Below are 211,186 nucleotides of genomic sequence, written 5' to 3'. Positions count from 1 at the left end.
ACAAAATAAACCTAGAACTTTTTGATCTGTGATATTGATAAATGGTTAGTACTTTCGAAAGTACCTTAAGACAATTGAGAGCCCCATTTCTTTTTGTTTGTTTGTTTTGTTTTGTTTTGCACTTGTTGCCCAGGCTGGAGTTCAATGGTCTGATCTTGGCTCACCGCAACCTCCACCTCCTGGGTTCAAACAATTCTCCTGCCTCAGCCTCCTAAGTAGCTGGGATTACAGGCATGTGCCACTACGCCCGGCTGATTTTGTATTTTTAGTAGAGACGGGATTGCTCCATGTTGGTCAGGCTGGTCTCAAACTCCCGACCTCAGGTGATCTGCCCAAGTCAGCCTCCCAAAGTGCTGAGATTACAGGTGTAAGCCACCACGCCTAGCGAGAGCCACATTTCTGTGTTGAAGATAGGGATTGTGGGAATGAATGCATATGGAGTGTTGTCATCCATCTCTTCATTGCCCACCCTCGGACTTCTCTCAGAAGGAAATCGGAAGAGTTGTGGAGTATCTGACCAGCCTAAGAGAAAAGACCTACTACAGTTGTTGAAATTGAGAGTTTCCCAACAAATGACCAAGCCAGGACACAGAGCAGAGAGGCTCAACAAACCACCCCCCAACCAACACAGCTTCTAAACCGTGCTTTAGCTCCCGACTTTTAAACATGAATAGACAGTTGAGGATCACCAGATAAGGCAGTTCTACATTGTGAAAGACAAGGAGTAAAACAAATCTGGGAAAGACTATGGAGAAATAGATGATGCAAGAAGAAAAAAATTATTTTTAAGAAATATATCCTCAGGTTGGGTGTGATGGCTCATGTCTGTAAATCCCAGCACTTTGGGAGGCCAAGGTGGGAGGATAACTTGAGCCCAGAAATTTGAGACTAGCCTGGGCAACGTAGTGAGACCCCCATCTTTACAAAAAATAAAAGAATTAGCCAGACATGGTGTTGAGCGCCTATAGTCTCAGCTACTTGGGGGGCTGAGGGAGGAGGATTGCTTGAGTCCAGGAATTCAAGCCTTTAATGAACTATGATTGTGACACTGCACTCCAGCCTGAGTGACAGAGCCAGACCGTGTCTCAAAAAAAAAAAAATCCTCAGAGGAGATATTGCAGCCATAATAATATATAAGATGTTATTAAGAAACAGAACAAAACAGCTTGTCGAAATTAAAAAATATGGTAGCAGGAATTAAAATTCAATGGGAAAGTTAGGAATTAAAGTTGACACACTCAAAGAAAGTGGAGGCAACAAAGACAAACATGGAAAACAGAGAAGAGAAAATAGGAGGAGTGGTCTGGAAAGTCAGTAGCCAAATAACCTGAGAAAACAGGAGGGAAGAAGTCATCAAAATAATTCAGAATTTTCCAGAACTGATTGATTGATAGAATTTCCAGAGTCAAAAGGTCACTGCACAATGGATGAAAATAGACCAACTCCGGAGCATGTTACTTGTGAGATATGAGAACACCCAAGCACACGAAGATTCTGCAGGCGTGTAGGGGGGACGGAGGGGCGGATTGTTACATATAAAGGATCAGGAATCAAAACGTCTTCAAGCTTCTCAACAACATCTTTGGAAGCTAGAAAGAAGATAATGTAGAAGTGCCTTTGGAATTCTTACAAAAAATTATTTCCAACCTAGAACTCTTTACATAGCCAAATTATAAGCCAAGGGTTATGGTAGAATGAAGACACTTGGAGATATATGAGATCTCAAAAGCATTTACTTCCTGAATATCATTTCTCAAGGGGCTGCTGAAGGATGTGTGCTCTTCCAGCCAAACACAGGGAAGCAGTGACGGGACTCTTCCAAAGAGCTTGGTGAAGGGCTGGCTGTCAGGATTATATATGTACACTCCGTAGAAGGCAACTGGTTCAGATTGGAACACTGTGGCTCATGAGAGCTGTCATCACAAAGATGCCTGCTATCGTTGTACCATCATTTTACACTGAGAAACAGCCCAGGGGAAAACTGGCCCACAATCTGACCGTGTTCTTCCCCACCACACGCAGGTTATTGGGATGCAAGTGGTGGTTGGTTACATGAGTAAGTTATTTAGTGGTGATTTGTAAGATTTTGGTGCATCCATCACCCAAGCAGTATATGCTGCACCCCATTTGTAGTCTTTTATCCATTGCCCCACTCCCACCCTTTCTCCCGAGTCCCCAAGACTGTGTTCTGTGTTCTAATGAAGTTCCTGTTCCTTCTTTGACCTGCTGGAAATGTTCTACTATGTACCTACTCTTGGAGAGCTTGCAAGTAGAAAATTCATAGGAGTTCATCCCTGAATTTATGCCTGCCAAATGCACGTTCCAGCCTGGCCAGAAACCCCAACAATATTAAGCCCTTTGTTTCCAAGAAATCACTTAAAGCTTTGTTCCCTCACTTCCCCAGAATAGGCTTTGTGACTGTCAGGGAAGCTGAAGCCAGACCAGCTTGTTTTTCCCTGGGAGCTTTCATCCAACCATTGAAATTGTGCCTTTTATTTACAAAGGTAGGCTGTGCTTACTTCACAGTTTTTATATTAATTACCTTTCATATTCATTTACATGTAGATAGTTGTGGAAGGCTGCAAAATGGCCCCTAAAGATGTCCAGATCTTAATCCCTGGAACCTGTTAATGTGTTACTTTCCATGGCAAAAGAACTTTGCACATGTGATTAAGGCTCTTAAAGTGAGATTATCCTGGATTATTTGGGTAGATCCAATGTAATCCCAAGGGTCTTTTTTTTTTTTTTTTCAGGATCTCATAGTAAAGTTTAAGGAAAATGGTGCATGCCAAATTTGGATACATATCAAGTTTTTGGGTTTTTTTAAATATATATTTTTTATTATACTTTAAGTTCTAGGGTACATATGCACAACGTGCAGGTTTGTTACGTATGTATACATGTGCCATGTTGGTGTGCTGCACCCATTAACTCGTCATTTACATTAGTTATATCTCCTAATGCTATCCCTCCCCGCTCCCCCTACCCCACAACAGGCCCCGGTGTGTGATGTTCCCCTTCCTGTGTCCATGTGTTCTCATTGTTCAATTCCCACCTATGAGTGAGAACATGCGATGTTTGGTTTTTTGTCCTTGTGATAGTTTGCTGAGAATGATAGTTTCCAGCTTCATCCATGTCCCTACAAAGACATGAACTCATCATTTTTTATGGCTGCGTGGTATTCTATGGTGTATATATGCCACATTTTCTTAATTCAGTCTATCGTTGAACATTTGGGTTGGTTCCAAGTCTTTGCTATTGTGAATAGTGCCACAATAAACATGTGTGCGTGTGTCTTTATAGCAGTATGACTTACAATCCTTTGGGTATATGCCCAGTAGTGGGATGGCTGGGTCAAATGGTATTTCTAGTTCTAGGTCCCTGAGGAGTTGCCACACTGTCTTCCGCAATGGTTGAACTAATTTACAGTCCCACCAACATGTGTTCCTATTTCTCCACATCCTCTCCAGCACCTGTTGTTTTCCTGACTTTTTAATAATGGCCCTTCTAACTGGTGTGAGATGGTATCTCATTGTGGTTTTGATTTGCATTTCTCTGATGGCCAGTGATGATGAGCATTTTTTCATGTGTCTTTTGGCTGCATAAATGTCTTCTTTTGAGAAGTGTCTGTTCATATCCTTTGCCCACTTGTTGATGGGGTTGTTTTTCTCTTGTAAATTTGTTTGAGTTCTTTGTAGATTCTGGATATTAGCCCTTTGTCAGACGAGTAGGTTGCAAAAATATTGTCCCATTCTGTAGGTTGCCTGTTCACTCCGATGGTAGTTTCTTTTGCTGTGCAGAAGCTCTTTAGTTTAATTAGATCCCATTTGTCAATTTTGACTTTTGTTGCCATTGCTTTTGGTGTTTTAGACATGAAGTCCTTGCCCATTCCTATGTCCTGAATGGTATTGCCTTGGTTTTCTTCTAGGGTTTTTATGGGTTTAGGTCTAACATTTAAGTCTTTAATCCATCTTGAATTAATTTTTGCATAAGGTGTAAGGAAGGGATCCAGTTTCAGCTTTCTACATATGGCTAGCCAGTTTTCCCAGCACCGTTTGTTAAATAGGGAATCCTTTCCCCATTTCTTTTTTTTTTTTTGTCAGGTTTGTCAAAGATCAGATGGTTGTAGATGTGTGGTATTATTTTTGAGGGCTCTGTTCTGTTCCATTGGTCTATATCTCTGTTTTGGTACCAGTACCATGCTGTTTTGGTTACTGTAGACTTCGGGGGCAGGGCATAGCCAAACAAAAGGCAGCAGAAACCTCTGCAGACTTAAATGTCCCTGTCTGACAGCTTTGAAGAGAGTAGTGGTTCTCCCAGCACAGAGTTTGAGATCTGAGAACGGACAGACTGCCTCCTCAAGTGGGTCCCTGACCCCTGAGTAGCCTAACTGGGAGGCACCCCCTAGTAGGGGCAGACTGACACCTCGCACAGCCAGGTACCCCTCTGAGACGAAACTTCCAGAGGAATGATCAGGCAGCACCATTTGCTGTTCTGCAGCCTCTGCTGCTGATACCCAGGCAAACAGGGTCTGGAGTGGACCTCCAAGGGTCTTTTTAAGAGGGAGGTAGAAGGTGGAAGGTTAGAGAGGAGAAAGGATGCTAACCTGCAGGCCTTAAAGATGAAGGAAGGGGGCCATGAGCTGAGGAATGCAGGTGGTGTCTAGAAACTAGAAAAGGCAAGGAAACAAATCTCCCATCAGAGTGTTGGCCAGGAGAAACTGCTTTGCGGACCCACTTTATTCTGACTTTCAGAATTGTAAGATGATAAATATGTTTTGCTTGAAACCACCCACTTTATAGCAATTTGCTACGGCACTGATAGGAAACTAATACAATAGTTGGTAAAGAGTGATGATAAATGTTGAGGAAACTAATACAATAGTTGATAAAGAATAATGATAAATGTTTGATTTAACATGGTGAAAAATCTACATATGTTTATTATAGGCAAATCAGAAAATGCAGATAAAAAGAAAATGAAAATTATTCATAAGACTGCCACTCAAGGTACTATGTTTATTTAGTGCCAGAAGAACACAGAAACCACATTTCATTTAATTTCAATACAAATTTGTTGGATACCATAGAATCAAAAATAAGTTGGACTAATGGGACACTCTGTAAACCTATTCATGAACAGAAGTTTCTATTTCTGTTTCACCCTGCTTTCTACCCTGAGAACTAACATTTATTACATTAGACCCACTTCACTTCCTCTATCCTTCGAAGTCTATTTCTGGATATTAGAAGTCTGTTTGCAAGTGACAGAAAGCTAACTAAAACTACCTTAAGCAGTAAAGGGGGATTTATTGGTTCATTTAATTTGTAAGCACAGAGGTGGAACTAGCTGCATCGTCAACTAAATCCAGGGATTCCAGTTGGGCATGGTGGCTCATGCCTGTAATCCTAGCACTTTGGGGAGGTTCAGGCAGGAGTTTCAGGCTGCAGTGAGCTATGATCACACAGCTGACTCCAACCTGGGTGACAAAGTGAGACCCTGTCTCAAAAAAAATTTTTTTTTCAATAAATAAAATATAAAAAATAATTCCAGAGATCCCATGTCGTCCTGTTTTTCATCTCTCTGTTTCTCTTTCTGGCCATATTGTCTCCTACAAATAGGCTTCCTCTATACAACAGAGGCCAAAGCCACAGGCAGCTCCGGACTTACATCATCTCAGTTTAGCAGCCTTAGAAGGAAGCAAATATATCAGTATATATTATTTCAGAGGATTTTGATTGATGTGCTCTAAATTTCACGTTCAGTCCTTAGAGTCAGAAGTATAGCTAGGACTTGGGGGCACTGTGATTGGCCAGATATCGATCATATACCTGTAGAATTGAGGGTAGAGTACTATGCTTGGCAGTTGATTGGATTGGAGTAATAGCTCCCCAAAGTAAGATAGGATGGCGCTTCTATCAGGAGAGGAAGTAGTTGGGCAGATAATGACAACATGTCTGTTACACCCTGGATCTTACCTGAGTTAAGAGGCAACCCCTTGGCCAGGAGCAGTGGCTCGCGCCTGTAATCCTAGCACTTTGGGAGGTGGAGGGGAAAAGATCACTTGAGGCCAGCAGTTCAAGACCAACTTGGCCAACATAGTAAGACCTCGTCTCTATAAAATAGAGAGAGAGAGATAACCCCTTTCACTTAGCTGGCCCAGTATGATAAGCAGTTCACCCAACTACTCCCTAGGATTTTTTTCTTTCTAAAGAAAAATATAATAGGTTATATTTATTATGGCATAATTTTAGTAGTGGAGAACTGGGATGGTCTGTCTGTTTCATAGTTTGTGCTGGGAAATAGCCATAAAAGTCAATAAGCTGGCTATTGTGGTTTGTTGAGAGATGTGGGCCAAGTAATTTGTTATTCACTGTAACTTAAGATCTGCAGTTCTTAGCTGGACACGGTGGATCACACCTATAATCCCAGCACTTTGGGAGGCTCAGGTGAGAGGATCGCTGAAACCCAGGAGTTTGAGACCAGCTTGTGACCTACATAGTAAGACCCCTATCTTAAAAAAAAAAAAAAAATTAAATGAATAAATAAATAACCTGCAGTTTCGTTTTTGTGTTTTGAGACAAGGTCTCTCTCTGTCACTCAGACTAGAGTGCAATGGTGCAATCCTGGCTCACTGCAACCTCTGCCTCCCAGGTTCAAGTAATTCTCCTGCCTCAGCCTCCCGAGTAGCTGGGGTTACAGGCACATGCCACCACGGCTGGCTAATTTTTGTGTTTTTAGTAGAGATGGGGTTTTGCCATGTTGGCCAGGCTGGTCTGAAATTCCTGTCCTCAAGTATTCCACCCGCCTCGGCCTCCCAAAGTGCTGGGATTATAGGCGTGAACCACACCCAGCCAAAACCTGCAGTTTTTAATAACTTTCTTTCTAAATATATCATACAGATTCAAGATGATCCCTATGCATATCTCACTTGGTTGTATTTTTACACATCTTTGAGAAGGAAAGGGGTAAACCCAGAGCTTGTTGTCTCAGTGACTTACTGTAGCAGGGACTACATACTTGCCCCTCTAATATATGTTATCCTCTCCTATAATAATAGAAGTTTTAGCTGGGCATATGGATGCTCAACTAAAAACTTAACTGCCAGCTTCCCATCCAACCATGTACATATGCTGTGTGACTAGGTTGTGTCCAATGAGATAGGAACTGAAGTGATGTGTGCAACTTTCAAGTTCTGCTTTTAGTTACCACATTTTACCAACCAGAAATCTTTTTTTTTTTTCTTGAGACGGGGTCTCTGTTGCACAGTCTAGAGTGTGGTGGCACAATCTCAGCTCACTGCAGCCTCAATCTCCTGGGCTCAAGTGATTCTCCCTCCTCAGCCACCCGAGTAGCTGGGATTACAAGCAGACGCCACCATGCCCAGCTAATATTTCTGGTTTTTGTAGAGATGGGGTTTCATCATGTTGCCCAGGCTGGTCTCAAACACCTGGGCACGAGTGACCCACCCACCTTGGTCTCCCAAAGTGCTGGGATTCCAAGTGTGAGCCACCACACAGCCAACAGTTTCTCTAACATATCTTTTTTTCTCTAGATCTTAAAAACATTTGGTCAAGGAATTTGGATATGGACTTTAAGGGTACATAATTCAGGATAATAAAAAGCTCAGCTTCATCTTAGCTCAGTGTTCCCTTCTTCCTCCACACTTTACAACTAAATGCATTCAAAGGAATACGCTATTGATGTGTGTACAACAAAGTGGTCTGAAATTGAATTCTGTCAATGGCCATATATATTAGACTTTTGCTTATAATTACAATTAAATTTTACCACTCACTAAAACTAGCCCTAAGAACATCTTCTTAGTCACACTTAAATGTTATTTGGCTTATTTTCTATTTTGGGCTTTTCACTAAGTTTCAAGATCTTCTTTTCAGTCTGCTATCTATTATGCTCTCCTACTTTTAAAAGAGGGCCTGCTTATTTCCTGTAGTATTCTTGTTTGACCATAGAGGGCACAAGGTCATTAAAAAGTGAAATAAATTACCCATGCAGCAGCAATTTATACCTGCCTGCTTTCCATTACATGACTTGAGAAAATTGAGATAATTAAATTTACTCTGATGTTTCATTTATTGAAGGATCCTTGCATTTTTTTCAGAGTTTAAATTTAATCCCACATAGACTTCACTTTTATTGTTAAAATTATGAAGTGCATCCAACTCACCAGAAGTCTAAAATAATTAGTCCTGCTAAATTGTTAAATTCACACTTTGGAGATTTGTAAAGAAACAGAGCTCTACTTTATATAGAGTAGCAATTACCTTGCCACCTTAAATCTCAATTTCTAACAAAAAATAAACAATAGTGGATATTTATGAGTTCCAGTTATTACAATTCTTTTGGATTACTTTGTTCCATTTTTTTAAATGCAGTGCTAGTATACCAATAACACGGGAAAAACAGATTAGAAAATTAGAAACTACAGTAGCATAAAACAATGAAAATTGTAGCATAATAAATTTTTATCATGAGTAATTATACAAATTCCCAGTTTCCTTCCAAACTCACTGAGTTTAGTCAATTATAAAAAGGGACTTTATAAAGAAATCAACTATCTTTAATACATCAGAGCCTTTTGTGACATAATAGAGTATAACACAATGAGCACATCTTTTTATGTTAATACCAACTAATCAATTGTAATTGGTATAATTACTACTTTGCTATATTCTCCTAGTATTCATTATTGCTGAATACATAATTACAGCACAGGATATAATTTATTCTTTGGCAATCTGTCAATTACAGACCCAGCATTTTCAATATATTTCCCTTTACAGAATTTGTTGTATTATAAAGAATGCCATATAAACCCATCTATTTCCATATTAAAAATTTGATAATTTCAGTGAGCACTGAATGTTATTTGTCTCTAAAACTGTATCTCTTAATCGTGTTGAGGAAAGTACATTTTACTTTATTTTTTATTATGGTTTTATTTTTGCCCTTTGCAAACAGAGGAAAGGACATTTTTAAAAACAGATGTCATAAGGACAAAAAAGTGATGTAGGAGCCAGGCAGGGTGGCTCATGCCTATAATCCCAGCTACTAGGGAGACTGAGGTGGGAGGATTGCTTAGCCCAGGAGTTCAAGGCTACAGTGAGCCATGATCATGCCACTGTACTCCAGCCTGTGCAACAGAGCAAGATCCTGTCTTTAAAAATAATTAATTAATTAAAAAATTTAAAAGGACATAGACCATTGGAAATATAGACGGACAATTTCTCGTTTTTCACCCTTCATCTTTCCCTCTTAAGAGCTACCAGACTGGCCGGGCACAGTGGCTCACGCCTGTAATCCCAGCACTTTGGGAGGCCAAGGCAGGTGGATCACAATGTCAGAAGTTCAAGACCAGCCTGGCCAACACGGTGAAACCCCATCTCTACTAAAAATACAAAAATTAGCTGGGCATGGTGGCCAGCACCTGTAATCCCAGCTACTCAGGAGGCTGAGGCAGGAGAATCGTTTGAACCTGGGAGGCGGAGGTTGCAGTGAGCCGAGATCACGCCATTGCACTCCAACCTGGGCAACAAGATCAAAACTCCATCCCCCCCCGCCCCCCAAAAAAGCTGCAAGACCAATTGTCTCAGCAAGATGTTTTGCAGGGGTACTTTGATGTTCTGAACACTCTGAGGTAACCATTCTAACAATGCTGATCACTTTATTACCACCAACTTTACAATTTTTTTTGCCCATTTTTATTCCAAGTTTTAAATTTCTGAACTTTGTTCTAAAGCTTTTAAACTAAAGGAGAGTAATGTGCTTAGCTGAGAGCTGCCTGATAGTGTCATAGTTGGTGATTTTTTTTTAAGTAGTGCTAAGTGCCAAGTATATAGATTAAGATATTTTGGATAAACGCAAAAAAAAAAAAAAAAAAAAAATCAAATGGTGTCACAGTTTCTTTGTGATCCAAAACAACACTCTGTAAAATTTCCAGTTGTGGACTACCTCCGTGGAGTACCTGGTGTCTCCAAGAGTATTACTATACAAGACACTGAGCAATGCACTCCATCAACCTATGGTATATCCTGCTAAGACATAGTTACCACCAATTCATTATTTCCTTTTGATTGATATTCCTTACATATGCTTAGCTATTTGTATCTACTACTGTCTCCACAAAAACTGAACTGAATGTATAGTGCCAAAATGGGTGTGCGATTTTAGAGAGTGCAGGTTTTATAAAAGGTAGATCTTGGTGTTCTAAACTACAAATGTCAAAATTGTTAAAGAACATTCCTCACGCCAAAATCTGGGCTCACAAAATGTTTCTACAGTTTAATTGTTAAGTAGCATAGATGAAAAGTTGAGTACCACAGATGAAAAAGTTGAGTAGCATAGATGAAAAGTTGAGTGAAAAGTTGAGTGAACGTAATTATCATGTATGTTTCAGTTTGATTCCCCAGAAAACAGATGGAAATTAGAATGTAGGAAGTTTATTAGGAAGTATTCTTGGGATCAACACCTGCTGAGAGCAAAGGAAGCAGGATTGAGCAGGAGATGAACTGTGCTACACTTGCAACAAAGGCCTCAGCCAGGAGGCTCTGAAGCTAGGGGGAGGACACTTCAAGGTTTTTCTGAACTGGGGTGGGGAGGCTGGGCCTTTGTAAAGCTCATCAACCAGTCATTAATGTGCGCTGCTCCTGGTAAGGTGGTGGGACATTAGGCAAAGTGGTTCTGTTCAGCTGAGTGCAAGTCCTGGAGAAGGACTTAGTTGAGAGTTGCCAGCCGTCTACTCTCCCAGAAGGTGGGGGCATGCATGCATGCATCAGACCTGGAGCGAGGTGATCTGGGCAGCACACCACAGCAGCCACTGTAGTGTGAAATTGGCGATGGGAAAACGTATCATAGCGATAGACATTTTGTGCAATAAAAATAGCTATCAATATATCCCGTACAATAAACATCACAAACCTGCCCAACAACCTACAGTAGCTCGCCACTGCTTCCATGTCTATTCTAAGTCCCAACTAAGTTATATAAGTTGATTAGTAAGGTAGGCCTTGTGCTACCTATCTAAAACCTTACTTCCCATGAATTCCCAACCGAGGTCTTCAAGTTGTCAGGTAAGTGAACCCATACCTTTATTTCTGCCCACATTATTCTTCTCTATCTGAATCCAGCCCAAGTCCACTCTCTTCCTCCACGAAGCTTCTATACACATATTATTACACCTTCCTTCTCTGGATTGCAGCCCACAGGCTATGCCACAAAATTCAACCCTTAATTATAAATGATCTCCATCTCCAGTGGGTTTTGTTTGTCCAGTTTTTTTGTTTTGTTTTGTTTCAGTAGCTGTGTAGAGACTAAGCTCCCCAGTAAACTGAAAATTCTTCTAACCAGGCATGGTTGTGCGTGTGTGTAACCCCAGCTACTTGGGAGGCTGAAGTGGGAGGATCGCTTGAGCTCAGGAGTTCAAGGCTGCAGTGAGCTAGGATTGCGCTACTGCACTCCAGCCTAGGTGACAGAGCAAGACTCCATCTCTAAAAACAAACAAAAAACTAAATTAAGAAAGCTCTTCTAGAGTAGGGGTTGTGCCTTTCTTTCCATAGCATCTATCATGTTAATGGGCACATGGTAGACACTGAATAGATTCAAAGGTTTAGAGACAAAAGTGATTTCAGAGATCCTTAGTCCAACCTGATTTTACAGGTGAGTTAACAGAGACTCAGAAAGATTAAGTTGTAATCCTACTTTGAACTCCCACATTACTTTGTTTGTACCTCTTTTATGGTATTTATTGCTTTCTGTTTAGTATTTTAATTATCTTCCTACCTGTTTTACCCATCTTTCTCTGTATTTTCATGGGCTATTTCTCTTCTTCTGCCCATTGCTTGAATGCTGGTGTTCCCTAAGGCTCTGTTTTGGATCAGCTAACCTGAGCAATCCATTCCCATAGACTTTAATTACCACCAGTGAAGTGGATGACTCACTAATCTGTATCTTTAGGCATATCTTTCTCCCCAGCAGTATTGCAACTGACAGCTCCACCTGGATGCTCTGCAAGATTCTCGAACTTGACTTGTTGTCCTTGACTCCTCCCTAATCCTTATATCCAACTGGGCACCAAATCCTATTCATTTACTTTGGAAATGGCACACTAATCCTGATCTGTGTATTCACTGCCACCTGTCATGAATTCAGGTCCTCCTCATCTCTGAATCATAGGAATAGTCTCTTCCTTGTTCTCCTTGTAACCTTTCTTGTTCTACTAGTTAACCCTCAAAGCTGGTACCAAAGTAATCTTCCCCCAAAATTAATCTAATAAAGCCATTCCTTTGCTTAAAAATCATTGGCTCTTTGTTCCAATTTTTTTTTTTTCTTTTGAGACAGAGTATCGTTCTGTTTCCCAGGATGGAGTGCGGTGGCACAATCTCAGCTCACTGCAACCTCTGCCTCCTGGGTTCAAGTGATTCTCCTGCCCCAGCCTCCTGAGTAGCTGAGATTAGAGGCACCTGCCACCAAGCCTGGCTAATTTTTGTATTTTTAGCCTAGACAGGGTTTTGCCATGTGGGCCAAGCTGGTCTCGAACTCCTGACCTCAAGTGATCTGCCTGCCTCAGCCACCCAAAGTGCTGGGATTACATGTGTGAGCCACTGCGCCCAGCCTGTTACCTAAAATTAAAATCTAAACTTCTTACCATGGCATACAAAGTTTTTAAGAGAAAGGCAGATAGTGGCCAGGCATGGTGGCTCACACCTGTAATCCCAACACTTTGAGAGGCCAAGGCAGGAGGATCACTTATGCCCAGGAGTTTGAGACCAGCCTGGGCAATATAGTGAGACCCTGTCTCTATTTTAAAAAAATTAAATAAATAAAAGAAAGGCAGATAGTGAACCTAGCAGTGAAGTCAAACTGCCAGGAGTCAAACTGTCATTTAATAGCTATGTGATATCAGACAAGTTTATTTACTTCTCTGTGTCTGTTTTCCAGGTGGAAAATTAGCACAATAATTCTACTGTATCTGATAGGGTTGTTGTAAGAATTACATAAATTATTACACATTAAATGCATAGAACAGTGCCTGGCACATGTTAGATGCTGCTATTATTTCCAAATCTTGTAAATCTCGTCTGCCTGAACCCCTTCCTCAAACCATATTTAAATTTTCAGCCAGATGTGCTCATGCCTGTAATCTCAGGCATTAGAGATTTACACACCTGTAATCTCAACACTTTGGGAGGCCAAGGCAGGCAGATCACTTGAGGTCAGGAGTTTAAAGCTAGCCTGGGCAACGTAGCAAGATCCCGTCTCTACAAAAAAATAAAGTTATCTGGATGTGGGCACGTGCCTGTAGTCCCAGCTACTCAGGAGGCTGAGGCAGGAGGCCAGCTTCAGCCCAGGAGATCAAGGCTGCAGCGAGCTATGATCATGCCACTGCACTCCAGCATGGGCAACAGAGCAAGAATCCACATCTAAAAAAAAGAAAAGAAAAAATTTCCTATTTCTCTACACCCACCATGATGCATCCTTCCATTTTTTACCCATTTTCATGTGCTTTTTTCTTTCCTTGGAATACCTTCCCCACTTTGTTTCTTGATGAATTTATGTTTATCCTTCAAGGAAGAGGTTAAGGATAGTAGGCTCTCTGCAGTCTTCTCCATGATGCAGAGGTATATTCATCTTTATACAAATTTTTTAAGTTGCAGACATTTATCTCAAAATAGAGTAGGCTGGGCATAGTTGCTCACACCTGTAATCACAATACTGTATGGGAGGCCAAGGCAGGTGGATTGCTTGAGTCCAGGAGTTCAAGAACAGCCTGGGCAACATGGCGAGATCCTGTCTCTACAAAAAATAGAAATATTAGCCAGGCCTGGTGGCATGTGCTGGTAGTCTCACTTACTTGGGAAGCTGAGCTAGGAGGATCACTTAAGCCTGGCAGGTTGGGGCTGCAGTGAGCTGTGAGTGTGCCGCTGTACTCCAGAGACCCTCTCTCAAAAAAAAAAAAAAAAAAAAAGAGTAACTATTACCAAAAAAAAAAGGATGAAGTTGAGATATATGCTGGTAACAGAAAGATATTTGTGGTAGGCAGTTTCTACAGTGGCTCCCAATTCCTGCCTCCAATATTAACACCCTTGTATCATCTTTTGTGTGTGTGGGCTGGACCTAGTGACTTGCGTCTAACAAGTAGAATATGGCAAAAGTGATAGAGAGTCACTTCTGAGATTAGATGATAAGAGACTGACTTTCACTCTACTCTCACTCTCTGACTCTTGTGTTCCTTCTGATGAAGCAAGCTGCCATGTTGTGAACTGCCCTGTGGAGAAGTCCATGTGCCAAGGAACTGAGGGTGGCCTCCAGCAGACAGCCAGAGCAAAACTGCACTCCGTGGTCCAATGGCCTGGGAGAAGGTGAATTCTGCCAACAACATGAGCAAGCCTGAGTCTACTGCAGTCCCAAGCGACACTTTTTCTTTTCTCTTCCTTTTCTTTTTTTTTTTTTTTTTTTTTTTTTTTTGAGACAGTTTCACTCTGTCACCCAGGCTGGAGTAAAGTGGCACGATCTCTGCTCACTGCAATGTACGCCTCCTGGGTTTCAAGCGATTCTCCTGCCTCAGCCTCCTGAATAGCTGGGATTACAGGCACCTGCCACCATGCCTGGCTAATTTTTATTTTTATTTTTATTTTATTTATTTATTTTTTTTGAGACTGAGTCCCGCTCTGTCGCCCAGGCTGGAGTGCAGTGGCGCGATCTCAGCTCACTGCAACCTCCACCTCCCAGGTTCAAGTGATTCTCATGCCTCAGCCTCCCGAGTAGCTGGGATTCCAGGTGTATGCCACCACGTCCTGCTAATATTTGTATTTTTAGTAGAGACTGGGTTTCACCATGTTGGCCAGGCTGATCTCAAACTCCTGACTTCAAGTGATCCACCCACCTCAGCCTCCCAAAGTGCTGAGATTACAGGCATAAGCTACCGTGCCTGGCCTAATTTTTGTATTTTTAGTAGAGACAGGGTTTCTCCATGTTGGCCAGGGTGGTCTCGAAATCCTGGCCTCAAGTGATCTGCCCACCTCAGCCTCCCCAAAGTGTTGGAATTACAGGCGTGAGCCACCGGCCTGTTTTTTTTTTTTTTTTTTTTTTGAGCTGGGCTTTCACTCTATCACCCAAGCTGGAATGCAGTGGTGTGATCATAGTTCACTGCAGCCTTAAATTCCTGGGCTCAAGCAATCCTCCTGCTGGGCAACATTTTGACTTGCAGCCTTTTGAGAGATCCTGAAACAGGAGCCCCAACAAAGCCACATCCAGATTCCTGATCCATAGAAACTGTGAGATAATAAATGTTGTTTTAAGCCACCAAGGTTTGGAGTAATTTGTTATGCAGCATTAGATAACAAATAACAATACTATATTGCTAAGTGAAGAAAGTTGCAAAATAGCATATATATATACACACACACACACACAGTGTCGTCGCATTTGCACATAAAAACACAATTACATGTTTTTTCTATATAGTCACATCTCTTTTTACTAATTTTCACGTTAACTAAGAGGTTATTTGCATTTATGTAAGGTACATAGGGTAGACAAACTCATAGAGATAGAAAATGGAATGAGAGTTTCCAGGGGCTGGGGAAATGGGAAATGAGGAGTTGTTTAACAGGTAGAGAAGAGTTTTAATTAGAGACGATGAAAGTTCTTTGGATGGATGGTGCTGATGGTTGCACAACAATATGAATGTATTTAATGCCAGTGAACTGTACACCTAAAAATGTAGAAAATGGTAAATTTTACATTACGTATATTTTACCATAATTTTTAAAAACCACAAAATGGGGAAAACATTTAAAATGAGACAATCTAATAATTTAAAAGGTTTTTATATATTACATTTTTTTAAAAAAGATCCTATTCACCCTTTTTGAACAAATTCTAGTGTCTACATTGCAAAGGTTATCCTCTGGCCAACTTAAAATTTAGGGTTTTAAGAGGGATGGTACGCCTGAAAAATCAGCCTTCTTTTCTCAAGTTCACATTCAGCAATGGGCTGGAGTTATCACCAATTACTTGCACTTAGTGAGCAGGCAGACACATAGCTACCATTTCCAGTGCTAGAGGGGAACCAAGGCTTTAAAAAAAAACTCTAAGAGAATGGCAAGAGAGCTTCTTGAAAGATCTGATGGTATCTCAACCCTCATCAGGTAAATTCAGCAAAAGTCATCTGACCTCAGGGGGGAACCTGCAGAGCAGGGAAGCTGACCTCTCTATCTGAGTATGCGGCTGTGTCCTCTATGTTTTCAAGCTGTTAAAATTCTTGTGTGTTTACCTACATTAAAGGAACTTGTATTGTTGGCTTGGCTCTGTTGGTGTCTTTTAGTTAATCATACCATCATTGCTTTTTTTTTTTTTTTAAGAAATGGTCTCGCTCTGTCCCCCAGGCTGGAGTGCAGTGGCACAATCTTGGCTCATTGCAACTTCTACTTCCCAGCTCAAGCGATCCTCCAGCCTCAGCCTCCCAAGTAGCTGAGACTACAGGTGCAAGCCACCACATCCGGCTCATTTTTTCAGTTTTTGTAGAGACAGGGTTTTGCCATGTTGCCCAGGCTGGTCTCCAACTCCTGAGCTCAAAGTGATTGGCCAGCCTTGGCCTTTCAAAGTGCTAGGATTACAGGTGAGCCACCATGCCCAGGCCATCATTACTTTTTTACATCTATACAGACTGGTATCAGAAGTGAAATTGGCTCAAAGTCCTAGCTCCTAAAGTAATTTGGGGGAATTTTTATGAAATGCAAGCAGAGATAAATGCTGCAAGATTTCTAGGATGGTTCTCAGATCATCCTTAGAGCAGGAACCCCAAAATGTTGTGACTTTTTATAGTAGAGAGGTATCAATTCACTGTCCACTCACATCTTGACTTCAAGTGGTTTGGCACAGTAAATTGAAAACATATAAACATTTGATGAGGCCAAAAACATAATCTATGGGTGCTTCTATCAGTTTTTGCTAGAGTAGCCCAGGTTCCTGGGGTTTTCTTCAGGTTCCCAAGGTTTTCTAGACAAGTTAACTAAGCTTATAAGAGAAGGAAATTATTAGCTGGGAGTGGTGGCACCTGCCTGTAATCCCAGTTACTTGGGAGACTGAGGCAGGAGAATTGCTTGAGTCCCGGAGGTGGAGGTTGCAGTGAGCCAAGATCACGCCATTGCACTCCTGGGCAACAGAGCAAGCCTGGGCAACAGAGCAAGACTCCATCTCAAAAAAAAAAAAAGAACGAAATTTAAACCAGTAGACACTGATATCTGGGATAAAAATACCTGGGTTAAAAAACTAGTGATTTGAAGAAAGACTGAGGACTCATTCAAGCCACAACTAACACTAGATTGAGCAACTTCTCAAGCAGAAACTGGGTAACCGCTGAGGCTGTGGAATTGAGAGGGGATGAGAGTGGTGCCAAAGTATGCTGACTCTCACTGGCCCCACCTTTCCTGGCAGTACCGAGAAAACCAAGGAGGAAGGGAGGTGAGCAAGTCATAGCTAAGGGGAAAATATCAAGTTAGAACAGCAATAGGACATTTTGGGGACACACTTGGGTATTATATATTTACATAATATTGCATCAATTTTTTATTTCATGGGTAAGATAAAGGTATTGTGGCCTTCAAAGATACGTGCTGGAGTGTTTTAAGGATGAAGAGTTATGATGTTTAGGACTTACTTTCAATGGTTTCAGCAAGAAAAACAGACATGCATAAATAGGAAGATAGATAATAGATGATATATATATATATATAACACAAATATAGCACAATACTAGCAACTGGATAAATCCAAGTGAAAAGTATGTGGGTGTTTATTATACTATCCTTTCATCTTTTCTGTAGGTTTAAAATTGTTCAAAATTAAAGTTTTTTTAAAATAATTTAAACTGCTGTGAATAGCTTTGTTTCAATATGTGTGAACTACTTTTGCTACTCTCAGAGACAAGGCTGAAATACATTATGACCTTGGAGCTCTGTCGTTTGTGAAAACTAACTGAAATTAAAAATATATATATATATATATATATATATAGTAGAGGCCGGATGCAGTGGCTCATGCCTATAATCCCAGCACTTTGGGAGGCCAAGGCAGCACAATCACTTGAGCTCAGGAGTTCAAGAACAGCCTGACTAACATGGTGAAACCCCATCTCTACTAAAAATACAAAAATTAGCCAGGCCTACTGGTGCTCACCTGTAGTCCCAGCTACTCAGGAGGCTGAGGCAGGAGAATCACTTGAACCTAGGAGGTGGAAGTTGCAGTGAGCTGAGATTGCGCCATTGCGCAATTTGCATCGCACAATTTGCACAATCGCCATCGCACAAGTTGCAGTGAGCTGAGATTGCGCCAGCCTGGCCGACAAAGTGAGACTCTGTCTCCAAAAATAAAAAATAAAAAAATGGTGGAAAGCTTCAAGCTAAAGAAAGTGAAGTGAATGTTTACATTTATTTCTACTACCTCCCAAAATCACACTACAACATTTAGTAAAAGTTTTTTGTTCTTTGTTTTGTTTCAAGGCATAAATCCACAAAGACAAAGAAAATGAGAGATGAGACAACAGCAAGAAATTGGAGAAGATGGAATGCAAATGGAAGAGGGGTAACTGATTCAACAGATGCAAAGAAGCTAAACCCTAAACCAACAGTGAGAAAGCAAAATATGAAAGTTAAAAAGCAGTTTTGTTTATCCACACAACCTTCTGGACCCAGGATTTGGTAGCACCAGTGACCTCTGGGAGTGGGGGTGAATGTGAGGTAAAAAGTGAAATTGGGCCAGGTGCGGTGGCTCACACCTGTAATCCTAGCACTTTGGGAGGCCAACATAGGCTGATCATTTGAGGTCAGGAGTTCGAGACCAACCTGGCCAACATGGCGAAGCCCTGTCTCTACTAAAAATACAAAAATGAGCGTGCTTCTGTAGTCCCAGCTACTCTGGAGGTTGAGGCAGGAGAATTCAAGCAATTCTCCTGCCTCAACTCCCAAGTAGCAAAGGCGGAGGCTGCAGTGAGCCGAGATCGTGCCACTGCATTCCAGCCTGAGTGACAGAGTGAGACTCTGTCTCAAAATAAATAAATAAAATAAACACAGATATAATAATATTATTTAAATGTACAGTCTCAATGTCCCCCAGATGTCTTTATGGCTCTTCGAATTTAACTTTAAGAAGGAGTTAGACCCTGTTCTACCTTAACTTTAAAGAAGCAGTGAAAGGCTCAAATCCCCATCTTCAATACAAGCTGGCTGGGCAGACAGAAGGCAGAAAGCATGTTTTCCAAAAAGGGGGAAAATAGAGAATTGCTTGACTGGGAACACCTAGTACTGTCAAGGGCAAGGATTCAATCTTGAAAGAAGAAAGATTAAGTGAGAGCTTATATACTTAGGAAGAATCCCTCAGCCCTCTTTCCCCACTCTGCTAGCAGCCTCCTTCTGGAAGGAGATTATAAGGGTCTTTGCTGGCAAAATCTGGTCTGGCCGAGAGAAAAGATCTAAAGATCTAAAGACATCATTGAAATGAACCAGCTAGATTACTCTACAGTGAAGGGCAGAGTTGACAGGCCCCATCTACATGCACAGGGTTTTCTAGAAAATTTTTTGTGCTCCCTCTGTAAAAGTTGAATAAAGAATATGTATTAGATGGCCAGGAACAGTGTCTCATTCCTGTAATCCCAGCACTTTGGGAGGCCTAGGTGGGAGGCCAGGAGTTTGAGACCAGCCTAGGCAAAATAGCAAGATCTTGTCTCTCAAAATAAATAAATAATAATATGTACTATATATAGTATTGTATCAATGTTAAATTATCAGAATGTGAAATTATATTGTGTTTGCATCAATTCCTAGCCAACTAGGAAGTCAGGGGGAATAGTATCTATAAAAGACCACTCTCACTTCTGACACCAACTGCAAGTCTGAGAGTTCCCCAAACCATCCTCAGGTTGATAATCCTCTACAAGGACTCACAGAACTCACTGAAAACTACTATATTCATGGTAATAGTTTATACAGGAAAAACATACAGATTAAATTTAGCTAAGGGAAGAAGCGCATAGGGCCAAGTCAGGGAAGTACCAAATGTGGAGCTTCCCTCGTCCTCTCTTCATAGAGTCAGAACACATTACTCCGCGAATGAATAAGATAATGAACACCCACGTACTTTTCACTGAGATTCATCCAATTGCTAGTATTGTGCTACGTTTACAATGTCTCTTTATATATATTTATATATATTATCTATCACCTACCTATTATTTATCTATCTTCCTATCTATGCATGTCTTATTTTTTTCTTGCTGAAACTGTCTTCCAATGTTGATGTGTACAATATGCCCAAGTATTCCTAACCAGGGAAGCTCACCCAGGCCTAAGTGTTGAGAGTTTTACTGGGACTTCATTACATAGGCATGATTGACTAATTGTCCATGTGGTTGATCTCAAACTCCAGGTCAACTGATACTACATCAACCAGAGCCCCCACCCTTCCGATGAGAACATGGCCTAGAGAAAAAATAAAAATATAAGGAAAAAAAGAAAACAAACCCTAAAAACCAAAGCGCCTTCACCCTAAATAACATGTGAGTCTTTCTGGTGTGGCCAGCCCCAGCCCTAAATCACATTGTTAGAATATCCAGTCTGACACAAGGTGCCCTGACAAAGACTGTCCCGTCAGGCATAACATTCCAAGTACCCAGAGATTACATCCATGAAGCCTAGGGCAAAGGCCAGAACTTCCACTTGGGCAAAGCCAAATTCTTTACTACATAGTGTTTATATAAGGTAACATCCTTATTATTGGAAGTGTGCTAAAGTTTTTCAGGTGAAGCACCATATTGTCTACAGCTAACTTCTAAATGCTTGAGCAAAAATGTGTGAGTGTGTGTTTATGCATGCGCATGGGTTGACAGAGAGAGAAAACGTGTCAAACTGTGAACAATTCAAGGATTTAGGTCAAGGGTATATGGATATTTATTGTACCATTACAACTTTTCTGTAGGTTTTTTATTTTTTCAAATGAATATTGGGGAGGGATTTTAGTAGGCTTTTCAGTTTAATGGAGGGTACCTTTATCAGAATAAGAGATAGAAAGGTCTCACCTTTAATCTGATCTCTGCTCTGAAGGCTTTATTCAAATGACAGGTTTTACTGGCATTATACCTTTGATCTGAATTTGCCCTGAGGCACGTTAAAGCACTAAGGAGTTTTAATAATAGGTATGAAACCACCTCCTTAATGTGATCTTTGCCTGGAGAATTTTAATCAAATAATAGGTTTTATAGGGTATTTTTTCACTCAAAACTTTTATAAACTCTCATCTTTTTCTATTTAGGATCTAGAAGCTCAAATGCTGATGAGGATATGGAGCAAAAGAAATTCTCATTCATTGATGGAAGGAATGCAAAATGGTACAGCCACTGTGGAAGACAGTTTCTTACAAAACTAAACCTACTCTTATAATAGCATCCAGCAATTGTACTCCTTGGTATTTACCTAAATAAGCTGAAAACTTACATCCTCACAGAAACCTGCATACAGATGTTTATAGCAGCTTTAATTATGATTGACAGAACTTTAAAGCAACCAAGCTGTACTTCAACAGGTGAATGGATAAATTAACTCTGATATATCCAAAAAATGGAACATTATTCCATGCTAAAGAGAAATGAGTTACCATGTTCTAAAAAGACATGGAGGAAACTTAAATATCTATTACTAAGTGAAAAAAACAACCTGTAAAGGCTCTATACATATTGTACCATATGATTCCAACTATATGACATTCTGGAAAAGGAAGAACTATGAAGACAGTAAAAAATTAGCAATTTCCAGGGTTTGAGAGGAGGAAGAGATGAATAGGTACAGAACAGAGGATTTTTAGAGCAGTGAAACCATTCTGTACAATACTATCATGGTGGACACATGTCCTTATACATTTGTAAAAACCCATGAAATGTACACCAAAGTGAACTCTAATGTAAACTTTTGACTTTAGGTGATAATAAGGAGTCAGTGTAGGTTCATTGATTTTCACAAATATACCACTCTGGTGTGGCATGGCGATAGAGGGGGATGCTGTTCATATTTAGGGGTAAGGGGCATATGGAAACTCTCTGTACTTTCCACTCAATTCCTCGGTAAACCTAAAACTGCTCTAAAAAATAAAGTCTAAGAAAAAATTTTGGGGTCAGGCATGGTGGTGGCTCGTGCCTGTAATCCCAGCACTTTGAGAGGCCGAGTTGGAAGAATCACTTGATCCCAGGAGTTCAAGACCAGCCTGGACAACATAATGAGACCCTGTCTCAAGAAAGAGAGAAAGAGAGAGGGAGAGAGAGAGAGGCAGAGAGAGAGAGAGAAAGAGAGAAAGAAGGGAAGAAGGAAATAAATTTTCTGGGTCGGGTGTGGTGGCTCATGTCTGTAATCCTAGCACTTTGGGAGGCCGAGGTAGGCGGATCACTTGAGGTCAGGAGTTTGAAACCAGCCTGGCCACCATGTTGAAACCTCATCTCTACTAAAAATACAAAAAAATTAGCCATGTGTGGTGGCGGTCGCCTGTAATCCCAGCTACTCAGGAGGCTGAGGCAGGAGAATCGCTTGAACCCGGGAGATGGAGACTGTGGTGAGCTGAGATCGCACCACTGCACTCCAGCCTGGGCGACAGAGTGAGACTCTGTCTCAAAAAAAAAAAAAAAAAAAAAGAAAGAATTTTTTGAATGCTAAACCCTTTAATGGGAAAGCATACTGTACTCTCTGTACTCTATTCCAAGGCAAATTGAATTTGAGAAGTCAAGGTATTTTCAGCTTCTCACTCTGGGAGACAATCCAGACCTTTTAGGAGTGGTGTCTTCGTTGTGGGCTAAGGTAATGCAGAAGCTAATTAAGTCTCTACTGTCCATCCTGGTGGCCACTAATCCTATGTGGCTACTGAATATTTGAAATATGGCTAGTATGAATTGAGATGTGGTGCAACTGTAATACACATTGGATTTTGAAGGCTTAGTACAAAAAAGGAATGTAAAATACCTCATTAATACATTTTTATATTAATTACATAGCAGAATGATATTTTGGGTATATTGAATTGAATATACCCAATTGAACAAAATACATAATTACAATTAATTAATTGATCTCACCTTTTTTTTTTTTTTAATCAAGATGGAGTCTCACTCTCTCACCCAGGCTGGAGTCCAATGGCATGATCTCAGCTCACTGCAGCATCTGCCTCCCAGGTTCAAGCGATTCTTGTGCCTCAGCCTTCCAAGTAGCTGGGATTACAGGTGCCCACCACCACACCTGGCTAATTTTTGTATTTTAGTAGAGATGGGGTTTCGCCATTTTGGCCAGGCTTGTCTCGAACTCCTGACCTCAAGTGATCTGCCTGCCTCAGCCTTATAGGCGTGAGCCACCGCACCCAGCGTGATCTCACCTCTTTAAAAACTTTTTATATGTGGCAACTAGAAAATTTTAAACTATAGATGTAGTGCACATCATATTCTATCGGACAGTGCTGCTCTAAGCAGAAAATTCCTGCTGATTACTTTGGCAAGAGCAATTCACTAACAAACTTTGGCAGCTAAAAATGTGTTACTACAAATAAAAAGGTGTTACTAGTCTTGGCTAAGCAAAGGTTCTGGAGGATAGCCATTATTTGGTGCCCTACTTACATTTTGGAAAAACAATATTGCACCCGGGGGAATCTTCTTGGACCCTTTCCATCAAGTTATTCAGAAGAAAATGTAATTGTTTTTCTTTTTTTCTATTCTAGTGACAATTACACTGTCACTGGCAGTGTAGTTGCCCCAAATAATAAAAGAGCATGTATTTAATCCATGCAAGGATGGATGTTTTATGAAGGGATAAAAATCTCTGGAAGTTACTTCAAAAAAAAGTCTGGAAACTACTTATAAATATATTGAGACTACTTATAAAGAATATCTACATCTAATGTGAAATGAAATTGTAACTTAAATATACTGTAATCTATAAATGCTGTGGCTTTTACAAGCTGATTTTTCAGAACCTAGACAACATTATAAAAATATAAATCTAGGCTGGGTGTGGTTGCAGTGAGCGGAGATTGCACCACTGCACTCCAGTCTGGGCCACAGAATGAGACTCCATCTCAAGAAAAAAAATTTATATATATATATATATATATATATATATTTAAATCTACATACAGTTTTAAAGGACTATGATGATTCTTTTATCATGGTGGTAGATTGTATTTTCTAAATTCACAAAGAGATTTCAAACATTGAACTATATAATTATATAATAATAAATAATATATGTATTAGTAAGATGCTGTTTATCCAAACACTTATAATAAAGAAATTGGATTGCAAAAGAAAGGTGTTTGGGATAAAATATAAGTAGAGACACTAGTGCCAAGAAAAACAGACTTTAAACACAGTTTTTTTTTCTTTTGGAGATAGAGTCTCACTCTGTTGCCCAGGCTGGAGTGCAGTGATGCAGTCCTGCTCACTGCCACCCCTGCCTCCCAGGGTCAAGGGATCCTCCTACCTCAGTTTCCCAAGTAGCTGGGATTACAGGCACATGCCACTATGCCCAGCCAATTTTTGTATTTTCAGTAGAGACAGGTTTCTCCATGTTGGCCAGGCTGGTCTTGAACTCCTGACTTCAGGTGATCTGCCTGCCTCGACCTCCCAAAGTGCTGGGATTACAGGCATGAGCCATCACAGCTGGCCTGTTTTTTTTTTTTTTTTTTTTTTTAATTCATGTTGCTGCCTAACAAAGGTCTTTAAAATAGAGTTAACAGGGGCAGGATTATTTTGAATCAGGGTGATTCTCCTGCCTCAGCCTCCCAAGTATTATAGGTGTGCCCCTCAGCCTCCCTGGGATTACAGGTGTGCACCACCACACGTGGCTAATTTTTTATATTTTTGGTAGAGATGGTGTTTCACCATGTTGGCCAGGCTATTCTTGAACTCCTGACCTCAAGTGATCTGCCCGCCTTGGCCTGCCAAAGTGCTGAGATTACAGGCATGAGCCACCGCACCCGGCCTAAGATGAGTCCTTTAAAACGGAAAGAAATTCAGATTGGCATAGGTTTCCCAACAGTGAAATTGAATACCAGAACACAGAAGAGTAATACCTTCACTGTACTCACGGAAAGAAACTGATGGAAAGACTTTTTATTCAGACAAACTGTCCTTCAAACATAAAGGTTACAGACAAACACCTTTTTTTAATTTATTTTTATTTATTTATTTATTTTTTTGAGACAGAGTCTCAGTCTGTCACCCAGGCTGGAGTGCAGTGGCGTGATCTCGGCTCACCGCAACCTCCACGTCCCAGGTTCAAGCAATTCCCTGCCTCAGTTTCCCGACTAGTTGGGATTACAGGTGACTGCCACCCACGTCCGGCTAATTTTTTGTAGTTTTAGTAGAGATGGGGTTTCACCATGTTGGCCAGGCTGGTCTTGAACTCCTGACCTCGTGATCCACCTGCCTCGGACTCCCAAAGTGCTGGGATTACAGGCGTGAGGCACTGCGCCTGGCTGACAAACACTTTTAAGCTAGCAAGAACCCACAGAATATTGACTATATAAACAATACTCTTGAGGAAACTACCAGCAAACTACAGCCAGCCAAGAGAAAATGAGCAAACTTTAGCTACAGGACTGAGAGTAAGAATCAAATGTTTTTAACTCCAGATCTAAAACAAACAAAAATAAGGCTAGGAATAGGAAAAATAAAGGTGCGAATGAGGATGACAGAATGTTACATACTATGACAATGTAGGAAAACTTGAACTGCCAAAAATAAATGAGAGAAAGGAGAGATAATTTGGAAGTAGCATAAGTCTTGAAAGCTTCCTCTGTAATTGCTCAGAATCTAAAGGTATCTTTAAGGGTGGCAAGTCAAGTAGAAGGATAAATGTATAAAGGTAAGCCCTGAGTCAGGTAATGTTATTTACTAAAATTGAATGGAGAAAGAGAAGGAGGTTAGGCAGGAGGAAGAGGTTACAGCTCATGTTGTGCATGGCAGGGAAGCAATAAATATTGCTTAAGAGGAAAGGTAATATATAAAGGTGTCATTATAAAAATAACTATGAGAAAAATAAAACAGCATTTAAATAGCAGAAGAATGACAGAAACAACAGCAACGAAAAGCAGAATTAAACTTCTTAATTATTAACTACAACAGACATACAGAAAAACACATAAAATACGAATTACAGAATAATCAATAATGATAAAGCACATACGTATTAAGCACTACCCAAGTCAGGAAATACAACATTACTAGCATTCCTTCCTGATCATAATCTCTTCCCCTATACAGATAGCCACTATCCTGACTTTTATAGTAATTACATGCTTTTTTTTGTTTACAGTTTTACAATCTATGTATGCATTTCTAGTTTTGCCTATTTTTGGACTTTATATAATATAATCATACTGTATTTATTCTTTTGTATGTCCTTTGTTTTATTTAAAAATGTGTTTCAAGATTCATTCACTATATTGCATGTATTTTTAGTTCCTTTTCTTGGAAGGATAGTATTCTGTTGTTTGGATATAACAACAATTTATAAGACTATACTTTCAGGGATCATTTCTTTTTATTTTATTTTATTTTATTTTATTTTACTTTACTTTATTTTATTTTATTTTGAGGCAGAGTCTCACTGTGTCGCCCAGGCTGGAGTGCACTAGTGTGATCTCAGCTCCCTGAAGCCTCCGCCTCCCAGGTTCAAGTGATTCTCGCGCCTCAGCCTCCTGAATAGCTAGGACTACAGGCACACACCACCAAGCCTGGCTAATTTTTGTATTTTTGGTAGAGACAGGGTTTCGCCACGTTGGCCAGGCTGGTCTCAAACTCCTCACCTCAAGTGATCCACCTGACTTGGCCTCCCAAAGTGCTGGGATTACAGGCATGAGCCACCACGCCAAAGTGCTGGGATTACAGGCATGAGCCACCACGCCTGGCCTGTACTCTTTTAATGATGTTTTCAGATAAACAAAAGTTCTTATATTTAATGTAAACTAATTTATCTTTTTTTCTTTATAACTAATGCTTTTTGAAACTAGATTAAGAAATCTTTCTCCATCCTGAGGTCATAAAGGTTTTGTTTTTTATTATCTCCTAAAAGTTTTGTAGCTTTCTCTTGCATGGTAGATTCATATCCTCTGGAGTTATTCTTGTGAGTAGCACTGTTACTTTAAAAGGTGAGAACAAGGATCTAGGTTTTAAGCAAGGAAAATTGTTGAAAGTGTATTTACAAAGCAGTTAGACTCATCAGGTCCCTTTTCCAGCTGGGCATAACTGGGCAACAACCTCTCCAGATAAAGGATCCGGGAAGGGCTCCAGACTTAGGTACGTCAGGTGCATCAGATAACAGGGGTTTGTACAGGGGCTAAAAAGAAGAGAACGCGTGAAAATTTGGTTCTTTTCTCCAGCTCTGGACCCTGAACTCATGCAGCCAGGCGTATGCTGCCCGGGAGATTGGAAAGTTCTTTTCTGAAGAAATTGAACCACTCTAGAAAATAAAGACCTCCAGATAAAAACATTTGTGGATATCCAATACATAGGTCTACCAGATCACCTTATATTGTAGCCCAGTGCATGACAAATTACCCCAAATATAGTAGCTTAAAACAACAAACATTTATTATCTTACGGTTTGTCCAGGTCGAGAATCAGGGCATGGTTTAGCTGGGCACTTCTGGCTCAAGGTCTCTCATGAGATTACAGTCAAGTTATCAGCCAGGGCTGCAGTCTCATGTGAAGATTCAACTGGGGTAAGGATCCGCTTCCAACCTCAATTATGTGTGGTTATTGGTCACAGGATGAGTGGGCGTCTCCACAGGGCCACCTCAGGACATGAATGCTGTCATCTCCCAGGGCAAGCAACACAAAAGAGAGCACCCACAATGGAAGACTAATCTTATTTATAAACTAATCTTAAAATGGACATCCTGTCACTTCTGTCATATTTTATTTGATAGAAGCAAGTCCCTAAGTCCAGCCCATACTAAAGGAGACATGACTACATAAAGATATTACAAATGTAGGGAATCCCCAAGAGCACCATGATTTCCGACCCCAACTGCAAGCTTGGGGTCCCTGAGACACTGTCATGTTTGACAATTTGTTAGAAGGACTCACAGGACTCACTGAAGAGGCACATAGGACAGTGTCCAGGAAGGTGGAGGGTGGAGTGTTTGCCACAGGACAGCTGAGTGGAGGGTGGGGACAGGCGCAAATTGGGGAGGCCCAGGGGTTTGGGGAAGCAAGTAAGGGCCAGGGCCAGAGTACTTAAATGGAAGAACTGCCCTGTGCCCTAAGGCCCCTAACTCTCGCTGGCTGTTTCCTGACCCCAGACCAGGGTTGGGAGTCCTCTGGGCATCTGTTTTCTAAAGGAACTGAACAGAGTACACACAGGAAAAGAAGCTGTCACCCTCTTGCCATCTGGCTTTTGGGGCCTCCAGTCCAGCATTCCTCCTTCTTCCCTTGATTGGGTGGGGCCACATGATGGGCAGCCAGGCTCTGGGCTGTCCCACCAGAGCAGGCTGTAAACACAGCCATGTTTCAGCAAGGCATTTATCTTATTCCCTGGTGTCCCAGCCCACCAGTGCCACATTACAGCCCAGACTGAGCTCTACAAGCGTTGTTGGCCTAATGGATGGTTTGGGGAAAGGAGGTGGGACAGGCGCTGGAGCAGGGGCTTTGGGGTCCATCACCGCACAGGAACAACACGCATGGTGTTGGTGAAGCCAGAGCCAGGGCGCCACCCGGTCAGCACAATGACCACATCTCCCTTCTTTTTATTTTTATTTTTATTTTTATTTTTTTGAGACAGAGACTCGCTCTGTCGCCCAGACTGGAGTGCAGCGGTGCGATCTCAGCTCACTGCAAGCTCCGCCTCCTGGGTTCACACCATTCTCCTGCCTCAGCCTCCCGAGTAGCTGGGACTACAGGCACGCGCTGCCACGCCCGGCTAATTTTTTTGTATTTTTAGTAGAGACAGGATTTCACCGTGTTAGCCAGGATGGTCTCGATCTCCTGACCTCGTGATCTGCACGCCTAGGCCTCCCAAAGTGCTGGGATTACAGGCGTGAGCCACCGAGCCCGGCCCACGTCTCCCTTCTTAAAGAAGCCTCGGGCCTTGCCAACATTCAGGGCCAAGTTCACCCAGCAGTCCACATCCTCAGCCCTGGCCTCCTGGACTGGGTCCTTGCACAGCACAGGGAAGATGCTACGGTACAGGTGGGCCTGACTAGCTGTCTGGGGATTCCGTGTCACAGCAATGATGGGGGCACGTGGGCGGTATCTAGCCACCTGGTGAGCAGACCTGCCAGACTTGGTGAGGACGATTATGGCCCCACTGCAGCACTTGAAGGAGGCCTCGTTGGCACCCACAGCGGTGGCTTTCGTGGGGTCGCTAGTAATGGGCTCCAGGGGGCGGGAGTTCCTCAAATAATTGCAAGTGGTAGATGGTGGCCTCTGCCTCATGGGCAATCAGGTGCTGCATGCGCCCAGCCTCCAGATAGTCCGCTTTGGCTGTTTCTCCAGACAGCATGATGCAGTCGGCTCCATTCAGTACTGCACTGGCCACATCACTGTCACAGATAGGCTTCCCAGCTCAGCTGCAACGCCCAATCATCATCTTCTGAGCAAGGAAGACCTTCTCTGCAGGAATCTCAATGCCTGGATTACCACGAGCCACCATGATCCCATCACTGGCCTCTAGGATTTCATCAAACCTCCGAACCCCCACATGATTCTCGATTGTGTTGATTATCCTGATGTTCTTTCGCTTCTCTCCCAGGGCCTCCCTAACTTCATGGACATCAGATGCCTTGCGGATGAACGACGCAAACACCATATCGACATCCTGCTCGACCCCAAAATTCAGGTCCTGGATGTCCTCTGACACAGCAGGCAAGTCCACAGCAGCCCCAGGAAGGTTCACACCCTTCTTGCTGCCCGAGGAACCACCAGTTTCCACCTCCGTCACCAGGAAGTCAGCACCTTTCTGCTTTACCTGGAGAGAAATAAGCCCATCATCCACATAGATCTTGCTGCCCACTTCCATCACCTTGCAGATGTTCTTGTAGTCCAGCCACAGGATGTTCTCGTCACACTTTTTCATGTAGGTGTTATCCAGCATGATTTTGAGAGTGGCTCCCATCTTCAGCCCCACCTCCATGGTGCTGCTGCCCTTGATGAGCCCAGTTCGGATCTCAGGTCCTTTAGTATCCAGAGCCAAAGCAACAGGCCGGTAGAGGATGGGGTCAGCAGCAAAGCTTTCCGTGGCTGTGCACATGTTCTTGATGGTCTCCACGTGGTACTCATGAGTTCCATGAGAGAAGTTCAGACAAGCCACATTCGTTCCAGACTTAATCATCTCCTTCAACATCTCCACCGATTGGGAAGCTGGGCTAATGGTACAGATGATGCCAGTGTTCCAGGCTGAGATGGGTGGTGTGTGAATGTCCAGGTAGCACATGTGCTCCAGGAATGTGTCAGCCATGGCTGCATGTAGCTGCTGGGTCTGAATGAAGGCAGTCCCGGCTTCACTATGGGGCTTCAACATGGCTGCTGAGGTCCTCCAGTGCTGACCGATTTGGGCTACACTGCAAACGCAAAGAGGTCAGGAGCCCCGGGACGTGCAGCTGCTGTGCCCCAGGAGAGTTTTAAATGCAGAGCATCTAGTTGTCCTCTCCCAGTGGAGCTATTCTTCTCACAGTAACAATGTGTGATCATACACATGCAATATTCCCAGCCAGGGAAGCACCTCCAAGCCTTGGTGTCCAGAATTTTTATTGGTCATGTAGACGTGGCTGACTGCTTGTGTGGCTGACCTTCATGTCCAACCCCCTCCTGAGGTTGAGCTGACAATGCATGGTTCAGAGCCCCTACCATATATCACATTGTTAGCATAGACCATCTGGCATGGCCCAAGGCCCCCAGGTAAACAAAGAACATTCCAAGAGTTTAGAGATTACCTCCCAGAAAGTGAGAGTAAAGGCCAGATACTTCTTGGGGCAAGGTTAATCCTTTTGTTGCACAGGCATGAATACCAGGAGGTGAGGATCACTGGGTGCCACCTTTCAGGTTTCCTACCACACTCACCATTTAGAAAACTCCCCAACCTGAGCTTCTGATTAGCTTTTAAGTGCCTCATTCTTATTTTTAAATTATTTTATTTTATTACTTTTTTTTTAGAGACAGGATCTCGCTCTGTCGCTGGAATGCAGTGGTGTAATCATAGCTTGCTGCAGCCTCCAACTCCTGAGCTCAAGCGATCCTCCCACCTCAGTCTCTCAAGTAGCTAGAACTACAGGCATACACCACTATGTCCAGCTTTGGTGCCTCATTCTTAAATATGGTTGGATGACCACCCATTTTAGGAAAGTCTCCAATATAAGAGAGAGGCCAAAACAAACCATGAGGGAAAAGGAACTTAAAAGGAAACAGACAATTGAGAAAATAAAACTAAACTAAAAAACTAACCAACCAACAAACAAAATAAGACAACCCCTACAATATTGCTGGAGAGATCGAATATTGGATCCATAAGACAAAGAACAGGCTAATGTAGAAAAGATAACAAGAAAGGGCCCTTAGAGGCTAAAACATGATAAATGAACTAAAAATTAATAGCTTGACTACATTTTGGGAAACCGGGAAGGGGAAATGTTTGTGTATTGATGTGTGTTGCAAGGGCTACGATCTAAGTTAGCTAAACCCTCATCATCCAAAGTAGTTAGTAAATCAAGGGTGGATTCAGGGCTTATGGGGCCGGGGGCATACATGATTTGGAGGATGCTTTTAAGATAATTTTTTTTTTTTTGAGACGGAGTCTCGCTCTGTCTCCCAAGCTGGAGTGCAGTGGCCTGATCTTGGCTCACTGCAACCTCTGCCTCCTGGGTTCAAGCGATTCTCCTGCCTCAGCTTCCTGAGTAGCTGGGACTACAAGCGCGTGCCACCACGCTTGGCTAATTTTTTGTATTTTTAGTAGAGACTGGGTTTTACCATGTTAGCCAGGATGGTCTTGATCTCCTGATCTCATGATCCACCTGCCTCAGCCTCCCAGAGTGTTGGGATTACAGGTGTGAGCCACTGTGCCCGGCCAAATTTTAAAAAAAAATTATTTTTTAAGACAGAGTCTCACTCTGTCACCCAGGTTGGAGTGCAATGGCATAATTCTCCTGCCTCAGCCTCCTGAGCTGGGACCACAGACACACACCACCATGCCTGGCTAATATTTTTTTATTTTTATTTTTAGTAGAGACAGGGCTCTCAATATATTCCCCAAGCTGGTCTTGAATTCCTGGGCTAAAGGGATCCTCCTGCCTTGGCCTCTCAAAGTGCTGGGATTGCAGGCATGAGCCACAGCACCCAGCTGAATGCTCTGTAAGAAAATAAAATTCCAAATTCAATGGCTAAGAATAGGGCCTTGGAGAGGGCCCATGAAAATGAGGGACTCTGAAACTTAACCTTTATTAGCTTCACAATAAATCTCCCTCTCTAGCCAACAGAAAACATCTAAAATTGAAAAATCAGGAAATAAGAGTTTCAAAACTTTGTTTAGAAATACAAAGCAAGTTCCAAAAGAAAAATCTGAATGAGTTGAATGTTAGGGGTTCTGGGAATTGTGGTAGAATGTGATAGGCCAAAGAATTGCTCTTTCTTTTTCTTTTTCTTTTTTTTTTTTTTTTAATTTGAGATGGAGTCTTGCTCTGTTGCCCAGGCTGGAGTGCAGTGGTGCAATCTCGGCTCACTGCAAGCTCTGCCTCCCAGGTTCATGCCATTCTCCTACCTCAGCCTCCCAAGTAGCTGGGACTACAGGCACCCGCCACCACACCCAGATAATTTTTTGTATTTTTAATAGAGACGGGATTTCACTGTGTTAGCCAGGATGGTCTTGATCTCCTGACCTCGTGATCCGCCCACCTCGGCCTCCCAAAGTGCTGGGATTACAGGCGTGAGCCACTGCATCTGGCCAGAATTGCTCTTTGTTATAATAAGCCCTGAACACTATTTGACTTTTTGCCCTGTGCAAGGGCACTCCTGTTTAATTCATTTATTCATTTATTCTCTTTTAACCCATGCCCCAGTCCTTTGTTATAGCACTGTTGTAATGTGTTTAACGGTATTTAAAAAAAATTTTTTTTTAAATTTTTTGTAGAGACCAGATCTTGCTATATTGCTCAGGCTAGTTTTGAACTCCTGGCCTCACGCAATTCTCCTGTCTCTGCCTCCCAAATTGTGTTGGGATTACAGGCCTGAGCCACTAAGCCCAGTCTTAACGGCATTTTTTGATGAATATGGTGAAAGAGATTGACTGCTGACTCCTTCCCCTAAGATCAAACTTAAAGAAACTACAGGAATCCAGGAAATAACAAGCAAACTGTAAGAAGCTCCTGGATAGATAAAGGATTGTTTTGAACTAGTGTGTACGTGCATATTGGGGAAATTGAGGTGGTAGTGGTTGCATCCTAGGACAGAGAGCATTGTCTAGGCTATGAGAGGGCAACTTGGACAAAAAGCTTTCTTTCCTCTCACCTGTGCAGCTCCCTGGCTTTGGAACAATCATCACCAGTTTGTTTTTTTGTTTTTTGAGACAGAGTCTTGCTCTGTTGCCCAGGCTGGAGTGCAGTGGCGTGATCTTGGCTCAATGCAACCTCTGTCTTCCAGGGTTCAAGCAATTTTCATGCCTCAGCCTCCCGAGTAGCAGGGGTTACAGGCATGTGCCACCATGCCCGGCTACTTTTTGTATCTTTAGTGGAGATGTGGTTTTACCATGTTGGCCAGGCTCGTCTCGAACTCCTCATCACCGGCTTTTACAACAGAAATTTCTACTGTCCAGATGGGGTAACTTCAACTTACAATGTCTCAACATTTTATGAGGATAACATGATCAGGTAATCATGTAATAAATAAATACATATATTTTCCTACATCACTTGGACTGTGCAGATGTCAATAAATACAGTTTTAGGAAAAAGAATGCATGGTCATGTCATGAGGACTTAAGGAACTGATGCCTTAAGAAGACATATTGCTTTCTAACAAGTTAAAAGAAGATGACTAGATTACTCCTGAATAGCAGAGAAAGTGAAGTTGAAGTTGGACAAAATGAATCTGCCCTGAAGTGGGTCTGAGAAGGAACCATGAAACTGGTAATCATGAAACGACAGGATTGATTGACTTATGAAGAAGAAACTATTATTTAGGTAAGAATTCTACACAAAGAATTCTTAGAAATAATTACAAATAGCAGGGCGCAGTGGCTCACGCCTGTAATCCCAGCACTTTGGGAGGCCGAGGTGGGTGGATCGCCTAAGGTCAGGAGTTTGAGACCAGCCTGGCCAACATGGTGAAGCCCTGTCTCTACTAAAAATACAAAAACTAGCCAGGTTTGGTGGCGGGTGCCTGTAATCCCCAGCTACTTGGAAGGCTGAACAAGGGAGAATTGCTTGAGCCCAGAAGGTGGAGGTTGCAGTGAGCTGAGATCGTGCCACTGCACTCCAGCATGGGCGACAGAGAGACTCCATCCCCTCCCCCTGAAAAAAAGAATGAATTACAAATATTCTAAGTAAATAAGGATGTGTATGAAATTAAAACACAAAGTATATTCATAATATTGAAATATTAGAAATAACCTAATGTCTTTTAGAGGGAATGTTTAAGGCTTAGAATGAGCTTTGAGGAGAGTAATGTTAGCAACATGGTCTATTAGAAGTCCCTAGCACTCACCTTCCTCACAAAGACAGCCAGAACAACTAATAAGCAACTATATTTTCACAAAAATAACAGGGAGAGTTCTAGAGTGTATCAGAGGACTAATAGAAACCCTGGTGAGCACAGAAACTCGAGATGCCACTTGGAGAACAGAGAATGAGAGGAAATGCCAGGCCTCCACCACTGTATCCCCCAGCCGGCATCAACTAGGAAGGAGAACTTCCCCTTATGGTGAGGTGGTAAGTAAGGGGATTCCAGCAACCCCCATCAACACCTTGGACAGGTACAGACCTCACCACTGGGGCCCCTGCAGTCCTCATAGGCACTAAACCCAGCTGAGGGAGCTGCCTGGAATCCACATAACTGTGCTCCCCCCAGAGAAGGATCCAATACTGTGCCCCACTCACTGTTGCCCACATGAGGGACAGTTTCAGCCAAGGTCCTACATGATAATGGAATTAGAACTACTGCTGGAGTGTTTCTTGCTTCAGGGGTAAGCAGCCACTTCTCCCCATCATCTCTGAGGCTAAGCCACCACAAAACCACCCCAGCCTAGTGACCTGACAAGGTGGTGACTAGATCTTTCCACTGAGCAGGTATATCTCCTTGTAATCATTAAGTAATCTGTGGGTTAATACTTTGAGACCATGTGAATATCTTGTTCCCCATTAACCTTTCACTCAATGATTTTAGCATAAATTAATGGCCCTTGCCAAAATCAACTTTCACATTGGGGTTGTAAAACGGCAATCTTCCTAATTCTCTCATTTCTTTTTACATATTAGTTAGCATTTTTCTATAAGAGGTGTTTAGCCTTTCTTCTTTTCTCTATGCTCTTTAACTTTTTCAGTTTTGATGTCCCCTCCAAAGCAAACTCTGACACAAGAAACCTGGGCATGGGTGGGTTATGTGGGAGATGATACCAGAAAACACAGAGTTAGCAGGGCGAGTGACACAGGGCAGGGAGAAGAGCCAATAAGGGATATATTGAACATTTTGCTGTTGGCAACTGGGACTCAGTCTCAATGAAGCCGCGCTGAGAAACCACATGAAATGGTTCCGAATCTTCCCGATTCCATCATCCCTTGGTTGACTGCTTCTCCCAGGGATACCTATCCTCCAGCTTTCAAACTATGTCACCCAGCAGCCATGCACTGTAGGTGGTTCTTGAGAAAGACCCCAGACAGAGGAGAGAAACATAGGCCTTCAGGTCTGGGTGTTAGTAACTGTTGACAACTGCAAGAGAATTCAGGTAGGCTGAGGGGATGTGGAGTAGGGCCTCACAACATCTGCTTCTCTCTCCTTTTGATATTACTATGAAATCATGGAATTAAAAGTTTTAAAAAGCAAGTGTGTCATAATCCTTTACCATCATTATGCATTTTGATCCTCATATTGACCTTTGACCCTGGCTCCTTTGTCCTTTCGCTATGTTCCCAAGAGTCTTTAACACTTCCTTGTTTTCTGGCACAACCAAACATTCCAGGCTCACCTTGTACTTTTTCTACCCCTGATCTGGACTCACCTATTCCTCTAAAGAGTTCTGATTCTACAGCTCTGTTTTCCATGGTGATGAGATGTCACCTCCCCATATTGTACGATCCCTTCTTACGGGATGAGGGATTGGGTATGCTGCAAGCATTGGGCAAAGAAAATGAGGTGGCTTAATGTTGCTGTGTTTCAGCAGCTGAATGTTTTTATTATTTAGCTGTGTCCTTTTTGGTGTGATTTTTTTGGGGGGTGGGAGGTAGGTATTTGGTACCATGTAGTGTTCTCTCTTCTCCCAAAAGGATGTGTATGTAACTTTTTTTCTTTTTAGATGAAGTCTTACTCTGTTGACCAGGCTGCAATATAGTGGTGCGATCTCGGCTCACTGCAACCTCTGCCTCCCAGGTTCAAGTGATTCTCCTGCCTCAGCCTCCTGAGTGGCTGGGATTACAGTTCCCTGCTGCAATGCCCAGCTAATTTTTGTATTTTTAGTAGAGATGAGATTTCCCCACGTTGGCCAGGCTGGTCTCAAACTCCTGACCTCAGGTGATCCACCAGCCTTGGCCTCCCAAAGTGCTGGGATTACAGGCATGAGCCACCATGCCTGGCCAAGGATGTGTATATAACTTAAGAAAAGAAAAATGTAAAGTGTTGTAAATAAGATGGCTCATGAAGGTACAGTGAGACTGACCCCATCCTATATGCAGGGCTAGGCCATCCCTTTCTGCATGGTGAAGAGACATACATTTATTTATTTATTTATTTATTTATTTATTTAGAGATGCAGTCTCACTCTTTCGTCCAGGCTGGGGTGCACAGTGGCGCAATCTTAGCTTACTGCAACCTCTGCTTCCCGGGTTCAAGTGATTCTCCTGCCTCAGCTTCCCAAGTAGCTGGGATTACAGGCGTGCTCCAGCATGCCCAGCTAATTTTTTTTTGGTATTTTTAGTAAAGACAGGGTTTTATCATGTTGACCAGGCTGGTTTCGATCTTCTGACTTCGTGATCCGCCCACCTCGGCTTCCCAAAGTGCTGGGATTACAGGCATGAGCCACCACGCCTGGCCAGAGAGACATTTTTATACTGTAATGCCATGTAGGGCTAACGCCTTCCTGACCCCCAGCGGGGAATTGTTACCCAGATCGAATATATTTTATTATTAAATCTTGTGGCTTGACACATCTACTGATTAAAATGGATATCTTAATCTAGACTATTATTTTTGTCATATGGAATTAAATACAATGCAAGATGTACTTTTTTTTTTTTTTTAAGACAGTTCTGGGTCTTTAGAGTGAAGAATGGTATTTATTGTAGAAATTATTCTGGATTGTCCTTGCTTGTAGGCCTTTTTAGTGGGCAAAACTGGTTAACACACTTAAAAAACAGAACGAAACAAAAAGCATGAATTAACACTGACCTCCAATTCAAATCCAACATCACAAGGCCTTTCCTGACTTCCCCCATTCGATATTTGTATTTTCCATCTCCCACAAAATCCTAGCTCTCAGTATCAATCATTTGTTCTTTGATGTATCACACATGCAAAAGAATTTCAGAGTTGCAACACCGAAATCATTACCAGCAACCAATCTAAGTAACATTTTAAGATTTCACTGTAGTTCTTTTTGTCTTCAAATCCTATTTCCCTAAATGTGTACAGTGAAAACCTGTGCTCGAAGTTATTGAATTAATTCTTTTTCTCTCTGAGGTTATATTATCTAATATACAGCTAAGTTTATTTATTTTTTCAAGACGGAGTCTCACTCTGTCACCCAGGCTAGAGTGCAATGGCGCGATCTTGGCTCACTGCAGCCTCTGCCTCCCAGGTTCAAGCGATTCTCCTGCCTCAGAGTCTTGAGTAGCTGGGACTACAGGCACCCGCCATCATGCCTGGCTAATTTTTGTATTTTTGTAGAGATGGGGTTTCACCATGTTGGCCAGGCTGGTCTTGAACCCCTGACCTCAGGTGATCTGCCCCCCTTGGCCTCCCGAAGTGTTGGTATTACAGGCATGAGCCACCGTACTCAGCCTTTTTTTTTAATTCAAATTTGGGGTACGCTTTTTAAAAATTCACACAATGAAGTATTATGTGGCCATAAAAAACAACAAGGAAGATTTCTAAGTACTGATGAGGAGTGAAAAATGCAAGTTGCAAAATGGTATAAATAGCATGCTTCCTTTTGTGTAAGAAAGGAGAAATATAAATATGCACACTTTTTATTTCCCCTAAAAAACCTCAATACATGCACACAGCAAGGATAAACCAGAAACTAATGAAAAAGGTTATTATAGGGATTGGTGGGAATAAAGTTTAGCAGATAAAGATAGGAGCAAAACATCTCCAAATATACCTTTGTATATTGTTTTGATTTCTGGATCATGTAAATGTGTTTTTTTTGTTGTTCTTTTAGTGTTTTTTTTTTTTTTTTTGAGACGGGTCTTGCTCTGTTGCCCAGGCTGGAGTGCAGTGGCACAATCTTGGCTCACTGCAACCTCTGCCTCCGAGGTTCAAGAGATTCTCTTGCCTTAGCCTCCCTAGTAGCTGGGATTACAGGCACATGCCACCATGCATGGCTAATTTTTGTATTTTTAGTAGAGACAGGGTTTCCCCATGTTGGCCAGGCTGGTTTCGAACTCCTGACCTCAGGTGATCTGCCAGCCTCAGCCTCCCAAAGTGCTGAAATTACAGGCGTGAGCCACAGTGCCTGGCCATAAATGTTTTATATATTAAAAAAAAAAATCATAGACTGGGCTTGGTGGCTCATGCCTGTAATCTCAGCAATTTGGAAGGCCAATGCAGGAGGCTTGCTTGAGCCCAGGAGTTTGAGACCACCCTGGGTAATATAGAAAAACCCTATCTCTAGAAAACATTTAAAAATTAGCCAGGTTTGGTGGCTCATGCCTGTAGTCCTAGCCACTTGGGAACCTGAGATGAGGAGATTGCTTGAGCCTAGGAGGTCGAGGCTGCAGTAAGATGTGATTGCACCACTGCACTCCAGCCTGGGTGACTGAGTGAGACTCTGTCTCAAAAAAAAAAAATTACAAATAATAAAAATGGTATTAAGTCATATCTACTGACTTGGGAAGATATTTGTATTAAATGAAAACAGAATGAACATTATGATCCAATTTAAAGTATATATATTTAAGGTATATTACATATATGTATATTTGGCAAGTACATACCAAAATGTTAATAGTGGTAATCTTTGGCTGACAGAATCACCCTATTTTAATTTTTATTCTTTTTATTTTTCTGTATGTAATCAGTTCTATGAAAAACATAGTTTATGTGTAACCAGTTTCTCTATAACAAACATATTACACGTATTTATTTTTCTTTCCCGAGACAGAGTCTTGCTCTGTTGCCCAAGCTGGAGTGCAGAGGCACAATCTTGCCTCACTTCAATCTTTGCCTCCCAGGTGCAGGCAATTCTTCCTGCCTCAGCCTCCTGAGAAGCTGGGATTACCGGCATGCACCACCACACCCGGGTAATTTGGTATTTTTATTTTTATTTATTTTTGAGATGGAGTCTCACTGTGTTGCCCAGGCTGGAGTGCAGTGGCACGATCTCGGCTCATTGCAACCTCCGCCTCCTGGGTTCAAGCGAATCTCCTGACTCAGCCTCCTGAGTAGCTGAGATTACAGACACGTGCCACCATGCCAGGCTAATTTTTGTATTTTTAGTAGAGATGGGATTTCGCCACATTGGCCAGGCCGGTCTCAAACTCCTGACCTCAGGTGATCCACCTGCCTCAGCATCCAAAAGTGCTGGGATTACAGGTGTGAGCCACTGTGCCTGGCCAATTTGATATTTTTTAATAGAGATGAGGTTTCACCATGTTGGCCAGGCTGTTCTCAAACTCCAGACCTCAGGTGATCTGCCTGCCTTGGCCTCCCAAAATGCTGGGATTACAGGTGTGAGCCACCTTGTCCGGCCTACATATTACACTTATAATCACAATTTTTTATGACATTGTGTAACACAGAATAATATGATTCTCCCAAAAATGTCTGTTAATAAATCCCTGAAACCTGTTCTATTACCTGGCAATGAGGAATTAAGGTTGCAGATGGAATTAAGGAACTGATCAGCTGGACTTAAAATAGGGAAATTCTCTTGGATTATCTGATGGACCCAATGTATTCACAATAATCCTTTAAGTATGGAAGAAGGAGGCAAAAGATCAGAGTCAGAGAGAGATTGGAAGATGCTCTATTGCAGGCTTTGAAAATGGAGGTAGGGGCTAGCATCCAAGGAATGCAGGTGGCTTCTAGAAGCTGGAAAAGCTAAGAAAATGGATTCTCCCCTAGAGCCTACAAAAAGAATACAGCTCTGCTGACATCTTGATTTTAGCCAAGTGAGACCCATTTCAGACTTTTGACCTCCAGAACTATAAGATAACACATTTTTATTGTTTTGAGACCCTGTTTGTGGTCATTTGTTACAACAGTAACAGGAAACTGATAGAGACATATACTGGAAGCAGTAAATAGATATATAATATCATGTTATTTGAGATACACACTAAGATTTTAGAAGATTTTTAAGAAAAATCAAGCCAGATGCGGTGGCTCATGCCTGTAATCCCAGCACTTTTGGAAGCCAAGACAGGAGAATAGCTTGAGCTCAGGAGTTTGAGATCAGCCTGGGCAACATGGCGAAACCCTGTCTTTACTAAAAATACAAAAATTAGCCAGGCATGTTGGTGTGTGCCTGTAGTCCCAGCTCCTCAGAGGCTGAGGTGGGAAAATCACTTCAGCCCAGGAGGCAGAAGTTGCAATGAGTCATGATCGTGCTACTGCACTCTAGCCTGGGCAACAGAGCAAAACCCTGTCTCAAAATAAATAAATAAATAAAAATAAATCAAAACAGCCAAAATTTGGGAGTTATTCCTATGTTACTAAGAAAACTCAGTTACCAAAATATACTTCACAAGCCCTCTAATGAACGAAGTTTCTGCTTAACTATATTTTAAGACAGCAAGTATAGTAATTTTTAAAAATTACTTCCTTAATTTTTATTTCATTATGTTGTGACTTTTGGATTCCAGGTTTTGATGTTCTTGATTTTCTATCCTTCTCCACAAAATGTCCCATAGCAAAGACAATTCAATTTATTTACTAAACCAGTTCATTTTCCTCCTGCACAGGTAGAAAGACTACATTTCCCAGTGACTCTTTCGGCTAGGTGGGGTCATGTGACTAGTTTTGCCCTATGGAATTCAGGTAGAAGTGCTAAATAATCCTTCACACACAAGCCTATTAATCTGTCTCCCCCTTCTCTGGGGTCTTGGAGGACAAATGTTGATGGCTGCAATATGAAACCAGGTGAATGTACTCCTACTTCCTGCCTTCCTGTCCTGCACTGTACTGAGATATGAAAGAGGAGAGATGCATATTTTTTGAGTTGGGCTATTGAGATTTGGGGATTGTTTTTTACAACAGTTGGTTATAATCTATATTCAACCATGCTAATCTATATTCTAGTATTATTTTAAATTCTTTAAAATATATACCATATACATGTAACATTGATTTATAATTTCTATATTAGTCAAAACTTCATTTAACTGAAAGTTACCAGAAAATTTTTTAAATGAGAAAGAGGTTGATTTGTTTGGTATGTCCATCTGTAAATAGTTCACAGCTGGTATTGGGAGTTTAAATTTTGTCCTCAAAGACCCAGGTTCCTTCTACTTTCCTGCCTTGCTTTCTTGCTAATGGATGCCACACATCAAATATTTTATACATTCCAAGCCATCAGGAGGAAAAGGAAGAGGCAACAGCAGCTGACTTCCAATTAAGTCTCATTAAGACAGAATTGAGTCACATGGTCACACTTAGCTACAGGAGAGTCTGGGAACATACTTCTCTATGTTAGAGTAAAGCAAGCAAAAAAGGGTTTGGAATGAAGGCTGAGTGAGCCAATCTACTGTATCTGCCATTATTTATGCAAACAGACAAGAATTTAAAGAGCTAGCAATAACATTTTTCCAAGTTGTTAAAGTAGTTGTAATAAAATCAGCCTATTTAGGAAGTAGAAGTCAGATAAGAAGAAAATTTGATATACTATATTTACTAGACAATGGATATCTATTAAAATTATTGTGTGACGTGTCTCTAATCTTATAAAAATTGATCAACATCTCTCTAGCTATATAGTTATCTATCTGCTTCATGCTTCAATTTATAACTACTAATATTGATGTCAATTAGAGCTGTTTTTCTCCCTCGAGCATGTTAAAAACATGGTATACATAAATGACTGCATGCCCTGGTTTTCCTAGGACAATCCCAGTGTAATTATTAATAGTATCCCCTTTCCTTCTGAACTGTTTTGGTTTAGATAATACATTATATGGTTTTCCTCCATATAAAGAACAAGGGCAGATGAACTGGTCCAGGTAGAGCTGTTATTTATGGTCTGAAAGGCTAGGTGTAGTGGCTCACACCTATAATCCCAGCACTTTGGGAGGCCAAGGGGGAGAATCACTTGAGGCCAGGAGTTCAAGAACAGCCTGGTCAACATAGTGACACCCTCATCTCTAAAAAAAAAAATTTTTTTTTAATTATGACTTGAAATGGTTTAATAGTCTATTCTCCCAAAATGAATAAATCATACTTGCATTTCATCTGGAGCCCACAAGGATGCCTCTTGTGCATTACAGAAGATCAGGAGGAATTCTTCTGCTTGGGCAATCCTTATAGCCACAAAAAAAAGTCAAAATTTCTGGAGACTGAGAAATCTCAATTCCTCTCTTTGCTTTCCTTCTTCCCATTCAACTTTGATACTACTTTCTTTTGTACTTGTTAAGAATAGTTAACTGAGGCCGGGCACAGTGGCTCATGCTTGTAATCCCAGCACTTTGGGAGGCCGAGGCAGGCGGATCACTTGAGGTCAGGAGTTCGAGACCAGCCTGACTAACATGGTGAAATCCTGTCTCTACTAAAAATACAAAAATTAGCTGGGCATGGTAGCACACCCCTCTAATCCCAGCTACTAGGGAGGCTGAAGCAAGAGAATTGCTTGAACCTAGGGGGCGGAGGTTGCAGTGAGCCGAGATTGCACCACTGTTCTCCAGCCTGGGCAACAGAGTAAGACTCTGTCTCAAAAAAAAAAAAGAATAGCTAACCAAATTTCCTGCAGCTGAGGCATAGTTGGGGGTGGAAGTGGGTGTTGGGGGCAGTGGATGACCTTCTAACAATATAGGCATTAAACAGGCAATCTTAGAACTCCCATAAATGTGGAAGGCATAATTAATCCACTGTATACTTGAATCATATACATTATTTAACAATACTCAACAAAAGTTTTCATCTTTGGGAATTTGCCCAATTATTTCCTTATTTTTGTATTTTTTGGTAAAGACAGGGTTTCACCATGTTTGCCAGACTGGTCTCGAACTTCTGACCTCAAGTAATCTGCCCTCCTCCGCCTCCCAAAGTGCTGAGATTACAGGCATGAGCTACTGCGCCCGGCCTATTTATTTTCTTAAATTAAACAAATACACCATTAATTTTGTATGCATAATGCCAATTTGTTGTCCCTCTTATAGAATATGGAACTACATGTTTTCTCACATCTTCTACAACAATAAATAATGTTATCTTCTTTGATCATCTGATCTGTGACACATGACAGCCCTTTTTATTTGCATAGTTTTTTTGTTACTAGTGCATTTTAAAAATTCTAAATATATTTAATGGTCATTTATTTTTATTCTTCTGCATTTGGTTAGTCACACTCTTTGTCCGTTTTATATTGAATGCTGTTTTTCTCCTTGACTTTTTAAGGAGTTCTTTCTATACTCGTGTAACCAGTATGATCTGCTCCACAAACTTAAGGAACAAATGTGGTCAGTTACAGCTGTTAACTTTCTCTATTATAGTTTAAGCCTCCCACATACCCTAATCAGAAGTCATTTTTCCCACTTGTGTTTTGCCCTCCTCTCCTCTGAATGTCCAAGAATCCTAGTTGTAGGGGGTGGGGCTGGGGCTTACTCAGCCACAGACTTCTCTTCTAAATGCAGAGAGAACTAAAACTGGTGTCTCCTCAGTCCTCCTTTGCCACTGGGCCTTAAAGATAAGATAAAGTCTCCTTCTTAACTTCAGAACTGGGTGAGCAGAAACTGGGGTCTTGGTCCCCTTTATCCTATAAGATTGAGCCTCCTGAGGCAAATGATCCACCTCCTCTCTGGTGACTAACTAGACCAAAGGATGAGGCAGTTTTTGCTAATCAAGAGAGAAACACTCGGTTGGGTATTGTGGTTCATGCCTATAATCCCAGCACTTTGGGAGATCGGTTGAGGTGGGAGGATTGCTTAAGGGCAGGAGTTCGAGACCAGGCTGGACAACAAAGCAAGACTGCCCTCCCGCCACCAATTCTTAAAAAAAAAAAAAAAAAAATTAGCCAACTGTGGCAGCGCGTGCCTGTAGTCCCAGCTACTACCTGGGAGGATAAGGCGGGAGAATCACTTGAGTCCAGGAGTTTGAGGCTGCAGTGAGCTATGATCATGCCACTGCACTCCAGCCTGGGCAACAGAGCGACACCCCAACTCTAAAAAAGAAAGAGAAACACACACATTCTACAAAAGGTTTTATTATTGTAGACTCTTCTTGCTAGGTTTGGTGAAGTGGATAGTCATGGAGAAGTATGATTGGATTGAAAAAGTATGACCTAATAATAAACTGGAGAGAAGTTACTGAGGTCTGTTTTGCTCAGATTCTTTTCTGTGTCCCTGTGTTTTCAGAGATAAGGATGTTCCTTTTTTCCAGGAATAGGGACAGCACCTCTTAAATGAGGTTCTTATGAGCTGCTTCAGGGGAGAATGAAGAAGCAAGAGTGACCTACCTGCTTTTGCTGTTTTCTCAAATGCTAAGGTGCTGTATTTGGGGGGTATCATGGCCGGAATCCCATTACTTTCAAATTATTCATTTATTTTTATCAGCTTGGACTCTTTGTTTCCTGTTTTATTCACTGGGTTATAATCCATTAGAATCACTATTTATTTTGATACTCAAATTGTTCCAGGTTTGGCTAATGGGAATCCATTCAAGCTGACTTCTCTGACCTTTTAACTTGTTGTTATCATTCTATAAGGACTACCTTACCTTCTGTCACAACAAGATATCCCAGGCTCATCTTGCATTTTCCTTGCTCCAGACTTGGGATCAGTTATTTAAGCAAAGGGTTCTTTTTAAAGGAGGATAATATTTAAAAGCCAAGATCTGGGTACTGGTGTATTTGTTGCTATTGGGATATTGTTGCCCCTAAGCCTCTCAGTGGACAAGCCTAAGGAATATATGTATTTACATACATACAAACATACACATACATACGTTTACATCTATATTATTTCTATAACTATCTATCTATATATTGACAGCCATTAGGACACAGAGATACCACAATTCCAATCCAGCACTACAAGGTTCATTCTTTTTTTTTTTATTTCTGAGGCAGAGTTTCACTCTGTCTCCCAGACTGGAGTGCAGTGGCACAATCTCGGCTCACTGCAACCTCCGCCTCCCGGGTTCAGGCGATTCTCCTGTCTCAGACTCCTGAGTAGCTGGGATTACAGGCACCCACCACCATGCCCAGCTAGTTTTTGTATTTTTGGTAGAGATGGGTTTTTGCCATGTTGGCCAGGCTAGTCTAGAACTCCTGACCTCAGTTGATCCGCCCGCTTCGGCCTCCCAAAGTGCTGGGATTACAGGCATGAGCCACTGCGCCCGGCCTTAAGGTTCACTCTAATTTTCTCTTTCTACATTTGTACTTAAGAAGAATTTTTGTTTGTTTGTTTTGTTTTGTTTGTGAGACAGAGTCTTGCTCTTGTCGCCCAGGCTGGCGTACAATGGCTCGATCTCAGCTCACTGCAACCTCTGCCTCCCAGGTTCAAGTGATTCCCCTGCCTCAGTCTCCCAAGTAGCTATGATTACAGGCACCCGCCACCACGCCTGGCTAATTTTTTGTATTTTTAGTACAGATGGGTTTTCACCATGTTGGCAAGGCTGGTCTCGAACTCCTGACCTCAGGTGATCCACCCGCCTCAGCCTCCCAAAGTGCTGGGATTACAGGCGTGAGCCACCATGCCCGGCCAGGAGAATATTTTTCTTAAATCATTTGTTTATTTGATCAATCTGCCTGTGTGTAAACAATCCCCCCTTGTTGCTGCCACATCTCTCCCTTTGTGGATGTCCTTCTCATTGTACTGGGATTCTGATGTGTAATGAGAAGTCACACCTCTGCACTGATGACCTACTTGACCTTCTTGGGCTATCCGTGCTGGGTAAACCTTTCCCATGAAAGGCTGTTCCACTGGGCATCTTCCTTATCCTGTTCTGGTTCCAACACCCTGGAGGCAGTGATATTCTTCCCCTTAACCAAGGCTAATCTACTCATCTGTGTTCTACAACCCATTTTCTCCCAGATTCCTAGGGAGTCTGCTTTGTTAAAAGTTTCCTTTCTTTATTTTCAAATTCTGTATCATTGTTGGTTCTTTTTCTTAAGCAGAAACATGGTCAAATCTTTCCTGTCTTTTAAACAAAATAAACTCTCTTCAGCGGACTTGCACAATGAGTACAGAAAACATTTAATATGTGCAAACTCTTTTATCCACTTTAAAGAGTCTTTATTGTGGCTTGGCATAGTGGCTCATGCCTATAATCCTAGCACTTTGGGAGGCTGAGGCAGGCAGATTGCTTGAGCCCAGGAGCTCAAGACCAGCCTGGGCAACATAGGAAGACCTCGCCTCTACAAAAAATACAAAAAACTAGCTGGACATAGTGGAGTGTACCTGTAGTCCCAGCTACTCGGGAGGCTGAGGTGGGAGGATCACCTGAGCCTGGGGAGGTCAAGGCTGTAGTGAGCTGTGATCTCACCACTACACTCCAGCCTCGGCAACAGAGTAAGACCCCATCTCAAAAAAAAGAATCATTTATTAATTTTTTGAATATTTAATAAGCACCTATGTGCCCAGCACTGTGAATTTTATTCGCAGTAAAAGTAGATATCATCTCTGCTTTCATGGTGAGAGAGACAACTGTAAATCAGATAATAACACTTATGAATGCATTATTACAAATCTAGACATTAATGATAAAAGAAAATATTATGTGCTTCTATGTGTAAGGCCTTGTTCTAAATACTTTCCATGTAGTAATTTAATCATTAAACAGCTTATTATATATACTATGAATATAGTTGGTAACTATTAAATACACTTTATAGATGATGAAACTGAGGCAGAAAGAGTTTACGTTTTCCAAGGTCTTGAAGCCAGTAGGTAACAGAGCTGGAATTTAAACTTAGACAGTCTGGCCCCTGCTCTTAACCACTAAACTCTACTGCTTCTCACAAATAGCTCTGAAGGAGACAAACGGGGATCTATGAAAACATTTAACAAAGAAAACTGATTTAGACAGGAGCTTTTCTGAAGGAGTACTACTTGAACTGAGACTCAAAGTTTGAGCAGGCATTAATTCTGTAACGTGGGTGATGAGGAGGGGGAAGGGGTGGAGAAATGATCATTCCAGCTAGAGGACAGTATGTGCAAAAGGCCCAAGGGAAGAGGGAACATAGCACAGTGAAGAAACTGAAGGCCAGTGTATCTAGAATGTAGAAAGCAAGTGGACAGTAGGGCTTGGTGTGGTTGAAGAGGCAGTCCAGGTAAGATAATAAAGTCATAAAGCCTTAAGGATTTTGTTCTTCGTCCTAAGAGCAATGGGAAGACATGGGAATGGCGGTTGGGGGAGGAGGGATCAGGGAGTCACAGTGCACTCAAAGATAAGGGGGTGGTATTTTGAGGGTGTTAAGTTGACATAGGGTGGTGATAGTGGACATGGAGACAAATGGAGAGATTTGGACAAATATTTAGGAAGTCAAATTGACAGGACTGGGTAATAGATTAGATACAAGGGGTCAGAAGTTGTAGGTTTCAAAGATGACCCATCCTATATCCAATCTGCCAACCTATATCCAAAAAGCCAGTTGATTTTTTTTTTTTTTTGAGACAGTCTCACTCTGTTGCCCAGGCTGGAGTGCAGTGGCATGATCTTGGCTCACTGCAACCTCTGCCTCCTAGGTTCAAGTCATTCTCCTGGCTCAGCTTCCAACGTAGCTGGGATTACAGGCATGCGCCACCATGCCTGGCTAATTTTTGTATTTTAGTAGAGATGGGGTTTTGCCATGTTGGCCAGGCTGGTCTCAAACTCCTGACCTCAGGTGATCCACCCGCCTCAGCCTCCCAAAGTGGCATAAGCCACCATGCCCAGCCCAGTTGATATGTTTTCTAAATATCTTTATTTCTAGTGCTGCTAAGAGAATGTAATACCATCCACTGAGGTAGGGAATGTGGAAAAAGATCAGGAGGTTTGGGGGAAGATTATTGAGTCTTGGACATGCTGAGTTTGAGATGCCTTTAAGACATCCACATGGAAACATTAAATAGGCAGTTGTCAAGATGGGCCTGGACCTCAAAGAACAGCCCTGGGCTGAAGATATACACTTGGGAGTTTTCATTGCATAGATGGTAAATGAACCTGTGGCATGGATAAGTTTGCCAGCGAAAGAAAATTGATTAAGAGAAGCGAATCTAGAGTTGAGAAAGCCCAACATGTAATAAGTTTATGCTCAGGAAAGGGTTAACTGGATTGCTCAAACCTTGCACATTCCAAAGAAAGGTTTGTCTTTAGAACTGCCTTTGACTAACTCCTGGGAAATAACTTCCAAGTCCCTGGAATACTCAGTCTAATGAGTATTTTTGTATGCCTGAGGCCTTGGGTCACATCGTATCAGTTTGACCTCTGAGGCATGGAGTCTGAGTAGCTGAGGTGAATCATGTGGGTGTGGCATGCATATGTGACTGACCCCCAATACAAAAACTCTGGACACTAGGGCTTAGGTAAGTTTCCCTGGCTGACAACACTTCATGCATGTAGTCACATGTCTTTTTTTTTTTTTTTTTTTGGAGACAGAGACTTGCTCTGTCGCCCAGGTTGGAGTGCAGTGGCATGATCTTGGCTCACTGCAAGCTCTGCCTCCCAGGTTCACGCCATTCTCTGGCCTCAACCTCCCAAGTAGCTGGGACTACAAGCACCCTCCACCACGCTTGGCTAATTTTTTGTATTTTTAGTAGAGATGGGGTTTCACCGCGTTAGTAGTAGATCGGGGTCTTGATCTCCTGACCTTGTGATCCGCCTGCCTCGACCTCCCAAAGTGCTGGGATTACAGGTGTGAGCCACCACGCCCGGCCGTCACACTTCTAATTAATGAGAATTAATGCTCATAGAGCTCTAATGGGAAGGGACATTTGAGTTTGTTTTCTCCTGGATTTTGCTTCATGGGCTTTTTCCCTTTGTTGATTTTAATCTGTATCCTCATACTTTAATAAACATAAGCACAGCAGATTTTCTGAGTCCTGGGAGTTCTTCTAGAAAACCATTGAACCTAAGTGTGGTCTTGGCGACACTGACAGTGCGTAAAAGAGAAATAGCAGTCCAAGGGACAGGAGGAAAACCAGGAGACAGTGGTGTCATGAGAACCAAGGAAGTGATTCCAGAAGGGGGAGTGGCCAACAGTGTTAAATCTCCCAAGAAAACAAGTAAGGTTAGGGATAAAATATGTTCACTGGAGGCCAGGAGCGGTGGCTCACACTTGTAATCCCACCACTTTGGGAGGCCTAGGCAGGTGGATCACCTGAGGTCAGGAGTTCAAGACCAGCCTGGCCAAAATGGCGAAACCCCATCTCTACTAAAAATACAAAAATTAGCCAGGTGAGGTGGCGGGCGCCTGTAATCCCAGATACTCAGGAGGCTGAGGCAGGAGAATCACCTGAACCCAGGAGCCAGAGGTTGCAGTTAGCCAAGATCGTGCTACCGCACTCCAGCCTGGGGGACAGGGCGAGATTCGACTATTAAAAAAAAATAATGTTCACTGGATATAAAATTATGGAAGTAATTAGTGGCCTTAGCAAAAGCTGTGTTGGTAAAGTGATGGGAGTGGAAGCCAGGCCAGAGTGGACTGAGGGATGAATGGGATGTGAGGAAATAGAGATTTTTATTTTATTATTACTTTTAGAGACAGGGTCTCAGTCTGTCACCCAGGTTGGAGTACATTGGCACAATCACAGCTCACTGCAGGCTCAAACTCTTGGGCTCAAGAGATCCTCCTACCTCAACCTCCCAAGTAGCTAGGACTACAGATAAGACATCACACCTGTCTAATTTTTAAAACTTTTTTTTGTAGAGATGGGGGTCTTGTTATATTGCCCAGGCTGGTTGCAACCTCCTGGTCTCAAGTAACCCTTTAGCCTTGGCCTCCCAAAGCACCGGGATTACAGGCATGAGCCACAGCGCCTGGTCATGGAAATAGGGATCTTTAGGAAAAAAAAAAAAAAAAAAAAAGGAAAAAAATTGCATGTTAATTTCACTTATTTATTTATAGTAGCAAAATACATCAAAACAATTTAATAATCCATATGGAATACTTTAAATTTACATATTAAAAACTTTTACAATGGGCATATTCTTTGAATCAGCAATTCTTTTAGGAATATTCAGAAGAAATAATTATAGATATGCAAATAATTATGCATCACAATGCTTATCACAGTATTGTTTATAATAGTAAAAAATTGAAAACCTTATTGTCTATGAATAGATAATACATTACAGTACATTCACATAAGGAAGTCTATTTATTGTTGAGCTATATTTTACTGGTTGCAAAAATTAAGAGATAATGTGTGTGAAAGCACTTTGTCAACTGTAAACTGCTGTTCAAATGTGGTGTTTATTACTAGAATTACAATGTGCCCCTGAAAGGCCTTAGAGACACAGAAAAGCCAATAGATAGTAATTAGACTCAGAACTCTGCTATCTGTCCTGCTTTTCTTGGTACTAATAGTTCTCATTCAGACAACAGAGTACCTAGAAGTCAAAGTGTACTTGGTACACCATGGAATGATGAGAACTAAACTTTACATTATTTTTAAAATTTGTATTAATAAACTTTTTTTTGTAGAGATGGGGGTCTTGCTATGTTGCCCAGGCTGGTCTTGAACTACTGGCCTCCAGTGATCCTCCTGTTTTCCTCCAAAGTGCTGGTATTACAGGTGTAAGGCACCACACCCAGTTGAGAAGTGAACTTTAAAAGATAAAATGTCACCTTTAGATCCTCTGGCCTCACCCATTGCTGAGTGTAAGTATTGTACATTTACAGAAATATCCCAGATTTCAGCTGCAGCTCAGCATCCTTCTGCTGGTTCTCATGTACTCTTCTGTTCCTGCTGTTCAGCATGGCTGCTCTGTCCAGAAGGTGCAGACCAGCCTTTGCAAATCTTCACGCTACCCTTGGGCTACTGCCTTGCTTTTGCCAACCTCCTGTGCCCAGATGATGGACACACCGTGTTCTCACCATTGCTTACCTACCTGGGTCACTCACCTCCAATGCCCTTTACCTGGGTCACTCACCTCCAATGCCCTTTCTCTTTCCTAGACAACTGGAAAATTCCTTCCACTATTGTTTACCAGCAACTTAGAGGAGTTTTCTTCATAGCAGAACTGCTATGAACCTCCTAAGAGCTCTTTCCTTTATTTCAGAACTGTGTTTTTCTGATAATGCTCAAACCAGAGGAACAAGGGATAGTAGCCTATGTCAGGAAAATGGCTGGACACAGCCTCTACCTATACCTGCTGCTCAGTTTGGGCCACAGCATGATTCCTCTTCTTGAAATTTTCTCTCAGTGGCATGTGTTTCTCCTGCCAGTTCTGTTTCCTTCAGGCAACTTTGGGTCTACTTTAACATCCATGTTCACCATGTGCTGGGTGTTATTAACGTTTTACAAATATTGTTTACAAATATTGTTTGTGAGGCGACCTTGAGGTAGGTCCTACCCATAGCAAACACCCTTTCATGACTGAGGGAACTGAGGCAACCTAAGTAAGTTTCCCTAAATCACATAGCTAGTAGGTGATGGAACCAGATTCAAACCAAGCATTTTGTCCCAGGGCATAATGAACCCCATGCTATGCAGTCTATTAGACAGGTTTGTGCATTATCGTATCTCAGCCTCATCTGTGGACTTATTTCATAGTTTCTCCTGCAAGATTTCTGGGCTCCCACAGAAAATCAAGGATGTAACTGGGTCTGTTTCAATGATCCTAAATATTTCATGAGTTATACTCCAGGCACTGCCTTCTCAGAGCACACAGTGAACTTCATGGGGGCTGTTTCCATCCTATACAAATTATATAGTTTTCAAAAACAACACTTTTATTCTAGATTTTAATAAAGGCAAATGTAGCAGGCATCAAAAGGTTAAGAAAACTCATGGAAGCAAAACTTTTGGTTGAGAAATTCAGTTCATTAGCTTATTTTTTTGAAGTGAATTTGAGAAGTGTTTATGATTTATACTCCATATTTTTCACCACCTTTACAGATTCTAACCTGATCCAACCAACCGAGTTATTACCCTATTAGCCCCCTAACTGGTCTTCCTTATTCCACTGACCATTTACAGGTGATTCCTCTAAGAAGCAGCCACAGTGACTCTTTTCACAATTCTGCTTTGAGTCTTTGCTCAAAACCCATCCAAGCCTTCCTATCTGACTCAGTGGTCCTAAGACTAGGGTATGAGTACTCCTGGGGTACTTCAGTGAAGGAAAATTTTCCAAGGGGTACATAAAAAAGTAAGGGTAGTTTTAAGGGAATTAATCCATCATATATGTGAGTGTGTAGATACATACATGTATACATATATAGTTTTTAATGCAGTAAAGACTGTGGCAATGAAAAATGGAGTTGATACAGTAGGACCTTATCTCATTCTAGCAATGTTATATGCATTCATGCCTACTCGAAATAATTAGGGGAAGGGGGAAGACTCCCAGCCATATCATTAAAACATTCCCAATACTTTTCCATGTTTAAAAAAATATAACATTTTAATATACTTTAAAAAATGGATAGTATTAAGCCACTTTAGTGTTTACTTCCCTATTAGATTAAAAATAATTTTTAAATGTCAGTATTACAGAATGTCACAAATTAAACTCTGCAACTATTTAAACTTCTGAAAAAATTTAGTCAACTTACAATGTTTGAGGAAAGAAAACAGCCTTCCAAAATTCTTTCAAAGGGCACAAAAGTTAAAAAAAAAATTGAAGACCATTTCTGTACATGACCTGGCTCCCTTAATAACTCTCTTATCTCATGTCCTACTATTCTCTCCCTTGTTCAAGCCACTCCAGCCACACTGACTCCTCCTCTAACAAGCCAAGAATCCGTTTCCCTCAGGCCCTTTGCACTTGTTATGTGTTCCTCTCCTGCTCTTCTCCAAGACAGGTTCCTTCATCTGATCAACAGGAGCCTTCTTCAATCACCTCTAATCCCTTTTACCCCACTTATTTTTTTCTTCACAGCACTTACCACTCCCTGGCATGTATCTATTCTCAATCTTTCTCTATTAGATTGTAAACCCCTTGAATGCAGGGAGCTCCTCTGTTTTGTAATCCCAGTGTATCTCTAAAACACTAGGACAATAAAGAGGTCAGGAAACATTTTTGAATAAATTTTAAAAAGTTTTCAGGAGGCTGGGCGCAGTGGCTCATGCCTGTAATGCTAGCACTTCCAGCGGCTGAGGCGGGCCAATCGCTCTGGCCCAGGAGTTTCAGCCTGGGCAACATGGTGAGACCCCAGCCTCTTCGAGGCAAGGGGGGAAAAAAAGATCAGCTAAGTCATGGTGGCGTGCATCTACGGTCCCAGGTAATTGCGAGGAGCACGGCTTGAGCCTGGGAAGTCGAGGCTGCAATGAAATGTGATGACGCCACTGCACTCCAGCCAGGGCGACAGAACGAGGAGGTCTCAAAAAAAAAAAAGTTTTCACGTGGTTTAAGGACTTACAGCACCTTTCTTGGGAACACTAACAGGAGACCAAAGCATTTCATGATCTTAACACTAAAACAGTTGTTGCACTACATAAAATCCTCCAAATACCTTTTTTTTTTTTTCAAATAAAAAGGCAACTTTCTGAAAGCTTTTCTTTTTTTTTTTTGAGACGGAGTTTCGCTCTGTCGCCCAGGCTGGAGTGTAGTGGCGCTATCTCGGCTCACTGCAGCCTCCGCCTCCTGCCGGGTTCAAGCCATTCTCCTGCCTCAGCCTCCTGAGTAGCTCGGATTACAGGCGCACGCCATTACACCCGGCTAATTTTTATATTTTTAGTAGAGACGGGGTTTCACCATATTGGCCAGGCTGCCCACGAACTCCTGACCTGACCTCAAGTGATCTGCCCGCCTCGGCCTCCCAAAGTGCTGGGATTACAGGCGTGAGCCACTGCGCTTGGCCTGAAAGCTTCTACTACCATTGTTGTAAGGGCATTTGTCACCCAGCTCAACCCAGGACACTTAAAGTGGGACCTCAGAAGGACGCAGTATTGGTTATATCCGTGGCTCTCCAAACTGACATACTTAAGAATCAGCTGAAGGGACTTTTCCCCCTCCGTCGGCTCTCTCCCTCACTTCCTGATTCAGGTCTGGGGACTGGCCCTGGCATCTCTGCTTTGAAAAACTCCTCCGTTGATTCTGATACGTAGCAACTCCTGAGAATCACCTTAAGATGCCAAAAATAGCTGTTAAAGAGTTTCTTCCTCACTCGGTCTTTTCAGTCTATTTCTGATAGATCCTCAGTTCAAAAACAACAAGCAAAAAAAAAAAAACAAAACCAAAACCAAACAAACAATAAGCCCCGCTTTAGTGCTCCACGGCCACCCAAAGGAACGCGGGTGGTCTACGCACAGCAGAGACCCAGGAGGTCCCGGCGATCGAGCGGCGCGGCAGGTGAAGCTTCCGCGGAGACGCCCGGGACACGCTCGCAGGGACCGGAACCGTCCCGGCTTCCACCCTTCCGTATGCACCACCGCTGTGTCGGAGTTCATAACCAACCCCAGCCAAAGGCTACCCAGCGTCAACGGCCTCTGGCTTTAAAACTCTCCCTTCGGGTTAAAGAGCCGCGGCACTGACGCAAGGAACTGGCTTCGAGGGTCCGGGACCGCTCTGCGCCCGCGCACCGAGTTCCCGCCTCCCTCGGGAGGACGTCCGTGCGTACGTGCGCGTGCCGCAATCGCCCTCCTTCAAACGCGCGACGCGAGGGCGGGGGCGCCGCGTGCGCGCGCGCTCTCGTTGGTTCGCTCTCTCGCTAGCTCTCGGCTGCCGCTCTTGCTGCGGCTGCGGCTGGGGCTGGGGGCGGCGGCGGCGACGCGGGCGGCGGGCGGCGCGGGGCGGTCCGGCGGGTTCAAAGAGGAAAACATGGCGGAAAACAAAGGCGGCGGCGAGGCTGAGAGCGGCGGCGGGGGCAGCGGCAGCGCGCCGGTAACTGCCGGGGCCGCCGGGCCCGCCGCGCAGGAGGCGGAGCCGCCTCTCACCGCGGTGCTGGTGGAGGAGGAGGAGGAGGAAGGCGGCAGGGCCGGCGCTGAGAGCGGCGCGGCCGGGCCCGACGACGGGGGGGTGGCCGCGGCCTCCTCGGGCTCGGCCCAGGCTGCTTCATCCCCTGCGGCCTCAGTGGGCACTGGAGTTGCCGGGGGCGCAGTATCGACGCCGGCTCCAGCTCCAGCCTCGGCTCCCGCTCCGGGTCCCTCGGCAGGGCCGCCTCCTGGACCGCCAGCCTCGCTCCTGGACACCTGCGCCGTGTGTCAGCAGAGCTTGCAGAGCCGGCGTGAGGCGGAGCCCAAGCTGCTGCCCTGTCTTCACTCCTTCTGCCTGCGCTGCCTGCCCGAGCCGGAGCGCCAGCTCAGCGTGCCCATCCCGGGGGGCAGCAACGGCGACATCCAGCAAGGTGAGCCGGAGGCCCTGCCTGGCATCTGGGCCGCAGGGGATTTGCGCAACCCTAGAGGAGCTGGGGACGGAGGTGCTGGGGCCTGGGGCTGCTCGGACGGGCGCCATCCCGAGGGGTGTCTAAGGTGAAAGACTCGCCCCTGGGACACTTTCCAGAGAAGCTGGACCGCAAGAGATAAGGGGAGCATGAAGGGAGGGGTGCCGGCTGCCAGAGGCTGGGGGAGGGGACACTGGCTGCGAGGGAGGGTTTGTGATGTGCGGAACCCGGCGGAGCGCTGGTTCTGGAGCTGGCAGACCCGTACAGTGAGAGAAGGGGGATTTGGGAAACACGTTGTGAGGAAGCGTTTTGGCTGAAAGGGCCCGGGCCAGCGAGGTGTTGAGGGAGTAGGTAAGAGGTAAGGGCAGTGAAGATGGATTGCTTTGGAGGGAGGGGACTTGGCCTGTTCACAGATAGGAGAGAGGAGGACTATGGATTAAATGGAGGTGGAGAGAATATGTTGGAGAGCATGGGGTCCAGAGAAGGCGCCTGGAAGAAAATTGTAAGATGACATGGGGAAAGAGAAACTCGGAAAGTGGACTGCATGGTTAGGGAAAATCCTAAGGTTTGGGGATGAAGGAGAAATGAACTTTGAAGGAAATTGAGAGTTAGGGAAAGCTGGGCATGAATTTGTTTTAGCTAATTGGCCGTTAATGAGCCCCTAGTGTTGGGGCACTGTGCTAGGATTGAACAAAGTACTCAATGAAGACTTCATTCATAGTCTAACAGGAGAAACATATAACTTGCAGCAGTGGAGGTGAGTCCTCAGTACAATGGTTGTGGCACAATAGAGGAAAGGTCAGGGAAATTTCACAGGAAGGGAAATCCATGAACAGGTTTCTTGAAGAATGAGTACCTCACTGGGTTGGAGGGTATTCAGGGCACAGGACACCCTTCTACATCCCTGGAACTAAAGACTGTGTAGGGTGATTGGTGGAAATTAGATTGGATTGATGGGCTGAAAAGATAAAGGTTTCACAGTCTCTTAAACTCTTGGGATCCAGGTGTAAGGACTTCAGAATATTTTGGGATTTTTCTTTTTTCTGGCAAGGTCTCTTATGTGAGACTTTTATCAGGGTCTGAGTTAACTCTATCAAACACGTTAATGTTTCTACATTGAAACACGTGAATGTCACGCTAATGGGATAGACGATAAATAACCTCCCAGCATTCACAGTGGGTTCTGTTGCAAACCAATGAAAAAAACTAAAATTTCAAAGCTTTTGAATTTCGGGACTGTAGGTAAGCGATTGTGGAGCTGCACTAAAGGGCTTGGAATTCATCCTGTAGAGTGTATCCTCGACATTGTGGACTGAAGGATGTTCCTGGAGGGCTTTCATATCAAGAGGATGAAAGGATCAGATTTCTGATCCAGAAAGATCACTTAGGGCACTTGAGGGATGAGGGAAGGCAAGGCTGGAGACAAGGAGACCAGTTAGGAGAATCCTGGCGGTTATCTAGGAAAGAAATCAACATTTGGAATGGGTAGTAAAGGAATGATATATCAGGTATTACAGAATGAAGCATTTTGGTTTGGGGGAACGGTAGGGTTTGGAAATCTACTTTGCCATCTCCTACTTACGACTTGGGCAGATGACCTTTTCTTAGCTTCAGTTTTCTCATTTGTGAAACGGGAAAAAAGTATATAACCTCATAGGGTTATTGAGAGAATGAAGTAAGATAAAATGTGTAAAGTGATTAGTACGTGGTAGTTACTAATGAAATGGTAGCTAGTATATTAATAGTAGTAACTAATAGTGGCTATGGGAATGGAGGGATGGGGGGAGTGTATTGAGATTGGTGTGAGGGAGACAAACGTAGAATTCCACATTTTTTGTTTGGTGGATGGCAATGGTATTAATACATATTCAGACACTGAAGCAGGGCTGGGGTGAGGGTGAGGGCTGGGGTGTAGGGAGGATAAAATGTTTTCAGATTGGGATGTTTTGGGTTTCTAGCATTATTGGTACATGTAGGTAAGAATGTTAAGAGTAAGGCTTTGGTTGTTAGAGAAGCTACTAATTGTTAATAGGTGTTCAGAGAATAACTGCTGGTGGTCTATGCACCCATGAGCATAGTAAGACACATAGGATTCAGTGTTCTTGTGGGAACCTGGGTTAGGTAAGAGATTTAGAGGGAACCCAAAAATACAGATTGTGTTTGACTGATGTGGCTGAGGGACTGAGGTTATGAAATTGGCTCTCTGAAATTTATGAAGGAGAGAGAATAATATGTAAATCCCCTCTTCATTTCTTTATCCTTTCTTTTTGAAGGAGGGGGAGTAAGTGGAAGGGACTAACCAAATGCTGTCAATCTTAAGTAATATTTCTCTCTAACCAATATCTAAAACAAATTGAGTCTGGAATCCACCATGTTTTTGATTAAAAAAATTTTTTTTGAGACAGTCTCGCTCTGTTGCTCAGGCTGGAGTGCAGTGGCTCGATCTCGGCTCACTGCAGCCTCTGCCTCCCAGGTTCAAGCGATTCTTGTGCCTCAGCCACCCAAGTAGCTGAGATTACAGGCGCATATCACCACGCTTGGCTAATTTTTCTATTTTTAGTAGAGACGGGGTTTTGCCATACTGGTCAGACTGGTCTTGAACTCCTGGCTTCAAATGATCTGCCTGCCTCAGCCTCCCAAAGTCCTGGGATTACAGGCATGAGCCACTGTGTCTAGCCATCCACCGTGTTTTTAGGTAGTCTAGAAAATAATTTGCCAGTATTAACTCCTGTATACCATTCTGCTTTGCTCTTTAAAAAGATCAAGCTGTGCTGGAAAGAACACTAGATTGGGTGTTAAGGGACGTAGTTCAGCTCTTTAGCTATTTTACGCTAAAGGAAATTCATACTGTTTTTGTCCTTCAGTTTCCCTCTAAAATGTAGCTGATAGTCGTTTACTTATATCTCACCAAGGCAAATAATAAATGTGAAAATGCTTTGTAACTGAGAAATGCTTCAACAATACAGGATATTATTGATCAACCTCAGATATCATCTCTGGTCTGGAGATCATAGCTAGTGGTTTTAACTCACCATCTTTTTCAAGTGATTTTGAAACAATGATGAGTATAATGCCCTCCTGCCTAACTGGCCTTTTCCTGTTTCTCTTAATACATTTATTCACACCCTCTGGCTGTTCTTTCTAGATCAACAGTTCTCAGAGTGTGGTTCCTGGATCAACAGCATCAGCATCATCTGTGACATTGTTAGGAATACAGATTCTTGGGCCGCATTCCGGACCTCCTGTCCAGTAGTCTCATTTAACAAGCTCTCCAGGTGATTCTGATTCATGCTTAAGTTTGAGAACCACTGTCTTGAATGAAGGGCTCTCACTTCAAATGTCTCCTCAGACTTTGACTTCTCATTTTAAAGTAGTCCTCCAGGTCGCTCTCTGATAGATCATCTTTTTTTCTTTGTAGCACAGCTAAAATCCAAAATGTTTATTTTTGTTTACTTGCCCGTCTCACTTTGCACTAGGATATTGTAGACTGTTCAATAAATAAGTTTTGTGTAAATAAGAATCACTAGAGAGCTTAATAAAATGCTAACTTGGGAGTTTCTTCAGAGACAGGTTTAGTTGATTTGGTGATGACTCCATGTGCCTGCATTTTTAACAGGTGCCCTGTGATTTTGATGCTGGTGGTACCACCACACTTTGAGGAACACAGATTTAAATATTTTGAGGAGAAAGTACAATCTGTTTACCGTTGGAGTATTTGCAAAATCAAAATAGATAAATTAGTTAATATTGAATCTCAATAGTGAGCTTTTTAAAGTGTTTTTGTGATTTTTTGGGGGGTGCTTTTTCAGGTTGAGGCAGAACAGCTATCAGTAGTGGGTATATATACATTTATACTTTATCAATAAAAATACAGATTTGCTACTCAGGAGGCTGAGGCGGGAGGATAACTTGAGGCCAAGAGTTCAAGATCAGCCTGAGTAACATAGCAAGACCCTGTCTCTCAAAAAATCTTTTTTTAAATAGGAATCATATTGATGCATCTGAACAAACTCTCAGATGAACTCTTGAAGGAGTTGAGGCTGCCTCTGAGATGGCACAATGATGTGGCTGAAGAAATGAATCGGTATTAAGTTGCATTGGGTTCTGCTATTTTTTTTTTTTTTTGAGACAGTTTTTTACTCTCATCACCCAGGCTGGAGTGCAATGGTGCGATCTCGCTCACTGCAACCTCCACCTCCTGGGTTCAAGTGATTCTCCTGCCTCAGCCTCCCCAGTAGCTGATATTATAGGCACCCGCCACGATGCCCACCTAATTTTTTGTATTTTTAGTAGAGACAGGGTCTCGTCATGTAGGCTAGGCTGGTCTCGAACTCCTGACCTCATGTGATCCGCCTGCCTTGGCCTCCCAAAGTGCTGGGATTATAGGCGTGAGGCACCACCTGGCCTGGGTTCTGCTGTTAGTTAGCTACGTAACCCTTGGGCAAGGAACCTAGGAAGTCTCTCCAGGTCTTTTGCAATACGAAGAGGCTGAGTTCCTATCCTGTTAGGTTATATGATTCTGTTGTCTTTTATGCTAACATTCTGTATGTACATACGTTTAATGTCCTTATAGTTTGTGGGGAGGAATAGTGGAATCACCATGGAAAAATCATTCTGTTACTGAATTCTTCAACTTACTATGGACTGGGCACAGTGGCTCATGCCTGTGATCCCAGCACTTTGGGAGGCCGAGGCGGGCAGATCGCTTGAGGTCAGGAGTTCGAGATCAGCCTGGCCAACATGGCGAAACCCTGTCTCTACAAAAAATACAAAAATTTGCCAGGTGTGGTGGCAGGCACCTGTAATCCCAGCTACTCGGGAGGCCGAGGTAGGAGAATCACTTGAATCTTGGAGGCGGAGGTTGCAGTGAGCTGAGATCACGCCACTGCACTCCAGCCTGGGGGACAGAGTGAGAATCCGTCTCAAAAACAAAACAAAACGAAACAAAAAAACTTACTATGAAAAGTCTGAGATGGCAACAATCATGTGTAAGTGGGAGGGAAAACCTCTGAGTGTAGTGTGAAGAGCACTTCCTCATAGTGTTTCTGTCTGTTTATCACAGACCATGCTGAGCCACTCTGAGGAGTCTTCTGTTTGAGCCCTCGGAATTTCTTGTCCCTGGAGTGTGTATACTATATGACAGTTCTGGCCTCAGTGTGACTTAACTGGTTTGGGGACTTTTTAGGCTCTACTTTTTCTGACTCTCCTCTTCAACAGAAACAAGCTTGAGTGTTTGAATGATCATGTGGTACTACACCAACAACCAGTCATTAACGATGTGTCCAAGATTGCTGAAATACTTCTCACAACTTCTGTCTAGCATTGTGGTCAAACTACCTGAATTCATTTTTTTTTTTTTTTTGGAGACAGAGTCTCGCTCTGTCGCCCAGGCGGGAGTGCAGTGGCGCAATCTCGGCTCACTGCAAGCTCCGCCTCCCGGGTTCACGCCATTCTCCTGCCTCAGCCTCCCGAGTAGCTGGGACTACAGGCGCCCGCCATCACGCCCGGCTAATTTTTTTTTTTTTGTATTTTTAGTAGAGACGGGGTTTCACCGTGTTAGCCAGGATGGTCTCGATCTCCTGACCTCGTGATCCACCCGCCTCGGCCTCCCAAAGTGCTGGGATTACAAGCGTGAGCCACCGCGCCCGGCCCTGAATTCATTTTTGAGCTCTACCATTTACTACTGGAATGACCATGGATAAGTTACTTAACATCTGTAAATTGGGAGTAATAATTACACCTACATCATAGAGTTTTTGTGAGAATTAAGAGAGTTAATGTGTTACAAGGTACATTTATTGGGAGCTTACATGGGAAGCCCCCAATAAATTGTAGTAGTGTTATTTTGGTACTTTTTCATTTGTCCCCCCGTTGTCTTTGTGACTGTATCTCACAGTAAACAGAAAGAAGAGGCAGGGGGGTAAATTGTGGTTTTAAAGGCTTTTCTGATGTCTACTGATATGTACAGCATGCATGATAAATCATTTGAGTTCCAAATCTTCTAGTTACCTAGATCTTGTAAAAACTTATAAACTAATGTCCTAAATCCTAAGTCTTTATAATGTCTAGTGTTTGTACATCAAAAGCCCTAGTTAGGGGACTTTAATTACTTTTACTTTTCTCATGGATTCTGCTCTCAGTGGGTCCTAAATGAAAATACCTTAAAGCAGTGATTCTCAAAGTGTGGGCCACAGAATGCTGGGGTGGGGGTGATGGTAGTGACCGTGTCACTGAGACCCTTTTAGAGGTGCACAAGTTTAAAACTATTTTCATAATTACACTAATTTGATATTCTCCTTATTCACTGCGCTGACATTTATATTAATGGTGCAAAAGCAATGATGGATAAAACTGCCATCACCTCTGCGTGAATTAAGATGGTGACTGACTCCATTTGGGAGGCCGAGGTGGGTGGATTGCTTGAGTCCAGGAGTAGGGGACTAGTCTAGGTAACATGATGAAACCCTGTGTCTACAAAAAATACAAAAAAATTAAATAGTCATGGTAGTGCATGTCTGTAGTCGCAGCTACTCAGGAGACTGAAGTGGGAGAATTGCCTGAGGCACGGAGTGTCGAGGCTGCAGCGAGCCATGATTGTGCCATTGTACTCCAGCCTCGGCAATGGCGTGAGACCCTGTCTTTAAAAAAATAAAAAAAATAAATAAAAAAAAGGATAATGGCTCCAAGCCATACTATAAAAGTCATTGCGTATTTACTTTCACACACTTAGAGAAAAAACAAAAATAAACCTATGTCATTGTCACTTAATATCCTTTATGAAACAGTAACAATTACTATATTACATTTTCATCTTTAAAGCTCTGTGTGATAAAGTGGGAAATGTGCCTAAAATGCTTCTGCTGCAGACGAAAGTGCAAGAAGAGTACTCGTGCAGTTTTTTGAGTTCCAAGCTGAATTTGCTTTTTTTCATAGAAAACTATTTTACTTGAAACTATGGTTTTACTTAAAAACTATGGTTTTTAGGCATGGGTATTTGGCAGCCATTTTCTCAGAAGTGAATGAATTGAGCCTGTCATTTCCAGGAAAACAACTGACATATGTTGCCAGTGATAAAAATTGAGATTTTAAATGAAAATTAGAATTTTGGAAAATTGGTATTTGCTGCCATGAGCTGGTCAGTTTCTCAGTATTTAAAGACTTTCCTGAAGAGATTGGTGGTCATATTAATGAACGTGAATTTTTTTGATATTGTGTAATGTCAACATTTCAAAGATCTGCGTAGCTTATTGCAATATATTCTAAATGAGAAATGCATGATGTTAAGTGCAAAACAGAGCAATAATAAATAGATTGTATTTTATTTTACTATTTTTATTTTTTGAGATGGAGTCTTGCTTTGTCACCCAAACTGGAGTGCAGTGGCGCAATCTTGGCTCACCGCGACCTCCGCCTCCTGGGTTTAAGCAATTCTGCCTCAGCCTCCCAAGTAGCTGTGATTACAGGCACACGCTACCATGCCTGGCTAATTTTTGTATTTTTAGTAGAGATGGGGTTTTGCCATGTTGGCCAGGCTGGTCTTGAACTCCTGACCTCAGTTGATCTGCCCACCTCAGCCTCCCAAAGTGTTGGTATTACAGGCATGAACCACCACTCCCAGCCAATAAATAGATTTTAACGTGAGAGAGTAGTCAAGTTTATTTTTAAGGTTTGAGATGCCACATTGCAACTGATGTTTAAAAAATATTCTTCTTAAGTTTTTGTGTTATATCAAAGAAAAATATCCACACAGTGATCTGAAAAGGGTATTAAAATCTGCTTTTCCCTTTTCTTAGATACTTAGCTGTATGAAGCCAGATTTTCTTTATATTCTTCAAAGAAACAACATATTGAAACATTAAATGCAGAAGCATATATCCAGCCATATTCTATTAAACCACATGTTAAAGAGATCTTTAAAATGTATCACAATGACACTCTTTATTAATTTTTTTTGTTTTAGGAAATACAGTTATTTCTGATTTTTAAAAGTGTTGTTTAAACCTGTCGTGCCGGACATGGTGGCTCATGCCTATAATCCCAGCACTTTCGAAGGCTGAGGTGGGAGGATCACTTGAGCCCAGGAGTTCAAGACCAGCCTGGGGAATATAGTGAGACTCCGACTCCAGAAAAAATAAAAAAATTATCCGAGTGTGGTGGTGTGCGCCTGTAGTTCCAGCTACTCAGGATGCTGAGGTGGGAGGATCACTTGAGGCTGGGAGGTTGAGGCTACAGTGAACTGTGATCATGCCGTTGCACTCCAGTCTGAGTGACAGTGAGACTGTGTCTGAGGAAACAAACAAAACTAGTAATAAAGTAAACGTCATTTTAACATTTTAAAATTTAAGATTCATTTTTAATTCATCTTGTAATGAATTAAAATATATTTAAAACATCCATTTTTATTATACATTTGATGGTCATACCCCATCTAAACAAAAGCTCTTTGTGTTCCTCAGTAACTAAGACTGTAAGAGAGGTCCTGAGACCAGGAAGTTTGAGCCCTGCTCTGTTAAAGGACATTAAGAACATGATAATGTCTCAGAGTCTTTGGGCCAGTAGGAAGAATGTCAGATCATAAGATAGTAGGTGGCAGATTTATACATTTATAGTTCTTCATTTTGGAGTACCCATAACAGTTCAGAAAAAGCCTCCCTTTAGTAAAATGTAAAAATGAAGAAAGTACTTATTAACTGAAGTTAAACTTCTAAAAATAGCTCACTATAGATCTACTGATTTTTTTCATGTTTATGACAGTCTATCTAAGCCAACTTCAGAGATTGGGCTCAGGATGGTAGATAAATTAACCTCTGTCTCTTCTTTGGCCACAAATTGCACATCTATCCCTAGCCATTCGACTCAAGGGGAAGTGGGAAAAAGAACAAGGATGGATAAACATAAATATACCATTTTTAGAAAAATATTTAAAGCCTATGCCCCAGTGATGAGTAAATAGCATGCACTATATGGTACTAATGAGTACATTTGAATGCTTATTATATGCTATTTATGTTCCTTTTGTGAATTATTTGTCCATGTGTTTTATGTTTTTCTTTAGATTGCTTACATTTTCTGTTTTGATTTACAAGAATTCTTGACAAATTCTGTATACTGATCCTTTGTTGATGATGTAGGTTGAAGATTTATTCTGAGCCTATGGCTTGGTGTGGTAGCCAGCCTCTAAGATGGCCCCTTGTTCCTTTTCTCCTGTTATTCACACCGTTGTATGGTTGCTGTCCAGTTGCTCAAGGCTGGTCTCCGTGACCAAGAGAATATAATAGAATTAATAGTGACTTTATTAAAAAGTCATTAAAGGCATATATACAGTTTTTTCCTTGCTCTTTGAATCCCTTGTTCTGGGTGAAAAACAGCTGCCATTCTGTGAAAGATACTCTAGTAGTCCTTTAAAGAGGCCATATGGAGAAAAATTGAGGTCTTCTGCAAAGACCCAGCACCAACTTGCCAGCTATGTGAAAGAGCCGCTTTTGAGGTAGATTCTCTATCCTAATCAAGCTTTCAGATGACTGCAGTCCTTCCTGGCTGACATCTTGACTGCAGCCTTCTTAGAGGCACTAAGCCAGAACTGCCTGCCAAGTCCCTCCCAAATTCTTGTTTCAAGAAAGCTGTGAGAAATAATTATTGTTGTTTTAAGTCATTAATTTTTGAGGTAGTTTGTTACATAGCAATAGATAACTGATACACTTTTTAGAGAGCTGTCTTTTCATGTTTTTATATTAAAATAGTTTTTCCTCCTTTTTTTTTTTTTGCTGTTCTTAGTAGCTTTATAATAATAAGCAGTAAGTTTTGTTCATTAAGGTAATTTCACTGCCCTCTCTACATATACCTTGGTCATCTTCAAGATTATCTCGACTGATCTTGACCTTTTGCTCCTTTTTTTTTTTAATTAAAAAATTTCTTTTTCCAAGACAAACCTTGGCCATTCACCTTTTGCTCACTCTTATACTAAAATGTATCATCTGGTGAAAGTTCATCTTGTGAAAGTTCATTTTAAAAACTTATTAAGCTGTGTGTGGTGGTACATACCTGTAGTCCCAGCTACTCAGGAGGCTGAGGCAGGAGGATGGCTTGAGCCTAGGAGTTTGAAGCTGTAATGTGCTATGATTGCACTTGGGAATAGCAACTGTACTCCAGCCTGGGCAACACAGAGAGACGCTGCCATCTCTTTAAAAAAGAACAGAAAAACAACAACAACAAAAAACCTGCCAGTGTTTTTGTTGGAATTGCTTTGAATATGTAAATCAATTTGGGAGAAAATGTCTTTATTGTGTCTGCCTATTTATACACATGGTATGCCTCCACATTTTCTTAAGTCCAAAAATGTTTTTGAGTGTATATTTTAAGACGGAGTCTCACTTTGTTGCCCAGCCTGGAGTGCAATGGCACGATCTCTGCTCACTGCAACCTCCGACTCCCAGGTTCAAGCAATTCTCCTGCCTCAGCCTCCCAAGTAGCTGGGATTAGAGGCGCCCGCCACCATGTCTGGCTCATTTTTTGAATTTTTAGTAGAGACAGGATTTCACCATGTTGGCCAGGCTGGTCTTGAACTTCTGATTCTGAGCTCAAGTGATCTGCCTGCCTGGGCCTCCCAAAGTGCTGGGATTACAGGTGTGAGCCACCGTGCCCGACCTATTTTTTAAATGTCTCAAGTATACTGATTTCATATTTATATTTGATAATTCCATTATCTGATGTTCTTGATGTCTTATTTTACTACTTGCTTCTGCCTGCTCATTTGTTGTGGGTGGTGTCCTCCTGTGTTTTATAGTTTTAGACAGTGAGCCTGTTCACCAGGGCTTTATGAAATCTGCCAGACTGGTTTTAGGGAACAAGCCTCCAGTGGGTATTTTGCATTTGCTTCTGTCAGGTGCCACCAACACAGAAATTACTGAAGCAGACTTTTAGTTTACTATATCTTAGTATTGTCGGATGTTGATTTAGCGTTTACCTTATAGGCTGGCTTGTATTTAGAAATTCTCAGAATTATACACAATGTGGGTGTGGGGAAAAAAAAAAGGGAATTCTCAGGAGAAAAATTTTTTCCTTACCCCGAACCCAGACAGTGACAGATTTCTTCATTTCCATGGTTTTGGTCAGATTTTTTTTTTAATTTCACTGTTCTTTGCTTATGCACCCTAATAACTGAGGTTGTAATTGTTCAAGTCAGTTTTAGGGAGATGAGTCTTGATCTAATTAATACTTTACACAGGCCCTAGGCTCCCATGTCTTCCCCATTCTTTGTTTACGCCCTTGTTTGTACATCCTAAAGAAGAGTCACTTAGAGTATAATTTCTGAGCCTTTGCATTTTTGAAGTTTTCTTTATTCTACTCCCTTCTTAAATGATAGCTTGGCTGGATATGAAATTCTGGGTTAAAACTTTTTTCCTCAGAACTTTTAAGGCATCTCTTCCAGTGTCTTAAATCAGTATTGCTGATGCTACTCTGATTTTACTCCTTTGTACAACCCCAGTTGGGTTTCATTTGTTTATTTACCTCTTCTTGAGATCTTTTTATCTTTTTATGTCTTGGATCTCTTCATCTATTTATCAATTGTTTTGAAATATAGTGATATGCTTCTATTTTTTTTTCTAAAAGTTTCTAAAAGTTCATTATGCTTTTTCATTTAGTCTTGTAATCTTCATTTATAGTAAGAGAACTTTACATTTTTTTCAGAAGGTCCTTCCCCACCTGCCACTCTTATTGAACTATTACTATTTGGATGTTGGCTCTCCTAGGTTCATATTCTCCGCTGTCTTTTTCTAGTTTCCTTCCCTTTGTTTTCTTGCTCCACTGACATTCTGAAAGATCTCCTTGTCCTTGTCTCTAACCCTTTTATCCAATTTATTAATTACATTGTACATTTCTTTCTTTTTTTTTTTGAGATGGAGTCTCATTCTGTCACCCAGACTGGATGGCTCACTACAACCTCTGCCTCCCTGGGTCAAGCGATTCTTGTACCTCAGCCTGCTGAGGAGCTGGAACTACAGGCGCATGCCGCCACACCTGGCTAATTTTTTTGTATTTTTAGTAGAGACGAGTTTCATCATGTTGGCCAGGCTGGTCTCGAACTCCTGACCTCAGGTGATCCACCTGCCTTGGCCTCCCAAAGTGCTGGGATTACAGGCGTGAGCCACCGCACCTGGCCTACATGGTACATTTCTAAGAGCTTCCTTGCTTAGGTTGTATTTTTATAAGATTCTATTCTTTTTCTGTGGACTTAATATCTTCTTTCTCTGAGGATACAAATGTTTTTCTTCCCCAGGCAAAATATGTATTTTACCTTATTTTTCATTTGACTTTTTACTTTTGAAACATTTCAGGTATACTGATTCCTTATTTATATTTGGTAATTCCATTATATAACTTTTTTTTTTTTTTTTTTGAGACAGAGTCTCAGTCTGTCGCCCAGGCTGGAGTGCAATGGTGCGATCTCAGCTCACTGCAACCTCCGCTCTTGGATTCAAGTGATTCTCCTGCCTCAGCCTCTGGAGTAGCTGGAATTATAGACGTGTACCACTGTGCCCAGCTATCATTATATAACATTTTTGACATCTTATTTTACTGTTTGCTTCTGCCTACTCTTGTTTATCTTCTATTCCCTTTATTATCTGTTTTACTTTTTTTTTTTTTTCTTTTGATCTTTGTGTTTCATAGGCTTCCTCAAGCAATAGATGATCCTTGGTTGTCTCCCCACTTGAATGAGGCAATACAGTTCTGATGGAAGATTCTGTGCTTCTGTGTGGGGCCTGTTAATTGTTGGGCATTGCTTTAGATCAGGGATTGGCAAACCGGCCCATGAACTAAATACAGTCAACTGCATGGTTTCGTATGACCTGTGAGCCAAGAATGATTTTTATATTTTAAATAGTTGGGAAAAAAGAATATTTTGTGACATATGAAAATTATTAGAGGCCAGGCACGGTGGCTCACGCCTGTAATCCCAGCACTTTGGAAGGCCAAAGTGGACAGATCACCTGAGGTCAGGAGTTGGAGACCAGCCTTGCCAATGTGGTGAAACCTCATCTCTACTAAAAATACAAAAAAAAATTCGCTGGGTGTGGTGACAGGTGCCTGTAATCTCAGCTACTTGGGAGGCTGAGGCAGGAAAATCTCTTGAACCTGGGAGGCAGAGGTTACAGTGAGCCGAGATTGCGCCGTTGCACTCCAGCCTGGGCAATAAGAGCGAAAACTCCATCTCAAAGAAAAAAAAATTTTAAGTGTAAATTTGTGTTCAGAAATTTTTATTTGAACACAGCCACGCACATTCATTTATGTATTGTCTTTGACTACTTTCATGCTATAATGGGAAAATTGAGTAGTTGTGACAAATACTGTGTACTGCTTTTTGGTACATTACAAATTGCAGTGATGCAGCTATAACTTGATAGGGATGTGTATGGCTGTAGCACAACATTTAAAATTTAAAAAATTGTCCAAAATATTACATACCTATCATTTCAAAGAAGAGTGAGTGGATTTTAAATGTCATGCTTTTACAGCAGAGTACATTTTGTTTTGAGTTAGATGGCAAAGCATGGTGTTTATTATGTACTTACACTATAGCTGTGCTGAAAGAGTACAGTGTTTTGTTGACAACTCCAGAGTAAGCACTGATTACATTATTCCCAACTCACAGGAAAGTAAAAATCAGAAATAAGAAAGTTTAAAATGGAATATCTGATCACAGCAGAATTTCTTAAAAATAAAAAATGAAAATGAGGCTCTTCAAACATGGGAAGTTTTTGAGTGGCTCATTCGTTAGCCAAACAGGGATAGCTCTTCACCTGTGGTGAGTTAATTAAAATTTTCCCAATTAAATGAGAATTTTATTCTTCTCATTGGTAGACCTGTATTACAAAAAAAATTAATTATTATATTTTGAATTTGTAGATAAAAATTGTGGAAATTTTTCTTTCATTATGTAAATACCTACATACTATCCTTGATACTTTTTTCCTAAACAACCTAAGTTATTTACTATGCCTCGTGATGCCACATCCCATGTTTTTGTTTGATGGGACATGTTAGGTGTTGGTTATGAATCAGATTTCAGGCAGTGTTGTGTGTACAGCCTGACCTGTTGTCCACAATAGATTTGGAAGAATGAGAATTTACAGGGTTCTACTTCTAACATCACAAATGACTGCCAGAATGAATTCCACAAATGAATTTTGGACCAGTTTGGCCTGTCATCCATGTGTGGTTTATTAATAGAATGCTAAAATTCAAATTACACAACTCATTTCTTTTCCCATCACTGAGGGTTGGCTTAAATACTATCCCTCACAAAGTAAATACTTAAGCAAAAAGCTAATGTCAGTCGAAAGATCCCCATCAGTTTTTTGTCTGCAATAGGGCAGATATGAGGGTAAGGTATTGAGAATCATTTCACTGTATTACTGTGCTTATGAATCTGAAGTATTGAAAGTAACAAGAGCACTGCATTTCAGCTGTCCTTCATATATTACATTTTCTGCTTTGTGTTGAACATTACCTTCATTTGTTGTGAGGCATATAAAAGGGATGCATGTAATGAACCTTGGACCCACTGAATCTCGCTGGAGAGGTAAGATATTATATTAAAGAACAGTATAATACATTTTATAATAAATTAGTAGTAAATTCGATTTCAGTAAACCAGATATTTGTTGAAATATGGTTCAAAAGAATTAGTCATAGCTGAAATTTACTATTTCTGCTCTTAATGTTGGTTTGGAGGTGATTCCCTCTTTTTCATTTGTGTATTATATGATTTTAGTCCATATGCTTTTGGCTGTAATCTAGGCTGCTCTTGACATCCATCCAATTTTCTCTTCTCTGTTTTCCTTCCTCAATTTATGTTGAATGCTTTCAAAGTAGATTATCTGAATTAATAATGGCAGGAAAGAACTAGCTGTGGATAAGTTTATTTGAATCTGTCTAGACTTCTGTTCCTTGTCTGTAAAATAACGTATTTTGTTATGTTTTATCTTATGTTAAAGATAAAACTTTTTCGTGTTATCTTATTTGCTTATAAAAATCCTCTCAGAGGGAAGACTCATTCTATTTTGCGGAATGAAGTTTTGCCCAATTAAAAAGAATTATTTCAGGGTGATAATATTATCCTTGTTTCTTTTTTAAACAAATGAGGCCACCGAGGTAATGTGGTAAAATTATACCTAAATGTGGCCTTTCCATGTTGAGCTGATAGCACAAACTCAGATGCCTTCAGGAACTAGGAAAGTAACTAGTATAAGACATTGAGAGTAGTGAAACTTGCCTAGCCTTCTTGCATTTAAAAAATACTCTATTTTGGCAGGCATGGGGGCTCACACCTGTAATCCCAGCACTTTGGGCGGCCGAGATGAGTGAACCACTTGAGGTCAGGAGTTCAAGACCAGCCTGGCCAACATGGTGAAATCCCATCTCTACCTAAAAATACAAAAATTAGCCAGGTGTGGTGGCACATGCCTGTAATCCCAGCTACCCGGGAGGCTGAGTCACAATAATCGCTTGAACCTGGGAGGTGGAGGTTGCAGTGAGCCGAGATGGTGCCATTGCACTCCAGCCTGGGCAAGAGAGTGAGACTGCCTAACAATAATAACAACAACAACAACAACTCTATTCTGGCCAAATAATACCAGTTAGGCTGCCAATTTTCTGTTTTTGTCCTGACTTGGTAGAATCTGATTAGTCATTTTTAAGGTGGATGTAATTAATTTATAGTTAGTTTGATTTCATAATTTTTAAAAGTTTATTTAAGTACTTAAGTAAACTAACATTATAGTTTAATTTGCAGATCTGTGAGAACCGGTAAAGTCCAACATCTTTTAGTACGGCTGTTGGCCTTTGAATATCATTTTTTGTAGTTGCCTGTTCGGGTTGTGCTTACATTTTCCCCTGTGGTTTGTCTACCTTTTTTCCCAATGCTTTTGTAGGATTCTTTATATATTCCAATCATGACTCTTTTGTCAGGTATATATCCTATTTTGTGGCTTGCCTAGCAATTGTGTTTTAAAATGTTAAATTTATTTTAGCTTTTGAGTAAACAGTACTTTCACGCTGGTTCAAAAGTTAAATAAGTATACGAAGCTGGATATTGAGAAGCCTCCCTCCCACTCCTTATCCTCATCCAGTTCCTGTCTCCCCCAACACATAACCTGTGTTAATACTTTATCTGTCCTTCCAGTATATCCAAGTGATACTGGACAATGGTGCCAGATCCATTCAGTGGCAGAAAGATTGGTATCTTCAAAAAATGATATCGGGCCAGGCATGGTGGTTCATACCTGTAATCCCAGCACTTTGGGAGCCTGAGGCAGGAGGATCACTTGAGCCTGAAGTTCAAGACTCGCTTGGGCAACATAGTGAGGCCCTGTCTCTAAATAAAATTAAAAAAAAAATGGCTGGGTGCAGTGGCTCACACTTATAATCCCAACACTTTGGGAGGCCAAGGTGGGCGGATCACGAGGTCAGGAGATCGAGACCATCCTGGCCAACCTGGTGAAACCCCATCTCTACTAAAAATAGAAAAATGAGCTGGGCGTGGTGGTGCATGCTTGTAATCCCGCTACTTGGGAGGCTGAGGCAGGAGAATCGCTTGAATCAGGAGGCGGAGGTTGCAGTGAGCCGAGATCGTGCCACTGCACTCCAGCCTGGCAACAGAGCGAGACTCCATCTCAAAAAAGAAAAGCCAGATGTGGTTCACGTCTGTAGTCCCTGGTAGGTACTTGGGAGGTTGAGGCAGGATTGTTTGAACCTGGGGAGGTTGAGGCTGCATTGACCCGTGATTGTGTCACTGCACTGCAGTGCACTGACAGAGCAAGACCCTGTCTCAAAACAAAAAAAGGATGTTGGTACAACTGGATTTTCACATGCAAAGGAATGAAGTCGTACCCCTACTTCACACCATATGCAAAAGTTAACTCAAAATATATCAACAGGCTGGGCTTGGTGGCCTACGCATGTAATCATAGCACTTTGGTAGGCTGAGGTGGGAGCATTGCTTGGGGCCAGGATTTTGAGATCAGCTTGGGCAACATAGTGAGATCCTGTCTCTACAAAAACAAAACAAAGACAAGTAACAACCTAAATAAAGCATGAGCAACTAAAGAAAAAATAGTCGGACTTGATCAAAATGTAAAACTTTTGTACATTGAAGGCCATTATTCAGAAAGTGAAAAGAAAACCTGCAGAATGGGAGAAAGTATTTGTAAGTCATGTATTGGATGATAGTGAAATATATAAAGAACTCTTACAGCCTGATAATAAAGACAACCCAATTAAAAATGGGCAAAAGATCTGAATAGACAGTTCCCCAAAGAAGATATGTATATATGGCCAATAAGCAAATGAAATGATACACTAGATCATTTGTTATTAAGAGAAATGTAAACAAAACCACAAGGAGATACCACTTCACACCTGCTAGGGTGGCTCTAGTTAAAAAACAACAAAGTGTTGGCAAGGATGTGGAGAAATTAGAGTCCTATATTGCTGGTGGAATGTAAAATGGTGCTGCCACTGTGGGAAACAGTTTGGTGGTTCCTCAGAAAGTTAAACATAAAATTAGCATGTGACCTAGCAAATCCATTCTTACATATCTGTGACCCAAAAGAATTGAACACTGGGACTCAAACAGATACTTGCCAGTATTAATTGCAGCATTATTCACAGTAGCCAAAAGGTGGAAATAATGTTAAGTGTTCAACAGATGAATTGATAAAATGTATATACATGTAATGGGATATTATTTGGTCCTGAAAAGGAATGAATTTCCGATACATGCTGCAATATGAGTAAACCTTGCAAACATAAGTGAAATAAGACAGACATAAGAGGGCAAATATAAGATTATACTTACATGAAATGTCCAGAATAGGCACATTCATAGAGACAGAAAGCAGACTAGAGGTTACCAAGGGCTTGCAGGGAGAACAGGGAGGGAATAGAGAGTTGTTTAGGATGGGAGTGGGGGAGGAATGGGCGATTGTTGCTTAATGGATATAGTTTCTGTTTGGGATGATAAAAGGTTTTGAAAATTATGGTGATGGTTGGATGGTTGCACAACATGTTGAATGTAGTTAATGTCATATAACATACCTGATAGTTGTATACTTGTATACATAATATACATACATAATAGTTCAAATGGCAAATTTTATGTTATATGTATATACCACAATAAAAATGTTAAAATATGTTAAAAATGTTTTTCCTTCTAGAAATTTTAAAATCATGTATTTTAAAGTACGTTTTATTGTATGTTAAAAATTGATTCTCATTCATGGATTCTGTGTTTTAGAATTCACCTACATGCTAAAATTTATTTGTAACCCCAATATTAATAATAGCAGTGCCTTCACAGTCATCCCTACACATGGGCAGAGCAGCAAAAAATTTGACTCGCCCAATTCACATATTCCCAGCTGAGGTCAAACTGGGAGATGCTTTGCCTTCTTTCAGCACTCATAGCATAAATATGTGTCCTTGTTGTGGCCATGTTCTCATTGTGCTTTTTGTTGACTTCACTGCTTCAAATGGCCCTAAATGTAATAAAGCTGAAGTGCCCCGTAGTGTTCCTAAGTGCATGAAGGATGTTTGTGCTTTATGGAGAAAACACGTGTAAGGTAAGCTTCATTCATGTATGAGTTACAGTGTTTTGGCTTTGAATTCAGTGTTAATGAACCAGCGATATATTTTATTTATTTATTTATTTTGAGACAGGGTCTTGCTCTATCACCCAGGCTGGAATGCAGTGGCCCAGTTACGGCTTACTGCAACCTTTGCCTCCTGGTCTCAAGTGATCCTTTCACCTCAGCCTCCTGAGTAGCTGAGACTACAGGCCCATGCTACCACACCCAGCTAATTTTTTATATTTTTTGTAAAGACTGGGTTTCACCATGTTGCCCAGGCTGGTCTTGAACTCTGGACTCAAGCTTTATCTACCTACTTTAGCCTCCCAAAGTGCTGGGATTATACACTTGAGCCACTGCATCCAGCCCTCAGCAATATGTTTTAAAGTGACTTTAAATATAAATGCATATAAAAATGTTATGTATTGACTGGTTGATGAAAATTTTGTGACCAGAGGCTTGCAGGAACCTAATCCTGCATTTCCTCTAGGAGCAATAGTTTAGTTAATTTGTTAATTTATTGTTTGCAGCAACTGTATAGAATATAACTACTATAAATGATGAGAATCGACCCTAGGTCAATGCAAATAAAATTATTTCTTTTATATAAATGGCAACACCTCAAGATCTTTCTCTGAAAAGTACATAGTTTCCCTTGATTTTTGTTCTGAAGTCTATTTGATCTTATATTAATATAGCCACGCATTAAAACTTAATTCACAAACGATATGTTAATCACACATTTGAAGTGTATGGTTCAGTAGTTTTTAGTATATTCTGAGTTGTGTAACCATCACCATAATCAATTTTAGAGCATTTTTATTACTCCCAAAAGAAACCCTCTACCAATTAGCAGTTGTTACTCACTTACCCCCAAACCATTCCCCCCACACTTAGGCAGCCATTAATCTACTTTATTGTCTCTATAGATTTGCCTATTCTGGACATTTCTTACAAATCGAAATATACAATGTGTGGTCTTATGTGGCTGACCTTCACCTTCATCTGTGCTGTAGCATGTATCAGTGCTTCATTCTTTTTTTAAATACTTTTTTAAAAAACTAGTCAAGTGCAGTAGTGATATGAGGAGAGAGTAGAGCAAAGACTTAGATCTGTAACTGACTGAACAATCTGTTGAGATAACTCACTACCTTCAAGTCAGCCAGTACTTCACTATTTTTAGGCCTGAATAATATACTCTTTTATGGCTATACCACATTTTGTTTAACCATTCATTAGTAAATGGACACTTGAGTTGTTTCTCCTTTTTGGCTATTATGAACAGTGCTGCTAAGAACATTTGTGGATACGTTTTTATGTGAACATATGTTTTCATTTCTCTTGGGTGTATACTTGAGAGTGCAATTGCTGGGTTGTGTGGTAACTTATATTTAATCTTTTGAGGCTCTGCCAACTGTTATCTGAAGTGGCTTTAGCATTTTTCTTTACCATCAGCAATATGTATGAGGGTTCCAGTTTCTCTATAATGTTGCCAACAATTGTTATCTTTTTTATTGTAGCTATCCTGTGGGTGTGACATAGTATTTCATTGTGGTTTTGATTTGCATTTCTTTTGTGGCTAATGACGTTGAGCATTTTCTTTTGCACTTATTGACCATTAGTATATCTTCTCTGATGAAATGTCTGTTCAGACTTTTGTCCATTATTTAATTAGGTTATTTGACATTTTAAAGTTGTCAGTTCTTTATGATAGTCTGGATGTTCTACCCTTTTTCTTAATTTTTTTTCTTGTCTTTCTTTTTTCTTTCCTTTTCTTTTCTTTTTTTTTTTTTTTTGAGACGGAGTCTCGCTCTGTTGCCCAGGCTGGTCTTGAACTTCTGGGCCCTAACAATCTTCCTGCCTCGGCCTCCTAAAGTGCTGGGATTACAGGTGTGAGCCACCATGGCCAGCCCTGATGTGCTGCACCCTTATATCTGATTTAGCGCTATCTTCTATTTGTGGGTTGTCTTTTACTTTCTGTCTGGAATTATTTGCAGCACAAAAGTTTTTTGTGTGTGGAAAAATAACATGTAACAAAATTTAACCATTTTACCCACTGTTAAGCGTGTTCATTGGCTTTAGTTATATTCACAGTGTTGGCAGCACATGTTTTATTTATTTATTTATTTATTTTTTGAGACAGGGTCTTGCTCTGTTCCCCAGGCTGGAGTGCAGTGGTGCAATCACAGCTCACTGCAGCCTCAACCTTGTGGGCTCAGGTAATCCTCCCACCCCAGCCTCCCAAGTAGCTGGGACTACAGGTGCACCACTGCACCCAGCTAATGTTTTTATTTTTTTTTGTAGAGACAGGATTTTGCTGTGTTGCCCAGGCTGGTCTCAAACTCCTGGGTCCAAGCGATCCTCTTGCTTCAGCCCCGTAAAGTGCTTGGATTAGAGGTGTGAGCCACTGCACTTGGCCACAAAAGTTTTTAAGTTTGATGAGGTCCAATTTATATTTTGTGCTTTTGTTTTTGGCACCATATCTGAAAAATCATTTCGTAATCCAAGGTCATGAAGATGTATTCTTGTTTTCTTTTAAGAGCTTTACAGTTTTAGGTTTTAGATTCAGATTCTCTGATAAAGTTGAGTTAATTTTTGTATGTGAAATTTGTGTGTGAGGTAAAGATCTAGTTTCATTCTTTTGCACAAGGATATCCATTGTCCCTGTGTCATTTAGTGAAAAGACTACTCTGTCCTCCATTTAATTGTCTTAGCAACCTGTCTAAAATTAGTTGACTGGGTAAATGTGAGAGTGTTTTCCTGGACTTAATTTCATTCCATTGATCTGTATGTCTGTCTTTATGCCAATAACAAAATTAAACAACAACAACAACAAAAACAGGGTCTCACTCTGTCACCCAGGCTGTAGTGCAGTGGTGCACTCAGGGCTTACTGCAGCTTCCACCTCCTGGGCTCAGGTGATCCTCCCACCTCACCTTCCCCAGCTGAGACTACAGATGCGTGTCTCACACCACTACAGATGTGTGGCTACACCACACCCAGCTATTTTTTTATTTTTTGTAGAGATGGGTTCTTGCTATGTTGCTGGGGTGGGTTGTTCTTTTTCAAGATCGTTTTGGTTCTTCTGGATCCCTTGAATTTTTTTTGGTTTTTGTTTTTTAAAGGACAGATCTTGCTCTGTTGCCCAGGTTGGAGTGCAGTGATGCGATCATAGCTCACTGCAGTCTTGACCTCCTGGGCTGAAGCAGTTCTTTCACCTCAGACTCCTAGTAGCTGGGACTGCAGCCGCATGCCACCACGCCTGGCTAATTTTTTAATTTTTTGTAGAGATGGGGTCTTGTATTGTTGCCCAGGCTGGTCTTGAACTTCTGGGCTGAAGCGGTCCTCCCGCCTCAGCCTCTCAAAGTGCTAGGATTACAGGTGTGAGCCACTGTGCCTGGCCTCCATCTTCTTTTAATGTACTTACATTATTGTGTTTGAAGCTTCTTGTATTAATAGATAGCATTACTGTTAGATTATGGTTTAAGTTTATTCACTCTTCTGGTCTTTATTTAGTTCATGTATTTAGGAGTATTTAAGGTATGTAGGTATATTTAAGGTAATTATTGATGTGTTATGGCTTAAATATGTTATTGTTTTCTGTTTGTTTCCTTTGTTTCTCTTGACTTCGTTTGAGTTACCTAAAGTTCTTTTTAAGATTCCGTCTTTATTTATGGTGGTTTTGTGTAGTTTATAGTTTTTGGAGTGCTTTGAATAGCGTCTTAGATATCGCAACATTTATTTGTAACTTAAAGTCTTTGTATTGACATTTTACCATTTGGAGTGAAGTATAGAAGTTTTACTTCTAGTTAGGTCCCTTTACTCTTCCTAGTTTTAAAATGATTATCTTTAATTTTCTGTCTATATAGATGACCAGATAATATATGATCTTTTTTATAAGCTCTCACATGATTTAAGAAATCCATGAGAAGAAATCTATTATATTTACTCTCATTTTTATCATTCCAGTGTTCTTTTCCAAAGATTCAAGGTTCCTTCTGTTAACATTTTTTTTTTCTGTTACGGCAAATTTTCTTTAACCATACATGCTTTTAGGTGTATTAGTGACAAATTTTTATATATTTTTTCATCTGAGAATATCTTTAGTTGTCCTTCATTCCTGAAGGGTATTTGTTGAATATAGAATTTGCATTTCTGAGTTACTTTCTTTCAGCCTTTGAATGATGTTGAGCCAGGTTTTTTTTTTTGGCCTGCATGGTTTTACATGAGAAATCCACTGTCATTTGAATAGATGTTCCTCTGCAAGTAAAGTGGTCATTGTCTGCTTTCAAGATTTTTTTCTTTATCTTTCAGAACTTTTATGATGTATCTTGGTGTGGATTTATTTGGGTTTTTCTTATTTGGCATTAACTCAGTTTTTTTATATGTAGGTTTATGTCTTTTGTCAAATTTGGGACATTTTCAGTCATTATTTGTTTAAGTAATTTTTTTTTTTTTTTTTTTTTGAGACAGAGTCTTGCTCTGTTGCCCAGGCTGGTGTGCAGTGGCGTGATCTTGGCTCACTGCAGTCTCCATTTCCTGGATTCAAGTGATTCTCCTGCTTCAGCGTCCCAAGTAACTGGGACTACAAGCGTACGCCACCATACCCGGCTAATTTTTGTATTTTTAGTAGAGATAGGGTTTCACTATTTTGGCCAGGCTGGTCTTAAACTCCTGACCTCAAGTGATCCACCTGCCTTGGCCTCCCAAAGTGCTGGGTTACAGGTGTGAGCCACTGCACCCGGCCTGTTCAAGTAATTTTTAAATTTTATGTACTCCTCTCCTTCTGGAACTCTGCAGCTCTGGTGACAGCAATGCTAGCTAGCTAGTTTTTTTATTGTTCCACAGGTTCTTGAGACTGTGTTCTGTTTTTCTTTTCTTTTCTTTTGGTCTCTTGATTTTGCCTGAAGGTCAGTTATTCTGTTGCCTGTTATCTTCTCTTGTCTATTGAGCCCATTTATTGAGTTTTAAATTTTTGGTTATTGGGTTTTTTGTTTTTTTTTTTTTTTGAGATAGGGTCCCACTGTGTTGCCCAGGCTGGAGTGCAGTGGTGTGATCTTGGTGCCACGACACCGGCTAATTTTTGTATATTTTTTGGTAGAAACGGAGTTTCTCCATGTTGGTCAGGCTGGTCTTGACCTCCTGACCTCAAGTTATCTGCCCATCTCCACTTCCAAAGTGTATTTTTTAATCCTATAATTTCCATTTGTCTTTTTTTTTCTATAACTTTCATTTCTTTTCTATTTTCCATTTGTTTTAAGGACATTCGTATTGCCGCTTTAAGATGAGGTCTTACTCTGTCGCCCAGGCTGGGGTTCAGTGTCACGATCTCAGCTCATTGCAACCTCTTCCTCCCGGGTTCAAGCAATTCTCCTGCCTTAGCCTACCAAATAGCTGGAACTACAGGTGTGTGCCACCATGCCTGGCTAGTTTTTGTATTTTTAGTAGAGATGGGGGTTTCACTGTGTTGGCCAGGCTGGTCTCGAACTTCTGACCTCAAGTGATCTGCCTGCCTCAGCTTCCTAAAGTGCTGGGATTACAGATGTGAGCCACTGTGCCTGGCTTATATTGCTTTTTGAAGCATTTTTATAATGGTTCCCTTAAAGACTTTGTCAGATGTTTCTAATATCTGATATCTGATCATCTTGGTTTGGGCATGTACTGATTGTCTTTTGTCAGTTATGATTTTCCTGGTGTTTGACAAATAATTTTTTGAGTATATTGCAAATATTTTGGATATCACATTCTGAGACTTGCGATTCTATTTAATCTTCATTTTTTTCCAGCAGTCTTTCTACTGAGGTATAACATAAAGGCCAGGTAGGGTGTATGTTCACCTTCCCCTTGGGCCTCCTGACACCACCCTGGCAAAAGTGGAGTGCTGACTTTCTCTGCCATGTTGCAGATAGGTGAGATGAAAGTTCAGTTTCTCCCTTGGTCCTTCCTGATGAAGTGGGGTACCAACTCATACCACCTTGTCACCTCTGATTTAGGGTTTAAGTTCAGTTCCACTGAGCCCTTGTGATACCAGGGAGGGAGGAAATGTAGGGCTAACTCATTCCACCTGATTGCTACATAATAGGGGTGGAGTCTCAGCTTTCCACTTGGATTTTATCATACCAGGCAAAGGGATAAGAAGTGATGATTTGCCTGGTCTCTTACCCCCTTATTCCTTATTATTGCCAGGTGGGAGTAGAAGTTCAGCTTCCTGCTATTCCCTACTGATATTGAGGAGTAGGAGATTTTTTTTTTCTTCAGTATTTTTAGTTTAAAAAAAAAATGGGGGCTTCAATTAAAGTCGCCTTTATTTAAGATCCCAGCAGTGGAAATACTGAGTTCTTTTGGTCCTAACATTTTACAGATTATAGTCGTGAGATTATGGAATCATGACTCACTAAATTCATGCTTTTAATTCCTATTCTCTGCAAGGCAGTGTTAGATTATCTCTGCCCCTGGGAGTTTGGAGTTTTGGAGACTTTAATAAACACGTACTTTTTTTTTTTTTTTTTTTTTAAAGACAGAGTCTCACTCTGTCTCCCAGGCGGGAGTGCAATGGTGTGATCTCGGCTCACTGCAACCTCCGCCTCCCAGGTTCAAGTGATTTTTGTGTCTCAGCCTCCCGAGTAGGTGGGATTACAGGCATGTGCCACCACGCCTGGCTATTTTTTTGTGCATTTTTGTATTTCTTATTTTTATTTTTGGAGGTGTAGTCTCACTCTGTCGTCCAGGCTGGAGTGCAGTGGTGCGATCTGGGCTCACTGCAACCTCCACCTCCTGGGATCAAGCAATTGTCCTGCCTCAGCCTCCTGAGTAACTGGGACTACTGGTGCACACTGCCATGCCTGGCTAATTTTTCTTTATTTTTAGCAGAGACAGGGTTTCACTGTGTTGCCCAGGCTGGTTTTGAACTCCTGAGCTCAGGCAATCTGTCTGCCTCGGCCTCCCAAAGTGCTAGGATAACCGGAGTGAGCTACCATGCCCAGCCTAATTTTTGTATTTTTAATAGAGATGGGGTTTCACCATGTTGACCAGGTTGGTCTCGAACTCCTGACCTCAGGTGATCCACCCGCCTCAGCCTCCCAAAGTACTGGGATTACAGGCGTGAGCCACCATGCCCAGCCTAAACACACATTTTTAAAGATGAAAAGGATGACCAATATAATTCTTGCAAATGAAACAATTTGCAGGTCAGAGTCTTGATGGTTAGTTAGCCAAGTTTTTTTTATTTTTTTACCAGTTCAATTAAAAAATTATTTAGAAAAAGTAAAACGTGGGCATGGTTAGAGTTTCAAACAGTATAAAAGAATATAAAATAACTCATTTAAGTCTGTAAGTTTCCAAAGTATGAAATGCTGACTATCTCATCTTTATTATAAAATTTGAAACAACACACTAACAAGCTCTTAAGAGCTCCTTGAATTTTGTCTGGCAGACCATTATTTCAAAATAAAACATCTTTTTGCAAACTCAGTTATGTACATTTTTATTTAGCACAACTGCCTGCTTAACATCTTTTCTTGAGTGACCCAGATGTGTCTCAAATTTACTGTCTCTAAACTTGAACTAATTGTAGTTTCCAAACCTCCACTTACAAACTGGAACAGTCATCTCATTGTTCTGGTTTCCTAAACCAGAAATTTGGGCATTGTTTTCATCTCCTCTTCTAATACTCCTCTACTCCTCAGTCTGTAGTTTTCTAGTAATATTTTATCTGTGATGTCTTTGTCTTATGTCTTTGGTAACAGGGTGATATTGGCCTCTTGAAATATGTTTTTTCTTCTCTATTTTCTAAAGAGTTTGTTTGAAGTTTGTATTATTTCTTCCTTGAGAGAATTCACCATTAAAACCAACTGGGGCCGGGCACAGTGGCTCACACTGTAATCCCAGCACTTTGGGAGGCTGAGGCGGGTGGATTGCCTGAGCTCAGGAGTTTGAAACCAGCCTGGGCAACATGGCGAAACCCCGTCTCTACTAAAAATACAAAAAATTAGCTGAGCGTGGTCGTGGGTGCCTGTAGTTGCAGCTACTCGGGAGGCTGAGGCAGGAGAATCACTTGAACCCAGGAGGCAGAGGTTGCAGTGAGATCATGCCACTGCACTCCAGCCTGGGTGACAGACAGAGACTCCGTCTCAAAAAGAAAAAAAAAAACCCAACTGGGTCTGGACTTCCCTTTTTGTAGATTTTAAATTACTGATCTAGTATTCAGATTGAGTTTTTCTATGTCTTCTTGAGTCAGTTTGGTAAAAATTTTTTTTTTTCAAGACAGGGTCTTGCTTTGTAGCCCAGGCTGGGGTGCAGTGGTGTGATCGCAGCTCTCTGCAGCCTTCATCTCATAGGCTCAAGCAGTCCTCTTGCCTCAGCTTCCTGAGTAGCTGGGACTACAAATGTGCACCATCGCACCTAGCTAATTAAAAAATTATTTTTGTAGAGACAGGGTCCCACTGTGTTACCCAGGCTGGTCTCGAACACCTGGTCTCAAGTGATCCTCCCATCTCAGCCTCCCAAAGTGCTGGGATTACCTAGCTGGTAATTTGTATTTTTAAAGAATTTGACCCATTTTGTTTTAGTGGTCTAACTTGGCATAAGAGGTTCATAGTTCTATTAGTCCATTCTGACACTGCTTTAAAGACATACCTGAGACTAGATAATTTACAAACAAAAGAGGTTTCTCTGGTTCTTCCTGCTGTGCAGGCTTCTGCTTCTGGGGAGGCCTTAAGAAACAATCATGGCAGAAAGTGAAAGGGAAGTTAAGCACATCTTCATACGGCTGACAGGAGGAAGAGAGAGTGAAGGGGGAAGTGCTGCAGACTTTCAAACAACCAGATCTCATGAGAACTCAGTTACTATAATGAGAACAGCAAAGGGGAAATCTGCCCCCGTGATCCAATCACCTCCCACCAGGGCCCTCCTCCAACATTGGAGATTACAATTCAACATGAGATTTGGGTGGGGACACAAATCCAAACCATATCAGTAACATTTTGGCAGGATCTCTTGTTAAGTCTTATATTTCATTTTTGGTTTTGGCACAATGTGCTCTCTTTTCTTTTTAGATCAATACCAATCTGTCTTCTCTATCTCCCCCCATCTCCCTCCCTGCACTCACTTTCCCATCTAGGTAATTGTTTATCAGTTGTTTTCAAAGAACCAGCTTTGAGTTTCATTCCCCTTTCTTCCCTATTCATAGCTACTCTGATCTTTATTTCGTCCTATGTAATGTTTTCATTTGGTCTTCTTTTTCGAGCTTAATGAGGGGCATGTTGAGATGATTGCTTTTAGATGTTTTTTTCCTTTCTAATATATGTCTTTGAAGCTATACATTTCTCTCTAAGTTCATGGTGTTAAATGTGGTACCTAATGGCCATATGTGACAAAATTAAGCATAAATGAAATTGATGATTTACTTCCTTAGTCACTGTAGTCACATTTCAGGTATTCAGTAATCATGTGTGGCTGATGGCTGCCATATTAGACAGTGCAGATATAGAACATTTTGTCATGGCAGAAAGTTTTGTTGGACTAATGGCCTGTAATCCCAGCTCTTTGGGAGGCCGAGGTGGGCAGATCACCTGAAGTCGGGAGTTCAAGACCAGCCGCGCCAACATGGTGAAACCCCATCTCTACTAAAAATACAAAAATATTAGCTGGGCATGGTGGCGCACATCTGTAACCTCAGCTACTAGGGGGCTGAGGCAGGAGAATCACTTGAACTGGGTAGGCGGAGGTTGCAGTGAGGTGCAATCACGCCACTGCCCTCCAGCCTGGGCAATAGAGTGAGACTCCATCTCAAAAGAAAAAATAAATGTTTAAGCACTCTTTCAGCTGTATCCCATGGGGAGGAAAAAAAAACCAATATAAAAAATCATATATATATATACACATATATATATACACACACACGTATATATGTGTGTGTGTGTGTGTGTATATATATATATATATATATAGTTTTTTTTCTTTTTTTTGTTTTTCTTGGGTTTTTTTTCGGACAGTGTCTCACTCTGTTGCCCAGGCTGGAGTGCAGTGGCGCGATCTCAGCTCACTGCAACCTCTGCCACCCAGATTCAGGCGATTCTCCTGGCTCAGCCTCCTGAGTAGCTGGGATTATAGGTGTGTGCCACCGCACCCAACTAATTTTTATAGTTTTAGTAGAGATGGGGTTTCACCATCTTGGCCAGGCTGGTCTTGAACCCCTGACCTCGTGATCCACCACCTCGGCTTCCCAAAGTGCTAGGATTAGAGGCGTGAGCCACCACATCTGGCCTATAGTTTTAATTTTGTGTTTGGTTCATTTACATTTATAATTGTTACATGTATCTGATGTATTGATTCTTTAACACATAAAATGCTTCATTTTACTTAGTAATATGCTTTGAGAATCTTTTTTTCTTCTTTCTTTTTTGGAGACAGAGTCTTACTCTGTTGCCCAGGCTGCAGTGCAGTGGCGTGATCTTGGCTCACTGCAACCTCCGTCTCCTGGGGTTCAAGCTATTCTCCTGTCTCAGTCTCCCGAGTAGGTGGGATTACAGGCATGCACCACCACACCTGGCTAATTTTTGTATTTTTAGTAGAGACATAGGCCAGACTGGTGTCAAACTCCGGACTCCAAGAATCTTTTTTTTTCTGATGTTAGTGTGACTACTCCAGCTGTCTTATGGCAACAGCTTTCATGATTTTATCTTCTCCTCTCCTTTTACTTTATCCCTATTTATTCATGATTTTATCTTCTCCTCTCCTTTTACTTTATCCCTATATATGTATTTGAATCTAAAAATGTTTCTTTCAGAGGATATATAGTCGGATTTTACTTTTTATCCAGTTTGACAATCTCTTCTTTTCATTGGAGTGTCTACTCAGTGATATAGTTGGATTTAGGTATGCCATTTTGCTAGTTGTTTTCCGTGTGTCATTTTTGTTCTTTTCCTTCTTTACTGAGACTTCTATGTTTACCAATATTTTTAGTGTACCTTAAAATTTTCTTTTAGTTTTTGTTTTAGTTGTAACTCTTGCAATTATGATATATCTTTTTTTTTTTTTTTTTTTTTTTTAAGGCGGGGCAGGGCCTTTTCACTTCTTTTTTTTTTTTTTTTTTTTTTTAATTGATAATTCTTGGGTGTTTCTCCCAGAGGGGGATTTGGCAGGGTCATAGGACAATAGTGGAGGGAACGTCAGCAGATAAACAAGTGAACAAAGGTCTCTGGTTTTCCTAGGCAGAGGACCCTGCGGCCTTCCGCAGTGTTTGTGTCCCTGGGTACTTGAGATTAGGGAGTGGTGATGACTCTTAAGGAGCATGCTGCCTTCAAGCATCTGTTTAACAAAGCACATCTTGCACCACCCCTAATCCATTTAACCCTGAGTGAACACAGCACATGTTTCAGAGAGCACAGGGTTGGGGGCAAGGTCATAGATCAACAGCATCCCAAGGCAGAAGAATCTTTCTTAGTACAGAACAAAAATGGAGTCTCCTATGTCTACTTCTTTCTACACAGACACAGCAACAATCTGATTTCTCTATCTTTTCCCCACATTTCCCCCTTTTCTATTCCACAAAACCGCCATCGTCATCATGGCCTGTTCTCAATGAGCTGTTGGGTACACCTCCCAGACGGGGTGGCGGCTGGGCAGAGGGGCTCCTCACTTCCCAGCAGGGGCGGCCGGGCAGAGGTGCCCCCACCTCCCGGATGGGGCGGCGGCAGGGTGGAGGCGCCCCCTTCCTCCCTCGCGGATGGGGCGGCTGGCCGGGCGGTGGCTGGCCCCCACCTCCCTCCCGGACGGGGCGGCTGGCCGGGCGGGGGCTGCCCCCCACCTCCCTCCTGGACGGGGCGGCTAATTATGATATATCTTTAACACCACAATTCACTTCAGGACAATACTACCTTCATTTTGTTAAAATACAGCAACTTTGTTCCACTGTAACTCCATTTCTATCTTTTGTATTGTTATTGTCATGATTGTTACATTTATATAGTCTGGTTTTATTTCCTGTCATCCTGACAGACTTCCTTTAGATTTTTTGTGGTACAAATATGCTAAGTGTGACTTTCTCTCAAATTTTGTTTACCTGTGCCTGTTTTTATTTTGCCTTCATTTTTGAAGGATATTTTTGTTGCATATACAATTCTTGGTTTATAATCTGTAGTTTGAATATGTCATTTTATTGCTTCCTGGCCTCCATATTTTTAATGAAAAGTCAGACGTTGATGGATTGGTTTCCTTGATGAATTATTTTTCTCCTGGTTTTCAGCAGTTTGACTGTGATGTGTTTGGTTTGATTCATTTTGTGTTTATTTTGTTTGTGGTTCTCTCCCCTTTTTGAATCTGCAGATTAATGTGTTTCATCAGGTTTTGACATTTTCCACCATTATTTCTTCAAACATTTTTTCTATTTCTTTGCTCTTATGTCCTGTGACTTTTATTACATTTATGTTGGGAGCTTGACATTGTTCTACTGGTTTCTGAGGATCTGTTCTTTTCTCGTCAGTCTTTTTTCCTCTCTGATTTTTTTGATTGGATTGAAATTAAATTTTAATTTATCCATCTACAAGTTCACTCAGATCTTTTTTTGTTTTTTGAGATGGAGTTTCACTCTTGTTGCCCAGGCTGGAGTGCAATGGTGCAACCTTGGCTCACTGCAAACCTCTGCCTCCTGGGTTCCAGCAATTCTCCTGCCTCAGCCTCTGGAGTAGCTGGAATTACAGGTGCCCACGACCACGCCTGGCTAATTTTTTGTGTTTTTAGTAGAGGCAGAGTTTCACATGTTGGCCAGGCTGGTCTCGAACTCCTGACCTCAGGCGATCCACCTACCTTGGCCTCCCAAAGTGCTGGGATTACAGGAGTGAGCCACCACACCTGGCCTTAAGTGTATTATTGAAGCCCAGATATGTAGTGAATTTTTTATTTTGCATGTACTTTTAATCTGTGTGGCTTCTTTTTATAGTTCGCTCTTGAGACTTCTTATTTGTTGAGGCTTTGCCATATTATTTTATTATTTGAACACTGGTTCCTTTTTATTCTTTTAAAATATTTATAATAGTTGCTTTGAAATCTTTGTTTTTATTCTCACTTGGCCTTTAGTTTTTTCAGGGCTTTCTTGTGTCTCCATTTGGTATGTGCAGTGTCCCAATTAGCCATGTCTGTATAGAGAGTTGATCTTAGCCCTTCTGTGACTCTCTCATTTCAAGTTTCTTTGTATTAATGTGGTTGGTCTGCTGCTTGCTGTGTGACCCTCAACCCAGGTATAGCAAAACCTGTTCTTTCCAGACAGATACTAATTTATACCTGGCAAATCTTAATCTTTTCGCATTCACCTCTCTCCCCAATTGATTCTACCGTGTGTGACAGCAAAGCTGCTGTTTTTATGGTCAGCCCCATTCTGGTAAAACTACTGATTTTTCAGACCAGACTTTTGGACTAAATGGGGACCATGGGAGCATCCTCAAGCAAGAGGGCCAGTGCCTTTCATTGCTTTTACCTGAAACTTTAGCAGTCTTTGTAGAATAAGTGTGTCTCATTTTGCATGACAGTAGTTGATTCCCTGTGGTCTGAATTCGTTGTTTGCTTTTTTTCTTTGTGACAGTTTTGTACAGTTTTATACTTTGTCTTTGAAGAGAGGATTTGCTTTCCCTTCTGCCATTATTGAAAGTGGTCCAGCTGTTAATTTTTTTTTGTACCTTCATTTTGTTGTAAACTTATCTTTTAAATTTTAGTAGTCTTAAAAAATAAGTGATATCTCAGGTATCCTGTGTTTTCTAGAACTGCAGTGTCCTGTACCATAGCAACTAGTCACTGGTGGTGATTTAATTTTTAGTTATCTAAAATGAAATTTTAAAATTTAGTTTGTTGGTTCCACTAGCCATTTTGCAAGTGCTCAGTGGCCAGTGTTGTATTGAGTACTGCATTGAACAGTGCACATACAGCACATATCCATTATTGCAGAAAATTCTGTTACACAGTGATGCTCTAAAATCTTTGAGACGAATAGTAACTTGTAATAATAGCTTACATTTTGTGAGCACTTAGTGTGGGTCACATTTTATATGTATAAACATGTAGTCTTCCCAACAACCTTTGAGGTAGGTACTGTTATCCCTATTTTGCAAAGGGGAAACTAAGACTCAAAGATTAAGGAATTAACACAAAGATTAAGGAATTAACAGCTCTGAAGGGGTTGAGATTTAAATCTGTGTAGTCTGGCTCCAGAATCTGTGCCATTAATAATTTTGTATATTGCCTCTTTGGTAAATGATATGCCTGGTTTCTGACTTGAATAGAGAAGTGTCTTTTTTTTTTTTTTTTTTTTTTTCCTTTAAGGTTTTGCTAGCTTTAAATGCCATTTAATATTTTGGTAAATGATTCTTTCATATTTAGGTTGTTTGCTTCTCTTTTTTAGTGTTCTTACTAAAAATGTCTGAATTTTATCATATGCCACTTTAATATCTGTTTATATAACCATATAGTTTTCTTCTTCAGTTGTTTTGATATGATTATTTTGTTAAATTTCTTTCCATTGAATAATCCTTGAATTCTTGGTAAACCTTAATGATCATAATATTCTTTTGACAGATTGACAGAATGTTTGCTAATATTTCATTTAGAAATGTAGAGTCAATATGCTGGAGTGGTCTGCAGTTTTCTTCTTTTGCATTGCCTTTGGTAGGTTTTAATAGTAAAACAATGTCAGGCTCTATAAAATGAATTCGGATTTTCACTCTTTTGTTCTAGATTGGTTCAAATAATAATGGAATGCTGGTTTGTTCTTTAAGCATTACTCTCCTGTATAACTATCTGGATTTTGTATTTTTTTAAAAATGGCAACATCTTCTAATCTTTGTATGCTTATATGTCTCTTCAAGTTTAAGTCTTGTTTTGCTTTTGATGAATCATATTTTACTAGAAAATTGGCCATTTATGCTAGATTTTAATATTGCTTGCTTTAGAGTTACATGGAGTATTTTCTGATATAGGCTTAGTAATCTTTTAAAATTGTTTTGCTTTGTCTGTTTTCATTCTGACTTCTCTATGTTTTTTTCTCTTCATTAGATTCCTAAAGATTTATTTTACTTTTTTCTCAAAAAATTTTTAGGTTATCAATTTTGTTTTCAGTAATGTATATATTTCAGCTTTTATATTTAATTCTGTTCTCATACTTCTGTTTTTTTAAAAAATTTGTCAAGGAAAGAACTAAGTTTTATTAGTTTTGTTTTTAAACATTTAAGTCTACAGATGGAAATAATAGAGTTGAGTATGAACTGTTTCTGCTGCATTTTTTTCTAGATAGCTTGTAATTTAGGTTTGATTTCCAGATGGAGTCCATTTTTATTTTGGGTTGTGTGTAGTGACGTTTTTATTTACTTTCACTTTGTAAAGTTTTAAACTTTTATAGGATGTGGACTGTAAAATTCAGTATCTTTTTAATTGAAAGGTTTTTTTTTTATCTTATTTGTCTTTGGTAGCTGAATACAAGATCAAATTTTTTAAATATTACACAGACATACCCAAAAATGTATATATTCTATTCCAGGAATATATAATAAATAGCTCTGAAATTATTTCATCAATTCTTTTATGTTTTGGTTTTTTATACCTCACTTGAAAACTGTACTTCTATGTTTGCATGATCTCCTTTATTTTAATAATTTTTCCTTATTATTATTTTGAGACAGAGCCTTTCTCTGTCACCCTGGCTGGAGTGCAGTGGTGTGAACATGGCTAACTGCAGCCTCCACCTCCCGGGCTCAAGCAATCCTGCCTCAGCCTTGCATGTAGCTGGGACCACAGATGCACACCTACACGCTGAGCTAGTTTTTAAAGTTTTTCTAGAGATGGGGTCTTGCTTTGTTGCCTAGGCTGGATCCTTTTATTTATTTAGTTGTTGTTTTTGTTGATAGATTTCTTTTGAAATTTTCATGCTGTTTTTTCTTGGTCATACTAAGTGGCATTCTCTTTTGCTTTGTTAAACATTTATTATTATTTTTATTTTGAGATGGAGTCTTGCTCTGTTGCCCAGGCTGGAGTGCAGTGGCGCCATCTCGGCTCACTGCAAGCCCTGCCTCTGGGTTCACGCCATTATCCTGCCTCAGCCTCCCGAGTAGCTGGGACTACAGGTGCCCGTCACCATGCCTGGCTAATTTTTTTTGTATTTTTAGTACAGACAGGGTTTCACCGTGTTTGCCAGGATGGTCTCGATCTCCTGACCTCATGATCCGCTTGCCTTGGCCTCCCAAAGTGCTGGGATTACAGGCATGGGCCACCGCGCCTGGCCTAAGACTTATCCTTTATTACTGTTTTTTAGCAATTTGATTATGATGTGCTTTGCATGGTTTTATTTAGAAGTGCTATCTTCAGAGATTATTGTGGTTCTTCATCTTTGGCTTATAGTTTTTATTAAAGTTGGAAAACTTGATCATTAGTTCTTAAAGTATATTTCTCATTGTTTTTATTTCTTCTTCTGGGAATTCAGTTACACATATATTAGACCACTTGATAATTGTCCCACAGGTAGTGAGCCTCTCTTTTGTTTTGTGGGGGGGGCATATTTTGTTCATCTTCATGTTCATTTCTGTTTGTCTCCCTTCAGTTTTGCCAGATTTTTCTTCATGTGTTTTGAAGCTGTCTTGTTATGTACACATATGCATATAACTATATCTTCCTGAGAATGGATATCTTTATTATTATACAAATTTTGCTCTTGTCTCTAATGATTATTTTTGTGTAAGGGTCTATTTTATCTGATATTAGAATAGCCACTCCTGCTTGTTTTTTTTTTTGTTTTTTTTTTTTTTTTGAGATAGAGTTTTCGCTTCTGTTGCCCAGGCTGGAGTACAGTGGTGGGATCTCGGCTCACCACAACCTCCACCTACTGGGTTCGAGCAATTCTCCTGCCTCAGCCTCCTGAGTAGCTGGGATTACAGGCATGCGCCACCACACCCAGCTAATTCTTATATTTTTAGTAGAGACAGGGTTTCTCCATGTTGGTCAGGCTTGTCTTGAACTCCCTACCTCAGGTGATCTGCCTGCCTTGGCCTCTTGGCCTCCCGAAGTGCTGGGATTACAGGCATGAGCCACTGCCCCTGGCCTTTTTTTTTTTTTTTTTTTAAATAGAGACAAGGTCTTGCTCAGTCACCCAGGCTACGGTAGAGTGGCATGATCCTAGCTCACTGCAGCCTTGAACTCCTGGGCTCAAGCAGTCCTCCTGCTTCAGCCTCTTAAGTAACTGGGCCTGCAGGCAAATACCACCACACCTGGCTTAATTTTTTTTTTGTTTGTTTGTTTGTAGAAATGGGGCCTTGCTCTGTCACCCAGGCTGGCTTTGAACTCCTGGCCTCAAGTGATCCTCCCACCTCAGCCCAAAGTGCTGGGATTACAGGTGTGAGCCACCGCACCAAGACTCCAGCTCTTATGTAATTACTGTTTCCATGATTTGACTTACTTTTTTCTTTCATCCTGTATTTGTCTTTGATTTACGGTGTGTTTCTGGGCTGGGGGCAGTGACTTACACCTGTAATCCCAGCACTTTGGGAGGTTGAAGCGGGAGGATTGCTTGAGGCTGGGAGATTGAGACTCACCTGGGTGATATAGTGAGACCCTATCTCTACAAAAAATTTAAGCAAACTAACTGAGTGCGATGGTGTATGCCCGTAGTCCTAACTACTTGGGAGGCTGATGCAGGAGGACTGCTTAAGCCCAGGAGGTTGAGGCTGCAGTGAGCACCACTGCACTCCAGTCTGGGCTACAGAGACTATATCTGGAAAAAATAAAGTGTCTCTGGTAAACAGTATATAGCAGTATATAGTTAATTTTATCTGCTCTTCATTTTCATTGGGGTATTTAATTCATTCTCATTTACTATCATTATTGTTATGGTTAGATCTACGTTGATTGTTTTTCTCTTTGTTTTCTGTATAGCTCATGTATTTATTGTTGTTCATTGGTTCCTCCTTATGTTAGATATGAGTTCTAAATTTCTCTTCAAAGAATCAATGTCAGTGTGTTCAATTCTTTGCCTTCTACTTCTAAACTTCCTCATAAAGCAATCTTTTTCGATCACGTGCTCCACCCTGACTCATTCCAATTACCTGCTCCACCCTGACTCATTCCGATTACCTGCTCTGCCCTGACTCATTCTCCACCCTGATTCATTCCGATTTCCTGCTCTGCCATAACCATTTTTCCTGCCAAACCACTCACCCCGTCACTCTCTTTAAAGTAGCCAGTCGGAATTAGTTTAGCCTGTGTGGTCTAACCCTCACCAATAGGGGAACAACACAGCAGCAGGGGCCATGTGCGTCAGGAATAAGAACCCCTTCCCCTCCCTTGTCCAGGTGTGTGCTCACCATTGCTCCATCTGTGAGGACGCACCCTTCTATAGAAGTAAATCATCTTGCTGAGAAGAAAAAAAGAAAATTTTATATTCGAGTGCTGTTTATTTTGCAGCACTGAAACTTTATTTGTAACACTTATTTGCCTTCTTTTGCGTTACATACATGTTTTCTGGTGTATCATTTTAATTCCTTCATTGATGTTTTTACTGTGATTTTTGAGTTGATTTCTTAGTGATTACAGTATGCATATTAATTTATCACGGTCTACTTCAAATTACTATTAACTTGACTTTAGTAAAACGCAGAACCTTTGCTCCAGTGTGGCTCTCTTCCTCCCTCCCCCACCCCCCACCCCGGCTTTGTGTAATTGTTATGTATGTTACATCGATGTGTTATAAACTCAGCAATACTGTGCTGAGTTACAGTTCTTTATACTTTTATGGTTTTTGAAGAAGTTAAGAGAAGAAAGGAAAAATATACTTGTAGAGTTTCTTACATTAATTAGCCTGCATTTATTTACCATTTCTAATACTCTTCAATTGCTGTGGATTCCAGTTATGGTTTAGTGGCATGTTCTTGTTCTATTTAGTATACCTCCATTCCCTCTCCTGTTCTTTCTGCTATTACTGTCTGAAGCAATTTTCATTTAAATAATTTAAGAAAGTGAAAAAGTAGGTTTATATGTGTTAGACATTTACCTATATGATTAACCTTACAAGTATTCTTTCTTTATATCCATTTGATATGATCTTTGATGTCACTTCCTTTAAATCTGGAGAATTTTCGTTAGCGTTTTTTGTAAGGCAGATTGACTAGCAATGAATTGTTGTGGGAAGTCAGGGACCCCGAACAGAGGGACCGGCTGAAGCCATGGCAGAAGAACATAAATTGTGAAGATTTCATGGACATTTATTAGTTCCCCAAATTAATACTTTTATAATTTCTTACGCCTGTCTTTACTGCAATCTCTGAACATAAATTGTGAAGATTTAATGGACATTTACCACTTCCCCAGTCAACATTCTTGTGATTTCCTATGCCTGTCTTTAATCTCTTAATCCCGTCATCTTCGTAAACTGAGGATGAATGTCACCTCAGGACCCTGTGATGATTGTGTTAACTGCACAAATTGTTTAAACAATATGAAATCTGGGCACCTTGAAAAAAGAACAGGATAACAGCAATGTTCAGGGAACAAGGGAGATAACCTTAAAATCTGGCTGCCTGTGGGCCAGGTGGAACAGAGCCATATTTCTCTTCTTTCAAAAGCAAATAGGAGAAATATCGCTGAATTCTTTTTCTCAGCAAGGAACATCCCTGAGAAGGAGAATGCGTTCCCAAGGGGAGGTCTCTAAAATGGCTGCTTTGGGACCGTCTGTCTTTTACGATTGTAGATAAGGGATGAAATAAGCCCCGGTCTCCCGTAGCACTCCCAGGTTTATTAGGAAAAGGAAATTCCCACCTAATAAATTTTAGTCAGACCGGTTGTCTGCTCTCAAACTCTGTCTCCTGATAAGATGTTATCAGTGGCAGTACGTGCCCGAAACTTCATTAGCAATTTTAATTTCGCCCCAGTCCTAATATTTTATTACCTTGTGAAGCATGTGATCTCTGTGACCCACACCCTATTCGTACACTCCCTCCCCTTTTGAAAATCACTAATAAGAACTTGCTGGTTTTACGGCTCAGGGGGCATCACGGAACCTGCCGACATGTGATGTCTCCCCCGGATACCCAGCTTTAAAATTTCTCTCTTTTGTACTCTTTCCCTTTATTTCTCAGACCGGCCAACACTTAGGGAAAATAGAAAAGGACCCACTTGAAATGTCGGGGGCTGAATTTCCCCCGATAATGAATTCTCCCAGTCTGTGTTTATCTGAGTATGTCTTTATTTAATTTTCATTTTTGCAGGTTAGTTTTGATGGATATAGAATTCTTGGTTGGCAGTGTTTTGTTTTACGTTTTTCTTACATTTTTAAATTGGTTTCCACTTAGGCCAAGTTACCAACGTTCTTAAATTGATATAGGCAGAATTTTAAAAACTACTTCGAATTATGTCATTCTACTTGTTAAATATGAGTTCTAAATTTCTCTTCAAATAATATGTCAGTATGTTCAATTCTTTGCCTTCTACTTTTAAACTTAAGTTCCTCGTAAAACAACCTTTTTCAATCACCTGCTCCACCCTGACTCATTCCAATTACCTGTTCCACCCTAACTCATTCCAATCACCTGCTCTACCCTAACTCATTCTGATTACCTGCTCCACTCTGATTCCAATTACCTGCTCCACCCTGACACATTCTGATTACCTGCTCCACCCTGACTCATTCCAATCACCTGCTCTACCCTAACTCATTCTGATTACCTGCTCCACTCTGATTCCAATTACCTGCTCCACCCTGACACATTCTGATTACCTGCTCCACCCTGACTCATTCCAATCACCTGTTCTACCCTAACTCATTCTGATTACCTGCTCCACCCTAACTCATTCTAATTACCTGCTCCACCCTGGCTCATTCCAATTACCTGCTCCGCCCTAACTCATTCTCCACCCTGACTCATTCCAATTTCCTGCTCTGCCATAACCATTTTTCCTGCCAAACCACTCACCCCGTCACTCTCTTTAAAGTAGCCAATCGGAATTAGTTTAGCCTGTGTGGTCTAACCCTCACCAATAGGGGAACAACACAGCAGCAGGGGCCATGTGCGTCAGGAATAAGAACCCCTTCCCCTCCCTTGTCCAGGTGTGCATTCACCATTGCTCCATCTGTGAGGGCGCATCCTTCTATAAAAGTAAATTGCCTTGCTGAGGAAAAAAAATGAATTTTTTTTTTTTTTTTTTTTGAGACGGAGTCTCGCTCTGGCACCCAGGCTGGAGTATAGTGGCATGATCTCGGCTCACTGCAAGCTCCGCCTCCCGAGTTCACACCATTCTCCTGCCTCAGCCTCCTGAGTAGCTGGGACTACAGGCGCCTGAAACCACACCCAGCCAATTTTTTTGTATTTTTAGTAGAGACGGGGTTTCACCATGTTAGCCAGGATGGTCTCTATCTCCTGACCTCATGATTTGCCTGCCTCGGCCTCCAAAAAAAGAAAATTTTATATTTGAGTGCTATTTCTTTTGCGGCACCAAAACTTTATAACACACTGCCTTCTGAATTTTTTTTTTTTGTTTCTGCTCAGCTCATTGTTAATCATATTGTTCCCATGTATGTCATGAGTTATTTTTCTCCTAGTCTTTTCAAAGTTTTCTTGTCTTTGACTTTTAACAGTTTAATTGCAACAGTGTATATCTTTAAAGTTAAATTCATGCTTGTGAATTTTTATAAGAGCCACAAAGGCCTTCCTCTGTGTTTTGTTTTTGTTTTTGTTTTTGTTTTCATTTTTGAGACAGGCTCTCACTGTCCCCCAGTGGCCCAATCACTGCTCACTGCAGCTTGACCTCACAGCCTCAGGTGATCCTCCCACCTCAGCCTCCTGAGTAGCTGGGATTACAGGCAGGTGCCACCATGCCTGGCTAATTTTTATTTTTGTAGAGACAGGGTCTTGCCATGTTGCCCAGGCTGATCTCAAACTCCTAGACTGAAGCGATCTGCCCGCCTCTGGCTCCCAAAATGTTGGGATTACAGGCGTGAGCCACAGCATCTGGACACCTCTGTATTTTGTTTTCAATCACTTTATTATGAAATGAGATACACTGTTATAAAGTATTTTCTATTTTGATAATTCTTAAAAATTCCACTTGAAAAATTTTCTGCTTGAATCACAGTATTGTTCCTTAATTAGCAATTATTTCACTTTGGGGAACTGGTCATTTTTAAAATTTTATTTCTTAGAGTTATTTGGATTATGCTCATATATGTTGTCATTAAAATATTTAATTTTGGAATTTAAGAAAATTGCAGCCAGGTTACATGATTAATGTGGACATAGGAAAACAAAATATTTATGTTTCTAAGTTTAAAAATTTTATTCATATATTCAGTGTTTGGGATGCATAAGTGTTCACATTTTAGGAAGGCAAGATGGTACTTAAATTTCCAGCATGGTCTGTGGTCATACCCTATAATCAAATGCCTTAATATTTCTGCAGCAGTATTTACACTAAATAGCGTAACTAAAGATATATATAGCTTTATGACAGTTCAGGTCAGGTTTTTTTCACTAAATGTGTTTTGTAGCTAAACATACCATAATTTTCTGTATTTCAAAAACTGGATAAGGAAATGTGAGCTTGACAACCCTTCAATTTTTTATAAAATAACATGTTTTCCATTTTTGTTTTGCCTTTTGTTTGTGGCTACTATCCTGCATAAATTGCATAATTTGTTTTGACAATTTGTGGACTGTGTCCTTCATTGTTGTACAGTATTCCCACTATTCCTATTTAATGCTTTTTTAACTTTTACTTAGGTTTATCTAATGCTAATATTCTTCCTGTTTTTGTTTTACCTTTTCGTTTTGTTTTGTTTTTTGCAGTTGCTGCTGTATGTTTGTTTATCCTTTTCTTTTTCAATAGGTATGTCTTGAAGTTTCATTAGTAGCAGACTACTAATTTGCTTCTCAGGATTGCCATTTTTCAGGTCTTCTAATTTTTTTAATATGGAAATTGTGTTTATTTAAATTTAGCAGGGCACTTCTTTTTTTTTTGGAGACAGAATCTTGCTTGCTCTGTTGCCAGGCTGGAGCGCAGTGGCATGATCTTGGCTCACTGCAGTCTCCGCCTCCTGGGTTCAAGCAGTTCTCCTGCCTCAGCCTCCCGAGTAGCTGGGACTACAGGTGCGCGCCACCACGCCCAGCTAACTTTTGTATTTTTAGTAGAGTTTGACCATATTAGCCAGGATGGTCTTGATCTCTTGACTTCGCCATCCGCCCACCTCGGCCTTCCAAATCGCTGGAATTACAGGTGGGAGCCACCATGCCCAGTCTGATTTGCTTTCTTATCATTCATATGCTCACTGGACTATCACTTTTAATTTCCTTCAAGAACTTTGCAGGCCAGGCGCAGTGGCTCATGTCTGTAGTCCCAACACTTTGAGAGGCCTATGCGGGAGGATTGCTTGGGCCCAGGAGTTCGAGACCAGCCTGGACAACAATATGAGACCCTGTCTTTACAAAAAATCAAAAAATTAGTTGGGCATGGTGGCATGAGCCTGTGGTCCCCACTGCATGGGAGGCTGAGGTAGGAATCACTTGAGCCCAGGAAGTCAAAGCTTCAGCGAGCGGTGTTCATGCCATTGCACTCCAGCCTGGGTGATAGAGCAAGACCCTATCTCAAACAAAACAAAACAAAACTTTTCCTTTGCATTCACAACTAGGCTAACTGGCACAAGAGGCCTAGCATTGGCCTGTCTTGGCTTTTGACATGCCTTCTCACTAAGCTTAACAATTTCTAGCTTTTTAAAATTTAATGTAGGAGATGTTTGACTTGTTGTTGTTGTTGTTGTTATTGACCAAGTCATGCTGAATCGATTCTTCTTTTCAGTTGGACACTTTGAGGCCATTGCAGGGTTACTTATTGGCCTAATTTCAATATTGTTTGGTCTCAGGCATTAGGGTGGCCTGAGAAAGGGAGAGAGACAAGGAGTGGCCAGTCAGTGAAGCAGTCAGAATACATTTATTGATTAAGTTTGCTGTTTTCATTGGGCGCAGTTTGTGGGGCCTCAAAACAATTACAGTAGTAACATGAAAGATCAGAACTCACAGGTCACCATAATAGATAAATAATAATTTATAAGTTAGGAATATTGCAAAAATTAACAAAATGTAACAGAAAGACGCACAGTGAGCACACATTGTGGGAAAAATGGCGTCTACTAATTTGGTTAATGCAGGGTTGCCACAAACCTTCAATTTATAAAAGCTCAGCATCTGTGAAGCAGTATAAAGCTAAATGCAGTAAAACAAGATATTCCTGTATATCTTCAAGAATATAAGAAGCCCTAAGAATACCAACAAGCTTTATGATAATAGATATTAGTTATACTTAGTTTATTATAAGATATTAGTGTTCTTCGTATATGATTGTATGTGCACATATGTGGCCATATATGACTATGACTTCACCTTAAGCCAGCTTCATTCTTAAGTGATAAAATTAACTTTGGAAATACTTACTGACATTATCTAAATATATGTTACTCTATGATATTATTTTATAGGATTTAAGCCATTTTTATTATAAATTATTTCAGTTACTTTCTGTATCATATCTCCAAGTTTTCCCTGTATAAAGCAGCATTCTTCTTTATTCTCCCTCCATTGACAGGTCATTTTGTCTCTTTTCTTCATTGCCAAGTTTTTTGTAAGAGTGGGCAACATATTCAGCATTTCACATCTTCAGTTCCCCACGCTCATGCTAATGTCTGTCTGCCGCTACCTCCATTGCTATAAAATTTCTTTAGTAAAGATCAGTGACCTGTTGCTCCAGAACATAGTTATTGTTTTTTTGCCATCATTCCTTTTTGGCAAATACATATTGCTTTCTAGGTCTCTATTTTTTAAATTTGATTTTCTTGCGCTGTTATAAGAACTAAATTATCTTACAGATGCCAGTGAACAATTTTGAAAAACACTTCCTTACCCCATATTACATCTCTCTGACAGAGAGAGAAGAGGCAATGATTATGTCAACAGTTTGAACAGCGGCATCTTGCAAGAATTTCAGACCAACCGACCACTCATCAAAGAACTTGGCAGCTTTTTAATCTTGTTTTTTTAATACAACAGTATATCCATTCTGATGACAAACCTGTCCCGCCAAATCTCCACAACACACATTGTAAAATCAGTGATTAGCAAATTAGTCAGCTTTGGCACGGAGCTGTGCTTGCTTGCCCATGACAGTCTGGAAACTGGTTTTGTACTTGCAACAGAATATCAACAATAAGTTGCTCACTGTAAGAAGTAGAGTTGAGTCTCTTCTGCAGGTGTGTGTCCAGTGATCAGCATGTGTGAAAAGTATTCCTTAATATATCTTCTGAAGACTTTTTCTGTTTCTGTTGGAATCTTCTTTGATTACAAGTTGGTTATTACCATCTATAGAACCACTTGTACGCAGTTCAGCCAACAAAAATGCAAGATGTTTGGGCTGATGATGTAATAGTTTACAAATATCTGTAAAGTTGACAAAATAAGTTTTCTTGGTTCCTACTCAAATGACCTGTAGAGGTTTGATGACAGATTTCCTTTTCAGCATCCACATCTGGATTCTTTTCCCTCGTGGTGTTGCACACTCGCTTCAGTAGCTCCTTATGTGTATTTGAGACTGCCCTAGCAGGGCCTGTATGATTATTGAATGAGATACTGTCATCTTTTTTGCTGTCTTCATCTTCTAGAACTTTGTCTTTCTCTAGTATTTCATCCTCATCTGGGAACTTGACATTCTTCTTTTTATTCTTTTTATTGCCAAGCATAATATTAAGGTCATACTCTGGTTCAGCTGGTTCTTGAATTTTTTTTCAATCTTAAGATCCTTTACACCTTCTTCAGCTTCATAAGTATCAAATATCTTTTTTGTTTTTTTCTTTTCTTTCTTTTGATTAAAGAAGTTCAAGTCATCTAGATCATCAGAAGCACCTTTTTCCCTACTGTTCTCTTCATCAGCTTCCAGTTCTTTGTCCCCAGTTGGCTCTGGCGCCACTTGTTTTGTTTCTAAGGGCTGGGTCTCCTCTGTTTGGGTATCCCCTTCCTCCTCTAACTAAAGGACTGCTGCTGCTGATTTTACTTCTTGGTCATAGTAGGATCAAAAATCATCGCATCCCCAGACATGGCTGCAGCTCGAATGGGCTAGGCACAGACAGGAAGTCAGACAGATCAGCCCTAGCCCCTAGCAGCAGCGCTGCTCCTGCTGTTACCTCTCACACCACTGCACTCTCTAGCCCCTTATTAATGTGTGCACATAGGGTGGGAATAGAGATGAGTAAGAGATAGGTGCATGGTGGAGAGAGGAACTAGACTTAGGCATGGTTATACTTCTCCAGTTTGAGGTTTCTGGCACGACTTGACAATCTTTTTCCATCCAGCTTCTTTTTCCTATTCTTTGGATAATTCATTCCAGTCTTTCAACACTTAACTCACAGGACTCTCTTATCATTTGGACTGGGCTCTGACTTAAGTAATTAGAGGCTGTAGGTATAAATTCTCTCAACTCCCCTCTCTATCTGAAAATATATCCGTAATTTTTCATTATTTTCTAAGGGAAAGGAGAGTGGTGTTGATGACCAAAGCTTTGGAGTGACTGCTTGAGAATATTGGAAAGAGAAGCTAGGGCTAAATGAAAAGACTGTTAGGTCATGCTAAGAGTCAGCTGACTTTAATCACATTATGTAATTTTAAAAGTAAATTGGTACAGTGGTAACAAGTTAATCATAAATGGTTAATAGAAAAGTAGTTGATCCCTGTTTGACTCGTGTTTGTTTCAGTTACACAGACAGGTATGTATTTGTGTCCTGGCCTTTGATGTAAAGTGTACTTCTTGTGGTTTGCAGTTGAAAATGTTTGAAAGCTGTCTCCTAAATTTGAGAGCTCTTTTTCTTCTGCTTGACTTGTAAATATTGGTGTAACAAGGGTTATTGTCCTTGATAATATTCTTCCTCAGCAGTCATAACTGCATTTCACATTTGAGTTATTTACATGCTGGTAGCTCCCTCCACACCCTTCAGCTCCAGAAATATGCTAGTTAAACACCATCTATCCAAAACTTACTCATTACATTTCTGGCTAAAACACTTTTTCCTCATTTTTAGTAGTTATGTAATTATCTATGCATTACCCACACCAGGAACTTGGGAATCATCTAGAATTTCTAATTTGTTTCCTCATTGTAACTCTTAGTACTCCTTCATCATACAGTCATTTATTAAGTCCAATTGATACTCTGATTTATCCTCTACATTTCCTTTAATACTGCCTTAGTTTAGTCTCTTTTGTTACTGATAGACCAGCGTTTTAATTAGAGAAATAGTTTAGCATAGTTCTTAAGAGCATGAGCCGTAGACACAGACATGTTAGTTGAATTCAGATCTTGGCATTTACATCACCACATGACCTTCAGAATGTTTCTTGATCTCTCCGAACCTCAATTTTTTCACCTTTAATGTGGGGATAGTAATAGAACCTACTTTACAGGGCTGCTATGAGGACTAAATACACTTATACATATAAACTTCTTGAAGAGTTAACTGATCTGGCGGGGTGCGGTGGCTCATGCCTGTAATCCCAGCAGTTTGGGAGGCCAAGGCGAGCAGATCACCTGAGGTCAGGAGTTCGACGCCAGCCTGACTAACATGGAGAAACCCTAATTTAGTTGAAAGATACAGATTAAAATCAGCAAAGAGAAAAGGTGCATGGTGCAAAGCCCAAGAGAAAGCAGACCCATGCTTTCAGATGTCCCCAGCAACAATGTGGGACAATACACTGGGAGTATTGCCAAGTAGGGAATCTCACCTGAGCCTTGGTGTCTAAGTTTTGGAGATCAGTCTCATTGCCACGCAGCCCTCACAGGACTGGTAATCAGCTACTTGGACACCAGTGCACCCAGAGGTCAAACACGGTATGGCTTAAAGCCTCAGGTATACAAAAGTACTCTTACCAGGCAGAATTTTCCACGGGCTCAGAGGTCATCTCCCAGGAACGTGTAAAGGGCCAGTCCTGAAGATAGGCCTTTGTTAAGAAGGAATGTGCAGCATTTGAGCAACCCAGGCCTGCCAAGTAAACCCTTTCTTACACACTAGTATAGTCATGTTCATTCTTCAAGACCCTATCAGAAGTGTTATCTTTTTGGTGAAAATTTAACTGATTTACTCTAAGAAGAGTTAGTTGCTCTCATATCTTTGTCTCTACAGTTACTTATACTTATCTTCTTTGTAGTTTTATGTAATACACTTTCTCAAGAGGTTTTTAAGTCATGCTTTCCCAAATGTGAAAATATTTTTCCTTTTCCCCTTTCTCTTCACTTTACTATGTCTCCCTTTGGTTTGAAAAGTTGTTTTTGTGTGTTTCCTTTGACCAAGATCTTTTTATTTATTTATTTATTTTTTTGAGACCGAGTCTCTCTGTCGCCCAAGCTGGAGCGCAGTGGCGCGATCTCAGCTCACTGCAACCCCCGCCTCCCGGGTTCAAGCGATTCTCCTATCTCGCCCTCCTGAGTAGCTGGGAATACAGGCGCGTGCCACCACACCCGGCTGACTTTTTTTTAATTTTTAGTAGAGACGGGGTTTCACCATGTTAGCCAGGATAGTCTTGATCTCCTGACCTCGTGATCCGCCCACCTCGGCCTCCCAAAGTGCTGGGATTACAGGCGTGAGCCACCGCGCCCGGCTCTTTTTATTTATTTTTATACCATGTTTTTGGTAAAATAAAGAGGAAATATTAATAAGAACAGTATTTTGTTTTAAATATATAACAGTAGTTATTTTTTTAATTTTAATTTTTTTATTTTAAAATTAGAGATGGCGTCTCACTATGTTGTCCAGGCTGGCCTCAAACTCCTGGGCTCAAGTGATCATTCCACTCCCAAATTGTTGGGATTACAGGCATGAGCCACCTCACCCTTCTTTTAGAATGATAAGTTTTATTTATGTTTTCATTTTCCATCAGAATGACTATATATGGTACTACAGTTTGTGTACTACACAACTCGTGGGGACTTGGTTTATATCCCAGTCTTTGGTGCTTTCTGTAGTTGTGTACATTATAAACTATAAAAATTACATACTAATCTAGAATCCTTCTTGAAGGTGTGGATTGTGTCATTTATGCTGTATCCTCTATTTCATGGCTGACATGTAGTCAGTTTGTTGTGTTGACTCTGGTGCTATTTTTAGTTATTTAGCCTCTATGTGTTTCCTCAACAGTTTATCCATTCTGATAAGTCCTGGAACACTAGCAGGTGAAGGGACAGATGATCTTTCTTCTCATATTAGCATGTATTCAAGTATCTCTAACCAAGTCAGAATGTATAAGATGATAGATTGTATATTAGTTTTCTGTTGCTGCTGTAACAAAATTACCACAAACTTAGTGTTTTAAAACAGCACCTGTCTTACTGTTTTACCATTATGGAGGCCAGCAGTTTGAAATCCCTTTCACTGGGCTAAATTCAAAAGTGGTGGCAGGACTGGTCCTTCTGGTGGCTCTGGGAGAAAATCCATTTCCTTGTCTCTTTCAGCTTCTAGTGGTTGCCTGTCTTTCTTTTCTCCGGCTTCTTCCTTCATCTATAAAGCGCATCACTCTACTCCCTGCGTCCATTGTTATTATAATTGCCTTCCACTCTTCTGTAGTCTTACCTTCCTCTTCCTCCCCCTGATAAGGTCACTTGATCACGTTTAGGACCCGCTGGACAAACCATCTCCAGAGCCTTAATCACATCTGTAAAGTCCCTTTTACCATGTAAATTAATATTCATAGTTTCCGAAGATCAGGATCTGGATTTCTTTTGGGGCAATTATTCAGCTAACCACATATTGTAATGAGGAAGCACTTCTTGGGAGGCATCATAATGCTTGTTTTTTCTTTTCCTAAATAGAGTATCACTTTTACCCAAATGGAATAACTCGCTGGGTTATTTTACTGAGCTCTTGATGCTCATTTCTTTGGTCTTCTCTGTGATGAATTAATGTTTCTATATGGACATCATGCACAATTTCTTTATTCCTGAAGAATATTTTAAAATGTTGTTATTTTATGTTGTAGTTGGTGTAATACGGTGCCCAGTATGCCGCCAAGAATGCAGACAGATAGACCTTGTGGATAATTATTTTGTGAAAGACACATCTGAAGCTCCTAGCAGTTCTGATGAAAAATCAGAACAGGTATGCTTCTCAATTTTTCTTTATATTCCTATCTTGATATCAAACTGTAAGTTATAAGAAAAACATGTTTGGATAGTTAAGTCATTTAGGGTGGTTCTGCTATGGATTCCTGTTTCAAATAGAAAGTTAAAGATAGCTTTCTTATATACTCTCAAACTTAGTTAAATGAGACTAAAGCTATTACTTAAAATGTCAAATTTGTGCCAGGCATGGTGGCTCACGCCTGTTGTCGCAGCACTTAGGGAAGCTGAGGTATGAGGATTGCTTGAGCCCTGGAGTTCGAGACCAGCTTGGGCAACATAGTGAGACTCCATCTCTACAAAAAATAAAAGTACTAGCCGGGCGTGGTGGCATGCGCCTTTAGTCCCAGCTACTTGGGAGGCTGAGGTTGGAGGATTGCTTGAGCCCAGGAAGTTGAGGCTGTAGTGAGCCGTGATTGCACTACTGCTGTCCAGCCTGGGTGACAGAGCGAGAGCCTGTCTCAAAAAAAAAAAAAAAAAGTCAAATCTGCACAGACTTTGTGTTCTCAGCCTTAGATTTTTACCTACATGAATGATCTGTAAGGAAAAGGATTTTGTTGAAGATAAATGGATAACAAAATAATTTTATTCTGTGTACAGTGAAATAGTATATTGAAGAACAAGTTTTTTTTTTTTTTTAGATCTAGATTTTATGTATTTAATTTAGATTAGTGCTTATTTCTTCTTTTAGGTATGTACTAGTTGTGAAGACAATGCAAGTGCAGTTGGCTTTTGTGTAGAATGTGGAGAGTGGCTATGTAAGACATGTATCGAAGCACATCAAAGAGTAAAATTTACTAAAGATCACTTGATCAGGAAGAAAGAAGATGTCTCAGGTAAGATAGATGCATTGTAATCATTACAATGATTACAGTTAACCTCCTTCTTTTGCCCCTATTGAATTTTCTACTTATTCTTTATAAACTTTGGATAGCAACATCAATAGGAATTTAGAAAACTAGACAAAAATTTTATGTTTGGTTAAAAAATATTTGTTTTATTTTGCTACAGAGTCTGTCGGAGCATCTGGTCAGCGCCCTGTTTTCTGCCCTGTACACAAACAAGAACAGTTGAAACTTTTCTGTGAAACATGTGATAGATTGACATGTAGAGACTGTCAGCTATTGGAACACAAAGAACATAGGTACAGAAATCATAATTGCTTACCAGGAAATACTATAAAAAGTGCTTATAAAGTCATTCTTCTTCTTAAAGCAAATATTGATTATATGTTTGTGTCTTAATCTTTTAAATCTGAATTTTACATATTTTAATTTCTTGAGCAATATATGTTTTGGTAAATTATTTAAAGATTTCCACATTTATATCTAATTGTCTTATGAATGTTTGTTAAAATGTATCATTTTGTAGGTTTGGGTTTACAAGAATGGAGTTATATTATGCATTTGTTTGCTACTCCTGTGATTCAAATAAGCTTTTTCTTGGTGTCCTATAGTATTTTGGGCTGTAATCTACAAAAGCAGTATTCTTTTAAACATCAAATCACAAATACACTGATTTCATGTTACATATAAAATTTGTAGAAAAGCTAGGGATTTATGAACAACTAAGCAGAGTTACTGACCCTCTAATACATACCTTTGTATTTTAGCCTTGTACCCTCAGAATTCAGTAGTATTCATTTACTAGGAGTGTGTTTCATATGAACGGTTTGGAAACTGTACAAAAATTTCTAGTCAGTTGTGTAACAATATCCTTCAGTAAATTTCTCCAGCTTGCATGGCATCTGTTTATTACAAGTAAAAAGATGGTGTCACCCATAGTCCAGAATTTTCCAAAGTGTTTTTCAAACAACAGTTTTTATGGCTGGATGGGAATAGATTTTATTAATCTATTGCCAAAAATGTATAAGAGAACTTGGGTTAACCACACTTAAATGTGTTTCTTAACGATATGATTTCTTAGAGTTTTTAATTCATTAGAATTCATTGAAGTTTATTAGAGCCTTCTTAAAGAGGGGATACAGTAATCCCAATTGCCAACCATTATTGCAGCCTTACTTTGTGCCAGGTACATTTCTGAGTGCTGAATATGTATTTAATTCACACCAACTATCCATGAGGTTTAGGTACTAGTATTATGACTGTTTTAAGTGTAAGAGAACCTACTCACAGAAGGCTGTAGTAATCTGTACAAAGTCTCATAGTAATTGGTAGTACCAGGATTTGAATACAGGTAGTCAGACTCCAGATCTCTTCTTAACCCATATGCTCATTTTCTTCCATAGGGTATAGAGAATATAGAATGCAGAATGTCTCAAATTTGACTATATAAAGGTAGTGCTTTTTGTTCTTTTTCAAGGTATCTCTCACAGCTTTACAGTATATTTATTAAATTTTTGTACTCTTAATTTGTTCAGAAATGTCTTAACCTATAACTTGGCTGAAATTTTAGATTGTCTGCTAACAGTCTCAGTAAGACATTAGATTACCTTTGTCACAGCTGCAGTCAGATCTTTTTTTGAGTGTTAGATTTCTTATAGCTTTTTAAGTTGGTGGTGAGAGGCAAAAAGAAAAGGAAGATGTTATACTTTTCCTCATTAAAGAATAGCTTCAGCGGCATTGCCACCTCAAAGTTTAACCATTATCCTTCCCTTTCTTTTACCATTTTCCTTTACCGCTTATATCTAAGTCCTTATTATCTCTTGTATAATTTAAAAAAAATGTTTTTTTTCTCCTCCTATACTCACACAACACAGAGCACTTCTGTGACCATGTGTGTGACCAGTTTCCCCTCATATTGACTGATTCTCGCCAGCTTGGTGTCCAGAAATTCAGTTCAGTTCTGTCGCCGTCTACCTGGAGTTAGAGTCAGGTCCCACAAGTTAAGGGCTCAGTCCTGCAAACTGCCATTCCACTTCAAATACCAGTCGTTAAGTCCCACCTTCTGGTACTTAAAAAATATATATATATTTAAAAGACAGGTTCTTGCTCTGTCACCCAGGCTGGAATGCAGTGGCATGATCATAGCTCACTGCAGCCTCAAACTCCTGGCCTGAGGCTGTCCTCCCTCCTCAGCCTCCCAAAGTGCTGGGATTACAGATGTGAGCCACTGAGCTTGGCCCCGGCCTCTGGTATTCTGACTGACTTACTGTAAATTGGGGGTGGGGCGGGGCGGTTCCCACGACCCCTTCCTTGAGTTTGGTCATTTGCTGGAATGGGTCACAGAACTCAGGGAAGCATTTAACTTACTACTGCCAATTTATTACAAATTACAGCAATTACGACAATTTAAAGATCTTAATTGGTTTTATTTGTGATTTTAGATTTGAGCAATACTTCATTCCATAAAATAAAACAAGTGTTTCAGTGAACTGAGCAGAGGAGCTTGGTTTTATAGACAGAGAGGGACTGAGGAAAGCAAAAACAAAGAATAAAAAGTGGATTGGTCATTTCAAAGTTACTTTCCTAGTAAGGCTGGAGAAGGGCAGAACAATAGAGAAATAATTTATTGGCTAACATCAAGTTACCTCAGGTTACCTTTTGTTGTAAGGATTAAAGACATCAGCACCATAGGAGAGGTTTACCAAAAAAAAAAAAAAAAAAAAAAGGTTGCGGGGGGTGTTAAACACAGGGAGCCTCATTATCATGCCAATTGAAACAGGCTTATTTGGGAAATTAGGGTGTTATCTCTCTCCTCATTTCTTGGATGGTCTGATAACTCATTTTCAGTTTGATGAACTCAGCATGAAGGACTCCATTTTGATTTTTTTTTTTTTCTATTTCAACAGTTTCAATGAAAGTTTTTATATAAGATTACTTTATTCCTGCATCTTCTCAATTGTTTCTTCCTTGTATTTTGGCCTTTTCCTTTCTTACTTGGTGAGATTTGACTTTTTGTTCAAGGATCTTTTTGCGGTCTTTGTCCAGTTTTAACCTAGTGATAACCACTATGCTGGCGTGAATGCCTACGTGGACAGTTGTGCCATTAGCCTTTTCCCATGGCACCTGTTCAGTGTTGATGATATATTTCAAACTTTGACTAAATTGCCAGTTTGCTGACCTTTATAGTGTCCTCGCACAATCTGAAATTTATCATCCTTTTGTATGGGCATGGAATGAACGTTGTACTTCTGTCTTAGCTCTTAGGAAAGAGGGGAGGACATAATCTTCCTATGAATGTGGGAAGGTGCATTGAAACACCTTTTGTGGTTCTTGCTTCAGTCAGAAGTTACAAAGGGATTAAACTTTATTTTGGCCACTCTTGCTTCAGCAGTGGCCACAAAGGGGAAGAGAACTATATGCTACTTCTGGTTCTATCTGTATTTTGATTTTTAGGCTGATCTGTTGGGGCCTAGTGCAGGAGCTTAGTCCAGAACAATGTCCTCCTGTAATTTTTGTTTAACTGTATATATATGGAGAGAGAGAATTTTTCTTATTTTTTGAAGAGACGGGATCTCACTCTGTTGCTCAGGCTGGACTCAAGCTCTTGGGCTCAAGTGGTTCTTCCACTTCAGTGTCCCACATACCTGGGACTAGAGATGTGTACCACTAGACAACATTTTATTTAATTTTTTAAAAGAGGTTAGATCTTGCTATGTCGCCCAGGCTGGATTTAAACTCTTAGGCTCAGATGATCCTCCTGCCGCAGCCTCACCAGTAGCTGAGATTACGGGTGCATATCACCATGCCCAGCTCAACAATATTTTAAAGAATACAAATGAACAACTGGATGAAGAGATGCATAGGGTGAAGTATGTGGGAAGGGGTACAGAGTTTCCACAACACTCTGTGGTAGATGCCTTATCCTCCACGTGTTCAGTAACCTGGAAGCTCTCCAACCCTTGCTCTTTCAGGTTTTTATGGAGATTCATTATTTAGGGATGCGTGATTAAATTGTTGATCGTTTGTGATCATCTCAGCCTTCAGCCCTTCTCTTCCTAGGTTAGGAAGTAGGGCTGAAAGTTCCAACTGTTTAATTATCTGGTTGGTTCCCCTGGCAGCCAGCACCCATCCTGATGGGTCTGGGAGTCCCCAGCCATTGGTCATTTTGTTAACATACAAAAATATACTTATTTCAGAGATTCTGAGGGTTTTAGGAATTGTATGCCAGGAATAGGGACAAAGACCAGAACAAATATATACTAAAATATCACACATTTCTTCTCTTTTGTTCATGCTTTCATTTTATTTTCTCTGGATAGACTCTTGCAGAAACCATGTCATTGGACTTAAAAGCCAGCCTCCCATTACTACAACACATTTACAACTATTCTCCCTACTTTGAGTTTAACTCTGTTAAATTCATCCTGTCTATATTGCTGCCAGGGTTATTTTGCTAAAGTATAGTTGAGCCCCCATTAAAAAAATACTTAACAGTAACCAAAGTTTAAGTGTTCAGTATGTTATCACCCAGCCAGATTCTCCTTTTCTCCCTGTCCAGAAAAAGTCAATACACTGAGACAGCAGGAGGTGTAGCAGAGAAAGAGTTTAATAATTGCAGAGTGGCTGAGCAAGGAGGATGGGAGATATTTGAGAAATATTTCTCAAATTCCAACTCCTTGAGAATTTGGAGATGAGGGTTTTTAAAGGATAGTTTGGTGGGCAGGGGCTAGGGAATGGGTGCTGCTGATTGGTTGGGTCAGGGATGAAATCATAGAGGTGTCAAAACTGTCTTTGTGCAGTGAGTTATGCTGAGTCACTTCCTGAGTAGGGGTCACAGGACCAGTTGAATTAGTCTCTTGGTATGGATCACCAGCCTGGGTGGTAGCAGTTAGTCCAGCAGAATGCAGAGTCTGAAAAATATCTCAAACACTAGTCTTAGATTTCACAATAGTGATCTTATCTATAGGGGAAGTTAGAAATCTTGTGACCACTTGCTAGTGACTCCTGAGCAATAAGCAATTATAAAAAACAAGACAGGGAACAATGATTGCTGTTTATGCCTAAATCTTAGCAGAATTTAGGCTCCTACTGTAATTCTAACCTTATAGCCTTTCATTAGCTTTACAAAGGTGGTTTCAGTCCCTGAACAAGGAGGGTATTAGTTTCAGGAAGAAACTATTATGCTTGCTTTAAACTATAAAATAAATTCCTCCCATAGTTAGGTTGGCCCACATATGGGAATGAGCAAAGACAGCTTGTGAGGTTAGAAGCAAGGTGGAGTCAGTTGTGTTAGATTTCTCTCACTGTTATAATTTTGCAAAGGCAGTTGCAAGTATAACATACATTATTGAATTTTACCAGTGTCTTTCTCTTCATTGTCTGTTCAAAGTTACGAAACAGTCCACAAGATCACCATTACTTCTGACACCAACTGCAGAGTTCCGTGAAAACCCAAACATAAGGGAAAATCACATGCCCGCTGAGTTGATTTTTTACCTTCTGTAATCACAGTGGTGGCCCTCCAAACAAGATGCTGTCCATTCACCTTGGAATTGTCCATAAACCAAACTGCTCTTTACTGATTAATAGAAAGTAGTTTATAGTGTAGCACCCATCCGATCACAGGATCAGCAGCTCCTCAGGTAGTTTCAAAGTCAGCCTTAGGGAAAAAGAAGCTACCTGCTTATAAGTATAATGAGTACCTCTTTGCATTCTCCTGGTTGTAAATCCTGTGCAAACTATTTCTATTTTATAGGGAACTCTTCTGGACACTGCCTTCCTTATTAGTGTTTCTCCGACATCACCTAAGATATTATGGCTGTTTTGAATTTCAGGATTATTTTATGTCCTTCAGTCATAGATTCAGTCTCAGTTAATGCCTGTAGTAGCTATTTTTTTCTATAGTGTTGTACATTGTACTATGGCATCCGGACATCTTCTGGTCCAAAAATCCTAGTGGTTGCTGCTGGGTGGCACTCATAGGGTTTTGCCCATAAGCTGTAGTCTGCATTAGTATGTGTGGCTGACACTTCCCAAAATCATGGCGGAATGTCCATAGGGCCGGACATGGACAAAATCATGGCGGATCATAGGGCTGGAAAGTATTTAGAGAGACTACTTTCTGCAGTTCAGATACAGCCTGTCTTTGATCAGGCCTCATTGAAATGTAGGCCTCTTTTTGGGAGTTTTATTGATAGGAGCAAGCAGTATTCCCAGATATGGAATATGTGTCCTTCAAAACACGGATATACCCAACCAAACACTGGGCTTCTTATTTAGTGCTGGGGTAGGTGGCTACAGCAGTATATTTTTCTTTCTCTGTTGAGTGTCACAGGATGCTTCTACTCTGGTTATTTCTAAGGATTTTTTCACCATTTAGGCATGCCGTTAGACCTTTGCTGGATTTATCATACAGCTCCTGTTGGTCACATGTCATCACTGCTTTTTTCCCCTAATTCCCCAAACTTTTTATCACCATTGCATTTAAATTAGTCCTGCCTTGGTCTTCAGTTTCTGATAATATCATGACATCATCAGTATACTATATTATTACATGTGGGGACCCGAATCAACTCTAAATTTCTCCTAATCAAATTATGACAGTAAGCTGGTGAGTGGAAATAACCCTGTGGTGATAGAGTAAGTGTAAATTGGGATCTCTCCCACTCAAAGGCAAATTGTGGTTGGTTCTTTTTGAGGATGGAGGTAAAATAAAAAAAGAAATTCACAAGATTAGTCCCTGAGTACTGTTTTCCTTTGGCCTGCTATATATTTTATATGTTTTTTGTACTGTTGAGACCATATTAGGAACTGCTGATGCTATGGCGGAACTACTTCAGGCTTTCATAGTTCACTATTAGTCTCCATGAGCCATCTACTTTTTTCATAGGCCACACAGGATTATTGTACAAAGAATTCATTGGCACCAGCACTCCGTTGTCTAATTCTTCATTAAAATGGTAATTTCTTTTTGTCCAACAGGTAATTTCATCAGGCAGTACCTTATACTGTCCAAAATTAACAACTTCTGAGGGCCTGGGTGGTTCTGGTGGTTCCTAATTAGCATTTCTCATCAACATTGACCTCAAGGTGAACTTACGTGCTTTCTGTTTTCAATATTAGACAGGTGTACTTTTCAGTCAAACATACTGTCCATCCCAATAGTACATTCAGGTAATGAAGACGTAACCACCTCACATAAAGGCAGCTGAGACATTCTAGTTTTAATCTAAATGTTTACCTTAATCCCATTAGCTGTCACCTTTCAATTTAACCTTAACACCTGTTAGGACTTCAACAAGATTTAGAATTATGGTGCCTTGGGCCTCCCTGTCAAGGAGTTTTAGTAAGGTCTCTTATCTACCCCTGGCATTTTTACCCACACGTGTATATTGCCTTAGTTCCCCAGTTGCTGGTTGACCTCTCTGTCTTCATCTTGAGTAATCTGCCAGACTATTGCCCCAGGCAATTTGAGGTCAGGTTGCTTATTGTCATCTTTGTTCCCTGGCTTTTTAAATCTTCCCAAACTGGGGTAAAATACAGCATAGTTAGTTTAAGGCCCTTTAATGTTGGGAACTAGCTGGGGCTCTCATTGGTCTATCCAGTCCCATGGTAATGCTGCATTAAGACCTTCGTTTCAATTCCATCCGTGTTCAATTTATTCATCCCATTTTAAAACAACCATCTGTAGATTTCCATCTTCCTGGGATAAATTCCTTGACCTCTACTCTACTATTTCCCTGTTTTCTTATGACTTAACTCTGATTTTCTTAGCATCTGTTAAGACCCGTAAAGGGAAGCTTAGACAATACTTCTGATAAGGCTTCTCAGATTATTGCTAGATTTTACAGCAGTAAGGTTACATGGGGGTATCCATGCAAAAGGGGCCCCCTCAATCACAGTATTTACCATATACCATAAGGCATACTGAGTCATAGTCATGTCACTCATAGTCATCTCCTGACTATCCCATCATCATGTCAGTCCAGTGTAGCTTGCATAAGAAGCTTATCAGCTGCTTATTCTGGGGAGTTCAATTTGGCATTTATAGGAGGAGGAGGATAGTTGCCCTTTTCAAGGTAAACACACTTTACAGTGGCTTTTATATCTAGTCCACTGGGCTAGCTGTCCCCTTGGGAATAACCTGCTGGTGTGTCTTGTTAGCCTTGAGAAGCTACCTGCTTATAAGTATAATGAGTACCTCTTTGCATTCTCCTGGTTGTACAGTAGTGAGCTGTGGGTCTCGCTTCAACCTAGACACACTCTTCCATTCTACAGCATTAAAAACCAAAGATACTGTGCCTCTAAGTCAATCACTGTCACAGTCCATTTTAGTAAAGGTTTTTATTCCAGAAGCTGATAGTGTTGATCAACAAAATGAGACAATTTGTACTATAATCCCTGGTTTCAGTAGTTTCTTGGTTTTGTCTTTCTCATACCTAGACTACCTCGTTGTAACTGGAGGTCACAGACATGCTATCTAATGTTCCAGCATAATTTTTCCTTTTGGAGTGACCCTGAGACTAGTGACTGCAGCCCAGACTGGCTGAAGTCTGAGCTTGGCCCAGTGTCAGGATCTGTCCTAACATTCTCTTGTATTTTCATTTTAGCTAGTACAGGTAGCAGTAACAAAGGAATTGTTTCATTAACTTTTTTTTTTTTTTTTTTTTTTAGAGAAGTCTTGTGCTATTGCCCAGGCTTCGAGTGCAGTGGCTCACTGAAGGCTTGAATTCCTGGGCTCAAGCACTTCTCAAGCAGACTCCTGAGTAGTTGGGACTACAAGCATGTGCCACCACATCTGGCTAATTTTTTATTTTTTTTGTAGAGATGAAGACTTCCTATGTTGCCCAGGCTGATCTTGAACTCCTGGGCTCAAGCACTCCTTCCTCCAGGACCTCTCAAAGTACTTGGTATATAGGCATGAGCCACCATGCCTGGCCTACTTTTTTTCTTATTAGTTTGCATTTCCTTGTTTATCTGGTGGTTCAACTCCTCAGGAATTGGGTCTACCATTTCTAAATTCCATTGGTAATTTTTACCTCTAGTAACTGCAGCTGCAGTTATACAACCATACCATGACTGGGTACCCATCCAAGAATTAAAGGTTTATCAATTCCCACCTTCTCATCCTCCCTCTTCGCAAACCACCTGTTTTAGTAAGCCAGGGTCATTCAAGTGATCCCACTTCTGATGCTAACTATAAAATTAGAGAGTAATCCACGAGACTCCTTTCACTTCTGACGCCACTTGTAAGATCAAGATTCCCTAAAACTACACTCAGGTTTGATAATTTGCTAGAATTTACAGAACTCACTGCAAGCTGTTATACTCACAGTTATGTTTATTACAGTGAAAGGATACAGATTAAAATCATCCAAGGGAAAGATGCACAGGGCAGAGTCCAGGAGAGTTCCAAATGTGAAGTTTCCAGTTGTCTTCTCCCAGTGGAGCCATGGACATCATAAACACCTCCTGATAGTGATGTGTGACAGTGTGCACAAAATATTGCCAGCCATGGAATCTCACCTAAACCTTGGTGTCCAGAATTTTTATTGGGTCAGTCTCTGTCACATAGATGTGGTTCACCGGCCACATGGTAGACCTCAGTCTCCAGGACAGCTCCTCCTGAGGTTGATCTGAGACTGTGTGACCCAGAGCTCCCACTGTAAATCAGATTGTTGACACAGACTATCTAGCTTGGCTCAAGTCCCCAGGCAAACAAAGATAATTTCACCAGGCAGGACATTTCACGGGGTTAGAGATTACCTGCCAGGGACTGAAGGCAAAGGCTAGATCTCTCTTTGGGCAAAGTTAACTTTTTTACTAAACAATCTCTTATCTTCCACTTACACTCTAGTAGCAAGAACCCTCTACCTAACCCTCCAACTTTGTACATGCGGTTTCTTAGACCTGTATTTGTTAGGAGAGCCATTTAACCTTAAAACGAGTTCACCTCTTTGTATCTTTTTTTTTTTTTCCTGAGACAGACTCTCTCTGTTGCCCAGGCTGGAGTGCAGTGGCATGATCTCGGCTCACTGCAACCTCTGCCTCCTGGATTCAAGTGATTCTCATGCCTCAGCTTCCCGAGTAGCTGGGATTACAGGTGGACATCACCACACCTGGCTAATTTTTGTATTTTTAGTAGAGATGCAGTTTTGCCATGTTGGTCAGGCTGGTCTCAAACTCCTGGCCTTAAGTGATCTGCCCACCTCGGCTTCCCAAAGTGCTGCGGTTACAGGCATGAGCCACTGTGCCTATCCACTTCCGTGTGTCTTAACTAACGCTTTCTGCTCCATTCTTTTCCCTCCCTACAACACCCCCTCTTCCTCGCTCTGGACTTAAGGACTTTTAGGGCGAGTTCTTTAAGAATCTCAATTTCTTATATGCTTATTGATTCAGTCAGGTCCTCTGTCTCTTCTGGGTTGTTTGTTTTTAGGAGACAGGGTGTCTTGCTCTGTCACCCAGGCTGGAGTGTAGTGGCATGATCATAGCTCATTGTAACCTTGAACCTCCTGGGCTCAAGTGATCCTCCTGCCTCAGCCTTCCAAATTGTTATGACTACAGGTGTATACTACCATCCCTGGCTAATTTTTTTTTTTTTTTTTTTTTTAAGAGATGGGGTCTTGCCATGTTGCCCGGGTCTTGAACTCCTGGCCTCAAGCAGTCCTCCTGCCTTGGCCTCCCAAATTGTTGGGATTACACTTACAAGCCACTGCACCCAGCTCCCATCTCTTCTTGAGTCAACTTTGCAATTGTGATAATTTATATTTTGTTAGAAAATTATTTAGTAGAGGTTAAAAAATGTTGAATTAAACATTAAGATTTTATGAAGATCTGTAGTTATATCTTACGATTGTTTATTATTATTATTATTTTTTTGAGACAGAGTCTCACTCTGTTGCCAGGCTGGAGTGCAGTGGCGTGATCTGGGCTCACTGCAACCTCCGCCTCCCAGTTTCAAGCGATTCTCCTGCCTCAGCCTCCTGAGTAGCTTGGACTACAGGCGCACACCACCATGCCCAGCTACTTTTTGTATTTTTAGTAGAGACGGGGTTTCACCATGTTGGCCAGGATGGTCTCAATCTCTTGACCTCGTGATCCACCCACCAGTGCTGGGATTACAGGCATGAGCCACCATGCCCAGCCTGTTTATGATGTTTTCTAGCTGAGTTTATTTCCTGTTCTTTATTAGATTGGCCATAAGTTTGTGGTCTTTATTGGTCATTTTAGTGACCCAGTTTTTTAATTCATTTATTCTATTCTTTAGAAGTGTTCTGATCCTCACAGTTTTCTTTTATCTTTATTAATTTTTTGCTTAGTTTGATTTTGCTGTATTCTTTTTAGAATCTTATGTGAAACCTCAGTTAATCAAAAAGATCTGAATTTTCCTCTGAATTTAGCTTCATTCCATAATCATCCATTTATACAGTCTAAAACTGTGTTTTGTTTTTTCTTGCCTCTCCCTGCTTTTTAAAATTTTTGTTTAAATTAAAATAATTGCTGCATAGTGAAAAAGATGAGCTGTGTTTTGTGTGTGTATCTTTTAAGTGAAATATACTGCCAACTTTATAAGGTTGTTGTGAGGATTACAAGTACTGAGAATTGTACCTATAAAGTGCTTAGCATAGTAAGCACTCAATAACAGTTTAGCTATTATTGGCTGTTATTACAGTTGCAGCCCACATGTTTTATTTTTTTCTCTTTATTTAAATTTTTTTTTTAATTGAAGTCTTCGATTTACTTTATGGCTTTAGAAGTTGTTTTGAAAAAGGAAAGCAGCTATAGAACTGCATGAAATTTTGTACCTGAGAACATTACTAGGTTTCTAGATAAACCATGGGGTTTTTCCATCTCCCTCCAAAAATTCTATTCACATTAAAGGAATTAAAAAATCTGTAGACTTATAAAGACTAAGAATGGGAGAAGAGACATCAATGGGGATTTCAGTCCTTTTTTTTTTTTTTTTTTTAAAGCAGGGTAATGATTGGAAGATTTGGTGGATCTAATATTTGACCTAATGGGATTGAATGATCTAAGGCCATGCAAAGGAGATATGAAGGAAGCCAATCAATATATTTCTCAGGAACCTGTAATACCTAGTACCTAGAGATGATAGGTGTCACAAAAATTGGACCTATTCTCTGGAGAAATAAAATCAGAGAGGCACTGGACTTGGGGATATTAGGTCCACATGGGGAGGAAGTACCAGGCTGAAATCAGGGAGATTAAGTATAAATCTGCCCATTAAGCTCTGGGGACCTTCAGTCTCCCTGACTTGCTTCCATATTGCTAGTAATGGCGCTTTTTCATTTCACTGTCCCTTCCTACCTCTCTTTTAGGATTTAGAGACCTTTTCACCCTCGGAAGAATATTTAAAAGAAAAAAATTACGAGTTCAGCAGACCAGTATAAATTATAGAAAAAAGAAAACAAATGTTGGGAAATTATTAGATAACTATTGCAAGAAATTCATCTAAGAATGTAGAGTCACCAGGATAAAATGTCCCATTTAATGCCCAGAACAATGATTTTTAAAAAGACCCATATCAAGGTGTATAACATCATAAAATGATAGTATGCTATGGATTAAGGTTAAGATCAGTGAAGTTTCCAAAACCAGCAATGAAATAGGAATCAAAATAGGAACGTTAGGCCAGACATGGTGGCTCATACCTGTAGTCCTAGCACTTTGGGAGGCCAAGGCAGGCAGATCACTTGAGCTCAGGAGTTCAAGACCAGCCTGGGCAACATGGTGAAACCCCATCTCTACTAAAAATACAAAAAAATTCTAGTAAATTTTTAGTTTCCAAAGCCAGCAATGAAATAGGAATCAAAATAGGAACGTTAGTCTGGGTGTGGTGGTGCATGCTTGTAGTCCCAGCTACTCGGGAGGCTGACGCACGAGAATCACTTGAACCCAGGAGGTAGACGTTGCAGTAAGCTGAGATCATGCCACTGCACTCCAGCCTGGGTGACAGATTGAGACTTTGTCTCCAAAAACAAAATAAAACAAAACAACAGGATTGTTAAAAGAAAGTCGGGAGATGAAGGGCAAAGGTTTTCAATCTAGAATTCTCTTTTTTTGAGACGGAATTTTGCTCTTGTTGCCCAGGCTGGAGTGCGATGGTGCGGTCTTGGCTCACTGCAACCTCTGCCCCTGCCGGGTACAAGCGATTCTCCTGCCTCAGCCTCCCAAGTAGCTGGGATTACAGGCGTGAGCCACCATGCCCAGCCTTGATCTAGAATTCTGTAGCTAAAGTATAAATCAATGTGAGAATAAAATGTAGACATGTTTCATCATGCAAGTATTGAGAAGCTTTGCCTCTTATGTACCTCTTTTTGGAAAGCCATTAGAGAATGTGATTCACCAAAATAAGTTAGTAAACCAAGAAAGTAAAAGGTAAGGGAATGCCTAAAATGACAGCCATGGGGTAAGATAATTTAGAATGAGGAATGAAAACTGAGGATCCTATGAAGAAGGTCTCCAGGAAAAAAATGGAACCATGTTTATTAAATTTGTTATATTGGGTCATTTGAAAAATAATGCTGACAAGTTTGGCATGTGGTAGTTCATGAGAAACATTAGCAATTGCAGCATGGGGCAAGATGGAATAAATTTGGAGAGAATATATTTTGGAGAAATGTATTTATTTCTCCTGAAATGAATAGTCACTTTAAGACCACACTCTCTTACTCTTCAATCCTCGTTTGAGGTGGAGATAGGGTTGACTCGCTGAAACTAGAATTTCTTTTCCATTGACAGTTTTACAAGAGGAAGACCCAAACTGCATCCTTCATTACCACCACCATTTGCAGCCTCTCCATCATTATCAGCCTTGTATCTACTAGACTAATATTGTTACATTTTTTATCTGTATTTTTCTGTTACCCAAGAGAGTGCCACAAGTGCCACACTCCCAGACGTCCCCTCATCTGTCACACTTTAATTCCATAGGCTCTACATGTGCCTGATTCTGCCACTTTGTCCTTTGGAATTGTTGGCATGTCATCAGAATCCGCATATCCCCAGCCTCTTTTTTGATCCTTTTCTTTGCTTTATTTGGCATAATGAACACTGCTTCTCTTGCAACTGTCGTGACTGGTGACTTTTTTTTTCTTTCACATCTCATGTATGCCTGGAGGTATGAGATACGTCTTTTTACCATTTTTTTAGACCATTATTTCTTTTTACTCCCTGAAATATCCGGATTTTAATTTCATGTCATCACCCATAACCTCTCATTGCTGCTGTCATCTAAAAACCCTTGGGTCATTCCCCTTCATCTCTCAAAGGTTTTTTTCCCTAACTCAGTGGTAAACTGTAGAATGCTACTATTAAGTCCTAGCAATTTTAATATATGTGGATTTGATCCTTCAGACACTCTAGTCTTTGTGTTCTTTGACCTCCTTTCCAGTGTTCTTGTCATTTACACTGCTGTAGCCACTCATATGCATAGTCATATACTAGATCTTATCATTTGTAATAATTCTATTCAATTTTAAGCATTCCTCTCTGTGGCCACATCTGTTACTCCAGCTCATTCTGCTTAGTACGAAACTTCTACAATTATTCAACCACACAGTGACTTTTATTTTAATCCATTGATCCTACTACCCTTTCACTTTACCTCATCCCTTTGTGATCTCATTTAACTCCTTCCTTATTTAATGTCATGGCTAATCAGTTTAATCACTCCCTTGCATTTAGCCTTGACTCCCATATCCCACTTTTTGAATTCACTTGGCATAACTACAGTCCTGATTAAACCCGACTTCCTTCCTATCATATTTTGTTTATCCAGCTGAATATCACAGGAGAAAAACACATTCTAGCATAATGATACCAATAGGTCACATTCTCAATTCCTGACCACTTCCCTCAAGTAGACCCTTAATGTTGTCTGGAAGTCATATTGTATATTCATACCTTTCCCTCTTTTAAATGTCAAATACTTCATCCTCACTCTGAAATACTGGCATTTGCTTCCAACTTCACTGAGAAAATTGAAGCTATCAAAAGAGAACTACAGACTCCCTCTACCACATCTACTTTTCCAACAAGCACCTGTACCCATATTTCTACATTTCTGTTATCTTAGCTGAACTCTCTTCCTTTAGAAAGCTAATTTCTCTACTTATACACTGAGTTCCATCCCCTCTCATGTAGCCAATGACATTGTTTCAGAAATTTGCCCTTCTTTCTGCTAACCTGTCAGTTTTTCAGTCTCTAACAATTATTCCTATATTTCAGTATGCTGCTGTTTTTCTTCCGTTTTTAAAAATGAAACACGAATCCTTCTCTTTAACTTCCTTTCCTTGCCATCAGAGCTGTCCCTGAAAAACTTCTTGAAAGAATTGCTTGTAATTATGGTCTCTAATTCCTCCTGTCCCATTCTGTCTAAATTTACATACTTTTGACTGTCAGCATTGTACCAACATTGCTCTTTTCAAGGTCATGAATAACCACTACATGACTAAATTTAGAGGTGATTTCTCAATTTTCATCTTGATACCTTATTGTATCAGCAATATTTCACATGTTTAATGTTCCTTTTAACACATTTATGTACTTGGCTACCAGAAGAACACATTGTTTTCATTTTCTTCCTACTAATTACTGATTACTTTTTCTCAATCTCATTTGCTTATTTTGTTTGTTCTTCTAGGTTGGATGTACGAGGGTTTACACCATTATCTATACATATAGTCTTAGGGCTTAAAATGCCATCTATATGTTGTTGATTTCCAAATTTATATTTCTAGCTCATTGTTTATTCCTGAACTTTCAGATTTGTCTGCCCTACAGACTCTGACATCTCCCACTTGAATGTCTACTTTTTCAAACATAACGCTTCCAAAACTCAACTACTGATCACTCTCTCCAAACCTTTTTTCACTGGCAGCCTTTCCTCATCTCAGTTTGGCAGTTGCATTTTTTTTTTTCAGTTGCATAGGCCAAAAATCTTGGCACCATCCTCGACTCTACTTGTTTCTCATACCCAAATCCAAACTTATCAGGAAATCCTTTTGGCTTCACCTTCAAAATATATCACCAACTCCTACCACATATTACCTCTGTTGCCTCTAGCCTGGTCTCTGCCACCATCATTTCTTGCCTAGATTACTGCAGTAGTCTCTATGCTTCTAATACTACCTCTCTTCCATTTATTCTTAGTACAACTGCTAGAGTGAATCCTAAGTTGGGCTGTATCACTCCCCTGCTCAAAACCTGCAGTGACTCTTCAGTCAATCTTTATAGTGGCTTTAAAGACCTTATACACGCATTTTATCTGCTACTACTCTGCCTATCCCTCCATCTCTGCTACAGCTACACTGGCTTTCTTGCTACTTCTCAAACATTTCAACCTTCTGGGTTTAAGCAGTCCTTCTGCCTCAGCCTCCCAAGTAGCTGGGACCACATACAGCTAATTTTTGTAATTTTTATAGAGATGGGGTCTTGCCATGTTGCCTGGGCTGGTCTCGAACTCCTGGGCTCAAGTGTGATCCTCTCGCCTCTGCCTCCCGAAGTGTTGGGATGACAGGCATGAGCCACCATGCCAGGCTCCTTTCTCTGTTTTTTAATTGGAATGTATAATCTTGTTATATTTAATATAACTTGTGATATGGTTAAATCTGCCATTTAGTATTTGTTTTTTATTTCTCTTTTTTTGTGTTTTGTTCTTTTGTTGTCTCTTTGCTGCATTATTTTAAGTTTATAAATAGTTTTTGGTGTTCCATTTTATATCTACTGTTGGCTTTTTAAGCTGTACTTTATTATTTTTAGCGATTGCTGTGGGGATAGTGATATGCAATTTTAACTTAATGTCTACTTAAAATATTGTATGGTTTTAGTAACTTTACAAAAGGATTATTCATTTTACTCAATTACTATCCTTTGTACTATTGCCACATCATTTATTCATGCATTATATACCTTAACATACAATACTTAAAAAAAAAAAAGCTGTCTTTTAAGGAAGTTATGAGAAGAGAAAGTAAAAGCTGGTGTTTCATATTTACCAATTTATTACCATTTCTGTTTCACTTTATTCCTTCCAGTATATATGAGTTTCTGTCTCTTATATTCCTTTGGTCTAAAGAATATTCTCCAGCATTTCTTGTTTTGCAGGTTTGCTGACAATGAATACTCTCATCTTCTTGTCATATGAAAATCCTCAATTTAAGCTGGGGCACAGTGGCTCACTCCTGTAATCCCAGCACTTTGGGAAGCTGAGGCAGGTGGATTGCCTGAGCTCAGGAGTTCGAGACCAGTCTGGGCAACATGGTGAAACCCTGTCTACTAAAATACAAAAAATTAGCTGGGCGTGGGAGCATGTGCCTGTAGTCCCAGCTACCTGGGAGGCTGAGGCAGGAGAATTGCTTGAACCCAGGAGGCGGAGGTTGCAGTGAGCTGAGATCACCCCACTGCACTCCAGCCTGGGTGATCAAGCGGGACTCTGTCTCAAAAACAAAAACAAAAAAAATCTTCAATTTAGAAGGATAATTTGCTCTAGAATTCTGGGTGGGCAGTTTTTTCTTTCAACATTGAAAAGATATTGATATTACTACTTTGTATTCTGGCTTCCATTGTTTTGGATGTCACTCGTATTGTTCCTTCCTGAATGTTTTATGGCTTTTCTCTGGCTGCTTTCAAGATTTCCTCTTTTTCTTTGGCCTTTCCCTTTTGACCATGAAGTTTTTAGATATGTTTGTCTTTCTGTTTATTCTCTGTGGCGTTCGCTGAGCTGATTTTCATCAAATTTGGGGAATTGGCCATTATTCCTCAAAACAGATTTTCCAGCCAGTTGTGGTGGCTCACGCCTGTAATCCCAGGAATTTGGGATGCTGAGGTGAGAGGATCACTTTACCCCAGGGGTTCAAGACCAGCCTGGGCAACATAGTAAGACCCCATCTCTACCAGAAAATTTTTAAAAATTAGCCAGGCATGGCAGTGCATGCTTGTAGTCCCAGCTACTTGGGAGGCTGAGGTGGGAGGATCGCTTGAGGCCAGGAGGTTGAGGCTGCAGTGAGCTGTGATCATGCCACTGTGCTCACTCCAGCTTGGGTGAGAGAGTGAGACCTATCTCCAAAAACAAAAAACACCCCAAGTCTCCCAGGACTTCAGTTACACGTATGTTAGACTATTTGATTTTGTCACAAGGGTCCCTGATGATTGTTCATTTTTCTTGAATTTATTCTCTCCCTCTCTTCTTCACACTGGATACTTTTTATTGATGTATGTTCATGGTCACATACCCTTTCTTCAGACATCTCCCATTTGCTGCTAAGTCCATCCAGTGACGTTTTTCATTTCAGTTATTGTACTTTTCTAGAATTTCCTTTTTTTGTTTTAGTAGTTTCCATCTATCTATTGAGATTTCCTGTCAGTTTGTTCACCAAGAACCTATGTTCATTTAAAGGTTTGAATAAATATACAATAGCCCATTTAAACTTTTAGCTCATTACAGCATCTAGATCATCTTGGTGTCAATTTGTATTGAGTACTTTTTTCTTTGCTGTGAGTTAGGCTTTCCTATTTCTTTGAATGCCTGGTAATTTTTTATTGTGATTTGGACGTTGTGGACAATACACTGTAGAAATTCTAGAAATTTTATCTTCCTCTGAAGACTTGATTGTTCTTGTAGGCATTTAAATTACTGTAAGCTTGTGTATGCTTGGTTTTATGCTTTGTTAGGGAAGATCTGTAGAAAGCCCAAGTCATTTCCCAAGCCTTTCTAAGTTGGTGGTACCCAATTTCTGAACCTTGTTTCTTAGACGATCTTGTCAAGGCTTGGTTTTATTTAGGTTTTGTTAGGACAGGACAGGCCTAAGGTACAGCTTACTCCAGGGTATAGTCCTTTAAGGGTGACCTTTCTGGTTTCTCAGGTAGATCCCAGGGAGATTAACAAAGTCTTTCTCCTCTGAAGATAGAATTCAAGCTGAGTTCTTCTAGAAATCCATGACCTCTAGTTCTTCTCTTCCAGTGTCAACTTTACAGCAACGGCAGTCTGCTAAACTTTGTGTAATCTCACCCTGTCATATATAGCCCAGACTTTGACCAAGGACTTGTGAGGAATTCACACATATTCAATATCTTCTCTTCCCTCTATCTACCCTCTGTTCCCCATTCTCATCCTACATCATTCCCTCCATTCCAGTGCCCTGCCCCATGGATTTCAGCCACTCATGAGCCCACACCGTGATTTTTGCCTCTGCTTTACTTCGCCTCTAGCCCCCTGTTCCAGTTATCATAAAATTGTCTACAGACAGAGAGGTAGGATGATTATGATGCTCTTTAAAGGAATGTAGATTTTTGTCTACATGTGGTTCAGTGACTGAATATAGTTGCCTCATGTATTTCTGTCTTCTTTTATAGTTTTTGGTGACAAGGGCTAGTCTGGTACCAGTCACTGTGTCCTGGCTGAAAGTGAAAGTCACCTTTGTTCCACCTTCATATATTAATTTTTTTTTTTTTAAGAAACAGGGTCTCACTGTGTTGCCCAGGCTGGTCTCGAACTCCTGGCCTCAAGTGATCCTCCTGCCTTGGCCCCCAAAGTGTTTAGATTACAGGCATAAGCTACCACACCTGGCTCCACCTTAATATTTTTTATACCCTATTGCAGTTTTGTGTATAGTTAGAGTAGAGTAATTTTAGATTGTTTTTGAGGATACTGTTTAAGAGAGAGTGGCTACTTAAAACCTAGTATCAGATATTTTTATTAAAGAGTAAGATAGTTTATGATGGTAGTTACTTGAATGATACAAGTGAGGTTTCTCTAAAATATTTTCTTAAAGAAATAGCTTTTCATCAGGGTGCAGTGGCCCACGCCTGTAATCTGAGCACTTTGGAAGGCTGAGGCTGGTGGATCGCTTGAGTCCAGAAGTTGGAGACAAGCCTGGGCAACATGGTGAAACACCATCTCATTCATTCATTCATTCATTCATTCATTTTGAGATGGAGTCTTACTCTGTCACCCAGGCTGAAGTGCAATGGCATGGTCTCGGCTCACTGCAACTTCTGCCTCTTGAGTTCAAGCGATTCTCCCACCTCAGCCTCCTGAGTAGCTGGGATTACAGGTGCGTGCCACCACACCTGGCTAATTTTTTTGTATTTTTAGTAGCGATGGGTATCACTATGTTGGCCAGGCTGGTCTTGAACTCCTGACCTTGTGATCTACCTGCCTCAGCCTCCCAAAGTGCTGGGATTACAGGTGTGAGCCACCGCACCTGGCCCCCATCTCCATTATTAAAAAAAAAAAAGAAAAAGAGAGGGAGAGAGGAAGAGAGAAGGGAAAGAAGAAAAGGAAGGGAAGGAATAGCTTTTCTTAGAATTGGACTTTTGAATTAAGATTTTGTGTGGATAAACTTGAGAGCAGATATTCACAATTCTAAATTTATATTAAAACTAGGGAGATTTAAAAAAATATATTGATGCCTCATTCCTATTCCGGGCTAGTTAGATAAGAATCTTATGGCCTGGACATAAAAAATTGTTTTTACAATCTTTTAAGAATACTGGTAAATCATCCCAGGTAGTTTGCATTATTCATTGCTTTAAAAGAACCTTTGCTGAAACTCACTTTTTTAGTTCTTCCGTAAATTCTTCTAAGAGTTTTTTTTCTTTTCTTTTTTTTTTTTTTTTTTTTTTTTTTGAGACAGAGTCTTGCTTTGTCGCCCAGGCTGGAGTGCAGTGGTGCGATCTTGGCTTACTGCAACCTCCACTTCCTGGGTTCAAGCTATTCTCCTGCCTCAGCCTCCCAAGTAGCTGGGATCACAGGCGCCCACCACCATGTTCGGCTAATTTTTGTATTTTTAGTAGAGACAGTTTCACCATGTTGGCCAGGCTGGTCTCAAACTCCTGACCTCAGGTGATCCACCCACCTCGGCCTCCCAAAGTGCTGGGGTTATAGGAGTGAGCCACCATGCCCGACCCTAAAAATTCTTTCAGATGCAATCCAAGTAGTTGAAGAATCTGAATACATTTTTGGTAGAAGTGATACGTAAATATCTACTGTCAGTCCTCTTAGGGAGCTAGATTCAGAGCTATGGCAACAAATGAAGATTTCCTATCCAAGCATAATTTTTTCATGGGGTACACTTATTGTCAGACAAAATGGTTGGTTTATTGAACTTCACTCAACAAATGAGTATTCATTGATCTCATTTGTTCGGTAGATATTCAAGTACTCATCGTATACCAGGTACCTTGCTAGGTGATAGCTATACAATAATGAAAAAATGTGCTCTGTCCTTGCTACCTTGGAGTTGTGTAGTCTGTATGAGACTGATATTGAGTATTTGGTTCCGTAATAGCTCATCTCTTGAGTATTCTTTAAAATTTGAATTAATTCATTTGGGTATTGCTGAAACATAGCCTCATTAATTTTCATATTATAGTTTCTGATCCTATTAGGATATCAAACTATCTGAAGAGCCCATAGGTTCAATGAGTCAGTTACCCAGCAGAATCATTGCTTATGGCTAGAAGGAGAATAATTCCATATGGCTAAGAGTTAACTTGAAAGAGAAGAATATCAGGAGAGAAGACTTGAGGAAGAAATACATTCAGAGTCGTTAGTTCCACAGATAAAAGTTACCCATTTGGCAAAGAGGGCAGATGGGTTGAGAAGTATCCCATGTGAAAATTTTATTAAATGGCAAAATTATTGCAAAGAATAAAACCAGTTGGTCATTTTCGTTTGCAAAAATGCAGCTTTACTTCTGATTACTTACAGCTCATCTGTTATCTCTCTGTGCATGCCTAGTTCCTATCTTTGAAATAATTGTACGTTGTCATCACGTCTTCAAGAGTTCCCTTCTGTGCATGTATCCAATGTAGAATGTTTAGCCACTTAACGTCCTCTCTATCACATCACCCTATTCAAATTTTTGTTTTCTCCTTAATTAAAATGTAAGGAAAGGAAGAACAGGACCTTATTTTACCTTATTTACTGTGGTATCCCTACCCTTTGAATATTTCCTGGCAAATAGGCAAATTTAGTTCACATAAATAATGACTACATACTTTTTTATTTTTAAGGGGATGAGGTCTCACTCTGTCACCAAGGCTGGAGAGCAGTGGTGTGATCATAGCTCACTGCAGCCTCAAACTCTTGGACTAAGGTGATCCTCTCAAGTAGCTGGAAGCACAGGCATGTGCCACCACCCCCAGTCATTTTTTAAAATGTTTTGTCCAGACAGGGTCTCGCTTTATTACCCTGGCTGGTCTTGCACTTCAGGCCGCAAGCGATCCTCCCACTTCAGCCTCCCAAATTGTTGCGGATTACGGGGTGAGCCACCATGCCTGGCCTTTGTATTTTAAGAGTCTTAAAAGTCTTTTAAGAGTCACAAGATACGTAATTTATACACAGAAGTATACCTAAAGAAACTGTGTAAAGAATAACAAAGATGTCTTTAAAAATATGCGTTATGATTGTGTCTTTCAATCAGTAATCTCCTCACATATTCCATGTGTTGCATTCTTTGTTGGTCCTTCTTCTGGAATTCCAGTTAGATGTATGTTAGACTCCCCTCAATCCATTCTCCATTTCTCTTAATGTTTGTATTCCCCCCCCCTTTTTTACATTGAAAATGCAAAACAGGGAGACACTTTTCTCTGAACAATCTCAGTTCACAAATACTCTCTTTATGTCTAAACTGCCATTAAAACCCATCCATTATAATTTAAATATTTTAAATCAGCCAGCTCCTCCCCCTTTTAAAAACTTTATTTTTAGATAGCAAAAAAAGTTCAAAGAGGTCTTTTGTATACTTCATCTAAAATTTTAAATAGTTGCCTGAACATTTTAGCTGTGTTTTATTCTTTAAATAGAGTACATGTATTTATTTTGCCTCTGTTAGTGAGTCAGTTCTTCCTGTTATTTCTGTTGATTCTTGCTTAGGGTGCCGTTTTTCCTTATATATGTAGTCTTTTAAAACTATGAACTTTCCTCTTTCCTTGAAAAATTATGCAATTTTTTTTTTTTGGTCTAAAATTAAGATACTTTCTTTCCACAATAAAGGATTGAATTTCCTGTTGCTATTGCCTAGAAGCACTACCAGTTTCCGACAGTTAAATTTCCGGAATGAAGTTTTGAACCACCAAGATGATGTGCACTTGGTCTGAAAATTCACATGTGAAGTGTTTTGTGGATACAACTTCTGAGGGACTCCCCTCTCCTCTTCCACAGAATCATTGTTATTGTCATTCAGTCTTTTTGAGGTGATAGAGGGGCAGGTTACTCTTAGTATACCCTTATGTTAAGGTCATAACACTTTTGGATCTCTGCTTTGTAGTGGTATAGGTTTTAGATCTCTGCTTTGTGGTGACGGACTGTGAATCCATCATCACAGTCAAAATAGTGAACATCTTTATCACTCCTAGTAGTTTCACCTTCATATTAACTTTTCTGGATAAATAATTCAAGGCTGAAAGTTTTCTTTAAGTAGTTTAAAGATGTTACTCCACTCTCATTGTTTCCATCAAGAAATCTGTTTTATTTTTGTTCATTTGTATACAGTGTATCTTTTTTCTCTTCTGGTTGCTTTTAATATTTTCTCTTTATCACTGGTTTTAAACAGTTTGGAAATTATATACCTTAGTGTAGTCTGCTGAATGTTTCTTGTGCTTGGGGGATGTTGAGCTTCTTAGCTATAGATCATCAAATTTGAAAAACTTTTATCCATAACTACTATTTCTAATATTTTTTCTCTTCCTCTGTTTTTCTCCTTTGGGGATGCCAATTATACATGTATTAATGTACTTACAACTTTTCACTGCTCACTGTTTTTTTTTTTTGATGGGGGGCTTCATTTTGGGTAGGATTAACAGAGATTAGATTTTTTTTTTTTTTTTTGATACAGAGTCTCTCTCTGTCGCCCAGGCTGGAGTGCCGTGGCGCAATCTTGGCTCACTGCAATCTCCACCTCCCAAGTTCAAGAAGTTCTCCTGCCTCAGCTTCCTGAGTAGCTGGGATTACAGGCGTGCACCACCACGCCCAGCTAATTTTTGTATTTTTAGTAGAGACGGGGTTTCACCATGTTGGTCAGGCTGGTCTCAAACTCATGACCTCGTGATCTGCCCACCTCGGCCTCCCAAAGTGCTGGGATTACAGGCGTGAGCCACCGTGCCCAGCCAGAAGATTAGATATTACAGGAGAAAAGATAAATGATTTTGAAGACAGCAATAGAAAGTGACATCCTGTTCTAATGAAGTCTTAGGTAATTGAAATATCAGGTGATGTCACTGTGATTTTTGAGATTTAATTAGAGTTAGCTTTTGCTCCCTGTTCTATTTATGTGAGGATTTTAATGTCTTTCCCATACTTTATAGAAATTTCTACTCTTTCAGATTTTCCTCACAGTTGCTCACATTTCCTACTCTCTGTCCCTTTCCTGAACTCTTATGGTTGTTATCATCTCCCCTTCATATAGAGCTTTAAATAAGGAACAATATACGTTTGCAACAAGATAAATTCTAACAGTATAAATCCTTTAAAATTACTGCTAAGAATAACAGTGATAGCAAGCATTAAATCCTTAGTATGCCTTAAGTGCTTTGCTTTGTGTGTTTTGACCAGTTTAATTCTTAGGACAGTCCTGTGCATGTATATATGATGATTGTTCTATATTTTACTGGAGAAGAAGTGAGACACAGAGGGGTGTCAAAGTCATCTAGCTTTTAACTATGAAAATAGTAGTAGTATCTAAGTCATTAAGTTTTTCTAAAGGTTAAATGAGAGAATGCATGTTAAGATACTTAGCCCAGTGCCTGAAAATGTAGTAAGTTATCAGAATAGGCTATTGCCATCTATAGATTGAGAAATGTTTAGATAAAGTATGATGTTTGGAGTTTTCTTCACAGTAGTCTAAGGGATGGAGTGAGTGGGTGTATAGATAAAATCAGCTATGAATGGATACTTCTTGAAAATGGGTGATCGATTCAGTGGAATTAGATTTCTAATACATGTTTGAAATTTAATGTAATTTAAAAAAATGGAATAACTGAAGAAAAATGAAACTGGGTTTTATTAAAAAGGTTCTCTTATTCAGTTTGGATATAAAGCACTATGATGCATTTTTCCCTAGATGTGCCAAAATCAAAACTTCATATATACAGTGACAATTACTAAGAATAATACTGTATCACTTGGCAAGTAGAGTAGTAGAGCACAGGACTTAGTAAGACCATAATGTACATTCAGAAGTTTGAAGTTATTAGCTAAGTGATTCTCGGCCTTTTAAAAAACACCCATCCATGTATATTTGTATGCATGTTGCCCAGACTGGCCTTGACCTGGGCTCAAGTGGTCCTGTTACATCAGCCTCTTCAGCCTCCCGAATACCTGGGACTTACAGGTGTGGGCCACTGTGCCCAGCAAAAAACACCCTTTTATTATTTATCTCCTACCCTTTACTCATGAGCACCATATTTTCATAAACTTCTTACAAAACTGTATTAAATATAATTTATATCTCAATAATTCAAAAAAGCTAAGCATGCTGATTAATTCTGATCAAAACCAGATAATTTTACCAGGTTTATATAATTCTAGCCAGAAGCACAAAAAGTTTTACTTAGTCTGTCCTAACTAAATCCTGGGCATACATAATTTTTACTTTATTTTACTTATTTTGAAATGTGGAGAATAGTTCATTGTGACTAAGAAAGCCCACAAGAATTACTACTTTAGACTGGGTGCGGTGGCTCACGCCTGTAATCCCAGCACTTTGGGAGGCCGAGGTGGGTGGATCATGAGGTCAAGAGACTGAGACCATCCTGGCCAATATGGTGACGCCCCATCTCTACTAAAAATACAAAAATTAGCTGGGTGTCGTGACTCATGCCTGTAGTCCTATCTACTCGGGAGGCTGAGGCAGGAGAATCGCTTGCACCCAGGAGGTACAAGTTGCAGTGAGCCGAAATCGTGCCACTGTACTCCAGCCTGGCAACAGAGCGAGACTCCGTCTCTAAATAAATAAATAAATACTACTTTAAAATGCAAGATTAAAATCTAAGAAATTACTTTGAAGTATTTATGTATTAATCAAAACTACATTTAGTTCATTTGTTGGTTATTCTTTCCCCACATTTCAGCTGTAATTTTGATTAAAGAAAATTCAGTTTACCTAGGTATATCATATTTAGGAAAATAGTGTGTGTTTGCTTGTTTCTTGTTCACATGAATGTAACAAGATATATTTAGAAACAGGACTTTGAAAAATATTTATTTTGGGATAAGGGGAATTTGTACATGGTTAAATTTTATGAGTTAGAATTTTGTGAATTTTGATACTAGTTAACCTTTCTATCAAATGCGTATTTGTTGACATCATCAAATTCTCCTTCAAAAAGATTGTTTTTCATCACAATGTAAATAAAGCTAAGTCAAAAGGGTTAGCATGGAATCCTCATATTTCTGCTTTATTTGTTCAGATTTAACATAGTAATAGTTTTTATTGGATGTAGAGAAATCATAGTATGTGGGATAAATCAAATGTTGCTCTTTCACGAAGGAACAAACTTCGGGTCCCCTATCTAACAGTAAAGCCTCTTTAAAAGCCTCTTGCCAGGAGTGGTGGCTCACGCCTGTAATCCCAGCACTTTGGGAGGTCGAGGTGGGCGGATCATCTGAGGTCAGGAGTTCGAGATCAGCCCGGCCAACATGGCAAAACCCCATCTCTACTAAACATACAAAAATTAGCCAGGCATGGTGGTGTATGTCTGTAGTCCCAGCTACTCGGGAGGCTGAGGAGGAGAACTGCTTGAGCCTGGGAGGTGGAGGTTGCAGTGAGCCGAGATTGCGCCACTGCACTCCAGCCTGGACGACAGAGCGAGACTCCGTCTCAAAAAAAAAAAAAACTCTCTGAAAATACTCACGTGCTTTTTTGTGCTATTAGTATCTTTTTTTTTTTTTTTTTTTTTTTTTTTGAGACAGAGTCTCACTCTGTCACCAGGCTGGAGTGCAGTAGTGTGATCTTGGCTCACTGCAATCTTCGCCTCCCCGGTTCAAGCGATTCCCCTGCCTCCGCATCTCGACTAGCTGGGACTACAGGTGCACACCACCATGCCGGGCTAATTTTTTTGTATTTTAGTAGAGACAGGGTTTCACCATGTTGTCCAGGATGGTCTCGATCTCCTGACCTCGTTATCCACCTGCCTCGGCCTTCCAAAGTGCTGGGATTACAGGTGTGAGCCACCACGCCTGGCCTGTGCTATTAATATCTTATACAAGTTATAATGTTGCTCAACATTGTAGACAGTTGAGCTTTAAAAATATTCTCCTTAAAAATGGTTAAATTGGGCTGGATGTGGTGGCTCGTGTCTGTAATCCTAACATTTTGGCTGAGGCAGGAGAATCACTGGAGACCAGGAGTTCAAGACCAGCTTGGGCAACATGGCAAGACTTCATCTCTACAAAAAAGTAAAAAAAAAAAAAAAAAAAAAAAAAAAGCAGGTGTCTATAGTCCCAGCTACTCGGGAGAATGATGCAGGAGGATTGCTTGGGCTTATGAGTTTGAGGCTGCAGTGAGCCGTGATGGTTCCAGTGCATTCCAGCCTGGGTGATAGAGTGAGACCCTGACTCAAAAAAAAGTTCAGATGGATAAATTTTACTACGTATATTTTACCACAATAAAATCAGTGCACCAGCAGTTTTCTATAACAGAAATTCCCATATTGATCTACATTTTCTCTCCTACTGTCCTCCATTCTTCTTGTACCTCTTGTATCCCACTACTAAGTAAACTTCCCTTTATCTTAACAAACTTTCCTTTATGTTAACAATTTCATAGTCTTTCCTCTTGTCTGCCTTAGCTGAGACTTTCATTGAAGAAACAATGGACATTTAGATGCCCATAGTATTATTACTTTTGTGATTTTAGTGCCCATATAGACAATTACACAGTAATTGTGAACTCATTTCCAATGATTTGTTTCTTGACTGTGCCTTAGCTAGGCATTTAGTTTTCAGGTTGTACCATGGACCTTGCCATAACTGACACATAACCTCTCAAATCTGCTGATCTCACTGATAAAGTCAGTTCCAGCTTGTTTGTTTGGCTGTACCAACCAGTACTGTACCCTGATCTCTCATATGAGTTACTGTCTTAGAGTTTTAGCTGGTCTTTCCCTTCTATTCCCTTCTTTGGGTCTTTTATATTTCTGTATGTTGATTTTCCTAGAATGTAAATGTGATTATTGCATTCTGGTTAGAATTCTTCAGAGGTTTTCCATTACTTAGAGAATTAAATGCACAAATAGTGTGCTATACTTGGCCCTTCACAGTTTGCCTCTGGATTTTATCAGTTATTGTCTCATATTCTGACTTTTGTATATTTTTCTTTGGCCATATTGAAGTATTTATGTGTGGATTTTATCAATTGTTGTCTCATATTCTGACTTTTGTATATTTTTATTTGGCCATATTGAAGTATTTACATGTCTCAAACATGCCTCTGTACCTAGCATAAGATGCTGTTCTTCTCTGCTATGCTTTTCTTGGTATTGAGGCCGATTTAGGCAGTGGTTTCTTGTAAATTATATATACCTGAATTATATCTCTTGTCACAGTATGGTATCATTTTGTATTTGTGACTATTTGTTAGTAGTACAAACAATAATGGATTCTTTAGTCCATGTAAAAAGGACATAGAAAAAAACTAAATAATATTTGTTGACTTAATAACTTAAAAACCTAATAAATAATTTACAAAAAGGAAATAAAAGTAGCAAAGAAAACTATTATTCTAGCTTCCTAGTAGCCAAAGAAATGTTATTAGAGTCTATATTTGCACTATTATGATTAGAAAATTTTAACATATAGCATTCATGCTGACAAAGTAAAACTGGTGTTGATGTGATGTTTTATATTGATTTAACCCTTGTGGAAAGTTTGACAGTACATGGCATCCAGAACTGAAAAATTATTTTAAGTGTAATTATAAAGACAAGATAAAGAATAAAAGTCAGATGTAAATTTGCATGTTCATTATTATTATAATTGCATTTAAAAATGCATAGTTAGGCCACATGCAGTGGCCCACTCCTGTAATCCTAGCACTTTGAGAGGCCAAGGCAGGAGGATCGCTTGAGACCAAGAGTTTGAGACCAGCCTGGGTAACATAGACCTTGTCTTTATTAAAAAATAAGTAAATAAGTACATGTATAATTAAAAGATTAAGGAACTATATATTACAGTGGTAGCAGTAATTTTGTGATGTTGGAACTATGGGTGATTTCCCTTCCTTTTATAGTATTTTCTATAATGTGGTTACGCTTTATGATTTAAAATGTATACAACTTATGCCAATATTTGAATTTTTAAAAAGATGTAATCCTGAATCAACACTCTAATATAAGAGCACTCAACCATTATCTGAGTAATTTTTTTCTTTCATAATGGCCTTTCAGGGTCAGAGTTGGAGGGAGATGGGTGATTGCCAGTTAAAAGTTGCTGTTGAGATAAGGTATGAGTGGCCAGCATAGAGTTGATCACTTAATTAAGGTTTCAAGATTGACTTATTTAGCTGTTCTTTATTTCCAAAATCTTAATCATAAATGTTTTGTTTTAAATGTAGTTTTGTTTTGGTTTTAAGGTATCAGTTTTTGGAAGAAGCTTTTCAAAATCAGAAGGGTGCAATTGAGAATCTACTGGCGAAACTTCTTGAGAAGAAGAATTATGTTCATTTTGCAGCTACTCAGGTGCAGAATAGGTAAGTTTGTTGCCTTAAAACCATAATTTTAAGAATTACTAAAGAGAAGTGGGTCCAGTTTAAATCTGTTTTTCTGCTATATTAAGCATATAAAGAAAACATTTTTTTGAGGGGGAAATGGCATGAATTTGGAATTATAATATTTGTCAATTAAACAAAATTTAATTGACCAAACTTTTGTATACCCTTTTAGGACACATCTTTGTCTATTTTAATAAGACTGTGGTCTGTGTTAAACCTTAAATGTGGAAACAAAGAAATTAATATGGAGAGAGTTGACTTATAAAATTTAAAGTGGAGATTGTGTGGAAGATACAGTATAGAGAAGAGAGTATCACGGGTGGACCAATTATTTCCCCATTTGTAAAACAAGCATTGAAAACAGTGCTTATCTTATGAGTAGCATTATAAGATGAATACATGATATAGTTTCTGGCACATAGTAAGCAGTTAGATTTTAGCTGTTGCTATTGTATTTATAATTATCATCACCATTTATTATTTAAAAAGTATTCTACTTTGGTATATTTCTAAGTAAATTTATTGATAAGTGAGAGTAGGTTCCATAAGAGAGCAGATTAACAAAGTTATGACTCTTACACCAGAAAGACAAACACTTTGAGCTGGCATAATTAAAACTAAAATTCTTCAGGGTATGAATAAGGTTAATATGTGTTTATAGACTCAAAAATATTAGGACTTCTAATGAATATTAAAGTTCATTAATTTATGATTAAAATGACACATAGTAGATGCTCAGAAGTATTAAATAATTGAATGAATGAATGAATGAAAATAGTACTTTACACATGGTAGAACTTTTTTTTTTTTTGAGACGGAGTCTCGGTCTGTCGCCCAGGCTGGAGTGCAGTGGCACAATCTCGGCTCACTGCAAGCTCCGCCTTCTGGGTTCACGCCATTCTCCTGCCTCAGCCTCCCGAGTAGCTGGGACTACAGGCGCCCACCACCATGCTCGGCTAATTTTTTGTATTTTTAGTAGAGACGGGGTTTCACCGTGTTAGCCAGGATGGTCTTGATCTCCTGACCTCGTGATCCGCCTGCCTCGGCCTCCCAAAGTGCTGGGATTATAGGCCTGAGCCACTGTGCCCGGCCAGAACTTTTTATCTTAAGTAACACCAAAAGAAAATAAAAGGCTCCTTAGAGCTTGTAGATTGTACACACCCACACACTCCATTGGTGGGTTTTTGTTTTTGGAAATGTTCAGTTGTTTTAGGTTAAACTGGTGATACGGTTGATTTGGAGAAGACTGTTTCTCAGAAATGATAGATGGGTGTCTCTTTCAAAGGAAATATAGTGAGTTGATTCATATGGCAGTCCCATATTTTTATACAGATGTTTTGTGTGTACATTGTATAAGTATTTTTTAAATATATTTTGTACACGTGTTCCAGAATCTGTATACAAAAGTAGAGCAAGAGGTTTACCTGTTACAAGATTGCACGGGGTTGAGGAGATTGATTTCATCTGTAGAAAGTTTTTAAAAAAACAGTATTAAAATCTCTGATAACTTCCCCTTTTAGACACATTTTTCACTGACCTATCTCCATTATTTTTTAATGTACATTTTTTTCTTTCTTCAAAACTGAACATACAGTAGACTTAATTAAATCCAATAGGAGTCTGACTGAGACTAGCTACTCTCTGTTTTCAGCATGCTTAGTGATTTCTATCTTTGGCCCAATCATTTTATATTTGAAACCTATATTTCTTATCACTAGTTATTAGTACCTTTATATATTAAAAATATCTTCCACTCACCTTAGTAAGATAAGGACAAAACTCAAAATTTTCAAGTAAGTGCCAAACGATGTACAGAGAAGGAAAAAAACTACATTATTTCTTGGAGTGTATTAAAGTTAACTAAATTCGAACTTGGCAAATGAAAGGCAGTTTAGGAGCTGAAAGCATGGGTTATAGTTTTTACAGAAGTAGAATGTATAACAATTGAAGCTATGTCTTATGGTTGGTCGTTGACATTTTATATATTCATAGTGGTGGGATTCTCCACTTCCTGTTTTGTAAATACCAAAGTATCAGCCACTTCATATTTGCACCTAAAACTTCCGTAACTGCTTTGAGTGCTTACACCTACTTATAAAACATCTAAAGCTATTCTTAAAAATGGATTGAAAATGTTTTATGCCCTTTACCGTATACAAAGGGAAACCATTTTAAGAGTAATTTTGAAGGGAGTGTGTCAGAACCCATGTTTGAAGTGGCTAAGTTATAAATGAAAATAAATGCTTCTATGTTTAACTATTATCCTTTCAAAAGATAATTATTGCTTGTGACATTGTCCTTTTGCACGTTGTTCTTGGAAAACGTCAAGGTTAAGCAGAACCAATGTGCCACATTTAACACTATCCAGAAGTCACTGGTGTTTGTGCATCACATTCATGTCATAGTTACTTAAGGAGATTGCCATCCAGCTTAATAAACTGTCCTTTATGAGCATAATTTAAAATTACTAAATATTAGTTTCATTATTTGTCTATGTACATAACTTGTTTGGACCAAATTGGTCAGGTCTGCTGAAACATGAGTTGTACATTTTGACAAAGTTTTCATTTTAATTACTCGGTTAAGTGCCCAGTTGGATGAATTTCTGTAACAGTTGATGATTCAGAGACCTAGGATAAGTTGATAACCTAATGATGCATTTCTCTTATTCAGGATAAAAGAAGTAAATGAGACTAACAAACGAGTAGAACAGGAAATTAAAGTGGCCATTTTCACCCTTATCAATGAAATTAATAAGAAAGGAAAATCTCTCTTACAGCAGCTAGAGGTATGGTTCAAAGCCAAAATAAAACAAAAACTGCTTCTCTTGCTCTTTAGCTGTTTTTAATGTTTATTGAAAACTATTTTAGATGGGTTGGGGGGTATGGAAATAAAGTAAAACTTAAAATAAGGTTTTTAAAATTTACTTTTGGAAAAGAGACCTTTTCTAGTTAGTTACTTTGCGGCCCAATTTAATAACACTGACTTTAGCTGTATACCTTAGGAAATAGTGATGTCCTCTTAGAAATCAAATAATTGTTACTAAGACTGGGTATGGTGACTCACACCTGTAATCCCAACATTTTGGGAGCCCAAGGCAGACAGATCGCTTGAGCCCCGGGGTCCAGCCCAGCCCAGGCAACATGGCGAAACCTGCCTCTACAAAAAATACAAAAATTAGCCAGGGTGGTGGCATGCACCAGTAGTCACAGCTACTCAGGAAACAGGTGGGAGGATCGACTGAGCCCGGGAGGTCAAGGCTGCAATGAGCTGTGATTGTGTCCTGCACTCCAGCCTGGGCAACAGAGTGAGACCCTGTCTCCAAAATGAAAAAAAGAAAAAGAAAAAAGAAATGTTACTAAAATGTGATGTACATAAAGGCAAAGTAGTCCCACCACATTTCTTCCCCACCCCCTTAAGATGGGGCCTCAATTTAATTTTACCATATAGATTCATGTTGGGCTTCTGCTTGAGTCATTTGTGTGTTTTACCTTATTTTAAAAATATTTCCATAGTTTTGCAGAAAATGCTGCTCATTTTGAAATTTATAAACCTTAAACAGTGAAAATTTTGTGATATTAGGTATTTATATTGCATATTTTGAAGTTTATTTGTAGGTGTAAGTTTCTAGATGAAAATCTAGTCAGTTCATGAAATCTAAATTTTTAATCAAAGTCTCCACTGCCGATTTGATTTATTTTTAGCAAATTTCAAATAGGAGTTTTCTGGGAAATTGAAGTTTCAGAAAGAGAAATGTTTCCTGATTGAAAATTTCATGCTCTGGAAAGTTGAAATTTTGGAAAGAGAAATATTTTCTGATTGAAGATTTCATGCTCTTAACTAGGTTCAGATGATATGGGGATTATTTTTTCTGCACCATTGAATAGTAATAATGAAATGATTTATTTGATTACTTCCATTAACCTCAAATTGTGAATAGTTTTTTTTTTTTTTTCTGTCCCATCTCTTCATAGAATCCTTTAAAAATATTAGGTGCATAGTTACATAAAAATGAAATGATGTCAGTAGAATGTTATCTCTGAATGGAATACATCTTTCCAGTGAAACACAATTTGTGAGATTAAAAGTACTCTTGGCCGGGTGCGGTGGCTCACGCCTGTAATCCCAGCACTTTGGGAGGCTGAGGTGGGTGGATCACAAGGTCAGGAGTTCGAGACCAGCTTGGCCAACATGGTGAAACCCCATCTCTACTAAAAAAAAAACAAAAAAAACAAAAATTAGCCAGGCGTGGTGGTGTATGCCTGTAATCCCAGCTACTCAGGAGGCTGAGGCAGGAGAATTGCTTGAACCCAGGAGGTGGAGGTTGCAGTGAGGCAAGATTGCGCCTCTGCACTCCAGCCTGGGCGACAGAGCGAGACTCCGTCTCAAAAAAAAAAAAGTACTCTTGTGCAGATTGTTAAAAGTTGTGGGTCCCTTTTCCTACTGTACACCAGTCTGTTGCATTTAACCCTAATAGGTTTTTCCCCCCAAAAGGACCCATGTGAATAGAGAGCACTTAGTAACTATTTTTGATACACTTAAACTTACTGTAATACATTTGAGCTGTACGTCTAAAATAGTATTTGTAAAACCATTTCAAGAGTTTCTGAATTAAAAGATGCTTCTTAAGATCCCTTGAGCCTGGGAAGTGGAGTTTGCAGTGAACCAAGATTGCACCACTGCACTCCAACCTGGGGGACAGAGTAGTGAGACTCTGTTAAAAAAAAAAAAAAAAAAAAAGCCTCTTAAGGCTAAAGTGTGTACAAATACCTAATGGTAAATATGCCACATACTACTAACATGATGATAAATTTAAAATAGATGTTTTCTAGTGTAATATGTTCTTATACTTTGTAGAAGAAACATTTTTCTAAGCTTTATAAAAGAAATGTAGTAAACCATACTTCTCTCAGTTGAATACTCTTATCCATTGATTTACATTATAAAATGAACAGCTTCTTTCCTTAGGAAAAATATTGTCCAGAAAAACCAACTTGAGTCATTTTTGGGAGAAAGTTCTTAAGAAAGTAGTAGATGAGTTGTTTAGCATGCTGAATGTCAAAAGTATGTAGGACATTACCCATCCCTCCTGGGGTGATTTTACTTCCCATAAAGCAGTTTATTTTTCCTTTGCAGTGTTTCTCTGAAATTGGTTTTTGCACTTTGGTCAGTCCTTACTTCTTTGTTCTCTGTGAACTTCTGTCATATCAAAAGTTTCCCTAATTCTACTCTTAGAACTCTGGAAGTTATCTTTTTCATTTTGTCTTATATATTTAAGAGAGATTTTAACTTCATTCTCATGCCATACCAGGAGGTGGCACTGGTGACACAAAATTTTTTTGGCCTTTAAAGTATATTAAGATTACATAAATTTATTTCTAAAGTTAGCTCCTTATGCTATAAATACCATATATTAGATTAATCTAATAGGAAGACACTATTTTTAACAGACATGTTGATAGAAAAGTGACATTAACTAACATTCATTTCTATATGTGGAATATCCTTTTTAGCTTAGAGAACTGACTTTTAGTCCCACTTTTGTTAGTGGCTTTTCCTCTGATGATAGGCTTGCTAAATAATCATGGAGCTTATTCACTTAGCCCATTTTTAAAGGAAGTATAGGTATTGTGCCCATTTGCATTAGAAATGTGGGGTTGATTTTTTTTCATATGGAATTCTACAGCGAAGCTCTTGTTCTGTTTCAGAATGTTACAAAGGAAAGACAGATGAAGTTACTACAGCAGCAGAATGACATCACAGGCCTTTCCCGGCAGGTGAAGCATGTTATGAACTTCACAAATTGGGCAATTGCAAGTGGCAGCAGCACAGCACTACTATACAGCAAGCGACTGGTGAGACACATACTGTTTTTATTTTTCTTTAATGGACTTTATTAAGATATATATTCAGTGAATTGCACCTGTTTAAAGTATACATTTTAATTTTGGCAAATGTAACCACCACCACATCAAGATACAGAAAACTTCCACCACCCCCCAAAGTTTCCTCATTCCACTAGGCAGCCACTAATCTGATTTCTGTCATTTTTTAGAATTTCATATAAGTGGAATTATATAGTATGTACTCTTTTGAAGATACCTAGTATCTTAATGCACTTTATTACCCAAAATGGCAGAAATTCAAGTATGTATATTTGATTTGATTGCTAATTTAAATGTTGATGCTGCCTAATCTGAGGCTGACACTGTGGGAATATATGTGCTTTTTTTTCTTAATGTCTTTATCTTATGTTTTCCCAATTGATATTTAATTTTGAGACTAATGTGGATTTTTTTCCCTTTAAGATTACTTTCCAGTTGCGTCATATTTTGAAAGCAAGGTGTGATCCTGTCCCTGCTGCTAATGGAGCAATACGTTTCCATTGCGATCCCACCTTCTGGGCAAAGAATGTAGTCAATTTAGGTGAGAAATAATGAGTTTTATGAATATAACTTGGAACACTGAATTAGAAGGAGAAAATACTTAAAGCAAATTTAGATAAAATTTTTAACTTTATAAAACTAATGTTTTACATTTTATGTAAAAATATGTTGTTATTCATTGGAAACTCACTTTAGCTGTGGTTTTGTGTGGCTGTTATTACATCTTAAGAAAGTTGAGAGTCTACTCTGTATATTGTTTTTTAATGTGTGCTGTTTCTAGTCCCCCGACCCTCCATCTTTTAAATTTATATTGACTGTTTCATATAGAAATCTTAGCAAATGATTCATTGTCTGGAATAATTTCACAGATTTTTAGTTGTTTAATTAAGCCAAATTGTGCATTAGCGACAGACTTTTAGGATGCTAATGTGTCCAGTAGTTAGGTCCTGAGGAATGTTTGAAAGATAAGAGTAGCTCTTTTCACATGGAAGAGAAATGGATTTTGCTTTTGTTACAGCATAGTATGGACCTAAAGACCATAGATGAAAGTTACAGAGAGCTCAGTTAAAACACATGCACACAAACTTCCTACCAATTAGAGAGCTATTTACAGATTGAGTAAACTCACTTTCAGAACAGTTAAGTCCTAAACAGTGGGAATTGTAAAAGCAGAGGCTGGTTGCCCTTGTGTTTAAAAAAAAAAAAAAGTAATCTTTGCATAAAAGAAAAAAAATTATATTCAAATTTAGCTATAGCCTTAGTTCTGACATCAGCCAGCTGTTTTTGTGTGACGTAGTAGCTAAGAATGGTTTTTACATTTTCAACTGGTTGTAAAAGCAAACAAAAACCAAGGACTGTGAGACAGATCTTATGTGGCCTGCCAAGCATGAAATATTTACTCTATAGCCCATTACAGGGAAAGCCTGTCAACCTGTGCCTTAAATCACATCTTCCTAAAATTTGGCTTCTATCCCTAGAAAGCAATGGCTCCATAAAAAGCAAGGAAAACCATCACGTCTAAGGATATAAGTTGTTTAAAGCATTCAGTATTTCCACAGAAGACGATTTTGTGACATTGTAATGCTCTGCCTTGCATATTTTGGCAATTCAAAGGCAGATGGAATCAGTATTGGCAATCTTGAGTATCCCTGAGTAAGTTTTGTCATGGGAGAATTGATTTAGATTGATTAGATAGGCCTCTTCTAATAGATAATCTCTTTTACTGTCTTAATTTTCTGTATGTCTAAGTAAAAAAGAATAAGGACAGAGAATATATTTTTCTGAATAACCAAAAGTTATTTATTCAGCTTTGGAATGTATTAAGTTTCTGATCATCATCATCATCTTTAAACTGACTCCATTCCCTGCTGTACTGTTGGAGCTTTGAGGTGCTGATAGTTGTCAGAGGAAAGAGGAAAACATGGTGATTACTCAACAAAGTAGATGATTTAGTTGATTATATGCAAATTCTCATTTTTTAAATTTTTCAGGTAATCTAGTAATAGAGAGTAAACCAGCTCCTGGTTATACTCCTAATGTTGTAGTTGGGCAAGTTCCTCCAGGGACAAACCACATTAGTAAAACCCCTGGACAGATTAACTTAGCACAGCTTCGACTCCAGCACATGCAACAACAAGTATATGCACAGAAACATCAGCAGTTGCAACAGATGAGGATGCAGCAACCACCAGCACCTGTACCAACTACAACAACAACAACACAACAGCATCCTAGACAAGCAGCCCCTCAGATGTTACAACAACAGGTAAGTATCGTGTTACTACATTATTGATAGAAATTATGAAGCCCTCAACACTACACTTTTTCCTATATAATTAAGTTACACATTTCAAAGTTACTAGCAAGACTTTGAGCAGAGTTCAAAAGTCAGAGTTTAAATATTTGCTATGGTTATGATGGTGATGTAAGGGAGCTGTGAAGAAAGGCAGTAAGTAAATTGTCTTGGGAAACAAAATTAATTCACTAATACTCTGAAAGGATGTAAGTTCTCATCCTTTCACATCAAATCTTTTTTGTTTTCCACGTATAATTTTGTGGACCAAAGGACCAGACTGTTTCTGCCTAGGATCTGATATGTTCCTTAGGCATTTGTTCAGATCTTTCCTATACCTGTGTGTCTTTTGCTCTCTCCACTGCCATCCCAATCAAAACTATTACTCCAGGATGGGATACGTTAATGTTGATACGCTTTAAACACACATATAGAGAAAAAGAGGGGGAACGGGAAAGAGAGAGAGAGAGAGAGACAAGGGAAATTAGGGGGTGATATACAAACTAGTCATTACCAGTCCTCTGGGGATTGGGGCTAGCGATAAGAATTATTTATACTTTTTACTTTATACCCTTTTATCTTGACTGAATTATTTTTATGATTACATTTTATAATTAAGAGATAAATTTATTTTAAAATTATTACATAAATTGCAATTTCTACTTTTTGTAGCCTCCTCGATTGATCAGTGTGCAAACAATGCAAAGAGGCAACATGAACTGTGGAGCTTTTCAAGCCCATCAGATGAGACTGGCTCAGAATGCTGCCAGAATACCAGGGATACCCAGGCACAGCGGCCCTCAATATTCCATGATGCAGCCACACCTCCAAAGACAAGTATGCCTAGAGTTACATTTGTAAGAATCCTACAATTTTAAAATTAAAAGACACCATTTTCTTAATCACTTTTTGGGAGCAGGTCATTGATGTGTTTGAGAGTTTGATTAATGCTGTATATCCTCTTGTCCCAGAAAAATAAACATACACATGAGATTTTGTATTTAATTTTAAGAGCTTTTAAAAAATGCTTTAAGTGCATCATATACTGTGGGTTAAGAAACCCTGATGTAATTAACCCATTCAATTTGCAGAAGTGAAAAAAATCTAATGAGCTGGTGATTTTACCCACAATCACAAAAAGCAATGATAAAATAGCAAGAACATTAGTTTCCTGAAAATGCCGCTCTGCTCTTTTAATGTGGCTTTTTGATCCTAATATATAAAAAGGGCTTTGAGAGTAACAGAGCTAACTATATGTATTATTATTATTTTTTTTTTACCTTTTCTCTACTCAAATATTCTTCCTTTTAGGATGTAGATACGCTTTAATAAGTGTGTTTAGAGACGTGTTTTATAATCTTTGCCTGGTTATGTTTATATGGGAGATATGAGTATACAGTGAGGCCACTTTTTCATAGGATTTCTAGTTATAATAGAGTTTATTTTTTAACTCTTAGAATGATGTTTCTCAAAACATGTTTTAAAGACCATCAGAATCACCAGTCAGCTTTGGTGGAGTGGGCGACCTTGTCAGAATGGATTCCTAGCCGTAACCACTGAATCAGAATTTCTAGGTGGGGAGTACTCAGTAATATTTAAATTTGTATTAAGTCTCTCAGGTCAATCTGCGTACTAAAGTTGGAGAAACACTGTCCTAGAACAGTGGTCCTTCAACTTTTTGGTCCATGTACGCCCAGAAAGAGCTTTTTAAAATAATGCGCTTCTTGGCTGGGAGTGGTGGCTCACGCCTGTAATCCCAGCATTTTGGGAGGCCAAGGCAGGAGGATTGCTTGAGCCCAGGAGTTCGTGACCAGTCTGGGCAACATAGCAAGACCCCGTTTCTATTTAACAAAAAAAAAAAAAGAAAAAATATATACTCGCTCACATTTGAAGGCTTTCATTTAAAATTTCCATTATAGGTTTAAGTTTAAATAGTTTCAAAAGCTATACTTTATAGCATATTGTAAATATTGATGCTATAAAGTTAAAAAAACCTTTGCATTATTTTAAATGAATCCGCTGGAATTCCAAATACCCTAGCAAGCTCTCCTTGGACTTGAATTTCACTTCTACTTCTTCAACAGAGTTTTATCTTACTGTAAGATAGCTTTATTTGATAGATATAGATTAGCCTATTGTAAATTTCTGCAGGAAAAAAATTTTTTTATAATAAATTGTTAAATTTCCAGTGACAATAGGGTTATTATTAAGATTTGAAACTTTTTCTGTGGACTGAATTATCGTTATATCTCCACAATTGTTGAAACAAAATGGGTGTGTTTACATGGTTTAAGACTATTAGAAGATACAAAACTCTTTTGGATATACATTTCTTTGAGCTAGATGGAGACTTTTTACCTCCTGCTTCTGGTTATGTATGTTTGTATGCTGTTACTTATTTTTAAAATAAGTCAGAATTCAACATTGGTTTTTATTACTAGTTTTTTGGGATTTGTTTTTATGTAATGCTTAGGAAACATGTTTACAAAATTATGTATTTGGGAATTAAAAGAATTTTATTATAGTAATATCCCTCAATTCTTTGAATTTTTTCTAGGTTATAGGCTGAGAAAACGATCTATCAAAACTATTTAAAAACTTTTTGTCAGTGACAACTTCATTTTTGTTAATCATCAAATATTCGAACCCATTTGAAGGTTTGTTACCCAGGTTTTGGAGTCAGACACCCAACATCGTTATTTCCAATTGTACCTTTGATTATTTCTACAGGTTTTTTTTTTTCCTTCCTGGTGCAGTGTGCCTAGAATAAGATTTAGGAATGGTCAAAGGTGTGGTGTTCTTTTGTCAAGGGTGGAGGAAGGGCAGTTGCGAAAGTGGTGGAAAAGGAGATCCAGCAGAGCATGGCACATTCCCAGGCAAATCAGATTTTTTTTTTTTTCTTTTTAAAGAGCACATAGAAAAGATTGAGGGTCTGAACATTTATTTCCTTCACTCTTTTCACATAATCATGTACCCCTTAGTTCATGGAAGGCCTTCAAGTATTTCTAGGGGCCAAGTACACCTTGTCAGAGCGCAGAAGCTACACAGTCAGACTAATGAATCATCTCAGAACATTTTCCTTAGACTTTGGGTATACCTCTACAGAAATCACTGGATATTATTAAGCCTTTTTAGTTTTTAAATATTTCAAATGATTTATTTATATGTGTAGAATTCGTTTTCTTAAGATTTTCTTCTATATTGTCTTAGATGATCCTCATAACAGCCCTCACAACGAAACAAGTGAGGTATTGTTATCCACATTTCTAAATGACTGAGATTATGTGATTTGTCTAAGGTCACACAGTATTAGAGTCAGGACTTGATGCCATTTTTCTTTTCTGTACATTCATTGTTCTTTCTACCACTTCAAGCTGCATTATATATCGTTTTTATTGGAAAAATGACTAAGGGTCGAAGAGGAATAATGACCGAATGGTAGTTCTCTTACCCCGGTGTTTGAAAATTTGGAGATTTACAGATCCTCTATTACATACTTCCTTCTTCTGAAATAAGATCATATCACCAGGCTGATGTGTTGGGAAATTATTGGCAAGTCTGCCTTTCCCTAGATACTATACAAAAATGAATAGAAAAATGAAAAGGCTGAGTTTGAACTGTTCTTCTCCTGAATAAGTTTGAAAGGGCCCACTTCTTTGTTTCTTCTGTTTCCTTCCTAAACTAAAAATTATAAAGGTATAGTTTATATTCAGCGATTCTGGCAGATCAAGTAATGATAATGTCTTCTTTCTTATTAGCACTCAAACCCAGGGCATGCTGGACCCTTTCCCGTAGTATCGGTACACAACACCACAATCAACCCAACGAGCCCTACTACAGCAACTATGGCAAATGCAAACCGAGGTCCCACCAGCCCATCTGTTACAGCAATAGAGCTAATCCCCTCAGTTACCAATCCAGAAAACCTTCCATCGCTGCCAGATATTCCACCCATACAGGTTTGTATTTAAGTTGAATGAGGCTTCATTAAACTTAATGTTAATTACAGAGTTAGAGTATTTATTTCAGAGTTTTTTTTAAATTCAGGATCAACATTTCCTTGAAATTTCTGAAGAGTAAAGTCTAAATCACTAAAAGTCTCCTTCCAGTCTAAGTGAAACTTTCATCAACATCCTCTCTTTCCGCATTCCCCGCCTACCCTCTCCTCTAGCCTCCAGTTAACCATCTTTCTATCCTCTGTTTCTATGAGATGGACATTTTTAGATTCCACATGTAAGTGAGATTAGTCAGCATTTGTCTTTCGGTGCCTGGCTGATTATACATAGCATAATGTCCTTTGGTTCCATTCATGTTGTTGCAAGATGACAGAATTTCCTTCTTTTTAGAGGCTGTATAGTATATTCCATTGTATATGTCTACCACATTAAAAAAAAATCCATTCATCCATTGATGGACACTTAGATTGCTTACATATCTTGGCTATTGTGGCTAATGCTGAAATGAACATGGGAGTGCAGATAATTTCTCTGATGTAACAATTTCAGTTCTTTTGGATATAAATTTTAGTGATCTCTTGCATTGCATGGTGACGACAGTTGATTGATAGTGTATTATATATTTCAGAATTCCAAAAATGGATTTTTAATGTTCTCACCACAAAAAAATGATGAGTTAGTGGAGTTAGATATGTTCATTAGCTTGATTCAGTCTTTCTATAACATAGATCAGAACATTACATTGTATACCACAAGTACACACAATTGTTATTTGCCAGTTAAACAAAAAAGAGTTAAGTATAAATATTTGAGTCTTGAAAAGTTATTTAGCTAAAACCAGCATTCCTCAATATTTTAAAGTTCTGGGGAATTGAAGGTCGTATGAATAGCAAATTATGGGAATATCTAAACAGAAGTACAATAATGGTGGATTAATATCACTTTTGCTAAAAGGCTAGTTACTCCCTTTCTACACCTGCCACAGGCAAACGTTGTTCAGATGATGCACTCCTGGTATGAGTTTGGAGCCAGAGAGAAGACCCAGGACCAAAATGTGGTTAGATCTTTGTTGTTCTTCTGTTAGATCCAAAGGGGTAGTCAGTTGGGCTGAGAAAAGGATGGGGTTAGAAGGCCAAGATAGTAGACACTTTGAGGCTTATACTGAGAGGGGGAAATGATGGAGAAGAGGAATAGATGGAATGTGAAGGACCTTTGAGTGAGGCCTTTTGCCCCTTTCAACCGAAGAAAAGTATCCTTTGGATCCTTCTGAAATTTCACCAATTTGTTTCAGTTAAAAGCATTTTCTTTTAAAACGTAAATATAATCTGCCAGCGTTATACTGAATTTAGTTTTATGCATTGTATGCGTTACTTTCATATCTTGGAGTCCGGGGTCACCATAGGAACAAGGAGCAATGAAACTGTTGTAACAGTAGCACCCTTGATTCTTTCTGTGGCTGCAGTTTAATATTTTGTTTTGTGGGTTTTAATGGGCTTATGTAAGAGTTTTAAAAGATATTTCTATAGCTTCAAACTTTTTTAAATTTTATTTAAAGTAAGTGTGTATATTTAAGGTAACAACATGATGTTAAACATATACATAGTAAACTGGTTACTATGGTGAAACAAATTAACATATCCCTCATCTCACATAATTACCCATCCCCCTGCTCCTGTAAGAGCAGCTGTAATTTACTCATTTAATGAAAACTTTGAATACAATGCACTATTAACAAAATTGTTCAGAAATCACTAACATATTGTGAATTCTCTTAACCTGATTGCTTCCCTAATACTAGGAGAAGTCTTTTTTGGCTGAGGGAATGGTAGTTTTATTGGTGATGAGAGGACTGGACCATACAGAATGGAAACTTTTTAAATATAAATTAAAAAGTAACATTTCTAAGTTAACAGCTTATAGTTTGTGAAGCGCTTTCACAGGCAATATATGTTTAATGCTTAAAATCACCTGATATGTAATATCCCTGTTTTATGGATAAGAGTAAGAGAGGTTCGTATAACCGCCTGACGGGTTATCTGCCCACCACACAAACAAAATCAATTCACGGAGACCATGGCACTGCAGTAAAGAGTTTAATGACGCGAGGCCACTCACGCCACGCAGGAGGCGGAGTTATTACTCAAATCAGTCTCTTTGCAGGCTTGTAGTTTAGGAGTTTTTCTTTTTCTTTTTCTTTCTTTCTTTCTTTCTTTTTTTTTTTTTGAGATGGTGTCTAGCTCTGTTGCCCAGGCTGGAGTACAGTGGCGCAATCTCGACTCACTGCAGCCTCTGCCTCCGAGGCTCAAGCTGTTCTCCTGCCTCAGCCTCCCAAGTAGCTGGAAGCACACGCCCCCAGGCCTGGCTAATTTTTGTGTTTTAGTAGAGACGGAGTTTCATCATGTTGACCAGGCTGGTCTTGAACTCCTGACCTCCGCCTTGGCCTCCCAAGGTACTAGGATTACAGGCGTGAGCCACTGCACCTGGCAGCTTAGGGGTTTTTCAAAGGTAGTTTGGAGGAAGGGGTGGGGGCAGTAAGGCAATGGGTGCTTGCTGCTGATTGGTTGGGGAATGCAGTCATAGGAGTGTGGGAAAATCCCCCTTAATTGCTGAATCGCTTCTGGGTGGGGCCACAGGAGGGCTTGTTGGAGGGCTTGTTGGGTCCAGGTGGAGCCATTGTCAGTGTCAGACATGGAGAAACCTCAAAAGATATCTAAAAAGGCCAATCTTAGGTTCAGCAATAGTGATGTTATCTGCAGGAGTAATTAAGGAAGTTGTCTATATTATGACCTCCAGAGTAATGGCTGGCAGTCCTTTATGTCAACACCTTAGCAGAATTTAGGCTCCTTTCCTCCTCCTAGCCTGGTGGTCTCTTTTTAACTTTACAAAGGCAGTTGAGTTTTGGGGAAGGGCTATTACGTAAACCATAAACTAAATGTCTCCCAAAGTCAGCTTGTCTCAAGCCCAGGAATAATTAATATCAGCATGAAGGTTAAAGGCAAAGAAGAGGGAGGTTGACTAGATCAGATCCTCCCCGACTCTTTCACTGATACAATTTTTGCAAAGGCAGTGATACAGTTTGGCTCTGTGTCCTCACCCAAATCTCACCTCGAATTGTAATCCCTACTGGTCGAGGGAAGGACCTGTTAGGAAGTGATTGGATCATGGCGGTGGTTTCCCTCATGCTGTACTCACAAGATCTGATGGTTTTTAAAGTGGCAGTTTCCTCTGCACTCACTCTCTCTCCTACTGCCTTGTGAAGGTGCCTGCTTCCCCTTTGCCTTCTGCCATGATTGTAGGTTTCCTGGGGCCTCCCCAGCCATGCAGAACTGTGAGTCAATTTAAACCGCTTTTGTTTATAAATTACCCAGTCTCAGGTAGTATCTTTATAGCAGTGTGAAAACGAACTGATGCAGTTTCATTGGTGACTTTCCTAGAGTCACATGATAGATAGAAAAGTTGGAATTTTAGGCTGGGTGCAGTGGCTCATGCCTGTAATCCCAGCACTTCGGGAGGCTGAGGCAGGCAGATCACCTGAGGTCAGGAGTTTGAGACCAGCCTGACCAACATGGAGAAACCCCATCTCTACCTAAAAATACAAAATTAGCCGGGCATGGTGGTGCATGCCTGTAATCCCAGCTATTTGGGAGGCTGAGGCAGGAGAATTGCTTGAACCTGGGAGGTGGAGGTTCCAGTGAGCCGAGATCGCGCCATTGCACTCCAGCCTGGGTGACAAGAGTGAAACTCTATCTCAAGAAAAATAAATAAAATAATAAGAAAAGTTGGAGTTTTAAGTCCAGACTACTAATTATAAATCCAGTTCTTTCTCCACACTACCTGTAACAATACCAGGGAGGTAGTTTGGGATTGTAGGCCTGGAAACACATGGTATTGACAGCTTCGGGCAGCCAGAGGTATGTACAGTATAACAATGTCATTCAGTTTTTACTAAGCACTTACTGTATGCTAAAGTCCTCAAGCATTGAGGATAAGATAAACAAGACTTGGTTCTAGTTCTTAAGAACCTTACAAAGGGAGAGGCAAGTATCATCTACTTTTTTATTGAAATACAATTCATATACCATGAGATCCACTCTAAAAATGTACAGTTCAGTGGTTTTTAGTGCATTCACAAGATTGTACAACCATTACCACTAATTCAAGAATATTTTCATCACCTCAAAAGAAATGGTACTCATTAGCAGTCACTCATATCCTTCTCTTCCAGCCCCTGGAAACCACTAATCTACTTTGTCTCTGTGGACATTCCACATGTGAATGGAATTATATTTGGCCTTTGATGTCTGGCTTCTTTTACTTAGCATAATGTTTTCCAGGTCTATCCATGTTTTAGCATGTATTAGGATTTCATTTTTTATGGCTGAATAATATTTCATTGTATACATATATAATTTGTTCATCATTGAACATTTGCTTTTCTTCTCTGGCTGTCAGGAATAATGCTGCTGTGAGCTTTCATTTACAAGTTCATACAAGTATGAACGTAGTGTACCAGGCTGTTGTTGCATTGCTGTTTATAAAGAAAAGAGGTTTAATTGTGTAACTGTTCTGCAGGTTTACAGGAAGCATATTCAGGCACATTTATGGATTATTTTTAACTCTTTTTCTACTGAATTTGGCTAGATTAAGAATTCACATGGAGAAAACCTAGCATTAGCATTAGTTTAAGCTGGTGAAATAGCCAAGACAGCTAAGTTTAAGACTCAAATGTAGAGGTGAAGTCTCAATTTTCTTTTGCCTAATCAAGAAAAACTTCCTCAAGGACTGAATTGTACTTTAGTGTGTAGATATGAGATATATTTGTTGGTCAAGATAGAGTATGGTATATGCAATGGCTTGAGGGAATGAGAAGGCACAACTGGAGTAATATAGAAGTGAGTTGTTATACAAAATAGAATAGATGAGGAATTATTTGTATAGCTTTTGATTATACTAAGTCAGATGTATTAATGGTGATATAGTTAGGTAACTAGAAGAAATATATTAAAATGAAGAATTTTAGCATTTACATTTTATTTATGCAAGAAGGTAATAGGAGATAGTAAATGGAAAACAGGGAATGTTTTGTAGTATATTTAGTGTTTCACTTATGGTACAGTACATGTATCTCATTAATCAGTTTTAGAACATTTCTGTTTGTTGGTAAAATGTAATATTTTCCTGATAATCAGTAGAACAGCACCTAAATATGGAATCCTTTTATTAGGTTCAAGGCCAAGTCTTCAATACTGCATAACACTAGAGCATTTCTGGAAACATGGATCACTATTAATGCACTTGTATATTTTCTTTAACAAATATCTGAGAACTTACCATGTATTAAGACCCTAAGTACTGATTATAGAAGGATCAAACGGAAATGGTCCTTGACCTCAAGGAGTTTCTTATATAATAGGGAGACAGTTTTCTTTTGTTCTTTTTTATTGCTGTTGTGCTTTTTTTTTTTTTTTTTTTTTTTTTTAGATGGAGTCTTTCTCTGTTGCTTAGGCTGGAGTGTAGTGGTGCAGTCTTGGCTCATTGCAGCCTCTGCCTCCTGGGCTCAAGCAATTCTTATGCCTCAGCCTCCAGAGTAGCTGGGACTATGGGCGTGCACCACCCCGCCCGGCTAATTTTTTGGATTTTTAGTAGAGACAGGGTTTCACCATGTTGGCCAGGCTGGTCTCGAACTCCTGACCACAGGTGACCTGCCCACCTCAGCCTCCCAAAGTGTTGGGATTACAGGCGTGAGCCACTGCACCTGGCCGGGTGACAGTTTTCTAAACAGGGTCAAAACAGTGAGCTTATTGGTACAAATGGATGTGTATAGATGACAGTGAAAGAATAGAGGCAGAAGATCCTACATCTGCCTGTGGAAGTCAGAATAAACTTTATATGAGATAATCTTAAATTTGGACTTGAAAGATAAGTAGGCAAGTGTTAGCTAGTCAAGGTTAGTTAGAAGGCAGATATTCCGGATAGGAATTATGTATGCTGAAGCAACAAAGGGCATGAAAGGAGTGTGAGATTCAAAGCAGTTAGGTATACTGTAGATGATAATTTCAAATCTGAGGTCAGATTTTGTGATTTTTCTTTTTTATGCTGACTTTGTCACTGTTTTATTTTAAGCTCTCTTAAACCTGGGTGCAGTGGCTCTGCCTGTAGTCCCAGCACTTTGAGGAGGCCAAGATAGGAAGAGCACTTGAGGCCAGGAGTTCGAGACTAGCTTGGGCAACATAGCAAGACCCAGTCTCTACAAAAACAATTAAAAATGAGCCGGGCATCTTGGCATGGACCTGTATTCCTGGCTGCTTGGGAAGCTGAGGCAGGAGGATCCCTTTAGCCCAGGGGATCAAGGTTGCAATGAGCCGTGATCGTGCCACTGCACTCCAGCCTGGGCAACAGAGTGAGACCCTGTCTCAAAAAAAAAAAAAAAAAAAAAATAGAATCTACCTCATGGATATGTTGGTAAGATTAAGTTTGGTGCCTGACATATAAGTATTTAATAAATGTTAGTTGTTATGATTATTTTTCTCTTCCTTTTCTTTTTCACCAGCCCTCATTATTAAAAAGTAAGCTTTGGGAGGAAGGACCCCTATTACGCTTTTGTATTATGCTTAATAGGAAAATTATAAGCATTCATCCAAGTGTGTTGAGTACTTTGTACTTGTCTTGAGGAACAGTAGGGATAAGAGAGACCTGCTGTCATAGAGTTTACAGGCCAGGAGAATGCAGACATTTATAGATTTTTTAAAACCCTACCTATAATAAATTGTACAGCATTACTCAAAGGGGAAATTATAAGGCATCAACCTAAGGTGAGTATATACCAGGAGAACCCAATAAAACTTAGTGGATTGTTAAAGCCTCTTTGAAACCTGGAAGCTGGGTAAGAGTTAGTAGGGAGATGTCATCAGTAAATTTTATTAGGAAAAAGGGCAGAATTTCAAATCCCACAAGGTCTGAAGGAACTGGGCACTTTTGAAGAACAGAAAAAAGGCCAGTGAAGAACAGGAAAGAGAGAAGGGCCTAGTTCTGTAGAGGAAAATGGAAACTAGATCAGGTAGGGCCTTTGTAAGCTGCATAAAGGATTTTGGATTTTATCCTAAACTCAATGAGAAACCATTTTTGAAGGGTTTTGGTGGGGTAGGATCAGTGTACATGACCTATCAGATTTGCCTACTTTTTAAAGGATTTTATGAGCCATATAAAACCATTGTAGCTTTTAAAAAAGAAAAAGGAAAAAAACAAAAATAGCTGTCTACCCCATTCTTTCACCTGACTAAATCCCAGCACTATAACCAATTGGTGTACATCCTTTCAGATTTTTCCCTAGGAATATGCAAACACGAATTTAAAAACGTGTGTGTGTGTGTGTGTGTGTGTGTGTGCCTGTGATTTATTTTGGTTTATTTTGTTTTGTTTTGAGACAGGGTCTCACTCTTTTGCCGAGGCTGGAGTGCAGTGGTGCTCAAGGGATCCTTCTGTCCCAGTCTCCCCAGTAACTGGGACTACGGGCACATGCTACCATGCCTGGCTAATTTTTAAATTTTTCTTTTGTAGAGATGGGGTCTTGCTACTAATAGTTGACTAGGCTGGTTTTGAACTCCTAGTCTCAAGTGATCCTCTTACCTTGGCATCCGAAAGTGTTGTGATTACAGATATGAGCCAACCTGGCCATCCTGTAATTTTTTTAAGTAACAGAAAATGAGATTATACCACATGTACACACCTAGTGCTATAAATACTGTGTTGCAAGTTTTACCTTTTTTTTTTTTTTTTTTTTTTTTACAGTTTTGCTTTTGGACTTTTTCTTTTCTTTTCTTTTCTTTTTTTTTTTTTGAGATGGAGTTTCACTCTTGTTGCCCAGGCTGATGTGCAATGGCACGATCTTGACTCACCTCAACCTCTGCCTCCCAGGTTCAAATGATTCTCCTGCCTCAACCTCCCGAGTAGCTGGGATTACAGGCATGCACCACCATGCACAGCTAATTTTGTATTTTTAATAGAGACGGGGTTTCTTCATGTTGGTCAGGCTGGTCTCCAACTCCCAACCTCAGGTGATCTGCTCACCTCGGCCTCCTAAAGTGCTGGGATTACAGGCGTGAGCCACTGCGCCCAGCTACTTTTGGACTTTTTCATGTCAGTTCTTAGAGCTTTCTTGTGTTTTAATCCATATGGTATTCCATTTCATTGGATGTTTTTTTAGCCCTCTGTTGGTGAACTTTTGGTTTATCTCTCATATGTTACTATTAAAAACAAAGCTGCATTTGTGAAAAGATGTTAACATCATTAGTTATTAGGAAAATGCAAGTTAAAACCACAGTGAGATGTACCACGACATACTTATTAGGATGGCTAAAATTAAATAGACTTAACATTAACCATAGCAAGTATTGGTGAGAATGTGGAGGAACTAGAACCTTCAAACACTGTTGGGATTGTAAAATGGTACAATCACTTTGAAAAAAGTTCAGCGGTTTCTTTAAAAGTTAAACGTGTATTTGTCATAATGATTCAGCCATTCTGCTTTTATTTGCCAAAAGAAAACAGGAAATATTTCTATACAAAGATTCGTACTCAAATGTTTATAGCAGCTTTGTTTGTAATAAGACAAAAACTGGAAACAACCCAAATGTCCACCTGCAGATAAATGGATAAACAAATTGTGTGTTCATATAATAGAATAGTAACTAACAGTGAAAAGGAATGAACTGGATCCAACAGCAAGGATAAATCTCAGTTATACCAAGTGAAAAAAATAGATGAAAAAAGCGTACAGTATATAATTCAAATTATATAAAACTCTAGAAAAAAAAACTAAAGCTGAAGGAAGCAGATGAGTGGTTGGTTGAGGACAGGTTGTTTGAGAGAGGGATTGATTACCATGGGGCATGAGGAATCTTGGGGGTGATAGATATGATCTGTTCACTATTCTTGATTTGGGTTTCCCAGTTGTAGACTATGTGAAAATGTGTTAAACTTTCACATCAGATACTACACTTTGAATATGTTTAGTTTATTTTACATCATTTATACCTTAATGTCATTTGTAAAAAGCTGCATTGAGGCACAATGACTGTATAGTTTTAAACACATATTTCTGTAAGCGAAGTTGGTAGAAGTGTAATTACTGGGCCAAAAGTAATTACACATTTAAATTTCACATAGGTATTGACAAATTGCTCTACAAAAAATATTGTGCCAGCTTATATATTTGAAAATGCCCATTTTTGCATTGTCTTCCCAATACTAGGTAAATTAATCATTCTTCCATCTTTTCCAGTGATGGATTAAAATGACGTTATTGTTAACTTTATTTTCATTTCTTTGATTGGTGAAATTGGTTTTCTTATGTTCATTGATTATTTTTATTTCTTCTGTAAATTATCTTTGTCTTTTGTGAAATATCTTTGCTCATTTTCCTATTGGACTGTGTTTTTACTTTTAAATCATGAAAATTATTTATATAATACTTATATTTCCATGTACTTATTCAGGGATGCTCAAAAAACATTGCTTTAATGAATAAATGAATTAATGTCTTTCCAGTTAGACTTTTAACTTTATTTATGGTGACTATCCGTGTCTAGTGAAACCCACAGGTGAATGCTTCAGTTAGCACCTATCTGTTGGAGGTTATAATGACATCAGGGATGTCCTTTAATGTACTTCCTGTTTGCCTCTCCCTGACCTGTCCATCCTCTACCCTTAGAGTTATCTTTCTAGCAAAAGATACAAATTGCAGGTGAGGAGTATAAAAAGGAGTGGAAATAGGTAACATGGGATTTTCATGTCAGTTTTGAATCATCTTCCCCCTTCTGTTTTTAGGTGGGATGCATCCCCATTTTCATCTCTGGCCCATATTAGGTACTCCCCCCTCATAACAAATCTTCCTGTTGACTTGAGTTGCAGCTAGGGATTCACCTGTAGTCACAGCTTTGCAAGTGCATCCTTGGCCAACAGCTATGACCACAGGGTAACACAACTGCTATTGTCCTTTGATTATCCCTCCAACTAACCTACTGCCTACTCCTACCTTCAGCCCTTCATGTCTCTGGCATGGGTTTTGTTTTGTTTGTAATCCCAGTACTTTGGGAGACTAAGGTGTGCAGATTGCTTGAGCTCAGGAGTTGGAGACCAATCTGGGCAATGTAGCAAAATCCCATCTCTATAAAAAAAAACCCACAAAAATTAGCCAGGCGTTGTGGCGCATGCCTGTAGTCCTAGCTATTCAGGAGGCTGAAGTGGAGGGCATGGCTTGAGCCTGGGAGGTGGAGGTTGCAGTGAGTGAAGATGATGCCACTGCTCTTCAGTCTGGACAGCAGAGCCAGACCCTGTCTCAAAAATAAATAAAAGAAGAATATGACCATTTCTTTTATGAAATAGTATAAGATTTAAGGTAATATTCATACTTAAATAACTTTTTTTACTCTTTCTTACACATTTTGTCATTTAATCATCGGAGTTCTGCAATATAGGTGGCATGTTTTAAAGATAGGAAACTGACGTTCAGGTTGAGAACCAGCCCAGAATCATAGTTATGGGTCTTCTGGCTTTATCGTACTGCCTCTAAGTAAGGGAAGGGCTCATATGTACTGTTGACTGTGCCCTTTTTTTTTTGTAGTAAGGGGCCTTATGTGTCAAGCTAAGGGCCTTCTGTGGGCTATAAGAATTTTTCAGAGTTTTAGAGCTGGGTACTAACATAATTACATTTCTATTTAAGTGAATGATTGTGGACATTGAAATGGAGGGATACTGGGGACAAGAATACTGATAAGTAGGTCCTGCAGCAATTTTGAGAAACGGCAGAAGTGTCAGAGCATGTCAGCTATTTTCATAATAGAACATATAGGATTTGTTTTGCTCTGAGCACCTAGTTGTTTGCTGAATAATACAGTTTTATCTAAATAAACTTTATACTGTGTGGGCCCTCAGTGGACCCTAAGGAAGCAATAATAAGGCTCAGCTTGATATTGGATAATCTGTTAGTTTATTAATAAACTGAGTATAAGCAGTGACATAAAATTAATAACTTCTCTGCTTTAATCAAAGCAAATTTGTCTTTATCTTCTTTCTCTTCAGTTGGAAGATGCTGGCTCAAGTAGTTTAGATAATCTACTAAGTAGATACATCTCAGGCAGTCACCTACCCCCACAGCCTACAAGCACCATGAATCCTTCTCCAGGTCCCTCTGCCCTTTCTCCGGGATCATCAGGTAAAGCAAACGGGTATTACCTTATTTTTTTAACACCTTAAAAAAACAGTGTCAGTATCTGTCTTAGTCAGAATTCTCCAGAAAAACAGAATAAGTAGGAGGTCTACTTGAAGAGAGAAAGGGAGATTGAGAGATTTATTTTAAGGAATTGGCTCATGTGATTGTGGGTGTTGGCAGGGAGGTGAGGCAGGCTGGAGACCCAGGTAAGAGTATTGTTACAGTCTTGAGACAAAATTTCTTCTTTGGGGCATGAGGAGGTAGGGGAGAGAACAGGGCTCCGTCTTCTCTTCTCTCTTAAAAGGGCTTTACCTGATTATATGGGGCCCACTTGCATTATGGAATATAATCTACTTTTCTCAAAGTCAGCTTGTTGAAATGTTAATTAATCCCATCTAAAAAAATGCCTTCACAGTACCATCTATACTGATGTTTGGCCAAACTGCTGGGTGTCATATCCTAGCCAAGTTGACACAATAACATATTTTTTTCTTGACTGTTCTTTGTAATTATTTTTGTTCAAATACTATTGGTACTCTTTCAGTAACTGAAGCCATATTAATATATATCTGTAGTCTACACTATTTGGAACTCCAAATTACTCAACCCTTAGTATATTCACAGTCTTTTATGGGTTTAACCTTATATTTTACAATACAGAGAGTCAGTTGAAGAGTTCTTTGGTTCCAAGTCAACTTTAAAACACTTAGTAAAATAATGAAACATTGAAAAATTATTTAAAAAAATAAGAGCTAAAGAAGGGCAGGTTAATTTTCAAACTGTAATTTTAAAATAAACATTTTGCTGAAAATATTAAAATAGCCATGATATGTAGCTCTCTTCCAAAATCCCAGTGGTTTTATTAACCCTATTACTCAGTGATTCAATTGGGACTCTTGAATACATGATTGAAGCAACTCCAAACAGGTTAACAGTCTAGAAGTGTTATTGAATGTATTTTTCTGACGTAAATTAAATGTTATTTTTTTCCTACTGAAACACACCACCTACTTCTTTCTAGAGGAAGAACAGTTCACATGTAAATATGGATTTTCCATGAGATGCAACATTAACATATTTTTAAATCACATAATTTTTAAGGTTTAATAAGAATTATTTCAGGACTTCTGAAAATAATTAATGGGAACCTAAGTAGAATATTTTATCAAATAACTTGTTGAGGGATAGCAGATAACGTTTTCTTGGTCTGTTTTGTTGACTGGATAGTGGTGCCCTGAGGAGGATTCTGAGGTGATGTCTGGACACAGCTGAGAGAAACTGGTTGATGTCTGCTAATGGTTACACATGCGTCCCTGACTTTGTGACTAGGTCTGATTTCCAATAATTTTTTAGCTGGGTTATAATAATCTTGAGTTCTGTGACCGGTAGGTAGAATTCCAAATATTCTTATATGCATTGATATTCATTTTGACTTACTACTTTTTAGGTTTATCCAATTCTCACACACCTGTGAGACCCCCAAGTACTTCTAGTACTGGCAGTCGAGGCAGGTGAGTATATTAATAATTATTTTTTTCCTTTTTGTTAAGAAAAATAGCAAATATGTATAATAAAAGTAGAATATTACAATGAACCCCTTTATACTTAACACTCAGCTTTAACAGTGATCAAATAATGGCCAATCTTGTTTCTTCTATACTTCTGCCAATTCCTTTCTGGTCTGAATTATTTTGAAACAAATCTCAGTCATTTCACTTGTAACTGTTTCAGTATATATCACTTAATGAAAGGAACTTTAAAAATTTATAACCACAGAACCATGATCACACCTAAAAAAATTTAACAACTCATTCTTTAATATCAGTAGAGATCCAGTTAATGTTTAGTGTTCCCAATTTTTGCAACAAATGCCTTTGAAAAAAAAACCAGGTGATTTCTTTGAATCAGATGCAAATAAGCTCTATACATTGCCATCAGTTTATTTGTTTACATCACTATCAATTAATTTGTTGTAAAAATGTAGTTTCTCCTACAATGTTTTCCCGATTTCTCCGTCTTGTCATTTAAGTACATTGCCTCCTGTTTTTCTGTCTATTTTGGTATTTAGGTCAAGAGGGTTGATCAGATTTAGGTTTGATTTGGGGGAAGGGAGAGCAAGAAGACTTGGTAGTGTAGTGGTGGCATATACTTCCTTTGGGGCGAATTATGCCTAGTTGGGGGTTTTTGTGATGGCAACCGTTAATAATCATTGTTTAGCTCTATTATGTTTTCTGCTGGTTGAAATATTATATTTTAATTATTGTATCATTCTTTATTTCTTTAGAATATTTCTGTAAAGAGAAGCTTTCTGTCATCAACTATTGGGTTATAGGAAAGATAGGATAAATTCTTTCTGTTTATTTCCCTGCTTTTGTGGTAATGAATTGATTTCCAGCACCCTCCAACAGTGACAGTTTTATTGTTATTACCTTTATGGACTGAGATATTTAAACATACTTTATATATTTTAATCCATTATATATGTTACGTATGTATGTATGTATATTGAACACTGAACATTATTCCATCTTTGTCCTGTCAAAGCTTTCTCAGGCTTGCTCCTTAGTCCTTTTGCTATAATCACAGCAGTCTTTTTTAAGCTTCCGTGTTTCCTGTGAAACAGCATTTCGGGTTCATGTTGTACATTGCATGCTTCAGACCTGGAATCAGCCACTTTCCCAGGAAGTTCTGGTAGTGTTAGCAGGAAAGCAGGAAAATAGTGTTTGAGGATAATATTCTAGTACTAATAGCACTCATTGCTACTGAATTGTTCATTGTTTCTTAGGCCTTTTCAGTGGACAGAGCTAAGAAATAGGAGTGTGTGTGTGTGCGTGTGTGTGTGTGAAGATAGTGCTTCAAACCATAAAATGTGTTTTTAGGGTCTTCTGAAAGTTGCTGCATAATTTTAAAGAGTTTTAAGCTAGGCTTTATACCACATTCCCCTTAACTACATTATGAGGTATCCTTATCTTCTGTAAAGTTAATTGTCTATTGTCTTCACTTTAGTGAACATTACTTTTCATATAATTGTTTTTATTTATACCATATAGTCAAACGTATGTGATCTTTATTTGTTGTTTCTTATTAGCTGTGGGTCATCAGGAAGAACTGCTGAGAAGACAAGTCTTAGTTTCAAATCTGATCAGGTGAAAGTCAAGCAAGAACCTGGGACTGAAGATGAAATATGTAGCTTTTCAGGAGGTGTAAAACAAGAAAAAACAGAGGATGGCAGGAGGAGTGCTTGCATGGTAAGCTCCCACTGGGGTCTGACAGGGACTTAAGGACATCACTTCATTGATTCTTTCAGCTCTGAGTACATTAAGACTAAGTAGTGGGTCTAGAAACATTTATTTTTGAAATTTCATGCCTGGCACAAGCCAGATATCTCTTTTTCTAACTCAGCTTTTTTGTCTGAGTCAGCTGTAATTAATCAGAAAAGACTTAATTGTATTAAGTACTCATTTGAAATTATCTTTGAATTTGTATTTAGTCAATATTCTTCCCATGATGCTAAATGAGATTGTATCTTGTCCTGAAATTATTATTTCAGTAGTCACATTGAATCTCAGGCCGCAAAAGATCTTTGGGATTCTCCTGGACCTGTGAGCTCAGCATTAAGATTGCTGACATGAAAGAAATTTATTGATCAGAGTTTTGTGATAGGAAGATTGTCTTTTGGCTTATGTATTACTAATCATTCTGGAGTTCCTTGAGTGGAACATTTATAAAATTTCTAATACAGAATGAAGGAAGGCCAAGCCCCTCTTGGTTTAAATATTTTGATTTTTGTTTTCTCTTTCTGACCGGGCTTCTTTTTCCTTTTTTATATGGTTGGCACATAGGAATTCATCTCAAGGTATTGGTATATTTAACACAGTATATATAGATTAAGAGAGCAAGAGATTCAGCCTTGGTTTTGGAGTATTGTTACGTCTTCATCCAGAACTTGGTTTAGAAAGTACCCCCATAAAAAAAAAATGGGTGCCAAGGTTGGTGAACAATTTCTTTTATGTTGTTGCAGCCTTCCTACAATATAGTAGAATGATAGGTGAGCAGAAGAATATTATAGAATGCTTCTAAAATGCTATGCAAAAGATTCTGGGTGTGAAAAGGGGTGTGCCATAATTAGCTCTCTCAAGGAAAAGTATAACCCTATGCTCACTTCCCAATCAATAGCTTAACAGTTTAATTAATTTACTTATTATTTGAGTGAGACATTATCAGAGGAGCAGACCCCTTAAAATCATGTTAGCGTGCCTGAATAATTTTGGGGTTATTGTCATTTCTTTATGGCACTATTGTGATCTATAAAATAAATTTGTTACGTCAGTATATCTATATGCATATTCACATAACTGTTAAATACACATATGGCATACAATAAAGATTAAATGATTCTTCAAGAATTTGTCATCGTTTTGTTTTAGTTGAGCAGTCCTGAGAGTAGCTTGACACCACCTCTCTCAACCAACCTGCATCTAGAAAGTGAGTTGGATGCATTGGCAAGCCTGGAAAACCATGTGAAAACTGAACCTGCAGATATGAATGAAAGCTGCAAACAGTCAGGGCTCAGCAGCCTTGTTAATGGAAAGTCCCCAATTCGAAGCCTCATGCACAGGTCGGCAAGGATTGGAGGAGATGGCAACAATAAAGATGATGACCCAAATGAAGACTGGTGTGCTGTCTGCCAAAACGGAGGAGATCTCTTGTGCTGCGAAAAATGTCCAAAGGTCTTTCATCTAACTTGTCATGTTCCAACACTACTTAGCTTTCCAAGGTACCAGTGAAATAATTGATTTTTGGTGTTGATTTTCATAAGCTAAAAATAAATAACAGAAGATTGTTCAGGGCAGATGGCCTTCTAACCAGTGCATAGTATTTCTATAAAACAGGGAGCCTGTTATTCTTTTGGTATTAGCTTCCAGAGAAACTAACAATAAAATATCTAAGATCTAAGTAGTACATGAATGTTAAAGAGTAGATTTCATCTCCTGGCCTTTAGTTTATATTCAGTATAAGGAAAATAGATAAAACTCTAAATTAATAGGGGGCTAAGGTTACAAAACCTGCAGTCTGGTTCTAATTCTGTAGTAAGCTTGAGCAATTCACTAATTATCAGGGATCAGTTTTTGCATCTACAAGTGGTAGGTTTTGGTTTAGCAGAGCTGTAGTTCTTCCCTTCCATTTATTATGTTCACGCAACCTCTTGTCTCTTGATTTCAGAGACCATAAAATAGTAGAGTCATACTTGTTTTTTTCAGTCTTCTCCTTCCTCTCTTGTCCCCCAATTTCTTTTTGGTGAAAGTAAATCAGTATTCTTGGGGTAAACCCAGCTTTTTTCTTGCTATAAATTGAAAAAAAAAAAAGAAGATATATCTTCTCAAATTCCTGAGAAGCAGTAACTTTAATTGAATAATAGTGCCCTCTTTGAAAGCGTTAACCTTTTGGATTAGAAAACTAATAGATATTTAAACAGTGCCAGAATATTTTTCTGAAGAATTGTAATTTCTTACCTAAGTCTTTGGAGATAGAGTTATTTGCTAGAGATGTAATAAGGGCCTTCTTTTTCTTTACTCTTATTTAGAAAAGAAAAGCATTGGCACTTTGATCTTGAAATTAAGAATTTTCTTTTCTTTGGGTAGTAATATTTACTGGAATGTCAGAATTTTGCCACTGAATGCCTTCTTTCAATAGCAAATGCTTTGAAAGGATTGTAAAATGTTGGCGTAAATTAGCCAGGCGTGGTAGCTCACACCTGTAATCCCAGCACTTTGGGAGGCTGAGGCAGGCGGAGCACTTGAGGTCAGGAGTTTGAGACCAGCCTGGCCAACATGGCAAAACCCCATCTCTACTAAAAATACAAAAAAAAAAAAAAAAAATTAGCCAGGCATGGTGGCACACACCTTGTAGTCCCAGTTACTCGGAGAGCTGAGCCAGGAGAATTGCTTGAACCTGGGAAGCAGAGGTTGCCATGAGCCGAGATTGCACCACTGCACTGTAGCCTGGGTGACAGAGCAGGACTCCGTCTCTAAAAAAGAAAAACAAATAGATTGGTTAGTACAATCCCTAGATTTAGGATCTATGTATATATCTCTCTATATATCTCCATGTATCTATTTATATAGAGAGAGGGAGTGAATCATTTTAGAATTCATAGTTTGATAAGAAATCCTGATAAAAACAAAGTAGATACTTGGCAGGGTTAAAAGATAGGAGGTAGCCGGGCATAGTGGCTCACACCTGTAATCCCAGCACTTTGGGAGGCCAAGGCAGGTGGATCACTTGAGGCTAGGAGTTTGAGACCAGCCTGGCCACCATGGTGAAAAAACCCAATCTCTACTAAAAATACAAAAATTGGCCAGGCATGGTGGCGGGTGCCTGTAATCTCAGCACTTTGGGAGGCCAAGGTAGGCAGATCACCTGAGGTCAGGAGTTGCCTGGTCAACATGGTGAAACCCCATACAAATATTACAAAAATTAGCTGGGCATGGTAGCAGGCCCCTGTGATCCCAGCTACTTAGGAGGCTGAGGCATGAGAATTGCTTGAACCCGGGAGGCAGAGGTTGGAGTGAGCCAGGATCGTGCCACTGTGTACTCCAGCCTGGAGGACCCAGTGAAACTGTGTCTCAAAAAAAATAGAAAAATCTGCCGGTCATGATGGTGCACGCCTGTAATCCCAGCTCCTAGGGAGGCTGAGGTACAAGAATCGCTTGAACCCGAGAGGCGGAGGTTGCAGTGAACCAAGATTATGCCACTGCCCTCCAGCCTGGGCGAGGGGGAGATTCTGTCTCCAAAAAAAAGGAGGTATATATACATGTGCTTGTGCCTGTAGGTATGTGTTTGTGTATTCTATGTTTTGACCACGAAAAAAGAACTGATTTACTTGTGGCATTTTAATACATGCCAAAACAGTACAAGATACCTGAGAAACTCTGTAACCTGTGCTCTTCTTCTTCATAAATACTGAGTCCACATAATGGTGATACTGGGATCTGAGAGAATTGGTCTTAGGCCTTATGCTGCAAGTACTGCTCATCACTACTAAGAGACCCCCTTTTAATGCAGAGGTGCCATTTTTATAATGCATTCCAGAAAGTAATCAATTGATGCGTGACTAGGAAAATTTAGAGGAGTTTTTAATCACATGACTTCACCTGACGAGATTTCACAACTATAAAACCTCCCTTTTTTCAAAAAATTATTAAGAAAATAAACCAGGCCCCAGTCCAGGGAAGTAGCTTCTCTAGAGCAGGCTTTCTTATAATTACGTGGACTAATTGCCTATTTCCCTGTCTAGTGGGGACTGGATATGCACATTTTGTAGAGATATTGGAAAGCCAGAAGTTGAATATGATTGTGATAATTTGCAACATAGTAAGAAGGGGAAAACTGCGCAGGGGTTAAGCCCCGTGGACCAAAGGGTAAGTGTCAAATAAGTTGATTTGTCACTGGGATTCAGTAGTTGTCTGCCTATATATACACCTTTTTTTTTTTTTTTTCCTGTGTAGCATACACAAAACCTGATAACATTTAATTTTTAATCCTGTCATCTGATGGTATATTGATGATTTCTGAAGTCTTTTTTTCCTCTAACCCTGAACTACAGACCCTTCTATCCAGATTCCTCAAACTTAACGTGTCCCAACTAAAATCTTAATTTCTAATCCTCTCCCTCCAAGCACAAAACCAAGCAAATAATGACATAAAAAACTGTATTCCTCCCCCAGTATTCCCCTTAATTGAATGATACCACCATTCATTTCTGTTGCTCAGGTTAGAAACCTATTAGAAATGAAATAATAATAACTATAATACGATTTTCTTACCTTACATCGTAATTTCTCATCTGGACTATTGTAATGATCTCTTAGCTGCTCTCCCCGCTTCTGCTCTTGACCTTTGTAGTTTGTTTTCTGTATTAAACAGTGTTCTTTTTAAAAAAGTAAACAAGTCTATCATTTCCTTGCTTAAAATCCTCTAATAGCTTCTCATCATATTAAAAATGGAAACTCTCTCCTTACTTTACTCAGATTTTTACCAATCTGGCCTGTAGTCTGATTCCCAAAGACAGAATCTTTTGCATTGTCGTGCGGTCATTAGAGTTAAGTTTGGCTCTACTCTGGTGTATATACTGGTAAAAACCCTCATCCACTATCTGTGAAGACAAGATACGTGTTTAGGGTATACAAACTTGTATTAAAAGAAGTTTAGATAAATAGAAGACTGTGAATGTAAAATGCATTTCAGTTTACTCATGATTGGGTAAAAAAATATTTTTGGAGTTAGACTGAGAAGGCCATTTTCATTTTGAACCTGACTGGAATCATTTGAAGAAAGGAGATAATAACTTTCAACATTTGTCTTGCCTGTCTAAGGAATTACCATGAGGAGCAACAGTGATAATTTATTTACTTATTTATTTATTACCAAGTAATTTATAAATTTTTGCACAAAGTGTTAGATGTTGCTTTTGTGACTCTCTTCCATAAATTACCTTAGTTATCTTCCATTCTTACTTAAAGTAGAACAAAAGATAGTCTGAAAACAAAATGAGAAGCAAGGGAATTTTCTTTGGGTGTTTATGTTTAGTTGAGTATCTAGTAAACAGGGGGCTTGTGTTCAGTTTGTTGTAATCAAACTTTGTTGTGATATAGTTCTCATTCTCGAGAATGTTTTATTAGGAGAAAAATATTTCATGTGCTTTCCTTTCCTTGTTTGGGCCAGAAATGTGAACGTCTTCTGCTTTACCTCTATTGCCATGAATTAAGTATTGAATTCCAGGAGCCTGTTCCTGCTTCGGTGAGTTGCCTACCTTAGTAGCTCGGTGGGGAAGTCTCATAATACTTAAGAGTATGGGCTCTGGCGGCCGGGCGCGGTGGCTCACGCCTGTAATCCCAGCACTTTGGGAGGCCGAGGCAGGCGGATCACGAGGTCAGGAAATAGAGACCACGGTGAAACCCCGTGTCTACTAAAAATACAAAAAATTAGCCGGGCACGGTGGCGGGCACCTGTAGTCCCAGCTACTCCGGAGGCTGAGGCAGGAGAATGGCATGAACCCGGGAGGCGGAGCTTGCAGTGAGCCGAGATCGCGCCACTGCAATCCAGCCTGGGCGACAGAGCGAGACTCCGTCTCAAAAAAAAAAAAAAAAAAAAAAAAGAGTATGACCTTAGACTAAGTTGTATTACACCTCAGCCTTCTGGAATAAGCTCTTCAACCTCTCTAAGACTCAAGTTTTCTGACACGATTTTTTACCTCATTGGGTTGTTCTGAGGATTATATAAAATAACCTATGTAAAATATTTAGCATAGTCTATAGTCATTGAGTTTTGTAAGGTATAAAGGCTCTAAAATGCTGCAATAAAAGGAAGATTAGAGGTGTTTGGTGCCTAATAAGTGGGGTAAGAATATTCTACACACAATTTATTGCTAGCCATCAGTTGTTGAATAGTACATTATTACATACCAGGCCTGTTAGAGAATATTAAATGGTAGTTGACTTGTTTACTGGGTAGCCTGAGAAATGAATTTTAAATCACAAAAGGTATAGACAGAAGGAAGATGTTTTGTACAAGCAGTAATCATCTGTTTCTGGAAAATTTGTCTCATCTTTAAGTGCAGGGATTTTAAAGTAGAAAATGACTTTCAAATGTTTTCTTTTTATGGACTATTAAAGTAGCTTCTTGGCCGGGCATGGTGGCTCATGCCTGTAATCCCATCATTTTGGGAGGCCTGGCAGGCAGATCACTTGAGTTCAGGAGTTCAAGACCAGCCTGGCCAACATGGTGAAACCCCCTCTCTACTGAAAATATAAAAATTAGCCGGGCGTGGTAGTGCATGCCTGTAATCCCAACTGCTAGGGAGGCTGAGGCAGGATAATTGCCAGGGGATGGAGGTGGCAATGAGCCACAGTTGCGCCACTGCACTCCAGCCTGGGCGACAGAGCAAGACTCCATCTCAAAAATCAATTAGTCAATCAATCAATAAAATAGCTTCTCTAACTTTACTTTTATCCCAAGGGTAGAAATTTTTCGCCAGAGTTGGGGTCAGAATTCCCTAGCGTGAACACTAAATGGTTAATAAAGTTAGTAAATTTTTCTTATGTTCTTAGTCTTACTTCCTCTGTTACTAAGTCAAGACTTCGTGATGTAAATGATATTCCTTGTTATGTTTTCCAAAAGACATCATATTCTAATTGTAACATTAATATATTATGTAAATTTTTTTCTTTAAAAAAAAAAGAAAAACTCCTAAGGAGTCATAAAATTCTGGTAAGTCAAATGTTGCCTCAAGGCTACTGGTTGGTTACCCTTGCTAATTGCTTTCTTTCCAAATCTTATTATTAAAAGTAGGACTTTGGGGACTTGGACTAACCATGAAGATTGGCACATATGCCACATAAGATTTGGTTTTCATGAAGATGTAAAGTACATATGTCTATACTCAAAATTTGCAAGCAGCTGGCTCTATAATAATTTTTTTCCCTAAAATTAATATGCTATGCATTTTCAAATTAAACAGTTTGGCATTTTTGGAGAATTCTTATTTGCCATTATGTGCTTATTTTAGATACCAAACTACTATAAAATTATAAAGAAACCAATGGATTTATCCACCGTGAAAAAGAAGCTTCAGAAAAAACATTCCCAACACTACCAAATCCCAGATGACTTTGTGGCCGATGTCCGTTTGATCTTCAAGAACTGTGAAAGGTTTAATGAAGTATGTTAACTTCCAACCTATAGAGTCTCGATTTGTTAGTTTTTGTTTGTTTCCTTGTTTTATTTTTTCTGCTGACTTTAATTTTATTAAAATTTTTTTTTCTGCTAAAGTCCTGTCAAAAGTAACATCTGATTGTATTAACAGCTCCAGTGAAGAAAATTTATTGTGTATAATTTGGAGTATATACTTAAATATAATAAATTAAGAATATTATCAAATATCCTTTTCTAAATGAGTTGAGGATTGTCATAAGTATGGAAAGTACTGTCAGTAGTTACGTATATTTTGTGGCATATGATTATAAACAGCTTACGTTTTGGGTACTATTAGGAAAGTTATCTGTACCCATGTCCTTGCATTTTATTATTGACAACATGAATGTAGAACCTTAAAATAACAAACTAATCTCTGGTGACCCATCTTGAATAGTAGCCCAGAGTATATAATACTAAGTTTTCTTATTTCAGCAGTGTGACTTTGATTAATTTTGGTTATGTTTTTTGGTTTGGGGAGTTTTTTGTTTTTTTGTTTTTTTGTTTTTGTTTTTTTTGAGGGTAAGTTTGAGTTAGCCATGCCTTGAGAAGAAATGTATTATATACCTGTTTCAGGGAAATTGTTTTTATTAGGGATAAAATCGATTCTATTATTGTTATGGAAGAGTTTCATTGTAGGAGAAGAAAATGGAATTTAATGAGAATCCACAAAATCTTTTAAAAGATTAATACTAAAGTCTCTTTATTGCTGATGTAATTTGGGTGCCATATGATTATTACTAAAATAAATCACATTGGATCCTGTAACGTATTCCTATAGCTGCCTCTGGAAGCATCCAGATGGCATTTTAAAATCAAAAACAAAACAAAATCCTCATAAGGTGAAAATTCTAAGTCACCTTTATAGCAGTATGGCACAGAGTATATTAGTAAAATCTCACTAGTTTGAAGTTATATTTAGTCCCAAATTCTGTCTTATTTTTCAGTGCAGTTAAATTATTTTCAAATAAATATGCTTTCATGAACTATAGTTGATAGGAAGACCCATGTTTCCTGCCTCAGTAATAAATAGTTTATGATTAACATATTGCTATACAGATAGAATTTTTATTAAGTGGTTTGTTGAAAGTTTGTCAGTTTTTTAAAGCAACGTTTCTTATATAATATGCTTCACAAATATTTTTCTCTTGGATAGATTGATGTGTTCAGACCAATTCCTATTCAGATTGACCTTGATAATTCAAAATAAGCCAATTACTGAGGTTTCACAGTAGCTTTAGTAACAGGGCTTTGTAAAGAAAATGGTTCCATGTTCTGTAGAATTTTAGAAAAGCACTTTATCTGGTTATAGCAATTTGTTCTCCCTAGTATGGCTGACTTTTCGTCGCCAATCCTATGCAGTCTCATAACTTTAGAAAGGATTATAATTTCCCTTTTTTTTTTTGACTCTGGTATCCTTTTTAGATGATGAAAGTTGTTCAAGTTTATGCAGACACACAAGAGATTAATTTGAAGGTAAGCTTTTCAGACCATGCAAACTTGGTGAAGGAATATGCATTACCAATAGGTGAATATTCCTATCTTTTGCTTGCAGGCTGATTCAGAAGTAGCTCAGGCAGGGAAAGCAGTTGCATTGTACTTTGAAGATAAACTCACAGAGATCTACTCAGACAGGACCTTCGCACCTTTGCCAGAGTTTGAGCAGGAAGAGGATGATGGTGAGGTAACTGAGGACTCTGATGAAGACTTTATACAGCCCCGCAGAAAACGCCTAAAGTCAGATGAGAGACCAGTACATATAAAGTAAAATGACATGGATTTAAATCAATTGTTTAAAAAAAAAAACGAAAAAAAAAAAAAAAAAACACAAAAAACCCAGAAAACTTTTAAGTGTTGCTGGAATATCCTGCCTACAGTGGGCACCTCCTTGAAGAAGCTGATAGCTTTTACACAGTATTAGATTGAAATAATGGACAGAAACACATTCTTGTCAAGAAAGGGGGAGAGAAGTCTGTCCCTGCAAGTTTCAAAGCAAAAAGCAAAAGTGAAATGATTTGAGGATTTCTGTTCTAATGGGGATGATTCTCTGATTGTTAGAAATGGCAAATGTTGATGATTGTGTGCTATTGATTGGTGCAGGATACTTGGTATACGAGTAAATACTTGAGACTCGTGTCACTTGATAAATTTTCTTTTTGGACTAGGTCGCACAGTTATTAAAACAACTTTTAGCCCTCCCCCTTCACACACATACATATCAGGTTGTTTTCTAGTTAAAAACCCAAGTAGCTCAGATTCTACTTTAATGTCAGTGCAGATTTGCATTGAATCATGCCATTATATTTTTTCTCATTTTTATGCTGTTGGGTCTTAGTTTTTAAATTGATATAAAGAACTCAGCAGTGGTTTTATTTTCTACTCATACTTAGGGTTTAGGAAAGACTACCACTAGTTATCATTTAATCAACTTCAATGGTCTACTGAAACAAAAATGGTAACTTTTCACTAGTGGATTATTTAGAGTTATAGTAGTTGTTTCCAGAAAACACTTCCTCACAATTGTACTTCCCAATCAAATCATGTGATCATACAGTTATTCCCATGAAAGGCAGAATGTTTGTTTAAAATTAATCTAGTTTTCTGTACATTTAAATTTGAGAAGGTGACAACTGGCTCTTTTCCAGTCTTCCTTCATGTCAGTTTTCTGATAGACCACTATTGGCAAACAGTATCTGTCAACTACCAAATGTGTAAAATTTTCTGTATTTCACTTTGTCTTATTTGTAAATAGTGAACTAAAACTTTTGGCAGATCAGCAACATTTGCTGAGCCTGTTTTTTAAGCTAATGTGTATTCTTACTAATGTTCCTATCAAGAATGGATTTGTAATATATGCTGTCTATTTCTAATGTTCACATTCATATTTTGAGGTTCTATCTTATTTTAATAGAGAACAGACTTCTCAAAAAATCTTCAGAAGCAGCTTATTATTGAAATATCGAAATATTGAAATAAACCCGGTGGGGTTAGATTACTCATCTGTCCACCAAGTGGGACATTTGCATGGACTGGGGGCTTAAAGGACTTAGAAGAGACCTGTAAGTAAATCCTGAAAATGAGCCAATCCCCACTTGAATGGTTACTGGAGTAAACCCACCTTTACCACCCCAATTATAGCACCCGAGGCCGATAAACCAACTTGGCTCTGGTTCATTTTTCTTTTCTTCATTTGTGATGCTCAGATTCAAAATGTGTGTTCTACACTGTTACAGGCTTCTCTTTTGTTTGATTAAAGATTTTAGTCCTACTTTTGTATGGACACATTAGAATATTCAGAGACCAAAATGGAAGAATTTGCTGTTAGATATTTTTCAGAAGTCAGCAGATTTGTGGCAAATCATTTATTTGCCTTTTTAAAAATTCATTTAAGCAGTTCAGAGAGTAGACTACTCAGAAAATTATTTCACGTAATTGTCTAAGAGGTCAATATTTTTTAATGCATATTGAATCAAATAAAGTGCTCTAAAGAAATTATTATACAAATTCCTTTGGGTTGTTTTTCTTTTCTTAACAAGGGGTGGGGGTAAACAGGAATATGATTCAGGCTTTCTGGTTGTGTATTTAAAGAGTATTGATTTTATTATTGCTGTTGATTTACTTTCTTCCTGGCTTCCTTTTCACTTTTCTTTCAATTTTTTAAAAATAATTTAAGCCGTTGAAAATATACCAAACTGTTGAAACATTTTACTCAAATTTTAAATTCCTAAAAATGTTTTTTAATAAGAGGGAGAAAATTATTTAAAAATACTTATGCCTATGCCAATTTCCCTCTTTTTTCACAAAATCCATGATTTCAGTTTGTAAGTAGACATATATCTAAGGGCACATTTTTGGAAAGTGAGGAATAGCAGCAGTATAACTTCATTTTGTCAGGCCTTTGAGTTCTAATATTTTGTATTGCTCTTCAAATGGATCCTTTTAAAAAAATTGTAGATAATGAGTCATAAATAGATTCTGCCAAATGAGGGGAGAAACATTTTAAGTAAATATTTTTCAGTATTTGGGGCCTTAAAAAATAATTGTGTTTCCTTAAAATTACATGTTAGATAGAGTTTTTAGGTTTTTTTGGTTTTAATTTAAGATTGGTTAAAGCAATTTAAAAGCTACTTTTTTGTCAACATTTAATAGCCTCCACTTCTGTTAAGATAATTTATACTGCTGAGGAATTACTATTAATAGCTATCAACATACCACCATTAAATTAAGGTATTCACTTTAGATTTTTTATTAAAGCTTTTTTCTTGCACACTGATCTTTGTGTTTCTAAGCTGATTTTTTCAGCTCTAATATACCTATGGTTAAAAAGTATAAAAACTTAAATTGATATTTAGATATATGTTTTCCTATTAGTTTATGTTTTAAAAAGACAAAATTGTATCTGTCAGTCCCTGAAGGCAGTTTGTGTTTATACTCTCTCACATTTGTATTTGTTTTTTAAATGGCAGTATTTTAGAAGATTTGGAGAAAAGTCCACATAATAATGTTTTCTTAAAAGCTTTTAAAGTTTTTGCTGTACATCAATTTACTTCTTCCATCAGAAAACTAAGAACAAAGTGTTGCTCAGTCTGTTCCGCTGACCTAAATTTGTGTTTTCAGCACTTGGCTCAGCCAATTCACTGAGTGAAGGAATTGCTTTATAAGGCAAAGCATGTGAAAGTTCTAAAGTGTGGTTAGATTGTAGGTCGTGCTCTATATGGAAACATCAAACCATTACTACAGAGAAATGATAAGGCATTGGATCCACTATTGAAATTATTGTTTTTGGATCAACAAGTTGGTACTTTCTGACTTCTGTATCTTAACATAAGGGAATTTTAGGTAATGCTAAGTCAGTTGTCTCATTTTTTGTGATAAGTTTTGGAATTTTTAGTTAATTGAAATAATGCTTTTAAATAGAAGTAAAAGGTTTATAAGTGTGCAAATTGTAGATTTATCAATTACCTCAGCAGGTATCCTGCCATGTAATTATTAGTGATTAGTGTTAATAAGATAATAGATTCAGGTCTTCCAACTATGCCCTTGGATTGTGGCCTACTGTATGTTATTAAATGGTCTCTTACTATCCAAAATGGGAGTAGATGCTGTGGCCCCGTCTCCCTTGGCTTTTACGTCCCATACCCACCCCCATTCATGTACAACATGTGAAATATAAAAATCTCATTTCTTGTCAAAATCAGCACTGCTTATTTGCATACTCAGCATCGGATCAGTGAGTAGTTTTATAAAAAATCCACGCACCCAACTCCCTTAGTTAAAACAGATTCTTAATTCATACCATGAATTCTTAATTTCTGTACCATCTATGTTAATGATCTGCTGAAGGTGACTCAAGATTTTCAAGGTGTAATACAGTTTGATCATGTACCGGACCTGGATATTTAATTTTTTTTCCCTCACAGTTAATCTCCTCCTTGATAAAGCAATAACACTGCTTTGAGTCTGTTGCCTAATAGCATGTCAGAATCCTCTCCTGGATGGTGATTTTATAGGAAAGTTTGTATGCATATCACCCAGTCTATCTTTTAAAAATTAAGAAATTTAAATGTATGCTGGAAGTAATGACAATATATTGTGGCATTTTATTTTAAAAATTGGGGAAAGTTGCATATTTTTTTAAAAGTAAGTGTTTGAGTAAAAAAATTGAAGGTACTTTTTTAAGGAAAAAAATTTATATGCCACAGTTTACATAGACATTTCAGATTCAACACGTACTCTTGAATATAATGGTTTCTTTTACTTGGTCAAAATGCATGTATAGCATTTCTTTCATCTTAGTTCCTTGTGTTTGCCTATGTGGTCCTTTATATATTTTTTATTGTATCAAAGAAACAAAACTATCTTCAAAAATAAGTTAATTTGGATATATTTGTCATATCAAACTACAAAGTGTACAAAGTTAAGTTTAGCCCTTTTCTAGAAAGTGATCTTTAAAATTAAAAATGCTCCTCTTTTAAATTCACCAAATTTATGTGTGGGAAGGCACCAAAATGATTTTGTAAGTGCCACTGCAATATTCCCTTTCAAGTGTGGCCTAAATTTCAGTCTTAAGGATGGAATGCATGTCTGCTCCTTGTTCTGAAAAATGTAGACATCTACTACATTTTAAAACACAGTGAAACATATACATAAGCCTATAAAAAAAGATCTGTGCAATTTGAAAGCCTGTTAATTTTTTATGTAGACATACCTACACACGAAAGGGTTAAATTCACAGCCTTACTAGTTCCTTGCTTCCAGTATTTCAATTGGTCTCCTCCCCTCATTATTATTATTACTACTAGTACTATTATTTTTGCACATAGTTAACTGCCCTTCAATATGATTCTTAAAAAGTGCTGTTTCTGTGGTATCGTATTCTCTAAATAATCATATTTAATTTTTTAAAACAAGGTTGCAGTTTCTAATTGTTTCGTTCCTGTGTTTTTGCTGGTGTGTAATAAAAGCAAGTTTTTTCTTTTCATGGTTATTTAATACATTAGCTGCCTGTAAATAATTCTTGTTATAATGCTCTGGAATGTGTTGTAGAAGTTGTATTAGATTAGTTTTAAACCCTTGTTTGAAAGCCACATTGTTTTGGTTATTTCTATTAAATTAGAAAATTGAAAAAGTTTTCAAATGAATTTCTTTTTTTCTTCTTCTGTGAGTTGAAACTTAATCATAGTTTTAAATCATTTTAAAAATTTACACTGTGTGCCAAGCACCAAAGATACAGTAGTGAACAAGAAGATATAGTCGTTGCCTTCACAGACTTTAGACTCTGTGTTAGAGTAATCAATGTTATGATAGGGATTAACAGAATATAATTGTAATGCGTAGGAAAGGATCTAACCCAAACTTTTTTGCCAGGAAAGCAATTTCTTTCACTCATAAAAGGACAGTGGACAAGGAAAAGAGAGAGTGAAAAGAGAATACAACATGTAGAAGACTGAGTGAGAGAGAACATGTATGTATTCCAGGAACTGAAAAGTTAATTAACTGAAAGTTAATCTGAAACAGTGTAAGTTGGAGTGTTAAAATACTACACTCAAAAATTGAGCAGAGTCCTCTTCAAGCAGAGAGTCTTGTAAGTTATATTAAAGGGTTTGGGAATTACGCTGAGGCCAACAAGGAGTCCTTGAAGAATTTTAAGCAAGGTGGGGACTGGAGGGGTGAAATAATCAGATTTGCCTTTTTGAAAGATCATTGTTGCAGTGAAGAATGAGTTCTGCAGAATATTAGAGGTAGAGACCCAATTGTATGCTCTAAGTAATTCAGGTGAGCCCTTAATTAGCTATCTGGCAGTAGAATGGGAGAATAGCAGTCAAACTTGAGAGACTTAGTAAAATGGACCAGTAATTGAAGCCATGGAGTTGCTAGCACCTATTAAAATTAGGAAGAGGAGGAGAAGGGAATAGGTTATGAGTGAAGCAGGGGAGTGAGTTCAGTTTGGGATGTATTGAGTGTGACCTACTAATGGAAAATGAAGGTGCAGGTTTCTATGGTTCTGGTGCTCATGAGAAACCCTTGGGCTGGAGATAGAGCCTGTGAGATCCATCAGTTAGGTATCATATTTGTTTTTATTCATCACTGAATATGTCTAGTGCATGGTGGCCATAAACATCTAAGTTTAGCTACTAGTATAAGTGGTAACTAAAGCAGTATAAGAATATGATACTGTCTAGGAAATTTATAGAATGGGAAGAGCAGAATAGTTACAACAGCAGAGGAAACAATATTTAAGAACTAGGAAAAGAAAACACAAAGGATTCCTGTGGATTAGTCAGGAAAGCCAGGAGAGTGATGATAGAAGATGAAAAAGAGATTTCAAGTTGGGGTGTTGGGGGTGTTGGGGGTGTTGCTGATGTCAAGTGTTGAAGTAAAGATGAAGTGGCCATTGAATTTAACAATATAGAAGTTATAGATGATCTTGATAAAAGCTGTTCCAGTTTGAGCAGCAACAAGTGTACAGTGGGTTAGGTGAATGAGACATAGAAGGAATGATTGAATATAGACTATTTTTTCAAGAAATGGTTTTTAAAAAAATTATACAGAGCTTAAGGCCTTGAATAACCAAGTAAAACATCAGAATGGGAATTCATAATTGTTACCCTTCTAGAAGGATTTTATATAGTGGAAAAAAATACAAGTTCTGCCATTGTCCAGATTTGGGGTTGAACCCTTGTGTTACCAATATTACTTCTCTCAGTTTTACTTGGCTTATTTGTGAAATGAGGATAGTCATATCCAGCTCATGAAATTAATATGGAGATGAATTGAGATCATTTATAGCACAAGGTTGACACACAATAAATTCTCAACAGATATTGTTTCTTTTTTCATATCTTCTGTGCCATGAAAGGGTAGGTTCAAAATGTAATTTCTACCTAAGAAAAGGCTTTCATACTGGAACTCAAGTCTTTCAGGTCTATCCTCAGCCCTAAATATTAATGTAATCCTATATTAATTGATCCTTAGACTGCAAAACTCAACAACCACCCATATTAGGCTCCGGACTTTTAGGGAACAATAAATGTAAACATGAATTAGTAGGATAGAACATCTTATGGAAGATTTTGTCTCAAGCATCCCCTTTTCTTATTACCTTACCTCAGTTGGTGGTAAATGTATCAGCAGTCTTTCATTTGTGAACATGTTACCGTTAGTGATCTGGAAAGGCAATAGTACATAGGGGCATGCATTTCTGGCAGTATGACAGACTGCATGCCCTGAAGAACCCTCCTGATGGTACAAAATACCTGAAATGCTGGGTGAGATTTCTTTAAAAAGCGAAAATCTTTAAACTCATCGTAGAGCTAACAAGGAAGATACTCTAAAGCTCCACTTCACCACCTGTGTAGTGTTTTTGCCAAGAACATTTGACCTGAATCTAATCACGTGGAATAATTAAACAAAATCGGAATGTAGGACATTTACAGGACCACTGGTTTGGATTCTTAAAAAGTACAAAACAAGTGGGGAGGCTGTTCTATATAAAAATGCAATATAATCAATATGCAATGAAATACAGTATAATCAAATGTACTACATGAACTTTGATTTCATTTTGAATTAAACCCAGCCATTAAACATATTTTAGGAACATTTCAGAAAATTCGTATATGAATTCTTACATGGAATAGTTTTCTTAGGTGTGACAGTGGTTTTGTGCCTGAATAGAAGAATGTCCCTTTTCTTCAGAGATGTATGCTGGAATAATGAGAGCTGAAGTGTCATTCTTTTTGCTGTTTTCCAGTAGGCAAAACTGTTGTGGGTGTATAAAGCATATGTGAGATAGTGCAAATGTAGCAGAATAACAGCCGGTGAATCTTAATGTAAGGTAGATAACTGTATTTTGATGTTGTTTCAACATCTTGGTAGATGAGAAATTTAAAAATAAAAGGCTTAGTGTGGAATTGAACAAAAAAGCATGAATCCAGAGAAATAACAATATTAAAGGGGACATTTTCCCTGACAGTTATCCCAGTCTTTTTGTTTGTGACGACTTTGGAATGGGCTAAGCTCCAGAAGAGAAACAAAGCCTAGTGGCCAACATTAATATGAACTCAGAGTGAGACAGTCTTCCAAAACCTGGAACCTCAAAAGATGATACACTCAGTGAAAGAATGCACCAGAATATGCTACCTCAGAGTGGAAAGTAAGAAAACTGGATTGAGAGAAGGAAAAAAACACCTGATAATTTGTATCTACAAGCTGACAAATCAATTTAGAGCCAAACTCATACTACCAATGTGGTTAGAAAAATTAAGCTAAGAACTTTAGGAGGCCAACATGAGAGGATTGCTTGAGCCTAGGAGTTGGGTACTAGCCTGGGCAACATAGACCATGTCTGTACAAAAAAATTTTTTAAATTAAGCCAGGCATGCCATTTTTAACAAAAATATTAGGTGCATACCTGTAGCCCCAGCTACTTGAGATGCTGAGGTGGGAGGATTGCTTGAGCCTGGCAAGTCAATGCTGCAGTGAGCAATGATCACACCATTGCACTCCAGCCTGGGCAACAGAGCAAGACCCTGTCTCAAAAAAAAAAAAAAATGCTAAGAAGTTAAAGTGGTCAGGTTTGAAGTATTCTGGGCACTTAACAAAAACAAATGTTAGTACACTCTTGAAACATTTTAAACAATCTCAAAAAACGTCCATAGGTAGTATTCTGATAATTTTGGACTCATACTCAAATTCACAAAGTTTTGAAAAGTCATTGTGAATACATTAAGAGAAATAACAGAATCTGACCTGCAAAGACTGCAGATTTTGGAATTACTGGATTAGAGTATTCAAAGACACACAAAATTTTTTTTAACATCTCTAAAATTCGGATGACAGTGCAGCATTAAATTGGCACAAAACGATGTGTTTTTCAGTACTTGATGGCTTAGATTTATTGAAACACAGTATGTGTAAGGAATGAAAGAATATCCAAAGATTGAGAAGGAACAAGACAAAAAATGGTGGGGGGTGGAGGATAAGCAAGAGCATATGACAAGAAAAATAAGATTTGGAAACAGTGAAACATCTAGACATGAAAAGCAAAACAGATAAAATGAACCAGAAGACCAAGATGAGGAAATTATGTAGAATGTATGAAAACTCAACACCAGGGACATTTTGAAAGGTCAATGAACATCTAATAGACTACCAGAAAGAGATGATAGAATGGTTTGGGATGATATTTGAGGGTATTTTAGCTGAGAAATTTTCCAATTTGATGAAAGTCATCCTTGCATTTGAGGAATCAAGAAAATAAATCAATCTGTAGACCCATTGAGCTAATTTGTAGATGACAGACAACGTGGGAAACCAGAGTGGTGAAACTCTTGATAAGCAAACCACTAAAAATAGTCTCTAAAATTAGAGCAAGAGAAAGAAAGCATTATCTACAAAGTAACAGCAGTTAGTGTGACAGCTACTTGATAACAATGAAAAACAGAGGAGAGTGGTATATTTTATGTGCTGAGAAGTGTCAATCTAGAATTCTGTAGCAAACAAAACTATCAGGAAAATGGGCCAAAGACATTTTGGATAAAAAGAGTTTACTACCAACATGTCCTCATTAAATGAACTTAGGAAAGTTTATTCCAGGAATCAGAATTAAGATCAGAAAGAACATGTAAGATGTAAGAAGAGATGGTGAGCAAAGAAAGTGGTAAATGAGGCCAGGCACAGTGGCTCACACCTGTAATTCCAGCACTTTGGGAGGCCAAGGCGGGCGGATCAACTGAGGTCAGGAGTTCGAGGCCAGCCTGGCCAAGATGGCGAAACCTCATCTCTACTAAAAGTACAAAATTTAGCCAGGCGTAGTGGTGCTTGCTTGTAATCCTGGCTACTTGGGAGGCTAAAGCAGGAGAATCGCTTGAACCCAGGAGGCAGAAGTTGCAGTGAGCCGAAATTGCGCCACTGCACTCCAGAGCCTGGGCAACAAGAGCAAAACTCCATCTCAAAAAATATATATATATATATTTATGGTAAATGAGGGTAAATTAATAATGAGGCTGGGTGTGGCAACTCATGCCTGTAATCCCATCACTTTGGTATTGTCGAGGTGGGAGGATCAGTTGAGGCTAGGAGTTCAAGACCAGTCTGGGCAACATAGTGAGATCCCATCTCTAAAAAACAAAAATGTAAAAATGACGATACTGATTTTTATGCGTTAAAAGAAAACTGGGCCGGGCACAGTGGCTCATGCCTGTAATCCCAGCACTTTGAGAGGCTGAGGCGGGCGGATCACTTGAGGTCAGGAGTTCAACACCAGCCTAGTCAACATGGTGAATCCCCGTGTCTACTAAAAATACAAAAATTAACCGGGTGTAGTGGTGGGTGCCTGTAGTCCCAGCTACTCGGGAGGTTGAGGCAGGAGAATTGCTTGAAAACTCAGGAGGCAGAGGTTGCAGTGAGCTGAGATGGCGCCACTGCACTCCAGCCTGGGCAACAGAGCCAGACTGTCAAAAAAAAAAAAAAAGAAAACTGAATGACTGGCGTGATAGTGTGAAGAGCTGTGCTTACCCCCTCCTCAGGGAAACTGGTGATAATTATTTTCACCAGTTATTTATGTAAAACAAAATATATGTAAAATAAAATATAACCATGTAAAATAAAGCTATTTATTTATGTAAAGCCTCTGTAAATGATCCTGTGAGCAAACAGCAGATGAGAAAAACAGCTATTCAAGGAAATGTGAAAATTGTGTAGGAAATGGGAGTTTGTGATATTAAACCTAGACTGCTTCCTTGCTTCCTCTATGCTTATTAATGTGGAGACTCCAGACTGCTGCAGCCAAGAACACAGGGCTCCCTTTTCCTCACCTCCCAGTTGGAGAACCCTCTTCTTGGGAAAAGCAGGATGTTAACAATTCTTGGTCTGCCCCCAGCTGCTTTTGCTGAGGTTAAAACCCAGGGGAGTGCAGTTGAACATTATGGGTTCACATCTTCCACTCAGCTCCCACTTTGCCACCAGAGGCTTTACGTTGGGTGTGGCATGTTTAGAATACTGGGACACAGATGATCTTTCCCCTGGCTCATGAGGTGATAGTTCTGTGCCAGAAGAGTTAAGCTGAGAAGGCTTCAGGCTGCTGCCCAACCCCCTCCACTAAGCACTCAGTTTCTAGGGTGGAGATAGAGTTGGTGGTGTGTCACACAGAAGCTTGCCATTGTTACAGTTCCAATGCCCTGGTTTAGAGATTTTGCCTGGGAACTGAACCAGATGAAATAACTAACCCCTAATGTCTTCCAAAACAAAGGGACTTCATTTGTAACACAGCACAGATAATTTCAAATCTCAGGGCATACCACTAGAGGTTGTGGTAAAAAGCAACTGAAGAGATTCAACATCTGTATAAACTGTAGACCAGCTAGTTTGCAGGAGAACCAGGGAATAAGACAGCTCACAGGACCTCTCCTGGGATTAGAACAAGTGTGAAACCTTTTCTTCAAAGGAGTCACAATATGATAGAATTAGCTTGTAGAGCAATTTATGACTCAGAACATTGTTGAAAACAGTAGAGCTGGCAGTTATTGGAGATCAACAGCTAGACATGGCCGTGAATAGAGTAAGCTGGGCCTAGAAAAAAACACTGTCATCCCAAGGAGACTGGGCATACCCAGTCATGACAACCTGAGGAGCAACAACAGAGGCTTAATACTGGTGGATGGGAGGGGCTACACTAAAATAGCCAGTCACTAAGCAGTGACAAACCCCAGGGATATGAGAAGGGAACGACTGGTATCCAGAGTTGCTACAACATATTTAAAATATCCAGTCTGTAACAAATACAAAAGCATGCAAAGACAGGAAAGTACAACTTATACACTAGAAATAAAGCAAGGAACAAAACAGTGACTATGAGGCCAGGTGTGGGGCCCATGCCTGTAATCCCAGCACTTTGGGAAGCCAAGGTGGGTGGATCCCTTGAGGATAGGAGTTTGAGACCAGCCTGGCCAACATGGGGAAACCCCATTTCTACTAAAAATACAAAAATTAGCGTGGTGGTGCACACCTGTAGTCTCAGCTACTTGAGAGGCTGAGGCAGAGAGTCACTTGAATCTCTGGTGGTTGCAATCTAGGGGTTGCAACGAGCCAAGTTCACACAACTGCACTCCAACCTGGGCAACAGAGCGAGACTCTCAAAAAAAAAAAAAATTGAGAGTGACAGGATGTCAAGTTATGAGAAAAAACTTGAAAGTTGCCATTAAAAACATTTCCAGAATTAAAGGAAACAATAATTGAAGAAGTAAAGGAAGGTGCAATGACATTATATCAAATATCAAAGAGATACCGAACTAAGTAGAAATTCTGGAGTTGAACAGTAACTGCAATAAAAAATTCATTACAGAAGCTCAGTAGTAGAATTGGCAGAAGAAATAGTAAATGAACTTGAAGAAAGATTGATAGAGATTAGAGGAAAAAGAATTTTTTAAAAGTGAACATGGCCTCAGAGAAATATGTGTGACCTTTAAGGACACCAACATACACATCATAGGAGTTTCAGTAGAAGAGGAGAGAGAAGGGAGCTGAAAATACATTCAAAGAAATGACAGCTAAAAATTTTCCCAAATTTTTTGTAAAACAATAACTTACATATTCAGGAACCTATATGAATTCCAAGTAGCATAAACACAAAGAGTTTAAAAAACAGACATGTCCTAACAAAAACAAAAAAGCTAAAAGACAGGAGAAAAGCTTGAAAGTAGCAAGAGAAAAGCAACTTGTTACTCTCAAGGAAATATCAACAGCTGACCATTTTAGGAGAAACAACAAAGCCAGAAAGTAGCAGATCACTTTCAAAATGCTCAAAATAAAAAAAAAAAAGTCAACCAATAATTCTATATCCAGCAAACTACTTTCAAAACTGAAGGTGAAACACAGACTTTCTCAGATAAAAAGAGAATTTGTTGCTGGGAGACTTGCCTTGCAAGAAATACTAAAAGAGGACTCCAGGTTGAAAGCAAGGGACTCCAGATAGTAATTTGAATACATACCAGTAAAGGTAATTGTGTAATTATATAGGACAGTACAAATGAATATCTCCTCTTGATTTTAAGAAGAAACAAATTATATAAACACTATATATAATAGTGGCCCTATAAATATGAAATATTTCCTATAAATATGAAAATGTAATGTTTATGAAATTTTCTGATAATGGTACAAAGGAAATGAGCAGGAAAGAGCAAAGGTGTACGGAGCTAGAGAAACTGCAGTTGGTAAAGTAATAATAGCAATGTGTTGTTGAGTTTGTAATGTTAATATGTATAACTATCACAAAAAGGAGAAAATGAAAATAGAGATATATAAGAGCAATGTTTGCATGTAATTAGCCTAGTTCTGAAAGATGCATATGGTAAAGCCTAGATTGACTTAAAAATTCAGGACTGTGCAGTGGCTGAGATTATATGCCTGTAACCTCAGCACTTTGAGAGGCTGAGATGAGAGGATCACTTGAGGCCCAGAGTTCACAACCAGCCTGGGCAACATAGTGAGAACTTGTCTCTACAAAAATGTTAAAATTAGCCAGATGTGGTGGTGAGTGCTTGTAGTCCCAGCTACTTGAGAGGCTGAGGCAGGAGGATCACCTGAGCCTGTGAGTTAGAGGTTACAGTGAGCTATAATTATGCCACTGCACTCTAGCCTGGGCAAGAGAGTAAGACCCTCTCTCTCTCAAAAAAAAAAAAAAAAAATCAACAAAGTTTCTCTTGTAATGAGAAACTATTAAAGAAATGAAAATACGACCAGGTGCGGTGGCTCACGTCTGTAATTCCAGCACTTTGGGAGGCCAAGATGGGCAGATCACTAGGTCAGGAGTTCAAGACCAGCCTGGCCAATATGGTGACACCCCCTCTGTACTAAAATTACAAAAATTAGCCAGGCGTGGTGGCACGCACCTGTAGTCCTAGCTACTTGGGAGGCTGAGGCAGAAGAATCACTTGAACCCAGGAGGCAGAGGTTGTCAGCCGAGATCGCGCCATTGCACTCCAGCCTGGGCGGCAGAGTGAGACTCTATCTCAAAAAATAAAAAAAAATAAAAGAAATGAAAATACTACATTAGAAAATAGTCACAAAAAAAACTTGGTAAGACATGGAAAACAAAAAAGCACATAAATCCAACAAATCAGTAATGTTAAATATGAATAGGTTGAACAATCCAATCAAAAGACTGACTGAATTTTCTGAAAACTTTTTTTAAAAATTTTTTATTTCCATAGGTTATCAGGGAACAGGTGGTATTTGGTAACATGAGTAAGTCCTTTAGTGGTGATTTGTGAGATTTTGGTGCACCCATCACCAAGCAGTATACACTGAACCCAATTTGTAGTCTTTTATCTCTCACCGCCCTCCCACCCTTTCCCCTAAGCCCCCAAAGTTCATTGTATTGTTCTTATGCCTTTGCATCCTCATAGCTTAGCTCCCACTTATGAGTGAGAATATACGATGTTTGGTTTTCCATTCTGAATTATTTCACTTAGATAATAGTTTCCAGTTCCATTCAGGTTGCTGCTGCAAATGCCATTAATTCATACCTTTTTATGGCTGAGTAGTATTCCATTATATGTATATCACAATTTCTTTAACCACTTGTTGATTGATGGGAATTTGGGCTGGTTCTGTATTTTGCTGTTGAGAATTGTGCTGCTGTAAACATGCATCTGCAACTATCTTTACATATAATGACTTCTTTTCCTTTGGGTAGATACCCAGTAGTGGGATTGCTGGATCAAATGGTAGTTCTACTTTTAGTTCTTTAAGGAATCTCCACACTGTTTTCCATAATGGTTGTATTAGTTTACATTCCCACCAGCAGTGTAGAAATGTTCCCTTTTCACTGCATCCATGCCAACATCTATTATTTTTTGTTTTGATTGTAGCCATTCTTGCAGGAGTAAGGTGGTATCGCATTGTGGTTTTGATTTGCATTTCCCTGATCATTAGTGATGTTGAAAACCTGATCCAACTGTATGCTATGTACAAGAGACACAGTTTAGATTCAAAATAGAAACAGATTGATGAAAGTAAAAGGATAGAATAAAATATGCAAATAGCACCTATAGAAAATTAGAGTGGATATACTTTAAGAGAAAATGGATTTTAGAACAAAAAATTATATGAAGGGACATTTTATAAGATTAATCCCTCAGAGAGATATAATAATTATAAATATATGCACCTAATAATGGAGCACCAAAATACATGACACAAACACTGACAGAAACAGAGAAATTGACACTTCAATAATAATTGCTGGAGACTTCAGTACCCCACTTTCAATAATGGATAGAACTACCGGACAGAAGATCAGTAAGGAAACAGAAGACTTGAACCACACAATAAACCAACTACCTAACAGACATCTGTGGAATACTGTCAACAAACAAGAGGATATACATTCTTTTCAAGTGCTAATGAAACATTCTCTAGGATAGGTTTATATGTTAATCTGTGAAACCTCAATAAGTTTTAAAAGATAGAAATGATACGGCTGGGCGCGGTGGCTCACGCCTGTAATCCCAGCACTTTGGGAGGCCGAGGTGGGCAGATCACGAGGTCAGGAGATCGAGACCATCCTGGCTAACACAGTGAAACCCCGTCTCTACTAAAAATACAAAAAAATTAGCCGGGCGTGGTGGCGGGCGCCTGTAGTCCCAGCTACTCCGGAGGCTGAGGCAGGAGAATGGCGTGAACCCGGGAGGAGGAGCTTGCAGTGAGCCAAGATTGCGCCACTGCACATCCAGCCTGGGCGACAGAAGGAGACTGCGACTCAAAAAAAAAAAAAGAAATGATACAAAGTATGTACTCCAGCACAATGGAATGAAATGAGAAATCAATAGCAGGAAGAAGTTTGGGAAACTTGGAAATACGTGGATTATTAAACAAAATGCTCCTAAGTTATGGGTCAGAGAATAAATGAAGGAAAATCAGAAAATACTTTGAGATGAATGAAAATGAAGACACAACGTAACAGAACTTCAGCTAAAGCCCAGCTTACAGAGAAATTTATAGCCGTAAATACCTATGTTAGGAAAGAGTTAAAATAACTTAACATTCCATCTGAAGATAATGGAAAAAGAAGAGCAAATTAAACCTAAAGCAAGCAGAAGGAAGGAAATCTAAATCAGAGCTGAAGTTAATGAAATAGAAAATAGAGAAAACCAAAGCTGGTTCTTTGAAAAGATCAACAAATGTGACAAACGTTTAGCTAGGCTGACCAAGAAAAAGAAGACTCAAATTACTATAATCAGAAATGATTAAGACATTACAGAAATGAAAGTATGAGAATAAAATGAACAATTGTATGACACTGTATTAGATAACCTAGATGACATGTATAAATTCTTAGAAACACATAAACTACTGAAAGTGACTTGAGGAAACAGACAATCTGAATGGACTTAAAACAAGTAAAGAAGATAAAACAGGCTGGGCGCAATGGCTCATGCCTGTAATCCCAGCACTTTGAGAGGTAGAGGCAGGCAGATCACTTGAGGACAAGAGTTCAAGACCAGCCTGGGCAACATGGTGAGACCCCCCATCTCTACTAAAAATACAAAAAGCCAGGTGTGGTGGCACGTTCCCATAATCCCAGCTGCTGAGTGGCTGAGGTGTGAGAATCGCTTGAACCTGGGAGGCAGAGGTTGCAGTGAGCCAAGATTGCACCACTGCACTCCAACTTGAGTGACAGAGCAAGACTCTATCTCAAAAAAAGAAGAAGATGTCAAACTATGTTTTTGCAGACATGGTCTTATATCTAGAAAATCCCAAAGAATCCACTAAAAACTATTAGAACTAATAAATGAGTTTGAGATTGCAGGATACAAGATCAATATACAAAAATCAATTGTATTTCTACACACTTGCAATAAACCAACTGAAAATGGAATTAGGAAAATAATTTCATTTACAATACCATCAAAAAGATTAGGATAGAAATAGTTTAACAAAACAGGTATAAAATTTGTACTCTGAAAACTACAGAGCATTACTGAAAAAAGAAAATCTAAATATTTGGAAAAATATCTGGTGTTCATGGATCAATACTCAAACTGATATACAGATTCAGTATAATCCCTATCCAAATCCCAACTGACTTTGTAGAAGTCAGTTTGTAGGGTCCCGCACTGTCACCTAGGCTGGAGTGCAGTGCTGTGAACATGGCTCACTGCAGCCCTGAACTGCTGTAGTTGGAACTACAGGCATGCACCACCACACCTGGCTAAATTTAAAAAAAAATTTTTTTTTATAGAAATGAGGTCCCCCTGTGTTGTCCAGGCTAGTCTCAAACTCCTGAGCTCAAACAGTCCTCCCACCTCGGCCTCCCAAAGTGCTGGGATTACCTCACCCAGCCTAACTATCCACTTTAAATAGATACATTTTATATTTTATAAATTATATCTTATAAAGTTGATTTTAAAATAATATTTATTTTATCTCCCTAACTTGGTCCATTACAGAGGGCTAGAAACTACAAGCAAGCTATTACCAATTCTTAGGTTATAATATGGTCTTGTGACTGAAACACCGGTCAGTTGCTAGCTGCACAAAGTTCAATTAACAAGAGTAAGTTCTAGTATAATGAAAGTGATTTATTCCAAAGCTATCTTTACTTTTGGAGCAGAAAGCAGACACTTGTAAAAGGCAGAGGAGGAAGTGAGCAAGGTGGGTGTCTGTTAGCTAGCTTGGTGTCTTATCTTCTGAGCAGTTGGGTTGACATCTGTGGGCAGAGATAAGTTGTAACTAGGTAGTGAGAGAGTAGTGGGTGTATGCTTTTGACTGTTACCTCTCCAGATAACCTCCTGATGAGTGGGAGTTCCACAGAGGGCATGCTTTGGTTTGTAAATTGACTGTTAACTCTTGAGAGTTCTGTCTTGGAGCACATAGTTGAACTTGCCATGTAGAGAGTATCTGGTGAATGGGGAGGTAAATGGTAAAAGGCTTTATTTGTATTTCTTTTTTTATTTTTATTTTTTGGAGATGGAGTTTCACTCTTGTCGCCCAGGCTGGAGTGCAATGGCATGATCTCAACTCACTGCAACCTCCGCCACCCAGGTTCAAGTGATTCTCCTGCCTCAGCCTCCCAAGTAGCTGGGATTACAGGCACCCACCACCAAGCCTGGCTAATTTTAATTTTTATATTTTTAGTAAAGATGGGGTTTCACTACATTGGCCAGGCTGGTTTTGAACTCCTGACCTCAGGTGATCCACCTGCCTTGGCCTCCCAAAGTGCAGGCATTATAGATGTAAGCCACCATGCCAAGCCTTTTTTTTTGTTTTTTTTTTTGACACAGGGTCTCTCTATCACCCATTCTGGAGCATGGTGGTATGATCACAGCTCACTGTGACCTTGACTTCCCAGACTCAGTAATACTCCCACCTCAGCCTCTTGAGTAGCTGGGACCACAGGCTTGCGCAACCTTGTGTTGCTATTTTTTTTTTAATTTTTTATACGGAAAGGGTCTCATTATGTTGCCCAGGAGACCATCCTGGGCAACATAATGAGACCCTTTCCCTACGAAAAATAAAAAGTTGCTCCTTCTGCCTTGGCCTCCCGAAGTGTTGTGATTACAGCTGTGAGCCACTGTGCCCAGCTCTATATTTGCATTTCTAAAGGGCTAAGTAGGAAGTGGAGAACCAGATTAAAAAAGGATAAGAAAAGATAAGAACACATAAAAAAATAATTAAACTATATCTTAGAAAAATGGGACTACTCAGTTACGAATCTCCACTGCCAAGTTCAATTCCATTTTTATGGGATTTGGACACCATATTCATTCTGGCTACTTCCTGCTAAAATGGGGCATAGTCATTGGGAATCAGAACGGAAGAGGTCTACTTGGAGTTGGAAATATTCACGAGTACCCAGACTTACAGATTATGTTGGAGCAATATGGTGCAAGGTCTCCAGAGTCCCTGGGAAAGCGTGTCTTGCATTCCCACACAGAGGGTGCAATAGCAGTAAACACCGCAAGAGAGGGATATGCCTATCCCTGCAATTAAGGCCAGTGTTACAAGCAGCTTTTGCCACCAGGATGGTCCTGACCCAGATTTGGATAGTAACCACTGGTCTAGGGACAATGTGGGGTCAGATATAGCTTTGATTTGTTGGTGCACATCTTGCAGGGCTATCTGAGACATTTCCCAAATTATGTGGGATGTATACACAGCAGTTGGTCTTAATTATCATGCAGGGTCCCCACTGCCAATTGTAACCAGATATGATGACAGGTTAGCTAAATATGTATTTAGCAGGCTACAGAAAGTATGAGTACCCATGAAGGTAGTCCCAAGCCATGTCTAGTTCTTGAGAATGGACCAGTTTAGGTGAATAGCTGTGCCTCATCCAGGAGGTGGCATTGCAGATAGGCTAGGCCTCTGCATGTAATGAAGGCAAACAGATTTTTAATAAGAGGCATTCCTATGGAAACAGAAGAAAAACAAATCTTAACGTTGGAAACAATCTATCCAGATGTTAGACTAAAAGCGTCTTTAAGTTATAGAGGAGACAGTGGCAGTCTGACATGTCTTACTGTACTACAAGGAATAATGAATAATGTAGTAGTAATTTCATTGAGTCCATATTAGAAAAATGGAAGAAAAAATTGAAAGCATTAACTTGGGACTTGTAGCCTGGAAAGAATTCAGGATTTAGTCCAAATTTCAAAAAGATAATAAAAACTCAAAAACAATGGACAAGACTGGAATCTAACAGGAGAGGTACTATGATCTTTTTCTGACACAATTTTTCTCCAGTGTCCATGTTTACTAAAGATAAGTCGTAGTAGGACAAATGTATGTGCAAAATTAAGTTTTAGTCTTGTTATACTTGGTCTGAGTATTTGCATAAAGTGCAGCAAGAACAATTATTTGCCATATAGGCTGTTTTTAAAATTAAAATTTACTTTGCTGGAACTTTGATCCATAAGGAATTTTAGATTAGATTTTTTTTTAAGCCTTAAGCTCAGCCACATATTTATCTGTGCCCGGAAATACTTCTATGGATTTGAGTGAAGTCCTATCCTCTTGAGGTGCCAAAATAGCTTTGAGTCCCTGGGCCTGTCAGAAAATGACATTTGTTACTTACCACAGATCAGGAAACCCTGTATAGAGACTATGTAGACAAGGTGTGAAGCCAGTTTTCCCAAGGGGCTTTTTATTGGCTGTATAAGTCAACTTTGATTCCTTAGTCTGTTTCCATCTGAAAGTATGCCATTCCAGTCAGAGCCTTGGTAAAATAACCAGTTTCTCCAATGGTGTCCTGTCACAAAAGAAAACAGATTCTTATTGAACTTATGCAAATAAGTGTACTCCCATAAATTAAGTATACTTACAAATAGTTTTCAAATTCTGGGGAAATCAGGTAGAGAGAAAGAAATACACTCCAATTTCTAAGAGTTTACTTTATCCAACTGTTAAAAGCTGCACATAGCTTCAAAGAAGGGTTTTCTCAACTCTGAAAAACAAAATAAAAAGAATAATCAAATGCTTTAAACAAAAAGTAGTAAAAGATTACTTCAATCTTTTGTTATTTCATTCCATGCAATTAACTCCTGTGCTGCTCAATATGGAATCAGCAATCCTCATGAATATATCAGCTTTCCATGAGAGTCCTGGAAGCTTTTCTCTCTATTCAGTCCAATGGCACAATCTCTAAAGTTATCAGAAACCTATATTTAAGAGTACTCCTCAGAGTTCTATAGCTGATTATAAACTGCCCTATGAAAGGATCAAAGTAAAACAACCATTGTGGATGACAAAAGTCTTAGAATGGCCATGGTTAAAGACATAACTGACTAGAAATTTTGGTTACTTTTATGGCATACAACAATTTTACATAATAATCACTACTGATAACATTAAGATATATCAGGATCATAAGAATCTCATGCAAGTTTGGAACACATACTGATAAAACATTTATATAAATGTAATCTAAAGAAGGTTAAACACCATTTCATATTTCACAGTGCTTTCTGTATGATTTTAATATGCCAAATCAAATATGCCTCTTTCGGACTTTAGGGTACCGAATATCTAAAAGGAATAACCAGAGCAAAAAAAAGGCTTAATTTAGAAATTAACTTCGGAAAGTTTGTCAAATATCAAATGTTTAAACACTTGAGATTACAAAATAGAATTCCAGGTCATTATAAGAAAAAGGGAAAAATCTCTGCTCATTGATAGAGGGTAGACTCAGCTTTCCAAAAAACCCGATAAAGACAGCATGAGGCCAACTAAATCTGTCTCTATTCTCTTCCCTTTTTTTCTTCTGTCACTTGTTCAAAAGGCAAACAAAAAGCTTTTGTTATCTTTTAATATTACATGAAAATTCTGTTCAAAACAGAAAGCTGGCCAGGTGCAGTGGCTCACACCTGTAATCCCAGCACTTTGGGTGGTGGAAGAGGGAAGATCACTTGAGGCCAGGAGTTCAAGACCAGCCTGGCCAATATGGCAAAACCTCATGTGAACTCCAAATACCTGAGACAGGTCTTAGTTAATTTAGAAAGTTTATTTTGCCAAGGTTGGGGATGCGCACCCGTGACACAGCCTGAGGGTCCTGATGACAGGTGCCCAAGGTGGTCAGGGAACAGGCTGGTTTTATACATTTTAGGAATACGTGAGACATCAATCAATATATGTAGGATGTACATTGGTTCCATCCAGAAAGGTGGGACAACTCAAGCAGGGAGGAGTCTTCCAGGTCACAGATAGGTAAGAGACAAATGGTTGCATTCTTTTGAGTTTCTGATTAGCCTTTCCGAAGGAGGCAATCAGATATGCATTCATCTCAATGAGCAGATGGATGGCTTTGAATATTAAACAAAATGGAAGGCAGGTTTGCACTAAGCAGTTCCCAGCTTGACTTTTCCCTTCAGCTTAGTGATTTGGGGGCCCCAAAATTTATTTTCCTTTCACATCTCCCCCCTTTAAAAAAATCTTTTGGAGAAAGCATTTTATAAGAAAATGAGCCTCTGGTCTCAGGTTTTTTCTGGTCTCTCATGGCTAGGATGGTTTATTCTTAGAGTTATTAGGAAAGCTCATTTTTAGCAGGTTGAGAAGTCTCATGTCCTATGAAGAGAAAATAAGGGGAGGAAGGGAGAAAGACAACAACAAACAAAAGAACAATCCTGGAAAATCAATATAGGCCACATTACTCTGAAGTCCATACATCATTAGGCAGTTATGAAAGTGGCTTATATATGCAAATAGATGGCTGTTATTTTCTACTTAAGTTTAAGTTGTCTAGATTCAGTTCACAGGGATTTAAGAAAACATAGCCTAGTTTTCAGAGATTTAAAATTGGGAAAAATGGGGGGTGAAGGAAAAGAAAGGAGAAAAAAATTGAAAACATTGTTTTGGAGACTTGCAGCCAGGAAAAATTAGAATTCAGACCATACTGTAGAAAATAATAAAAATTGAAAAACATTAGGCAAGACTAGAATCTAACAGCAGGTGTACTATACTTTTTGAAACATAATTTTTCTCTCTCTAGTTTCCCATTTTTACTAAAGAGAAATCATGGTAGGACCACTTTGCTTTATTATACTTGGCCAGATTATTTGTATAAAATGCAGCAAGAAAGGCCAGGTGCGGTGGCTCACAGCTGTAATCCCCACACTTTGGGGGGCCGAGGCAGGCAGATCACAAGGTCATGAGATCAAGACCAGCCTGGCTAACACAGTGAAACCCCATCTCTACTAAAAATACAAAAAATTAGCCAGGCGTGGTGGCACGTGCCTATAGTCCCAGCTACTTGGGAGGCTGAGGTAGGAGAATTGCTTGAACCCGGGATGCAGAGTTTGCAGTGAGCTGAGATTGCACCACTGCACTCCAGCCTGGGTAACAGAATGAGACTGTCTCAAAAAAAATGCAGCAAAAATAATTGTTTTTTTGAGATGGAATCTCGCTCTGTCACCTAGGCTGGAGTGCAATGGCATGGTCTCAGCTCACTGCAACCTCCACTTCCCAGGTTCAAGTGATTCTTCTGCCTTAGCCTCCCAATTAGCTGGGACTACAGGCACATGCCACCATGCCTGGCTAATTTTTTTTTGTATTTTTAGTAGAGGTGGGGTTTCACTATGTTGGCCAGGCTGGTCTCGAATTCCTAACCTTGTGATCTGCCCACCTTGGCCTCCCAAAGTGCTGAGATTACAGGTGTAAGCCACCATGCCCATCTAAGAATAATTATTTTTTACATAGGCTTTTAAAATTGGCTTTGATGGAACTTTGTTCCATAGAAGGAATCTCAGATAAGACTTTTTAAAACCAAGCCCAGCCATAGATTTGTACCATCAAATACCTGTAAGTTGGGTGAATTTTTCTCCTCTTGAGGTCCCAAGATAACTTGGGGCTCCTGGGCCTGTCAGAAAGTGACATTCCTTACTTACCACAGGTCAGGAACCCTCTACAGGGACTGTGTACAAAGTATGAGGCCAGCTTTCCCAAGGCACTTTTATTGGCTCTGTAAGTCAAGTTTGATTCCTTACAGGAATGCACACCATTCCAGTCAAAGCCTTGGTGAAATAACCAGTTTCCCCAATTGTGTCCTATTTCATTTACAAATGAAAACAGATTCTTATTGCACTTATGCAAATAACAATATTGTCATAAGTTAAGAATGTTCACAAATAGTTTCTAAATTCTGGAGAAGTCAGGTAGAGAGAAACAAATATGCTCCAAATTTTTTTCATAGGAGTATATTTAATTGTTAAAAGCTGTCAGTAGGCTGAGCATGGTGGCTCACACCTGTAATCCCAGCACTTTGGGAGGATGAGGCAGGCGGATCACTTAAGGTTAGGAGTTTGAGACCAGCCTGACCAACATGGAGAAACCCTGTCTCTACTAAAAATACAAAGTTAGTCATGGTAGTGCATGCCGTAATCCCAGCTACTTGGGAGACTGAGGCAGGAGAATCGCTTGAACTGGGGGGGCAGAGGTTGTGGTGAGCCAAGATTGTGCCATTGCACTGCAGCCTGGGAAAAAGGAGCAAAATTGTGTCAAAAAAAAAAAAAAATCTGTCAGTAGCTCAAAACAAAATTTCCTTGACTCTGAAAAACAAAAGGATCAGCAACGTTTTCAGCAAAACGTCAAAAAGATTACTTCAGTCTTCTTTTACTTTAGTCCATGCAGTTAATTCCTATTCTGCTTGATATTCATGAGCATTTCAGCTCTCCATGAGTCCTGAAAGTTTTTCCTCTATTCTGATGTCACAATCTTCAAAGTTATCAGAAACCTGCATTCAGAAGTACCTGTTTGAGTTTTATAGCTGATTATCAAACCACTTTCTAAAGAGGACCCAAACAAGACAATAATTGTTTGTGGATGACAAAGAGTTTTAGGGCAGCCATAGTCAAAGACACAATTCACAAGGAAATTTGTTGCTTCTGTGGCACACAATAATTTAACATAACAATTATAATTATTACTGGTAATGTACAGTAAGTCATATCAGAATTATAGGAGTTTCTCCACAATTTTGGAACACATACCAATAACATATTTATACAAATACAGCCCAAAGAAAACCAAATACCATTTTATATTTGACAATGCTTTCTGTAAAATTTTTATACCAAATAAGCCAAATATATCATTTTTGGGCTTTAGGGAACCTAATATCTTAAAAGATTAATTAGATCAGAAAAACACATAATTTATAATTTGATTTTGGAAAGTTTGTCAAATATCAAAGGTTTAAAACACTTGATATCACAAAATAGGATCACAGATCATTGTAAAATAAGTCATTAATAAAAGTGATAAGGATTTCAACAAAAGACAAAAACCTTCATTCTTTGAGAGAGGAGACTTAATTTTCCAAACAATAAGCCCTAATAAAAACAGAATGAAGCCAATTAAATTTGCTTTCCAAAATTTTATAAACAATCTCTAAAATTTTAATATTGACTACAAGATATAACTTCCATAAGCCTTTTATAAACTTTATAACATTTATTAAGGAGTTTGTTAATGCTTCAAGAAAACTTTGTCAATCTGACACAGGGGCCCATATGCTTGCATCAGTGTCTTGCATCAGTGTGCCTTTGACATTAATCATTAATTTATAGAAAAACTGAACTTATTTTATCTGTCAAATTGGCCCTGACAATCTCACACACCCATCTCTTCTGCAATAGTCTCTGGGCCCTGAGGAGTTGAATAGCTTTAATTTCTGGCCCTGTGTCTCAGGAATGCAGTTTATTTTGATTGGCGTCTTCTACCAGGCCTGAAGATGAGACTTTAATTACTGTCAGGGTTTAAAATTTAGCAGGACTTGGTGTCCTTTTTAGACCCAGGAGTCAAAGCCCTGTCAACTGAATGTCACAATGACTTTAAAAGTACATACAGAAAGATACACAGATGCAATAACCTTAATTTTAAAAATGTTTATCACAGTTTTTTTCTAAGCAAGCCAAAACTTCATAATAATGGCATAGAAAATATTTTGATAGAATGTAAAATGTGTTAGGCCAGTTACCAAAAAGCAAAAGAAAAGACTTTCTGCAGTGTACAGAATATTATGTTGAAAGAAAACATTTCCTTTAGACCTTTAAGAAAACATTGTTAGTATCAGGCCACAACAAACATAACTCGAGGGGAAAAAAAATTTATATGAGCTGAAAATGAGTTGAAGGAGAGCATTTCTATTTCATGCCTTTTAAAAGGGGAGAGAAAACTAAGCTTTCTTACCAAAAAATACCTCTTTATTTCTATAACTTTCTTTACATCTCTGTTATTTCCTTGTTCCCTTTACATTGTTTTATACATAACCTTTAAATAAGCTTTGAATTAGACATGAATTGTTCACCTTTTTAAAAAGGACACTTTTGTTTTTTTTGAGATGGAGTCTCAGTCTGTCACCCAGGCTGGAGTGCAATGACGTGGTCTCTGCTCACTGCAACCTCCGCTCCCGAGTTCAATCCATTCTCCCGCCTCAGCCTCTTGAGTAGCTGGGACTACAGGCACATGCCACCACACCTGGCTAATTTTTGTATTTTTAGTAGAGACGGGGTTTCACTATGTTGGCCAGGCTGGTCTCAAACTCCTGATCTCATGATCCACCTGTCTCAGTCTCTCAAAGTGCTGGGATTACAGCCGTGAGCCACTGTGCCCAGCCAAAAGGACACTTTTTTTTAAAGAAAGGATGTTTTCCTACAATATATATTTTTATTGAGATATCTATTATTTAATTTAATATACCTTTAGATTCTAAATTACGAGAAGTTTGTCTACAAGTATTTATCCCATTATGTTTACCTAATTATTTTATTTTAATTGTTTATCTAGATTATTTATGAAAACTGTGATAGTCATCATTTAAACTTATGAAATTTGCCATTGCAAAATTATAACTGAGATAGTGAAAAAAGACATGACCTGAGTCCATCTTGCTTCTAACCTCCAACCTGTCCTTGTTCATTCCTGGGCATAAGTCAAATTCACTTTGAGAGAAAGAGAGTTTATAGTTAAGCTTTGAAACAAAGATGATAAAAGTCTTTTCCCAAAGAAACCACCTTACTGCCTGTGGACTACATTGCCTAAAACCATAAGATTAGAAGTTATGATAATTTTACTAAATAATTCAAGATGTAGCTGTTTTCATTAAACCAGTATCAATATCTTATTTATTAAAAATTACACAAGTGGCTAGGTGCAGTGGCTCATGCCTATAATCCCAGCACTTTGGGAGGCTGAAGCGGATGGATCACCTGAGATTGGGAACTTGAGACCAGCCTGACCAACATGGAGAAACCCCGTCTCTACTAAAAATACAAAATTAGCCATGCATGGTGGCGCATGCCTGTAATCCCAGCTACTCAGGAGTCTGAGGCAGGAGAATTGCTTGAACCTGGGAGGCGGAGTTTGCGGTGAGCCAAGATCACACCATTGCACTCCAGCCTGGGCAACAAGAGTGAAACTCTGTCTCAAAAAAAAAAAATTACACAAGCAAAGATCATTCTGTTTTGGGCTGGATTTATAGTTTCATAACACCTGTGTTAAAATTTGACACCTTATGGTATTTGCCAGGGAAAAGTATGATATTGCTTGATCAATAAATGCAAACAAAAATGTTTGCTGGCAATTCTTAAGACAGTTCTAATATTACTTTACCAATACTTTTAAAGCTAGCTTATTTATTAAAGATTTTACTTAAGTTACATAAACTTGAAAGAGTATTTGACTAGTCTTTCCTTTTTTCTGAGGAAGTATTTGATTTAAGTGCTTTTATTTTTCTTTAAGCCAATTAATTAGACTTCTTTTCTATATTTTTAGAAGTGAAACATTGTGTACACAATACATAAATACATAGCTGTATTAGGCATACTGATGGAAGTACATCTTAAAGAGTCCTAAGATCTCCTTTTTTTTTTTTTTTCCTATCTTAGACTTGCAAACTCTTGATAACCTGTTTCATTATCCTGGCAGTTGTCAGCTAAATAGCTGTAAATCTGCATATTGAAGGAAACAACTCTTAGATGAAAAATCAGATAGCAAAATTTACATCTCAAGGTACGGAGAGATAAAGTCTGGTGGTGCTAGAGGGAGATAAAAGATGGATGTCAAATCAAACATAAAATTATAGAAATCTATCATAAGATTGTATGAGAAGCCCAATTTTATTTAGATAGGGATTACCTATCTTTTAAATGGATCTCTGAGCTCTAGGCAGAGTCCACACTGAATTCTTTGTCTCCAAAAAGGGAGAATTATTATGAGGCTAGACCATGTGATGTTTTTACAGTGCACTTAAATTTTTTTTTAAACATAGACATTTCTAAGTGTCTAAACTACACTCTTCCTTAAAAGTCCAAGAGTAGTCTCTGTTGCAATAACTATTTTAGTCAGTAAGTCAGGTGACACAATACAAAAGCAAGCAGTTTAAGAGCTGAGACAAACTTGTCTGTTTACACTCTTGGGGTTCCACAAGGAAAAAGGAAAAACATGTTTCTCCCTCAAAGGGAGCCTGGTGCCTTCTCCATTTTCTTTAGGGAACCCCAGGCTATTATAAACTATTTTACATCCCTCATGCAGCAGAGGGTGCAAGAGAAAGGAGAGACAGCAGAAGTAAATGAAGAAAACGGAATTCAGTCAACTAAGAAAAACTTTTTTTCAAAAAAGAAGAAAAGACAAGGTCCTAGAAGAAAAAAAGACAAGGCCCTAGGAGAAAAAAACAAAGCAAAAACATGAAGACCTTTTAAATACAAACACACACACATGCACACATATACACACACATCTTGGATGTTAGCTTTTAATTAAGCTGACTTTTTACCATTGAGCTCCTTTAAAAGAACCTTTTTAAATCTCATTACCATATTTAAGCCAGGACAAATTGCTGCTATTAAGGGAGGAGACCACCCCTCATATTGTCTTATGCCCAATTTCTGCCTCCAAATAAAAAAGAAGTAAAAACTAAAAGGCAGACAGCCCAGCGCTGCGCCCTGGGCCTGGTAGTTAAAAATCAACCCCGGACTTAGCTGCTTGTGTTATCTTATAGATTCCAGACATTGTATGGAAAATCATCGTGAAAATCCCTGTCCTGTTCTGCTCCATTCTGATTACCAGTGCATGCAGCCCCCAGTCATGTACCCCCTGCTTGCTCAATTGATCACGACCCTCTCATATGGACCCCCTTAGAGTTGTAAGCCCTTAAAATGGACATTAATTGCTCACTGGAGGAGCTCAGTTTTTTGAGACATAAGTCTGCTGATGCTTCCGGCCAAATAAAGCACTTTCCTTCCTCAACTTGGTGTCTGAGAGGTTTTGTCTGCGGCTAGTCCTGCTACATTTCTTGGTGCCCCGACCAGGAAGTGAGGTGATTAGCGGACGGTTGAGGCAACCCCTTAGGTGGCTTAGGCCTGCCCTGTGGAGCATCCCTGTGGGGCACTCTGGCCAGCTTTAGCGACACAAATCCTGAGAGCACTCCCGGGTAGGCAATTGCCCTGGTGGAATGCCTTGCCAGAGCAGTGCACAGTAGGCCCCCATGGAGGATCAACGCAGTGGCTGAACACCCAGAAGGAATTGGCACTTGGACTCCAGACATCTGGAACACAGTAAGACTGGTCTTGGAACTTGCCCACTTGGAAACATGGCCTGATCACCCATGGCGTGCCTTTATCAGCGACTTGGTTTTGGTTTTGATTTTGACTAGATTTGCACTGCTTTGGTTTAGATTTTGGTACTGGCTTTTGGATTTGAACTGTTTTGGCTTTGATTTCAGTTCTGACTTGGCTCAAATTGCTTGATGAATGAGTAACTCCTTATCCATGCTTTGGTTTTAGTGTAAATTGCTTGGTGAGTGAGTGCAGTGAGTGACTTTTTGCCCCTTTTTCCCTTCCCTCTTTGTGGTAAGAGCGTTGTTCTGTCTCCTGAGAGAGGAAAATGTGTAAAACACAAAGTAAGCCTACCCCATTAGGAACGATGTTAAAGAATTTCAAGAAAGGATTCAATGGGGACTATGGAATTGCTATGACACCTGGAAAGCTTAAGGCTTTGTGTGAGATAGATTGGCTGGCATTAGAGGTGGGATGACCATCAGAAGGAAGCCTAGACAGGTCCCTAGTTTCAAAGGTATGGCACAAAGTAACTGGTAAATCAGGACCAGATCAGTTTCCATACATAGATACTTGGTTGCAGCTGGTTTTAGATCCCCCACAGTGCTTAAGAGGACAGGCAGCAGTAGTACTAGTGGCAAAGGGACAGACAGCCAAGAAGAAAGAGTACCTCCACTCCCGCTGGTCCCTCCCCTACAGGAAGAGGAAGGAGAGAGAACAGCAGCATAAGCAGCTGGCAAAGGCAAGGAAAGACCAGCAGAGAGAAAAAGAGACAGAGAGAGAGACAGACAGAGAGGAGAGAAAGAGAGGGGAAGAGAGAGAGAGCGAAAAGAGAGAGAGAGGAAAAGAGGCAAAGAGAGAAAAGAAGAGAGAGAGAAAGAGACAGACAAAGAGGGAGTCAAAGAGAGAGAAAGAGAGAGGCAGAGAGAGAGGAAGAGACAGAGACAAAAAGAAAAAGAGAGAGAGAGACAGAAAGTCAAAGAGAGAAAGAAAGAGAGAGATATACAAGTAGTTAAGAAAAAAACAGTGTACCTGATTCCTTTAAAAGCCAAGGTAAATTTAGAACCTATAATTGATAATTAAAGGTCTTCTCTGTGACCATATAACACTCCAATACCACTTTGTTGTCAGTGTAAACAAGGGCGTAGCGTGGAAGCACTGAGGCCACTGACAACCCATAGCCTTCCTATCAAAATTCCTGAACCCGGTAACCTGCAGATGGCCCAAACACATTCAATCTGTAGCGGCAATGGATTTGCTAATAGAAAAAAGTAGAAAAATAACTTTTAAAGGAAACCTCACTGTAAGCACACCTCACCAGTTCAGAAGTATCCTAAGTTAAAAAAAAAAAAAAAAAAAAAAAAGAGAGAGAGAAAAAGGTGGGGGAGAATTTATGTAAAAAGAATGTTATATAGTAAACTCTTGTCCTAAAATAAATTAACTGGTTGTTTAAAGAAAGGGATGTTTGCAATAAGTCAGAAAGTTGAGACATGTTGAAGAATTGTCTGTGAAAGTAGTGAAAGAAGAAAAAAGTGTGTTATAAAAAAGGAATTTTTGCAAGAAGTGTTGTATAATTGAAAAGTAATTAGGCCTCCTGAATGTAAAACTATTGAAGAAACACTTTATGTGCAAGGTGTATAAGAAAAGTAAAATATACTTTTAGTAAAAGGATTATAAGGAGGCATAAAAATGTGGATTTTTACCTATATTAAAAGGTTAAAAAATTTTTTTTGTTTTGAAGGTTTAAGCAAGTTTTAAAATGTTAATTGTAAAGGAAATTCTGTGTGTAAACATATTGGCTAAAGTTAAAGGGGCATCATCCAGTTTTTCTGTGAACTGGACATTAAAGTAAAAACAAAATGGGTTTTTCTTAAAGCACTAACCTGCTCTTTAACAAAAATTATAAAAGGTTAAAAAGAGTCTATAAAAATCTTACCTTATGGTCAGACATTAAAAATTGAATAAATATGTCTACAAAGTTTTATTAAAACTAAGTTTAACATTAATAACACACTAATATAAAGGTGAAATTTAGCTTATCTGGTTTGAAAATCATACAGAAAGCATTGTCAAATATAAAATGTTGTTTGGCTTTCTTTGGTCTAAAAACTAATAAAAATAGGTGCTAAAGGAAATTTCCCAGTAAGAAGGCACCAAGAACTATAAAGTCTGCTGCTGATGTCCCCACATTTAAAACAAAAGGTCAATTTCTTAGAAATTATATACTTGGTTTATCTTCCACTTTCCTTTCCCTCAAAACTAAAAGTCTTTTAGCACATGTACCACCCCTAGAATTTCCAGTAAACCAGCACCAGCCTGAAGATTACATTCTCATCAAAGGGTAGAAAGAAGAAAAACTCAAGCCAGCCTGGGAAGGACCCTACCTTGTGCTGCTAACCACTGAGACTGCTGTTCATACAGCAGAAAGGGGATGGACTCATCACACCTGAGTCAAGAAAGTGCCACCCCCTCCAGAGTCGTGGGCCATAGTCCCAGGAGAAAACCCAACCAAACTAAAGCTAAGAAAAATTTAACTCTTTCATCTATTATATTATACTTTCTTCTTTCCTCGCTCTATTGCTGACCATCTAGTTATTAACACAACCAAGTCAATTTTGCCTCAAACTATTGCATTTAATGCTTGCCTTGTTATACCCTGTGGGGACTTGCCAAGTCAAAGAGAGCTCTCTACTTTAGAAAAGTACCTCTCTCCCTCCTGACTCTCCTCAGACTGGGCATTAGTAAATTGGGACCATTTAATCCAGGGAGATTTCGATAAAGACCCCAGTGACAACCAGGAGTCTTGCCCCCTGATGTAGAGCTTTTATGCTGTAGTTGGTCCAACGTTCTGTGGACCACTAAAAAGCAAGGATGGACTGCCCCAACTGGTTTTTGTAATTTCCTAAAACCATACATTCATTTTACTAGAGGATCATAGAAGTTAAAGACTTAAAACAAACTTTGGCAATTAAGACAGGATACCAAGATGCAAATGCCTGGTTGGAATGGATCAAATATTCCGTCTGCACATTAAACAAAAGCAATTGTTATGCTTGTGCACGTGGCAGGCCAGAGGCCCAGATTGTCTGCTTTCCACTAAGGTGGTCCTCCAGTCGACCAGGCATGGGCTGCATGGTAGCTCTTTTCCAGGATTCTATAGCCTGGAGTAATAAGTCATGCCAAGCTCTCTCTCTGCTATATCCTGAAGTTCAGCACCCTGCGGGTTAGCCCCCAAGGTCCATCCAGCTTCCATCTCCCAACACTAAGTTCACTTCATGTCTCTCATGACAGGGAGGAAACTTAGCATTCCTTGGAGACCTGAAGGGATGCAGTGAACTTAAGAACTTTCAAGAGCTCACCAATAAGTCAACCCTTGTTCATCCCCGAGCGGATGTGTGGTGGTATTGTGGTGGACATTTACTGGACACTCTGCCGAATAACTGGAGTGGCACTTGTGCTTTAGTCCAATTGGCTATCCCTTTCACCCTGGCATTTCATCAACCAGAGGGAGGGCAGGTGATAGAAAAATGGTGGATCTGGTTATCGGATGGAAGAATAGCCATGCCACAACTGCTAGGAGCCGCAGTCGTACTAGCTGTGCATGAGACCACCCATCTAGGCCAAGAGTCTCTTAAAAAGTTGTTAGGCCGGTACTTCTACATCTCACATCTGTCAGCCCTTGCCAAAACAGTGGTGCAGCAGTGTGTCACCTGCCAGCAGCACAATGCTAGGCAAGGTCCAACCGTCCCACCTGGCATATAGGCTTATGGAGCAGCCCCCTTTGAAGATCCCCAAGTAGACTTCACTGAGATGCCCAACTGTGGAGATCTCATCCCTAGGTTTGGACTGCCCTTACAAATCAGCTTGGACAACAGGTCAGCATTTGTGGCTGACTTGGTACAGAAGACAGCAAAGGTGATTGGGTGTGGATCAAGGATTGGAATGTAGCCCCCTTGCAGCCATGGTGGAAAGGACCCCAGACCGTTGTATTGACCACTCCCACAGCTGTGAAAGTAGAAGGAATCCCAGCCTGGATCCACCACAGCTATGTGAAACCCGCAGCACCTGAGACCTGGGAGGCGAGACCAAGCCCAGACAATCCTTGCAAAGTGACTCTGAAGAAGACAACAAGCCCTGCTCCAGTCACACCTGGAAGCTGACTGGTCCACGCACAGCTGAAGTATGAGGAAACTCACAGTGGGACTTATTTTCCTTAAATTTTGGACTTGTACAGTAAGGACTTCAACTGACCTTCCTCAAACTGGGGACTGTTCCCAGTGTATACATCAGCTCACTGAGGTATGGCAAAAAGTTAAAACTGTCTTTTTGTTCTATAGTTATTATAAATGTGCTGGAACTCTAAAAGGGACTTGTTTGTATAATGTCACCCAGTACAAGGTATGTAGCCCAAAAAGTGACCAGCCTGATGTGTGTTGTAACCCATCTGAGCCCTCTATGGTAACAGTTTTTGAAATAAGATTAAGAACGGTCACCTGGTGGGGTCTAAACCATACTAAGAAGCATCCATTTAGTAAGTTTCCTAAGTTGCAAACTGTTTGGGCCCATCCAGAGTCTCACTGGGACTGGCCAGCTCCAGCTGGACTATACTGGATATGCAGGCATAGAGCCTACACCAAGCTACCTGACCAATGGGCAGGTCGTTGTGTCATTAGCACCATTAAGCCGTCCTTTTTCCTACTGCTTGTAAAAACAGGTGAGCTCCTAGGCTTCCCTGTCTATGCTTCCCGAGAAAAGAGGAGCATAGCCATAGGTGATTGGAAAAATGATGAGTGGCCCCCTGAAAGAATCATGCAGTACTATGGGCCTGCCACATGGGCACAAGACAGCTCGTAGGGATACTGAACCCCCATCTACATGCTCAACTAGATTATATGGTTAACAAGCTGTCTTAGAATAATCACTAATGAGACTGGCAGAGCTTTGACTGTTTTAGCCCGGCAAGAAACCCTGATGAGAAATGCTATTTATCAGAATAGATTAGCCCTAGACTACTTGCTAGCAGCTGAAAGAGGAGTTTGTGGGAAATTTAACCTTACCAATTGCTGTCTACACATAGATGATCAAAGGCAAGTAGCTGAAGACATAGAGATATGACAAAACTGGCACGTGTGCCTGTGCAAGTGTGGCATGGATTTGATCTTGGGGCCATGTTTGGAAAATGGTTCCCAGCACTAGGAGGATTTAAAACCCTTATAATAGGAATTGTAATAGTAATAGGAACCTGCTTACTACTCCCTTGTTTGCTACCTGTACTCCTTCAAATGATTAAAAAGCTTCATCACTACCTTAGTTCACTAAAATGCTTCAGCACAAGTGTACTATATGAATCACTATCAATCTGTCTTGCAAGAAGACATGGGTAGTGAGGATGAAAGTGAGAACTCCTACTAATGAGTAAAGTTCTCAAAGGGGGGAATAAGGAAGGAGACCACCCCTCATATTGTCTTATGCCCAATTTCTGCTTCCAAAGAAAAAAGAAGTAAAAACTAAAAGACAGAAATGAAATCCACAGGCAGACAACCCAGCACCATGCCCTGGGCCTGGTAGTTAAAAGCAACCCCTGACTTAACTGCTTGTGTTATCTATAGATTCCAGACATTGTATGGAAAAGCATCGTGAAAATCCCTGTCCTGTTCTGTTCCATTCTGATTACCAGTGCATGTAGCCCCCAGTCATGTACCCCCTGCTTGCTCAATCGATCATGACCTTCTCATGCAGACCCACTTAGAGTTGTAAGCCCTTAAAAGGGACAGGAATTGCTCAGTCAGGGAGCTTGGTTTTTTGAGACATAAGTCTGCTGACACCCTGGCTAAATAAAGCCCTTTCCTTCCTCAACTTGGTGTCTGAGGGGTTTTGTCTGCGGTTCGTCCTGCTACACTATTAATATTTATGATATACCAAGTATCAAACTAGAAAGGGCTTGATTTAGGATCCAAACCCAGGTTCTCATGGCGGGAAAAAAGAAGGCAGAACCCTTAGCTATGGAACTTCAGCATGGTGCAACAGCCATTGCTCTTTCTGTTCAGCCTGGCTAACAAAAGGGTGGCCTCGTTATGTAAATAAAGCCTGTTAAGTAGTCAAAAGCAAAAATATTTCTTTTTTTTTTCCTTTTGCTGGCTGTTTTTCCCCCCCACCACACCACCTTTTTGTGTGTGTGTGTGTTGGGGTTGGGGGGGAGTTTAGCCACTTCAGAGGCCTTGTTCCTTGTAATTTGGAACTTTCCTTTGGATTTGATCAAGTCAAATAGAGTTGATCAAACCCAATGGGAAAAAGATGGAAACAACAACAAAAACAGAAACAAACAAACAACAGCAACAACAAAAAAGTTAAGCAAAACAAATGATGGCACAATTTATTATTATTGTTGTTGTTTTATTTTTTATATAGTTTTTGAGATGGAGTCTCACCCTGTCACCCAGGCTGGAGTGCAATGGTGCCACCTTGGCTCACTGCAACCTCCACCTCCTGGGTTCAAACGATTCTCCTGCCTCAGCCTCCTAAGTAGCTGAGCTTACAGGCACCTGCCACCATGCCCAGTTAATTTTTGTATTTTTAGCAGAGACAGGGTTTCACCATGCTGGCCAGGCTGGTCTCGAACTCCTGACCTTGTGATCTGCCTGCCTCAGCATCCCAAAGTGCTGGGATTACAGTCGTGAGCCACTGTGACTGGCCCATGATGGCATGACTTACATGATCACTGAGTGCTCTAATGGTAGGGAGAAATTAAGACCAGCTTCTTGTTAATCTTAACTTTAGCCAAGACAAACTCCAGTTCAGTTACTTAACTAGAGATGGGTCTCAGGCTGAAGACTGCCTCCAAAGAGGCATTCTTTTGAGTTTCTGAGAAGCATGAAAAAAAACTCAAATTAGTCTTCCCTGTTGGAAATGAGTTCAAACTCCAGGAAGGAGTTACTTGCCTTCCATTGTCATGGAAATAGGAAAAATTTGCCTTCCTTTTGTTGGAATCAAGTAAAACTCCAAAAAAAAAAAAAAAAAAAGGAATTGTACAGCAAAATAAAGTTTAGATTTGGGGACATCTGGGATTCTCTGGAAGGGATGCTTCTGGGCCTCAGCAAATTGTCCTATTGGTTTGTCCATAAAGATAGCTCAAGGTGGCTAGGCGCAGTGCCTCATGCCTGTAATCCCAGCACTTTGGGAGGCCAAGGCTGGCAGATCACGAGGTCAGGAGTTCGAGACCAGCCTGGCCAACATGGCGAAACCCCGTCTCTACTAAAAACACAAAAATTAGCTGGGCCTGGTAGCGGGCACCTGTAATCCCAGCTACTCTGGAGGCTGAGGCAGGAGAATCATTTGAACCCAGGAGGCGAAGGTTGCAGTGAGCTGAGATCGCGCCATTGCACTCCAACTTGGGTGACGGGGTGAGACTCTGTCTCAAAACCAAAAAACAAACAAAGAAAAAGATAGCTCAAACTGCTACCAAATACTGATAGGAGACTTGTCAAAGGTCAGGAGCACCTCCACTTAGAATCCCTTTATGGTTGCCAAAATCTGAACCCCGAATATCTGAGACATGTTTCAGTTAATTTAGAAAGTTTATTTTGCCAAGGTTGAGGACATGCATCCATGACAGCCTCAGGAGGTCCTGACTACGTTTGCCCAAGGTGGTCGGGGCACAGCTTGGTTTTATACATTTTAGTGAGATATGAGACATCAATCAATATATGTAAGATGTACATTGGTTCCATCCAGAAAGATGGGACAACTCAAGCAGGGAAGGGGCTTCCAGGTCACAGGTAGGTAAGAGACAAAACGGTTGCATTATTCTGAGTTTCTGATTAGCCTTTCCGAAGGAGGCAATCAGATATGCATTTATCTCAATGAGCAGAGGGAGGACTTTGAGTACTAAATAAAGTGGGAGGCAGGTTTCCCTTAAGCAGATCCCAGCTTGACTTTTCCCTTTAGCTTAGCGATTTGGGGTCCCCAAGATTTATTTTCCTTTGACACCCATCTTTACTAAAAATACAAAAATTAGCCAGGTGTGGTGGTGCATGCCTGTAATCCCAACTACTTGGGTGACTGAGGCATGAGAACCACTTGAATCCAGGAGGTGGAGGTTGCAGTGAACTGAGATGACACCAGCCTGCACTCTAGCCTGGGCTTGTGAGACCCTGTCTCAGAGAGAGAGAGAGAGAGAGAGAAAGCCAAATTTCACCTTTGCATTAGTATCCTGTTAATGTTAAACCCAATTCTTAATAAAACCTTATAAATAAATCTATTTAATCTTAATTAGTTTGACCATAAGGTAAGATTTTCATAACCTTCTATAATCCTTTTCAATTTTCTGTTAAACAATAGGCCAATTCTCAAATACACATTATTATTTAAACACATGGGCCCAGGTTCTGGCCCTACATCAGTGTGCTTTTATGTTTAAATTATGGAAAAACTAAGTAATCTCCTTCAAATCTTAGCCAACTTACTCATACCCACAGAATTTTCTTTATAAGATCAATCTTTCACAAATCTTTTACAACTTGTTTAAACCTTTAGTTTTGTCCTATTACCCTTTTAGGTTAGGACAATCCTTTAAAACCTCTGAACTAGAAAAAATTACATTCCTACAACAAACACCATATTTTCATGCTTTCTTATAGCCTTTTGCCAAAAGCACATTCTACTTTCCTTATACATCTTGCATGTAAAACTTTCTCCAGTAATCTCAAGTACATGTTACAAAGTTAACTCTTAGCAACTCTTATTTTTGGTGAAAGATCCAGTATGTAAGCAATTCCAGACAGAAAATCAGAAGCTGTCCATGAAGGGAGAAAGAATCAATAAATGGCAAAAGTCCCACAACTATCAACACAGAAAGGGCTTATTCCCAAAGCCAGGAACTAAACCTAGGCCACCAGTGTGAAAGTGCAAAACCTTAGCTACTGAACTATAGCACACAGTGACTGCTATTGCTTTTCCCAGAACGAGTCTAGAGCAGTTATTTTTGAGCTTGCAAAAGATTTTAAGTATTCAAGAGAATTAAGTCTAGACATGACATTATCATGTGCCCTTTTTAGACTGAAGAGTCAAAGCCCTGTAAATGTAACATCACAAGGACTTTAAAAGCAATACAGAAAGTTACATGGATGGAATAACCTTTTCAAGTCCGTAATTTGAATTAACTTTTCGATAACCTTTGAATTAGACAAAACTATTCTGTTTCTCAGTAAGAACACATCTTCTTTGGCATATTTTATATGAACCTAGGAAGTAAGAAATGTTCAACTGCCTGTCAGATGTTAGCATTTTATAGATGAGAACCATTCCACAATTTTTGGAACATATTTTCCATCTAATAATGCTTTTTAAATTAATTGATTTTTTTTGAGACCATGTCTCACTCTGTCACCCAGGCTGGAGTACATTGGCATGATCACGACTCACTGCAGCCTCAACTTCCTGGGCTCCAGTAGTCCTCCCACCTCAGCCTCTTGGGTGCCTGGCTAATTTTTATATTTTTGATATAAAATATAAAGATATAATACATTTTTTATAGTGTAATTTTGATATAAAATATATAATATATAATATAATATAATATAATATAATATAATATAATATAATATAATATAGAGACAGGATTTCACCATGTTTTCCAGGCTGGTCTCGAACTCCTGAGCTCAAGTGATCCACCAGCCTTGGCCTCCAAAAGTGCTGAGATTACAGGCATGAGCCACTGTGCCTGGCCATAACCCTTTTTTTAAAATTGCAAATGACCCAGACATCCCATAAGCATCCAAAATGATTTTAAGATTTTAAATTTTATAAAAAAGCTTACTTACAAACATTTATCTCATTTATATGTACCCATTCTTTCCATTTTTCACTGTTTATTTAGACTATTTATGAAAACTGAGATACCGTACAAAGGTGGTCATCATTTAAAGTTATTTCCCTGCTAAGCATTTTTAAAGCTTTGTGAACATCAGATGTCTATCCAGATAAGAAACTTAAACATATGGGCATTTTTTCAATAACTCAGAAGATTTAGTTGTTTTCTTTAAACAATATTAAATGTCTTGTTTATAAAAAATTACACAAACAAAATCATTCTGGTTTGGCCTGGGTTTATAGTTTTATAGTTCTTATGTCAAATGTTGACACCTAATAATATCTGGCAGAGATAAATATGAAACCGCTTGATCAGTAAATCCAAGCAAAAATATATATTGACAATTCTAAAGGCATTTCTAATATTATTTTACTACTAATTTTAGAGCCATCTTATTTATTAAAGATTTTACTTAAGTCACATGAACTTGGAAAGCATTTGGGCTTATTAATTTATGAGTACTCCTTTAAGCCAATTTGGTACCTTGTGGCCACAACACATAACAAAATATATAAATGTACCTATAAACACACACTTACATACTCATATAAAGCAGGCAGAAGAGAAAACAGAGGAAGATAGAGCCTGGCCAGCCTTTGTGTAGGAGCCAGGTCTTACAAGCAGGGTGTGAGGAAAAAAGGAGGGGAAGAAAAAAAGGTAACATGATTGAAAGGAAATTCCAGAGCCTTCCAGCCATTACACAGTGCAGGGAGTACCCCCCCACCATTCTTGCTTATCTTCCATTGCAAAGGAATCAGGGCCCATACACAAAGTCATACATTCATATATGCAAACAGTGTGCTTCCAAATGAGTCCCCCGTGAAGGGGGCTGGGTGAGGTCCTGAATCCTTCTCCCCCATTCCAAATGGCTCCATGGGCCAGTGAGTCCAATCTAAGCAAACTCTCATGGTGCCACAAATACAAACAAATACAAACGCATAAAATGTTAAATGGTGGCACTATTAGCCAAGTAGGGCAGGACCCCAGTCACACCCCAAAAGTGGCAGAGGGTGATTGGTTGCACTTTCAACTAACTCATCCACTTCCAAATTTTGCTGGCTGTTCAGAAGTCACTTCCTGATTAAAGAATGCAACCCAACCTATCTACAGTCTTGGCAAAGCATTACTTTGAGTCTAAAGCCTTTACATCCCACTACCAATCTGTAGAAATGACAGAACACAGAGAAACATATTGAAATGCACCATAATTATGCAGTCAACAAATTTCAGAA

The 211,186-nt window shown here is 39.4% G+C and overlaps 1 protein-coding gene and 2 pseudogenes across 2 annotated transcripts; 1 reads left to right on the top strand and 2 right to left on the bottom strand.

Moving 5' to 3' along the window:
* Positions 1-27,985: 27,985 nt before the first annotated feature.
* LOC100981226 (pyruvate kinase PKM-like) lies at positions 27,986-30,607 on the bottom strand (annotated as a pseudogene).
* A 24,781-nt stretch (positions 30,608-55,388) lies between these two features.
* TRIM33 (tripartite motif containing 33) lies at positions 55,389-176,166 on the top strand. Of its 2 annotated transcripts, XM_034930136.4 has the most exons (20): positions 55,389-56,039; positions 104,725-104,843; positions 105,555-105,699; positions 105,875-106,007; positions 135,303-135,419; positions 138,114-138,228; positions 141,149-141,295; positions 141,749-141,866; positions 143,317-143,591; positions 144,291-144,455; positions 147,377-147,577; positions 158,654-158,786; positions 160,231-160,294; positions 161,872-162,031; positions 163,211-163,560; positions 166,081-166,204; positions 167,508-167,582; positions 169,351-169,503; positions 170,961-171,011; positions 171,091-176,166. In XM_034930136.4, the coding sequence occupies exons 1-20, from the start codon at positions 55,514-55,516 to the stop codon at positions 171,301-171,303; spliced, it is 3,384 nt and encodes a 1,127-aa protein (XP_034786027.1). In that variant the 5' UTR covers positions 55,389-55,513; the 3' UTR covers positions 171,304-176,166. The 2 variants fall into 2 exon arrangements, with proteins under 2 accessions (XP_034786027.1, XP_034786031.1); XM_034930140.4 differs by lacking the exon at positions 170,961-171,011.
* On the bottom strand, positions 99,833-101,174 carry LOC103786346 (eukaryotic translation initiation factor 2 subunit 2-like; annotated as a pseudogene).
* Positions 176,167-211,186: the final 35,020 nt, after the last annotated feature.

This window comes from Pan paniscus, chromosome 1 (assembly GCF_029289425.2).
Source record: "Pan paniscus chromosome 1, NHGRI_mPanPan1-v2.0_pri, whole genome shotgun sequence".
Taxonomy (NCBI): Eukaryota; Metazoa; Chordata; class Mammalia; order Primates; family Hominidae; genus Pan; species Pan paniscus.
The sequence above is the reverse complement of the archived record's forward strand: the minus strand, read 5'-3'. Positions and strand labels throughout refer to the sequence as shown.

Bases quoted from the DNA above. Each gene is read 5' to 3' on its own strand.
- TRIM33 (XM_034930136.4), top strand. From the start codon at position 55,514: ATGGCGGAAAACAAAGGCGGCGGCGAGGCTGAGAGCGGCGGCGGGGGC. The intron at 104,844-105,554 runs GTATGCTTCTCA...TTCTTCTTTTAG, and splicing joins CTGATGAAAAATCAGAACAG to GTATGTACTAGTTGTGAAGA. The intron at 160,295-161,871 runs GTGAGTATATTA...GTTTCTTATTAG, and splicing joins AGTACTGGCAGTCGAGGCAG to CTGTGGGTCATCAGGAAGAA.